The 257,854-nt window shown below is 62.4% G+C and overlaps 10 protein-coding genes and 1 non-coding gene across 37 annotated transcripts; 8 read left to right on the forward strand and 3 right to left on the reverse strand.

The window, feature by feature from the left end:
- Window positions 1-9,005: 9,005 nt before the first annotated feature.
- TLE5 (TLE family member 5, transcriptional modulator) lies at window positions 9,006-17,328 on the reverse strand. Its single transcript, XM_023646423.2, has 7 exons — window positions 17,078-17,328; window positions 15,877-15,974; window positions 13,544-13,607; window positions 12,316-12,360; window positions 11,524-11,586; window positions 10,181-10,255; window positions 9,006-10,066 (listed from the first exon to the last, which is right to left on the reverse strand). Exons 1-7 carry the CDS (start codon window positions 17,102-17,104, stop codon window positions 9,845-9,847), a joined length of 594 nt encoding a protein of 197 aa, XP_023502191.1. The 5' UTR covers window positions 17,105-17,328; the 3' UTR covers window positions 9,006-9,844.
- A 7,221-nt stretch (window positions 17,329-24,549) lies between these two features.
- On the reverse strand, window positions 24,550-24,656 carry LOC111774499 (U6 spliceosomal RNA). The gene has a single exon (XR_002809501.1). It is a non-coding gene; the product is annotated as a U6 spliceosomal RNA (small nuclear RNA).
- Window positions 24,657-39,585: 14,929 nt separating this feature from the next.
- On the forward strand, window positions 39,586-59,107 carry GNA11 (G protein subunit alpha 11). Its single transcript, XM_023646411.2, has 7 exons — window positions 39,586-39,774; window positions 49,578-49,762; window positions 51,810-51,964; window positions 52,476-52,604; window positions 55,123-55,252; window positions 55,329-55,482; window positions 56,834-59,107. Exons 1-7 carry the CDS (start codon window positions 39,639-39,641, stop codon window positions 57,022-57,024), a joined length of 1,080 nt encoding a protein of 359 aa, XP_023502179.1. The 5' UTR covers window positions 39,586-39,638; the 3' UTR covers window positions 57,025-59,107.
- Window positions 59,108-63,424: 4,317 nt separating this feature from the next.
- GNA15 (G protein subunit alpha 15) lies at window positions 63,425-82,865 on the forward strand. Its single transcript, XM_023646410.2, has 7 exons — window positions 63,425-65,499; window positions 72,077-72,261; window positions 75,598-75,752; window positions 76,329-76,457; window positions 80,133-80,262; window positions 81,409-81,562; window positions 81,910-82,865. The coding sequence occupies exons 1-7, from the start codon at window positions 65,355-65,357 to the stop codon at window positions 82,134-82,136; spliced, it is 1,125 nt and encodes a 374-aa protein (XP_023502178.1). The 5' UTR covers window positions 63,425-65,354; the 3' UTR covers window positions 82,137-82,865.
- A 6,331-nt stretch (window positions 82,866-89,196) lies between these two features.
- On the forward strand, window positions 89,197-93,672 carry S1PR4 (sphingosine-1-phosphate receptor 4). Its single transcript, XM_023646389.2, has one exon. It carries the CDS (start codon window positions 89,277-89,279, stop codon window positions 90,822-90,824), a length of 1,548 nt encoding a protein of 515 aa, XP_023502157.2. The 5' UTR covers window positions 89,197-89,276; the 3' UTR covers window positions 90,825-93,672.
- Window positions 93,673-95,900: 2,228 nt separating this feature from the next.
- On the forward strand, window positions 95,901-112,633 carry NCLN (nicalin). Of its 4 annotated transcripts, none has more exons than XM_023646388.2 (16): window positions 95,901-96,282; window positions 98,819-98,972; window positions 101,810-102,000; window positions 102,806-102,950; window positions 104,879-104,973; window positions 106,815-106,895; window positions 107,768-107,871; window positions 108,233-108,321; window positions 108,423-108,562; window positions 108,854-109,032; window positions 110,223-110,310; window positions 110,389-110,427; window positions 110,508-110,671; window positions 111,238-111,291; window positions 111,386-111,464; window positions 111,559-112,633. In XM_023646388.2, the coding sequence occupies exons 2-16, from the start codon at window positions 98,831-98,833 to the stop codon at window positions 111,616-111,618; spliced, it is 1,650 nt and encodes a 549-aa protein (XP_023502156.1). In that variant the 5' UTR covers window positions 95,901-96,282; window positions 98,819-98,830; the 3' UTR covers window positions 111,619-112,633. The 4 variants fall into 4 exon arrangements, with proteins under 4 accessions (XP_023502156.1, XP_023502154.1, XP_023502155.1 ...); XM_070272463.1 differs by having other exon boundaries at window positions 95,942-96,282; window positions 110,511-110,671; XM_023646386.2 differs by lacking the exon at window positions 98,819-98,972 and having other exon boundaries at window positions 95,914-96,282.
- An 8,111-nt stretch (window positions 112,634-120,744) lies between these two features.
- CELF5 (CUGBP Elav-like family member 5) lies at window positions 120,745-167,676 on the forward strand. 17 transcript variants are annotated; one of them, XR_011440355.1, is made up of 13 exons: window positions 120,745-121,109; window positions 139,062-139,144; window positions 150,723-150,774; window positions 151,942-152,070; window positions 153,556-153,635; window positions 156,189-156,335; window positions 157,128-157,269; window positions 157,353-157,499; window positions 158,918-158,980; window positions 159,677-159,760; window positions 162,348-162,450; window positions 164,448-164,611; window positions 165,796-167,676. XR_011440355.1 is itself a non-coding variant. In XM_023646400.2 (13 exons), the coding sequence occupies exons 1-12, from the start codon at window positions 120,851-120,853 to the stop codon at window positions 164,573-164,575; spliced, it is 1,458 nt and encodes a 485-aa protein (XP_023502168.1). In that variant the 5' UTR covers window positions 120,749-120,850; the 3' UTR covers window positions 164,576-164,611; window positions 165,796-167,676. The 17 variants fall into 17 exon arrangements, 12 of the variants coding, with proteins under 12 accessions (XP_023502168.1, XP_023502170.1, XP_023502169.1 ...); XM_023646400.2 differs by having other exon boundaries at window positions 120,749-121,109; window positions 162,307-162,450; XM_023646402.2 differs by having other exon boundaries at window positions 120,749-121,109; window positions 150,723-150,771; window positions 162,307-162,450; window positions 165,796-167,092.
- A 6,461-nt stretch (window positions 167,677-174,137) lies between these two features.
- On the forward strand, window positions 174,138-175,562 carry SMIM44 (small integral membrane protein 44). Its single transcript, XM_070272468.1, has 2 exons — window positions 174,138-174,342; window positions 174,535-175,562. Exons 1-2 carry the CDS (start codon window positions 174,141-174,143, stop codon window positions 174,762-174,764), a joined length of 432 nt encoding a protein of 143 aa, XP_070128569.1. The 5' UTR covers window positions 174,138-174,140; the 3' UTR covers window positions 174,765-175,562.
- A 229-nt stretch (window positions 175,563-175,791) lies between these two features.
- On the forward strand, window positions 175,792-179,255 carry SMIM24 (small integral membrane protein 24). The gene is made up of 4 exons (XM_023646424.2): window positions 175,792-176,361; window positions 176,692-176,797; window positions 177,113-177,178; window positions 178,698-179,255. Exons 1-4 carry the CDS (start codon window positions 176,286-176,288, stop codon window positions 178,819-178,821), a joined length of 372 nt encoding a protein of 123 aa, XP_023502192.1. The 5' UTR covers window positions 175,792-176,285; the 3' UTR covers window positions 178,822-179,255.
- A 1,178-nt stretch (window positions 179,256-180,433) lies between these two features.
- On the forward strand, window positions 180,434-183,366 carry LOC111774436 (small integral membrane protein 24-like). The gene is made up of 3 exons (XM_023646414.2): window positions 180,434-180,581; window positions 180,671-180,782; window positions 182,506-183,366. Exons 1-3 carry the CDS (start codon window positions 180,503-180,505, stop codon window positions 182,633-182,635), a joined length of 321 nt encoding a protein of 106 aa, XP_023502182.2. The 5' UTR covers window positions 180,434-180,502; the 3' UTR covers window positions 182,636-183,366.
- Window positions 183,367-188,918: 5,552 nt separating this feature from the next.
- Window positions 188,919-243,144, reverse strand: NFIC (nuclear factor I C). 8 transcript variants are annotated; one of them, XM_023646394.2, is made up of 11 exons: window positions 242,976-243,107; window positions 228,725-229,256; window positions 209,218-209,289; window positions 205,736-205,810; window positions 204,876-204,999; window positions 204,118-204,242; window positions 200,003-200,128; window positions 198,219-198,403; window positions 197,602-197,749; window positions 195,535-195,620; window positions 188,919-191,432 (listed from the first exon to the last, which is right to left on the reverse strand). In XM_023646394.2, exons 1-11 carry the CDS (start codon window positions 242,976-242,978, stop codon window positions 191,415-191,417), a joined length of 1,494 nt encoding a protein of 497 aa, XP_023502162.2. In that variant the 5' UTR covers window positions 242,979-243,107; the 3' UTR covers window positions 188,919-191,414. The 8 variants fall into 8 exon arrangements, with proteins under 8 accessions (XP_023502162.2, XP_023502159.2, XP_070128570.1 ...); XM_023646391.2 differs by lacking the exon at window positions 242,976-243,107 and adding an exon at window positions 237,087-237,261; XM_070272469.1 differs by lacking the exon at window positions 242,976-243,107 and adding an exon at window positions 230,460-231,232.
- Between the last annotated feature and the right edge of the window lie 14,710 nt (window positions 243,145-257,854).

Here is a 257,854-nt window from a genome sequence, read left to right on the forward strand (position 1 = left end):
GTCTCAGTTTCCCCATCTGCAAAATGCAGCCAGACGCTGCAAAATGGGGGAAGGGGCTCGGCTTCCAAGCTCTCCCCTCCCTCCGCACGGAAAGGCTCAGCCCCGGTGGTTGCTGGCTTTTTATGATGTGGATGTGGGTTGTTGTTGTTTTTTTTTTTTCCAAGGAAAAAGCCGAGAAGCAGCGCTGGGCCCCGGGACCGCTCAGACCACCTTAAATCAACCCCGCCGCCCCGGCTACTGTGGAAATTCCTTTCTCCGCGGTGATTGGCTGGGCGCGCCAGCCAATCCGCCCGCGGCGCTCCCACATGGGCCCGTGACGTCACAATGGGCGCTGGCCAATGGGGGCTCCGGGAGCCGGCAACCAATGGCTGGAGACCCTGGCATCGGCTGGGCCAATCGGAAGGCGGCATGGAGAGTGTAGCTCCCCCTCCCTAGGAGGGCTGAGACCCTCGTGGACGCGCGAGCCTGGCCGGGTGGGAGCGGGGATCGGCTCGAGTTTACCCCAAAACAGGGAGAAGCGAGCCACCCCTGAGCCTGGGGGGGAGGGAGGCCACCCCTTCAAAACAAGACCCCCTCGTCCAACATGCCACCTTGCAAAAGCTCAGGGCGTCTCGCCCTATTTCACAGATGGGTAAACTGAGGCACAGAACCGGTTAAGTCACGCTGGACGCCCCCCCCCCAACCCCATGGAGGAGCTGAGACTCTCCCCCGAGCCCAGAGGCTCCCAGCGAGGCTCAGTTTTTGTCCCCCAGATCAGATCGGGAAGGCATGGGCCTCTGTGTAACCGAAGGGAGAGAGAGGCTGCTCCCCGTGCCTCAGTTTCCCCGAGGGCGGACGGGAGAAGGGAAGGGAGCAGGGGTTCTGGGAAAAACTACGATCCCCAGAAACCCCCGCGCGGCGCCCGGCCGGGCTGTCAATCAAAGTAACGTGGGGCGCTGTCGGCCGCGCTCCCCCGCCCGCCTCTCCCCTGCCAGCTCCCGCTCCTCCCCGCCGGCTCCGGGCCCGGCGCGGTATAATTACAGCCCATTGATCCGCCCCGGGCCGGGAAAGCGGCTCCCTCGGGGAGGCCGAGCCTTTGGCTTCCGACACCGCCAACCTCTGCCTGCCGCCCCCCCAGCAGCGCGGCTGGGCCACCGGCCAGGCCCGTCCCCTCCCGCCTGCCAGGGCTCCGGGTGACCTCTGAGCCTCCGCTCCCCACCGCATGCAGTTGGCGGGGAGCTCCCCCCACACCCCGTAAAAATCACACACACATTTCCTCCCACCCGGGAACCTGGGGAGCCGCACCCCCACCCCCACGCCGTGTTCCAGCGCCCCCCACCTCCCCGCCTGACCTTGAGACTCTCTCTGGGCCTCAGTTTACAAACCTGGGGGGTGAGATGGTGGGACAAGACTGGTTCGTGAAACCGACGCTCTCTGCCGTCCGGCGTGGGCAGCCAGGGCCAGGCCACGCTGGGGACTCACGGAGGGGTTCCCCAGGTTGAGGCGATGAGGGGAGACCGAGCAGAAAACGCTCAGCCCCCCTGTGGTCAGGGCTGCGGTAGAAGAAGGGACCAGGGGTGTGGGTGGCCGCAGAACCAGGAGGGAGGTCCACGCTTGGGAAATTGGAAAGGCCTTCTGGATGGCAGGTGGGGGTGTTTAAGCTGGGGTTCTGCAGAATGCATAGGAGTTGCGCCCTTTGAGCAGTGCCTTTATGTTACCCTAACTCAAAGTGGAAGAGGAAAAATGGGGCAGCCATAAGCCCTCCCCTGGGATTGAAGACCCTTGAGCTCTGACCCCTCCTGGGTGGACCTCTGAACTTTCTCTGGTGGGAAATGGGAGGAGGTGGACACACCCACGGGTCCCTCTGCCTGCTTTCACACCGGTCTGTAAAGATGCAAAGACCCTGGCCAATGGGAGGTGGCGACCCAGCAGCCAGGCAGGGGCACTGGGGTGGCTGAGCGTTCAGAGCTCCGGCCTCTCCCTGGGCGAGAACCGGGCAGCTCTGGGGACAAGAGACAGGGAGTCCAGGCCGGCCTCGGCTGGGTAGACGAGGTTGATACTAGAATCTTCAAATAAGTTACAGCCTCTAAAGCACTTCATTCATACCAAGTGCTCAGGAAGGGGCAGCCATTTGGACTCCCACTATGCCCCCAAAGGGCCTTCTCTCCCACCCCGAGGTCACACCCCACGGCCGGGCTGTGCACTCGCTCTCCGATCCTCCCAACTCTTTGATCACCCATTAAAATGCGAATCAGAGCCCAGCCTTCCCTTTACGCAAGAACCTTCCATAGCTCCCCAGCACTCTCAGAATCTGACCCCCGTCCCCTCCCTCCTCCCTCTCTCCCCCTCCTCCCTCTGCTCCAGCCACACAGGCCTCCTGGCTGTTGCTCCACCACACCAGGCCCGGTCCTGCCCCAGGGCCTTTGCACGGGTTGTTTCCTTTACCTGGACCATGGTTGGCTCATCTCTGCCTTCCAGTCTTGGATCAAACATCCTCACAAGGAGGCCTGGCCCAGCCAGCCTGGCTAGAGCAGCTCCCTACCTCCCTAGCTGGTCAGCCTCTCTCATTTCATTTCCTCCAGAAGCCTCCTCACTCTCTGGACACTATTTATTTGCTTCTGTGTTTATGGTCTGCCCAACACAGTGCCGGCTCCACAGGCTGGGAGGATAGAGGGGCACACCTCGGGAGGGATGGAGCCCCGCCCAGGTCACCCAACAGGCAGGGCAGGGCCCCAGAGTCCCTGACAAGCTGCCCAGTGCTGACCAGCCTGCAGGGGTCGGCTGCAACCTGAGGTCAGAGCACCCCTGAGGCCTGGGTTCGAATCCCCCTTGGCCGCTGTGTCGCTGTGATTCTGTAAGGTGGGAGCAATAGGGTCAAACAGCTGAAGGGACGAACAGGCCTTCGCTATTATTATCGTGCGTGCGAGAGCGTGCAGGGCCCGCCGGGGACCACCCTGGGTTGGGGGGAGCAGGGCTGGAGCTGGCACCCAAAAGGCAGCCCCTGTTTTTGCCCCCCTGGGGTCTCCTGGTCATTGCACCCATCCTGGCCCAGGCCCATCCACCCTCCTGACACCCCCCTGGAGCCTGCCTCCCTCGGGGTTCCTCGCTGGACCCTGGTCTCCCCCGGCCCCCAGGAGGCCAGCACCCGATTCCGGAACAACGCTGTGGCCCGAGCCCCGTCCTTCTCTTCCAGCCTCTGCTTGGCTGAGGCCCGTTACCCTCGCTGGGCCCCGGTTTGCTCCTCTGGGAAAGGGGGCCAGCCCTGATCAGGGGACCTGTGCTGCTGGCGAGGTTGTGTTGAAGGCCCCCACGGCAGTCCTGCCTCTAGGCTCACGGTCCCCACTACCTGGAACAGCTTCCCTCCCCACAGCCGTCTTCCCCTGGCAGGCTCCTTCTGTCACCCGGGTTTCAGCTCCAATGTCACCTCCTCAGGGGGGCCTCTCCCATCTCCGGGCTTAAGCAGCCCCTTGTCATCCTGTCTCCTGCCCCTGCTCGAATTTTCCTCCTGGCACTATACTGTTCCCTGGAATTATCTCGTCTGCTGGCGTCTGTGTTGTCTGTCTCCCCCACGACCCCGCTGTCACGCTGTGGGCTCCCTGAGGCTCGAGAAGGGCTCTATCCTGGGTCCCTGGCACCCAGCAGGCACCTGATCAATTCCGGTTGGTCTAGCTTGGGGTGGGGGAGAAGGGAAGGCGGCCAGGCCCAGAGAGGCCTGGGGACCTGCCCAAGGTCACACAGCGCTGCGCACAGGGTGGGCGCTCTGCAGCTGCTGCTCAGGAGCCTCAGGGCCACCCCTCCCCGCGTTCCAGGCCGGGCCGGGCCAAGTGCCAGGTGGCCCGCCCCTCCTCCCCCGCCACCGCCGCCGCCGGGGCACCCAGCATCAAGCAGGCGGGCCGGCCCAGCGCGCTCCCCAGCAGGCCGGGGCAGGCCCAGCGGGGGCCGGGATCCGGGAGGCGGAGGGAGAGGGAGGGAGGGAGGGAGGGAGGGAGGAGGAGGAAGGGGGCGGAGGAGACAAAGCGGGAGGAGGCGGAGGGAGGGGGATGGGAGGAGGGTCAAGGGGGGGAGGGGCGGGCCTCCCGGCCTGGCAGGCGCCCAGCATCAGGGCCCGGGGCGCCTGGGGGGGGGGGGGGGAGGGGGGAGAGGTTTGTAGGGGGAGGGCGGGGCGCACGGGAAGAGGAGGAGGGAGAGAGGGAGGGAAGGGAGGGAACCTCGGAGGACCTTGAAGGGCAGAGGGAGAAACAGAGAGAGAGACGGGAGGCAGAGGGAGCGGGAGACGAGCCCTGGGGAACCCCCCCCCCCCCCCCCGAGGCAGCGGGGGTGGGGGGAGAGTCAGAGAAGGGCAGATCCCCCGGGAGGGACCCTCAGCGGGAGGCCTTAGCGTAGGGGCGGTGGGGCACAGGTTGGGGCTGCAGGCGGCTCCCCCCTGCGGTAACTAAGGTCGGACAACATGCCCTGCGCCCCGGCCTCCGTCTCCCCGCCAGCCTGGCCCCTCAGCGCCCCCAGAACCTCCTGGTCCTCGCGCATCTCGGGGCGCCCCTCCCCTGCTCAGACACCTCCCATGGCTCCCGGAGGCCCCCCAGCTCTCCCGCCTGGCAGGCAGGGGCCTGCGGGGGGCCGGCCCAGCCCCCCTCCTCCAGCTCATTTTTCCCCCTAAATCTTCACGGACCCCCTCCTATGTGCCAGGCACAGTTCAAGGCCCCGGGGATTTGGGAAGGACCCCAACAGACCAAGTCCCTCTTGTCACGGAGCTCACAGGAGGGGGGACAGAAGGAAACCAGGGAACGTTTGTTGACCCAAGTTGTGCGCGCCCGATAAAGCAAGCAGGAGCGAGGAGGCGGTGGTGGCTGTGGGGACAGCGTGTTCCAGGCAGAGGCCAAGGCCCCGAGGTGGGACAGTGCTCGGTGCTCGGTCACCCTCCAGCCTGGAGCAGAGGCCAAGAATGGCGAGGAGGAGGGCCACGCGGCTCGAGGAGCACCCCTGCCCCGCACCCCTCCTCAGCAGCCGCCTGCTGTATACCTGGCCCTGCCTGGCACCCCCACCTTTGAAGTCCTCCCCACTCCCGCAGCTCTGCCCGCCTGCACCGGGTCCAGAAGCTTCTCTTCCTCTTCAACAAAATGGCTAAGATCCTGGACCCCAGAGCTGGGCCCTGCCAGCGTCTGGACTCAGCTTCCCCGCTGTGTGCCCGTCGGGGAGGCACTTTTGAGTCTCGAGCCTCAGTTTCCTCGTCTGTAGAATGGTCCTTCTTCCACGGGCATTTTCCGGAATTAATGGAGACCCGCAGTAGAGGCGGGAGCCACAGCGGACGGTCAGCAAAGGGCAAATCCAGCAGCCGGGGCAGCAGACCCGGCCGCGGCCCTCCCTGCCTTGCTTGGTGACGGGGACAATTTCCTGCCCGTCCTTGGGCCTCAGTGCTCCTGTCTGCACGATGCGCAGAGAGCGAGATCCCTTCGGGGTCCCCCACTCCAGCGTCCCGGCAGCCAGGCCTCTTTCCTGTGTCCCCCAAGCCCACGTGGAGCGCAGACCCCCAGAGGACAGGGAAGGAGGGAGGTCACAGATGGACCTGGCCGGCCTGTGACTGTCTCACGTGTCACCTCCCAGTTTTGGCTCCTGGTTTTCTCCGGGGTCAGGGGTCCCGAAGTCCTCTCACCCCTGCTGAGCCCAGGAGGCCAAACCCCGGAGCAGCAGGGGGGCTGGGCGGGCCCTCAGTTCGCAGGGGTCCCCCGGGGTGTGGGAGGGGTGCGTGGGGACAGGGGCTGGTCAGTCTCACGACACTGGGGCTTGTGGGATTCTCCAACACTGGGTGGGGAAATGGAGGCACAGAGAGAGCCCCACGACAGATGGAATGTATACCCTTGAGGCATACAGACCCCCTGCCAGAAAGACCCTTAGAAAGGGGGAGGGGGCTGGGAGTGGGGAGGGATCTGAGAAGTGGGGGGGGGGGCGGCCTTCGAGAAGGGACTCCCGGGAGGGACAGGGTCTGAGAGGGGGCAGGGTAGTCAGAAGGGGGGGGTTCACCCCAGGCCCGCTGCTCCCCTCCCCTCAGAAGCTGGGAGCACCTCCCCCCCTCAGCCCCCTCCCCAGGTCCTCCACCCCTCCCCTCCCCGCCCCCTTCCTCTCATTCCTCCTTCCCTCCCCCTTCCCTCCTCCCCATCCCCCTGCATCCCCCTGCATCCCCCTGCATCCCCCTGCATCCCCCTTCTCTCCTCCCCCTCCTCCTTCCTTTCCCGAACCCCCTGCCCTCCCTTTTCTCCCTCCTCTCCCCCTCCCCTCCCGCCCTCCCTTCCTCCGCCTCATTAGGCGGCCGCGGCGCGGGCCCCATTAGCGGATCAATTAGCCGAGGTCGCCGGCGGCGGGTCGTTAAGCGCGGAGGCCGAGGCGGCGGGAGGCCCTCCGAACCCCACCCCCCCCACCCCCCCGCCTCCTGCCTCCTGGAGCCCCAACCCTCCTCTCAGGGGACCCAGCCCTGCAGGGGGGGACCAGGCCAGAGGGAGACCAGAGGTCACACACCTGCCCCTCTTCTTGGAGAAGAACCCCGGGTGGGGCTGCCGGCTTGGCCCCCCCCTCGGTGCCCTGCATGCATGCGCCCCAGCGTCAGTAATAATAATTACAGCATCAGCTGCCAGCCCGGGAGGCCTCGCTGGCCCGCAGTCGCTCCGGGGTCGAGCCCCGTGCAGACCAGGGCTGCCCGCAATAAATTTGCGGACAATTATCGAGTCGCTTCTATGTGCAAATTTCAAAAAAAAAAAAAAAAAAGGAACCGATCCTCCGTCCCGTCTCTGCCTCGTGTCTGTCACACGCCCCCGGCGACACACTGTATTTTCCTTATTTCTCTGTCTCCCCGACCCACGGCGGGGATATGTCTGTTCTGTCCTCGCTGTGGCCCCCGGGGCTCAGAGTGGAGTCTTGGAAAATGAGCGCACGCGTGTGCCGGGCTCTGCGTTCCCGGGGTTAAATAAGGCGATCTTGGTCACCAGCCTTGGTTCTGCGATCAGACCCATTTTCCAGGGAGGGAAGCCACTGACCCAGAGTGGGGAAGCCACTTGCCCAGATCACGCAGCTGGGGAGGAAGAACCAGAATTTAAACCCACCGCTGGGGACCCCATGCCCGGCACCATTATGTAACACATTAATAATATCCACTATGGGGGGAGGGGAGGAAGATGGAGGGGGGCGTGTGTCACAGAACCCTGCTTTGGGGGAGGGTCAGGGGAGGCCCTCGGAAAAGTGACTTCTGGGGAGTCTTGGGGGATTAGAACCCTGAGGAGGGGAGAAAAAAAAGTACACTGTTCCTGGCAAAGGGAACAGCCTGTGCAAAGTCCTCAAGGCAATAAACAGTAAAATGTTTCAACCTGGCTGCAGCCTCAGCCTGCTGAGTAGGAATGATTGGAGGGCTGGGTGGCAGGACTGGCCCAGCAGGGCCTCGTGGGCCTTGGTGAAGAATTTAGCATTTATTCTGAGGGCCACCGGGGCCAAAGATAATCGATTTTTTTTTTATCATTTTTAAAAATTGTGAAAAATAACGCACCGACAGAAGAGTGCACAGATGGTAAATGAACATTTCTATGGATTTTCACAAAATGAACACACTCCTGTGATCAGCCGGCAAGTTAAGAAAGGAAACAAGGCCAGCCACATCAGAAGTCCCTTTTGCCCCTCCCCCCTCCTAAGGGTAAACTGGTGGCATGGGACGCTGTCGGTCACTTGGCCTGTTTCGTTCTTCCAGTTTTGTTCTTCCAATTGCACAGTATTTACTCTTTTGTTCAGCGTTAGGCATGTGAGATGCCTGGTGTTGAATCCCGTTCTTTTTCACGGCTGCGTAGTATTCCACTACACAACTAGGTGGTGACTTCTCCTCCTGTAGCTGATGGACAGCTGGTGGTTTCCAGTTTGGGTCGATGATAACTCACTTCAGTGGCTCTGAACGCTGTGATTTACAGCTTCTGGGCCGACTCAAACAGCATTTCTGTTGGGGGATGGACGCAGGAGGGGGATTGCTGGGTGCCAAACAGCCTTCCGAATAAGATGGAACAATTTACACTCCCCAAGTGGCGGTGGCGTAGGTGACTTCGGGTTTTCAACACGAGGATGTGTGTTGAGCGGCGAGTGACCTCATCACACGGGCGTTTGGGGAGGTGCTTTGGCCGCAGTGGGGGAGGCATGGGAGCCAGTAGGCAGCTGGTGTGACCACTCCAGTCCCCGCTCTGCCTCCTCTTTCTCTCCTTGGGGACACGAGGAGTTTTCCCTGAGGTCGGCAGTCCTGCCATGGCCCCCTCTCTCCCTCCCTCCTTCCCTCTCTGTGCCTTTGCTCCAGTGGGAACCCACTGGACTAGGAGACAGGGCAGAACGTCTTGGACTTCAGTATCCCTCAGTGTCCCAGCTCCCAGCGGGGGGTTTATGTGCCAAGCGGCCCTGGGAAGGATCTTGCAAAGTCAGGATGGCTCCCCCCAGCCCAGCCCCACATCCTGGGTGGGCAGCCTGAGGTCCACTTGGCCCAAGTGCCGGATGCACCGGGGGAATGTGGCTCCCCTTGGGGTGGTCTAGCTTGGGTGCGGTGGTGATGCTGGGGGGCTTTCAAAAGGGTCCTTGGAGGGTCGAGATTCAGCTGGGGGTCTGCGTTCTCTCATCCAGGACAAGGGTCTGTGTGTGTGTGCCACGGGGCCGGGGGTGAGGATTCCAGTCTCCACATCTTCCCTTTCAAAGGGAAAAGAATATCACTGGGAGCTCTCTGGCTTGGGGCTCAGAACCCAGCTCTGCCACACACCATCAGTGACCCCTTAGCCTTTGCCCCTATGTCTAAATGGCTGGCGAGACCTCAAGCACCTAGGCCATGCTGTGTGACCTAGAGCCTCCCGCTGACCCTCTCTGGTCCGGAGATAGACTACGCATACACAAGGAATCACCTAGGCTCCTCTATATCCGGTCCTGTAACGGAGGAAAGGGGCTCAGACATGAAGGACGCCCCCTCCTCCCCCAGGGAAGGGCCCCCCCCCAGGGCAGCCGCAACACAGAGGCAGGAACACGGCAACCAACCTTCTCACATCTTTATTTGAAAGGCACAGCTAAGCCCACCCTCGAGACAGCATTTCACTTCTCTCCGCGGAGATCAAACGAGGAACACACAGAAGCCGGCAGTCTAAGAAACTATATACAGACACAGGTGTGGGTGTTGCTTTCTCTTTTTTTTTTTTTTTAAACATTTTTCTGTGTTGTTTTTTTTTGTTTGTTTGTTTTTAATATCCCCCTTCTTCAAAGACAAGCTAGTGTGCTGGGAAAAGAAAAAAAGGAAAAGAAAAACCAAGACAACTGGAGTACCCTCATCTTTATTGGGGACGGGCAGGAAGAGGACTGTGGGGCGCCCGCCCGCCCCACTCGGGCCCCTCTTCTGTGGGCGAGGGGACAGGCCCGGGGGGGCGTGTGCGGGGGGGGGCGGGGACGGGGACTCGGGGGGCCCGGGCGGGGAGGGGGCAGCTAGCATCGCTCGCATGCAGTGCCGGTGGGGGGGAGGCTGGGGGCGCCCCGAGGGCCCGGGCGGACTGTCAGGTGCACGTGTGCGCAACAGGGGGTGCGGGGGGTGGGGTTCTTGAGGTTTTGCTCCCTTCCGACCTGGCCTCCATCTGCACCTCGGCTCGCCTCGGCTCTCTCGCCTTCAGGTTGCAGGGGGAGAGGGGCGGGAGGAGGAGGAGGAGGGGTGTCCGGGGCAGGAGCCGAGCCAGGGGGCGCCCCGCGCAGGCTGGGGCTCCCAGAAACACCACCGGGCTAGCCGACCCCGGGCGATCCTGTGTCTGGCGCCGAGCCTTCCTCTCTCTCTCTCTCTCTCTGCCTGTCCTCCCCGCCCCCCCCCCCCCCCCCCCCCCCCCGCCGCCCGCTAATCCGACTTGTCGCCGTCGTCCTCCTGGTGGGTGTCCCCGTCGTGCCCGTTCTTGTCTTCCTTGGAGAGATGCGCCTGGGAGCCGAGCGCCGACAGCGACAGGAGGCCGGTGCCCGCGCTCACCGCCGGCAGCGAGGGCGGCTGCAGCCCCACGGGCAGCGGGGTCAGCGGCAGGGCCAAGGCCTGAAGCTGGGACAGCTGGTGGGCCTGGAGCTGCTGCTGCAGGGCGGAGGAGGGGGCGTTAGCCGGCAGGCGCCCCCCCCCCCCCCCCCTGCCACGAGCACGCCCGCCCGCCCTCCCTCCCTCCTGCCCGCAAGGCGACCCCAAACGCACTCGGATAATAGAGTTGAGCTCCGGCGCTGTGACCTGCTTGGCCCTCTCGATGGCTCCCAGGACCTGCTGCTGGTGCTGGAAGGAGGGTGGGGAGGAGAGAGGAGTCAGGTGATGCGCCCTCATCTCTGCCAGGGTTTGTGGCACCCACGCCCCTCCCCAGAAAGCCCCCTCTCTGCAGGGGATTCTTTGACCAAGCTTCAGTCTCTTCATTTGGAAAACAGAGGTGCCTACAAGACCCAGAGAGGCTGGTGGAAAAAGCCTTCGGGGGAGTCAGAGGTTAACCCCTGGGTGGTGACCTATCCGATGCCACATGCACAGAAATAAAAATGCAGTGCACAGCCCGGCCAACTGTACAGGGAAGTCCTGATCCTAGGAACTCAGAGACTGTGCTCTGAGATGTGCTAATCTAAGCTTCCCTACTTCTAGACCTGGGAAAGGCACAGCAAATTCTAGAGGGCTGGGGTATGAGCCCAGGTTCAGGGCATTCCCGCCGCTCCTCAGAGCCCTGCCTGAAAGTCTGTCTCTCCTGCCATCAGATGCTAGAATCTGCCAATCTCCTTTTTCGCCTTGGCTACCAGGAAGCCCCTGTCACGAAAGGAAAGCACCAATCTAGGTCTGCAGAGCCCCAAGTGCCCCCTTCTCTGGGGCTGTCCTGGTGTCCTTCTGGGACTGTCCCCAGGCATGCCTGTCACCTGAAGGACCCTGAGATATGAAAAAAGAAATCATGAATTATTGACGGTCAACCTGGCAGAGAGCCGGAGCTGGGCCCTACATGGCCTCGCGGGTGCTGGTGGTGGAGCCAGCCTCACACCAGGAGTCTGAGAACCCGAGAAAGCAGAAGAGTAAGGACTGGCTGCCCAGTTCCCCTGGGTGTGTGTGTGTGTGTGTGTGTGTGTGCGCGTGCGCGCGCCTGTGGCCGTGTGTGCCCGTGTCAGCGAACACCTTGTGCACCTGCATGTGTGTGCACCTCTGTGTGTCTGCCTGCCGTGTGCATCCGTATGTTGCATCTGTGTGGGTCTGTGTGCTGGGCGTCCTCCCCACAGCCTCCGTCCCCTTGTTCCCAGCCTGCAGCGGGAACATCCGCAGGGCCTAGCGGATGAAGCCCCGGAGGGTGAGAAATGAGGCAGGACGATTCTGGGCGGCCTTGACCGATCTGACATTTTACCCGAAATGACTCACCCGGCCTGGGAACTCCACAGCGGGGGAGGCCCCTCCCTCCCCGCCCTGCGCCCCTTGGGGTTTTCGGGCCTGGGAGGTCCAGAGAGGGCCGGTGTGTGCCCTGGGGCGCCCAGCACGCTGTAGCCCCAGGCGGCAGGGGCTTGTTCCCGGCCCGGAGCGCTCACCTCCTGGGACAGGTAGGGCAGCACCTGCGCGCAGATCCCATTCAGCCTCTTCACGATCTCAGCCTGGAACAGACAGCCGCCTCGGTCCGCAGGTGCCGCCGGCCCGGGCCCCGCCCACCAGACCCAGGGCCCGCCCACTAGACCCAGCCCCGCCCACCAGACCCGTGGCCCCGCCCACCAGACCCAGGGTCCGCCCACTACACCCGCGGCCCCGCCCACCGGGCCCAGGGGCCGCCCACTAGACCCAGCTCCGCCCACCAGACCCGTGGCCCCGCCCACCAGGCCCAGGGGCCGCCCCTTAGGCCTGGGCCCCCGCCCACTAGACCCAGCCCCGCCCACCAGGCCCGGGCCCCGCCCATATGGCCCAGGGCCCGCCCACGTGGCCCAGGTCCGCGCCTAACAGCGCAAGCGCAGGCCCACGCGGAGGCTGGCGGCCAGCGGACGATGACGCCGGCGCCGACTGGTAGTGGGCGCCCCGTGGGAGGGAGGGAGCGAGGGAGGGGGCGGTGGGGGCAGTCGGCATCCACATTCCGTGACGTCCCAGATACTGGCCTCATGGAGGCACCGACGGCAGAAGCCAGGGCGGAGGGCAATCCGGGGGTTGCAAGGCGTACCCACCCCGCACTGTCACCAAGGGGAGGCGACAGGGTTGGGGTGGCACGTCCCTGCCCCTCTCCTTGGAGGGGATCAACCTGTGACAGGATCCCAGGGCGGACCTGATGCTCAGCCGGGCCAGAGGGGGTGAGGGGACGGCGGAGGAGGGGGCGGCGGCCGTGGCGGAGGGGTCCGTACCTGCTTGTGCATCTCGATGTTCAAGCCGTAGGACATCTCGTAGTACTGCGTGGGGGGGACAGAGAGGGAGAAGTGGGGCGGGCGAAGACGGGGGCTCGAGAGACAAAGAGATGGGGGTGACAGGGAGAGACAGGAGAGGGAGGCAGAGAAGGGGAGAGACGGTGGGAGGGAGAGACGGAGCCAGGCAGGGGGAGGTAGGGAGGCTGGGAGGGGGGACACCCGCCCCTGGAGCGGGAGCGAGGCGGCCCAGGTGCCTGGCTGGGGGGCTGGGCCTCTGGCTTCTGGCGTAATTACCGAGTCCCCCCCTCCACCAACACACACACATTCCAGGCCTCCTAATCTCTTATCTTTATGTGTCTTGTCTGCGGGTGGCCCCAGACTCCAGGGAAGTTTGCCTTCCTGGGTATAAATAATCCAGGATACACAGAGCTTGCCGGATCTGGCTCCGAGGCCGGCAGCCCCCCTCCCCACGCCCCACATCTGACCCTGCCCCTCCCTTGCTGGAAACTGTCCCGTGGGAGGGGGGAGAACCAAGTTGGTTCCAGCCCCTTGCACGCTTGCTTTCCCCTTCTCTGCCGAGCAAGCTCCTACTCGTTCATCAAGACCCCAGCAGCAATACCCCACTCTCCACGCAGCCTTCCTCAGGCAGCGTGCCCCCCTTCTGGAGCCCCCAGTCCCGGGTCCCTTTTCTGCCCCAGCCCCATCCCTCCGGGCCGAGAGGGGCCATGTCTGGCTCTGCTCGGGGCTGGACCAAGGCAGGGGTTTGGGGGGCCAAAACGGCCACCTGGAGGGGATGCAACTGAGCAAGCGATTCCAGCAGGGTGCACGGGCGGGGGCTGAAATGTCAGGCCAAGGGGAGCCAATGTCACCCCCCAACACACTAACCCCCAAGGGCGTCCCCCTCCCAGGGCGGGCAGGGGAGGAGGGGGCGGGGAGGGGCCCACGTCAGTTCCTGGCCGCGGCTCCACAGCTGCGTCCGCGGCTGCCAAGGACGGCGGGGGGACCTGGCAGGCCCGGGCTGCAACCCGGTGGCTTGGCACCTCCGTCACCGCCTGGGCCGCCAGCCAGGCCAGCCGGGCGGACGCGGCCGAGCGCCAGGGGCCGCGGGATGGAGAGCAGCCGCGACGCCCTGCCCTTCCCTGGGGGGAGGCGGCCGCGGTGCCGGCGGGGAGGAGGGTCCGGGGTCCCCCACGCCCGCCCGCCCGGCTTACCATGACGCCCGGCTTACCATGACGTAATGACGCTGCATCTCCGACTTCTCGCTGGCCAGCTTGTCGCATTCGAGCTTCAGGCTGAAAGGGGGACAGGAGGGAGGGGCGGGTGCTGGGCTGGGGTTCCCCGCCCCCCAGGTGCTGGGGGGCCCCGACCTTCAAGGGGGACACACGTGCCCTCCTCTGTGAAGACGGGGCAGGGGGAACCTCGGTTCATTAGCTCTAAGATGGGGATTATGAAACCAGCCTCGCAGATCGGCGGTGGAGAATAATAATGAGAATAATAATAAAAAAATAACCAAAGTCAGAGCGATGGCCGGACTCTGGGTCAGACGGGGATTCAGAGAACCCTTGACCTATCCCGAACCCGAATGAAGTCAAAACTATTAGCGTCACTCTCATTTTACAGATGATGCAATGGATGCCCAGAGAGGTTGAGTAACTGGCTCAAGGTCACACAGCCAGGAAGCTGGCTTCAGAGGCCACACTCTCCACCAGTGGGGAAAACTCTCCAGCGAGGGAGGGACAGACAGACAGGGCAGAGGGGCCCAGAGGGCGGGGCTGGCTGTAGGGCCCTGGGATGGACTCACCAAGGAATCCCCAAGGGGCCACACCCCTCTGATTTCAAGAGGGGGTGAAAGTTCCAGTGCTGGGTAACACGATGGTGACCCGGCCTCTCTCAGGCTCCCCCAGTGAGGACGAGCTGCGGCATTTCTCTAAGCACCGCCCCCCCCAAAGGGAGCTGACAGCACAGCCACAAGGCAGCCCGGCCGGCTTCCAAGGTGTCCTGCTCCCTTGATGCTGTGTGACTGCAGGCAAACTCCTCTCCCTCTCTGGGCCTGGGTCTCCAGGCTGTTAAATACCAACTTCCCCAGGTGGGGTGGTGAGGAGGAAGCGGATTAAGACAAGTAGCGCTCTTAGAACAACGCCTGGCATACAGTAAGCACCAATAAATGCTTAGTGGTCTCATGGTCAGCCCAGGAGCCGAATGTGTCCCCCCAGGGGGTCCAGTTTGTTTTCTGATTTTCTTTAAAAATGTGCATTTGTTGACATCACTAAAAAACAGAAAATCAGGCCGTTTGATCCCCAACTCTGGATTTTTGGCCTTTTCTGAGGGCCCGGCAGAGCCGGCGGCGCCCCGACATGGCCGGACCCCTCCCTGTACGGAGGGAACCCCCGTCCAGGGCACCGAGACCCGCAAGCACAGAGAGGGCTCTGGCCTCCCCGAGGTCACACAGCACTGAGGCAGCGATGTGATGCTGAGTCTCTGGGGCTGGACCACCCGGGGCTCAGAGTGCGGTGGGCGAGGGCCGGGCTGGGAGGGGAGGACCCCCCAGGTCTCCCAAAGGCCAGGTCCACCAGGGCAACCCGAGACCCCTCCCTGTCACGGGACCAGAGCACATTCCCGGGGCCTGCCTTTCTACTGTGCGTGCCTCAGTCTCCCCGTCTTTAAAATGGGCACAACTACAGGACGGCACGAACGATCCCCCGAGAGGGTGTCTGTTCCCTACTTAGCACACGCGGAAGCTACGAGGCAGCCCCCAAACGCTGGATGTTCGTAAAAAAAAAATCACTCTTCTTTCTTTCTGGAGAAAACCCAGCATCCTTCAGTAACTCCTTCTGTGTGGGTAAACTGAGTCCAGAGAGGGTCCCCCAAACCCCCCTGGGATTCGTGGCCTCCTTTGGACCCCCTTCTGATTCCCAGGTAACCCCTCCCCCATTCTTCAACGCAGAGGAACTGCGTGCAAATCTCAGTTCTGCCACCTCCTTGCTGTGCATCCCCAGGAAATGCCTGACCTCTCTGGGCCGAAGCGTCTCAAGCGTAAGATGAAAGCAATACTACTTCCTTCCTCTTACAGGGGTCACACGCCAGCCCCTTAGAAAGACCAAAAGGTGACATTCTGGAGGGAGGATCACCTTCGAGAAGCTGCCGGCTGCCAGGGTGGCTGTCTCCAAAACCAGGCCGAAAGAGACAGCCCATCAGGCGGCACGATTTTTCCTTTTGGGGGTGGGCAGCCGGAGGGTGCAGCCCCCACTCCGGTTGTGGGCGGGTCGGTTATCCAGTGGGGACTGGGGTGGGACGCGGGCTCTGACGCCCTACAGCTGAGGCTTGGGGCAAATTATTTGACTTTCTGTGCCTCGATTTCCGCATCTGAGCAATGGGACTGCTCGAAAAAAGAAATGAGTTTAAAAACGGGCCCAGTGCTCAGGGTGGCACCTGCCAGGGGAGACCCTCTGGATCTGGATTTTTCCGGGTGTGTGCACACGGGGGGGGGGGGTGGCGCCCCGGCTCGGGGCTGTCCTGCTCCGGGGTCCCCCCCGCCCCCCGGGGCGCAGACAGACCCCTCACCTGTGGTACTGCGCCTGCAGGAGCTGGAACTCGTCCTTGATGCGGTCGCACGAGTCCGAGGTGGTGAATTTGAGTTGCTGGGGTAGGTGCGACGAGCCCTGCGGGAGGGGGCGGCGGGGTCAGGCCCAGGCGTGGAGGGGGGACCCCTCCCTCCCTCCGGGGCGGCCCCGAGGCCAGGCCGGCCCAGCTGCGCATCCCCCCCACCCCCGCGCCCCACTTCCCGGGCCCGTGTTTACAGCCCCCGGCGCGCCCCCGCCCTCGCTTCCTGCCCTCGCCTCTCCCGGGGGAAGCCAGGGGGTGGGCGCGCCCGGAGCTGCCGAGTCCCCGCCGCCCCCGGGCTGGGGGGGGGGCGCTGGGAGGCCCGCCCTGGGGTGGGAGGGGGGCATGGGGCGCCCTCTACCGCCCCTCCAAGCGCCGGGAGGGGGGCGCCCATCGAGCGCCCCCGCTGCCTCTGGGAGAGGGAGGGGGCGCAGGCGTCCTAGGGGGTCCCCGTCCCCAAGATGGGGGGAGCCAGGCCTCCCTGCCAAGTCCCGTTGGGGGAGGGGCCCCTCTCGGCGCCCAGAATCTCCCGGCGGGGGTCCCTCACCCCAGATTCCCAGCACCCTTCCTCCGGGCCGCGCTCTTTCGGGAGGGGTGCGCCTCGATAGGCCCCCACTCCCGGCGCCGAGAGCAGCCCCGCCGTTAGAGGTGCGCGGTGGGGCCCCGGGGCGCCCCAGGCCCGACACCAAGGCCGCCCAGGCCCTGCCTGGCTCGGTGGGGGGGCGCAGGGCCCAAGCGCCGGGGAGGGGGGGCGGCGCGGGGCCGGGAGCTGGAGGGGACACGGCCTGGGAGCTGGGATTGGGGGGGCTCGGCCCGGAAGCTGGGAGGGGGACCGGGAGCTACGTGGGGGGGGGGGAGCCCTGGGAGCTGGGGGGGTGAGTAGCGCTGGGCCTGGATCTGGAGGGGACCGGGCCCAGGAGTTGGGGGGAGGCGCCGAGTAGGGAGCTGGGGTAGGGGGGCGCAGGGACGGGACCTGGGGGGGAAACGGCCGAGCTGGGAGCTGGGGGTGCCGGGCGCGGACTTGGGGGCGCGCAGGGCCGGGACGTGGGGAGGGGTGCGGTGCCCGGATCTGGGGCGGGGGGGGGACGCCGGGCCTGGACCTGGAAGGGGGGTGCTGGGCCCCGATGGGGGGGGGGGCGCCGGGCCGGCGGGCCCCGCTTACCGAATGCCTGCTTTGTGGAAACATCATGTCAGTCGCGGCGGGGGGCGCGGGCTGCGCCCCGGCTGTGCGCCCCGGCTCGGGCGGCTCGGGGCGCCGGGCGGCCGCGCCTTTGTCCCGGCGCCGATCGGCAGCTCCCGGGGCCGCCGCCGCCGCCGCCTCCCGCGCCCGGCCTCGCCCGCTTCCTGCGCCCCCTCCCCGCGCGCCCGGCCCCGGCGCGCCCCGGGCCCCGCTTCCTGCGCGCCCGGCGCCCTCCCCGCCCTCCGCGCCTCCCCGCCCGCCGCCCGCGCGCCCGGCCGCCGCTCCTATTGTCTAATGGCGGCGACGCCGGCGGGGGCCGCGGCCTCGACTCCACCTGCTGCCGCCGCCGCCGCCGCCGCCGCCCGGGCCCCGTGCGCGCCGCCGAGGGGGGGGGCGCGCGCCCGGGGAGGCCCGCCGATCCCTCCCCGCCCGCCTCCCCCGGGCCGCCGGCGCGGTGACCTTGGGCCCGGCGCGCGCCCCCCTCCCCGCCCCCCACCCCGCGCCGCCGCCAGCCCCTCCCGGCCTCCCGGGCCTCGGTTTCCCCATCTGTCAAAGAAAGGGGCCCGGCCGCCCCCATCGCCACGGCTGGCTGTGTCATGGCGCGACCTGGACGCGTGCCAGGGACATGCTCTGTCACCTTGGCTCGCCGGCTGTGCTCTCCGAGGCTCGGTTTCCTCCTCGGAAGACAGGCGGGGGTTCCACCGCCGGCCTCCTGGGAGCCATGGCTTCCGCGCGCACATGGATGGAGCGCCTACTGTGTGCCAGGCCCTGCTCCAGGACGCGGGGGTCAGGGTGTGGGGGGGGGGGGCGCGTACAACGTGGGGAGACGAATACACCGGGCAGACCCCCTGCGGGTCAGATGGTGGTCGCAGGCGTGGAGAAAAGAAAGCAGAGAGGAGGCCCGGGCCAGTGCAGTTTTAGAGAGGGCACTGGAAGGGGCGAGAGGGAGCCAGCAGGGGCCTGCGCGGGTGCAGGCTTCCCCAAGGAGGCGAAACAGCAAGAGCAAAGGCCCTGAGGCAGCACGGTGCCTGGCACGGGGGCGCAGGGCGGGAAATGAGCGCAGGGAGGCAGGGCCGGTGGCCTGGGGCCTGCGCCCAGGTGCCCGGCTCCCAGAAGGGCCTGTGCGTGGGTTCAACCGTTGTGCTCTGGAAATCCCGAATAATTTTTGAAGGAGGAGCCTCGCAGTTTTGTTTTGCATGGCGCGCTGCAAATTCGGTAGCTGGTGGCCGTGAGCAGGGCAGATGGGGCCCGGCCTGGGGAGCCGCCCCGGTGTGTGTGTGGGGGCCACCCGGGCTTGTCCCCTGAGGGAAGGGGGGAGCCCTGGAGGGCTGTGGGGGGAGCCCTGGAGGGCTGTGGGTGGAGGAGGGCGGGTCTGACAATTTTGATGGGATCTCTCTGGCGGCCATGTGGGGAACAGACCTGGGAGAAGCTGTTGAAATAACGCACGTGAACCCCTGGCAAGTGCTAACTGCTGTCGCTTCCTTCTCGTCATGGTCGTTGTCGTAGTCAGCTCCGCAGCTGCCACCAGTCAATTAACTGCTCTGGGCCCTGGGTTCCCAAGTGTAAGATGGTTACGACCCCGGTCACCTTTCCCCGGCGGATGAGGGGCGGCGACTAGGATGAGAGAAATAAGCAACCTTGAAGGCTCTCTCTGCCCCTCCCAAAAAAAAGCCCCTCAAGATAAATAATACTTTAGGGCAGTATTTTAAAAAATAAAAATTAGGGGCCGGCCCCATGGCGCAGCGGTTAAGTTCACATGTTCCGCTTCAGTGGCCCGGGGTTCGCTGGTTCGGATCCCGGGTGTGGACATGGCACCACTTGGCAAGTCATGCTGTGGTAGGCATCCCACATATAAAATAGAGGAAGATGGGCACGGATGTGAGCTCAGGGCCAATCTTCCTCAGCAAAAAAAATAAATAAATAAAAAGGAGGATTGGCAGCAGATATTACCTCAGGGCTAATCTTCCTCAAAAAAAAAAAAAAGGTTAGGGTTTCAAGATGGTGACCATAAGGGCATGAAACAGAGCGTGGGGTCCTCGAGTGCAGGACCCTGTGAGATGTGGAACCAGCCCCACCCCAGTCCCCACCCACCCCCCAGACCATGGGGACAGACATCGTTTCTCTGGGGAGGCCCTCATCCAGGCAGGCACCTCCCGGTGTTGGCACTTGGGAACCAGTGCTCCCATCGCAGCAGACCACAGACTGGTTGGGGGGACAGAACTGGGCACAGACACCCCCCCAGCACTGTGGGGTCCGGGCTCACCTCTCAGCGCATAGAGAAACCTAGAATTATGGCCCAAACTGTGAGCACGAAGAAACGCACCCACCCAGATATATTTTTACTCCACGCCAGGCCCTGCCGTCCACATTTTAACTTAGGAACAGCCTTGATGGCCTTTTGGAAGATGGGGAAATTACGGCCCCGAGAGGTTACATGACTTGGCCGAAATCACACAGCCGGTAGGTGCGAGAGCCAGGATATAAAGCCAGATATTTGGGCCCTTGACCGCTGAGCAAGGCTGCCCCTCTCGGTGGGGCATGAAGGCAGGGCACTGGGGGCTTCTGGCTGGAGAGGGCCGGGAGCCAGGACGAGGCGGGGCCCTGCGTTCCGCACTGAGTTCGCATTTTACCTGCAGGGCACTAGGGAGCCATGGGAGGCGTTAGAGCAGGTTTTCAGTCTGCTCTGTGGGCATTCTGGCCTGGATTATTCTCTGTGGGGGCCATTCTGGGCACTGTGGGGTGTTGAGCAGCATCTCTGGCCCCCACCCATGGGATGCTCAGAAACACCCCCAGTCTTGACAGCCACAGGTGTCCCCAGACATGGCCCAGGGTCCCTGGGGGACAAAATCGCTTCCAGCTGAGAAGCCTTGGCTTAGAGCAGCAGACAGAGGCCTCTAGGGCCGGGTGGTGGAAGGTTCCTGCTGGCGAGGCAGGAGGCTGGCGGACCAGGGGAGAGACCCAAAGTGGGGCTCCGGGAGGGGCCGGCTGGGTGACAGGGGACCAGGTGACTTCACTGCTCTGCACCTCAGTCCCACGCCACCCGAAATGGAGCCGGTGTTCATTCACTCCCTGAGTGAATGTTTGTTTAACGCACCTACTGTGTGCCGAGCGTGGATCTCAGTGGAGGTTTACAGCAGTGACTAAGGAGGATGAAATTCCTTCCCCTCGAACACACCAGGCCCGGGCCTACCCCAGGGCCTTTGCAGGGGCTGCGCCCTCTGCCTGGAATGCTCATCCCCAAATCCCAACTTGGCTAAGGCCTTCATTTCCTTCTAGTCTTGACTTAAATGTCACCTTCTCCATGAGGCCTCACTGTGACTTCCCAGTTCGTTCTGGCAAGGCTGGGACTAGAGTGGGCGAGTGTACTTTCGAGTGACACACTTTCTTCAGACATAAAACTTAAGGGGACACCAAAAATCTCAGTCAACATCATAAACACTATTTTAATACAACTTTTTTTTTTTTTTGCTGAGGAAGATTAGCCCTGAGCTAACATTTGTGCCAGTCTGCCTCTATTTTGTATGTGGCACGCCACCACAGCATGGCTGAAGAGTGATAGGTCTGCGCCCAGCATCTGAACCCGCGAACCCAGGCCGCCAAAGCAGAGCATGGCCAGCTTAACCACTACACCACGCGGCTGGCCCCTATTTTTTTGTTTTCCTTTGTTTTGTTTTGTTTTGTTTTTTTTACAGATCGACACCTGAGTGAACATCTGTTGCCAATCTTCTTTTGTTTTTCTTCTTTTCCCCAGATCCCCCCAGTACATAGTTGTCTATTTTAGTTGTGGGTCCTTCTAGTTGTGGCATGTGGGACGCCGCCTCAGCATGGCCTGACTAGCAGTGCCATGTCCACGCCCAGGATCCCAACCGGCGAAACCCTGGGCCACCAAAGCAGAGTGCGTGAACTTAGCCACTCGGCCACGGGGCCAGCCCCTATTTTTTTTTTTATTGTATTAAAATATATGTAAAATTTCCCATTAGAGACACTCAGTGCATTCACAACGTTGTGCAATCATTACCTCTATTTTATTCCAGAACATTCCATCCCCCCAAAAAGAAACCCCATCCCCATCAGCATCACCCTCACCCCCCCAGCCCCTGGCCCCCATGAACCCGCTCTCTGTGGATCTGCCTGTTCTGGACATTTCACGTCCATGGGATCATACACTGTGTGTCCTTCTGTGTCTGCTGCTCCCCCTGAGCGTCGTGTGTTCAGGTCCGTCCATGTGCAGCCGTGTCAGGGCCTCGCTCCTCTTCACGGCTGCATAATATTCCACTGTGTGGACAGACACTTGTGTGTGTCCATCATCCGTCGATGGGCACTGGGGTGTGTCCCCCTTTTGACTATGGTGAATAAGCCGCCGTGAACATTCATAGATGCGTTTTCCTGTGGACGGACGTTTTCAGTGTTTTGTGCGGAGACCCAAGAGGGGGCCTGCGGGACCACGTGGCGATCCGTGTTTAATTTTCCGAGGACCCGCCCTCCCGTTTCCCGCGGCGGCTGCACCGTCTTATGTTCCCCCCAGCTGCGCACGGGGCCTCCAGTTTCTCCACGTCCCCGCCAACACTTGTTCTTGTGCATTTAAATAAAAAAAAATCACGACAGCCGTTCCAGCAGGTATGAAGTGGCGTCTCGCTGTGGTTTTGATCTGCACGAGGCAATATTTGAACCGATCACGATAAATCGAGAAGTTTCCATGATGAACAAAATTTGAAACTTTTAAATAAAAACAGGACCCAGTGCTTCAATTGCATGACCCATGTCCATATTATGGGCTCGATAGATGTTCTGACGGGTCACATGATTTTCCAAATTCATTGCATGAGGAAATCAGTGATTATTATATTATTTTTTCCTTCTCCTACCTTCCTTTCTTTAATAAATGCCTCTTCTTTACCAGGCCATTTGCTACGGAAAAACAGTGGAGAATAAACTGATGGACACTGACTGGACACATGTTAATGCCCAGGCTGGCCCCTAATTTTCATCCCCATCACTACAATGCAAGATACATGAACATGAAAAGTCAGTTACCCCAGGGCCTTTGCACATGCTGTTCCCTCTCTCTGGAACGCTTTTTCCTACATCTTCCCGTGGACTTAATCCTTCTTGTCTGCTTAAATGGCTGTTCCTCAGAGAAGCCTTCCGTGACCAGCCCAATGGACAAAAAAAATCATTCTTTACTATCTCATCCACTTTTATTCTTTAAAATAGCATTTGTCAGTCTGAGATGGTCATGTTTAATCTCGGTCTTCTTGGTTATCTGTCAGCCCGTCTGACTAAAAGATTCGTGACAGCCTGTCCTGTTTCCCTCTGTGTCCCAGCACACGGCTGCCGTCTGGCGAGGGACTGACAGTCGATACAGAAAGCAGGTATTTGTGAAACGACTGAATGAAGTAGGAGTTATGATCCCCATTTTCCAGATGAGGAAACTGAGGCTCAGAGAGGAGCGATGATGGATTCTGTGATTTGTGTATCTTTGGAATCCTTGTCTTCTTTTCCACCCACAGAGCTCAGTCTCTTGATTTATTAAGCACTGACTGTATGCCCGGCCCTAGTCTGGATGCTAAGGATGCAGGGACCCCCAGGGACCCTGACCTTACAGTCTCCCCGGGAAGCCGGCCAGTAACCAAGTAACTGTACAGACAGACATCCTGCTGTGGCCCGTCAGCAAGCCCATTGGTCCCAGCTTCACAAATAGACCCGGAACCCAAAGGTCCCCTAACGGGGCCCCTCTCGAGAGCCCCTCTGAGGCGGCCCCCGTGTCACGTGATGCGTCCCCACAGTCTCTGAACGCCTCCTTGCATTCCAGCCCCACGAGACGTTCCAGGCTCCTCCTGTCCTTTCCCTGCTCCGCTCCTGGCGTCAGACGTCTCTTGCGGGAGCCTGTTCCTGGAGATGGAGATGGTACTTAGACACCAAGGCCCGGGCGCTGGGGGCACGCGGCTGCGACGTCGCTGTTCCCCGGCCTCCAGGTGAGTGGAGTTGGGAGACACACGCACGTGCACACACACACACATTCACATATTTACACCTAAGTCTATCGTCTGTCATCTGTCTATCCATCCGTCTATCAGCTAGTGATCTATCTATTACCTATCACCTGTTTATCATCTGTCTCTATATTTATCATCTATTTATCTACCCTATCTATGCTCTATCTTTATCTATTGTCTATCATTTGTCTGTTTATCTATCATCTATATATCTATCATTTTATTTATCTTATCTATGATCTGTCTACATCCTCCAGCAATCTAATCTGTCTGTTATCTATGTATCTATCTAGTTATCATCTGCGTCTATCCATCTATCACATATCATCTATATCCATCTGTCTGTCTATCTATCTATCATCTATCATCTGTGTCTATCTATCTGTCCATCCACCTATCTATCGATCCACTTATCTATCTATCCATCTATCTATCTACCCACCCATCCATCTATCTATCTATCCATCCATCCATCTATCTATCATCTGTGTCCATCCATCCATCCATCCACCATCCATCCATCCATCCATCCATCTATCCATCTATCCATCTATCATGTGTCCATCTATCTATCTATCCATCTGTCTATCTATCCATCCATCCATCCATCTATCTATCATCTGTGTCCATCTATCTATCTATCCATCTATCTATCCATCCATCCATCCATCCATCTATCATCTGTGTCCATCTATCCATCTGTCTATCTATCCATCCATCCATCCATCCATCTATCATCTGTGTCCATCTATCCATCTGTCTATCTATCTATCCATCCATCCATCCATCCATCTATCATCTGTGTCCATCTATCCATCTGTCTATCTATCCATCCATCCATCCATCCATCTATCATCTGTGTCCATCTATCTATCTATCCATCTGTCTATCTATCTATCCATCAATCTGTCTATCCATCTATCTATCTATCGTCTGTCTGTCTAACTATCTATCTATCATCTGTGTCCATCTCTCTATTTATCCATCCATCCGTCTATCTATCTATCTATCCATCATCTCTGTCTGTCTATCTATCCATCCGTCTGTCTGTCTATCCATCTATCTATCCATCCGTGCATCCATCCACGTCTCTCTCTCTCTGTCTTAAGGGCTGAGTTCACACTGACCCCTCCGATTCCCTCCCACCCCCTGCATTCCCCCCCCTCTTTCCGCATTGACCCCCTTCTCCAGCGGGGCTCCCGGCTCCGAGGGGAAGTTTTGAAAACACAAATGAAGTTGTGTCCGTCCCTGTTCAGGACCTTCCCTGGGCTCCCTCGTGCATTTGGTTGTTATTATTATTAATTATTATTATTTTACAAAACAAGTTACGAGTTCATTGTGAAATTCTCCTAGCCGAAAAACCAAATTGAGTATTTATTCTGTCCATTTCATTGTACGTATTTCAATTGCCTGTTTAGTGAAAAATAAAGAAACCTATCATTTTTGGCTTAAATTTTTAAAAACATGGAACGCTTCCCGAATTGGCGTGTCATCTTTGCTCAGGGGCCCCACTAACCTTCTCTCTATCGTTCCAATTTTAGTATATGTGCTGCCGAAGCGGGCACCCTCACGCATTTTCAATGAGACCCACATCCTCCCTGCGGGCACAGGGTCCCCCTCCCTTGGGGAGAAGCTGAGTCCTCCCCAGGCCCCGCACGACCTGCCCCGTCCCCTCCCTGCCCTCCCTCCTCCCTCTCTCCCCCTCCTCCCTCTGCTCCAGCCACACGGCCGCCTCGCTGTTCCTTCCACACACCAGGCCGGGCCTGCCCCAGGGCCTTTGCATGGGCTGTGCCCTCTACTGGGAGGTTCTTCTCCTAGAGGTTGCCTGGTCTGCTCCTCACTTCCTTCGGGTCCCAGCCCGGATATCGTTTCCTCAACCTTGGACCTCCCTAAAATAGCCCCACACCCATTCGCTGGCCCTGCTCTATTTTTCTTTCTAGCAACATCTCTATCTCTGTACATTTGCATTCACATGCTCACTGTCCCCACTAGAACGTCAGCTCCAGGCAAAGCAGAATGCAGCTTGGTCCGGCCGGGCTGCCACAGGCTGGGCAGCTTATAAAGGAGGGACGATTATTTCCCATGGGTCTGGAGGCTGGAGGGTCCAAGGTCAAGGGCCGGCAGCTCGGGTTTCCGGCGAGGGCTCCCTCCTGGGCTCGCAGATGGCCGCCTTCTCACCGAGGCCTCCCGGCATCTCCCTCTCGTCCTCCTCTTATAAGGACACCGATCCCATCGGGTGAGGACTCCATCCTTGTGACCTCATCTCACCATCGTTCCCTCCTCAGGGCCCCATCTCCAAATACAGCCACCCTGGGGGTCCCACGCAGGACTTTGGGGGGACGCAACTCAGTCCGCAGCACAGCTCCGCTCCTGGGAAATGACTGACCCGCGCTGTCCCTTCCCACGTCCCGTGTGCCAAGCCCTGGAGCCCCAGGAAGGGCCGAGGAGGCCGGGCTCCGGGCTCTGCTTGGCGCGAGCGTAGCAGGGGAAGCTGACATTTACGCCATTTCTCTCTCACGCTGTGCTCCAAACCTGGGGCGGGCCTGCCCTGGGGACATTCGGCCACATCTGGGGACCTCTGTGGCTGTCACAGCTCCTGGCATCGAGTGGGTGGGGGCCAGGGATGCTGCTCAACCCCCCACAGTGCCCAGGATGGCCCCACAGAGAGTGACCAACCCCGTGTCCACAGTGCCGAGTGGGGGGTCCTCGCTGCTCTAATGAGAACCAAGTGGAAGGAAGCGTGTGGGGAGCTTGGTTCCAGGAAAGTTGGTAACAATGGGTCGGACCTTGGCTGGGGGCCGGGGGGCTGCTCAGGGAGGGCGCCCCCCAAATGACAGAAGTCGGGGTTACCTGGGTGACAAGTGACGGGCTGGGGAAGTTTACACCTGCAAAGGCCCGGAGGACGGAACAGAGCTGCCGAAATCGGGGAGCACAGAGGGGGCTGGAGGCGGGGTGGGTGAGGGGGAGAGAAGGGAGGAGACGGTGGGGGCGGACCACCCGGGGCCTCGGACTCTGCAATCATCATTCATTCAGGGGAGCTGGGGAGCCACAGAAGGGCTTGGAATATGGCGGGAGGGCAGCATGACCCCATTCAGCTTTCAAAACCTCCCTCTGGCTGTCGGTCACATATCCACAAGATACATAAAGTGCAGGATGCAGGGGTGCATTATGACTTTTGTGGGTCCCTCCCTGTAAGAAAAATATTAAAGATGATATTTTGCGACAGCGTGGGTACACAGACGGATGTAATCCGGGCTGGATGTCTGATGACATATTCATGATCATTCTATTCATTGTTTTTTTCTGATTTTAAAGGAAATTAAAACATTTTCTTTCTCTCTTTTTTTTTTTTTTTTTTTTTTTTGAGGAACATTAGCCCTGAGCTAACATCTGCTGCCAATCCTCCTCTTTTTGCTGAGGAAGCCTGGCCCTGAGCTCACATCCGTGCCCATCTTCCTCTATTTTCTATGTGGGATGCCTGCCACAGCATGGCTTGCCAAGTGGTGCCACGTCCGCACCCGGGATCCGAACCTACGAACCCGGGGCCGCCAAAGCAGAACGTGCGAACTTAACTGCTGCGCCACCAGCCTGGCCCCTAAACATTTTCATGGAAGCCTGCAAGTATCCTGGGTTCCGGGCACGGCCCAGGGGACACGTTGGCCCCGACAGGAAAAACATCCCGAGAGCAGAGAGGAGCTGGACCAGGGTGGGGGCCAGGCAGAGAAAGAAGCGGCCAGATGTGAACGGGGTTCAGCGGGTGGCGGTCAGGATGGACGGCAGGAGGGAGGGGTGACAAGGATGGACGGCAGAGCCATCGTGACAGTGAGCTGGGCTGTGAGAGGTGAGGGGGTGGCTTCCTGCCTCGGTTTGGACATGCTGAGCTTGAGAGCCCTGTGACTTGCCCACAGACATGCCAAGGAGGGGAAAATAGATACGCTGGACGTCGTCGAAATTAAGAACTTTCATGTGTCAAAGGGTGCCGTCAAGGGATTGAAGACAACTCACAGAATGGGAGAACAGAGTTCACATCCCGTGTCTGATGAGGGTCCATTCTCCAGCATATATAAAGAGCTCCTAGAATTCAACAACAAAGCAAAACAAACCACCGCATTCGAGAATGGGCAGAGGACCTGGACGGACTTTTCTCCAAGAAGATATCTGATGGTCAAGAAGCCCATGAAAAGATGCTCGACATCACTAATCATTAGGGAAACGCCAATCAAAACACAATGAGGTGCGTGCCTGGTGGCAGTGGTCAAGGTCACATGCTCCACTTCAGTGGCCCAGGGTACACCACTCATCAAGCCATGCCGAGGGGGCGTCCCACGTAGAACTAGAATGACCCACAACTAGGATATGCAACTATGCACTGGGGCTTTGGGGAGAAAAAAAAGAAGATTGGCAACAGATGCTAGCTCCACGGCCGACCCTCTGAGGACCCTCCAGCCTGTTTCCCACGGTGGCCGCCCCGCTCGCCTTCCCTCGCCGTCCAGCCCGCGTCCAGCCCTTCGAGCAGCCCCTTGTTCCCAGGCCTCGCGCGTTCTGTCTGCAACCGGGAAAGTCCGGGAGGATGAAGAAGCGAGGCCCCCTGTGCTGGGGCTGGTCCCACAGTGGACTCACATGTCGCCTATTCTGTGTGTGGGGACAAGGGAGGCTCAGGGAGGGTGTGGCCCGGCTGCAGGGCCCCCAGCCTCGTAGGGGCCGGAACCGACCCTGGCCGAGCTCGACAATGAATGCATTTTGTCTCTAAGCATCTCCTCGTCTCTGGAGCATCCGCCCGCGCCCTTGGGAGCCACTCTTGGGGTGTTTAAAGGTCTTCCCAGCATTTCCCTGGGGCTGTGCTGTAATTAGGCGCCGTGATTAGGGGGCCACCTCCAGTGGGTGTGTCTCTGGGGACATCCGGGGACCACGGGGAGCAGGGAGGTGTGGCTGCCCGCCTGGCCTGCCCTCCCGGAGACACCCAAGGGCCAAGTGCCAGCTGCGGCTCTGCGACTGGTGGGCTGTGTGACTCTGGACAAGCGTCTGGCCCTCTCTGGGCCTCTGCTTTCCCATCTGTCTAGTGGGTGAGGATACGGCGGGGCTCCTGCAGGACCCAGCGCCCCGGTCCTGGTGCCCAGAGGCCCCCAGCCTCTCCGCTAACAAATAAACACCCCATCATCGTAAGTGGCCCGGGTCCACCGATCTCCCTCACATCCCCAGTGCTGTTCCAGGCGCTTGAAGTGGACACAATGATCACTCCCATTTTCCAGCTGAGGCCCAGAGAAGTTGAGAAACGGACCCAGGGGCACACAGCGGACGAGTGGTAGGGCCAGGATTTGAACCTCAACCATCGTCCTAAAACCACCGGGAAATGTTTCCTGACGTCCTGCTGGGCGTGGGCTGAGCTCTCCTCGTTCCGCAGGAGTGCAGCGGGGCAATCGCGGCCCCCAAATTCTTAGGCTGAAGCTCCAACCCCCAGGGAATGGCATCCGGAGGGCGACTTTTGGGAGGGGGGAGAGGAGGTCATGGGGGCCCCACGGTGGGACTAGTGTCCTCGTAAGAAGAAGGGGCCAGAGCTCGCTCTCCACCGCGTGAGGACACAGCAGGAGGCGGCTGTCTGTCATCCAAGGAGAGAGACCTCACCAGATGCTGACCCCGTCGGCACCTTGGTCTTGGGCTCCCAGCCTCCAGGGTGGTAAGAAAATAAATTTCGGTCATTTAAGACACCCCATCTATGGTATTCTGTTATGGCAGCCCGAGCAGGCTAAGACAATGGGTTATGCACAAGGAGACCCAGAGGCTCAGAGAAGGCAAGACACCACCCTAAGGTCACACAGCCAGGAATGAACAGAGGTGAGATTCGAACTCCAGTCTGGCTGGTTCTCAGTTCCCTGTGGGTCCCCCCTCCGACCTTCACAGGCCCCCACAAACCGCTCCAGGGGGCAGTTTAACCTCATGGTGGGTTCCAAGCCTTGCTCTGGCATTCTGCTCACTGAGGGATGGGGCCCAAGCCACCAAGCTGCGTCCTCTCTCAGCCCCGGTTTCCTCATCCGCAAGACAGGAGTCCTAACAGTTCCAGAAAATTGTGAGGATGGGATGAAATCAGGCCTGAGGGGCCCTTCGCCGGGGATCAGCACAGAAGGAAGAGCGCCTGGCAGCTGTCTACTCTGACCCTCGGTTTCTTCTTCTATAAAACGGGCAGCATGTCAGTACCTACTTGAGTGGAGACTGGAGTTGAAGGAAATAAAGTGCTCAGAACAGAGGCTGGTGCCAGTGAATGATACACATATATTAATTTTTTAAAAAATGGTTATAAATACAAACAAGTCCGGACCCAGAGACACCACGCCCACGGACCCACACACACCGGGACCCCGGCTGCCCAAGGACAAGTGGCGGCTTTCTCTGCAAACCCGGCTGTGCACTCCGGACACCACGGGGCACACGTGGCTGTTGGCATTTAAATGCAAATAGCTCGAAAGAAAAGGAAATCAAAACTCCAGCTCCTCGCTTGCCAGGGCCACATCTTATCGCCATCGGGCAGCAAGCGCCCTGCGGGAACCCCGCCACCCCAAGGTCAGGGGAGCCGGCAGCGCGGGGCCGGGTGCGGTTCCACGACCGTCCACACGGGGGCAGCGCGTCCCCGGACCCGGCGGAGGCCAGCCCGGAGCCAGCATCCCTCTGCCGGCGCAGCCTCCGCGGGGACCGCCCTGGGCCTGGCTCCGTGCTGGGCACTGCGCACCGGACGGCCCAGTCCAGGCCACCCCCCCCCGGGCACCTGGACATGGGGGCCGGGTCATCTCTGGGGGGGGCCGCCCTGGGCGCTGTGGGGGCTGAGCAGCATCCCTGGCCCCACCCACTGGATGCCAGGAGCGCCCACAGTGTGACACCCGCAGATGTCCCCAACATCGCTGACTCTCTCTCGACAGGGCAAGATTACACGCAGCCGAGATGCGCCGCGTCGACGCATCGCCCAGGAAAGGATTTAAATCATGAAATAAGAAGCGGTTATATAGCGACGGGGGCCTTTGAACTTTTTTTGGCCCTGTCACCTCCACCCAGTACAAATAAAAGAAATAAACACAGAGAAATTAATTAAAAATATGAGGCTGGCCCCGTGGCCGAGTGGTTGAGTTCGCGCGCTCCGCTGCAGGCGGCCCAGTGTTTCGTGGGTTCGGATCCTGGGCGCGGACATGGCACTGCTCATCAAACCACGCCGAGGCAGCGTCCCACATGCCACAACTAGAAGGACCCACAACGAAGAATATACAACTATGTACCGGGGGGCTTTGGGGAGAAAAAGGAAAAAATAAAATCTTTAACAACAACAAAAAAAGAAATTAATTAGAAATATATCTATGTGCACACACTCAGGATGCACATTTAAACACGCACGTTGCCCCAGTAAGAGTCGCACGGGGTGACACGCGGCCTGCACAGCGTGACAAGTTGTGATGGGTCCTTTTCTACTTCATCTAAAATCAAGATGAGGCTCGTGACCCACTCTCTTGATTTCTTAACCCGCAGATTGACGAAAGCAATGATTCAGAATCCGGGCCGGGAAGGACCCCAAAGAGGACCCAAACCCTAAAGCCCGGCGGTTACCGAAGAGGTCGTCTGTGATAGGGTCGCGGCCTGGGAAGTGGCCAGAGGCTATGTCACAACATGGGTGTGTGTTGGACGCAGGATGTGGAGCAGAGGGGCCCAGACGTGGAGAGCCGGCAGCCCGGGCGCAGGGACAGGAGGTTCGCGAGCAGGCCGGTCTGACCCGCTTAAAACACGGCAGAAGGGGGCCGGCCCGGTGTGCACGTTCTGCTTCCCGGTGGCCCGGGATTCACAGGTTCGGATCCCGGGTGCGGACATGGAACCGCTTGGCAAGCCATGCTGTGGTAGGCGTCCCACATATAAAGTAGAGGAGGATGGGCACGGATGTTAGCTCAGGGCCAATCTTCCTCAGCAAAAAGAGGAGGACTGGCAGCAGTTAGCTCAGGGCCAATCTTCCTCAGCAAAAAGAGGAGGATTGGCAGCAGTTAGCTCAGGGCCAATCTTCCTCAGCAAAAAGAGGAGGATTGGCAGCATTTAGCGCAGGGCCAATCTTCCTCAAAAAAAAAAAAAAAAAAAAACACGGCAGAGGACTCCAGTGGACCTTCCTCCAGAGAGACGTGCAAATGGCCAAGAAGCACATGGAAAGCCGTTTAGCATCATCGGTGACCTGGGAAGAGCAAATCGGAGCTGCGACGGGATCCGCCTCACACCCGCTAGGACAGCTAGGAGAATAATTAGAGTAAAACCAGAAAGGGTGATGGGTTGGAGGATGTGGAGACATCAGAAGCCTCACGCATGGCTGGTGGGAGGTAAAATGGGGCAGCCGCTGTGGACGACGGTCTGGCCGGTCCTCGCAATGTGAGACGTAGTGTTTCCATCTGACCCAGCAATGCCATGCAGAGGTTTTTACCCAAAAGAAGTGAAAGCACGGCCTCAAATGGATATTTGCACACCCACGTTGACAGCAGCCAAAAGGTGCAAACACCCCGGGTGTCCATAGACGGGTGATGGATAAACACAGTGTGTCCATCCAGATGCTGGAATATTACGCAGCCGTGAAAAGGAAGGAGATCCTGACTCCTGCTCCCACGTGGAGGGACCTGGAGGACGTGACGCTCAGGGACGTGAGCCAGACACAGAGGGACACACACTGTGTGGACCACTCACAGGAGGTCCCCAGAGGAGCCACATCCACAGAGACAGAAAGTGGATGGGGGGCCAGGGGCTGGGGGAGGGGCGGGAGTCAGTGTTTCATGGGGACAGAGCTGCAGTTTGGGGAGATGGAAAGTTCTGGAGACGGATGGAGGGGATGGTTGCACAGCAACGTGAATGTGCTTCATGCCGCTGAGCTGGGCCCTGAAAATGGTGAAGCGGGTCAATTTACGTGAGGTGTATTTCACTACAAGTAAAAAAAAAAAAAATGAAATTGAAAAATGTAACGAAATACCCCCCCTTGCTCGGATCGGGGAACAGAGCTGGACATGCCGCCCCCTGAGGTCGGGGCTCGGTGGAGGGAGGGATGCGCTGGGGTGACCCGGGGGGTGGAGGGGGCTGGGGGAGGAGCGAGGACTCAACCGGGCTTGGAGCCCCCAGATCAACCCCGGAGGCCCCGGGAGATGCGCCCGCGACGCCCTGACCCTAAGGGCCCCCTCGGTGCTGCCCTGAGATCCCCGTCGACTGGGCCCCGGTGTTTTCATTCGTCAAGCCAGCTGTCCCCCCCGCTGCCTCGTGCCCTCCCCCCCGGGCACCCTTCCAGGCCTTTCTGGAAGAGGCAGGCCAGGCCCCCCAGCTGTTCCCCGCCCAGGACACGGGGCGCCACACGGAGCCCGCGTGGCCGCCGTCCCTGTGCCCGTCCGGGCGCCTCGATCGCTTTTACTGCCAGGGCCCAGATAAGGGAACCGACGTGGGACGAGTCACCAATAAGACTCAAAACCGAAACCCTTCTCGGCCACACCTCTCGTGCCCACGGGCTGACCGGGCAGGACTTGGGCCCGACCCAGCTCTGTCTGCCCCTCTGTGCCTCAATTTCCCTCTCTGAAGGAAGGGGCCGAGACGGAGGCATTCCACGTGGCATCAATTGCTCTGTGGTGAGCAGTGTTTATTCCAGAAGTGCGGTGTTGATGGCAACGTACATGGGGGGCGGGGGAAGCGTATGTGACAATGGTTTTGAGTCGTGACATAAGGTGAGGCAGGGCATGTGTACAGCCCGGTCTGTGGGGCACATGCTCCTTCCTTCCTTCATTCATTCATAGTTAGTAAACTCCTTGATGCCCCCTCTGTGGCCAGCCCTCTGCCGGGCAGACCCCGAGGGCCCAGTAAAGAGCCTTAGGCCTGGCCATTGAAACGTCCCCAACTTGGAGGACGCAGAGCTGGACACAGATACTCTTAGCCCCAAGGGGCAGACGAGGGGACCTGAGGTTGAGGAAACCCCAGGGAAGGAATCAAGTATTTGTCAGAGGGAGATTGGTAAAGACTGTGTGGAGGTGGGGGCATTAATGTTGGGGCTTTGAAGGATGAATAGAGGTTCACCACTTCTGGCCATTGGAAACCCCGCAGACTGGGATAGACAGGGTTGGGCACAGATGCTCCTAGCAGAAGGTGGGACCTGAGGCTGGGGGAGTTCAAGAGGGGGGAGTGGGGTTGTGTGTGTAGGGAGAGGGAGGAAAGGCTGCCTGGAGGAGGAGGCGTTGATCTATTGGAAACTGGCAGAGCAGAGAGAGTGAGAAGGGTGTTTGGACATTTGAGCTGAGGTTTTGAAGGATGAGTAGGAGTTCACTAGTCCTGGCCCTTTGCAGCCCCTAAACTCGGGAGGAAGGTTGTGTGGACCAAGCCAGGACAGAGAAATGGACACAGGGGTGGGGAGCCCAGGGTGGGGGGGCCTGGTGCTGCCTGGAAGAGTCATTCATTCCTTCACTGCCACCTGCCTGAGACCTGGCCCTTGGCTGGAAGCTGGGGACACGAGGATGACAACACTCCCGTCCTGGTTGTCCAGGAGTCCAGCTAGGGGTGGGCCTTGGACGTTCCCCAGGGAGCAAATTTCTGGAAGAGGGGTCGGTGGAAGCGGACCCTGGGCTGCCAGCTGCGCCCCGCCCCCCCCCCCCCCCCCCCGGAATAGGAACTAACGATAATTACGGTTATTGCAACAAAAATCACCACGGCCGGCTGGGCGGCTGCGGATGAGGCCGTGTCTCCAGCGCTTGGCGGGAGTTAAACCCTCGAGGTGCTGACCGTCGGCGCTCAGTTGTACAGAAAAGGGGACGGAGGGACCGAGTCCCCGCCTCAAGGTCGCGGAGCTGGGATTTGAACCTAGAGAAATCGTGGGCGCAGAGTCTGGGCCGTTACCGACCGCCTCACTTCCCCCCATCCCACAGCCTCCGCCTGGGCCCCGGCATCGCCTCCCGGACCAGCGCCGGCCCCTCCTCCTGGTCCCCGTCTGTCCTCTCCGCAGCCGCCACCAGAGGGCGCCCGGAGCCCCTGAGTCCGTCCCGTCGCCTCCGCCCGCAGCCCTCCAGGCTCCCCTCCCTGGGCGGGAAGCCAAGTCCTCCCCGCGGCCCCCCAGACCCCGCACGACCTGCCTCGTCCCCTCCCTGCCCTCCCTCCTCCCTCTGTCTCCCTCCTCCCTCTGCTCCAGCCACACGGCAGAAGGAACGGAGTCTCAGAGAGGGATAGCCACCTCCTGAAAGTCACACAGCCTGGCGGGGAGTGTATGGGAGAATGAGAACCAGAGAGTTCGACTCTTACCTCTCAGCTTAAAATGAGACAGTTGGGGGCCGCCCGGTGGCGCAGTGGTTAAGTTCACATGTTCCACTTCTCCGTGACCTGGGGTTTGCTGGTTCAGATCCTGGATGTAGACATGGAACCAACTGGCACGCCATGCTGTGGCAGGCCTCCCACATATAAAGTAGAGGAAGACGGGCACGGATGTGAGCTCAGGGCCAGTCTTCCTCAGCAAAAAGAGGAGGATTGGCAGCAGTTAGCTCAGGGCCAATCTTCCTCAGGAAAAAAAAATGAGACAGCTATGAACACCTGGGTGCCAATCTTTGCAGGGACGTATGTTCTCATTTCTTTTGGGTAAATGCCCAGGAGCGAAATGGCCAGATCCCATGGAGGGTGTATGTTTAACCTTCGAGAACCCAGTTCTGGCCGCCCCCTGTCCTCGCCAGCACTTAGTGTGGTCGGTCTTTCTCATCGCAGCCGTGCTGGGGGTGGCTCCTTGCTGTGGTTCCCACGGTCCTTTTCCTGACGTTCTTGCTGGCCACCCGTCTGCCTTTCTGGGTAAAGAACAAAGGCTCATATTTATGGAGCGTGCGGCAAACGTGAATTGAGGGGCTCCGTAGACCAGGCGGGGTGTCGACGCCCAGACCCCCACGTCTTCTGGGATCACACCATCTTAGAGAGATTAAAACAAGGGAACAAATGGAAACCGCCCATGATGGCAGGTTGGGAACACTGTGGGGGCACTGGGAGGAGCCGAGCCCCTCTCTGGTTCCTCCGAAGCTGGGTGTCCGGGGACGTCAGTGGTTTGCCTTTCAGGGGAGAACGGTGAGCGCCCCATTTTCAGAGGCCGGGGCGGGGCAGGGCCTGGAGAGCCGTGGACTCTGTGCCCTGGAGTCCAGGCTGCTGCCCCTCCAAGCCGCCCGCCCCCCCAGGCCCCGGGCCTCACTCACCTTTGCCCTCAGCTCCGTGCCAGCAGACGGCCTTGTCTCCCGACCCCTGGCCCCCCATAAAGTGGGGCTCCCTCCTCCAGGCCCGAGGCCACTTCCAAGGCTGCAGGAGGGGGGCCTGCGGGACCCGGGAGGGCGGGCTCCGGGCCATCAAGGTGTGGCACCGCGGACTTTGTGTCTCTGGGCCTCCAGGTGGGGAGGCCAAAGTCAGGGATCAGCAACCAGCCGGGCCCTGGGGCCTGTTCCCCATCTCTGCATGGGCCTCAGTTTCCCTTCTTACTCTCCGGGGGCCTTCCCGGCGTCCATCCAGCTCCAGGCACGTAGTAGGCACTTAGTGAACGGATGAGGATGATGACACCCCCGTTGATTCTGTTCCCTGCTGTTCCCCTTGCTTCCTGCTCCTGACGCCCAGGGTAGAGCTGTGGCCAGGAGGGGGTGTCTCGGGTGACATTTGATAAATACCTGGGGAACGCAGGAGCCCACTGACTCTCCCCCGGTCTTATTCATTGCCATGCCCTCAGCAGCAGTCCCCGCCTCACTGCCCCTGCCTCAGCATCCTTTGAAACGTTTAAGCATCTATGAAGCACCTACTGTGTACTTTATCAGTACCACCTCCTTGCACGCTTTTTTCCAGCTTTATCAATGCATAATTGACACGCAACGAACTACACAGATTTAAAAGGTACAATTCGATGAGTTTTCTCGCATGTCTGCTCCCGAGCAACCACTGGCACAATTGAAAGTTTCCTTGTTCCTCTCCCTGCCCCCACCCTCCATCCCTAGGTGACCAGCAAGCTAATTTCAGTCGCCATGGACTTATTTCCACAGGTGGCATTTTCTGGAATGTCATATAAATGGAATCACACAGGACGCCCTCCTCTCCGTCAGCATGAGGCATCTAAGGTTCGTGCATGCTGCCATGTGCTTTTCCTTTTTCATGGCTGAGTAATATTCCAACATGTGGCTGGATCATGGTTTGCTCTTCCGCTCGCCTGCTGCTGGACGTATGGGTTGTTTCCAGTTTGGGGCGTTACGAATAAAGCTGCCGTGCACAGCCCTAGGGTGACATTACTCCCACTTCCCTCGGGGCTTGTAGGTGTTGTCGATTTCTGCGTAGCAAGTCGCCCCCCAACTCGGTGCCTTGAAACGATCAACATTCGCGATCTCACAGCATTTCTGAGGCTCAGGGAGTTGGGGGTGACGTCGAGGAGTGGTTTTGGCTGGGGGTGGGGGGGTGTCTCTGAGGAGGTCACGCTCAAGCTGTCAGCCAGGGCTGCCTCATCTGAAGGCTGGACCGGGGCCTAGGAGCTGCTGCCAGGATGGCTCCCTTGTGTGGCTGGTGGCAGGAGGCCTCAGTTCTCCTCCACACGGCTCCTCCAGCGGGATAGTCTGGGCGTCTTTATGGAGCCACCGGGCTCTAAGAGCGAGCGAGGGGGAGCCCAAGGTGGGAGCCCCAGACGTCTTATAACCCTATCTCGGAAGCCACGTCTATCATTTTCTCCTTGTTAGAAACAGATCGAGAAATTCAACCCACATCTCAGGCAGGGGGCGAATTACACATGGCCACCAAGATCAGGAAGCGGGGCTCCCCAGCGGCTGTCCTCGAGGCCATCTACCACCATCCCCTCGTATTTAAATGTTTAAGCAAACATTAGGCTTCTATGGTATACTTCCCAAGAACCTTTTTCTTGGCGATTTACAACAGCTCTCGGATAAAAAACTAGCATATAAATCGTGCCCATTTTGCAGATGGGGATCAGGCCCGGGGAAGGGAAGTCACCCGCCTGCAGCCCACACCAGAGGAGGCAGCCGAAAAAAGATCATGTGCCGAGGGTCACGTCCTGCCTGAGGAGGAGGTGACGGCGTCGAGGGACAGGAGCAGAGAACGGAAGAAAGTACAAGGAGTCTTTTTTCTCCAGAGGAAGAGAAGAAGCACCTGGGAGAGCTGGGTTCCTTCATCGACTTGACAAACATTTATCAAGCGCCCATGGAATGCCAGGTTCTGTTTTAGGGCGTGGGGACTCCACAGAGAACGAGGTGGACAACATTTCCCACACGCGTGGAGCTCACACACGTGAATGATCTACTCCACGCCTCACTGTGCAGCGTGGCACTTGGCACACGGGAGGGAGTGTCACCAGAGGAGGGAAGAGGCCCGGGGCTCCACGCTGGACGTGGGGGACCCCGTGGTGACCGACACACGCACGGTCACTGCCCACAGTCTGGTGGTCGACAAGGACAGCAAACAACTCCAACAGAAAACAACTCATCCATCCTTTCCTTGAAACTTTATTGAGCACCGACTGTGTACCAGGCCCGGTTCTAGCTGCTGCAGTGATGGAGACAGACAAAGACACCTTGTATTCTGGGTAAATGAGTAAAGAGATAAAGAGGATGACTTCGGCCGTGAAAGGGGCTGTGGGGCAAATCCGGTGGGTGGTGACGGGGGTGGGGACGTTCAAGCCCGAGCCACAGTGGTTTTGTTCAGTTTCCCCGGTTGTGGGTTCGTTGCACAGTGGAGCGTCTGTCTGTCTGTGGGGGGCCCAGGAGCCTCGGCTGCGGGTCCCGCTGGGGCGGGAACAGAAACCCCGAAGGCGAGAGGTTCAAGGAGCGAATCTGCCTGCATTCCCCGTCGACTAATAAAGGCAGACTTTGACCCCCTCGTCCCTTATCTGGGGACACGGGACTGTGGCATGTCAAGGTGCAGGGATGGGACCTGGGTAGGGCCGGGTGGGGAGGGGAGTGGGGGTCCCGCTAGGTCGGGGCTGGCAGAGGTGCCAGGAGGGGAGAACAAGAAACGGTTTCCGGGTCCGTGAAACGGGTTTCCAGGACCAGGAACACTCCAGGCCCTTTCATTATTTTTCTATCATTTCCTACGCATTAGTTGAGCACCTCCTGTGTGTCTGGGACTCGTTCTAGGTCTTTCTGGAAGAGGCCAGAGAGTATCTGTTTCAGGGCTGTCTGCAATGACTCAGCTCGGGCCTCGCAGCGTGCAAGCGGCCGAGCTCCACAGCGAAATGGACGGGGATGGCCATGTTCTGATAAAACCCACCAGGCAGTAGGTTGGTTTAAAGGGCTCATGGCAATGCTTGGTATACAGTAGGCACTCCATAATGCTTGTGCCCTGTCTGATATATAGCAGGAATCACATTAATTCTTGGGCCATGCCCAGTATACAGCAGGCACTGTATTAATACTTTAGCCCTGTCTGGTATATAGCAGGCATTACATTAATGCTTGTTCTCTGCCTGGAATACAGCAGGTGCTACCTCATGCCTGGTGCATGCCCGGTTTACAGTAGGCATCCTACAAAGGTATATTTCCTGCCTGGTATACAGCAGGCAGTGCATCAAAGCGTGGTCCATGCCTACTATACAGCAGCAGACACTGCATTAATGCTTGGCCCATGCCTAGTAAACAGCAGGCAGTGCATCAATGCGTGGTCCATGCCTAGTATACAGCAGGCACTGCATTAGTGCTTTAGCCCTGTCTGGTACACAGCAGACGCTGCATGAATGCTTAGTCCCTGCCTGTTAGGTGGTAAGTACTGCATTAAAGGCTGGTGCATGCCTGGTATGCAGCAGGCACTGCATTAATCCTTGCTCCATACGTGGCCTAGAACAGGCGCTGCATCAGTCCTGGCCCCGGGCCTGGTATGCAGCAGGCCTTCCATTAATGCTCGTCCCAAGAATGGTAGAGCGGAAGGCTCATTTCCGGGCAGGCAGTGCCAGGACGGCCCGGGAGACCGCGAGGGCCGGTCCCCCCTGGGTCTCGCGCAGGGCGGGGGTCTCCCGGCCCCGCGACCGCCTCGGCCGGGCGCGCGCCTCCCGCTCCGGGGCCGAGCGGGGCCGAGCGCGGCCGAGCGGAGCCGAGCGCCTCCGAGCCGGCCGGCGGAGTCCGCCACATTCCCACAATCCCGGGCGGCCCCGCCCGGCTCCCGGCCGCGCGTCCCCCAGCCCACGTCGGCGCAACCTAACCCGCGGGCGCGCCCGGCTCGCCCCGCCCCGCCCCGCCCCGCCCGCCGCTAGTCCCGCCCCCGCGGCGGCGCGCGGGCCGCCGCCCCCTCCCATTGGCTGCGCCGCCCGCCCGTCGGCGCCGTCCGCGCGCGGGTTAGGTTGTGCGGCGCTGTCGCTCGGTCGGCGGCTGCGGTTGGCGGCGGCGGCGGCGGCGGCTGCGCGGGCGGAGGGCGGCCGGGCGAGAGAGCGCGGCCGAGGAGGACCGGCGCTCGCAGGCGGCCGAGCGGACCGGCCGGCCGGGGGCCGAGCGCCGAGGCCAGGCGGGCGCGGCCGGCGGCAGCGGGCAGGGCGGGCGGGGGGCGGCGGGGGCGGCGGGGGCGGCCGGGCGGCCGGGGCCGGGACGATGACTCTGGAGTCCATGATGGCGTGTTGCCTGAGCGACGAGGTGAAGGAGTCCAAGCGCATCAACGCCGAGATCGAGAAGCAGCTGCGGCGGGACAAGCGCGACGCCCGGCGCGAGCTCAAGCTGCTGCTGCTTGGTGAGTGGCCGGGCCTGCGGGCGCACCGGGGCCGATCCCCGCCCGGGCTGGACACGGGGGCCGATCCCCGCTCGGGCTGGACCACGATCCTCGCTCTAGCTGGACCCGGATCCCCACCCGTGCTGGACATGGGGACCGAGTCCTGCCCTGCTGGACCCCAACCCCCGCCTGTGCTGGACGTGGGGGCCGATCCTCGCTCTGGCTGGATCCCGATCCCCGCCCGGGCTGGACCCCAACCCCCGCCCGTGCTGGTCGTGGGGGCCGATCCTCGCTCTGGCTGGACCCCAGTCCCCGCCCTGGCTGGACACGGAGGCCGGTCCCCGCCCAGGCTGGACCCTGATCCCCCTCCTGGGCTGGACATGGGGGCTGATCTCTGGCTAGGCCGGACCCCGATCCCATGCCCATGCTGGACACTGATCCCTCCCCAGGCTGGACACCAGTCCCTGCCTGTGTTGGACACGGGGGCCCCGATTCCTGCCCATGTTGGACATGGGGGTCCGTCTCCACCCATGCTGGACAGACCTCTGCCCGTGCTGCCCCCACCCTGAGTCTGAATTGTCTACAGTGGGCCCTGGGGCCTCAGGTCAGCCCCTACATGTGCTGTCCATAGCAAGGCCTCAGTTTCTATGGGGTCAGCGCCCACCTGTGTTGTCCAGCTCGGGGCCACAGGGTCAGGTGCCTGTGCCAGCCAGGTGGGGCCTGACCCTGCCCATGCTCTCCACCTCCAGAGCCCTTCAGTCTCTGCAGGGTCAGCTCCTGAGTGTCCTGTCCACATCAGGTCCCAGGTTCCTTCAGGGTCAGTCCATGTCTTTGCTGTCCAGGTGGAGTCCTTGGACCCCTAGGGGCCATCCCTTGCCTTTGCTGTCCAGGTGCAGTCCCTGGATCCCTAGGGGCCATCCCTTGTCTCTGCTGTCCAGGTGGAGTCTCTGGACCCCTAGGGGTCAGCCCCTGCTTCTCCTGTCGAGGTCAGGTCCGCAGAAGCCTGGAGGCTCTGTCCTCCGCCCCTCCTCATGTGACGACCCCCTCCGCACACAGGGCTGGCCCCTGTCCCTACTCCACTGAGTGTCCCGCCTTGCTGCTCCCTGCAGCAGTTCAGGACCAGCCCTCTGGGCTGCCATCCACACGGCGCCCCTCACCTCCCAGCATCCCATCTCTCCTCCCACCAGGTGGAGCCCTGTGCCCTCCAGCCCCGCTCCCTGCCCCCGCTGCCCTCCCCAGTGGGGTCCACCCCTTGGGGGAGGATGGCCTTCCCTCTCATCTCAGGTTTCGGTTTTAGCCAGAGGCCTGGCCGGGCAGACCCTGCAGGGGCCTCGAGGGTGTTCTGAACATCCCCGTTCCCTCTCCTGCGTCCTCTCCTTCCTCTCCTGGAGAAGATGCCGTGGTCTCCGTTGCCCCAAGGCACACCTGTTGCAGGGAGCCCGGCGGCCCAGCCGTGGGCACAGTGTTGTCACCCCAAATAAGGGCTGTTGAAGGCCTTAGCTTTGCTGTCAAAGGCAGCAAGGTCGTTTACAGAACAGAAACCCAGCCTGCCCTTCCGCTGAGCTCTGCGGGGCCTGGGCTGCAGGGATGGGCAGGCCTGCTGGGGAAGGGCGGGATGCTCGCTCGCGCTCAGAGTAGCCTCGGTGGGCCCGGGGCCCCATGGGAAGGGCTGTCACGGAGGGGGTACCCGCAGAACAGGGGAGGGTTTAGAGGCACTGAGTTTGATGGATGAGCGGCGTTGGGGGCCCTTTGTGGGGTGGCAGGTCTTGGCAGGAACGCACTGCTTCTCCCTCCCACAGGGACCCACCGGGTACTCGCCTTGATGAAATATCTTCTCTGGGTTTTTGTACATATGTTCTGATTTACCTAAAAGCTATGCACTTGGCCGTCTTTCCCAGACAGACAGGCGGGGAGTAACCTCAGAGCCTGGAGGGAGCCGGCAGTGGGCTTCTCCGGGTGGCACTCTGGTGACAGTGTGGCGCTGGCCGGCCTTGGCTGCGCGCGTGGACTTTATGTTGGAGCGCACTTTGGACATGACTGGCATCTTCACAGTATCACCAGCCGGCCTTGCCCAGGGCTGCGTGAGCCTCCAGCCTCCCCGCTGCCTCCGGAGCGCCCCCAGGCTGTAGATGGTGGTGGGGTTCAAGGATGCAGGTCAGCAGCCCGAGCTCCTGCAGCCTCGGTCTCTGCTCTCCCTGGGCTGGCAGGCCTGGCCCACATCCCACGGCCAGTGACCTATGCCCCCCTAGAGTCGGCTGCTGGAGCACCTGTGTCTGTGTCCCCCTCCTCCCCGTGTGACCCCAGACGGCACCCAACCCTCCCCCGCTAGCCTGCTCAGGGATTCCTGCTCCTGTCTCAGGAGCTCACGGGTCCAAAGTGAAGGTTTATGACACTAGGAGGACAAGCTGTAAATGCCGGGCCGAGGTCCAGGGGCCGCCCTGGCGCTGCAGGGTGTGGAGCCGCATCCCCAGCCCCACCCACTCCATGCCAGGAGCACCCCCACTGTGACCACCACTGATGTCCCCATGTGTCACTCGTGTCCCCTGGGGGCGGGATCGCCCCTGTCTGAGGCCCCTGCCTCGTGGTAGCACAGCGCAGACGTGTGTGGCAGAGCTGGTATGTAATCAGCGTGGATAGTCATGTCAGACATTTGTGAATGCTCGAGAAGCAATGGCTTTGTCGGGCCGCATGTGTGCGTGTGTGTGCACACTCAGGGCGCAGTGTGTGCACGCGTGCATGTGGCACACGCACCTTTATGGGTTCTGTGGTCTGGGCTGCGGCCTCGTTAACGTGTCGTCTGGTGGGAAGTAGGAGGGGGCAGCCCTGTCCGCAGTGCACACGCTGCCGCCAGCCTGGGGCCCGTGGACCTGGGGACCAGTGTCGCTACCCGTTTTTTTTTTTTTTTAAGATTTTATTTTTCCTTTTTCTCCCCAAAGTCCCCCGGTACATAGTTGTATATCCTTCGTTGTGGGTCCTTCTAGTTGTGGCATGTGGGACGCTGCCTCAGCGTGGTCTGATGAGCAGTGCCATGTCCGCGCCCAGGATTCGAACCAACGAAACACTGGGCCGCCTGCAGCGCAGCGCGCGAACTTAACCACTCGGCCACGGGGTCGGCCCCTCGCTCCCCCGTTTTACTGAAGAGAACCTGGGGCCGGGGCTGCAGCCCGTGGGGAGCCACTGGGGCCAGGGCCCCGGCTGCCTTCTGCCTCCATCGTCTCCTTTGCCGTCAGGTTTCGGTTTCTTGGCAGGAACCACCGAGGAGGCGCTTGTCTGTCCCTCGGCAGGGAGAGTGACGCCTTCCATGGGAAGCGCGTTCCTGGAGGCCCGCGGCCTGGGGTTTCTAAATAAAGCAGGGCGGCCGGTTGTCCGGGCTTCCTATCCTGCTGCATGGCCCCGAGGGGCAGGGACACGGCCGGAACCCGAGTGGGGTGTGGCAGCCGGCGGGAAGGGCGAGCCTCCCGGCCACTGGGAGAGTGGGGAGTGCCCTTGGGTGGCCTCGTCCACCCTGATGACCCTGGGGCTGCCACAGTTCCGAGGCCCCCGGGACGTTTCTCCCGTGCGTTGCTTTCTTGCTCTGAGGGTCTGCTCCCTGGGGTGCTGTCCCTGGACGCATGAGGATCTGCCTTCCCTCGGGTCCCTGCCCCAACCGGGATCACCCTGTCCCCTTGCTGGGGCTGTAGGGCTGGGCCCCTGCAAGGACTCCTGGTGAGGGGCAGTTGGTGTGGCAGGGGCCTCGCGGGTGTCGCGGGCTCGGGCTGGCCCTACACTCGGGCCGCGACCACAGCGGTGGTGCACTCAGGCGGGCCGTCCCCGCGCGGTGCCGAGCTGTCCTGGCCGCTGCGGCCGGGCCGGAGGAAGTGCTTTACTCTGATTTCTAACCACAGAAGGTTTCACTTTCTGATTTTTGTGGCGCAGCCATCCCCGGGCAGCCCCGTGAGCATGTCTGTGGCCTCGCTGCTCCTGGCGGGGGCTGGCGCGGCGGGCGGGGTCCGGGATGGAGCACGGACAAGAGCGCGGGCAGGAGGGGTGCCAGCCACGGTCCCTGCTCCGTCCCAGGTGGCGCTGGGTGCAGAGTCGGAGCCGGGCGGGGCGGGTCTGGTCTGGGGCTCCAGCCGAGCGAGTGGGCAGAGTGGACCGCAGTCAGGAGGAGCCGGCCTGTCTTGGGTCCCCCGTGGGGCCCTCCTTTCCCGCTGGGAGCTGTGGCCATTCACAGAGGAGGGTCAGGCTTGGCGGCCTGCTCGCCTGGGGTCCCCGAGTGGCGACAGAGTGGGGCGTCTCCGCGGGCTGTGGGAGCGCCCATGTCTGTCCTGGAGGAGCGCGAGCTGCTCCCAGCACCGGCTCCCGGCTCGGGCTGGCCGGTGGGCACTCAGTGCAGCTGCTCACGGTGTTGCCAGCTCCTGGGGCAGGGCCTGTGGGCTCCCTGTGCCTCCCTGCCGGTCCCTCCACCGCCCCCCACCTTGGGGTCCTCGCACCCCACGGCCGGGGGCACAGCGCTGGGCAGGCCTCAGAGAGGTTTGCTGAGTGACTCTGATTTGCTTGCTGAATTTGCTTCCCCCGGGGAACGGGAGTGACTTGGTGTCCTCACAGTGCGCTTGGACGTGAGGCCCCCTGCTCAGGCGGGCCCCGTGCCCCTGGCCTGTGGCCTTCGGCTCCCATGTGTCTGCAGATGGGGGCTCCAGGGCACAGCTCCCAGCTGGGTCCCTCCTCAGGCCTCCTGTCGGGCTGGGATGGCCCCGGGTGGCCAGCGCAGTGGTGGGACCCTGGTGATCAGGCCATGTTTTCCAGCCTCGTCTTCCTCGTCTGTCTGGGGGGAACGATGCCCCTACCTATGGCTTTGTTGTAGGACTGAAGGTGAGGATGCCAGCCATGCACTAGGCACACAGTAGGCAGTCTTTGCACACAGTAGGCCCTCAGCAAGTAGGAGAAGCTGTTTTGTGTTTTGTGTTTTGTTCCTACTGGAAGCTTTGCGCATGTTCCTATTTAAAAGCTGTGGAACAGCCTTAGGAGGGAGCTAGCCAGGACGAGCTAGAAAGTGCCAGAAGGTGCTGGATTGGGGTTTCTGGCCCCACGTGACTCCCGAGCCTCTGTTTTCTCTTCTGTGAAATGGGAGACTCGTGCTGATTTTTTTAGGACTAGTCTGAGGGTTAACGAGGTGATGGTTGTGAAGCTGGGGAATGCCACCTCTCTTGTTCCTTTTATTCCAACACGCTGTCCACACGGGTCAGCGGGTCCCTCTGCCGCTGGGCGGGGTCTCCCTGCCCCACAGCAGGGTCTCCGAGCTTCAGCCGTCTCGTTGCCCGCTCTGACCCCCAGCACCTGGAGGGTGCTGTGCGTGGTGGGCGCACCTTGAGCACCGTCAGAGGAGCGGCCCCGGCTGGGCCTGGTGGACACTGCTGTGGCAACCGTCCTGTCGGTGTGCTCTGGGACCTCAGTCGGGGCGTAGAGCTGGAGGGGATGAGAGGTGACAGGTCAGACCCGCATGGAGGCCCGGGGGGCGGGAGTTTGGGAAGCAGGTCTGGGTTCTGAGGCCCCGTGGAGATGTCCGTGAGCTGGGCAGCGGGTGCGGTCTGTGCCCAGGCCCCAGGCCCCGGCCCTGCCAACGCACCTGCAGCTGAGCTGGACGGCGGGGTTGGGCAGGATGGGGGGCTCACACCAGGCCCCTGACCCTTGGGGGCGTCAGGAAGGGCTGCAGCACGGCCCAGTACATAGGGACACAGTGGGCTCAGAAGGCACGTGGTGGGTGAGGGACGCCCGCCAAAACCTCACAGTCGCAGCAGGCGTGGGGCCCGGCCGAGGGGCGGTGGGTGTCGGCACTGGGGGGCCCGGGCAGGGGACAGCAACCCTGTGCCGGCCCCAGCCCACTTTGGCCTGGAGTGGAGATAAGACGACGTGACGAGTCCAGAGGTCCATGCCATCACCGCCCGTGGCTTCCCGTCGCCTCGGGGCAGCAAGCTCTCACCTCCTTCCTGTGCTGTCGGCGCCCGCTGGTGCCTTTCTGTCGCTGGGCCCTCGGCTGGCTGAGGAGCACTTCCCCCAGGGCACCTGCCTTTTCTCACGGCCCTGAGTGATGGTCGTAGCAGAACAAGGAGAGACAGATGCCCTGGGGGCGGGGGGAGGGGTTGGGGGACCTGTGGTTGTGAGGCCAGGAGACCCGAGTCTGTTGAGATCCGACAGTTACCTGCTGTGTGACCTCAGTGAAGGAAGGAAGGAAGGAATGAATGAATGAGTGGGGCTGGAAGTTTGTCATCGTGGTTCTCGGCTGCACGCGGGTTTGGCATTTTTTCCATCACCTGCAAGAGGTCGGTGCCCTGTCTTTGATCTCAGGCCATTGACACAGCTCGAGGTCCGTCCTGGGTTCGGGCTGCATTGCCAGGACTCTAGGTCTGGGCAGGGCCGTCACCTGGGCCTCCCCGCCTTCTGGGGGTTCCCGTGGTTGTGGACAGCCAGGCGGCAGCCACGGGCCCCACTGTGGACTCCAACAGTCGCGTTCTCGTCGCCAGGTCGTGGCCAACTTCCTGCCCTGCCCTCCTCTCCCCGACACTGAGAGGGTGTCCGCAGACCCGCTCCCCCATCCCCCCTTCTGCTGGCCTGGGTCTTGGCTGGAGGGGGGCCGGTGCTGCCTCCTCCCCTGCATGCGCCTTCCCTCCGCGTGCCGCCTCTTCCCCAGGTCCTCACCGAGGTTGGACTGGGAGTGTGCCCAGAGGGTGTCCTGCAGGCTCCCAGGCCGGCCCTGTCCCCGCTGTCCCCGCCCCGTGCTGGAGTGCGACCTCCGACCCCTGGGCTGGACCCCAGGTGCTCCTGTTCCTGGAGAAATGACCAGTCAAGCCCGGCCCCAGCACGGGGGACGTGTGGGGGACGCGGACAGAGCCGGCTTGGTGGATGGGACTAAGTTCATTCTGAGAAAGCGTGCGCAGCGCCTTCTGGAGCTGGGCCTGGGCGGGGGCTGGGGCGCAGGCCGCAGGCAGAACCCCTCGAGAGGGGACAGGGGACCGCAGGCCTCACAACGGTGACTGGGCAGCGGCCTCTGGAGCAGAACCAGTGGGGCGCTGGGGGGGCTGTGACTGTGGTTTCCGCGGGGGGCCAGTCATATGGGGCCGATGGGGTGGCTCCTGTCCTCAGGGGCGTTTCTGGGAAGCGACGGTGGAGGGGGTCAGGGGCCTCGGACGTGGACTTGGGGTCCGCCTGCAGCGCGGAACTGGAGCCGCCCGGCTTCCTCATGGGGAGGTGTCTCGTGCGCTTGTCCCTCAGCGTCCCCACCTGTGTGGGCGCAGACCCACCGCCGCCCTCTGTGTGAATGTCGCCAGCACCTTGGGGACCCACGACCCACCAGCCCGCAGCAGCCCCTATGTCCTCTCACCCTGCAGCCTCGTCAGCTCAGAAACATTCCCTGAACGGAGCCTTGCGCTGTCCAAGCCCCGGGGCGGCTTTTTCCTCTCATTCCCGGAGGCCATCGGGCTGCTGTGTGTCCACATGCGGCAGCTTGTCATTGCTGAGTGGCGATTGTGGTACAGAAGGCACAGATGGCAGCCATCTGCCAGGGGAGGCCATTCGGGCTGATGCTACGGTCTGGCAGTTACATGTGAACCTGTCCCGGGTTGTGTGCAGGTGTCTCGTGTCGCGTTGCTTCGCTCAGGCCGGTGTTGGCGGAGCTCAGAGCCTAGGCGGCCGTGCCCTGTGCTCTGCGTGGTTGGGAGCGAGTGGGGTCTGCGTGGCCAGGGCGAGGCCTGACCAGGGGGCTCGAGCGCCCTTGCTGTTTGGGGCCTGTTTTTCTCCTGGCGGGCAGCTGGTGGAGCCTGTGAGACCACATCTGTTGGTGGTTCGTGCCAGGGCGGGCAGGATGCACTGGGGCCGCAACACTGGGGCTGGGTGAGCAGCCGGTTCCCGATGGGCCTCCAGCCCAGAGACCCCGCTGGGCAGGTGGACACTGTGGGGGCAGCTGAGTTGCACATGGCGGCAGGCCGTTTCACAGGTGGCTGTGTGAGGACAGCACCGAGGATGTGGGTGCAGCTCGGGCACATGCGTGGTGGGCAGAGGCTGGGCCGACTCAGGGTGGTGAGGATGGGCCTGAGCAGCGGGATGGGGCACATGTGGGGGTCCGGAGTCCCCAGAAGGGGCCACTGGGTTCAGTCTGTGAGCGAGTGGCCCCCGCGGGGGCATTGAGTGGGGGTCTCAGGCAGTGTGTTCTTAGAGTTCAGAAGTTGTCCCTTGCTGTGTGGTGAAGTCGCTCCAGAACTCGGTAGCTTGAAACCACACAATTATCTCTCAATTTCCGAGGGTGAGGAACCTGGGGGTCCCAGCTGGGGGTCTCTCGTGGGGTTGAGGTCAGGCTGTTGTCCAGGGCTGCCTCATCTGAAGGCTCGACTGGGGCTGGAGGAGCCACTTCGGAGCTGGTTCCCCTGTGTGGCTGTTGGTGGAGGCCTCGGGTCCTCGCTGCGTGGGCCTCCCCACAGCACAGCGCTGCCTCCCGTGGTCAGGGGTCCAGAGCGCCAGGAGGAAGCGCCTGCCATGTGTCACCTCGTCCCGGAAGTGATGCGTATCGTTCGCCATGTTCTGCTGGTTAGGACGGGTCCCCGGGGCAGGCGGGCTCGAGAGGAGTCGGGCTGTGCCTCTGGGACGAGGCAGGTGTGTGGACGTGTTGGAGACGGCTGTGGCTGCCGGCCCGTGCGCAGGGCGGATGGGGGTGGGAGACGGGTTTGCTGCTCATGGCGGGAGGCAGTGGTCCTTGACCGGGGGTGGCAGGGGGGAGGGTGGGCGGGGAGAGGCTGAACAGGAGGGGCCCCAGCAGCGTCGGTGCTGGTGCGGGATTGGGGTCCCCAGGACCCCGAGTCGCACGGGAGGCGTTGAGACTGCGGCTCATCGCGAGCTGGGATGAGGACACAGCCGGCCGTGTGGCCCCTTGTCTCACGGTTTCCAGCCCGACGCTCTGGGCCCCTCGATCCTGCGAGGCAGCCGACCACCATGCCCCCCTCAGGGTCAGCGTGCCCGCCTGGAAGGGCCTCGGGAGGTGGTGTCCCCTCACTCACGGAGGGAGAGCGGGGCCCAGCAGGGGTCAGTGATGTGATCGTGCCCACTGGGGCGGAGGGGAGAGAGTGGATGCGCGGGAGTGGCGAGCCGGGGGGCCTCTGGGGGGACCTGGGACGTGGGGCTCGGGGTCGTCCGGGTGCCGTGGTCACGCTGGGTGCAGCCGGGGGCTCAGCGGTGGGTGGCTGATGTGGGGCAGGGTTCCAGGTTCGGGGCTAACGAGGAAGGAGCCTTTGGGGATCGTGGGGTGACGATATGGTGCCCTGGGACTCGATCTGGCCCTCGAACCGCGTGGCCTTCGATGCGGCTGCCAAGCCCCTGCCCCGGAGGACAGTGCTCGGGCGGCTCTCGCGGTGGAGGAGCGGCCCGGGTCAGGGGAGAGGCGCTCAGGTCAGGCTCGCTTGTCCCGGGGGCGCGGGAAAGCATGGAGCGAAGGCCACAGAGAGGGACTGGAGGCGCGACTCTGAGGGTGGTGGCACTCCCACCTGGGGAGGGTCTCAGCCTTTCGGCCTCTGCGTCCTCCTCTGCAGCCCTGTCACCTCCAGACGTGGCAGCTCCAGTCGCTGTGACCGGCAGGCAGTGGGGGCGCAGACGCCGCGCTTCCTTTCTCTGGGCCTCAGTTTCCTCTCGTGCAGGACGCGGTGTGCTGGAGGAGGAGGAGGTTGAAGGCGGGGACACACTTTGCAGGGCGGCTGCCCGCTGGACGGGTGCGCCCCACGCCCCCTCCGAGGGCGGCTGAGCCAGGGGCGCGGAGGGCGGGTCCTGGCGCCGCGCTCACCTGCCCGCCCCGCGTGCGTCCGCAGGCACCGGCGAGAGCGGCAAGAGCACGTTCATCAAGCAGATGCGCATCATCCACGGGGCCGGCTACTCGGAGGAGGACAAGCGGGGCTTCACGAAGCTGGTGTACCAGAACATCTTCACCGCCATGCAGGCCATGATCCGCGCCATGGAGACGCTGAGGATCCTGTACAAGCACGAGCACAACAAGGTGAGGCGCGCGCGCGGCCCCGCCTCCGGCCCCGCCCCTGACGGCCTCCGGCCCGCCACGCACTGCCTCTGGAGGCCACTGGCCTCCGTGCCGGGCGTGTCCGCTTGACCCCAGACTCCCTGCCACGCAGCTGTCAGCAGCCCATGTGGCAGACGGGGGTGCCGGGCCCTGGTAGCCGCCCCCGGGCTGGGCAGTGCGAGCTCACCTACTGGTTTTGGCCCCCTCAGAGGGCCACACTATGTCTGATCCTCTGGGTGACCCCTCATGGCAGGGGGTACTTCTCTCCTGTGTTCTATAGTAACAGCTTTATTCAGATAAAATTCTCACATCATACAATTCGATTAGAGGGCCGAATTCCCTGGTTTTTAGTGCATTCACAGAGTCGACATTCCGTCACCCTAAGAGGAAGCCCCGTCCCCACCAGCAGTCACCCCCACCCCCTCCCCAGCCCCTGGCCCCCACGAGCCCGCTCTCTGTCTGTGGATCTGCCTGTTCTGGACGTTTCCCGTCCATGGGATCACACGCCGTGTGTCCTTCTGTGTCTGCTTCTCTCCTTGAGCGTTGTGTGTGCAGGTCTGTCCACGTGCAGCTGTGTCAGGGCCTCGCTCCTCTTCATGGCTGCGTAATATTCCAGTGTGTGGGTGGACATGCTGTGTCTGTTGACTGCCAGCAGACATCTGGTCGTGTCCACTTTTTGGCTCTTGTGAATCGTGCCTCAGTGACATTGGTGTGTGGGTGTTTGCACGCCTGTTCTCAGCTCCTGGGCGTGTATGGGGAGTGGAGCTGTGCCCCGTGGTGGCGGCAGTGCGCCCTCTGGGGGAGCCGCCCCCTGCTCGCCCAGCCAGCGCCCCTGGCCTCCCTGCTTTGCTCTTGTGGCTCTGTCCTCAGTGGCCCCTCACACACCAGACGTTGCGTCCGGCTGACATGTGGCGTGGAGTCCATTTTTGTTCAAATATGACTTACATGAGTCATTTGCTTTGAGGCTTAGGAAGGTCAATCTGCCAGGTTTCTGATGTGGCTCCGATTGGCGCCTTGCTTCCCTTTCCCCCACTTCACAGGGATCAGGGCACCCACAGGGCCAGGCACTGGGGGGGGGCCCCACTGGCCTGGCTGTGGGGCCCTGTGTGTGGGGCCCCTGGGGTCTGGTTGGTCCCATCTCTTCAGCCGAGGCCCCCCCAGAGGCTCACGGTGGGACACAGATCTCCATCAGCATCCAGAATGGGCGCACACCGCGGCCGCTTTCCTAACTCTGGCGTTAGTGATGCGCGGCTGCACCCTGCCATTTGCATATTGTCCTTGGTGGCTTTTGCTGCAGTGGCTGAGAGTGTGGCCTCTCTGGCCCTCCACAGAGCCAGGTCGCTCGTCCCCGATCTGCATGAAGCCGCGGTTAGTCAGCTTTCTGGGGCTGTCTGGCCCTCTGGGGCTGATTAAGCCGTGGGCCACTGGCCATTGAGTCCCGCTCCAGCCCCTCCCCGCCCATGGGTGGTCCCCTGGCCCCCAGCCCCCAGTCATCTCATTCCCACACAAATGACACTGTCACTTCAGAGATGACAAGGGTTCAAGGAGCTGTGTGCCAGGAAACGGGGGCAGAGACCAAAGGAGCAAGCCTCGTTTGTCACAGCAGCTCCCTGTGACTCGGTGTCCTCACTGTGACGGGAGCTGCCGGCGGTGCTGTCGGCTCCCTGTCCTGTTGGGAGGCTGGGATCTCCTCCCGGGGTCTTCGCCTGGTGGTTTTGTAGAGAGAGAGAGCTCACTCAGGTGTCTGTGTGCTCGTTCCCAGCCCCTGCCTGCTCCCACCTGCCAGAGCCGCCAGGGCAGCCCCCCACCCTGGGGACGCGGGGGCCGGGCGGGCCGCTCCCAGGAGCTGCCTGGCTCCTCCCCCTGAGGGACAGTGGCTGCTGGCGCCCTCGCTTCTTTCTGACACGTGTTCCCGGGAAGCTGGAGCCGATGGGCCCGACTCCGGCCGCCGGGGGCTGGGTGCGCGGCCGTGTCCCGGGGCCTCCGTGTGGCCAGGCCCCCGGTGAGCCTCTGCCCTCCCACCTCGCAGGCCAACGCGCTCCTGATCCGGGAAGTGGACGTGGAGAAGGTGACAACCTTCGAGCACCGGTACGTCAGCGCCATCAAGACGCTGTGGGCTGACCCCGGCATCCAGGAGTGCTACGACCGCAGGCGCGAGTACCAGCTCTCCGACTCCGCCAAGTAGTGAGTAGGGGCCCGGCGGGAGCGGGCGCGAGGGACATCCAGGGACCCGGGGTGGGGGACTGAGAGAGAACGTGGGCGCAGGCGTGGCACATGTGCTAGAGGAACGGAGACACCACGCTGGGGGCGCGGGCCATGTTCTGGAATCTTCTCTGGTGCCTGCGGCCTTTCTGTGAATCTGCAGCAGTTCCAGCCGAGGGGCCATCCCTGGAAGCCCCAGCCCTGGCCCTGGCCCCGCAGCGCCTGCTTGGGGTCCCTCAGACCGGCCTCTGACGGCCCAGCCTTCCCTGCTTGGCGTCCTTTGTGTCCCCAGAGACCCAGCCGCTGACCGGGTCCTTCCTCCCCGGTCGGGGGTGGGCAGGGCCCCACAGCGACCCCAGCGTCCTGTCTTGTCCGGGGGTGTTGGGCCGACTCAGACCCCGCCAGCGAGCACGGTGCTGTGCCCCTTGGACCGGCGGTGGCCGGGATGTGCCCGGGCAGCTGGCCTGAGCGCGCCCGTCCCACTGTGTTGCAGCTACCTGACGGACGTGGACCGCATCGCCACTCTGGGCTACCTGCCCACCCAGCAGGACGTGCTGCGGGTGCGCGTGCCAACCACGGGCATCATCGAGTACCCTTTCGATCTGGAGAACATCATCTTCAGGTATCTGCGCGTGGCTTCCTCGGGGGGCGGCTGGCGGCCTGGGGCTCTGCGAGCTGGCGAGGCCGTTGGTCCCCCAGACCCCGAGGCCCTGTCGTGGGGCAGCGGAAGGCTCCTTGGCCCCCGGGCTTTGCTGTCAGGGAGCTTCTGGTCCAGGAGGAGAGAAGACTTGTAAACAGTGACTGTCACTGAGTGTTAGCGGAAGCCCTGCCTGGGTGGCCGTGACCTCGAGGGGTCGGGGGCTGGCCGGAGGGGCCTGGAGGCTTGGGCGGGGCCTGTGCAATGGGGCCGCAGCAGGGAGGGTGCCGGTGCGTGTGCGGATGGGGGGTGGCCCAGAGTCCCGGCCAGAGCAGGGCGTGGCGGAGGGAACCTGAAGGCCCCCAGGGACCCATGCAGAGCCAGGTGACGGGGCTTCCGGGCCGCTGTGCCTCTCAACATGTTGTAAAAGGGACAAGCTCTCCCTCAGGGTCCAGTCCTGGCAGGTTGTGCGGCCGGAGTGGACTCGGTGCCGTCCCCGAGGACACGCACCCCGCCACTCAGCGAGGCCGCAGCTTGTCCAGAGCCGCTAGCGGCAAGGCCAAGTGTGGTCTCCTGGGGCGGCCACGACAGATGACCACAGACGGGCAGTTTCCACCCGCAGACATTTGTGCTCTCCCAGTCCTGGAGGCCGGAGTCTGAGATCGGGGGTCGCAGGGCTGGTCCTTCTAGACTGTGAGGGGGCGTCTGTCCCATGTCTCCCGGCTTCTGGGGTCCCTGGCAGTCCTTGTGTCCCTTGGCTTGTGGACGCGTCACCCCGATCTCTGCCTCCATCATCACATGGCCTCCCTGTGTGTCTGCGTCCACGTGTCCCTTATTCTCGTAAAGACCCCGGTCCTTGGACCAGGGCCCCCTCTCCAGCAGGGCTCATCCCAGCCAGTTACATCCGCCCTGCCCTGCTTCCATGTTGGCCGTTCCCTGTTCCGGGGGCACTGAATCTGGGGGACACCGTTCGGCCCCGTGCACTGAGGCGCAGGCTCTGGTGGGCCTGTCTCCCGGCCGTGACGCCTCCCTCGCTGCACTTGTCACGGGGCCTCCCCGGGCAGGGGCTCCTCCCACGGAGGCGGGCAGCTGTGCCGCTGGCCGCGGTCTCCTGCCCTGGAGCCTTGAAGCGCCCGCCCTGCCGGGGTCTGGGGAGTGTCTTGGGTTTGTTTCGAGGGTTTGTGTCCTCGCCCGAGACCTGCTGGGCCCCTGCTTCATGTGGGGGCTGCCTGTGCCCTTGTGTCCTGGTGTCCTGGGGTCCCTCACACGGTCTCGCCCTGCCTCTGCCCCAGTGCCCGTCCCTGCTCCCTCCTGGAGCTCAGGCAGTGGCGTCACCTCCTCCCGGAGGCCTTTCCCTATACCCCCGCAACCCCACTGAACGCGCCCACTGGGTGCCTGAGCCACACATGGCCTCCACTCCTCTGCCGGCATTGCCCCTCCTCCGGCCGCCCCTTCCTCCGGTCGTGTGTTCACAGAAGGCAGGCTGGGGGCGCCGGCACCGAGCTCGTGGCCCGGCCCCAGTGCGAGCCCGGCCGGCACTGACTGATGGCGTGGTCGCCCCGATGCGTGAGGACATGAGCCTGGTCCCAAACAGGACCTGGTGTGGAGACTGCCCCTGGGGCCTGCGTTCTGGCCCCGTCCTGGGGAGGCTCACGCTCCAGAGGCTGTGGCCTCCGACCTCACGGCCCCGCTGGGTTCCCCAGACTGGCTGCTGCTGCTGGCTGGGCCTGGCGTCCAAGCACGGGGCCCTCGGCTGGCCACCACCCTCCTGGGGCTTCACAGTCACCCTGGCACACCTGCCGTCCACCCGCTCCTCCTGGTCGCTCCCTGAGAGCCCTGCAGGGCGATGGGCCTCTGCCGGCGTGCAGGCCGCCTGTGCTCCCCTGGGCGCCCCCGCCATGTCTATCCGAGCCCAGCCTTCCACTCGAGCTGCGGACGGGTGGCCATGGGGACCTCACCTCCTCAGGCTGGTGTTCGGGCCTGACCTCTCCATCTCCATTTTCCTTTTAAAAATAGAGCATCTCCCCTCATTGTGGAAAACTTAGGAAATTCACAAGTAGAAAGAAGAGCCCCCATAGCTGCCCGTGACACTCAAGGCCCCCTTGTGTCTGTGCCTGTCGTCGGTATTCCGTACACGCAGCCCAAGAAGGGGACGAGCATTTGTGCCCCACAGCTGTCCCCTCGTGATGGCCGAGGCCCGTCCGTGGTGCCTGTCCCTCCGTTTGTCCAGCTGTTGCCATGGGGGAGCCCGAGACGGCTGTGGGGTCTCGGGTGCTGCCTGTTGCCCAGCGAGGGAGGGTGGGCCCTCTCAGGTCCCACTGGGGTCTGCGCTGCGCCCCCGGTGCTGTAGACGGGGCCCTTTCAGAGCAGTCGCGCCCCCAGGGGCGGCCCTGCACCCCTGCCGTTCCCGCCAGCGCTGGCCACTCCGGGGCCATGGCTCGTCGGGGGGAGGCCGTGTTGTGGGCAGCCCCAGCACTGATCCCCGGCGCTTCCGCCCCTGCAGGATGGTGGACGTGGGAGGACAGAGGTCCGAGCGGAGGAAGTGGATCCACTGCTTCGAGAACGTGACGTCCATCATGTTCCTCGTGGCACTCAGCGAGTACGACCAGGTCCTGGTGGAGTCGGACAACGAGGTGAGGGCCTGGGGCAGGGCGGCGTCCCCGCGGGGGCCCGGCGGAGGGGCCGTCACTCGCAGCCTTCCCTCCGCAGAACCGCATGGAGGAGAGCAAGGCGCTCTTCCGGACTATCATCACCTACCCCTGGTTCCAGAACTCGTCCGTCATCCTCTTCCTCAACAAGAAGGACCTGCTGGAGGATAAGATCCTCTACTCCCACCTCGTCGACTACTTCCCCGAGTTCGACGGTGAGCCCGGGGCGGGGGCCTGCGCGCGGCCGCGGCGTCCTCACCCCTCTGCCCCGTGCTCCCTGTGGGGCCCCCGCAGAACCAGGAGAAGGTTCTGGAGCCCCCACACCCTACCGGGCCTGTTGGGGAGGGCTGAGTGCTGGGTGTCTCCAGCGCATCCCTTGCCCTCTCTGGGCCTCAGCATCCTCATCTGCGAATCAGGGACGGCAGCAAGGAGGGTGTTTTTTGGGGTCCTCTGGAGGCCGGCAGCACCGTCAGTGCCCCAGGGAGCTCCCCGGGGCTCTGGGCCGCCTCTCGCCTCAGCTCGGTGCTGCTCCCGGGCCTCTGACGGGCAGAAAGGCCCGCCTGTCCCCAGGGGGTTCTGTCCTCGAGGGGGCTCTGGGCTCAGCACCACGCCGGGACACTCCCAGTCCCCACTCGGCAGCCTGTCCGCACGTGCCCATGGCCCGAGCCAGGAGTCCCCTTGGGCTCGGTGGCCCTGTGGGGAGGAGCGAGGCGCTGGAAACGAGGGCAGGGACAACACACCAGGACCGTGTCCTGACTGCTCCCTGGATGGCCCGCACTCCTCACGGGAGGCGAACAGCTCCCTGCAGACCCCCAGGCCCTTAGAGGAGCGGGGAGGAGGGATGGGGGTGGCAGGGCTGGGCCTGGGGACGGCTCCGGTGGGGTGCTCCTGTAGACCGGGGCCGGTGCTCTGAGGGGGCAGGGGGTCAGGAGTGTGGCTCTCGGCTCTCGCAGCCTCCTGGGTGGCGGGTGGCTTCCCCGTGGGGCTGAGCCGTAGGGAGTGGCAGGGGGTGATGCGCTGAGACCCCAGGGCGAGTGGGCTGGGCGGGAGGGAGGGTGGTGCGGCCATGCACGTGTGCACGTGTCTGCAGGTGTGCATGGCGGTGTGTGTGCACAGGGGTGTGTATGTGTGCAGATGCGTGGGCGGGGGTACCCGAGCGCATGGGTGCGGCGCCGGCCCTGTTTGGTTGTGGGTGTGTTTGGGGTGCGGCGTGAGCGCGGTCGGGGGAAGCGAGGCCGAGGAGGAGGGTCCGCTCCAGTGTGGAGGAGGTGGGAGCGTCCACGTGGGCAGCAGCAGCGGCCCAGGGGGCCGGGGCTGGGGGCCGAGGGCCGGGTGGGTGGGGATGGGCCGATGCCCTGAGTGGACCCCGGGGCGGACCCCCCACGCATGCGCACGTGCGGGAAGCTGCACCCAGCGGGGCCCCGGCTCAGACCCCGAAGCACGTGGCATAAACCGCGGGCAGCCGGCCCCGGAGCCGGGTGGGAAGCTGTCCCCGCGGGGCCGGGGGCCGGGGCCCGGATCCGGGTCCCCAGGCAGGGAGCTGTGCTCACCGCCCCGCCCCCCCAGGGCCGCAGCGGGACGCGCAGGCCGCGCGCGAGTTCATCCTGAAGATGTTCGTGGACCTGAACCCCGACAGCGACAAGATCATCTACTCGCACTTCACGTGCGCCACCGACACGGAGAACATCCGCTTCGTCTTCGCCGCCGTCAAGGACACCATCCTGCAGCTGAACCTGAAGGAGTACAACCTGGTGTGACCCCGGCGGCCGCGGAGGGAGACCGAGGGCCGGCGACAGGCCCCCCTCCGGCCGCGCGCCGGGCCGCCCGCCGCCCCGGCTCTGCCCACGGAGGAGACGGGTTTTTTTTCATATTTCTAACAAATGGTTTTTATTTCACAGTTATCAGGGGATGTACATCTTTGTTTCTACACGATTCGTGCAGCTTCTCACCTTTTGTCAGCCGCAAAGGCAGCCTTTTTCTGGCCTTGACTTGTGGCTCGCTTTTTTCTAAAAAAAAAAGAAAAAAAAAGGAAAAAGAATCAAAAAAGGAAAACGGAGACAAGTGGAGATGAGACCCGCGAGCGCCGAGCCCCGGCGACCCCAGGCCTGGCGCGGCCGCAGCCCCGGCGCCGGACTCCTGCCCCCTCCACCGCGGAGGGGCGCGCACGGACTCCGACTTCCCCCCCTTTTTTTTAAGTTATTGGCATCCTCGTGACGGACGCTGTGTTTTGCCCACCGGACTCCAAGAAGTGGGGGGGGTGGGTGGCTGGCGCCCCCCGCTGCCCACCCTGGGAAGTGCCTGACCATTATTTTTCTTTTCTTTTTTTTTTTTTTGCGGAAAAAAATGATGAGTACGCCCTGCGTACGCTCCACCGTGGAGGAGACGCCCCGGGCCCTGTCGCACCCCGTGCGGCCGCCCCATCCCCACCCCACTGCCGGGGCCCCGACCCCGGGGAGCCGCGGGGAGGCCCCTCGCTTGGAAGCGGCTTCCGTCGTGTTCCGTTTTGCAGCCCATTTGGGAAGAGCGATCGCGGGGCGGGGACGGTGTCGGGATATTCTCAGGTCTGTCCCTTAGAGGCGGGGCCGTGGCCTCCATCGCCCGGCCGTCGGGGGCGCCTCGGCCCGGGGGGTCTCCAGGCCTGGCCCCCCGCCCCGGCCACGCACTGAGCCAGAGCCGCGGGGCCGCTTCCTGGGGGCGCGGGGTGGCTCTTCACCTGGTGGAGACCGAGCACTACAGTGTTTTTGTTTTGTATGTGTGGGTTTTGTTTTTTTGCACAAACGGACCGGGAGGGGAACTGCCGGCGATGCCTTGGGCCCCGCGGCGCCGGGAGTGGCCGTGCGCGCCGCCGGTGCTGCGCCCGAGCAGGAAGGGGGCTCGTGGCCCTGGGGGCAGGCGGCGGGCAGGAGTTGCGGGCTGCGGCGTTCCTGGGGGTCAGACCGGGCCGGGGGCCCCCAGCCTCTCAGCCCGTTTCCCTTTGGCATCTCTGCCAAAAGGGTCCTTCTCGTGCCATTCTGTGCCGCCCCCCCAGGTGCGCCCGCAGTGGGGGGCAGATGGTGCTGCTGGCGGGGCCCCTCCGGTCCTCACGGGCCGGCCTCTCCGCGTCCTCGCGCCTCTCCAGGGCCCCGATCACAAGAAGGGACCAGGATGGGCTCTCCGGGGGGTGGCGTGGATGGGGAGGGGCCCCCAAGTATTAACTCTTCCCCGAGGTAGGCAGCGTGCCAAGCATCGCAGGGCCAACGCCGGGCGGACAGCAGGGCCCCCCACGCCCGGGCGCCGAGGCCGGTTCCGTGCCAACGCCAGCCGGGCCGGGGTCTCGGCCCCTCCCTCGCCCGGGGGGTGAGGCGGGTGGGTTTCTCGTTCTCCACCCTGTGAACTTCACCTCCATCGAGATTTCTCCGAGCGGCGACCTCCCTCCGGTCCTGTCTCCCCGCAGAAGGAAAGCCGCCGCCCGGGCGCCCTGGTCCCCGCCGGGGAGACATCCCAGTGCCAACGCCCCCGCCGCGCGGACGTGCTCCAGTCGGCCTTGTATATTACACAGTCCTGATTTCAGACGATTTAAACCCTTAACCTATTTAAAAAAAGAATATTATATAAAAATGCTGTTTTTAAACCTTTTGTCATTTGAAATGCATGTACTGTGCGTGCTGGGGGCGGGGCGCCATCCGCTCCATGCCAGCTTCCTGGGCCGGGGCCGCCCGCGACCAGGCCGGGGGGACTGCGGGCGCAGCGCAGCGTGTGGGGCCCTGACCCCTTAATCCAGGGACACCCGATGGAAATCGACTTTTCATATCTTTCTCCTGAAATGAATTGTTTTAAATTGGAATAAATTTTGTTCCTAAACGCTGCGGCCCCTTCTGGCGTATTTCCTTGTTGCTGGTGACAGGGGTGGGTGGGGGGCAGCGGAGGGGCCCTGAAGGTCCCCGGATGTCCCCTGGTCTCCCTGCGGTTGGCTGGGAACCCGCACCTTCAGGCTGCGATCAGCTCACGGGAGCCACGGCCACGCCTGCCCAGGGTGCGCCCCCCGCCCTGAGGGGCCCGTGCCTGCAGCATCCCCTCTCTGAGCTCCTCCTGGCCCCTGACTTCAGGTCCGTCTGTGTGTGCTGCGGGGCTGGAGCGCCCTGCGAGAGGCACCTCTGTGTTACGGGGCAGGGGCCTGAGATGAGGGACATGCTCCCTGTCGCCGATACCCTGGGAGACACACCCTCCCCCGCCTTCATGGCTAGAAACTGAAGAGGGTGAGCCAGGGGGTCTCTGCCGTCTTCCTTCAGTCGTGTGTTCCTTAAACAACTTTTTTCTAATTGTGGTAAAATAGACATAAAGTTTACCATCTTCGCCATTTTTCAGCGCACAGCTCAGCGGCATGAAACACATTCACACGGTTGTGCCACCATCCCCTCCATCCGTCTCCAGAACTTTCCATCTCCCCAAACGGAAGCTCTGTCCCCACGAAACGCTGACTCCCCACCCCTCCCCCAGCCCCTGGCCCCCCATCCACTTTCCGTCTCTGTGGCTGTGGCTCCTCTGCGGACCTCCTGTGAGTGGACCACACAGTGTGACCCTCTGTGTCTGGCTCACGTCACTGAGCATCACGTCCTCCAGGTCCCTCCACGCGGGAGCAGGTGTCAGGATCTCCTTCCTTTTCATGGCTGCGTAATATTCCAGGGTGTGGAGGGACCACACTGTGAGTGTTCATCACCCGTCCAGGGATACTCGGGTGCTTCCAGCTTTTGGCGGCTGTGAATCCAGCTGCTCTGCGCGTGGCTGGGCGAATAGCCCTTTGAGCCCCTGCCTTCGATTTCTTGGGGCAGACACACCTAGCAGTGGGATTGCGGGCTCACACGGGGATTTGATGTTTAATTTGTTTTGAGGAACCATCATCCTGTTTTCCGCCGCGGCTGCCCCACTGCACGTTCCCACCAGCCGTGCGCAAGGTCCCAACTTCTCCACATCCGCCTCCTGTTTGATGTACTCGTCGGTCAGCTGATAGGCCTTGAAGGCCCCCTGTGTGCCAGGCACTCTCCTAGCTGCTGCGGACACAGCCGCGGAGATAGCACTTAGCATCACGACTTAATCTATGAAGAGAAACAGCAGGGAAGGGCGACGGCGAGCAGTAGAGGCCACTTGAGACGGGCTGTTCAGGAAGGGCTTTTCTGAGGAGGTGGCATGTGAGTAGGAAGACTGGAAGAGAAGGGGCCGTGCTGTTACCTCAGGGAACAGCTTTCCAGGGAGAGGGCACAGCCAGTGCAAAGGCCCTGGGGCAGGCCCAGGCCTGGAGTGTGGGAGGAACAGCGAGGAGACCCGTGTGGCTGGAGCAGACGGAGGAGGGGGACAGAGGGAGGAGGGAGGAGGGAGGGCAGGGAGGGGACCGGGCAGGTCGTGCGGGGGGCCTGAGGGGTCGCGGGGAGGACTTGGCTTCTCCCGGAGGGAGGGGGAGCCTGGAGGGCTGCGGGCGGAGGAGGCGGGCCCGACTCAGGGGCTCCGGGCGCCCTCTGGTGGCGGCCGCGGGGAGGACAGGCTGGGGGTGAGGGCGGGAGCCGGGGACCAGGGAGGAGGGCCCGGCGCTGGTCCGGAGGCGATGCTGGGGGCCCAGGCGGAGGCGGAGGAGGGCGGTGGGTGGGAGGGAGCCGCCGCCACCGCAGCCGGCGCACCTGGACGTCGTGCCCCCCGCGTCCGGCAGGTGTCGCCTGCCCCCCACCCGCCGCAGGTCCGCTCATCATCGGGTGTCCCCGTCGCTCCTGTGGCTCCTCCGCGGTGCGGCCTGTCCGAGCGCCTACTGTCCTTTCTCTCGGACGCACACCCAGAAGGGCAGTGGCTCGATGGAGAATTTTTTGTCTGATCCAAATCAGTGATTCCTCAGTCAGTAAAAGGGAGGGGGGTGGACCTTTGTGTCCCAGTCTTCCCCCACCCTGGGGGGGGGGGGGCGTGACCTTGGGTGTGGCCAAGGGCAGCGTCCAGGGAGGGACAGGCTGTCCACTCAGCGGCCAACACTCCCAGCCACTGAGGAGCGGGAAATACTTTGAAACTGTGTGAACACCCTATTCCTCCTTAGACGGAAAGGCCGTTTTTAATACCAAAGAGGCAGCGAGGGGGGTGTGGATTCTGAATAAAGGAGGCTGTTTGGGGTGGAAGAAACTGAGCCCCATCAAAACCCACCCGGGCTCGTGGGGGGGTCGGTTGGTGGGTGCCCTTTGGCAAAAGATCATTGATATCTGGGAAGTGGCTGATAACCCAGCAGTTCCGCAGCTGGGTGTTTATCCTCAGAAAGTCGTACCTCGAGTCACCAAAGGGGACGCGCCAAGTGGCCGGAGCCGCCCTGTTCATGGTGGCCCCGAACTGAAATTGAACCAAATGCCGGTGACGGGAGGAGCGAGGGACAGCACAGCACGGTGCCTGCGGTTGACAATACTTAACAAGGCCGTGTCGTCCACTTGAAAGTTGCCAAGAGAGCTGATCTTAAAAGTTCTCATCACAAGAAAAAAAAGAAATTGTAACTATATGTGGTGATGGATGCTGACTAGACACTTATGGTGCTGAGCGTTTCGCAATATAGACAAATATCGAATCGTTACGCTGTACACCTGAAGCTAGAAGGATGTTACAAGTCCGTTGTATCTCAAGTAAAACAAATAAACAGAAAATACTGATAAGAAAGAAACAAGAATGGACGAATAGATGGTGGGATGTTCGCCCGGGGGAATCGTCTTCGGCAAGGAGAATTGATAAACAGCGACCACGTGTGCCAATACGATTTATCACACAAACGTATTGTTGAGTGGCAGATAGAAACCAGATTCCCGTCGGGCAATTCCATTTCCATAAAGTTCAAAAAGGGCAAAAATTAAACACGATTTTTAGGGATGCTAATGCTGTTGTAAATTTATAAAGAAAAAACATCAAAAGTTTCCTTTTGTGTAAAAATGGAGGAAATTTCATAAGAGAATCAATTCACCGAGAGGACCCAGAAATCTGAAATATGCACGAAATAGATGGAGCAAAATGTGACAGAACCCAGAGAAAGGGACAATTCCACAATTACGCTTCAAAACGTCCACACTCCTCTCTCAGCAACCGATAGAGTAAGAGACAGAATATTAGCAAGAACATAGGGGATCGAAGAGACATCGTCACCCGAATAGACTCGCACAAATACGGTGAAATGACTTTTGGCCAACGTAGAAAGGCAATTCGACGCGGAAGGACCATCTTTTCAACAAATGGCGCTGGGACAAAAGGATATCCATATGCAAAAAAATAATTTTAAAAAAAGGAACCTCAATCTAGACAAAATGAACTCAGAATGGATCACAGATCTAAACGTCAAATGTAAATCACTATAACTCCTCGAAGAAAACATGAGAGAACATCTTTGTGGCTTCAGGTTTGGCAAATCGTTCTTAGCTACGACACCAAAAAGCACCATCCATATAGGAAAAAAATGGATAAATTGAACCTCACCCAAATTACAAGCTTTTGCTCCACAAAGGACACAGGGAAGAGGGTGGCATGCCAAACCACAGACTGGGGGGAAATGTTTGCAAATCAACTCCCCAAGAAAGGACTCGTGTCCAGAATATATAAACAATTCTCAAGACGCAATAACAAGAAAACAATCTAGTAAAGGAAACATCTGAACAGGCGTCTCGTCAAGGTAGATACACGGGTGACACGTGAGAAGATACTCAACGTCGTCACTGATCACGGAGATGCAGGTGAAATTCCCAGTGAGACACCACCGCGTGTATCTGAAAATGGCTAAAGCGAAAAATACGGACAATACCAAGTGCCGGCGAGGATGCAGGGCGACTGGAACTCTCATACGTTGCTGGCGGGGATGCGAAATGGTACGGCCGCCTCGGGGACCAGAGAAAGCAAATACAACGCCCTGTGAATTTTAAGAATGAAGAACGAAATAAATCTTGGTACTGAAGAGTTCTTCCCAAACAGAGACACACGGTGCACGGCAGAGCGATGCAGACCACGGTGACCGGGGGGAAGGAGGAGGTCCCCATCGCACAGAACTCCTGGGGGCCCCTGGGGGGTCGGCCTGATGGGCCTCACAGGGGTGTTGGCCTCACAGGAGCCGATCAGGTTGTATATTCACATTTTACGCGTTTCCTGTATGTGTGTGTGTTTTCAAAGACGCACGCTGGCTTGCCCGACTTCCCGAATGGACTAGAACGTGACAAATGTCCCGAACGGCACCGGCATGTGGAAAGGAAGCAGCTGGCCCGTTTGGGGAACTGAAAACGGACGTTTGTTTTGAAGCTGGAGGAATTCGCAGGGGCCGGGCCCCCGGAGGAGGGGGATCGAGAAGCGGGCTGGTTACTCTGAGGTCAGTGGGAGCCATGGAGGGAGTCAGACCAGGCCTGACACCGGTCCTGTTGTGACATGCCAAGGGCCTGGGGTCCCCCACCCGGAGACGGACAGCAGGGAGATGCCCGGGGTGGGGACGGCCCTCGTGTTCCCGGCACGCCGGGCTGTGACTCAGCCGGCCACCCCAGCTGTTCCTTTCTGCAGCCCAGCAGCCCTCCCAGCTCTGCCAGGCCAGACGCATTTCTGCTTTTCTTCACCTGCCCGGAGTGGGAAGTCGCCCGGGGCCCCCGGCTCGGGAGCGCCCCTCCTCTCGGCTGCTCATCCGGTTGAGGGCGGGAGGCTGGCTGGGCGGGGCAGCGCCCACCAGTGACCCAACGGTGGTGGGGGGCAGGGCCCGGGGTGGGGGCCCTATCGAACTTCCCATCTGCCATTCGTTGTGAATTAACGGCAAAGAAAACCGCACGCTGCAACCCGCCGGGGGCGTGGGGGAGGGGTGACGGTGGCTGCTGTGTGACCCCAGGCGTGTCACTCCACCTCTCTGAGCCTCGCTGGGACCATCTGGGAGGGATCCAGAGGCTCTCCGAATCGTGTGTATCTGCACAGGGGGTTTGATCCGGAACTTTCTAGAGCATTCTAGAACCTCTCAGATGGGGTTCTGCACCCAAACACGGCAAAGAGCTGCTGGGTTGGAGACAGTCTGTGACCTCCCCTTTGACTGTGAGTGTCTAGGAGGCAGCCATATGTGCACCCCACGGTCCTCGTCCTACTTCTAGGGTCCTGAGGACAACGGGGGTCCAGGCAGGGGGCCTGGCGGCCTCGTTGGGAAGGTCCTGGGCCAGGCTGCTGTCTGACTCCTCCCCCTGGGCCCAAATGTCATCTTGTCAGCATGACCTCCGTGACCCATTTATAGCCCCAACCCCAGCCCCCCCACATGCCCGGCCCCCTTCTCTGCTTTAGTTTTTGCTTAGACTGAACCGCCATCCAACAGGCTCAAATATTTTTAAAAATGTCCAGAATGCCTGGTACACAGTAGGCGCTCAATAATTGCGCAAAGAATGCACAGCCCCTCCCCACAGCTGCCTGGTCAGCGTTTAGACCCTGGGCCCCCACGGGGGAGAGATGACTCCCTGCCCCGTCTCCTCCCAATCCTGCGGCCCCCGGCAAATGTCTTCATGGCTGTGTGCCTCATTTTCCCTGTCTGCACATCAGGATGATAACATTAACTCGGGGCGATGTGCGCAGGAAATGAATCCATACAAGAGCACGGCACGCAGCAGGTGCCCCCTGGATTCGGCTGTTTTTTGAGAAAGGATCATGGTTGGTATTGGGAGGACAGCTCCTCATTGGCTCAGAGGAGGGGGTGGGCCTGGGCACAGCAGGGGGCGGCGTCAGAGGCCCTTCACCAGAATGAGGAAGGAGGGCCCAGCAGGTTGCTGCCGGTGCCCCGACTGCGTGCTGGCAGGCAGGCGTTCCTTGGGGCCGCCCCGCCCTCCCTGGGTGCCCACCTCATCTCGTGCCACCCACAGCCTGTCTGGCCAGGCCCGGGCAGGTCTGAGGATGGGTGGGGAGCCCTGAGCCTCACCCCCTCTCTCCGCCGCCGCCTCCGCCCGCCCCGCCCTGGGCCCGGCACTCAGGCCTCGCTGAGCTGGGCCCTCCTGGTGCCTGAGGCTGAGAAATCGGGGGTCCCTGAGGGGGTCCCCGGAACCGGCCGGGTGGGGGTGCCCTCCCCAGGGGGGCCGGGGCCATGCCCCCTGGCGCCCTCTGAGCCCCGACCATGGCCCGCTCGCTGACCTGGCGCTGCTGCCCCTGGTGCCTGACGGAGGAGGAGAAGACGGCGGCCCGGATCGACCAGGAGATCAACCGGATCCTCTTGGAACAGAAGAAGCGGGACCGCGGGGAGCTGAAGCTGCTGCTGCTGGGTGAGCCCAGGGCCCGGCGGGGGCGGGCAAGGGGGGTGACACGAAGACAAGGACTCGGAGGAGGGCCCGAGGAGGGGACCCTCAAATCCCTCGGGGGCCGGGAGAGCCTGGAAATCCATTTTCCAGATGAGGAGACTGAGGGCCAGAGTGGCCCAGTTGCTCGTCCAAAGGTGTGGGCGCTGGGCCCGTCCACAAGAACGGAGGTGGCTCGGCCGGGCGGCCCGACAGGGACCCGCTCCTGCCCAGCAGGCCCAGCCCGCCCTACCGGCTGCTGCGTCACGGGAAGGGAGCGAGGACGCGGGGCCGCGAGCCCGGCTTTCCCTCCCTACGCGGCCGGCCCGGGAAGGCGGAGGGCCCCCCCGGGTGGCTCTGGAGGTCGCTTAGCCCAGGTCCTCGGGGTAGACCGTGGGTTCGTTCATTCATTCCCGCCGCGTCAGGGAACTCGTGGGGACATCGTCTTCCGGGCCGGGGACAGGCGTGAAGCCTGTCAACTAACAAGTGGAGTGACTTCCGGCAGCGAGAGTCGCCCCGGGCGAGGGAGCCGGAGGGACTCGGGGGTGGGGGGGGGGAGGTGGCCATTGTAAGGTTCCGAGATGTGACCTCAGAACCTCGAATCTTGTCGCCCGCGGGGGTCCGCTTCCCCAACCTCCTGGCTGTGCGTGTGGCTCCGCCCGCCAGCCTAATCCTGGGGACTGCGGCCCCGAAGGGACCCCCCTGAGCCCTGGGAGGGGGGCTGGGGAAGGGCCCGGGTGTCCCCAAGTGACCTCTGCCTGCCCGGGGCAAATAGGCTGGTCATTAGCTCGGTCGCCCTCTCTGTTCCCTTGCCCGGTGGGCCAGGCAGCCCCATGGAGTGGAGAGAGAGCAGAGAGGGAACTCTGGGACCCCCGGGAGCGGCACCTCCACAGGGCCCCTCTGATTCGGGTCTGGAATCAGGCAGAGGAATTTCCTCCCCATCCTCGGAGGAGAGCCTGGGCGGCATGAAATTCAGACTCTCGGGCCCCAGCTCACCGCCCCGCCATAGTCCTTCAGCTGCAGCCCCCCGGCCCCTCCACCCACCGCATGGGTCTTGTTTCCCTTAAATGTTTGGGAAAATCATCAATGAAGCCATCTGAGCCCGGAAGTTTTAATTAAGAACTTAATTTCTTTAATAGCCGGGCTATTATTATATTAATAATATATGTGGTCTCTGATATTTATTAATTTTTAATAAATAGGGCGATTGAGGCTACCTATTTCTTCTTGAGCGAGCTTCGGCTATTGGGGTCTTTTAAAGAATTTGTCAGTTTCTTCAAAGTCGAGCGGACGAGTGTGAAGTTGCTTATGACGTTCCCTCGTCTGTAGGACCCGTAGTGATGGCCCCTTTCTCATGCTGTGTCTCGAGCTCTCTGATCCATCAGGCCAGGGGTTTATCCACGTTAGGGATCTCTCCGCGCACATCTCGGGTTCACTTGTCTGTGCCTCGGGGCCTTTGCACTTGCCATTCTCCCCGTTAAGAACGTGGCGGGCGCTCCCACTCAAGGCAGGTGGCAGCTCAAGTGTCCCCTCCTCCGAGAAGCTTTCCCTGATTTCCCCCAGCTACAAAGGCAGCCCCATGCTTCTCCTTCCTTTGTGACTTTCCGTCCTGTTTTGGGGCCACTTTCCCCAGAGCTGTGCCGCATCTTCCCGGAGCTGGGACGGTCCCTTGCCCAGCTCCACTCTGACCACCGCACAGCCAGCCCCAAATCAGGAAGCCCCTTCTGCTGGTGCGGGGGTAGGGGGACAAAGACGGGAGGGGGGCTGCTCATGTCCCCCAGCGCCCACGGTGGCACTTGGACAGCCCTGGCGACTGTGGTTTGCACCACCCCCACCCCAGCCCCACGGCCGCCTCTGCACCCCGCTCCCTTCTTGAAAACAGGAATTGAATCCAAAAGTTATTTTTTTCCTGGAGGCGACTCATCTGTTTGAGGAAGCGGCCGAGGGTCGGGGGTCTGTCCGTGACAGACAGTGCTGACCCCCTCGGGGAGGGGGGGAGTCAGAAGGAGGCAATGAATGGGGCCGACTCTGTCCATGGCGCTGGAGGCAAGTACTTCTCGCATCCCCGGATGGAGAAACTGAGGCCCAGAGAGGTGAAGCGACTTGCCCGAGGCGGCACAGCCAGGATCTGAACCTAGGATTCCGGTTCCAAAGCCTGTGCGTTCACCTGACCGCCTTGAGAATGTGCGGCGGGAGAGAAGAGCCACAGAACCCCCATGACAGATGGGGAAACTGAGGCCCAGGGAGGTGGCAGGAGTGGTCTGAGGCCCAGTGGGATGTGGAAACTGAGCCGCCTGCCCCCCGGCTGCCCAGGCCTGGCTCCCCGTGGCCCTAGCACCTTGTTTCTGGGGCGGGCAGGGTGGGTGGGGGTGCCGGCCCCCGGGGAGGGGGCCTCTCGGGATGCCCGGGGCTGGGCCCGCTGCTCCCCATGTCTGCCGGCTCCCACTTCCTCCTCCCGCCCCCGGAGGAAGCCGCCACTTCCCGTCGGGGCTGCGCGGCGGTGGCAGCCAGGTGGACACGGCCACCCCGCAGCCCCCCGCCCGCCCCTCGCGGACCGGGAGCGGGTGCTGGACGGGCTCCCGAGTCCCCGGGGCCCGAGGACAGGCGCGGGCCGCAGACGGGGCCCCGCCCGGCCTGGGTCTCCAGACTTCAGGCTCTGACCCGTCCGTGAGTCACGACGTCCGCGGTGCGGGCGGCGGCCAGGAATTTTTTTTCTTTAATGAAACCGAAGAGAAGAGAAAAAAAATCAGTGCGTGTCCACGCGGGGACCTGGTCCTTCCGGGGACCTCTGTTCTCTACCTTTTTGGGGAGACCCAGGGCCGTCACCCACAGCCCCCGAGCCTCCTGGCGGCCACGTGTCCGGAGAAACCGCGAGTGGCTCAGATTGAGAGGATGCCCGGGCCAGTCGACGGGCCGCGTCCCGTTTTGTGGCAGGACCCGTAAGGGCTCGAGTTGGCGCCTCTGATTCCCCGCTGGCTGTGTGACCCTGGGAAAGTCACATCACCTCTCTGAGCCCCCCGCACGGATGGGAAAACAGTGGGAATCTTCGTGAGGATTGAGCCAGGACACGCACAGCGGACCGTGGCCCCAGGCCTGGCAGGTGCCGAGAGTCCATCATGCTCGCCGGGATGGTGATGATGACGGTTACTATTATGGGTGGTTGTTATTGTTGAGGCAGCGCCCGGGGAACTTCCTGGGATGATAATTATAAAGCCCATGAGCTCTGGACTCAGCCAGGATTGGGGTGGAGTCCCCGCTCGGCCACTCACCAGCTCCACGACCCTAGGAATCAGTCCCCTTAGCCGATCTGGGACTCAGTTTCCCCACATGAAAAGGGGGGCTTAGAGTCGTCCCTCTCTCACCGCGACCCTGGGCAAACTGGTCCCGTGCAGCACCCAGGGCCTTGGGAGCGCGCAGTCAAGGGCCCCGGGGCTCGCAGCTGCCTCTGCCGGCCCCAAATGGCCGAGGCTCCGAAGACCGGCCAGTCCACCGGCTTCGTCCGTGGGCAGGAGGGCTGCCGGCTCGTCTCGCTGACCGTGTCGTTCAGATGCTCCCCTGCGGGAACAGTTAGTGCGCTTGACGTGTCCCTGTCTAACATCCCAGAGATTCCAGAATCTGCGACACATACAGCCCCACGCTGGCGAGCTTCACATGGCGGACCTGGGGCGTGGGGTTTTTTTTTCTTTTTTTTTTGAGGAAGATTAGCCCTGAGCTAACTGCTGCCAATCCTCCTCTTTTTTTTTTTTGCTGAGGAAGACTGGCCCTGAGCGCACATCTGTGCCCATCTTCCTCTACTTTCTATGTGGGACGCCTACCACAGCATGGCGTGCCAAGCGGTGCCATGTCCACACCCAGGATCCGAACTGGCGAACCCCGGGCCGCCAAAGCGGAACGTGCACACTTAACCGCTGTACCGCTGGGCCAGCCCCGGGTTGTTTTTTTCAAGGAAACTTTTTATTTTGGAGTAATTTTAGACGCACAGAAAAGTGGCAAAGCTGCTGAGACTCCCTGGGTCCTGTGACCAGCTTCCGCTCAAGGGCACGTCCGATGTCACCCCTGGGCATAGGTCACAGCCCAGAAATTAACCCGGAACCCGGGACCTGACAGTGACGAAACTCCAGACTGTGGATTTTACGGGTGTTTCCCCCGAGGCCCCTTTTTCCGTTTCACTTTCCAATCAGGCATCTCACTCGGCATGTCAGGCTTTTTCTTTCTGTTTCTTAACTTTTTATTTTGAAAGACTCCCAGACTCAGAGAAACGTTGCCCCCAGATTCTGCAGATGTTCACATTTTATGGTTTTTTTTTTTTGAGGAAGACTGGCCCTGAGCTAACTGCTGCCAATCCTCCTCTTTTTTTGCTGAGGAAGACTGGCCCTGAGCTCACATCGGTGCCCATCTTCCTCTACTTTCTGTGTGGGACGCCTACCACAGCATGGCGTGCCAAGCGGTGTCACGTCCGCACCCGGGATCCAAACCGGCGAACCCCGGGGCTGCTGAGAAGCGGAACGTGCGCACTTAACCGCTGCCCCACTGGGCCGGCCCCCATTTTACGTTTTTTTTATCGTCTCTGTCCTCTCTCTCTCTCTGAACACGTAACACACAATTTATAAGTGGACGTGCATCTACTTAGACTTTATATAATGCACAATTATATCGAAAATTTATTTACCGTACATTTCTATATTTCATACATACCTATTCATTCTTTTTTTCTGAACCGTTTGCAAGGAAGTTACAGACCTGACAGCTTTTTACCCCAAAATGCCTCATCAGTGGGTTTGAGTTCCACAAAAAAGCCAAACCCGTCGTCCTCCCGCGAGCCTGACTGCCATCCCGCCACTTTGTCCCACTTTCCCAGCTCATGTCCTGGAGGGCAGAGAAAGTGACCCTTCTTCTCGGCCCTTGAGTCCAGCCGCTTCATTAACACCTGGTGTCACCCCAGACCTGCCCTTGCTGTCCTCCGATGGACCGGAGGCGGGTTGGGGACAGGGCCCCCCGCACGTGGGGACGGGGGGACAAATGCCACATCCTAGCTCGCCTTCCCTCCGCCTCCAGCTCCCTCTCGCCTCCCCGCTCCTCGCCCTCTGCTCCCATTTCCTCTTTCTGGGCTCCAGCCGGGCCACCCCTTCCCTTTTTGCTGCTCAGTCCAGTTCCTCCTGCCCCGAGCCCCTCCCGCCCCGGGAAGGACCCCATGCCCGTGTCCCCAGGAGCCGCAGAGGGGACAGTTTACAGATGAGAAAACAGAGGCCCAGAGAGAGCCAGATCTCGGGGCTCAGACAGCGGGAGGCTGAGCCTCCGTCTTCCAGCTTCTGGCCCCCGGCTCTGGAAGATTCCAGTGTCACGATCACAAACCGGGGGCCCGAGTCGCGGGTGTGCGGCCTGCGCTGGGAAGGGCCCTGTGGTCTCGTCTTGACCTCGGCCCTGTGGATTGTGCAGACGCCCTGCAAGGACCCTCTCCCCACTGTGGTCCATCGGCAAGGCCATGTCGATCTGCCTCCCAAATATCTCTGGAATGTACCCCCTTCTCTCCAGCTCCACCGTGGCCACCTGGTCACCCAGCATTGCCCCCTGGACCTGCCCCGTCCCCTCCCTGCCCTCCCTCCTCCTTTTCTCCCTCTCTCCCCCTCCTCCCTCTGCTCCAGCCACACAGGCTCCTCGCTGTTCCTCCCACACGCCAGGCCTGGGCCTGCCCCAGGGCCTTTGCACAGGCTGTGCCCGCTGCCTGGAATGCTCTTCCCGGAGAACTTGGCATGAGAGCAACCTTCCCAGCCTTCAGATCTCAGCCCCACAAGCCACCCCCACCGAGAGGCCTTCCTGGACCCTCAGCTCTGGTGGTCACCTGTTCATTCCTTCCCCTGTTCATCCTGTTTTATTGCCTTCATACAAGTTTCTCTATCTGAAATTATCATAGCAAGTAATAAGGGGAATTATTACCATGCTAAACATACTTCGGTCACTCTTACTATGTCTAGTCTCCTATAAACCGGGATCCACAAATTTTCTCCGTAAAAGGCCAGATAGTAAATATTTCCAGCTTTGTGAGCCCGACGGTCTCTCTCTGACGGCTCAACTCTGCTGTTGCAGCCAGAAAGCAAAATAGGCAACTCGTAAAGGAATGGGTGTGGCCGTGTGCCAATAAAACTTTATTTGCGAATGCCGCAACCTGAATTTCATATAATTTTCACGTCACCCAATAGTCTTCTTTGGATTCCTTTCAACTATTTAAAAAATGTCAAAGCCGTAACCGTGAAAACCGGGAGAAACATAAAAACGGTGCAAATGGTAAAAACTCGGGTGCCGCGCGAAAACGGATTGGGGGCGGCATTCGGCCCGCGGGCCTCAGTTTTGGAGCCCTCCCGGGGCAGCTGACAATGAACTCCATCAGCCCCGCACATCCACGAGCAGGCAGGGCCTCCTGCGATCCGCCTTTTCCAGATGGGGAAACTGAGGCACAGAGCGGTTTCAGCCCTGGCTGAGCGGGGATTTGAACCCCGGGGGTTGGGGAGCGGGGAGTGTCCGGGGTTCGGAGCCCGCGGAGGGCTGAGCCGATCGCGCGTCTCCGCAGGCCCCGGGGAGAGCGGGAAGAGCACGTTCATCAAGCAGATGCGTATCATCCACGGGGCCGGCTACTCGGAGGAGGACCGCAAGGGCTTCCGGCCCCTCGTCTACCAGAACATCTTCGTCTCCGTGCGCAACATGCTCGAGGCCATGGAGCGGCTGCAGATCCCCTTCAGCCGGCCCGAGAGTAAGGTGAGCGGCCGGGGCCCCTAGGACTTGGGGGGGGGGGGGGGGCGGCCTGTCCTAATGGACCCCCAAGGCGGAGCTGTGTCCCCTCGGACCCACCCCCCGGGATCCTCCCCTCCATTCCAGGCGGCTGGGCCCCCGCAGGGTCCCCCCACCTCGTGTCGCCTCCAGCGGAATCCTGTCCCCTTGTCTGTATCCCTCCGTCCATCTCTGGACATCAGGTGACCGCCCCTGCTCAGCTATTGTGAACAGCGCTGCAGCCAACGCGGGCCTGCTGCTCTCTTTTCCAGATCCCGATTTCAATTCCTTTGGCTAACCCCCGAGAAGGGGCCTTGCTGGATCCCATGGTAGCCCTAGGGTTCGTTTCTGGGGGACCCTGCTTGCTGTTTTCCACATTGACACATTTCCACATTGACATCCCCCCTCCTCAGGGCACAGGGTGGAGGGGAGCGCAGTTTCTCCACATCTCCCCCCCCCCCCAACGCTTGTGTGTGTGTTTTTTAATTATTATTATTTTTTTACTTTTTTTATTTTTGAGGAAGATTGGCCCTGAGCTAACATCTGCTGCCAATCCTCCTCTTTTTGCTGAGGAAGACTGGCCCTGAGCTCACATCCGTGCCCATCTTCCTCTACTTTATACGTGGGACGCCTACCACAGCATGGCTCAATGAGCAGTGCCATGTCCGCACACGGGATCCAAACTGACGAACCCCGGGCTGCTGAAGTGGAACGTGCGCACTTAACCACTGTGCCAGCCAGCCGGCCCCTAGAAGTTCTTAATTTTAATGAAGTCTAACGTATCAATCTTTTCTGATTAATGTGTTTATTTTTTTTGCGGCCAGTTTAAGAAATATTTTTGTACCCCAAGGTCCTGGTGAAATTTTCTATTGCTATCTTTTAGGAGCTTTATCGTTTCACATTTAAATTCACATTCCACCTAGAATTGATTTTTTTCGTGTAGGGTGCGAGGCAGGGATCAAATTTCTTTGCTTTTTTTTTTTTTTCTATGTGGATATTCGATTGTTCCAGCATCATCTATTGAAAAGACCATCCTTTGCTCCCCGTACTACAATCTCACTGTTGTCATAAGTCATGTGTCCTAATGTGTCTGGATCTGTCAGTGCTCACTGTTCTCTTCCATGGTCTGTTTATCTCTGAACGAATATCGTTTCAAGTTATGACTGTAGCTCCCTAGTGTAATCTTGACATCCACTAGTGTAAATGCTTCCACTTGTGTCTTCTCCCGAATTGCAGTGGCTACTCCAGGCCCCTTGCATTTCTATATAAGTTTAGAATTATCAATTTTTGCACACACACACACACACACACACACCCCTTTCTGGAGTTTTGGTTAGGATTGCATTGAATCCATAGATCAATTTGGGGAGAATCAGCAACTTAAAAACACTGCTTCTTCCAATCCATGAACATAGTATATCCCTCCAGTTATTTTCCTCTTTCAAATGTTTTCTTAGCGATGTTTTGTCCATTTCAGTGTGGAGAGTTTTCACGTCTATCGACAGATTTATTCCTAGGTGTTTGATCCCTTCTGGTGCTGCTATAAATGAGATTTAAGGTTTTTAAAATTTCCGCTAGCTGGTGCTTAGCGTATAGACACACATTGGATTTTTGCTTATTGATCTTGCATTCGGGGCCTTGGTTAAATTCACTTGCTTATTCGAATAGCTTATCTCTAGACTATTCTGGATTCTCTGCATACGGTCATCTCATCCGTGAACAACCACCGTGTAATTTATTCGCTTCCAAACCTGGTGCCTTAGATTCCTTTTTCCTGTGTGGTTGCACTGGCCAGGACCTCAGCTTGGTGTTCGTTAGCAGCAGGAACGGACATCCTTGTCTCATTCCCAGGCCCAGAGCACAGTCCCCTACCTTTTAAAATCTTCAAGGACCCTCATTTGCTTCAATCAAAGCACATTACGATCTACTGAGGGCCTTCCTTGAATATAATTTTTACTGTGAATTTTTTTTTTTTTGAGGAAGATTAGCACTGAGCTGACATCTGCTGCCAGTCCTTCTCTTTTTGCTGAGGAAGACTGGCCCTGAGCTAACATCCGTGCCCATCTTCCTCTACTTTATGTGTGGGACACCTGCCACAGCATGGCTTGCCAATGTCCACACCCAGGATCTGAACCGGCGAACCCCGGGCTGCCAGAGCAGAACGTGCGCACTTAACCACTGTGCCACCGGGCCGGCCCCTACTGTCACTTTTTCAAAGGATGTTTCCTTAAATTTCTGCTTTTAAAATTATTGCCCATTTTGATTGTCCATGTTTTTCAAAACTTCGGAGCCAATATATTTTCAGGCTGTGTATTTTTCTGCTCGGGCCGCCATAACAAAGTGCCACAGCCAGCGCAGCTTAAACAACAGAAATTTACTTGCTCATAATTCTAGACTTAGAAGTCCGAGATCCAGGTGTCGCCGGGGCTGGTTCCTCTGTGGCCTCTCTCCTCGGCCTGCAGATGGCCATCGTCTCCGTGTATCCTCACATGGCCATCCCTCGGTGCCTGTCCGTGTCCTCATCTTCTCTTCTTATGAGGATACTGGTCCTATTGGGTCAGGGCCCAACTTAGTGATCTCATTCTAACTTTACCTCTGTAGAGACCCAGCTCCAGATAAGGTCACCTTCTGGGGTCCTGGGGGTTACGGCTCCGATGTGTGAATTTGCAGAGGGCAGGGGGAGTTGAGGACACAGTTCAGCCCATAACAGGCTGCAGGCTTTTTCATTGATCCTACACAGGTCACATGCCTGCATATACACACTCAGATGCACACACACGTGCAAATGCCCACAAATGCACACACAGGCGCATGTGCCCACACAAACACAAATCCACATGCACGCGCAAGGACACACCCAAGTGCGCGCACAGACACCAGTGCACCTGCAGGAGCACAAGTCACATGTGTGCACGTACAAATACACACATGATGCACGCACACACACAAGTGCATACGTGTGTGCTCACACAAATACACGTGCACGCGCACACTCAGGCCATCACAGAGGTCTCAGCGACACTGGTGCTTGATCCCGGTGGAAGGAAAGGAGGACAGAGGAGCACAGGTTGCTGTGGGGACGGAGGGGGAACTCTTTCCCTCGGCGCCCCCCACCACCCCGTGGATAAATGCATGAAGGGAGGAGGGAGCAAATCGGAGGGGCCGATGGAGCGGGCAGAGCACAGGCCACGGTGCATGTGGAGGCAAGTGGCTCCGGGATGGGAAGGAGAGGCAGTGGGGGCAGGAGGGCAGGGGGCTCCTGGAGACGTGTGGAGGGCAGCCCCGCCCCACAGCAGCCCTGACCCGCTCCGTCCGTCCCCCCAGCACCACGCCAGCCTGGTCATGAGCCAGGACCCCTACAAGGTGACCACCTTCGAGAAGCACTACGCCGTGGCCATCCAGTGGCTGTGGAGGGACGCGGGGGTCCGGGCCTGCTACGAGCGTCGGCGCGAGTTCCACCTGCTCGACTCCGCCGTGTAGTGAGTCTGCGGTCCCCGGGCGAGGGGCGGGGGTGGGGCTGAGGGCCAGGCGGGCACTGGGCACAGCGGCAGCCGAGACGCAGCCAGCGGAGACCCGGTCCCGGGGGGCGGGATCCCGACAGAGGGTCCCCAGGCTGCTGGCGGCTCCCCCCGCGCGGACATGGTGTGCGGCGCAGGCTGGCCGTGGGGATGGTCTTGCTGCAGGGTGACTCTATCCCGGGGTGACACAGCTCCTGGGGTGACGCTGCTCATCATCACGCAGCAACATGTGCTGGGCGTCTAGAGAGATCTGGCACCTGCGAGCCTGCTCTCGGGCCATCAGTGTGCTTGGGACAGTGCCACTCCAGGGGGTGACAGCTCCCCCAAGGTGACACCCCTCCCTAGTGACCGACACTCCCACGGCTTCAGGCTGCTGCTCCTGAGCCACCTGCAGACCCCAGGGGTCCCGGCCCCTCCCCAGGGGTTTCCCGCCCTCCCCAAGCAGGGTCCTCCCACTGGGCCCTGCCTGGGTGGGGTGGGGGGTCTGAGAAGCTAAGGGGGCTGCCAAGCCGGGCATCAGGGCTCCTCACTCCACAGCTACCTGTCCCACCTGGAGCGGATCACAGAGCCTGACTACATCCCCACGGCACAGGACGTGCTCCGCAGCCGCATGCCCACCACTGGCATCAACGAGTACTGCTTCTCTGTGCAGAAAACCAACCTGCGGTGAGCGCACGGCCTGGCGGGTGGGCAGGCTTCCTGCCGGAAGGGCGAAGGAGCTGAGGCCCTGAGGGATGAGTAGGAGTTTGCTCCTCCCAGCCCTCACAGGGCTTCCAGGCTGAAGGAGGCAAAGCTGGACACACACACCTCCAGCGCCCCCCTGCAGTCACGACTGGGACCTGGAAGAGCCCAGAGTGAGGCACTAGAGCTCCAGGAGGGGAGGTCTTCCTGGAGGAGGGGACATTGGTATTGGGGCATTGAAGGATGAGTAGGAGTTCACTAGTGCCCACCTTTGAGGGGCTGCTGGGCAGAACCAGACAGAGACTATGTGGTCCGGGCTATGCCAGAGGGAATGGTTCAGGGCAGGAAAGCTCAGAGGGTGAGCCCTCTAGTGGCCAATGAGGAGGTGAGGCTGGAGGTCAGAAGACTCAGAAGGAGGCAGGAACCACAGTCCAGGCAGGAAGGGTGGGTAAGGGCCAGGGCAGTGGCCGTGGGGATGGAAATGAGGGGATGGTGCAAAAATTGTTTCTGATGTAGAATGGGCAGCGGGGTGGGGAGGCTCAGATACGATGGTGAAGTCATTGGGGCAGGTTGAGTCTGAGGGGTCTGGAGCATCTGGGAACTGGCTGGATGCACAAAGCCTGAGCTGGAGGACAGAGGTGTGAGCGGCCAGAGCAGCAAGGGGTCGTCCAGGGAGAGTGACGGCCAGTGTCAAAGGCCAAGGAGAGGTCAGGAAGAATATAGGACAGTGAGAGGGACATCAATGACCTTAGCAAGCTCGGCATCTGTGGGCTGATGGCGGGAGCTGTGGAAGGTGCGGGGTGATGCCTGGAGACACATGTTCTACCCACCCATGTTGAGTCTGTCCCAAGAGAGCCTGGACCGCCCCCCAAACGTGCTGTTCTGGCCTCGGCAATGGTCTTTACCAGGAAACTTCCTAATTTGTCTGTTTGCCATGGGTCTCCTCCACCAGACGGAGAGCCCCACAAGGTCAGGGGACGAGTCTGATTCTCCTGCTTCGCCGGTGATCAGGTCAAGGTCAGAGTGGACATTGGTCAACGTGGGAGGATGGGTAAAAGGATGGAAGGATAGATGGGTGGGTGGATGGGTGGGTAGGTGTGTAGATGAGTGAATGGATGGATGGATTGGTGGGTGGGTGTATGGATGGATGGATGGATGGATAGATTTGTAGATGGATGGATGGATGGATAGATGTATGTATGGATGGATGGAGGGAGGGATGGATGGATGGACAGATGGATAGATGGGTGGATGGATGGGTGGGTGGGTGGATGGGTGGACGGATGGATGGACAGATGGGTGCATGAGTGGATGGGTGGATGAGTGGGTGGGTGGATGGATGGAGGGAGGATGGATGGGTGGATGGATGGATGTATGGATGGAGGATGGATGGATGGATGGATGGATGGATGGACGGTGGATGGATGGACGGTGGATGGATGGATGGATGGAGGATGGATGGATGGTGGATGGATGGATGGATGGAGGATGGATGGATGGATGGTGGATGGATGGATGGATGGATGGTGGATGGATGGATGGGTGGGTGGATGGGTGGGTGGATGGATGGATGGATGGTGGATGGATGGATGGTGGATGGATGGATGGGTGGGTGGATGGGTGGGTGGATGGATGGATGGATGGTGGATGGATGGGTGGATGGATGGATGTATGGATGGAGGATGGATGGATGGATGGATGGATGGATGGACGGTGGATGGATGGACGGTGGATGGATGGATGGATGGAGGATGGATGGATGGTGGATGGATGGATGGATGGAGGATGGATGGATGGATGGTGGATGGATGGATGGATGGATGGTGGATGGATGGATGGTGGATGGATGGATGGGTGGGTGGATGGGTGGGTGGATGGATGGATGGATGGTGGATGGATGGTGGATGGATGGATGGTGGATGGATGGATGGATGGTGGATGGATGGTGGATGGATGGAGGATGGATGGATGGTGGATGGATGGATGGATGGTGGATGGATGGATGGATGGTGGATGGATGGGTGGATGGGTGGATGGATGGTGGATGGATGGATGGATGGATGGAGGATGGATGGATGGTGGATGCATGGATGGTGGATGCATGGATGGTGGATGGATGGATGGTGGATGGATGGATGGGTGGATGGATGGATGGATGGGTGGATGGATGGATGGATGGGTGGATGGATGGATGGATGGGTGGTGGATGGATGGATGGTGGATGGATGGGTGGATGGACGGTGGATGGATGGACGGTGGATGGATGGATGGATGGATGGATGGTGGATGCATGGATGGTGGATGCATGGATGGTGGATGGATGGATGGGTGGATGGATGGATGGATGGGTGGATGGATGGATGGATGGGTGGATGGTGGATGGATGGTGGATGGATGGATGGATGGGTGGTGGATGGATGGATGGATGGATGGTGGATGGATGGATGGTGGATGGATGGATGGTGGATGGATGGATGGGTGGATGGATGGATGGATGGGTGGATGGATGGATGGATGGGTGGATGGATGGATGGATGGGTGGTGGATGGATGGATGGATGGTGGATGGATGGATGGATGGATGGATGGGTGGATGGGTGGATGGATGGATGGATGGGTGGATGGATGGATGGATGGGTAGATGGGTACAGGTGTATGGATGGGTGGATGGTGGGTAAAATTTTGGGAGCCCAGGTGGAGTTGGGGAAGTTCACAGGGAAGGCTGGGCTGATGAGGGGATTTGTAGGTGGAGAGACTTGAGTACGTGCTTAGGCTGAAGAGAGAGACTCACCAGTGGAGTGAGGGCTCAGAGGCAACTGAGACTCTGAGACGTGAGCCTGACGAGCAGCGTCCCCCATCCGTCTCGGTCTCCAGACCCCCACTCTCAACTACTGAACCCCCCCCCGCCAGCTCTGGACGTGGGGGTTGAGGGAGTCTGAAGGCACGTGAGAGGGTTTGGTCTCGGGGATCAGGAGCCACAGGCACCAGCCTCGGTTTCCCCTTCTGCACATAGGGCAAGTCGCTTCTTGCTGTGTGAGGCTCTGGCATTTCCTGTCGGCAGCCCAGTACCGGGCGCATCCCCCGGGAAGTGACACAGGCCTTGCGATCAGTGACCCGCCTTTCCTAGAAGGCGGAACAGGAAGGCCAGGGGGCTCAGCCTTTTGTTGCGGTGTGTAGGGTGCAGCTGGGCCCTCGCCCTGGGCCACACACACAGGATGGCGTTTGCCCAGCTCTGTTCCCCCCAGACACTCTGGTGGCCAGCCAGAACACAGCACCCCATTCTGCTGATGGGGAAACTGAGTTCTGGAGACGTCGCACAATTTCCCCCGGGCCACCCAGCCAGAACCAGACTCCGGATGTGTCCTCCACCACAGGGGTGGAAGTCAGGCAGCCCAGCACAGTAGAAGCTCGGGACAGTCCCCTCGCGTCCCTGTGCCTCAGTTTCTGCCCCCCCCCCCCCGTAAAACGGGCACAATAGCGATTCCTGCCCCACGGGGGTGAAATGCAAGAATGCACAAGAGGCGTTGGCCAGGCAGCTGGCACCTCTTCGTGCTGCTATTAGTACTGATCCCGGCATGCCCCAGAAGTGACCGGGGTCTGGGGTGCCACGTCGCGGGGTCCCGACTGGGCCTGAGCTCTGAAAGGGGGCGGTTCCCTGTAGGATCGTGGACGTCGGGGGCCAGAGGTCAGAACGTAAGAAGTGGATCCACTGCTTCGAGAACGTGATCGCGCTCATCTACCTGGCCTCGCTGAGCGAATACGACCAGTGTCTGGAGGAAAACAACCAAGAGGTGAGGGGCCTCCCCCCTCGATGGCCCAGGGACCCGCCGCGGAGCAGGGGACCCCACATCGCTCTCGAGCGGGCCTGTGTGTGTCCGGCGTGGCTTTGAGCTTCACCCTCTACTCTCGCGCGGTCAGCCCACTGTGCCCCAAGACAGATGCACAAGGACTTGTGTAGCCAGGACCCTGGACACGCGCGTGTGCATGTGTGCGCACACACACACACACTGAGGGATGCTCAAGCCCAGGACATGGCCCCCCCAGAGGCACAACACAAGCTGTCCCGGGTAACAGGTCCCACTGCGGGGTCCCGCCCTGCTTTCATTCAGAAAGTCCGGGGATCGCTTGTGTTCTATGAATGTGAATTCTTCTCCTGATTAACACCTGGGCACGGAGGTCGGGCACCACGTCATCTCTGAAGTGGGCCCCTCCAAGGGTCGCAGTTTCACAGCAACAGTTTGGGGATCCGAGCGTCCGATGATCTAATTCTGACTTTCAGACTGAATCACACAGGATGAGTCTGAGGTTATTCCGACACAGCCCTTGCTCGAATCCAGCCACACGAGACGTCCCAGTTTGCTAGGGCTGCCGCGGCAAAGGAGCACCAGGCGGGAGGCTGAAACAACAGAAACTTATCCTCTCACGCTTCTGGAGGCCGGAGGCCAGAGGTCGAGGTCCAGCCTCCGGGGCTCCTGGCATCCTCCGTGGTCGTTGCCTTGTAGATGCCTCCCCTCCTCTCTGCCTCCATCTTCACGTGGCGTCCTTGCTGCGTGCCTTCTGTGTCCTCCTTTCCTCTTTCCAAAAGGACACCAGTCCTTGGACTTAGGGCCACCCTACTCCAGTATGACCTCTTAAATAATGACATCTTCCGAGACCCTATTCCCAAGTAAGGCCACATTCTGAAGTTCCAGGTGGATGTGAATTTCTGGGTGGGGGACGCCAGTCACACCAGTTCAGGCACAAAACCACATCGGGCACACACGGGCAGCTGGCCACACGAAAGTATGGGCACCCCCCTCTGACCCAGCCCACCAGGAACTGGGGAGCCCAAGCCCCTGGACTGTGGGCCGACAGCCCCATGTCCACGTGGAGGGAGGGCTCCTGTTCGGCCCAGGTGTCCGGCTGGAGCAATGACCTGCCTGTGTCCCCCGACCTAGAACCGGATGAAGGAGAGCCTGGCCCTGTTTGGCACCATCCTGGAACTTCCCTGGTTCAAAAGCACCTCCGTCATCCTCTTCCTCAACAAAACCGACATCCTGGAGGAGAAGATCCCCACCTCCCACCTGGCTACCTACTTCCCCAGTTTCCAGGGTGAGTGCTTCTAGAACTTTCTCTACCCTCCTACTTTCTAGGGCCTCCCAAAAGCAGTGTGTCTCTCTCTTTAACCCAGTTCTGCCCAAAGTCCCAGAGCCGAGTCTCATTGATCCATTCCAGGTCATGTGACTCAGCCAGGCCTGCTCCTATTGGCTGAGCCTGGGTCATGTGACATGCTGGAAAGCCCAAACATGGCGACCCCCTGCAGGAAACCGTGGTGCCTGGTCCCTGGCGCTCCTGGTTCCCTGCTGTTGCCCGTCTCGGGAAGAGGGTCTCCAGGGCGCCCCTTGGTCCCAGGAGGGAGGGTCTCCCGGGTGCCCTGACCGCCCACTGCCGCCCCGCAGGCCCCAAGCAGGACGCGGAGGCGGCCAAGAGCTTCATCCTGAACATGTACGTCAGCATGTACGCCAGCTGCGTGGACGGCGCCGACGCCGACCGGAAGGGCCCGCGTTCCCGGCGCCTCTTCAGCCACTACACGTGCGCCACGGACACGCAGAACATCCGCAAGGTCTTCAAGGACGTGCGGGACTCGGTCCTGGCCCGCTACCTGGACGAGATCAACCTGCTGTGACCCAGGCCCCACTGCCCCCGGGCTCGGACCCCCGCGCAGCAGGCGACACCTGCGGGCAAGCGGGCAGGAGGCGCGCCCGGATGACCCTGGTGGCTCCAGGCTCAGGGGGCGGAAGGGCCGCCAGGGAGTCGGAGATGGAAGGCTGGTCGCCGCCCCGACCCTTCTCTGCCCGTCGCCAGGACAGATCCCGGGGTCTCCCTCCCTTGACTCAGTTTAACCCCTTGGGGAGGGAGCATTTGGGATGGCAGGGTGGAGGAAGAGGTGAAGAGAGCGGGGGACCGAGAACTTGGTGGGTGGAGGACAGAGCCCCACAGCCAGGTATGTCCCCTCCTGGGCGGGGGTATGTCCCCTCCTTGGGACCCGCCTGGGGGTGACGCAAGCTCTCTGGAATGGGGAAAGTGGTCCTTCAGGGGGAGGGATGCGGACTCTTGCGCCCCCTGGCGGACAGGAGGCGACATCTCCCAGCCTGAGATCTGGGTATGGCCCGCACTTCCCTTTTCTTGGTGGGGGGAGAGACACCCCCGGAAGACGCTGGCCCTTTCAGAGCCTCGTGGCTCAAAGTGTGTCCTGACCCGGTTTGCAGAAGAGGGACACCGAGGCCCACAGGCCTCCCCGCTCCTTCCCTGGCTGGGATGCAGGCACGCTGCGTCTTACATCCTTCTCTATTTATTCTCTCACCTTCTGCGGGCCCCTTGCCCGGTGGACATTAAAGGAATGACATTCTGGAGACCTATGATTTCTTAGGGGCGTCCTGTTGATTCCCCCCCGTGGTCCCATCTCAGGTCGCCCGTCCTGGGCAGGGTATCAACATGGCGAAGGAAGCAAAAAAGTTCTACTTGTTGTCCACCCGCCTGTGCTGGATTGTGCGCACTTTGAGCCAGGAGGTGGAGTCCGGTGACTCTCCCTGGCCCGGTGGGGGGCGTTTGAGCCCACTCACCCCAAATTCCGGCAGCAGCCCTCACTCATCGCTGATGAAACTGAAGAAGATTCCAGGTTGTGGTCTCGCGCCATCCTCAGGGCACCGCATGTGACACAAGCCGCATCACCCCCATTTTACAGATGAGGAAACTGAGGCACGGAGGAACGGAATAATTTGACTAAGGCTACACGCCTGGGAGCTGGCGGAGCCAAGATCCTATGATTCGTTCAGGACCTTTTTTTTACTTTAAAAAAAATAAACTTTATGTTTTAGAATAGCCCTAGATTTACAGAAAACCTGTGAAGATAGTACAGAGAGTGGCGTTATAAAGCCACACCCAATTCCGCCATTCTTAACATCTTATTTTATATGGTACATTTGTTTACCATTAATGAACCAATATTGACACATTTTTAAGTGAAGTCCATACTCTATCCAGACAGCCTTAGTTTTCCCCGATGTCCTTCTGTCCCAGAACCCCACGTGACACTGAGTCGACACGTCTCTTTGGGCTCCCCTGGGCTGTGATGGTTTCTCTGACTTTCTGTGTTTTTTGACGACTTCACAGGCCTGACGGGTGCTGGTAGGTATCACGTTAGTTTCCTGTGGCCTCTGTAACAAAGTGCCACAGTCCAGGGGCGGGGGCTCCCCGGGAGGGTCCTTCCTGCCTCTTCCAGCTTCTGGGGGCCCCAGGCGTCCCTCGGCTTCTGGCTGCTCCGATCTCTGCCTCTGTCTCTGTGTCTCTGTCTCTCTCTTTCCGGGAAGCACGTAACAACATAACATCTGGTTGGTTCTCTCTCTCTCTCATGTAAAAATTGCTCCGTGGGTTTCTGGCGCATCAGTCCGATCCATCCGTCATGGATTTCCCCATGAACCTCTCTCCTAATGGTCTGAGCAGCCATTGATCATCATTGCTGAGATATGTCATTAGGGGTTGCAAGAATGGTGACTTCTGCTTTTATTTCTTCTGGAATTATTCTATGAAAAAAAATGCTCACCCAAAAGAATTGGAAGCAGGATCTTAAGAGATATTTGTACACGCATGTTCTCAGCAGTAGGATTCACAGTAGCCAAGAAGTGGAAGCAGCTCAAGTGTCCGTGGATGGATGATGGATCCACACAGTGTGGTCCATCCAGATGCTGGAATATTACGCAGCCGTGAAAAGGAAGGAGATCCTGACACCTGCTCCAACATGGACGGACCTGGAGGACGTGATGCTCAGTGACATGAGCCAGACACAGAGGGACACACACTGTGTGGTCCACTCACAGGAGGTCCCCAGAGGAGCCACATCCACAGAGACAGAAAGTGGATGGGGGGCCAGGGGCTGGGGGAGGGGTGGGAGTCAGTGTTTCATGGGGACAGAGCTTCAGTTTGGGGAGATGGAAAGTTCTGGAGACGGATGGAGGGGATGGTGGCACAACCGTGTGAATGTGCTTCATGCCACTGAGCTGCTCACTTAAAAATGATTAAGACGGTCAATCTTATATTATGTGCATTTTACCACAATTAAAAACAATTTTTAAAATGTAGTATGATAAAAAAAAAAAAAAAACCTCTCCTTAAATAATTGGTCAACAGAAATAAAGGCCACGCAGGACAGACAGGATAAATGCCTGATTCTGGCCTTTTATTTAGCAGTTTTCAGAAGGATGAGTTGGTTCCCCAGTATCCATGAAAGAGAACCAAAGAGAGTTTCCCTTTCAGGTCACTGAGCTCATGGGTGTGAAGGTTTGACGTTTATCCATACACAGCGGGTCGTTTCCGTTCTTTATGCCCACGCTGTTCCGTCTTTGGCCAGTGGAAACCTCTCTGGGTTGGCTCCTTAGTCCCTTTGATGTGACCCCAGTGACCTTAAGAGCTCAGAGTTCCGCACAGCGAGATGCTTCCAGTTAGGAAATCCTGATTTTCTTCACTCATCTTTTTATTTTGAAAAGATTTCAAACCTCCAGAAGTTGCAAAGCCATGACAATGATGCCCCCTATACCCTTCACTGAGGTCAGAGGTCAGTGCATTTCCTGCTCAGAGCCTGTTTTGTTAATAAAGTTTTATTGGCACACGGCCCCGCCCACTATTTACACATCGTCCTGGCAGCAGAGTTGAGGAGATGCAACAGAGACTGTCCGGCCCTCAAAGCCGAAAATATTGACCCTTTGGCCCTTTGCAAAAAAAAATTCCCCACCCGTGAGATGGATCCACCTGTGATTAACCTTTTGCTTTATATTTCTCAATAAACGTAATCTAAAAGTATACAATATTTTCTATAGAGAATATATGCGTTCTTATTCTTTTTAACTTTTCTAAATAATTTGAGAGTAAGTTGGAGACCTCATGCACCTTTGCTCCAGACCAGAGGGCGTCGATACAATAATATTATCTAATACACAGTCCGTGTGAAATTGTCACCGGTGGTCCCAATATCGTCTTTTACTCCAACTTTCCTCTGTTTCTGGAGTCCAGTTGGGACCACTCATTGCATTTCGTGTCATGCATCTTGGGTCTCCTTCCATCCGAGACAGTCTTGGGCTTTCTCCATCTGTCATGACCTTTCATGACCTTGACCCTTTCGAAGGGTACAGGCCAGTTATTCTGTGGGATGTCCCCCAGTGTGGGTTTGTCGGTGGTTCCCACGATCAGGTGCAGGTTATACACTGTGGGCGGGAATATTTTGGAAGCGGTGTGTCCTTCTCGGGGCGCCATGTCAGGAGGCCCAGGGTGCCTGTTTAGCGCATTGATGGGGATGTTTAATTGGATGGCTCGGTTACAGTGACATTCACGAGCTTTCTCGAGTCACTCGTTTTTCTCTTTGTGACGGACGAGTAACCTGCAGGAGGATACTTTGAGATTATGTAAATATCCTGCTCCCCAGCGAACTCAATAATTTTAGCATCCGTTGTTGATTCCTGCCTGGATTCGTGAATGCCGCGATGGTTACAAAATGTCGGGGTTTCTAGCTCTGTTGTTGAGGAGATGCTGGGTCACGTGGAAAGATCATTCTTTTTTTTTTTTTTTCCAAATTTTTTTATTGTGGTAAAATACGCGTAACGTAAACTTTATCATCTTAACTATTTTAAGCGTATGGCTCAGTGGAGTTAAATATACTCATAATGTTGTGCAGTCGTCACCGCCATCCATCTCCAGAACTCTTTTCATCTTGTAAAATTGAAACTGGCCCCTGTTCAATGCTAACTCCCCTCCCCCAGCACCCCCGCCACCGTCTACTTTCTGTCTCTATGATTTTCAGATTATTCATTGTTGTTTTTTTCTTTTTGCTGAGGAAGATTAGCCCTGAGCTAACATTTGCTGCCAGTCCTTTTCTTTTTGCTGAGGAAGACTGGCCCTGAGCTCACATCCGTGCCCATCTTCCTCTACTTTATACGTGGGATGCCTACCACAGCATGGCTTGACAAGCGGTGCCATGTTCGCACCCGGGATCCGAACCAGGGAACCCCAGGCCGCCGAAGCGGAACGTGCGCACTTAACTGCTGCACCACCAGGCTGGCCCCTAGATTTTTGTTTGAGTCCCGAGTCCACGCGGATACTTTCCATCCTGTTCCATCGCCACGGTTCTTTCCTGCATTCTCCCATTGCATGTTTGCATCTTCTTTCTCCCCCAGTGAGGACTTGGTTCCTGACAATATTGATACACTTGGTACTTTGCTCAAGTCCCAGAACACACACGATAGTTTCAGAATTGCTACACTCATACCACTCCCGAAAACAGATCTACCACCAGAATTCAAATTGTTTTGCAGCTCTTTTTGTCTTTTTGTCTTTTTGAGCGAGTCCTGTGTCCCAAAGTGGCATAAACTAATTCTTTTCTATTTCGGTGTGGTTATATTTTTCATTGGAAATACAGTTCAGTTTGTCTGTTTTCTATGTTCCATCTTAAAGCTTTTTTCCTCCATCCTTGATTTAATTTTATTGTTGAATATAGGAAGCATTAACAGAGCTTGAAAACTATACTGAGAGGAATATAGAGGGTGTCATCCTCTCCTCTTTTCAATTTCAATCCCACCCACCCCTCGTGGGAAACCTATTTCATTGGTTCCTGGTTTATCTCTCCTGTGTTTCATTTCCGAAACCAAGAAGATATGTGTATATTTTATTCTCCTTTCTTACACAAAAGGTAGCACATTACATAGACTCTTTTGTACTTTTCCCCTCACTTACCAGTGTGTCCTGGAAATCACTCCATTCCATTCACAGGAGTCATCTCCATTCTTTTTCCTGGCTGCATAGTACTCCGCTCTGGGAGACAGCAGAATTCATCAGCCTCTCTCCTGTGTGTAGGCATTTGGGTTGCTTCTAATATTTGCATTTTCAAATAACAATGAATAACCCTCATGCACTCTTGGGTATGGGTAGAGCTGTGTCTTCAGGGCAGATTTCGGGGGGGGTTGCTCTTCTGTAGCATGTGGATAAATGAGATTAAATAAGGCAGAATGCACAAGTGGCCGTACGCCTAGGTGGCAAGTAACTCAAGGCCAAGGTCATTGTCAGACAGCTTGGCTTTGGTAGTCAAACTCTATGTTCTCAAAGCATTTTACTTTAGTCCTGAATTTGCTCTCGGAGCCCAGGGTCAGGGGCTCAGCCAGGTCAGGGGTCAGAGTTGGGGTCAGCCTATGGTCATAGATTCAACCAAGGTCAGGGTTCAGTCTGGGATCAGGGCTCAGTCCAGGATCAGGACTCAGTCTAGGATCAGGGCTCAGTCCAAGATCAGGGCTCAGCCTGGGATCAGAGCTCAGTCCAGGATCAGGGATCAGTCCAGCATCACAGCTCAGCCTGGCCTCAGGACTCAGGCCAGCATCAGGGCTCAGCCTGAGATCAGGGCTCAGTCCAGGATCAGGGCTCAGCCTGGGATTAGGGCTCAGTCCAGGATCAGGCTCAACCTGAGATCAGGGCTCTGTCTAGAGTCCAGACTCAGCCTGGGATCAGGGTTCAGTCCAGGATCAGGGCTCAGCCTTGGATTAGGGTTCAGTCCAGAAACAGGGCTCAGCTTTAGATCAGGGCTCAGTCTAGGATCAGAGCTCAGTCCAGGATCAGGACTCAGCCTGGGATCAGGGCTCAGTCCAGTATTGGAGCTCAGCCTGGCATCAGGATTCAGTCCAGAGTCCAGGCTCAGTCCAGTCTCAGGGCTCAGTCCAGGATCAGAGCTCAGCCTGGGATCAGGGCTCAGTCTGTGATCGGAGCTCAGCTTGGGATCAGGGCTCAGCCTGGGGTCAGGGCTCAGTCTGGGGTCCGGGCTCAGCCTCAGAACACACAATGTGTCTCTCCGTGACTGTGCCGGTCGGGTGGTGCCTTGTGAGGTGGAGACTGAGGCTGGGTTGTCCTGCTGTGCGGGGTGGCACCTGGCTGAGGCTTGGCTGCTTGTCCCCCACCAGCAGCCTCACACCCCAGCTGCCCTCACAGCTGCCTCACAGCCCCTCCTCCCACAGCCTCACCCCTCAGATCCGTTTCTGCTCGGTCACCTCCAGTGACAAGAAGCTGCCACCTCCCCAGCAGCACTTGCTCTGAGCGTCCCTGCCACTGTCCCGTGCCTGCAGCTGGACAGTGACGAAGGGAGGGTGCTGGTCAGAGCCACTGCCCCCTGCTGCCCTCAACTCCCATCTCCTGCCCACCCCCACCTCCATGGAGAGACCGGAGCCCCTGGGGGGACCCCAGTGCCCATTATGGGATGTCTGCCCCTCCCGCCCCAGACCTCAGGGCAGCTCCAGTCCACGCACCCCCACCACTTCCTCTCCCCCACCTGGTGCCCAGACCTCGGTCCTCAACCGTCTCAGCTTGAGGCAGCCTGAGCCCAGGGAGGACGGACATGGGATGGGGGCGTGGGCTTCCCCTTTTCCTGGGAGCCCCATCCCCTCCTGATGTTAGAGGCTGCCTGGGTCGGGGTCCCCAGCTCTGCTCCTTGCAGGGCCAGCCCCAGGGGCCGGAGAGGCGACTGAAGGCCCTGGTGAGGACGGTCCTGGCTGAGACCCGGACGTGTGCTGTCCACTTCCCGCCATGGGTTCTCTGGGGGGACCCGGAGCAGCTGGTGCCACCCGCTCCAGGCCTCAGTTTCTCCCTCTATGGACAGGTATACTGCAGGTCAGTCCTGGCCCTGTCTTCCATACCACCGATGAGGTAGCCATCGGTGCTCATGTGTGTGCAGTCACGCAACAAGCATTTATTAAGCACCTACTGTGTACCAGGCAGGCTCGGAGCAGTTGGGGAGACGGTGATGGAACAGCGGGGTGCTGGAGGGGGTGGCTCCAGCTGGGGAAGGGGGAGTCGCCCAGCCTGGAAGGAGAGGCAGGTGCCGTGGGGGGTCCATCTCCCCTCCCCTCTGGGGCCCCCACCCCGCTGTCAGCTTTCGAGGACCGGAAGGGGGCAGAGACGGGGTCTCGAAGCCGAGCGTGCGTGCTTGCGTGCGGCGCCCTCCGGCAGCTGGGGTGGGAGCCGGCCGACCGTTGGCTGCTCCGCCCCTGCCTGGCCGCACCCCCACCCTGGGGGTACCTTGAGCATAACAGGAAATTTCAAACAACAGGAAACCAAGAGAGGGCAAGGCAGCGGCTCCACCCTGCCCGGGGGCCAGCCACCCCGGGGCCTCAGTCTGCCCCGGGGGACCGCCATGAATGCCACGGGGTCCCTGGCCGAGGCCCCCGAGTCCTGCCAGCAGCTGGCGGCCAGCGGGCACAGCCGACTCATCCTCCTGCACTACAATCACTCGGGCCGGCTGGCGGGGCGGCCGGGGCCCGAGGACGGGGGCCTGGGGGTCCTTCGCGGGCTCTTCGTGGCCATGAGCTGCCTGGTGGTGCTGGAGAACCTGCTGGTGCTGGTGGCCATCGTGACCCACATGCGGTCCCGCCGCTGGGTTTACTACTGCCTGGTCAACATCACGCTGAGTGACCTGCTCACCGGCGTGGCCTACCTGGCCAACGTCCTGTTCTCGGGGGCGCACACCTTCCGCCTGGCGCCCGCCCACTGGTTCCTGCGGGAGGGCGTGCTGTTCATGGCGCTGGCCGCCTCCACCTTCAGCCTGCTCTTCACCGCCGGCGAACGCTTCGCCACCATGGTGCGCCCGGTGGCGGAGAGTGGGGCCACCAAGAAGGGCCGTGTCTGCGGCTTCATCGGGCTGTGCTGGCTGCTGGCGGGGCTGCTGGGGCTGCTGCCCCTGCTCGGCTGGAACTGCGTGTGCGCCTTCCAGCGCTGCTCCAGCCTCCTCCCGCTCTACTCCAAGGCCTACATCCTCTTCTGCGTGGTCATCTTTGCCTTCATCCTGGCCACCATCACGCTGCTTTACGGGGCGATCTTCCGGCTCGTGAGGGCCAACGGGCAGAAGGCCGCGCGCGCCCCGGCCCGCCGCAAGGCCCACCGGCTGCTCAAGACGGTGCTCATGATCCTGGTGGCCTTCGTGGTGTGCTGGGGCCCCCTCTTCGGCCTGCTGCTGGCCGACATCTTCGGCTCCAACGTCTGGGCGCAGGAGTACCTGCGGGGCATGGATTGGATCCTGGCGCTCGCCGTGCTCAACTCGGCCGTCAACCCGCTCATCTACTCCTTCCGCAGCCGCGAGGTGTGCCGGGCCGTGGTGGCCTTCCTGTGCTGCGGCTGCCTCCGGCTGGGCCTGCGGGGGCCCGGCGACTGCCTGGCCCAGGCGGCCGAGGCGCACTCCGGGGCCTCCACCACCGACAGCTCGCTGAGGCCCAGAGACAGCTTTCGGGGTTCCCGGTCGCACAGCTTTCGGATGCGCGAGCCCCTGTCCAGCGTCTCCAGCGTGCGGAGCGGCTGAGCCACAGCGGTGGGGGGGGGGCCCACGGTCCGGCCGCCGGGGCGTGCCCGGGGCTCAGCTGCAGAGAGGGTGGCCCAGGACGGGTGAGCCGCGGGCCTGAGGGGCGCGCAGGGGTGCAGCAGGCGGGCCCGGATGGAGAGGAGGGGACAGAGCCGTCAGACAAGGCCCTGCGGACGCCACGGAAAGTCCTAGGAACTGGAGGTGACTCTTCAGTGGGACAGAGGGCGCCCCGGAGTGGGGGTGCGTGAGTTCCTGTACGTGCCTGGCTCCTGTGTGATTCTAAGGCAGCCCCAGCCCCTCTCTGGGCCTCAGTGGGGCTCTCAGCCTGCAAGGGGCTGGCTGTGGGGTCGACGCCCTGGGAACATGGAAGTTCCGTGACGGTCCGTGATGTCACAGCCTCCCTCTTGTTCTCGCGTGCGCCCGGGCGTGACGGCACGGGGCTGTGGGTCTGCCGGCCGCATGCACGGAGGTGTGCCCGTGCCCAGGGAGGGGCCAGGGCTCTGTGTGCTATGGGGGCTGTGGTCGTGAGGGCGAGTGTGTGTGCGTGAGAGAGTGAGGCGGCGAGCAGGACGGGTCGTGCTCGGGAGCGTGTGCTGGCGTGTCCACGCGTGCACAGCATCTCCCATCTGAGGGCGCGTGTCACCCGACCGCTCTGCTGAAAAGAGTGTGTGTGAGTTTCGAGACCGCCGGGCGGGGGCCCCTGGTGACAGTTGACACCAGCCCCATCCCGCTCACTTCCCCTTTCCCTGCCCTCGCTGTCACCTCTGGCCCCGAGGCCTCCTTCCCCCTGGGCTCTGGCCTCTGCGTCTTTTGGGGGGCCCCGTCGGGGGGGCCAGCAGAGGGATGGCCGCCTGGCTCTCCTGGCCTCGGGGAGCCCCGCCTGTTCCTCTGGAAGGCCCTTGAGCACGCTGCCTCACTGTCCCCATCTGCAAAAGGGGCTGAGGTCAGAGGGCACCCACGGCAGGAGGTCGCGGGCCACGCTCAGCGCTGCTGGTGATGGACACGTCCTGCATCGTCGCCGTCCGCTACAGGAGCCCACGTGGCCACGGAGCGCTTGCTGAGCGGCCCGTGAGCGACCGAAGAACTGAACTTTGAATGGTATTTAATTTGAATTCGTTGGCATTTAAATAGCCCCCGGGGACTATGGGACAGCGCGGGTGGACCCTCGACACGCGGCCACCTTCTGCTGGTTGAACGTCCTCTCGCCGTCCTCCGAGGGCCACGCCAGTGCTCGCGGCTTTTCGGCTCCGTCTGGCCGAGCTCCCTGGAGCGCCCTGCCTGATGGCGCGGGACGGCCCTGCTCTGTGCCTCTGTTTCCCTCCGCACCACGGGGGACGCGGTGACGGACATTGCGGCAGCCACGAGCCACGTGTGGCTACTGAAAATGAATTAAAATGAAATGAAATGTCAAAATGCGGCTTCTCGGGGTCTCCATTGGCTGGAGCTGCCGGGTCCCGGGCAGCAGGCTGGGCGGCTTGAGCGACAGAAATGGGTCGTCTCGCGGTCTGGAGGCTGGGGGTCCCGGATCCAGGGGTCGGCGGGGCTGGGTCCTGCGGAGGCCAGGGGTCGGGAGGAGTCTGTCCCCTGCGCTCGGAGATTCTGGGGGTCCTGGCCATCCCTGGCGGTCCTTGGCTGTGGATGCATCGCCCCATCTTATCTCCACCTTCACGGTGGCTTCTCCCTGTGCGCACGTCTGTGTCCAAATGTCCCCTTTTGATAAGGACGCCGTATTCCAGTGTGACAACTGATGACATCTGTAACCAGCCTGTTTCCTAATAAGGTCCCCGTCTGAGGTCCTGGGACTTAGGGCTTCAACATATAAATTTGAGAGAGAGCACAGTTCAGCCCGTGACAGTCACACTCGCCACAGGTCAAGCGCTCAGGAGTGACACGTGGCTCGAGGCTACTGTTTTGGGCCGTGTCGATGCGGGACATTGCCATTAGCACGTATCCGGTTGCCCCACTGCTCATATTTTCCTGACTCCCATTCCCCGTGTGTTTATCTGGGATGGTGACAGGAGGGGGGTGGGGGAGGTCTTGGTGGAATTAGGGGTGCGTGGAGCCTGGGCCACCCCAAAGCTCTAGCCTGCCTTCTGGGCCTGTGTGAGCTGCCCTGGTCGGTCCCTGCGCCCCGCGGAGCATCATATGCTTTGTTTTGACTGAGTGGAACGCATTTACTTCTCCCTCCTACCACAGGGCCTTTGCACCAGCCTTTTTGTCCCCACCAAGGCCGCCTGCCTGGCACATGCCTACCCTCATTCTTTACTTGCCTACTGCCTGTCCATCCTGTTGGTCTCAGCTTGAGCATTGCCTCCTCCAGGAAGTCCCCTCTGATTTCGCCTCCTCCTGAGGCCTCCTCCGGGCTCCCATGGCTGCCTGTGTGTCCCCATCACAGCTCCGATCACCCCTGGTCATGAGCCCAGCTCCTCCTCTGGACTGTGAGCTCCAGTGGTGGCGACTGTGGCCATGTCCGGGTCACCGCTGTGTCCCCAGCACCCAGCACACAGCAGGTGCTCAGTGACCTGGGGCTCTGGGAGAATTGGAGCCAGCAGCCTGCCTTCCGCGGAGCCCTGAAACCTCCTCCTCTCCTTCTTCCCCAGCCCAGCCCTCCTCCCTGACTGGACGACCCCAAGAATCCCGACTTCTGCTCATCAGGTGGCCCGGGGGTCTGTCACCTGTTATGGTTCCCCAGCTCTGCACACGCCAGGGCCTCAGCCTGCTCACCTGTCACACGAGGCTACTGACAGCCCCGTCTTCCTGGGATGTCGATAAGGAGAGGCCTATAAAGGGCCGCAAACTATTGCGGGTTTGTTTTAAAATGAATAATAATAACAAGACTTATATATCACTCGGTGCCTGGTGTTGTTCTAATCGCCTTTGTATTAACTCCTTTAATTGCCACAGTACCTCCAGGAGGCAGATACCACCATCAACTCTATTTAACAGATGCAGAAATGGAGGCCCAGAGAGGTTAGGAGACTTACCCAAGGTCACACAGCCGGGAAACGGCAGGGCTGGGATTCAAACCTGGGGTTCTTGATCCCTGCCTGTTACTGCCTCTCTGAGGAATGAACAAACAAGCAGAGGACTAAGCGAATGAATGAATGAATAAATGAATAAAAGAATACTAGTTCCTTCCCTCGTTGGAAAACTCAGAACGAGCGTTCCAGTTCATTCTTTGGGCCACCTGCGGTTTCACTTCCGCGAAGCAGATCAGTTAAATCTCCCCATTTTGCAGAAGGGAAAACCAGCGCTCAGGCGAGGACGCGACGGGGGCAGATCCAGGGTCGAGGCCTCGCCATCTGGGCCCAGGTGAGGCCCGGCTGCTGGCCGGCCTCCGGGCGAGCGTGTGTGTACCCGGAGCCCGGCCCGGGGAGGGGCAGATGGAAGAAGCCGGGAAGGCCCGTTTGCTGACCGAGCACACGTGGGCCCAAACGAGTTCTCGTCCCTTTTCCCGCCCTGCCAGGCCACTCCTGACTCCTCGGCCCTCCTAGGACCCCCTGGAGGGGCCTGGGGGTGGCCGGAAGCAGGGGACTCAGCTGGGATGGGTGGGCTGGTCTGTTGGGGCTTTCATGACTCATTCATTCACTCAAGCACCACGTGCCGGGCTCTGTTCTGGGCACACACACAACCCGGGGTGCCTGCTGTCATTAAGGTCCCCCTCTGCTGGGGTGACAGACACCTCCCTGAGGAATGTCCAGCATCATTTCAGTAAGGAGTTCGCGGTGCAGAAAGGTGTGGGGACAGCATTCGCGGGAACAGCCGAGGCGACAGCCCTGAGGCTGCACGAGCTGGGTGCATTCTCGTAACACCCACACTTATAGAGTGCTTACTGTATGCCTTCCTCTTTGCAAGCAAGTTTATGTAGATTATCTTCTTGAATTCCTACACACCCCCGGGAGGAGGGGGAGAGCATTTAATTATTTATCATCATATTTGGCGGCTGAGGAAACCGAGGCTCAGAGAGGGGAAGCGACTTGCCCGAGGTCACACAGCTGGGAAGGGGAGGAGCCGGGATTTGAACCCATTGCTGTCGCCACCTGTCACTCGGGACGGAAGCGAGGCCCCAAGTCCTCAGGCAACCGTGTTGAAGCCTGGGATGTCAACTCGCTGGGGGCCAGGGCTGCAGTGCTCTGCACCCTGTGGCCTCAGTCTCCCCATCTGTACGCAGGGATGTGAGTTACTGATGCTCCTCAGGACTCCTGGCCCTGAGACAGTAGGCTCTTAGGATTGCCAGGTTAGAAAATACAAATTTGGGACACCTAGTAGAATCTGAATTTCTGGTGGATAGCGAATAATGTTTTACTATGAATATGCCCCAAATATGAATAAGCACGAGTGTAAGTATTTTTTACTGTGTCCCAAATATGAATAAGCATAAGTATAAATAGTTTTTTACCACGAGGATACTCTAAATATGAATAAGCATGAGTGTAAATAGTTATATGCCAACCCCTGTGGGAAAACCAGGGTCCAGACTACAAATCCCATAATCCATTGCGTCATCCCTTTAGGAAGCTTCTATCGTGATTTTTTTACTCTCATTCATTCATCCAAAAATTATATGGACCACCCACGGTATGTCAGGTCGTGTGTTAGGTTCTGGGGATACATTAATGCACAAAGCCGACAAAAGCCTTTGCCCTCATGGACTTTAACATCTCCGTTCCTTCGGAGTTTTAAACGATTTTTCTCAGACTTCACCCAGGAAGACTACAGCTCCCATGACCCCTTATGCTTGCTCAAAAGGACTACAATTCCCAGGAGACCTAGCGCACCAAGGCCAGCCCCTCTCTTCCTTCATTTCCAACTTCCTTCCGGGTCGCAAGGTCACCCACATCTCGCCTCCCCCCTCGCCTCACAACAAAGACAGAGTTTAAGTAAATTCCACTGCAAATAGTTTCTTTTAAGTCCAGGTATTTTCTGATTTTGAGTTTATGTGAAACTTTAGCAGATTTAGCTAAACAGCCCACCACAGCTTCCTGCATCGGGGAGTAAACGAATAGGCCTACAACTCCCAGGTGTCTCCACGCTCGCCTGGGGACTACAATTTCCAGCAGGTCGCGCGGCGGGCGGGGCGGTCCGCGGCCGTGCCCGCAGGACCCCGGAGCGAGCGCGGGCTGCCCGGCGCGGCGCCCGCAGGACCCCGGCGGCTACCCATGCCGAGGTGAGTCCGCGGGAGCCGCCGCCGCCGCCGCCGCAGCCGCCGTTGCCGCCGTCGCCGCCGTCGTCCCGTCCCCGCCGCCGCCTCGCGCGGCCCCGTCGCCGGCCAGGATGCTGGAGGAAGCGGGCGAGGTGCTGGAGAACATGCTGAAGGCGTCGTGCCTGCCGCTCGGCTTCATCGTCTTCCTGCCCGCCGTGCTGCTGCTCGTGGCGCCGCCGCTGCCCGCCGCCGACGCGGCGCACGAGTTCACCGTCTACCGCATGCAGCAGTACGACCTGCAGGGCCAGCCCTACGGTGCGTGGACGCCTCCCCGCCGGCCCCGCGCCCGGGCCCGGCCTCGCCCGCGCGGCCTCCCTCTTCCCGGCCTCCCTCCTGGGCCCGGCCTCCCCCGTCCCGGCCTCCCTCCTGGGCCCGGCCTCACCCGTCCCGGTCTCCCCCGTCCCGGCCTCCCTCCTGGGCCCGGCCTCCCCTGTCCCGGCCTCCCTCCTGGGCCCGGCCTCCCTCATCTCGATCTCCCTCCTCCCGGCCTCCCCCCAAATCCCAGCCTCCCCCAAGCTTGGTCTCTCCCCTCCCAGCCTCCCCCGTCCCAGCCTCCCTCCTGGATCCGGCCTCCCTCCTCCGTCTGGCTTCCCCCTTCCTGCTCTCCCCGCTCTCCGCTCTCCCTCCCCCGGGCTTCGGTCCCCCCTGGCCAGGCAGCCCCCCTTCTGTCAACCTGGTCTCTGCTCCCCGGGCCCCAGGACCTGCCACTCCTGCCTGTCCAGCAGGCGTCCCGCCCACGGGCCTCATTTGGGCGGCCAGACCCTTAACCCAGGCCCCAGGCAAGTGACAGCCTGAGTGCCTGGACCCCTGCTCCGCCCCAGGAACCCACCCGGCTGGCTCCCACAGCCCCCCGCCCTAACGAGGGCTCCTTGCCCGGGACCCAGAGCTCCTGCCTCAGCCCACGCTCCCCCCGCCTTGGAGCCTGGCTCCCCTTTTTCTCCATTCCCAGCTGGCCCAGAGTCTCTCTGCCCCGCGCCCTCCCCTGGACACCCCCTGGGTGGGCTGTCCCACGAGTCAAGCCTGTGCACCCGAGCTGCCACCTTTGGCCTGCTGGCCGTGGACACCCTGCTCGGCCTCTGCCAGGCGGAGCTGCCCCGCCCTACATGGCCCTGGCACCGGGTGCTCTTTGTCCGCCGGCCGTATTCTGCCCCCATCAGGGCTCGAGGGCCCCCCGTCGCTAACACCGTCCTGGCCCCCAGTCCAGGCCCGTCTCCCCAGGCTCCCGGCTCTGCCCGGTCCCAGCTTGTGTGCTGGTTCCTCAGAATTGTCCGCTGAGCCCCCATCCCCCTTCTCAGGCTCCTCGCCTTTGGGCTCCTGGGGTCTTTTGGCCCCCCCGTCTCGTTCCCACTTTGGTGCATGTCTACTCCCTCAGCTCGCCGTCCTCACCCCAGCTCCCCAAACTCCGCCGGCTCCCCTCCCAGGATTTCTCGGTTGTCTGGCCCGGCTCAGGTCCCTTCCCCAGACGCCAGCCCAGATCCTGCTCAGCTGCCTGCTCCCCACCCCTGTCCCCTCGCCTGTCGCCTGTTGAGGTTTTCGTCCCAGTGCCCATGTCATTCTGAATTCCCTTGTTTTCTCCGGAGTGTAGCCATCTCTGGTGTTCCAGAAACTTCTGGCCTCTGGTTTTTGTTCCAGCCTGGTGCCTTAAGTCCTTGCAGGTCAAGGCCTGACCCCCCCTTGAAGGAGCCCCCCTCCCGAGTTCTGGTCCCCCGCATCTCAGAGCCCCGGTTCCCCTGCATTGGCCCCTGTTTTTGGAACTTCCCAGGCCCCGCGGGAGCCCCAGGCTCTGGAGAGGGGTCCGGAGTTCCCTCAGATCCCTCCTCGCCCCAGCGCTACATCGTTTCTGTTTAGGGCAGTCGTTCTCAACCCAGGGGTCCCTGGGTGATGACTCTGTGGCTGTCACACTGGGGGAGCTCCTGGTATCGAGTGGTGGGTGCTCAGCCCCCACAGCACCCGGGACGGCCCCCGGGGAGGGACCCGGCTGATGTCTGCAGTGCCGGGGGCAGAGAGCCGGGGGTACGGTGGTGGCCTAGACCGGAGACCCCCCGGCCGCAGACGGTGGGAGGGAAGGCCGGGAGCCGCTGGCGCTGCGGGCGCGTTTCCAGGCGTCATCGGGCGTCCTCCTGAGCGGAGGGTCTACGCCAGCGCTGCCCGCTGGGACTTTTTGCGACAACGGACGGGTTCTGTGTGTTCACTGTCCCATACGGGAGCCACCGGCCGTAGGTGGCCATGGACACTTGAGACGTGTCCCGTGCAACGGAGGAAGGGGACTTTTTGCACTGTTTCATTGTAGTAAATCCAAACAGCCACGGGGGACTGGCGGGCGCCGTCCCGGGCAGCCCCGCTCTGGAGCCTCCGTTGGTTTCCCTGAGGAACCCATTGTCCGGGGGGCCCAGACCCTAGAGCTCGACGTGACCCGGTTCTTTCTGCTCAGCCGGCCCGGCTTGCCCGACTCACACTCGGGGCCATGCTCGGAGCCTCCTGTCCCTCGGGCGGCTGTCCTTGGTGGCCTGGACACCCCGTCTCTCCGGGCGGCTCCACGGTGTCCCATGTGCAGCCGACGGGCCCCCTCTCCCTGCACCTGCCCAGGCGCCAGGCTGCGGGCTCCCCATCTCCTTGGGGCAGATCCGGGGAACCCTCTCTCCTCCCCGGCCTCCCTCCTTGCGCTCAGCCGTGCTCCCCTCCCGTCTCCACGTCCTCTGCCCTGACTCTGGGATTCCTCCCCGTTCTTTTTCCTGACGTGTCGCCTCCCCCCTACGTCCTCCTTCCCCATCCCCGTCTTTGTCGCCCCCAGTGAGAAGCCCGGATGCCACCTGCCCTGCGAGGGGGGTCCTGGCCGGTCTGTGACCGCGGGCTCGGGGCGCGCACAGGGCCTGGCGGGACGCCCCGTCTTAGCAGAGGGCAGCTCGCCTGCAGCGTGGGGAGCAGAGGCCCGGCCCAGAGCTCGGGTGAGACCCCTCAGGGAGAAGCTGGCGGGATCACCGGGGCTGGGGGGGCGGCCCCTTGGGGTCCGAGGCCGCGTTGTTTGTTCTGGGGCAGCGGGAGGGCCTGGGGGCCACAGGGAGCCCCGATCTCGCGCTCCTGGCGGCCGGGCCCCCGAGGGCTGGCGACATGCTCCCCTGCGTCGGCACCGCCCTCTGCCCACCCGCTCCCCGCCCAGGCCGCCGGCTCTGGGGCTGCTTTCCCAACTTCCTGTGGCTCCTGTTGAGAAACTCTGGGCAGCCGGGCTGTTGGGAAGGAAAGGGGTGTGCCTGCTGCGGGGCCAGCCGGCCAGGGCGTGACCGCGCCCCTGCATGGGACTCTGGCCCCCGGGGTGACGTGCTGGTCACGGCAGTGGCTCTGTGCCCGCTCACGCCCCCCTCACTTGATGCCACGGCTGAGACAGGCCCCGGGAGGTGGGGCCGCAGCACCGAGCACCCAGCACGCACGGGGCCCCCAGGGCTCCTCCACCGGCCCGGCCCTCCGCCCCCTGTTGTCAGTAAAGCTTTATTGGTGTGGCCATGTGCACCGGTTTCCCAAGCGAAGGCGGAGCGGGTGGTTATGTAGACGGGGGCCGCAGGTGAGAGAGAGGGGCCACTCTCTGGCCCCCAGGAGAGAAGCGTTTGACCCCCGTCCGGGTCTGGTCCTGTTGTGGGAATGGGCAGCTTCCGTCCAGGTGTCCTGTGCCCCTCTTTGCGACTCTGCCTGTCCCAACGTGGGGTGAGGGAGGCTGGGCCAGCTTGGACCCGGAGTTGGCAGAGTGGGGCTGCGCCCTGGGGGTCCTTGGAGTCCGGGGGACCCTGGGGGCTGGTGTCCACCTGGCTCCTCGCTCGGCCCTCCTCCTGGAAGGCGGAGTGCTGGTTCCTGCCCTGTGCACAGTGGGCTTCACAGGTGGCTTCCAAGTCCCCAGCCCCTGGGAGGCAGAGGGCCCCTGGGAGCCAAGGGGGGGGGCGGGGGGGGTGCGGGGCCAGGGCCTCCCCACATTTTCGGCATTTCAAGGGCATCCTGAAGGTCTTTGCTGCCCTCCCAGGGCCCCACCGGCTCCGAAGCAGAGAGGAGGCTGGGTGTGTGGGGCGCAGGCAGGGAGGCGCCCGGCCCACCTGCACTCCCTGGTCCCAGGCCCCAACTCCTGGGACGGCCCTCCGCATTCCCGCCTGGGACACTGGCCCTTCTGTGTTCCTCTGGCCCCTCTCTGTGACCATCCCCCAGGACCCCGCACTTCTCTGCATCACTATTTTGAGCATTCACTACGGGGGTCTCAAACTGGAGGCCCTAGGACCACATCTGGCCCCCAGGCGCGTTAGGGTTGCTTTGCTCGTTTCGTGCCTCTCGGGTCAGCCTGAGGCGTCTGAAACGTTTTGGACTCTGGCAGCTTCGCAGCTGGGTGCAGGTGGTCCTGGTGCTTGGGGGCTGCGTGCGCCCCCTTTCCCACTGTCCACGGGGGCCAGTGTGCCTGTGGGCAGCCACGGAGAAGTCAGTGCCCCTCCGCGGTGCTGCATGGACCATCACCGTGGCCTCTCCCGGCCACCCCTGCCCAGCAGAACCCACGTGGGCGGCAGTGCCTGGGTGCCATGTCCCAGGGGAACCGCTGGCTGCAGGAAAGCTCGCTGTCTGGGCGGGGAAACAGCCTCTCGCCCCCTCCTGGTTCACTGGATCTTTCTGGGCCTCTCAGAAGAGGTGGGAGATGGCGCTTGGTTATAGAGCAGACGTTCCCACCCCAGGTGACTGTCCCCCAGGGGACACAGGGCGACGTCTGGGGACGTCTGTGGGTGTCACACTGGGGGAACTCCTGGCATCAAGTGGGTGAGGCCAAGGATGCTGCTCAAACCCCCCAGTGTCTAGGACGGCCCCCAGAGAGTGAGGGCCTGGGTGTGGAAGGACGTGGAGAGGGCCCACGGGTCTGGGCTCTGGGGGCGTTGGGGAGACGGGGTCCTTCACTGGTCTCCCAGCTGCTGTCCATCGGGAGCCTGGGCCCGGGGTTGCCGTCGGCGCCGGGTTTCTCCTGCTCTGAGCGAGGTGCTGTCCCCGGAGCCCTGGAGCAGGCAGGGAAGCCGATGGCGGGTCCAGGTTCTGGAGGCTGCTGGTCCCCCAGGGAAACGCCCGCTTGGCGGGGAGCCCGGAGGGGAGGAGGGCTGGAGGGCGGGACCTGGACCCGGGAGGGCAGGCTTGTCGCCTGGGGCTCCCCCTGCTTGGTGACGGGCGGGGTGGGTGCTGGGCGCCCAGCAGCAGGGCGGGCGGGTCGGATGCGGTCAGCCGGCGCCCGGGGAGCCGCGGGGAGTCCCGTGGAGGGCGCGCATGGGAGCCGGCGGTGGGCTTCTAGTCCGGGGTCCCCCGGGCATGTGTGCGACATGGGGGGCTGAGTGGGCCCCGGGCCGCTGTCGGGGGGCTGACGGCTCCGCCCGCTGGGCGACGCGGGAGGAGCTCGTCACGGCGCCCCGTCCCTCGTGGGGGGAGTCGTGCACGTGGGCACATGGGCACGGTCCCCGCGGGTGGCCGCTGAACGGGGACAGCGTCACTTCTGAGGGCTGCCGCCTGGGGTGCAGGGGGGCGGGGCGGGGTGCCCGTGGCCAGGGCCCAGAGCAGGGACAGCCGAGCTGCCTCCCGCCGGGTGGGCGCTGGTGGGGCCCGATTTTCCTGGAGGAGGGTCTTTGCGTCCCCCGGTTCTCAGAAGGCCGGAGACTCCTGGGGTTCGGGGGGCCCTGGGGGACGTGGCCCAGCCTGGGCAGAGGATCCCGAGGCGGTGGTCCCCGGGCGAGGGCCCCGGTGCAGTAGAGCGAGCCCCTGCCCCTCTCTCCCTACCCCGCAGGCACGCGGAACGCAGTGCTCAACACGGAGGCGCGCACCATGGACGCGGACGTGCTGAGCCGCCGCTGCGTGCTCGTGCGCCTGCTGGACTTCTCCTACGAGCGGTACCAGAGGGCCCTGCGCCAGTCGGCCGGCGCCGTGGTCATCATCCTGCCGCGGGCCATGGCCGCCGTGCCCCAGGACGTCATCCGGGTGAGCACCCCCTCGTCCCCCCCCCCCACTGCCGTGGCAGGGAGCTGGCTGTGTGACTGGGGCATGTTGGTTCACCTCTCTGAGCCCTCTCCCGTGGGGACGTGGGAAGGCACCTGTTCCCCTTCCTCAGCGGTCCTTCCGGAGCTGTTCTGCCCCCAGGGGACACTGGGCCATGTCTGGGGACATCTGTGGTTGTCACAGCTCCTGGTATCGAGTGAGCGGGGTCGGGGATGCTGCTCCCCGCACCATACTGCCCAGGACGGCCCCCAGGGAGTGACCCGGCCCCATGTCAGCTGTGCCCGGGGAGGGAGCTGCGTTGCTCCCGAGTCTGATGGGGCCCCTTAGACACGTGGGCGGAGGGTGCTCTTGCCTGGGAGGAGGGTGTGTGTGGGGCGACTCACACCCGCTGTCCTTGCTGGCCTCTGCCGTCAGCCTGGGAAGCCAACAGCCGTCACCCACTAACAGCTGAGGACGTGGTGGCCGGGGGGGCGGGACCGGCCCACAGTGACCCTGGACCTGACCCCAGACCCGGCTGGCTCCAGTGCCCATCCTCTGCCCAGCCTGCTTCCTCCCTGATGGGTCCTGTCCAGGGGGCCCCGTGAGCATCGCCACTCCCCGCCCGTCCCTCTGTCCTGGTCCCCTCCCTGTCCCCCTTCCGCCCCGTCCTCCTCTCCAGCGTGACCCCGGCCTCGTTAACCGGCCTCAGAGCAGGCGTGGTGCCAGGCCCCGGCCTGCCTGCCCACAGGGGACAGCCGGTGGGCTCTGCCCAGGCCAGGAGCCGCCTAACTGTGTGTCTCCCCCGCAGCAATTCATGGAGATCGAGCCCGAGATGCTCGCCATGGAGACCATCGTCCCTGTGTACTTTGCCGTGGAGGATGAGGCCCTGCTCTCCATCTACGAGCAGACGCAGGCCGCCTCCGCCTCCCAGGGCTCAGCCTCGGCCGCCGAAGGTGCGCTCGGGCGGGGTCAGGGTTGCGCCGTGCCACCTCGGGGGTGCTGTCTCAGAGCGAGCATGTGGCGTCCGTCCTCGTCCTTAGCGCTGTGGGTCACAGTCTTGCCCCAGATCTGCAGTGTCGGGCTCGGGCTGGGGGCCGGGACTCTGCATTCGCAGCTGCCACCGCCCGTCCCCTCGCAAACAGAAGCTCGAGCCCCCCGGATTCGAGAGGGGGCCTCGCACCTGCAGCCTCTGAGTGGTTGACGGGAAACGCGGGCGTCTGTCGGATTTTCTCTGTCCGTTGTGCCTGCCGAGTGGGTTCCGGGTGTCACTGTCTTGCCCGAGTCCATCCGAGCGGGTCAGCAGTGTCCTGGGGACAGGAGACCCCGGGTCCTCGCACCCCTGGACAGGGGAGGCTGCAGGGCGCCGGAGTGGGCCACTGTTGGGAGTGAGACGGCGGAAGTGGTGGAGGAAATGCAGCGGGAGGGACCGCCAGCTCCGTCCTCACCCGTGGGGGGCTGCTACGGGAGAGGAGGGAGCACTCAGGGCTGAGGAGAGGACGAGGCGACAGGTTCGCTGACACGGGGACACCCGGCCCAGCTCCTCAGGGACTCGGTTTGGTGAACCGCGGAAGCTGTAAAAAAAAAACAAAAAAAAGGCTCATCCCCCCCAGCCAAGTTGTCAGCTGCGTGGGGCTCTAGCTTGGGGGTTGGCAAACTGCCACCCGTGGGCCACGTGTTCGTGTAAATAAAGCTTCATCGGCACACAGGCAGCGTTCACGTGGGCTTTGGGGCAGCTCTCAGGCTGCACCGGCAGAGGCCAGGGGCTGCAGGAGAGCCGAAAACCCGGACTCTGGCCCTTGACTGGAGGAGGTTGCTGTCCCTGGGCCACATTAAAGTCTTGACAGTGGCCGTCTGTGTGTGGCAGCAGGAGAGTGAATTTAGGGAAGCCCTGCACGTCCAGTTAGAGCGGAAGGGAAGGGATCTTCTACTTGGTGGAATATTATGCAGTCGTTAAAAACGTTTTGGGGGTAGAATTTTTTTTTTATTTTCTTTGTCCTTCCCAAAGCTCCTGTACGTGGTTGTATATTCCAGTGGTGGGTCCTTGTTCTTCTCTGTGGGCCGCCCCCACAGCACAGCTGTTGGCAGACGGGTCGTTTGGTTCCCCACCTGAGAACCAAATCTGGGCGGCCGCAGCGGAGGGCGCCTTAAACGGCTGGGTCCCCAGGGCTGGCTCTGGGGCAGGCTTTTTGGTAGCATGGGAAAGTGCTTATCTTGCATTGGTTAGTGGGGAGAACGGATGTAAAACCAGAAATATTAACCACAACTGTCTTTGTTAGAAGAGCTTATTTTAGAGTATGTGAAAGTTCAGGAGAAGTTGTGGAAACACTGCAGGGCCCCCGCGGGGCGCCCCCAGCCTGTTCCCCTGCTGATGGCGTCTCCATGCCCATCACGACCGCATCTTGAAACGCGTCCACGACAGATGCGCACTCGCGCTGGGGAGAACTCACGGCGTCATAGGGCAGCCCCTGGCCCCACCTGAAAACGTATCGTTCTCCGTGGACGATGTACTCACACCGAGTTGGGGTCACTGGGGGGCGCGCCTGCTCGCCAGCAGACGGGTCACAAAGCTGCGGGTGCTCACGCCATTCGGGCTTTCGGGGCTGGGCTGCAGGCTCGTGGGCCGTCAGGGGGAGACTCCCGTTTCTGGGTCACCGCCAGGGTGACCGCCTTGTCGTCCCTGTGCTGGATGGGTCCTTGGGCGCTGGCCTGAGGGCGCCCCCCCAAGTCCACTCATGGCATTATGTTCCAGTCCGTGTGGTCAGCTGTGCACACGACCCTGCTTACGCGGAAGCCCTGGGTTCTGGGGTGTCGGGGTGACCAGGGCGCCGGCTCGGATGCGGGACCCCTGGACTCAGGCTGACCCTCCCCCTCCCGCCCCCAGTGCTGCTCCACACGGCCACCGCCAACGGCTTCCAGATGGTCACCAGCGGGGTCCAGAGCAAGGCCGTGAGCGACTGGCTCATCACCAGTGTGGAGGTGAGTGCCGGGCCCTGCCCGCCGCGCCCAGACTCCGCGAGCTCGCCTCTCTGGCCGGTCCCCACTGCAGGGGGCCTCAGATAGGGAAGCTGGGCCATGTTGAGGGGAGAGGTGGGACACCCCCCGGCCCCCTGCCTGCCTCCCGAGTGCCATCGCGAGCCCCCACTGTGCCGCCACCTCAGGGCCTTTGCACGGGCCATCCCTGCTGCCCAGCTCTCCCTGCAGGCCCAGGGTGGCCAGCCCCATCTCGGCACGGCACACCCCCTCCAGCCCTGCGTCCTCAGAACTCTCTGGGGCCGCTCTCCCCCCTGTACGGAGCTGAGCTGAGCTGAGCTGGGAGAGCTGAGCTCTCGGTCTCCAGGTAGCTGATTAAAGCAACACCCCAGACACAGAGGAGTCTGGCCCTTACTCCGCCCCGCGCTGGTGTGAGCGAGCGTCTGGGCCAGACGCCGGCTCCCCGGTCCGGTCTCCTCTCCTCAAGGGTCCTCCATGGGGTTGTCTGCTGTGCGGGGTGCCCGGACCAAAGGCTGCAGAGCGGGGGTGTTCAGGGTCCCCTCTTGCCTCAGGAGGCCACAGAGAAGGGACCAGGGATGAGGAACGCAGATACAGTAAGAGTGTGGCAGCCAGGGCGGGTCCTTGACGGTGGCTCCCCCAGAGCCTGCATGTCCCAGGTCGGGAGTGGCGGTGGCTCCCCGTGAGGCCCCAGGCGAGGCCTTGTCACTGTCCGCGGTCGTTAGTCTGGCCCGGACTCGTCAGCCGGCGCCCCGGCCCCTCCCGGCTTCACTCTCCCGAGCGGTCGTCACCTTGTGGCACATTTGGGACCCGCGTGTTGCTTCCCCGTCGGCCTGAGCACCATGTGCGCTGAGCATGTTCATCTTGGCCCCTCTTGCGTCCTTGGAGCCCAGCCCGGTGCCCGGCACACAGCAGGCCCTCGGTGAGCGCTTGTGGCCGAGATGCCAGTCCCCCAGCCAGCCCCCTGCTTGGGCCAGGCAGCACCTTCAGCATTCACTGGCACCTGTGGGCCCTGGTCCCCGGGGCTTAGAGCAGATGGGGCGGGGATGCCCCACCGCCCCCGGTGTCCGGGTGTGGCTCGGGTGGAAGGCGGAGGCGCCACACTCAGAGCCCCTCACCTCCAGGGGTGAGGGGGTACTCTCTGGGCCGTGCCTACCCTTGAGCGCCGTTCGAGCCCCGCCGCCCCTCCCTCGCCGAGCTTGTCCCCGTGGAGAGGTCTGGGGGCGACAGGCGGGCACTCAGAGCAAACAGCCAGGGAGTACTCTGCCGGGGCGGTGGGCGCCATCCCCACGGCACCCCTCCCAGGTTTGTGGGGCCTCGGGTGCGTCCTGGCTGGGTGCAGGGGTTGGGGGAGCAGGGTTCTGGGGGGTGGACAGGCCACCTCGGTGCGGGGGCTGCAGCAGCGTCCAGCGGCGGGGCGACAATAGGGCGAACTCGGTTTTACCGTCACGGTTGCCTGGGCAGAGGAAGCGCGCTGGCCACGTCTTGGCTGTCAGGCTCCGGGGGCTCAGGCAGGGCTGCAGGGGGTCCACTTTGCCAGCAGACGGAGCCCCCGAGGGTCTGGAGGGCCCTTCTGGCCATTTGGGGTCTGTTCCCACCTGCCGGCCCAGCTGCCCCGGCCTTTCGTTCTGGAAACATCTGTGCGGCCGTGAGCTGGGCACCATCCCTGTCACTCCCGTGGGAGGCGGGATGGGGAGGAGGCAGGGGCTGGGCTTCCCCTGCTCCCCGAGCCCCAGACTTGTCCTGAGTTGTTGTGACGAGGACCGCGTGGCCCAGAGCCAGAACGCTGCCCCTGCGGGTGGGGTGGCGCTCACAGCGTGTCTCTGCAGGGCCGGCTCACCGGGCTCGGCGGAGAGGAGCTCCCCACCATCGTCCTCGTGGCCCACTACGACGCCTTCGGAGTGGCCCCCGTACGTATGTGTCCCCAGAGGGGTGCCCATGGGCTGGGTGTCCTCGGGCAGATGACACGGAGGGTGAGTGGGGCAGGGCGCGTGGTCGGGCCAGGATTCAAGCTCAGGGGGCTGTGTTGGGTTCCCCGGACCACCCCCGGGAGTGGGGACCCCAGGACTCAGCCATGGTCGTCCGCACGGCCATGGTTTATGCAGAGAAAGGACATGAGTCAAAATGAGCAGAGGGAAGGGCATGTGGGACGGGGGCGAGAGACCAGGCAGAAGCTTCAAGAGTCCTCTCCCAGGGGAGTCCCACAGGATGTGCCTCATGCCCCCAAACCAGACATGACAGTGCGTGTGAGGGGCCGTCCCCAGGGCTTGGAGACCAGGACGGGGTTCTCGGGGGGCGGGTGCAGGGCGTCTGCCCGGCATGGACGGGGTTCTGGGCGCGGGAGGAGAGCAGAGCTCGGCCAACCCCGTGTCTCACAGACAGCTGAGGGCTGGGAGCCTGGGCAGCGCGGGCGGCTGGCCCTGAGTCTAGGTCCAGGGCCACCGGCGGCCAGCCTGGCGAGCCTGCCTCTCTGAGGACGTGGCCTCAGGCCCACTCAGCTGCCCCCAGGCTGCACTCTCGGAGCCCACAGCGAGGTCCGGCTCCTGCAGAGGGTCCGTGAGCCGACGCCCGGCTCCCTCCGCAAGAGTCCTGCTCTCAGCGACAAACCAGCGGGACCGAGCAGGCTGCCGCCATTGGGGCGCTGTCAGGCTGGGGCCCGAGCAGAGGAGCCACCCCAGCTGCGCGCTGCACACGTAGGCTGGGCCACGATGGGCGACTGTCCAGAGCGGGCGGTGCTGTGGCACGGACGCGGGTGACCGCCGGCCTCTCTCCCGCCCCGCAGTGGCTGTCACACGGCGCGGATTCCAACGGGAGCGGCATCTCCGTGCTGCTGGAGCTCGCCCGCCTCTTTTCCCGCCTCTACACGTACAAGCGCACCCACGCTGCGTATGTGCCGCCCAGGCCTCGCCCGGCTCGGGCACAGTCACGCGCGGTCCCCGAGTCTGACCCGGGAAGGACACTGTGCATTGAGGGGTCAGGGGGCCAGGCCTGGAGCTGAGCCCCTCCCAGATCCCGCCCCAAGGGGACACCAGACCACGTGTGGGGACATCAGTGGTTGTCACGCTGGGTGTGTCCTGGCGCTGAGTGGGTGGGGCCAGGGTGCTGTTTCATCTCCCACAGGGAGGGGCCCACCAGATGTCCACGTTGGGGCTGGGGGTGCCCTGCGCTCAGGGCTGGTCAGGATTTTGTCCCTGGGGGGGATGCCCCTCCTTGTGGGGACGAGCTGATGCCCCCGCCCCGCCCCCAGGTACAACCTGCTTTTCTTCGCTTCCGGAGGGGGCAAGTTTAACTACCAGGGCACCAAGCGCTGGCTGGAAGACAACCTGGACCACACAGGTGAGGCGGGCGGCCCTGCCGGCCGGGCGTGGGGGGTCAGGGCCCCGGGGCGGGGGCCCGATCCTCGTCCCCCGACCTCCCCAGCTCTCGCTGCCCCGCAGATTCCAGCCTGCTGCAGGACAACGTGGCCTTCGTCCTCTGCCTGGACACCGTGGGCCGAGGGGACAGCCTGCACCTGCACGTGTCCAAGCCGCCCCGGGAGGGGACGCTGCAGCACGCCTTCCTGCGGGAGCTCGAGACGGTGGGGCCTGAGGGCGGCCCGGCACAGGCGGCGGGCTTGGGGGTTACAGGTCACCAGGGGGGCCGGGCCCCCGCCTCCCTTTAGTGGGGGTTCACGTCCACCAGGCAGCAGACCAGGCCCTTTGCGGACCCTGGGGCCCTGCGGCGGCCTCTCCCCCTTTTCTAGACCCAGGAAGTCGGGGGAGGGACCTGGGACCCTCCTGGCACCCAAGGCCCCATGAGCACTGGCCAAGTGGCGGGGCCGGGACCCGGGTGCAGGCCGCCAGCTGATGCACCGCCCCGCCCCACGCAGGTGGCGGCCCACCAGTTCCCCGAGGTGCGCTTCTCCATGGTGCACAAGAAGATCAACCTGGCGGAGGACATGCTGGCCTGGGAGCACGAGCGCTTCGCCATCCGCCGGCTGCCCGCCTTCACCCTGTCCCACCTGGAGAGCCACCGCGGCGGCCAGCGCAGCAGCATCATGGACGTGCGGTGAGCGCCGCCCGGCTGCCCCAGGCCCTGCGAACCCGCCACATTCTAGAATGTTCTTTGCAGAGTAGATGCAGGCACCTGGAGGGAAGGAACCTGCCTTGGGGAGGAGGGGAAAGGGCCCGTGCCAGCCTGGCAGCACGAGGAACAGAAAGGAGGGCAGCTCGCCTGAGCCAGGGGAGGGGGGGCTGGGTCAGGTTATGACCTCCCTGTTACGGGGACAAAGAGGACAGAGTGACCCTCCACATGACTCCCGGGCCCTGGACACCTCAGTCCACTCTGCTGTTCGGACATCGTGGCTCCTGCCCCTGGACCTTTGCACAGCCGCCATGTCTCCCTGGTCCCTCACACCCCCTCAGGGAGCCCTGCTCCCTGCCCTTTTCCGCTTGCTCTCTGTGACCCTGGGCACCTCTGGCTTCTGCCATTTCATGAGCTGACGTCTCATCTGTCTGCTCGGCTGCCACATCAGCCCTCAGCTGGGCGGGGTTTTGTGGCGGGACTGGCTGCCATGTCTGGGCTGGCTCACTCACTGGCCAGCCTTGGGCAGCGCCCAGCTCCTGGACACGTGTCTGCGTGGGGCTGAGAAGGTGGTCCTGGAGGGGCCTGGCCTGGAGACGGGCGAGGCCCAGAGAGAGAGCAGGCCCGGCCAGTCCTGGGGCCTCGGGGAGCTTCCTGGGGGCTTCGTGGAGGAGGCGGTGCTGGCACCAAGGGGGTGAGCCGGGAGGAGGCGTTCCAGGGCTGAGGGCACCAGAGCAAAGCAGAGTTGGCAGGAAGGAGGCACGGGGCCTGGAGGGCGAGCTGGGCCCCCCTCTACCCTCCGTGCCCCCTCGGGAGCCCCTGTCCCCCACGCCTGCTGGCATCAGAGACGTTTGGTTCCCAAAGTTCCTCTTTATGGGTGTGTGTGTGGCCGGCAATCCTGGTGTCCCTTGGCTCGTGGCCACGTCACCCCCACCTGTGCCTGTCGTCACAGGGCCGTCTCCCTGCGTGCGTCCGTGTCAGCTGTCCCTCTTAGAAGGAAGCGGCCACTGGACTGGGGCCCCCGCTCCAGTGTGGCCTCGTCTCCACCGGTCACGGCCGCAGAGGCCCCACTTCCACATGAGCTCGCAGTCCTGGGTCCTGGGGGGCGTCAAAGTGGGGGGTATGTGTATGCGTATATGTATATACGGGTTTTTTCCCCAATTCTGCCCTCGCAGGTCCCGGGTCGACTCTAAAACCCTGACGCGCAACACGAGGCTCATCGCCGAGGCCCTGACGCGGGTCATCTACAACCTGACGGAGAAGGTGAGCCCCCGCGTCCCCCGTGAGTGACCCCTGCCCCCCCTGCGGCCCACACTCAGGCCGTCCCCTCGCTCTCCGCAGGGCACGCCCCCCGACATGCCGGTCTTCACGGAGCAGATGGTAACGGCGGGCCGGGCGGGCGGCGGCGGGCGGGGGCCGGGGCGGCGGGCGGGCCGGTGACGGCTGCCGCGTCCCCGCAGCAGATCCAGCAGGAGCAGCTGGACTCGGTGATGGACTGGCTCACCGAGCAGCCGCGGGCCGCGCAGCTGGTGGACAAGGACGGCCCGTTCCTCAGCACGCTGGAGCATTACCTGAGCCGCTACCTGAAGGAGGTGAAGCCGCACCACGTCAGGGCCGACAAGCGGTGAGCCCGGGGGCGGCTTCCGGGGTCTCCCCGGCGCCAGAGCCAGCGCGCGGAAGTCCTGGACGGAAGTAGAAAGTCCGGGCGCCGGTTACACTCGAGTCCCAGACGAACAGCAGACCGTTTCTTAGCATAAGTCTATCCCTCAGGGCACCCGAGGCCCCGCGTGTCTCCCTCCTGACTCTTGATCCTCTCGGGAGACTGAGCACTCGGGCAGAAGAAGAAACCGAGGCTCAGAGTGGACCCCCAGGCGTGGGGCTGGGCTCTCTGACTCCCGGGCCGTGGTTGCCCTCCCTCTATAGAAGTCCTTCCCCTAACAGTAGAATTTCCGCAGTCAGCGTGTTTCACGTTTACAGAGTACGTTCTGAGCCCCCCAAAAAGTAATAGGAAAGATGTTGCTTCCCAGTGAAGGACGGCTCTTCCCCCGGAGGGACAGCCTCCCGCGGACACACACGGGCGCTCCCTCCCGGGTCCCCGGGCGGGCAGAACCTGCGGGTGGCCGGTGTCTGGGGGCCCCGGGCCATGTGCGGCCGTCGGGTGAGCCCCCTGAGAGAGCGCTCTCCCCCCAGGGACCCTGAGTTCGTCTTCTACGACCAGCTGAAGCAGGTCATGAACGCCTACAGGTGAGCCGCCCGGGGCCAGGAGCCCACGGCGCCCCGTGACCACCCGGGGGGCTGCGGCCGTGCCCCCCTCACCCCGCCGGCCCCCTCTCCCCAGGGTCAAGCCGGCCATCTTTGACCTCCTCCTGGCCGTGTGCATCGGCGCCTACCTCGGCATGGCCTACACGGCGGTCCAGGTGAGCAGGCGGGGGCCGGGCCCGGGGCCCTGGGGTCCTGGGGTCCTGCTCACGGGGCGGCCCGGCCTCACTCGCGCCCTCCCGCCGCCCCCAGCACTTCGACCTGCTGTACAGAACGGTGCAGAGGCTGCTGCTGAAGGCCAAGACGCAGTGACCTGCCACCCGCGCCCCTGCCCCGTGGCCGCCCCGCGCTGGCCGTGTGCTCGAGGACCCGGGCTCCTTCCTCTTGGTGTCTCTCGGACTCATTCGGAGCAGCTTTGGCCGCATCCCGGGGTCAGGCCTCGGACTCGGGGACACGCCTGGAGCCGGCCACGACCCTCAGGGCCACCAAGCCCGCCACGACAGGACATGCGCCCCGGCAGCCTCGGTGGCACTCCGCCCGCGGTGCTGAGCGGGGACTGCGGGCCCCGGGCTCGGGCCACCCTGCGCGCTGCTCCGCGTCCCGCCAGCAGTTCAGATGCTCGCCTCCCTCGTGTGTGAAGCCGCCGCCGCGCCAGCCATGGGGGCTCCGGTCCCCACCCCTCGCTCGGAGGCCCGCTCCGGGCGGCCCGGGGACGCGGCTCCCTGCTCCCCGGCCGTCTTCCCTCCTCTGACCCCCGACCCGGTCCTCCGGGCTGTCCCCGCGCTCGGCCTGGGCCCTGGGGCCGGAGGGGCCCCTCCCTGGCCGCTGCTCTCCCGGCTGCCGGGCCTGGTTCCTCATCTGGGAGCGGGGGCTGCGTCCCGGGAGCCGTCCGGGCTGGGGGTCGAGCGAGAGTGTCTGCCGGAGGGTCGCGCCCGTGGGCCATGGGGAGGTCTGGGCCCGACCCCTCACCCAGGCGCCTGGTGGGCGTGGGGGAGGGAGCGGGGCCTCCAGGGCCGCCGACCTCAGGGAGCCGGGGAACCGGATCGCTAGCAATATGAGCCGCGCAGGGTGAGGGCTGGGGGTCTCGGCGTCGCTGACCCCCAGGGGCCCAGCCCTCCGCCTCCCCCTCGCCCCCCGTCCTGCGGCCTCCCAGGCCAGGGGCTTCCCTCGTCCTTGGCCCCCTCCTCCGCCCTGCTGTGTGCCCGTCCCCCCAGCACCGGTGACCCAGAGGGGCCGGCGGTGAGCGTCCCCCCCGGCGGTCGGCAGGCCCCTGGCCGCCCCGAGCTCAGGCTGCAGTGGGACGATCAGAAATAAAGCCATATCGAAAGATCGGCCTGGCGTGTCCTGTGCGGGCTCCTGGGGCTCGGTCCCCACGTTGGCGGTGGCCTGGGGGCCTCGGGAAGAATGGGGTCCCTTGTGCCCGGTGCCCGACACCCGGGCCCTGCGTGGTCCCCCCAGTTCTCTCAGTCATTCGACAAACACTCTGAGCATGCGTGTGTCGGGCTCTGAGACGCTGGGGTCCGGCCGGGGACAGTACCTGCCCTCGGGAGCTTGTGCTCTGGGGGCGGGGCGGACAGACAGACTGCAGGCTTAGCGGTCTGCGCTTCGGGCGGGAAGGAAGCGTCGAGGGAGGTCGGAGCGCTGGGGCTGCGGCTCAGGGGCATCGGGAGCGGGGCGAGAGACTGTGGGGTCTCCCCCAGAATGGAGGGGAGCCCGGGGGCTGCGGGCGGAGGCGGCGGCCCTGACTCGGGGCTCCGGGCGCCCTCTGGCGGCGGCCGCGGGGAGGGCGGACGGGGCCGGGAGGAGGGGCCGGCGCTGGTCCCGGGGCGATGGGGACCAGGCGGAGGCCGGGGAGGGAGGAGCGCGCGGGTCCCCGAGGGCAGGGCCTGGGCTCCGGGCCGGGCAGGCGCCTCTGAGCCCCGCGCGGGGGCTGCACCCGAGGGCGCGCTGCTGGGGGTCCCCCGAGCGAGGCCACGTGCCAGGGCGCCGGCGCCGCCTCCGCTCCCCGACTCGGGCGGCACCCCGCATGTCGAGGGACGTGCCCGAATGTTCCCTCTTGACGCAAAAAGGTCTATCCGCCGAGACCCCTCTGCAGGATGGCGCGTCGCGGGCGGTGTCGCATCCCACGTGTCCGGCGTGGGGGGCGAGGACACCCGTGCCCGCCGTGGCGCCTGCAAAATAGGATTCGCGTGTAAATCTTACTATTTCTCTTTCTGAGCATCCCTCTGCAGGCAGGACGGGCGTGAAGTGCGCGGTGTCACGTGCGCGCCCGCGAGGCCATCACCGTGCGAGGTGGTGCGCGTGCGCGTCGCTCTCGGTCCTCTCCTCGCTCCCCTTTGCCCCCCTCCCTGTGCCTTCCTTGTCCCCAGGCGACCGCTGGTCACGTCACGACAGATTAGTCTCATTCGACGGAGCCCACCAATATTTGCCCCCCTGCCCTGTGCCGGGGGCCGTGCTGGGCTCGGGGAGCCACTGCCAACCGGACACCCTGTTGCGGCCCCCCTGGGGCTCACAGTCCACAGGGCAAGACGGGTCACAGGCAAAAATAACCCAGGTGGACAGTGAGGGCTCCCCGAGGAGAGGGCTTTGAGTGGAATGGGGATGACAAGGAGGATCAAGCCATGTGGAAATCCGAGATAGTGGTCCAGGCAGAAGGCACAGCCTGTGCAAAGGCCCTGGGGCAGGCCGGGCCTGGCGTGTTGGAGGAGCAGTGAGGAGGCCGGAGAGGCTGGAGCAGAGGGAGGGCCCTGGGGAGGCGTTTCATTTTGCTCTCAGTGCCATGGGGAACTGTGGGGAGGGGGCGGGCAGGGAGAAGAGGGTCGTGACCTGACCTGCATTTGGAAAGGTCACCGGGTCCCGGAGGACGGTTATGAAGATGAAAGAAGAGAAGGCCGCCCGGGCCAGCCGCACGAGGCTCATTCCGTGGGCTCCCTGGGTGCCCGAGAGCCTCACCTCAGGTCCCTGTCAACCCTGGGTGGCGGCAAACGATTTGGGCAAAGGCAGCCTCCACCGAGGGCAGTACGTCCTCCGTGGGGACCCCAGACGGGTTGCGTCCAGTGTCTTTGATCTCTTCCTGGGGTTCTTTGTCTTCAGACCATAAGTCACAGCGAACGTCCCTAGGAAGCACCCCAGTGTCTCCCCCGTCTGCACAGAGCCACTCTCTGCTGCGTCCCTTTTTCTCTTTAAAATTGTTGCCGTGCCCGGTTAGGAGCACGGACGGTGTCCAGCGCTGTTTTGTGGACGCACGTACATGGCGCCTGCTGTCCTCTTGCACTGACCCTTGTGTATTTCTCACACACGCACACACACTCCTGTTCACTGCTGCGTAGTATTCCGTCCTCAGAAGGTACTCGACTTACTGTCCCAGTACCCTGCTGGCGGACACACAGCTTGTGGCCGGCTTCCTGCCATCACACACCTTCGAGGAGCACCCGGAAGGAGCGTGTTTACTGAATGCTCTCCGGCAGACAGAGGCCAGGGTGACCGGCCCGCTGCTTGGCTTTATAAATAAAGTTTTATTGACACGTGGCCCCGCCCACTGGCTTCCCTCCCGCCCGGGCGCCCCCGGGAGGAATGTGCAGCCCCGTCTACACTCTGGTTTTAATCAGCCTTTTGACCCACGGAAGGTCCAGAGAGAAGCGACCAGGGGACGCTCGCCGAGTGATGCTTAGAGGAGATGTGGCCCCGAGGGGCTGTGGGGGTTCCTCCACCAGCGGCCCAGGACGTCTGCACGGGGCGCCTTTCATCCACGCCGGGCGCCTGCCGGGGACCAGAGACCCCAGGGCCGAGGGCCGAGAGAGCCGTGCTCGCAGCCGGAATCTAAGACAGATGCCAGCAGCGTCCTTCACAGTCCAGAACATTCTGGATCATGCACTGCATTCTGGGTCCCATCTCTGGCCTCGTGCGCCCTGGAGTGGCTCCGCGTCTGCGTCTCACGACCCGTTGGCCAGTTTGTTAGGGGTCCTGGCTCCATCGCTCCTCAAACGCCGCCCTCCCCTTGTAACAAACACTGGTGACCCCTGCCTCAACCTGGTTCCAGAACATTCCATCACCCCAGAAAGAAACCCTGCCCCATCAGCAGTTACTCCCCACACCCTCCCCAGCCCCTGACACCCTGAACCCGCTCTCTGTCTGTGGGTTTGCCTGTCCGGGACATGTCACCTAAACGGAATCCTACAACACAGAAACGGATGCAGCTCTGACTGCAGATGACAGTGAGGGGTTGGCCCCACGAGGACTCATTTTCCATCCCTGAAGCCACATGGCGGGACCTGGACCTGGGACATCGCCAGGGTCCCTGTGAGAGGGCGCATGGGCAGCTCCTTCCCGGCGGTGGAGCTGGGGGCGTTGAGAACCGGATATCTGTCTGCTTTGTGCTCATGGATGTGTGCGGGCGGGAGGCATCTGGGCTGGCTGGGGACTGCGGGGTAGTGTTCCCGGGGGACCATCCCCGGCTTCTAGGCCCTCACAGGGTGGGGGTGCTTCAGCCTCCTGGAATGTGCTAGAAGAGCTGCAGGCAGCCTGGGCAATGAGGAGCTTGGGGACACAGTGGGATCAGGGCCCAAGGGCATCAGGGTCGGAGGGGACAGAGTGAGGCTGACCATCACCCAGGAAGACACTCGGGAGGGCTGCCCCCTGCCCACAGGGCAGCTCCGGGCCGGGCCACCCCCACCCGCCACCCGCCTCCACCCGCGAGCAGAGACCCGGGATGTCACAGAGATGGGGCGAGGCAGGGACGGACAGGAAGACAAGCCGTTTCTCCTTCCTCCTCGGGCTCAGCCCTGTCCACCCCCTCGGCCTGCGACATGAGTCTCGCCGTGGGCGCCCAGACGGGGCAGGGCAGATGGCTCTGGACCCTCGCTGCCTCGCCCCGAGGCGGTGAGAGACGTCGAGTCCAGGGCCCCAGACCTGCCGCATCAGGACCCGCGTCTGCAGCAGGCCACCCGGGGGACACATGCACCTGCGCAATACCGGCGACGCTTGCTCAGAGTCACCCCCACCCCCGACCCCCACTCTCTGTGGGGGTGAGCATCTCCCTGTCCACATCAGCCCTCTCCCCCGGGGACACTGGCCACGTCTGGGGATGCCTGTGGCTGTCACACTGGGGGAGCTCCTGGCATCAAGTGGGTGGGGGCCAGGGATGCTGCTCAACCCCCCACAGTGCCCAGGACGGCCCCCCACAGAGAGGCATGCGACCTCCCATGTCCACAGTTTTCCTTTCAGATAAATTTACTGAAGTGCATGTCGTTATTTGGAGAAACTCTCCTCGGGGAGATCAACACCAAGCAAGTGCAAAGGCCCTGGGGCAGGTTTATGAAGCAATAGAGGTCCGGAGAGCCTGGTGACCTTCCAGAAGCTTGCTGCTTCCGGCTCCCCTGGGCTCTGCTCCCACCTCCTGCTTCTCCAGTGACAACCAGATGGTGGGCCTCCTGCGAGGGTGCCCGCGTGACCAGGGCTCCTCTGGCTAAGACGCCGCGGAGCATCGGCCCTGGGGCCCCACGTGCCTCCAGGTGCGCAACCTCAGTTTCCTCGACCCCGACCCCTTCCCGAGACGGCCGAGGGGTGTCAGCGGGTTGGGGAACAAGCTCGGGGAATGGGGAACGTCCAGGAGGCGAAATGCCAAGTTCAAGCTCCGGGACGGAGGTCGGGCTTGAGCTGGCCTGGACCCCACCCCCCCCCGCCCCTTGACCCGAGTCCATTTTGGGTGGAAAAAGGGGCCGAGAAAAACTCACCTCCGCTCACCAGCCGGCCAGGACCTTTTATTTTTCTTCTTTGAACGGCCTCCCGCTGTCAGAGCCCGAAGGCCACGAGCATCCTGCTCGAGTATCCATGGAGACGGGCCTGCCTCGGGCTCCACCCGCCCGCCCGGCCCTCCTCCGGGCTCTGCTCCCTGCCCGGCCCCGATGCCCCTCCGGGCTGCCAGGAACAGTCACCATAATAGCCGATTGCTGAGCGCTCAGCATGTCCCGGGCGCTAACCCTCACGAATTGGCTCACAGAGTCCACACCGGGGGCTTCATCCTGTTCGCCCTCCTTCCTCGCACTTGGCAAATAAGGAAATTGAGGCTTAGCTGCCTAGAGCGCGGGGAAGGCGGTGTGGGATCGTGGGAAGTGTGTGGGCTCCGGAGTCAGGCCAGCTGGGATGAAGTCCCAGCCCTCATGCTGTGTGACCTTGCACAAGTGACTTGACCTCTCTGAGCCTCAGTTTGTCCCTCCGCAAAGCAGGGATAGGAATAGGACTTACCGCTTATGGTTGCTGCAAGAATCGGGCAGGGCCCAGGGTCAGCTCACCTGCGGAGCAAACTTTAAGGGGGTGCCGGAAAACTCGGTTGTCAAGATAAAGAATATTTTAACATAGTTCTTAAAAAATCAAAATTAATGTCCCCCAAACCCATAATGAACAAAACGTCACCATTTTAAATAGTATCAGTGTTACTGCATTTTCATTTGGGCTCAGCAAGGCCTTCTTACTGATCCCATCTTTGTTTGAAACTAAAAATTAACTTTAATTTAAAAAGAAATAAAACAAATAAGTTAAAAAGTGCAATAAAATCAGGATGGGGAACAGGGCCACGCGGCGCCAATGGGGAAACTCAGTAAGACTGATCCTGTCTGTCTTTAAAATTTCGATATTTTGTCCTATTGTAACTTTTTGTGCATTAATTTTGATTTTTAAAAATATTGCATTAAATGCTTTTTGCTAAATGTTTTCTCAATTCAGTGACTTTTAGTATACTCGCAAAATTGTGCAACCATCATGTCTATCTAGTTCCAGAACATTCCATCAGCTCTGTCCCTATCAGTGGTCACCCCCACCCCCTCCCCAGCCCCTGGCCCCCAGGAGCCCGCTCTCTGTCTGTGGATCGGCCTGTTCTGGACGTTTCCTGTCAATGGGGTCACACGCCGTGTGTCCTTCTGTGTCTGCTTCTCTCCCTGAGCGTCGTGTGTGCAGGTCCGTCCACGTGCGGCTGTGTCAGGGCCTCGCTTGTCTTCATGGCCGCGTAATATTCCAGCGTGTGGCAATGCCAGAAACAAAATGTGGTATGTCCATACAATGGAATATCATGCATCTTGACTGAGTTTTTTGATCCCTTCCCTTGGGTTTTATGCACGAGGTGAGTGCCTCACCCTAGTTCCCACCCTGAGGGTTAAATTAATATTTCGTGTAAGTTACTTAGCTCCGTGCCGGTGGTGGAGGTCCTGAGACCGTCCCCTCCAGCGCGACACAGACTCCTGCCCCCCAGTCCCTCAGTGCGGTGGTCCCCTGGCTACAGTCACTGACCTCCTCACTGTTCCTCCAGCTGTCAGGCAGTTTCCTGCCTCAGGGCCTTTGCACAGGCTGCTCCACTCACATCTTAGCTCAAGGGTCGTCCCCTCTGAGCAGCCTTCTCTGAATTTGCCTCCTAAAGCCGCCCTTCCACTCCCCTAGCTGTTTCCTTCTTCGCATTTATCATGGTCTAAAAGAATCTGTTTATTTGTGCCCATCGCAAAGGTTGGTTGTGTGTATTGAATGAGCTCACACGCGTCACGCTGTTAGCACAGAACCTGGTCTCGGGGAAGAGCCGTGTGGTTTATCAATAGACCAGTAAGTACGTAGCATATTAGAATCAAATTAAATTAAAATCGGTATAAATGCTCTGGAAATAAAAGGAAGCTTGAGAAGGGAGGTTTTGGTGTCTGAATGATTTTAGATGAATCAGACAGAGAAAGTGATGGGGCATTGAAGGACTGAGCCAGGCACCACTTGGGTGAAGGGCATTCCAGATAGAGGGCACAGCCTGTGCAAAGGCCCTGGGGCAGGCCCGGGCCTGGCGTGTGGGAGGAACAGCAAGGAAGCCCGTGTGGCTGGAGCAAAGGGAGGAGGGGGAGAGAGGGAGGAGGGAGGGCAGGGAGGGGACGGGGCAGGTCGTGCGGGGCCTGGGGGGCCACAGGGAGGACCCGGGCTTTAATTTGGGGACATCTTTGGAAGATTCTAGGCGGGGGTGTCATGACACCCACAGAACACGTGGCCTGAACGCGTCGATATCCTTTGAAACCTTTTGAACAGGGCACGCGCATACCAGTGATCAGAAGGGTTACTCCTGGTTGCTGTGCATGTAAACACAACTTTCCCTATTTCTGTTCCATAAATAATCAAAGCGCTGAGCACAGCGCCTGGCACATGGCATTATCAGTGTTCCTTTTTGTTGCTATTATTATTGTTAGTTATTATTATTATTAATTATTATTAATGAGTTATAAACTTAAAAGTGCTCGGAACAGCCAGATCGACGCCACGTGAGCGACCCATAGAACTGTAGCTACTCTTCGCGTTTTCCTGTTATCGGTGGGAGGAGCCGGTGCCACCTGGAAGCCGGGTCTGTCCTGCCCGAAGCTTCCTGGTCACCCACCCAGAAGCGGGGCCTGTGGGCCCGCTGGCCTCAGTTTTCCTGCTGGGACTGGGCACGGGGATGCGGGACGCGGGATGCGCATGGAGGCGGATGCGGGATGCGCGCGAGAGGCTGGATGCGGGATGAGCGCGGGAGGCGGATGATGGATGAGCGCGGGAGGCGGATGCGGGATGAGCACGGGAGGTGGATGAGGGATGAGCGCGGGAGGCGGGATGCGGGATGAGCGCGGGAGGCGGATGCGAGATGCGCGCGAGAGGCGGATGAGGGATGAGCGCGGGAGGCGGGAGGCGGGAGGCGCGTGGGAGGCGGGAGGCGGGATGAGCGCGGGAGGCGCATGAGGGATGAGCGCGGGAGGCGGATGCGGGATGAGCGCGGGAGGCGCATGAGGGATGAGCGCGGGAGGCGGATGCGGGATGAGCGCGGGAGGCGGGATGTGGGATGAGCGCGGGAGGCGGGATGTGGGATGAGCGCGGGAGGCGGGAGGCGCGTGGGAGGCGGATGCGGGATGAGCGCGGGAGGCGGATGCGGGATGAGCGCGGCAGGCGGATGCGAGATGCGCGCGAGAGGCGGGATGCGGGATGAGCGCGGCAGGCGGATGCGGGATGAGCGCGGGAGGTGGATGAGGGATGAGCGCGGGAGGCAGGATGCGGGATGAGCGCGGCAGGCGGATGCGGGATGAGCGCGGGAGGCCGGAGGCGGCATGAGCGCGGGAGGCGGATGCGGGATGAGCGCGGGAGGCGGATGAGGGATGAGCGCGGGAGGCCGGAGGCGCGTGGGAGGCGGGATGCGGGATGAGCGCGGGAGGCGGATGCGGGATGAGCGCGGGAGGCGGGATGTGGGATGAGCGCTGGAGGCGGGAGGCGCGTGGGAGGCGGGAGGCGGGATGAGCGCGGGAGGCGGGAGGCGGGACGCGCGCGGGAGGCGGATGCGGGCTGTGCGATGCGCGCTCCGGCCGCCAGGGGCCGCTGCGGAGCCGCCCTTTTGTGGTCCTGATGCTGGAGCGAGCGGGCGCGCGGAGGAGGGAGGAGGGCGCGGGGACGGGGCGGGAGGGAGGCGGGAGGCGGCGTCCGTCGCTCCAGCTGCGAGTCCGCCCGCCGCCCGCCGCCGCCGCCGCCGCCGGCTCGGTCCCGCGCCCGCCGCCCGCCTTCGCCCGCCATGGCCCGCCTGACGGAGAGCGAGGCGCGCCGGCAGCAGCAGCAGCTCCTACAGCCGCGGCCCTCGCCCGTGGGCAGCAGCGGGCCCGAGCCCCCCGGGGGGCAGCCCGACGGCATGAAGGACCTGGACGCCATCAAGCTGTTCGTGGGCCAGATCCCGCGCAACCTGGACGAGAAGGACCTCAAGCCGCTCTTCGAGCAGTTCGGCCGCATCTACGAGCTCACGGTGCTCAAGGACCCCTACACCGGCATGCACAAAGGTGGGCCCCCTCCCCTGCGCTCTCCTCCCTCGGCCTCCCCACCCCACCTTCCGGCACCTTCTCTCCCCAGCCCTCCTCTCCTCACCTCCTCCCTCCGCTTCCCTCTGCCACAGCATCATTTCTTCCCCCCCTGTTCCACCCACCCCCTCCTCCCCGCTCTGGGGGTGCAGCTGACAGATCCGAGCTGGCCCCCTCCCCTCCTCCGCCCCCTCTCCCTCCCTCCCCACCTTCCGGCATCCTCTCTCTCTCTCTCTTTCCTTTTCTCTCCTCTCCCATCTCCCTCTACCTCCCATCCTCTCCCCCCCCAGCATCCATCTCTCTCTCTCCCTCTCCCTCCCATTCCCTCTAGACCCCCACCCCTTCCTCCCTCCCTCACCCACTCTTTCCTGCCCCTTTGCTGGGGGAGCTGTCTGAACAGCTGCCACCCCTCCCTGTCGCCCCCCCCCCCCATTCATTCGGCCTCCCCAGGCCCCGTCGGGGAACTTTGCACCTCTGCACTCCATTGCTTTGGGCATTTTCACAAAGCCAGGCCGGCGGCGGGGCAGGTCCGGCCAGCCGGCGGGGGGACACGGATGCCCAGGACCCCCGGCTAACCGGTAACTACAAAGAAAGCGGAGGTGGGGGGCGCGGGGAGCTGAGCCAGGCTGGGGGTGGGGGAGCGCCGGCCGCGGGTGGATCAAATGCTACCGCTTGCCCTCCCCCCCCTGCCCACCCTCTCTGTTCCCAGCAGCATCCCCCTCCCTCCCTCGGCCCTCCCCCCCACCCTTGCTGCCTCCACCTTTGGCTCAAGTTAAAACTGGCCGAGCCTGGGAGCAGTGTGTTGAGGTCTGAGGCCAAAGACGATGAGCCTGGCCGGTCCATCTGGCAGAGCCCGGATCCCTGGCGGACAGGGAGGCGTGGGCGACCTGCGAGCCCAGCGGGGGAGGCCGGTGGGGTGGGGAGGCCTGCCCGCCGCCCTCCCCCGACTCCCTCTCTGATGGCATGCCAGGAGGGGGTGCCCAGGGACGGTGACCCCAGCCCTGGGTCCCATCACGGGCCCGGTGTCTGAATTGGAGCGGCTTGGACAGCATCCTGTCGGGTGTTGGGGACTAGGGGGTGGCGGGGGCGAAGGCTTTGTTTTGGACACCCCTGGTAAGACCCTGGAGGAACCTCGGGGGCGGACCAGGGCCCATGACCTATTTCAGACCCCATTTGTCCCCATCCTTCCTCCGTGTTGCAGGCACAGGAAGCATGACTTACATGTTTGTTGAATGAATGAATGAATGAATGAATGGATGGATGGATGGATGGATGGTGGGTTGGGACAGGCCACAGGGAGAGTGTGGCGGGATGGAGCCCAGGCCTGTCACTTCGGCTCGACCCCCCCAGCTGGTACCCTGGGGGTGGAAAGGAACCCCTCCCCTCCCCCACCTCTTTTCAAATCCAACAATCACCAAAAAAAAAAAAATTGAGCCTGGAATATGTCGCTCCTCCATGTGGCCTGGGAGGGCAGTGGGCTCACACCCACCCGGGAGTCAAGCTCAGGGGTCCACGGCTTCATGGAGGGCTCTTTGCACACGCCCCCACCCCCTCGTGTGTCTGAAGGGCCATTTCTAGAAGGAATCTGATGGGAGTGGGGGTGGTGTCCACGTGGCCCCCCAAATGTTGAATGGAAAGGCTGTCGGTGAGCTCTGGGTCAGGAAGAGAGATGGGGTGCAGGGGACGGAGACGCGGGGGGCTCCTTCTGCCCTTCCCCAGTTTTAAGTGTCCCCCAGAAATCCCCCCGCCCCCCAGCGAGGAGAGGTGGGGGCCCTGTGGCTGAGTTTTCAGCTGGCCCGGAGCCTCAGTTTCCCCACTGTCACCAGAGCAGGGCCCGATGAAGGTGGGGTATTTTTTTCCGGCTGGAGGATGCCAGGATTGGGGGTGCTTCAGGGTCTTTCCCGTTTCCGAGCTTTCCTTGGTGGGTGGAAATTGGGAAGCGGGGTGTCCGTGACACCCAGCCCTCACCCTCCGCTTCAGAGGGGCCCTGGAAGCTGGACCTGGGGGTGACAACTGGTGGGCTTCCCCTCGTGTCAGCCCACCAGTACCCTTGGGTCAAGAATGGATCCCCGCCTTGATGCCACCTGTCTGGGTGTGGCGGGACCTCACCTGTGGGAGGGAGCTGGGGGGCAAGCTGGAGCGGGGGGCGTCTTGAGGGCCAGTGGCTGGGAGGCAGGCCTGGGTTTGGGGCACAGCTGTGTGACCTCTGGCCAGTGGCTGCCCCTCTCTGGGACTCAGCCGAAGGGAAGTGGAATGACGGATGGGAGCCGGGGGAGAGGGCAGGTCCAGGCACCTCCCGCCAACACGTCTCTGGTTTGGTTTCTGGGGAGTCAACAGGGTCCAGGATGCGCTGTTGGTGCCGGCTCAGAGTGGCAGGGGTGGGGGGTGTGGACCCCGGGGGTGGAGGGAAATTCCCCCAGGGCCTTCTCGGCCCCCGATGCTGGGGGATCCCGCGAGGCTGGGCATCGGGGCAGCTGAAAGGGCTGGAGCGGGCCGAGATGCTAAAGTCCATCTGGGGTCCTGTGACCCCGGCACCCAGCGCGGGAAGGGCCCCCTGGCATCGTCTTTATCCTCGTGACCACCCCATGCTTCGTTCTCATATCCAGGGGCCCGTCTGTGATCCCTCACCCCAGGGACCACCACTGAGGCGGGCTTGCGGGTGTCAGCGCATCTTGTAGAGAAGGGAAACTGAGGCCCAGAGGGGCAAATACTGATCCCAAGATGACCAGAGCTGGGCCCCCGTCAGCCCCCGGCCTCCCTCCCAGGCCCAGGGAAGCGGGAGTGAATGTGTGTGACGGAGGGGCGACGGGCTCCCCCCAGCTGAGGCTGAGGCCCCCAAAGATGATGTTGGGGGGGAAGGGGGCTCTGATGGCCACGGCCAAGGGTTGGGCAGAGGCACCCCGATTCCCAAGGGCCTGTGCCAGGCGGGAGCGCCGTGGGACCAAGAGAAAGGCAGGGGGTCCAGCTGGGCCCTGAGGATGGGGCGGCGGGGATGGGGGGAGACGGAGGGAAGTGAGGGTTCCTCAGAGAGAGGGCAGGCCCGTGGGCGCTGGCTTTTTTTGTTTTTAGGAGAGAAAGATGGAGACAGAGAGAGACACAGAGACGAGAGAGACAGAGAGAGGGAGAGACGGAGGGAGGAGAGACACAGGGAGCACCCCCCACAGGGAGCGAGATGGAGAAAGGGGAGCAGCTAGGCCACAAGACCGCTGCCCCCCCCAGATCTGCGCCTCATCCCGAGAAACGGGGTCTCCCCGGGGGCCCCAGCCCAGGCTGGGGGCTCAGGCCAGGAGCTGGGGGGCTGAGATGTGGCTCCCACTGGCCGGGGCCGGTCACCGCCCCTCCCGTCTCCTGCTGGGGGACACGCATCCCTGGCCGGGGTGGGGGGGGGGGTGTTGGGAGCACGTGGGGTCCCCGAGGCGCCCAGAGAGCTGTCCTCCTGCCACCGGCCCCATCCATGGCGGTCGCATGTGCATTTGCATGTTAATGACAATATTTGTCTTAAAGCGGAGGTTGCAGGGGGGCGGCGGCGGGGCCGGCGGGGGCCTGCGGTTTCCATGGGAGCGCCAGCTGCTCGGCTCCGCGCAGGGGAGGCTCTGAGGCGTGAGATTCCAGTGTGACGTGCCAGCCCCAGGGGGACGCGCCGCCTGGCAAGGGGTGCTGGGGGGGGACCGAGGGAGGAGCGGCTCTCCCCGCGGCGGGGGGCACAGGGACCGCGTGGGGGGCTGGGGGTGAGCCACCAGGACTGGCTGCATGGCTTCCAGTCGGGCGCGTCCCTCTCGGTGCCTCAGTTCCCCCAGCCGCCCATTCTTCATTGATGTAACAGGCTGTTGTGACGCCCCCTGGGGCCTGACAGGTGACCGTGACATCGTTTCTGCCTTCCTTCAGGCAGAGGACAGTGATTAAGCGCCTACTGTGTGCCAGCATCTGTTCACACGGAATCCCTCTGGGGTTCACGATGGCGTGAACAAGACATGAATCCATCGACCACAGAACCGACATTTATTGAGCACTTGCTGTGTACCAGGTCTCCTCCCAGACCCAGGATACCATGTTGGGCAAAACAGATAAAATTCCCCCCCCCCCCGGGACCCCTCCTACTGCCAGATCTGAGTCTGGTGGGGGGACCCGGGGAGGAACCAGGCGGTTTCGAGGTGTCGCTCTCAGGGCTGCGATGGCGGAAACACAGCGGCGGGGATGACCCAGAGGGGGCCCCTGCCCCTGTGGGCGTGGAGACCAGGAGGGCTTACTGGAGGAGGCGGTCAGGGTGGGAGAGCAGCTCGGAGCTGGGTGTTGAGACAGACGAGTCTGGTTTCTCTGTGTCTTACCGGCTGCGTGGACTTCGGCTGCATCCTCGTCTCTCTGAGCCTCGGTGTTGCCGTCTGTGGAAGGGGGAGGCCGATGGGCTCCCGACACAGAGCGGGCTGGGGGAGGTGAGGACGGGAGCGGCAGTGAATCTTGTGGCACAGGGCCAGGCGCGGAGTCCGTGCTTGCGCAGTGGGAGCTGGGCCGATTCTGTGACTACGCCGAGACCCGCAGGGGACAGGGGTCTGCGGATGGGAAAGGCGTTCCTGGCAGACAGCACGTGCAAAGGCCCAGAGGCACGCTCAGTCTGGAAGCTTCAGTGTTTGGCCTGGTGAGAAAGGCACAAAGGGCCTTGGGAGCCCCGGGGTCCCCTTCTGACCTGGGGCTCATGGGGCAGGACTTTTCTGAGAAGTTCTGGAATTGGGGGTGGACCCAGGAGCAATCTCGGAAGTAGGCTCGTGTCTCTCTCTTTCACCCCGATATTGGCTGATGGGAACCTGGCCACTGGGAACACTCAGTAGGACCACACCCATTCATTCATTCATTCAGCCAACATTTCCTGAAAGCCTTTCGGGGCCTTACCTTGTACTGAGCAAGAGAAGTCTGAGGGCCCCTGATGGAAGGACGGCTAGTCCTTGGCCCCTCCAGACACGGTGGTCAGTTCTGGGTCAGAGGGCGGGATGCAGGGTTGAGGGAACTGGATGGGGAATCGGGGGCTTTGCTGGGAAATCTGGCTGCATGGAGGAGGGGCATTAGAAGTGGGGCTTTGAAGGATGAATAGTAGCTTGCCAGGTGGAGAAAGCATTTCGTTTGTTTATTCAAAGAAACGCTTACTACTTGCCAGGCGCCGTGATGGGTGTTAAGTGTCTCTGTCCTCATGGATATGGGCAGAGAGAACTGGGCTTTCCAAGGCCTGGGGGTGTGCAGGGGCAGCGCTGGAGTGGAGGAGAAATTAGGTGAGGTGTGGGAGATGAGGCCAGAGAGTCAGCATGGGATGGTCCCCGAGGAGACTCAGATGCTGGACTGAGTTTGAACTCTTTCCTGAGGGCCCTAGGGAGCCATGGGAGGTTTTGGAGCAGGAGAGGATCTCAGTTAGAACTGAACAGAAAGGGAGCTTTGTGTCCTAAATGCCACCACAGCCTCGTCCCAGCCTCCCTGCCTTCTTCAGGATGCTCCCTTCCTGTGCGCCTGGATGGAGATAACGGAAGCCCCTTGGAACGGGGCCCACGGTGTGGGAAGAGAGGGAAGCGAAGCAGCGACGTGTCCAGATGGCCGTGGTTCTTAGAGCATCAGCTTCCCCTCCCCCACATGGGTCAGATGAGGAATTGGGGCCCAGAGAGGGGCAGCACCCAGCTCCAGGTCACACAGCAATATAGCTAGGCATCCCACCCCCGAGCCTGAGCCCTGACCCACTTTGGAAGAGGATTAGAGGAAGCAGAGAAAGAGATTGGTTGTGGAGACGTAGACTCACAATCCAGGGAGGCTGGCTGTCCTTGGACTGAAGGTGACCCCGGCCAGAAGTAGGGGCCGCTAGGATTGGAAGACGCTGACCTAGCAAAGTCCTGTTGGTCTGGGGTCATGGTGACCACCATTGACATGTAAGCTCTGTGAGGACAGGGACTGCGTCTGGCTCGTCATTTTGAGTGAAGCATGTGGATGAAGGAAGGCATGAGAGGGTGGGGGATGGGGGGTGGGGGAGAGGTGGGATGTGGGAGGGCAGGTTGGCCGAGAGGGACAGATGGATGGGTAAGTGAGTAGATGGTTGTAGGCATGAAGGGACAGACGGATGACAATGGCTCAGTGGATGTCTGAGTGGACAGATGGATGAAAGAGTGGGGAGGTGGATGGAAGGCTGAATGGGTGGATGGATGGGTGGGTGAATGGATGGTGGATGGATGGCGGATGGATGGATGGATGGTGGATGGATGGATGGGTGGATGGATGGATGGATGGATGGTGGATGGATGGATGGATGGTGGATGGATGGATGGATGGATGGATGGATGGATGGTGGATGGATGGATGGATGGTGGATGGATGGTGGATGGATGGATGGATGGATGGATGGATGGTGGATGGATGGATGGATGGATGGGTGGATGGATGGATGGATGGGTGGATGGATGGATGGGTGGGTGGATGGGTGGATGGTGGATGGATGGATGGATGGATGGGTGGATGGATGGATGGATGGGTGGATGGATGGTGGATGGTGGATGGATGGATGGATGGTGGATGGATGGTGGATGGTGGATGGATGGATGGATGGTGGATGGATGGTGGATGGTGGATGGATGGGTGGATGGGTGGATGGATGGTGGATGGATGGATGGATGGATGGTGGATGGGTGGATGGAAGACGGACACCGTCCTACATTTACCACCTTCCTCCTTGCCTGGTGACTGGGAAGGGCTGTCAGTCAGACTGACTCAGTTTCCATTCCTGGCCCTGCTTGTGCTGCCTGATCGTGGCCAAGCCTCCTTACCTGCGGGGGCTCAGCTTCCTCATCTGTAGAAGGGCAGGGACACTGGTGGCTGTCTTCAGAGTGGCTGTAACGCCGGGATGAATTGATATGATGTGGTTAATGTCATTACTCAGTGATGGCTTGCATACTGTTGGTGTCAATAAGTGGTCGGGCGGTCAGAGAGTCAACAACTATTTTTTAAGTCTCAGTGATGTGCCAGGCACCAAGCTAGGCTCTGGGGACACAAAGCAATCCAGGTAGGAGGAGGGGCTGGTGATAAACTAACAAGCAAATAGATAAGATTTAGATGCTATGAAGGAAATACAATGGGATGTGCGTTGGGGGTGACTTCTCATCTTGGGTGGCCAAAGATGGCCTCTCTGAGGAGGTGACATCTGGGATGAGACCTAAATGACAGATGAGAAAGCTATTGTTCTAAAGCCAAGGGAAAGGTGTTCCAGGAGTGGAGACAGCGTGTGCAAAGGCCCTGGGGCAGGCATATGGGAGGAACAGCGAGGTGGCCTGTGTGGCTGGAGCAGAGGGAAAAAGGAGGAGAGAGGGAGGAGACAGGGCAGGTCGTGTGGGGCCACAGGGGCCACGGGGAGGACTCGGGCTTCTACCCTGGGGAGCTGAGAATCTGGAGAAGGTGGACTCTGGGTCCTCCATTCCCTTGATGGGGAAACTGAGGCACAGAGAGTCCTAGAACGTGGCTGGAGCTTTCCACCACCACAGCTGAAGCAGCTCCTCTGAGGGGCTCCAGAGAGACGATGGATTGCCGGGAGGCGCCGCAGTGGGTGGCTGCGTCGGGGCTGGAATCGAGAGGGAAGCTCCTCCAGCAGCTTCTCCCAGCAGCCTTTGAGGGTGGCTGAGAGATGACCAGGGGGCCCTCATTTACATCCTTGTCCCTGAACCTCTGCTAGGGGGAGGGGCCAACCGAGGCATCCCCGCCCCAGCTGGGGCTCCCCACTGTGTGGAAAGGGAGGCCCAGAGCGGGGAGGGCAACTCCCCAAGGACACACAGCAAGTTCATTGTAGCAACATCAGCACCTGAACGGGTTTGGGATTCAGGCCTCAGGGTCATGTCTTCACCCATCCACTGCCTCTCTCAAGCACCTTTTGAGTCCCTACTATGTGTCACTTGTGGGCAAGTCAGACCTACTGCGTGCTTGCAAAGAGCACACTGTGCTGTGAGAGGTGGACAGACGGCGAGCTGGTCCTGAGGCTGTGACGTGTGGTGAGGGTGGGATGGACAGGGGCGCCAGCCCTGGGTTGGGAGTTCAGCAAAACCACATAGAGGAAGGTACCTGGCCACCCCCCAGGAGGGCTGTGACCCCACCGAACAGAGGCCAGCATGGGGCGGCCAGGCTGCGGAGAGACGGGCACCTTGTGCGCGGCTGGCGGGAGTGGAAAATGGAGCGGAAACAGGTGGCGGCCCCTCACAACAGTCAAACCTGGAATGACCATGTGATCCCACAGTCCCGCTCCCGGCTCTGTCCCGAGAAGAACTGAAAGTGGGGTCTCGAAGAGACGTCTGCACAGCCACCTTCATTGTGGCGTTGTCCACGACAGCCAAGAGGGGGACACAGCCCACGAGTCCATGGACGGATGATTGACACACACACTGTGGTTCATCCACACCCTGGAATATTACGCAGCCATGAAAAGGAAGGAGATCCTGACGCCTGCTCCAACGTGGACGGACCTGGAGGACGTGATGCTCAGGGACGTGAGCCAGACACAGAGGGACACACACTGTGTGGTCCACTCACAGGAGGTCCCTAGAGGAGCCACATCCACAGAGACAGAAAGCGGACGGGGGGCCAGGGGCTGGGGGAGGGGTGGGAGTCAGTGTTTGATGGGGACAGAGCTGCAGTTTGGGGAGATGGAAAGTTCTGGAGACGGATGGAGAGGATGGTGGCACAACCGTGTGAATGTGCTTCACGCCGCTGAGCTGGGCCCTGAAAATGGTTAAGATGGGGACCAGCCCAGTGGCACAGTGGTTAAGTTTCCGTGCTCCACTTTGGTGGCCCGGGGTTCACAGGTTCAGGTCCCAGGTGTGGACCTACACACCGCTCGTCACCATGCTGTGGCAGCGTCCCACATACAAAATAGAGGAAGATGAGCACAGACGTTAGCTCAGGGCCAATCTTCCTCACAAAAAAAAAAAAAATTATGAAGATAAATTTCATGTTATATGGATTTTGAAATACACAATTTTTTTAAAAAGCTGCCTGGAGGAGAGATGGGGACACTGGGGAGGGAGACGGGCAGAGCCGAGCCGAGTGGGGGGCGTTCCTGCGGGGACCTGTGTGGAGCAGTGATGGCCGCGGGCCGGAGGGGAGGGGTGGCCGGGGACACGTTTCAGAGGTCGCGTCATTAATTCTTGGCCCGGGTGCGTGAAGAAGAGGAAGGGAGCTAGTGAGACGGACCTCAGCCGGGGGACGCTGGGTGACATCCGGGGACATCTGTGGGTGTCACAGTGGGGGTCTCCTGGCATCGAGTGGGTGGGGCCAGGGATGCTGCTCAGCCCCCCACAACGCCCAGGACGGCCCTCCAGAGGATAACCGGCCCCTATGTCAGCAGCGCCGAGGGGACCATCCCTGGCATGGGTGACACCAAGGTTCTGGCTTGAGCAGGCGGTGGTCAGTGTGGCGTCGTGGAGACGAGACCTCCAGGGGCTCAGGGCAGAATCTGGAGTCACCCCCGACTCGGCCCTCTCATCACCCCCCCACCGTGTCCCTCCGTCAGCAAGTCCTGATGGCGCCGCCTTCCGCGCTTCCTTAGACCCACCCATTTGTCCCCACTCCTGTGTCTCGCCAGCCCCTCCTCGCTGGCCCGGACCAGCGCTGTCATCTCCGTCCTCGTCCCCAGTCTGTCCTCCCCGCAGCCGCCACCAGAGGGCGCCCGGGAGCCCCTGAGTCAGTCCCGCCTCCTCCGCCCGCAGCCCTCCAGGCTCCCCTCCCTCGGGGGAGAAGCCGAGTCCTCCTCGCGGCCCCGCACGATCTGCCCCGTCCCCTCCCCGCCCTCCCTCCTCCCTCTCTCCCCCTCCTCCCTCTGCTCCAGCCACATGGCCTCCTCCTGCTCCTCCCACACGCCAGGGCTGGTTCTGCCCCAGGGCCTTTGCACATGCTGTGCCCTCTGCCAGGAATGTGCTTCCCGGAGATCTCTGCACGGTTCACTCTCTCACTTCCTTCAGGTCTTGGCTCAAATGTCACCTCCTTAGTGAAGCGTCCTCTTCCCCAGATACTCACACGCCTCCTCGCTCAGGCCCTTCAAACTTCCCCTTCTCGGTGAAGCCATCCTTGCAGACAGGATTTATAATTACAGCCACTCTCAGCACTCCAAATCCCTCTGCCCTGCTCTCCCTTCTTTTTGTTTTTCTGTGAAAATGAAAACTTCTGACATACCATAGATCATAGATTTTGCTTTTTCTTTGCTTGTTTTTCTTTCCTCCACAATAGGATGGAAGCCCCGTTAAGATGGAGATTTTTGCCTTTTGTGTTCACTGCTGTGTCTCCAGTGCCTAGAACAGGGCCTGGAACACAGCAAGTGGATGGATGGATGATGGATGGAGGGATGGGTGGTGGATGGATGATAGATGGAGGTATGGTGGATGGACAGGTGGGTGGACGGATGGATGGATGGATGATGGATGGGTGGATGGATGGTGGGTGGATGGGTGGACGGTGGATGGATGGACGGTGGATGGATGGATGGATGGATGGAGGATGGATGGATGGTGGATGGATGGATGGATGGAGGATGGATGGATGGATGGTGGATGGATGGATGGTGGATGGATGGACGGTGGATGGATGGATGGTGGATGGATGGGTGGATGGGTGGATGGATGGATGGATGGATGGATGGTGGATGGATGGTGGATGGATGGGTGGGTGGATGGATGGATGGATGGATGGTGGATGGATGGATGGTGGATGGGTGGATGGATGGATGGATGGTGGACGGATGGTGGACGGATGGATGGATGGGTGGATGGATGGATGGATGGTGGATGGATGGTGGATGGATGGGTGGGTGGATGGATGGATGGATGGATGGATGGTGGATGGATGGATGGATGGTGGATGGATGGATGGATGGATGGTGGATGGTGGATGGATGGTGGATGGATGGTGGATGGATGGTGGATGGATGGTGGATGGATGGATGGGTGGATGGATGGATGGATGGTGGATGGATGGATGGATGGATGGTGGATGGTGGATGGATGGTGGATGGATGGATGGATGGTAGATGGATGGATGGATGGATGGTGGATGGATGGTGGATGGTGGATGGATGGTGGATGGATGGTGGATGGATGGTGGATGGATGGTGGGTGGATGGATGGATGGATGGTGGATGGATGGATGGATGGTGGATGGATGGTGGATGGATGGATGGATGGATGGTGGATGGATGGATGGATGGTGGATGGATGGATGGATGGATGGATGGTGGATGGATGGATGGATGGTGGATGGATGGTGGGTGGATGGATGATGGATGGGTGGATGGATGGTGGATGGATGGTGGATGGATGGATGGATGGTGGATGGATGGTGGATGGATGGATGGATGGATGGTGGATGGATGGATGGTGGATGGATGGATGGTGGATGGATGGTGGATGGATGGATGGATGGTGGATGGATGGTGGATGGATGGTGGATGGATGGTGGATGGATGGGTGGGTGGATAGATGGGTGAGTGGGTGGATGGGTGGGCGCATGGAGGGCAGTCTCTGGTGCAGCGATGGTGTCTACATCCGTGGGAGGAGTCAAGAGGGCTGTGGGCAGGAGGTTGGGGAATCCTGAAGAGCCCTGAGGGGCCCCACATGTGAGGCGAGGGCGGGGTCTGGGGCAGCAGTGGACGCTGAGCAGCCGCAGGCGGGGAGGTGGGAGGTCAGCCCGGAGGCGGCGCCCCTGGTGCCGGGGTCCAGGTGAGCCCTGGCCCGGGCCGGGAATGGGTGAGTTTCTGAGTGCGGGGAGGGGCCGTGGATAGGGGAGAGGACCTGTCAGCCCCACTGTCCTCAGCCGACTGGGGCACAGCCTCGGGCTGAGAGGATGGCGGAGGAGGGGGAGAGGGTGACCCCACAGCAGAAGGGAGAGTCTCCTCGAGTCCTTAGTGGGCGGTACTGCGATTCCCATTTGACGGATCAGAAAGTGGAGGCTCAGAGAGGTTGAGTGGCTGGCCCGAGATCACACAGCAGAAGGGCTTGGGCAGGCTGAGGGCCCGTCTTTAGCGCTAGATGACAGAGCTGAGACTAAAGACCAAGCATGTGGGATGCCCCGCATGCAGGGGGTTGGGATCAAAGGGTTTTGAGACGGGGCTTCGCATGATTGGTCGTGGTTGGGGTGCTGGCTGCGGAGGGGGGTGCAGGAGACGTTGGTGATCAGGGAGGCGATGAACAAGGGTGTTTCCCCAGCACAGCTGGTGCGTAATAATTGCTCAGGAAACATTGACCGTGTGTGAAGCATGGTGGGGAAGGCGGGGGATAAAAATGAATCAAATATGGTCGCTGCCCCCAGGAGGGAGTCTTGATACTAGCAGGTCAGCTTGGAAACAAAATCATGCATTCAGTCAACGAGTATTTATTGAGCCCCTCTTGTGTACCTGGCACTATTTAGATCCTGGGGACCCAGCACTGAACAGAACACATGAAAAATCCTGTCCTCATGGAAATGACATTTCCGTGGGGAGACAGAAATAAACAAATAAAATATATGGCGTGTGAGATGGTGCTGAGGGCGCTGGAAAAAAATAGAACAAGGTGTGTGAGGGGGGGTGAGGGCTGTCATTTGAGACAGGAAACTTCACTAAGGAGGTGACATTGGAGCCAAGAAAGTGAGAGAGTGAACCGTGTAGAGATCTCGGGGAAGCATGTTCCAGAACAGCCTGTGCAAAGGCCCTGGGGCAGGCATGTGGGAGGAACAGCGAGGAGGCCCGTGTGGCTGGAGCTGAGGGAGGAGGGGGGGAGAGAGGGAGGAGGGAGAGCGGGGAGGGGACGGGCACGTCGTGCGGGGCCTGGGGGGCCGCGGGGAGGATATGGGCTTCTCCCCGGAGGGAGGGGAGCCTGGAGGGCTGCGGACGGAGGAGGCGGGACGGACTCAGGGGCTCCAGACGCCCTCTGGTGGCGGCTGCGGGGAGGACAGACGGGGACCAGGAGGAGGGGCCGGCGCTGGTCCGGGAGGTGATGCCGGGGCCCAGGATGGAGGCCGTGATCAGTGGCCACGTTCTTGCTGAGCAAACACCGTGTGGACGCTGGGGCCACGTCGGTGACAGGGACACCCCGGTCCCCACCCTCAGGGGCTCCCAGTCCCGTGGTCAGAATAACGGTGACTAGGCAGTTCCGGCCGAGTGAGCAGGGCTGAGATGGGGGCGCGGGGACCCCCGTGGGCGCCGGACCCACATGGGCCAGGCGGGGGGCTCCCCGGAGGCGGCCACAGCTCGGCTGGCTGAGGAGGAAGGAGCCGGGCCAGGATGCGCGAGTGTGGACGGCGGAAACGGCGAGCTCAAGGGCGGTCAGTGAGAGGCCGGGTGTGGGGTGTGGCCGGGGTCAGGCTGCAGCCAGGGACATGGCCAGCGTCCTTCGGGGTCAGTCCCCAGACCTCCAAAGCTCCACAGGAAGTGACAAAACCCCAGCCCCGCGTCCCTCCATCTGTCTCCGGCTGACCACGCAAGGGCATCTGTCTCGGCCTCTCCCAGCCTGTGAGGATTGGCGGCACCCATAGGTCAAGGTGGGGTCCCCGGAGCCCAGGCTGAGCTGGGACCTGTAGCCACGGCCGCCACTGTCCCCTCCTCAGGGAGCATCCGGGGCTGCAGGGAGAAGGGCCGTGTGCAAGGAGTCCCGCGGACACAGGCTCCCGTTCCAGCTCCGTCACTGCTGTGGGTGACCTGGGCCACTGCGAACCTCGGTCTCCTCATCTGTAAGCTGGGCACTGCTCTCCCCACCACGGGGGCTCTGCGGGGTCACCCCGGAGCCCCGTGTTTGCGAGGGCCAGGTCGCTAAGTAGTTCCCTAAGGAGTCAACTTACCTGCTGTGCAGCCTTAGGCAAGTCACTTTGCCTCTCTGAGTCTCGCTTCCCGCATACTCTGCCTAATGCGCCCTCAAAGGATTCCTGCGGGGAGCCAAGTACCGAGGACGGTGACCGCCCTGTCGACGTGCTCGGTGAATCGGCTGTTACTCCTGCTGCTATTGTCTTATAAGGGGGAGGATATTGCGGTGGAGAAGGGCATCGAGTGGACTTAGTCCCCCAGGGTCCAAATCCTGCCCCCGTCTCTGTGTGACCTCGGGCAGATGGCCTAATGGCCAGTGCCTCAGTTTCCCCATCTGCAAAGTGGCGAAAATAATAGATACAGTGGTGCCGTCCTTTTGAAATAGTCTGAGGATGCAAGGGGTTGACGTGGGTGACACGTCCCCGTAAGGGGCCTGGAGAGGGTAGGACGCCCTCTCTTCCTGCCCCAGCCCTGCAGACCCCCGGGGCTCGGCCAGCGTGGGAAGGGCCACTGGACACCAGCCCCGACCCCTCGTCGTTGCTGATGTGTGTGTGGGCGGGTGGCCGGGGCTGGAATCGGGGCGGGAGGCTCGCTCAGCGTGGGCGCTGGACGGGCTGAGTTTCCCCCCAAAGGGTCCCTGTGGGACGAGGGCGCAGCAAACCAGATCCCGCACAATCGAGAGGGGGTCCCCGGCCTCTTTGTTCGACCCTGCCCCACACTTCTCAGAAAGGTGGGCTATTTTAAGGGTCCTTTCAGGGAGGGGTAAGGCAGATATGTGACTGTGGAGACACAGGGAAAATTTTAGAAAAGATGCAAGCTCCAGGCAGTGTATCCCAGTGGTCAGCGCACGGTCCGTGGAGCCTGTCTAAACCCTGGATGTTCCACTTACCAGCTGTGTGACCTCGGGCAAGTCACTTTGCCTCTCTGTGCCTCACCGCGTCCTCTGTGACATGAGGGCAATGCCAACAGCTCCTTTGTGGCTTGTCGATACATCACCCAGATTTCTGCCTTTGTGTTCACTTGGCGTCTTCCTTGTGTGCCTCTCTGTGCCCCAATTTCCCCCTTTTATAAGGACCCCAGTCCTGTTGGCCTTAGGACCCACCCTAGTCCAGGATCGACTCGCCTTAACTATTTACATCCGCAATGACCCTATTTCCAGACAGGGTCCTGTTCTGAGGTCCTGGGGGTTAGAACAGCAACGTATGCGTTTGGGGGAGGGAGGAAAACGAGTCAACCGTCACAGGGACCGGAAGTCAAGGCTCTGTTTGTCCAGAAATGGGTAAATATCATGCATTTTCATCAACTCAAAAACAGAAACTCAGAAGAGATCGGGCCGAGCGCACAGGACAGGATTTCAGCACCACGGACAGCGGCTCGCAATTCGATTTTCCTTCCAGACCCGGAGGCCGCGCGGGGTCCCACCCACCCCTCCCGGGACCTGCAGACGGGGGGTCCACAGGCAAGAGGTGACCCAAGGCCGAGGGGGTTTTGCCCCTATTTTACATCTGCCTGCAGCCCAAGTTTCTGCCGGCCACGCCTAATTTCCCTCAGGCCTTGGGGCTGGCTGTCTTGGCACCTCTTCTCGCCCTGAAGACCTTGTGGGGCTAATTCAGAAAATAGAAACACACACACACACACACACACACACACACACACACACACACGCACACAGAGGGAAAGACAAGTCACGGGCTGAGAAAAGGTGTTGGTGTTGCATGTAACCCCGAACGGATAAGCACGTACAATATATAAAGAGCGGCGACAAAGCAACAAGGTGCCCCGCTCCGTTCACGACTATAGGAATGTGCGTTAAAATGTCGATGAAACGCAATGACACACCCACCCCGTGACGGACATTTCAAAGGCTGGCAGAACCAAGAGGCGTGAAGTGGATTCCCAGACCCCACTGGTGGGAGGATACGTTGGCTCAACTCTCTTTGGGAAACTGTTGGAAAGAATCGATTAAAATCAACATACGCCTCCCTTATAACTAGCAGTTCCATTCCTGGGTGTGGCCTTGTGCCTCCAAACACATATGCCAGAATGTTCCATAGCAGCTTTATTTATGATGGCCCCAAACAGCAGACAACCCAAATGCCATCCACAGGAGAATGGATAACCAATTTGTAGGATCTTTGTAGGATAAAATATTACACAGAAACGAAAAGGAATTAACACCTGATGCGTACGACCCCCTGTTGTTGGGTGAAGGAGCCAGACACCAGCGTGCACGGATGCTGTCATCTGTTTACACAAGTTCAAAAGCAGGAAGCGCTAACTGGATTAGTTAGTGGTGCACGCGGGGTGGGAGACCATAACCAAAAGCAACGCCGCGGTCATCCCAGGAGCTGGGGCAGCGTTACCTCGGGGACCGAGGGGCTTGTGATGGCGCAGGAGGAACTCTGGGGCTCCTGGGGCTGCCGTGCTCTATTTTGGGACCTGTGAAATGGTTATGTGACTTGATAATTATTTGTTACCTTTTACACTTACATGTTCTGCACTTTTTCTGGACGGAGTGTGTTTGTCATATAGCCCAATTACAATTTTTTATTGTGGTAAAATATACATAACATAAAATTTACTATCTTAGCCATTTTTAATTGCACAGCTCAGCGGCATGCAGCACATTCACACGGTTGTGCCACCATCCCCACCATCCGTCTCCAGAACTTTCCATCTCCCCAAACTGAAGCTTGGTCCCCATGAAACGCTGACTCCCCACCCCTCCCCCAGCCCCTGGCCCCCCATCCACTGGGGAGGGAGCTGGGGTGGGGGACACAGGGTCTGACAGCATTACAGCAGCCAACGGTGGTCTCATTTCACAGGCGGTGAAACTGAGGCCCACAGAGGGCAGAGAGGCAAAGCCCAGCGCTGGGGCCCAGACCCCCGTGTCCATCCCAGGGGACCTGACACCTGCCTGCATCCCCACCCCGCCCGGGGCAAAGGCCTTTCCAAATACCTTTGACCTCCTTGGTCCCTCTCTGAGGGCTTCTCTCTCTCCCCGTCTCTCAATGTCTCTTGTGTCCGCGGTTCTCACGCCTCGCAAGCCCCGCCCCCGCCCCGGGACGTCGTCCAATCACAGCCTCACTCTGGACCACTTCGGGGGCCGGCCCCGCCCCTCGCCTCTCCTGATTGGCCCCGCCCTTTGCCGCCGCGCCACGCCCCCTCTAGCTCCGTCCCCGCCCCCTGATTGGTCCATCCAGTTGGCACTCTCGGACCATCCTCTCTGATGGGGGAAATTGAGGCCCAGACAGGGGCAGCGCCAGATCCTAGGCCACAAAGCAGGTCAGTGGCAGAGCCCACTGCTCCTCATCCCAGTGTGGCGGCCTCTTCTGGCTCCTGGAGGCTGCTGGTGGCCTCCCCACCCTGCTCCCCGGGGCCAGCAGCTCTGCCCGCTGCCCCCACCCGCCTCGCCAGCTCTTCATCTAGCGTCAGCCGCAGATTTAATTAACAGCTGTGTCTCCTCTCTCCTCCTCCCTGTCTCACCCTTTGGGGGGTATGGCGTGGGAGGGAGCACTGAGCTCTGCTACTGGCCCCCCCCCCCAAAGGTGGCTCCAGCGTCCTCTTCTCTTTTTATTTTTTTAATTGTCGTAAAATACACATAACGTAAAATTTACCATCTTAACCATTTTTTTCCAGTTTTTTTTTTATTGTGGTAAAATACGTATAACATTAAATTCACCATCTTAATCATTTTAAGTGCACAATTCAGTAGCATTAAGCGCATTCACACGGTTGTGCCACCATCCCCTCCATGCGTCTCCAGAACCTTCCATCTCCCCAAACTGCAGCTGTGTCCCCATGAAACGCTGACTCCCCACCCCTCCCCCAGCCCCTGGCCCCCCATCCACTTTCTGTCTCTGTGGATGTGGCTCCTCTGGGGACCTCCTGTGAGTGGACCACACAGTGTGTGTCCCTCTGTGTCTGGCTCACGTCACTGAGCATCACGTCCTCCAGGTCCGTCCACGTGGGAGCAGCTGTCAGGATCTCCTTCCTTTTTAAGGCTGAGTAATGTTCCGGTGTCTGGATGGACACATTGTGTTTACCACCATCCGTCCAAGGACACTTGGGTTTCTTCCACTTCTTGGCTACTGTGACTCACGCTGCTGTGGACGTGGGTGTGCACCATCCTTTTCTCTGAACGCCCCCGTTTCTCTCCCCTCCAGGTTGTGCCTTTCTCACCTACTGTGCCAGGGACTCCGCCATCAAAGCTCAGACCGCCCTGCACGAACAGAAGACCTTGCCCGGGGTGAGTTCTGGGTCCTGTCTGGGGAGGGGGCATGGCGGGGTGTTGCTCTCAGTCTGGGGAAGGCCGGGGCCCTTCCTGGGATCAGCTGTGAAGCCCACGTGCCTCTGGACTCAGAAGGAGGTATAAGGAGCAGAGGGACAGAAATGATCACCAGAGTGAGCATTTATTGAGTGCCAGCTACATGTCGTGCCCTCTACTTCCCACCAGTGTGGTCGCATGTGGTTGTACAGGTTGTATACTGCACAAGGGCACTTGGCCCAGCGTGCAAGTGTCATTGGGCTGAGACCTGAAGGATAAGGAAGAATTAGCAGGTGGAGGGAACAGCACATGCAAAGGCCCTGGGGCAGGCCCGGGCCTGGTGTGTTGGAGGAAAAGCGAGGAGGCCGGTGTGGCTGGAGCAGAGGGAGCGAAGGGGACAGAGGGAGGACAGAGGGCAGGGAGGGGACGGGGCAGGTTGGGCAGGGCCCATGGGCCTCAGGGAGGAGGCTAGACGGTGCCTGCTTCTCACCACAAAAAGAAAAGGGATTTTCTTTGTCCTAATGGGGCAAATGGAGCTACGGACCCTCGATGCAGGGGCTGCTTGGGCAGTATTTCATCCCCAGGGGAGGCTGGCTCAGGCTCTGCCGCTGCTGGGTCTCCCTTGTCGGCTGTGTCCTCTTTGGGTGGGCGGGAAGTCCCTGCCCCCAGTGAAGGATGGCTGGTCCCCCTGAGACGGCAGAGATGGGCCTCCAGGTGGTGCCTCTTGATGGAAATGGAAGGAACCACAGCGAGACCCGGGGCACCCCAGCCCATGAGCTCTGGGCGGGGGGGCTCGCCCTTCCTTCTGGAATGCTCGGGGACTCTCAGCATCAAGGGCGTTCCGGGACTGCTTGGGTGGGATCTGTAGCCGTCAACGCTGGGAACACGGACACAGGACGGCTGACAGTGGGAAATCTGGGGTGCGCCTGCCAGGGACGTGACAGCGTGGCATGAGTTGACTCGACTTTGAACAAGCATCAAAAGCTTCCGGGGGTGGCCTCAACCTCATAGTGAAGCATAAAGAGCCCCTCTTTGGCGGCCACATCAGCGAGCTCCTTACTCAGCTCCAGCCTGTCCTTGCTGTGTGACGGTGAGCCACTGACTTAACCTCTCTGATTGTCAGCACTGGAAGAGTATAACAGGGTGGGGTGAGGGAAGGAAAACTGTAGAGCAGGTGGTCATGGAGAGCTTCACCGAGGAGGTGACATTGGAGAAGTGACTTAAAAGACGGGAAGGAAGGGCATGCCAAGAGAGGGAACAGTCTATGCAAAGGTGACTCAGAACCTGTGGAATAAACACCACCCAGAATTCACTCTTTTCCCTCCTCCGACCTTGGGTCAATACCGGAAACAGGGGAGCAGGTCCCCCCATCCAAGTCAGCGCCCGGGGCACGGTGGAGTTCTGCATGCTATATTAGTCATCCTCTGCTGCGTAACAAATGACCCCACAACTTAGTGGCTTCCCACCGTCAGCACCCGTCCTCTCACGGTTGCTGGGGGCGGAAATTTCCAGAGAAATCCGTACCCACGTGGAGATGTGCCAGAATTTCTGGCAGTCCCCCAGCTAAATGCCTCACCCCGGTCCCCTGATGGGATCACGAGACCCAAAGCCAGCCCCCCTTTCCACTGCCTGAGGCCTCGGAGGCCTGGGAACCAGTTGCGTCTCTGTTGGGGGCTGATGCTGGGCTCTGGGCTCCATCAGCAGCTGAGAGGGAAGATGGAAGAACGTGGAAGAACTGAGAGCTCTTCTTGCCAGGCTGGGCTCCTGGGGCTGAGGCCACCTTGAGAGGAAAAGATGCCACACTTGCCAGGGTTTCTTCTCTGTGTCCGGCTCAGGGGTCCTTCGTCCCTCTCTCTCTGTTCACTCTCCCCAGCCAGCCCATGGATCCAATGCTGTCATCCATCCATCCATCCATCCATCCATCCACCCATCTATCCACCCAGCCCTCCACTCACCCACCTATCCATCCACCCACTCATCCATCCATCCACCTACGCATCCATCCATGCATCTGTCCATCCACCAATCCATCCATCCACCATCCACCCATCCGTCCATCCATCCGTCCATCCACCCATCTATCCACCATCCCTCCATCCACTCATGCATCCATCCATCCATCTATCCATCCACCATCCATCTTTCCATCCATTCCTCCATCCATCTATCCATCCACCCATCCATTCCTCCATCCGTTCCTCCATCCATCCACCCATCCACCCATCCATCCATCCACCCATCCATCCATCCATCCCTCCATCCACACACTCATCCACCCATCCATCAATCCCTCCATCCATCCACCATCCATCCATCATCTACTGTCTACCCATCCATCCACCCATCCATCCACTCATCCATCCATCCATCTATCCATCCACCCATCCATCTTTCCATCCATTCCTCCATCCATCCATCCATCCACCCATCCACCCATCTATCCACCATCCCTCCATCCACTCATCCATCCATCCATCCCTCCATCCACACACCCAACCACCCATCCATCAATCCCTCCATCCATCCACCATCCATCCATCCACCCACCCATCTGTCCAACAAATCTTTATTAATCCCCTACCATTTTCCAGGCATATGCTACACTTATATCACCAGCTCTGTGACCAGCAGCCCCCTGGGAACTCCCCCAGACCCAGCAGACCCAAACTGGCCATAGCATCCCCTTTGAACGGGGTTCCCCTCCTTGACTTGTGGGCATCAGCCACCTCCTGCCCCCCCCCCCACCCCCATCGCCCACAGCCCCACATCCTGCTCTCCAGAGCCTCTCCCCCATGTGTCGCCCCTTCCTCTGCTTCTGTGATCCCGTGGGTTCAAACCCCGACTCCACCGCTCTGAGGCTGTGTGACCTTGGGCAGAGTCTTTCCTTGGAGGCTCGGTCACTCTTATCTCCACGATGTGCGTCTCCGTCTGCATTGGACAAGGCTGGAGACAGGTTGTGAGAAGGGTGGGTGCAAAGCAGACACTATTGTGGGAGACATTCAGCCCTCATATTTCAGTCCCCGGGAGCCCCCCGTTCCTAGAGCTGCCTCACTCCTCAGGCTCTGAGGACCCCGAAAGAACACCAACCCCGCGCTCGTGCCCAAGGACTCACAGGGACTGGCCTTCCTACCCGGAGAACCGCTCCCCTGCCTTCAAGGCGCGTCCAGTGGTCTGCTCCCTCTGCTCGTGCCTGAGCCCTCTGGGCTGGGGGCGTCTGCGTCCGGCCAGGTCTCCCCCTAGATTGGGGGGGGGTCCCTCTGGGGCGGCCCCTGTGCTGAGTCCTCAGCACCCAGTGCTTCATTCAACAAAAGTTTACGAGCCCGTGCTGTACGGCAGGGACAGGGGTGCAGGACAGACAGAGAATGAACCAGCAAACAACGAGATGGACTCCGAGGGCGGGAAGAACATGAGGATGAGAAGCGGGTGACGTTCCGAGTGGTGACTTGGGATGGGGCTCTGGTCGGAGGAGGCTTCTCCGGGGAGGCTGTTGGGGGCCAGAGCGACAGCAGGGGGTCCAGGGAGCTGTGGTTGTTCGGGTGACTTCATGGAGGGCAATCAGGGCGGCTTCTTGGAGAAGGGGGCATTTGAGCAGAGGATTGTGGCAGATGGAGACGGATATGGGGGTGGTGTGGGGACAGAAGGCACCAAGACTCGGAGGCAGGAATGTGCCAGGCGTTGAGTGCAGGAACACACGAGAACCCTGTGTCTCCCAGAAGAGTTCGTGATAGGTTAGGAGGGGTTCCCAACTCAGGCCCCATTCTGCCCCCAGGGGACACTGGGCGACGTCTGGAGACCCTTATGATTGACATGCCTGGGGGCTGCTCCTGGCATCGAGTGGGTGGGGCCAGGGATGCTGCCCCGCCCCCCACAGCGCCCAGGACGGCCCCACAGGGAGTGACCCAGCCGCCGCCAATAGCGCCCGGGCAGAGAAACCCTGGTTATGGGAATAAGGAGCTGGTGAATGTTCGAGAGCAGTGCTGACTCAGAGAAATAAAATGCAAACCACATACAGCATTTAAATTTTTCTAGGAGCAACATTTAAAAAGGAAACAGAAACAGGTGAAATGAATTTAAGCACCGTATTTCATTTTAACCCAATATCTCCAAAATCTGATCATTTCAACAGGCAGTCAATAGAGTCAAAATCAGAATGATTAATGAGGTGGTTCGCGTTGCTTTTCTTCATCCCGAGTGTTCCAGAATCCCGTGTGTGGGGTGCACGCTCCCGGTGCATCTCGGCTGGGACACTCAGTTATTATCAGAAACGCTCCATCTGTATTTGCATGTTTTATAAAATCGACAGTCGAAAAAGCAGATCCACACGCCCATGTGGTTCTAAACATCCTTAAAGGTTTGCCAAGAATGGAGTCAGGTGTCAGTTTTTAGGTTTAGATTTCTATTCATCGTCATTTTAAAAAATTTAAAATTTTCCTCCTCGGTCGCACAAACCACGTTTCAAGTGCTCAAGAGCCGTACGTGGCTGGCGGCTACTGGACTGGGCAGCGTGGTTCTACACTGTTCTAGGCTGTGGGTCAGCAAACTTTTTCTGTGAAGCACCAGAGAGTCAATCTTTTTGGCTTTGCCAGCCGTACAGCTTCTGTGGCCACCGCAGACAGCGCGTAAATGAGTGGCGGGCCGGCGTACCAATAAAACTTTATTTACAAAAACAGACAGGGGGCCAGAATAGGGCCGTGATTTGCCAGTCCCCATTCTAGATCATCGCTGTGCAATAGAACTTTCTGAGATGACACAAATGTTCTGTCTGTGCTGTCACGGTGGCCGCTAGCTCCCGGTGGCTACAGGGTCTTCGAAATGTGCCAGGTATGAGTTAGGAACTGAATTTTTAATGTGATTTGATTTTAGTATATTTAAGTTTAAACTTAAACTGCTACTAGTGGCTACTGTATTGGACAGTGAAAATCTAGAATGTTCTAGACTGGGGGACAGCTACTGTATTGGACAGCACAGATCTGGAATGTTCTAGACCAGGAGTCAGCTACCATATTGAACCATGCAGACCTAGAATGTTCCAGACCAGGAGTCAGCTACCATATTGAACCATGCAGACCTGGAATGTTCCAGACCAGGAGTCAGCTACCATATTGAACCATGCAGACCTGGAATGTTCTAGACCAGGAGTCAGCTACCATATTGAACCATGCAGACCTAGAATGTTCCAGACTAGGAGTCAGCTTCTGTTTTGGACAGCACAGACCTAGAATGTTCTAGATCAGCTATCATATTGGACAGCACGGATCCAGAATGTTCTAGACCCAGGAACATGAAGCATTGTCGTTACACATCTAGATTTTGGGGTTCGAGGTCTCTGACGAGGCTCAGAGGGTGGGGAGAGGTGAGGAGTCTCGAGCAATGAAAAGTATCACACACTTAGAGAGACGGGCATAGGACACAATTATAGAGCAAGTACCCCGTTACCACTGCGCAGTTGGCGTGCCCGTGTTCCCAGGGCCGAGCCCCCTAGTGTCCTGTTGGAGCAGCTCTCCTGACTTTTACGATAACCGGCCCCTGCTTTTCTTCACTATCTTAGCCTGAAATATTAGATGGCTCTTTCTGGTTTCCTTCTAATGTAATATGCACAGAATTGTATTATATGTAGTCTTTCCCGCCTGCAGTTTTTTCACTTCTCTGATGCTGATAACGTTCAGCATCAGGCGTCGGTGGCTGGCCCTTTTTCATGGCCGTGTAGTATTCCACGGGGTGACCACACACTTTATTCATGCATCCTCCTGCCGGTGGACATTCGCATTGTTTCTCGTTTTTGCTGTTAGGCGTAGAGATCCTTGTCCGCATTTCATTGTTGGTGGACGCGTGCCGCATTTCCGTCGGGCATGTGCTCAGGATTCTGATCCCTGAGTGTGTGGACCAGCGAAGGGGCTGACTTTGGGGGTGAGCTGCCCTCCCCTGGGGACCCCACCGTCACAGCAGGGACTGGAGGCTCGTGGGCAGGTGGCATGAGGAGCAGACGGGGGCGCAGGGGCGGATGGTCCCCTTCCCCTGTCAGAGCATCTGAGCGCAGCCGGCTGAGCCCCCTCCCCAGGCGTCTTGGGATGACAGGGCAGCCACTCAAGGTTCGCCCCGAGATGGAGCAGCCCCGAGCCGGCTCCCGGGCCGCACGGTGACACAGCCAGGCAGTTGGGGGGCAGAGCCGGGTCTCGCCAGAGACCATGACGGCCACCGTCTCTCCTGTCCCCGCTCCCCCCCCAGAAAACCCCCGTGTGTGTGTGGGGGGGAGACAGGATGGAGTGGACACTGTGCCTTCTTCTCTCTCTAAAAACCAGGAGGGGTGACCCCCACCACTTGCTGGCTCTGTGCTTCTCCCCGGACTACGGCACAGCCAAGCCCCCTCCCATAATGCTGCTTTCTGATGCGAGTGACACCCCCCCCTTTCCAGTCCCCTCTTTGAGTGTGACAGCGGCATCCGTGGGGGACGCAGTTTAAACACATCTCAGCCTTCTGGAATAGGATCCTACATTGAATAACAGAATCCCAGAATAGAGCCGGGGATGGACGGCGGGAGCCTGGGCCCATGCTGGGCGGCGCCTCCCATTCCAGCCGAGGCTCCTCGCGGGGCTGCCGACCCCCAGACGGGGCTCCTGGCGATGGACCGGGTCCCCCGGGGGCGGTGGTCCAGCTCCCGGCTCCTGGATGGCCGCTGGAGGCAACGCTGAGTCTTTCTTCGGGAAGATCTGGGGGTGAGGGACGCCCCACATCTGGCGCATCTGGAAGGGATAGGCTGCTCTGCCCAGCTGTGAGTCTCCCTTGAGCCCCTCCTGAAAGCCCCTTCTGTGCACACGGGGGTCCCTGAGGTGGCCCCCTCTGCAGGAGCTGCCCCCACATCCGGCTCAGCGTCAATTGGACCTGGGAGTGCGCGAGGGGCCCTCAGGTCCCAACGTCTAATGGTTTGACTCCCCGGGCCTCAGTTTCCTCATCTGTAAGATGGGATCGAGGGAGCGTTAAGGAGTCTGTGAGGTGACACCCGCCAGGCGTGGAGCCCAGAACCAGAGCTCAGCAAATCTGCACACCGTGAAGGAATGAATGAGTGAATGAATGAATGTTTGAATGAATGATTGAACGAATGAATGATTGAACGAACGCTTGAATGAACGAAAGGTTGAATGAATGAAGGAAAGGTTGAATGAATGAATGATTGAACGAATGGTTGAATGATTGATTGAATGAATGGATGAATGAACAAACGAATGAATGAATGGATGGATGGATGGCTGAATGAATGAATGGATGAAGGGTCTTGGGCGTGAGGCCGGGACTCCGGGCCGGTGGTCTTTCCCAGCCTGCTGTGGCCGTGAGCTGGGGGTGGCGTGGCCGCGGGGCGCTGGGCCAGCACGAGGCAGCTCTTGGCCCCGGGACAGGGCTGGCCCCGCTCTCCGAGGAGCCCGGCATCCACAGCGGCTTCGTCTGGGGTGTCCTTTGCCGACCTTGTGCTGGGCCTTCGGGGGACGCCGAGCCCCTCAGCCCCAGCCCCCAGGAGGTCGCCCCAAAGAAGGGCGGCGTGTGTGACGGGGACGCACCCTCATCGAGGCTGGGCTGCAGCAAAGCAAGTGGAGGGGATGGAGGGCCTGGAAGGTGCCTTTGAGGGGGCCTTGTGGGGTGAGCATGGGGAGCCGAGGGGCGCCTTCCAGCCGGACCGTTTCGACAGCAGCATCCTGGGGGCCTGGGAGGAGGAGCGGGGAGGAGCTGGGCTGAGCAGCGCGGGAGCCTCGAACGCCGGGACGAGGAGCTGGCACGTTCCTCCCAGGGCAATAGGGAGCCACAGCAGCGTGCAGAGCAGGAGAGGGGCTTGGTCGGCGTGTTTCACACAGGCTGCGCTGGGCCCCGGTGGGAGGGGAGGAGGCTGGGATGGTGACCTGGGCAGCCCAGAGGGGGTCCCATCTGCTGCCTTCCCCTCCACGCCCCCCGGAAACAACCCAATCAAAGCCTCCCCTGGGCTCCTGCACCTTCCAAAGGCACAACCTTGCAAATCCAGGAGCATCTCTGGGGCCCCGGCCTGGCCTCGGGGGGCTCCTCCTACAGTCCCTCCCCAGCAGCCTCAGTTTCCCCATCTGTAATACACACAGTCAGACACAAGGAAGCCTGTTTTGCCAGTGGTGTATGGCTTGGTTGAGGTCACCCAGCAAAAGCTGGGGGGCAGAGCAAGGACCGGACCTCAGTGACTTACTGCATGCCCACTCCAAAGACACAGACACTCCCAGAGCCCCAGCCCCCAGGACCCTGGGCTTGAGGAGTGGCTGGGTCTGCAGAGGACCCTGAGGAAACCCACAGGAGGTCAGGCCTCTGCTTCTGGCTTTCTCCTCTCCCTTTCTGGTTTGCCCATCCGTAAAATGGGCATGTCTCCATCTCATAAAGTTGTTTGGAGATTAAATGAATCCGTGGATGTAGGTATTGCTCCAGCACGAGAAAGTGTCTCCCGCCCACAAACTCCTACTCATACTTCAAAACCCACTGCAGATTTTCCATCTCCAGTGCAGCCCTAAGATAGCCTTTGGCTCTTCACTGTTCTCTGCTCTATGCTCTCCCAGCTGTTGATCCCTCCTTCCGCCTCAACCCTGACCCCATGGGAACGGGAGTGTCTGTCTGCCTCTGTCCCCCCCCCCCCCCAGCCACCAGACTAGAGGGATCTTCCCCAGGGTTGCAAAATTACTCAGCATGGGGCACACCCAGAATGTCGTAGAATAAATGAGAAGAGGAAGGGAGGGGGCAGGGAAGGGTTGCAGCGATGGGGAGCCAGAGAAGGTGGAGGAGGAAGGGGGGCACTCTGCAGAGACCTCGGTGGGACAGATGGAGAGAGGGAGCCGGAAGGAGGTGGGCAGAGCCAGATGGGCGGGCAGGGGCGACAGGAGGGGTGGGGTGCGGGGAGACCCAGCTCCCCCGGGCGCGCCTCCTCGGGGCCGGCGGGCAGTGCGGGAGGCCCGGCCTCCGGCGGGCGGATCGCCGGGGCGCGGGGCGCGGGCGCGGGGTGCGGCGTGTGCGCGCCTGTGCGCCCAGGGCCGGCCGGGCGGCGGCGGCACGTGGAGGCCAGCCTGGCGCGCGTCTCCAGGCCGGTGGGTAAGGCGGGCCGCGGGGCCGCGGGGTGCGGGAGGCCGGGCCTCGGAGCCTGGCTTTCGAGGGGGGCGCTGGAGAGGAGGGGGCTGCCCACCTGGCATCTCGGGGGCCCGACCGGGACCCCCTCCGCGCGCCGAGCCGACCCAGGAGGGGAAGGGGCCTCCCAGCGGGAGGCGGAAGGTCCCGGGCTCCGCCGGGGGGCGGGGGAGATGCGGAGCCGGTACCCGGGGCCCGGAGGATGGGGTGGGGGCGGAGGGCGCGGTGATGGGGGCAGGTTCCCTCCCCGCGGCCCCCCCTCCCTCGCTCCCTCCCTCGGCTCATCCATCTCGAGATTATATTTAAATATCTCTTTTGTGCGAGGCAGGAGCTGGGCTCGCCCCTAAGAGGCAGTTTCCATGGCAACAACAATTGCCAGCTTCCGTGTGGTGAATCAGCGTTGCCATGGCAACCCCATCCTCATCTGCCCAAGGTGCTGGGGAGTCCGGGGTGGGGGGGGGGGGGAGGCGGGGAGGAGGTGAGGGCCAGCGGAGGCGGCGTGGGAGGGGTGAGGGGAGCAGGAGGCTGGAGCGCAGGTGCCCCCTCCCCCCCACCGCCCTTCGCCACCTCAGTCTGCCCCCAGCCCAGCGAGTGGTTGACATAATCTCCCGTCCTGTCTCCAGCTAGCGAGGTGTGGTACCCAGGTGGAGCGGGCCCGGGACGTGTGTGTGGGGGGGGGGGGGAGGGAGATGGGGGTCGGCCTTTCCCGGGTGGTCTGGGGCCCTCTGAGGATGCGGCTGGATGGCGGGAAGGTTGGGCTGGGAGGACTGGGGACCCCTGGGTGGGGGAGACAGAGGCCTCTCCGGTTCCGGGGCTCCCAAGTCTCAGTTCACATCGAGGCGGCCCATGTGTGCCCGGGACACACACTCAGAGAGGGGGACCGAATCAGAAAGGGGAGGGGGATGGGACACAGGGAGAGGACTCAGAAAGCGGAAGCTAGAGGGAGGAGGGGGATCTTCCTGGGGAGGGAGCCCAGGGGAAGGGGGTGCCGAGCCGGGACAGGCTCTGAGAGATGGGGAAGGAGATTTGGGGGGGGTCGAAAGTTGGGGAGGGGTCTCTACTCACAGGAGCGGGTGGAAAGATCCCTAAATCTGAAGTCCAGGAAGACTTCGAGCCTCGATTCACCCACCAAGACCTTGGTGGATATAATGAGTAACTGATTTTGACGTCTGTGAAACAGAGGCAGAACCAGGCCTTCCTTCTGGGCAGTTGGGTCCAGCAAGCTCCTCTGATCCTTTCACGTACTCTGCCTCCGTGGCGTGATGCTGCGGTCCCCAGTCTGGAGGGAGACAGAGCAAGACAGAGACACTTCCTGCCCTGAGGCAGAGGGAGGAAGGAAGCCAGAGGGGTGGAAGGCTTGCCTGCGTGGGGTCTTTTGAGCTGGGTTTTGAAGGATGAGTAGGAGTTCGCCAGAGACACCACGTTGGGAGGATGATTCTCCTAGGAGGGGTGGAGAAGCAAATGCCGGCCCCATCGCCCATGGCTCAAGTCTGTTCTCAAATATGCACATTAGCTCATAGTCACAATGGGGTAAGTTTGGGGGTGGCGTTTAGGGGAGCATTTCCTCTATTGAACGTCATTTTCAGTGCCAGCCAGAGGGGACGGAAGTGTCCAGAACAGTGAGTCCAGACGGCAGGCTTGTCCACTGGGGTGTGACAGTCGTCCCACCAAGGCTCAGGGAGCTGACTAAGGTGGCTGCCTCCCTGTATCAGTCAGCTACTGCTGAGTAACAGACCCCAGGCCATTTGATCTGCCCATGATTCTGTGGCTTGGTGAGCCCAGGCTGGGCGCAGCTGGCCGGTCCTTCGGCTGGTCTCCCCCGGGTCCTCACACAGCCACAGTCAGCTAGGGCTTGACCAGGGCCGGCAGGGATGGGCCGGCCTCACTCCCATGTCCTGCCTGTCCGCGGGGCCTCTCTGGGCACAAGGTCTCCCGTCCCCCAGCAGCTCGCCTGGGCTTGTCCCCCTGGCCGCATCACGGGTCCTCGGTCGAACCTGCGAATTCTCTTGAGGCCGAGTCTCGGAGCCCCCACGACTTCACTTCCACCACTTTCTATTGGTCAGAGGGAGTCACGCGTCCAAGTCCAGGGGCAAAAGGGGAAACAACCCCCAGTTCTTGATGAGACGACTGCCAAGTGGCATCACGGACAGGGACCCGAGGAGTTGAGCCATCTTCACAAACCCTCTATGACCCTCGGGGAGGCAAGGAGGCTTCCTGGAGGAAGGGATATTGTCATGGGGTTTTGAAGGCAGAGTAAGAGTTTTCCAGACAGCACGAGCGAAGCCCTGTAGATGGGACCACGTGTCGTTTGGTTTGACTGGGGCGTAGCTGCTGCCAGTGGTGGGAGGGATGCTGAGGCTGGGAAGGTGGGTGCAGAGCTCGGGGGGAGCCCCCACCCACGCTACCTCCACCGCCGACCTTGACCTCCCCCCTCTCTCCACAGATGGCGCGGCCGATCCAGGTGAAGCCTGCGGACAGCGAAAGCCGCGGAGGTAGTTGTCATCTCTCCGTGGCCACTGGCCCGAAGGATGGGGTCCGGGAAGGGCCGGGGATGGCTTTCTGGGCTGTGTGTGTGTTTGCACGTCTGGGCAAGTGCGTGCGTGTGCACATGAGCATGCGTACCCGGGCACGCCCGTGTGCAGATGCATGCGAGTATGCAGGCCTGGGCGTGCATGTGTCTGCGCTGCTGCGGGGGGGGGGGGGGGTGCCTGCCCGCCCGTGTGCACGTCTCAGAGCCCGGCGTGGGCGTGTATGTTCGAGCGTGTGTGCTTGGCTGTTCCAGGCTGGGTGTGTGGGCATGCAGGCTGGGGGTCTGGTGTTTGCATGGCGCGGGACTGCACGGCGGGGGTGCACCCATGGGGCGATGCTCGGCTGTCCGGGGGGGATCCAAGGCTGAGCATCCTTGGAGATTTTCCTTCCACCTCCCCATCTCAGGTGGACTCGGGGCTGAGGGAGAGCGGCCAGCCTTGGGGGCGGTATCTGGGCCAGGGTGTTAGGACCCCTGTGTATGTGTAGGAGCCTGGTAAGGCCCTTCTGGGCTGGGAGCCTTTTTCATTCTCTCCCACCAGGCTGCCAGTGTGGGTCAGGGATTAGAGGGGTGGGGCCTGCCTGTCTCCCTCTCTTTCTCTCCCCTCTCTCTCTTTCCCCCTCTCCCTCCAGATCTCTGGTTCTCTCTCCTTATCTTTTTCTCTCCTTCTGTCTCTCTGGTGCTCTCTCTGCTCCTCTCTGTGTGACTCTCTCTGACTATCTCAGTCTCTCCCTGTCTCTCACCCATCTCTCTCTCCCTGACTCTCCGCTTCCCTCCCACCCCCCATGAGTGACAGCTGCCAGAGAACGGGTTTCCATAGCAACCCAGCTCTCCATCCCTGAGAGACGCTGCCACGGTCCTGATTACAGGGGAGCAGCACAGTAACCCGAGGGGGCGGGGCTCCAGTGTCCCCCACGGGAGAGACGGGCGCAGACTAGCCCCCAGCCTCGGACCTGGGCAGGGCCCAGCGGGGCCTCCAGCCGGGCGCCACCCAACCCCACCAGATGGGGTCCTGTGCACACACACGCCCCGACTCGTCCGGCAGACGGTGACTGCCTGGCCCCTGTGCGCCCTGCTGCCTCCGCTCTGGGTTGGAGGGACCCAGGACTCGGCTGAGGGGTGTCTCCGCCCACAGGGGACCGGAAGCTGTTTGTGGGGATGCTGAACAAGCAGCAGTCGGAGGAGGACGTGCTGCGGCTGTTCCAGCCCTTTGGGGTCATCGACGAGTGCACCGTGCTCCGGGGCCCTGACGGCAGCAGCAAAGGTGATAGCTCGGGGGCGGGGCTTGGTCCCGAGGGGCGGAGCTGGCCCCAGGGGCGGGGCCTGGCACACAGTGGGCGGGCTGGGTAATGAGGGGGTGGGGCTAGCTCCTGGGGGCGGGGCTTGCTGGGGCAGGGAGAGGCACGTGGGAGGGCGGGATGGGCAGTGTGGGTGGGGTTTGGTCCTGGGGGCGTGGCCTGGCAGGCAGGGATAGGCATTCGGGAGGGTGGAGCCGGCAGGGCGAGGCTGCCCCTGGGGGCGGGGCCTGGAACATGAGAGCATGTGATTGGCTCCTAGGGCCGGGCCCAGGCCCACGAGGGGGGTGGGGCTGGATCTGGGGGCGTGGCCAGGCACGTGGGGTGGGACCGGCAGGATGGGCGTGGCTTGGTCATGTGGGCATGGCCTGGCCTGCCGGAGCAGGCATTGGGGAGGGCGGAGCTGGCATGGGGCTGGCTCCTGGGGGCGGAGCCTGGAGTATGAGAGGGTGGGATTGGTTCCTAAGGGCGGGGTCAGGCCCACGAGGGGTGGGGCTGGATCTGGAGGCCGGGTCAGGCACGTGGGAGGGCAGGACGGGCTGGGAGGTGCAGGGGAGGGGTGGAGATGGTCGGGTCCCACCTGGTCCTTCCTGTGTGCCCCTGTCCGTGTGGGGCTGCCTGCGTCCACCTGCTGGCCTCTGGATTTGCCCGTGACCTGTGGCCTGTCTTTCCGCCTCACCCTCCCTAGTCCACCATTCCCGTATGGCTGTACTTTCTCGGAATGACGCTTTAATGCTCTCCAATGGCTTGTTTTCCTGTCTGCCCACTGATGTGCGTGACTAGGGTTGAGTGTCACCTTGACTGTGTCTCTTAGTCCCTGACTCCTTCTGCCTGAGTGTCCAAATGGCTATTTCTGTCTGGGTCTGCACGTGCCTGGTGGTCTCTGGCTGTCTGTCCAGCCAATTCTGCCTGTGTGACCGGCCGGCTGGATCTGCCCTGCCTGGGCTCTCCCCGTCTCTCCGGTTCTGGTCACGCATCTGTCTGGGTCTGCGTGTTACTCTGCCCGCATGAGCCCACAGCACTGTATCTCTCCGTGTCTGTGTTTGATGGTTTGCCACCTTAATTCTGCAGATCTGATTACAACCCTGGGTCTCCTGGTGTTGGCGGCTGTTCTGGAAACCTGTCCCCTTCACTTGGTCTAACCTGCCTCCCCCGTTGTGCACTGCCTCCCACTGTCCATCAGATTGTTGTCTGACAAACAGCTGGCTGGCTGGCTGGCCGGCTTTCCGACTGACTGGCTGACTGTCCAGCTCTATGGCCGACTGACTGTGTGCTTGTCCTGCTGTCTGATCCTTTACTGTCCAGCTGTCTGTCTGTACAAATGACTGGCTGCCTCTGTGTCCGACTGTCTGATTTCTGGCTGCCCGTCCAGGGCTCCCAGCCCCCCTCCTGTGGCCCCTGACCGCCGGGAAAGACCCGGTTGCCCCTCACCCGTTCTCCTTCTCTCGGAGCAGGCTGTGCCTTCGTGAAGTTCTCCTCGCACACGGAGGCTCAGGCGGCCATCCACGCGCTGCACGGCAGCCAGACCATGCCGGTGAGTAGGAGCCGCGCTGCCCACGATGGCCAGGCCCGTCCCTGCGCCCAGGCACCTGGTAGAGAGGACACAGGTGGAGAAAGGGGGCAGTCCCTGACAGGGGTGTGAGTGGGTGTACACACGTGTGTGATCGTGCACGTGTGTATGTGTGCTTGCAAGTAAGTGTGGGGTGTGCATGGATGTATCGCGAGTGTGTGGCTGCATGTGTGTGTTTCTGTGCACATGTGTGGGTGTGTCTAGGGGTGTGGGTGTGCATGCATGCCTGTGTGTGTGAGTGCATTGTGTGCCTGTGTGATTGTTAGTAGGTGAGCTTAGTGCACACACGAGGTGTGTGTGTAAATGTGTGTGGATAAATGTGCACGTGTGTACTAGTGCGTATGCATTTGTATATTGTGAGTGCCTTGTGGGAGTGCATGTGGGCAAGTGTGTATGTAGGCAACTGCATGGGTGTGTTTATACATGGGTGTGCGTGTGTGTGAGTGCACGTGGGTGAATGTGATTGTTAGTAGGTGAGCGTTGGTGTGCACATGAGGTGTGTGTAAATATGAATGGATGTGTTCATGCATGAGCTAGTGTGTGAGTGCTTGTGCAACTATATATGTAGGTGAGGGCACCTGTGTGCTGATGCATGTGAGTGTTCATGAGTGCATGTGTGTGAGTGTGAGCATGCCTGGGTGATGTGGGGGGAACAAGTGCACGTATGTGCATCTATAGGTGTGTGTGAGAGCAAGTGTGTGTGTGTGATGTGGACAAGTGAGCACGTGTGTGAATATGACTGAATGCGATTATGTGTATACATGTGCGATTGTGCACATGTGAGTGTGTATGCGTGTGAATGCGTGTATGCACTGCTGTGTGTATGTGTGGTGAGTGTGGATGTGTGCACGTCTTTGGGAGTGTATGAATGTATGTGAGTATAGAGGGTGAGTGTGTGGGTGGTATGCCTGTGTATGTGTGCGCAAATGTCTGTGAGCATGCATGGTGAATATGCATGTGTATGTGAGCATGAACATGCATGGTGCATGTAGCTATGTGTGTACGTGTGTGACTGTGTGTGTATGTGAGTGCTCATGGTGAGCATATATGTGTGTATGTGAGCATGCACGGTGAGCACACATATGTGTGTGAGTGTGCGCGTATGTGAGCACGCACAGCAAGTGTGTGTACATGTGTGTGAGCGTGCACATATGTGAGCACACATGGCGAGCATGCGTATATGTGTGTGTATGTGAGCATGCATGATGAACGTGTGTATATGTGTGTGTATGTTAGCATGCATGATGAGCGTGCACGTATGTGTGTGAGTGTGTGTGAGCATGCACAGCGAGCACGCATACATGTGTGTGAGCGTGCACATATGTGAGCACGCATGGCGAGTGTGCATATATGTGTGTGAGCATATGCAGAGCGTGAGCATGAATAGTGAGGGTGCGCACGTGTGTGAGTGCACAAGAGGGTGTCCCAGTGGGGAGACCTGAGGGTGGGTTGGGTGGCCAGGCCAGCAGAGGGACATGAGACTGAGGGGGGACAGGCAGCCCCAGGGGAGCAGGCAGAGGAGGGCTGGGGGCATGCGGCCACCGAGGACCCGGGCTTGCTCCTGTGGCAGTGGGGAGCCACCGAGGGTTTCAGCGGGGGGGGGGGGGAGGGGCCAGCTCGGTTGGAAATGTCCCCTCGGGGCCAGAGGAGGGCATGTGCAGGGGGCAAGACTAGAACCTGGAGCCTGCGGTCTGCAGCGGTTCAAGGCTGGGGTGGACCACCCACGTGTGGATGTGGCCCTGTCCCCCAGCAGGAGGCCCAGGGGCCACCATCACTGTACATAAATATCCAAAGCTGCCCCGGGGGAGCCTTGGAGACCCGACTCTCCTCTCCTGGTCGTTCTCGAGAACTGGTGTGAAGGGCAGGCCGTCCCAGAGCCGCCCCTCCCTCGCCCTCTGCGTGCTCGCCCGTGAGCTTTAGGCCCTTCAGGGGCAGGATTCAGCCCAGCACAGGTTGGTCCTCCTCCTGCTCGGCGCTGTCCAGTGATGGGACTGGCGGGCATAGTAGGGAGTGAGCTCTCCGTCAAAGGGGGCATGTCAACCTCTGTGATGCCGGAGTCTCCCCCGTTCTCAGGGGCAAGGTGTCAGTTACGGGGTCTTCCACCTGCGCCCCATTATTCCCCTTTGGCATCTGGATTCTCACCTCTTCTCAGGTGGGGGTGACAGTTATCGGGTCGCCCTTCCGGGTCCCCGTTGTTCCTCTCCAGCGGTTGGATTCTCCACCTGTTTCTGAGAGTGTGGATGAGAGACAGGGTTTCCCACTGCGCCCTCCAAGCCCCCTGGGCCTGGACACCCCGCCTGTGCACACAGGGGGCTGCACAGTCAGGCGCGAGGCCCGGAATGCTCATCTCCAGGCCGTCCTCGATGCGGCGCCTGCTGCTGGGGGCTCGCGGGCAGGGCTGCCAGCTGCTGCCATCCACGCCCCTCACCCCTCACCCCTACACCCCTCACCCAAGGGGCCCGAGGGTCCTGGCCACCTCCTTCCTTCTTCCCCTCGCTGCCTGTGCCGCCCCTGCAGGGCGCCTCCTCCAGCCTGGTGGTCAAGTTTGCCGACACGGACAAGGAGCGGACGCTGCGGCGCATGCAGCAGATGGTGGGCCAGCTGGGCATCCTGACGCCATCCCTCACACTGCCCCTCAGCCCGTACAGCGCCTACGCCCAGGCTGTGAGTGAGCCCAGCGGGCGCGCTTCTGTCTCCGGCCAGGCTCCTGGGCCACGCTGGGGGTCCGGCTCCGGCTCCCTCTCTCTCCATCCGTTCTTCTGCCTCATCTCCCATCTTTCCGTCTCTTGGCCAGTCTCTGACTCGGGGTCCTATCCTGGCTGTAGCTGAGCCCCAATCCCAGCTGAGCCCTCAACCGTGAACCGAGTCCCGAGCCCAAGCTGAACCCCAACTCTGGACTGACATGACCCCAGGCTCAGGCTCTAAACCCAGCCTGAGCCCCTAAATCCAGCCTGAGCCCCATCCCTGGGCTGAGCCTCAGTCTCAAATGAAGACCCAACCTTGGCTGAGCCCCAGATCCTGGGTGTGCCCCAAATCTGGATTAGCCCCACCTCTGGCTAAACCTCCAATTCCAGGCTGACTCCAAACTGAGACTGAACCCTGGCTAAGTTCAATGTTGGCTGATCCCTGATCCCAGACTGAGCCCAAATTCTTGACTGAGCCCTAATCCCAGACTGAGCCCTGATCCCAGACTGAGTCCAAATTCCTGACTGAGCCTTGATCCCAGACTGAGCCCAAGTTCCTGACTGAGCCCGAATCCCAGACTGAGCCCTGATCCCAGACTGAGTCCAAATTCCTGACTGAGCCCTGATCCCAGGCTGAGCCCCAAGTCTCAAGTGAGCCATGACCCCAGCCTGACTCCCCCTAGTTACTAGAGGACCCGGCCTCCTCACTGAGCCATGATCTCGGGGCAGGCGTCACCCTGACTGTGCACGCTGACTCCCTCTCCACCCCCAGCTCATGCAGCAGCAGACGACAGTCCTGTCCACCTCGGGCAGCTACCTGAGCCCTGGCGTGGCCTTCTCACCCTGCCACATCCAGCAGATCGGTGCCGTCAGCCTCAACGGGCTGCCTGCCACACCCATCGCCCCTGCCTCCGGTGAGAGTCCACCAGGGTCACGAGGACGGGCGGGTAGGGCCAGGCCAGGACCGGGCGCCCCATGACCCTCTTCCGCTCTGCAGGATTACACTCACCTCCGCTGCTCAGCACGGCCGCCGTGCCCGGCCTCGTGGCTCCCATCACCAACGGCTTCGCGGGGGTTGTGCCCTTTCCTGGCGGGCACCCGGCCCTGGAAACCGTATATGCCAATGGCCTTGTGCCCTACCCAGGTAACTCAGGTGGCAGGGAGGGTGCATGAGTCCCCATGCCTTGGTGCCCAGGGAACAGAGGGGCAGGACAGAGGAATCGCAGCGGAACAGACACAGCTGTGGGCACAGAGAAAGAGGTTAAACAGAGGAACTGGGCATCCAGACATTTCTGGGTTCAAATTCCGGTTCGGTGGCCCTGGGTGGTTTCTTTAAGTCTCTGAGCCTCAGTTTGCTCCTCTGGGAAATGGGGCGAATAACAGTGGTCATCTCGTGAGGTTGCACTGACAATGCAACCAGCATATAAAATGCTTAATGCATCACCTGGTAGCAAGACCAGCACCATCGGTCTTAATTATTAATTGTTACCATTTGGGAAGATAGCAGCACTCGCATTCATTCATTCATTCATTCAGTGTTGACCACATGCTGATTTGCACCGGGCCCTGCCCTCAGGAAGCAGAGGTCTCCCCTTTCTCTGCTCTCTACCACCATTTCGAGGCAAACATCTTCCAGCGCCTCGCTCAGGGGAAGTCAATCTGTGTCTCCACCAGCGAGGAGAATCTGTTTCTATTTTTATTTTCAAATGACTGGACGCTCCCAAGGAGTTGCAAAAATAGCACAGAGGGGTCGTGGTACCCCTCGCCCAGCTCCCTCTGATGGTAACATCTTGCATCGCCAGAGCACATTGTCAAGACCGGGACACTGCGATTGGTACAGGGCGATGCACTCAGCTGGGGCTGGAGGCCTTATTCGGGTTGCCTGCACTCGTGTGTGTGTGTGTGTGTGTATGTGGTTCTATGCCATCTTATCACAGGATCGATTCATGTACGCACCACCACCGTCAAGATACAGAATCCATCCATCTCTACAAAGTAATTCATTCCTGCGACCCCCTTAGAGTCACACTCCCCCCACCATCTTCTAGCAACCTCTCTCTACTCCAGCAGAATATTCTGGCTGAATTTTCCCCAGACTCACCGTCTCCGGTGACCTGGACAACCTCTCTCCTCCCCTGCCTCCTCCCCTAGAGGCAGTGGGAGGGTCACAGCCACACGGGGGATCCATAGGGGGTGTGATGAAGTGTGGGAGGGAGAGAGGGGAAGGGATGAGGGTGGGTGGCGAGCTGGAGCACAGGCCTGGAGTCCTGGAGAATCCAGAGATAGAGGAGGAGGAGGGGGTCAGGGTGGGCAGAGAGATGGGAGTGATCTGGATTCCAGGTCAGCTTCTGCCATTTCCTGAGTGGCCCTGTGCCCGTCTGCTTCACCTCTCTGAGCCTCAGTCGCCTCGCCTGTAAAATGGGCTCATGCTTGTAAAAGGTTTACACAGAGGTGAAGCGGGGGCGGATGTTTTTTGCTCTCCTTTCGGCTGTAAAGGATCGGGGTGGATGGGGAAGACTTCTGCTGCCCCCGCCCCACTCAGCCCCTCGGTCTACCCCGCAGCTCAGAGCCCCACCGTGGCCGAGACCCTCCATCCCGCATTCTCCGGAGTCCAGCAGTACACAGGTAGGGAGGCAGCTTGGCCCCACCCCGCCCACCAGGCCCCGCCCCCAGGGAGGCTCCACCCCCAGGGAGGCCACGCCCCAGGGAGGCCACGCCCATTGTCCCCGCTTCCCGCATTGTCCAGCCACGCCCCTAACCACGCCCAGATCTGGCCCCGCCCCTCAGAGACTGCCCTCTCATTCGGCCTTCCCTCTTGTTCCTAGCCACGCCCCCTACTTCTGGCCCTCGCCCAATCCCAGCTATCGGCCCCGCCCCTGCCCCGCCCTCCTTCAGCATCTGGTCCTGCCCCGCCTCTGCCAAGGCCACGCCCCCATCTCTGGCTCTTCTTCCTAAGGCCTGCCTTGGCCCCGCCCTCAGCCATGGCTCTGCCCCTCAACTCATGACCCCGCCCCTCAAGTCCTGGCCCCGCCCCACTCTGCCCAGTTGCCTTGGCCCCGCCCTCAGCCATGGCCACGCCCCTCCAGCCCCACCGTTGGTCCTGCCCAAGCCCTGACCCCGCCCCTTTCCGTGGTTCTGTTACCTCGGCCCCGCCCCAGCCCGACCGTCAGCTGTGGCCACGCCCGTCCCCCCAGACCCGGTCCTGGCCCCGCCCCCAGTCGTGGCCCCGCCCCTCGCGTCCTGGCTCCGCCCCCTGTGCCTCGCCGGGGCGGCCCGCGGGTCTCACGGTGGCCTCGGCCGTGTGTCCCCCCGTCTCCGCAGCCATGTACCCCGCCGCGGCCATCACGCCCATCGCGCACAGCGTCCCCCAGCCGCCGCCCCTCCTGCAGCAGCAGCAGCGAGAAGGTGAGGGGGCCGCGACCTCCCCTGGGCGCCCGCCCCGCCCTCTGACCGCCCCCTCCACCTGCAGGACGCCCCCCCCCGCCCCGGCCTGAATCCCCCTCTCTGAGCCTCAGTTTCCCCTCCGGAAAGTGGAACGCCAGTGACCCCGCCACCACCAGCAGCCCTCTCCCGAGCTGCATTTTTGGAGGAGACGAAACTCATTTTGAGGTTGGGGAGGGTGGGGTGATGAGATATCTCGGGTAAACTGAGGCCTCTACGGTAAAGTCGAGGGAGGGAGGAGGTAGATTCTGGAGTCGGACAGCCAGGATTCAAATCCACCCAGTTCTGACTCGTGACGTCACAAGGAAGGCACTTCCGTGCCTCAGTTTCCCCATCTGCCACACCGGCGACCATCTGTGCCAAGACACGTTACTGGGGGGTAAGCAGCGGCCACTGCGGGCCCTCAGCACCTGGGAGTCCCTGCCTCTCCCTAATCCATCTAGTGGGGTGGGGACGGGGCTGGAAGACACACCCCAGGTCACCCCATGGTGAGGGAAGCTGGGCGGAGGGCCTGGCCCGCAGACTGAGTTCTGTGAGGCTCTGCCCAGGGTCTCCCTTGCCCTCAGCCTTAGAAGGAGGGACCCTGCCAGCGCACAGGAGCTGAGCTTTGGAGGGGAGCCCTGGGCCGAGGGGTTCCTGGCTCTTCCAACCAGCCGCTACCCCATCCTCGTGGATATTGTGTCTCCAGGGGGCTCCGTGGTTAGAGTCAGAGACGGCAGCAACATGAGGATTTGGCAGCTCCAGAATTCCCCAATGGGCCCGGGCCTTTCACATGCCCCCCCCCACACCGTCCTCCCCCACAGGAGCCTCCCCCCCCCCCCCCACCAAAAGGACAGAGCCAGTGGGAGCTTCAGACAGGGCTCGGCTGCCTCCGGCCACTGTTTCCTGGGTGGCTCGGACCTGAGTGTCTCCCTTCCGGGGCCTGGGCGGAGCGGGTGAAAGCTGGTTCAAACGCAGCCAGTGCTGCTAGAACACGAGATGGGCGTTCTGGAAAATCCCCAGAGTTTGCAAAACCCCACAGTACAGACGACAGGGCTTGGGTGGGGGGGGAAATAGGGTCAGGGGGTACACCATTCAAAAACTTTGCGACACGTCAAGAAAAGAGAAAGAGAGAGAGACGCCTGATAGAAATGGTGGCACAGTGTCGGATGGTGAACTCCCAGAGTCCTCCAGGGACCCTGGCCCTTTATCCTGGAAAAGACCTGAAATCGACACTCGCAAGTGGCCTTGGAAGGGGTCCGGCCTGCAAGTCGCTGTGAAGTGGCGGAAGGAGGGCCTTCTGGAATCGGAGGGAGTTAAGCCCATATGGGGACGGGGTAGCTCGTAACACACTTGGGGAACTGGGACTGCCGGCGGGCGTCCGAGCTGTGCGTGCACGCGTGTGTGCTTTTGGTTTTCCCAGAAGATCCATTTCGGCTGGGCACGGGTTTCCGCATTCACCAGTTTTCTTGGAGATGAGGTAGCCAGAAGCGATCACGAAACCGTGTTGTGCTCAGAATTATTCCGTGTTGGGACACGGTTGCGTTTTTTAAAGCAAGCGTTAAGGCAGAGGCCTGGTCCTCCTCACGAGGGTGAGGGGTGAGCGCGCACGTATCATCTTGGATTTTGTATTTTGGGGCGTTGGGGGCTTATTCATCTTGGGGGGGTCGGGATTCTCCATGGTTTGGGCATTTCTACCCCTGTTTTGGGGGACGTGGGAGAAAATCATCTATAAGTGTGGGACAAGCAGCTGGTTTGGGGACGTCATGACTTTGCATAATCAAGGTTTTTAAATGCTACTGTTATTTATACGTTTCATAGGCAGACATGCGTTGGGGGTTATTCGGGGAAGGGACGATTTTGAGGGCCAGCGGTGCCTTTAAAACGTGTTTCATAGCCTAGCTTTTCATCCATGGCTTCAGGCGGCCTGGGGTCTGGCACTGGCGCATCATCTTTTGGTTTCACTGGATTTTCTTCTCGCGTCGTCTGAGTTTTGAAAATCCTCCAAGGTTTGGAGGCTTAGCCGAGGTTTTGAAAACTATCCGGCTTTTTGCGACTGGGGGGCCCGGGAACGACCTGCCTTATTTTATTCCGAAATCGTTGGGCTTTCTCAAAACGTCCCTTTTATTTTAGAACCAGTGTTAGAGAAACAGCACAAAGATATGCAGGGTTTCTGGCCACCCAACGCCCAGTTCGTCTGACGTTTGCAAATGACCCGGGGAGCTTTCAGGATCTGCCGGGGGCCGTCTGGGATTTTTCGGATTGCCCGGGGCCTGAGGTGGAGGGACTGAGCTCAGTTTTTTTTTTTTTGGGGGGGGGAATCCTCTGAATTCCGTAAATGATCTGGAGCCCTAAGATCAGCCGAGGTTCGCAAGTGGCGGAGCGCGGGATCGTCCAGGCAAGGGACCGGCGCCCCCGCCTCCCCCTCCTCCGCCCCCGGCCCGCCCTCCTCCCCCGCCGGCTGGGGACCGCGCCCCCCGGGGCCGCCTCCTCTCCTTGGGGCCTTTATGTCTCTCTCTCCCCACCTGCAGGTCCCGAGGGCTGTAACCTGTTTATCTACCACCTCCCCCAGGAGTTTGGCGACACGGAGCTGACACAGATGTTCCTGCCCTTCGGCAACATCATCTCGTCCAAGGTGTTTATGGATCGGGCCACCAACCAGAGCAAGTGTTTTGGTGAGTAACCGTCGCGGGCGCCCCTTGCCTCCCGCCTGCCGCCCGGCCGGCAACACCACCCCCACCCCCCGCCCCGCCCTGGGAAGCGGTGATCGGCCATGAGATGGGTCTCACACTCATTCATTTATTCACCCACCCATTCGTTCATTCATTCACCAAATAGATATCCGGGGCCCCTGCCATGTGCCACGCCCCGTGCTGGGCACAGAAGTCCCTGTCCTCGCAAAGCTCGGGCACCCCCCCCCCCGCTGGCCCCTAGAATTTTCTCTGACGCCGGCCGTGCTCTCCATCCTCTCTGGCCCAGCCGTCAGCCCCGCGTGGCTCCCGAGCCCTTGAAATGTGGCCGGGGCCACCCGAGAACTGAATTTCTGATTTGATTTGATTTGAATGAATTTAAGTAACCCCGCGTGGCCACTGGCTACGGAATCCGGAAGACACAGGGCGAGGGGAGGAGACGGAAGTAAATGAATGTAGGATCCAGGCCAGGGAGTCTGACAGGGCACGGAGAAAAATAAAACTGGGAAAGGAGAAGACTCTAAGGAAGAGGCGATGTTTCGATGGAGGCCTGAATGCTGAGGAGCCAGCCATGGGGGAATCTGGGGGGAGAGTGGTCTAGGTGGAGGGAACAGCCTGTGCAAAGGCCCTGGGGCAGGACCGGGCATGTTGGAGGAACAGCGAGGAGGCCCGTGTGGCTGGATCAGAAGGAGTGAGGGGGAGAGAGGGAGAAGGGAGGGGAGGGAGGGGATGGGGCAGGTCCTTGTGGACCTCGGGAGGACTTCCGTGTCCCCAGAAACAGGAAATGAAAGCTCAGAGAGGTATGGCAACTTGTCTAAAGTCACACAGCAGCAAAGAGACAGAACCCAGATTAGAAGGTCTCTGTAACTCCAAGATTTGGATTCTAAACCTCACCCCATCCTATTCAAGAGCCCAACTCTTGACTGTTTACTAAGTGCCTCTGTATACACTCTAGAGCCAAGCTTAAAAGGGAAGAATTGCCCCGGTTTACTGAGGGAAGAAAGAGAGGCCCAGAATGGTCAAGTGACACACTTGAGGTCACACAGCAAGGAAGGGATCCCCGCCAGCACCCAGGCCCCTCCTCTGTATCCTGCTTCCTGGGGGATGTGGGACGTTTTGGGAGGAAAACCTACTCAACCACTTTCAAGAGTCAGGGAGTCATAGGTCTTCTCTGAGCCTCAGTTTCTTCATCTGCCTAATGGAGGGCGGGTTAGAGGTGATAACAGATATGAAGACATGGACCCCCAGCTCCAGATTCCCTCACGGCTCCCCGCGGGCCCCACCCCTCAACTCTGAGCCCACCGTCTCCCTGCCCGACCTCCCGCCTGGCCTCCCACACACAGCCCTGGTGTCCCTGCCCCCCTGGAGGGCCCTCCCGCCGCTGTGGGCTCCACGTGCCCCCCGGGGAGCCTGTGAGGCCAAGAGGCGAGGACCAGGCGGCCCCGAGGCGGCAGGCGGAGGGAGCTTGGGGCAGTGGAAGCTTAGGGACGGGGAGCTGGAGGGTTCCTGATGGCGCTGGGGGGTGGGGCGGGGAGACTGGGGGTAGAAAGACTGACAGAGACAGAGACAGAGAGACAGAAAGAGAGCAGAGACGACAAGACAGACGAAGATAGAGAGAGAGTCTGATGGCCAGACAAGACCCCAGGAGGATGGAGGTCGCAGAGCAGGGAGAAGATTGGCAGCCAGGCCTGGAGGGAGGCATCGGGGGGGGGGGGGGAGGGGGGGAGAACGCGGCCCTCCCGGGACCCCCAGAGGCCCCACCTGTCCCTCGCGCCAGACAGGAAGTCTCAGCAGAACAGACCCAGGTAAGGAGTGAGCACCCCGTCCCCAGAGGCATGCAAGTCCAGGGGCCGTCAGAAGCGGGCCAGGGCTGCTGTGTGGCCTCTGACGAGCCCTCCCGCCCCCCGCCCCGGCCCCCCGCGAGCCCCGAGCCGGCGGGAGACGCCCGCGATGCCCACCATGGCGGGTCCCCGTCTCCACAGGCTTCGTGAGCTTTGACAACCCGGCCAGCGCGCAGACCGCCATCCAGGCCATGAACGGCTTCCAGGTCGGCATGAAGAGGCTCAAGGTGCAGCTGAAGCGACCCAAAGACCCGGGACACCCCTACTGACCGCCCCGCCGCCCCGAGGCTGCGGGCTTGGCCCAGGTGAGCTGGCCCCACCCGTCTGGTCCGCACCCCCTCCTCAGTTTCAAACCTTTCCCAGGTAGGGGGACGCTGCCGGAGGCTACAAGGGGCCCCCAGGTTGGGTTGGCGGGGACAGAGCTGGACGAAGACACCCCCAGTGCCTCCCGTGGATGCGAGAGTGGGATTGCGGTGGGGAGCGGGGGAAACCAGTGATCCCTTAGGGCAATTAGGGAATCCTTCCTGCAAAAGGTTTTGAAGCATGAATAGGAGTTCGCCGGAAAGGCCAGGATCGGTCTGGGGTGGGGCGTGCTGTGGTGAGGGGCCTCTGTCCTGTGAATCTCCCAGCTGGGCTCATCACTGGGTGTCATTCACACCCAGTGGGTCGATGGGAAAGTGGAATGCTTGCCCCGCCCACCGGTGTGCCAAAAACAACCCAAAAAACCCCCCAAACAAACAAATCTCTAAGTGTATTTTGCCGTCAGAGCGAACAACCATCATCAAATCACCTTCCTCGGGGGAACGGATAGTGAGCCTGAGGGCCTAGGGGGGAACATAACGACCTCAAACCTTGACGAGCCTCGTCTGTGACACGGGCTCCTGAAGGTCGCCCCCCAGGGGCCTCGGGGAGGATGCGTGGGGCCCCGGCCCTCCAGCTGGGGAGCTCTCGATAATCATTTTCAGTTTTTCCCTTTTGATCGCTCTCGCTGCCATCACCAAAAGGGCCCAAGTATGTGCTCAGCGAGGGGCTGGGCGTCCTGCCCCCCAACCCTGCCGGGTCAGCACCGGCTGATTCGAGGGTGTCCGGTCACGGGGTCGTGCATTTCGGGACCCCCACCAACCGGAAGCCAGCCAGCTGGCGATCCGTGCGTTTCGACGCCTTTATGGAGCATCTGCTGTTTGCAGCGCTCGGAGACACAGTTTCAATGAACCGACCCGGTGGGGCCGGTGGGGGTGGAGAAGCTGCCCCTTGAGTTTTTTGGGGGGACGAGGCAGAGAGACACAAATAAGCAGAAAGATATGCTCCAGCTGCCAGGCGAGGACACGGCCTCCGACACCCCAAGTCCGTGCCAAGGCCCGGGTGTCACCCCCGAACCCCGAAATGGACTCCTTCTGAGAAGATGGGGGACCCTGAGGGGGGAGCGGGGGCGGCCGGGTCTGCCCGGCGCCCCCATCGCAGCGCCCTAATGCCCCTCCTTCTCCCCCAGGTGAGGGGCCGTCCCACCCCCGAGGCTTCTGCTTCCAACCGATCCAGGACTTTCCCTCCATCCCATCCTCCGGGTGTGGACACCAGCCTCCCATCCCCTCCCTGCCCCCTGCTCCTATAAATGTGACCCACTCCCGGACTGGCCCCTCGGAGCGGGGAGGGCTTCGCGGCCGCCCCAGGCGGGCGGGGAGGGGGGTGGTGGTGGTGACACTCCTGAGTTGGGGGGGCTGAGGATCCACCGCCCCCTTCCTGAGAGATGTCCTCGCTCCCACCCCACACGCAGGACCTTGGTGGCTTTCCCCCCCTGACGAAATGGCAACTTTTCCTATATATATATATGCATATATATATAGAGCTAGAGACAGTATATATTTTTTGAGTATAGATCATGGGACCAAACTTTTCCGACTTCCTTCCGTCCAAGAGAGGGTGGCCCCGGGCCGGTCACTCGGCAGGGACATAAGAAGGGCTGAGGCGGGCTGGGCAGCCCGGTGTCCCCCCCACCCCAACTCCCACTGCCGTGTCAGACCAGGGGCCGGAGAAGCAGCCGCCGCCATATACCTCCAAGGCCTCCTGGCCCCCCACAGTGTCCCTGGTCCTCGCTGCAGCTTCTGGAGCCCCCCCGTGCCCGCCTTGTCGCAGGGCCCTGCCTTCCCCGGATGTAGGCACAAAGGAGACCCCTGTGTCCCCCAGCCATGCCCCCAGTCATAGCCTTACTCATGTGACCAATAGCCCTTAGCTTGGGGGGCAGATGGGGTCCGGGGGAGCCACCCCCGGCGCCCCCTCCCAAGGGCAGGCGGCCGCCCTCCTGCCTTCGGATCACCAGCCTGGAACCTCCACGTCGCCAAGCTCGCCACGCGGCTGGACCAGCCCGGCCCGCACCGGCCCAGCGTCCCTCCAGCGGACATACCTCTGTCAAAGATTTCTTTTTTTTTTTTTTTTATTATTATTATTATTTTGGTCTTTCTGAGCAGGTACAAAGAAGGGAAGAGCAGAACTAACAAACACAAACTCAGACAGCACTGGATTTTGATTTCCTAGCCGGGGCAGGGAGGGGGACCTTGTGGGGTGCCTCTGTACGGCCACCGACCGCGACACCCACCTTGAAGCACACAGAACCGGGCTCGTCCGACCGGCCGGCGGGGCCTCTCGCCGGACAGGCACCAGAGACCTTCAAAAGCTCAAGAAAACAAAACAAAACAAAACAAAAAAATGAAAAAGAAAAAAAAAAACAGCTTTCCCTTTTGTTTCTACCAAAACGTGTGGACCGACCCAGAAAAAAAAAAAAAAAAAAGAAACCTAGCAAAAAAAAAAAACAAAAAACAAAAAAACGAAGAAAAGGAAAAAAAAAAATCTTCTGAGCGACTTGTTTCCGTATCCGGGAGTTTGATAATTGTTCCGAGACTCTAGCGTGCCTGTGTCCCGTGCGTCTGCGTGTGCAAGCGTGTGCTCCGGGGCCGTGAGGGGACCCGGCCCGTGTCCCCGCGCCCGCCAGGCCCGCCTGCCAGTGCGTGGTGGCAGCGTGCGGTGGCCCGTGTCCTTCTGGTCCATGTTTACTGGCTGTAAATATCATTTTTATACTCCACACCGAAGATCGACGTGATTTGTACGATGTACTTTATTTCTGCTACGGGCAATTTCATCGTTTCAACCTGCAAACTGACTTTTGGAGACAAACCGCCACACACACACACACACACACACACACACGGAGAGGACCTCGAGGGCGTTTCGGGTTGACTTATTCGAAGCTCGTGGCTGGAGAGGTCGCAGGCCCCCGGGGGGGGCGACGGGCCGGGTGAGAAACCGCCCTGGTGGCCGGAACGCCTCTCTGTGGGCTGGAGAAGCTGAAAATTTATTTAATAAAAGTTTTACTTGCTAACGGACTAGTCCTGCCTCATTGCACCTCCCTCGCGATTCAGACCGAGAGCATCAGGCCCCCCCGGGGGGTGTAGGCCGGACAGGACTCCGGGTCAGAGTTCAGGGATGCGGGAGGTGACAGGCCGGGAAGGGAGGGTGCGTTCGCCCCAAGGTGAAGGAGCCAAGTGTTTGGTCTCGAGAGGAGCCGAGGCCGGTGTTTGTGGATCAGGTGTTCATACATTCACTCAACAAACACTGATTGAATGTCAACTGTGGGGAATGCCTCCGGCCTCTGCCCTCAGGGATGCAGCCAGGGTGGGGGCGGGGGAGACACTGTACTATGCACATTTTAAAAGATTGGGCTAAAATACACATAACATCAAATTCACCATTTTAAGGTGTACAATTCGGTGGCGTTGAGTACATTCACAAGGTTGTGCGACCATCACCAGTAATTCCAGAACGTTCCATCACCCCAAAATGAACCCCGTCCCCATCAGCATCACCCTCACCCCCTCCCCAGCCCCTGGCCACCACGAGCCCGCTCTCTGCCTGTGGATCTGCCTGTTCTGGATGTTTCCCGTCCATGGGGTCACACGCCGTGTGTCCTTCTGTGTCTGCGTCTCTCCCTGAGCGTCGTGTGTGCAGGTTCGTCCACGTGCGGCTGTGTCAGGGCCTCGCTCCTCTTCACGGCTGCGTCATATTCCAGCGTGTGGGGGGACACATTGTGTGGATCTGTTAATGGACATTTGGGCTGTTGCCACTTTGGGGCCACTGTGACAGTGCCACTAAATCTTCCCGTACGAGTTGTCATTTGGACGCCTGCGTCTACCTCGGGTGGACCCCTAGGAGCTGAGCTGCGGGTCATGTGACAGTTCCGTTTAGCGCTCTGAGAACCACAAACCCTCCTCCATGGCGGCCGGCCCGTCTTACTTTCCCGCCAGCCACGCACGGGGGTTCCCGCTCCTCCGCGTCCCGGTCATCGGTCCTGACGTGGCAGGTTCAGGGAGACATTCCCCAGGTGGGCCTGCCGCCGTCAAGGACCCAGAAGTGTCCCGAGGAGGTGAGACCCGAGAGATGATGGTGCGGCTTTGGCTGAAAAGACGTAAATAAAACCACACACGGCCCCCCGCCCCACTCCACTGGGGGCCTCGAAATTCCTCCAAAAAAGAAAAAAACCCTGGAAGGGTTTTCCAGGTGGAAGGAACAGCCTGGGCAAAGGCTCAGAGGCTTGAGATGCTGTGATGGTTGCACGCGTGGCTGAGAGCACAGCACCCGGCAAAGAGATGGGTGCAGAGATGCGAGGGGCTGCGTGACAGAGGCCCTTGCATGACAAAGCACCTACTGTGTGCCAGACCCTGTCCCCACCCTCCCCAGGCTGCAGGTGAGGGCAAAGGTGGACACGAACCACAAACACCCCACCCCCACTGGAAAAAGGGAGTCCCGAGCGGGCTACATTTGTAACCGCCGCGAGATTTGCAAACCCAGCACGCTGTCTGGATGTCACTGGGGAGCCAAGGAAGGGCTTGGAGCAGGGGAATGACACGATCGGATCGGGGTGTTAGGAGGACACGGGGGTGACGTCTGTGCTGCTGCTGGGGCATAAGTCAGCACGCTGGAGGACGATTCAGCAGGATCATGTTCCCGCCAAGCGTTTATTAAGTACTTACTGTTTGCCAAGTGTTGTTTCAAGCCTGTGTCCTCCGACACAGTAGCCACATGTGGCTATTTGAATTCAAGTCAATTTATCAAATTGCAAATTCACTTCCTCACTCACGCCAAGCCCCATTTCCAGGGCTCAGCGGCCACACGTCCATCTATGCACAGAGTTCTATCGGACGGCACTGGTCTAAGCGTTTTATAGGACTTAACTCACTTACCTGCCCCCACCCCGTGAGGTGTGTCCCGTTAAGAGCCCCACTTTGTGAGTTAGGAAGCTGAGGCTCAGAGAGGTCAAGCAGCCTGCCTGAGGCTGCACAGCAGGAGCGGAACCCAGGCTCTTCTCTTAAATGGTCCGCTATCCCGCTTCCCTGTGCTGGGTAGGGGCTGAAGTCAAAATGTGTAAGACCATAATTCAAGTTGTTATTTGCAGTAGCCCAATTTAAGCTTTCAAATTTAGCTCAGAGTTGTTTAAACGTTTAGAACGCGCATCCTTATGATACCGCAGTTCTGCCTCCGGGCGTCTCCGAGGAGGGACCACCGATTTGCCGGGACGGCGGAGCCCTGGCTGCGACGAGGCCGTTCGTGCAGGCAGAACGGGCGAGGGACGCCAAGGATGTACCAGCAGCTACGGCTGCGTCACAAATCCCCCCCGAATTTAGCAGCTTAAAGCACCACACGTTTGTCGTCTCCCACCGTTCCTGCGGGTCGGGAATCCAGGAGAGACGGGGCTGGGTGGTTCTGGTTTGGGGTCTCTCACGAGGTCACGGTCAGGCTGTCGGCCGGGGCTGCCTCATCCGAGGGCTCGACCCGGGCTGGAGGAGCCACTCGCCGCCAGGATGGCTCCCTCGTGTGGCTGTTGGCTGGACGCCTCAGTTCCTCGCCACGAGGACCCGTCTGCAGCGCTGCTCCGGACCCGGGGGCTGGCGTCCCCCAGAACGAGTGTGATTCAAAGGGGGGGGGAGAGAGAGGACACCGCCTTTGCTGACCTGTCCCCGGGTCACACACCATCACCTCTGCCTTGTTCTGTTTGTTGGAGTCGAGTCACTAAGTCCAGCCCACCGTCACAGCGGATCCGACGAAGGCACGGACCCCGGGGGCCACCTTGGAGGGTGGCCGCCACCGAGAGGCATTCCCGCCACAGAAGATCCCGCGGCCGTGAGAGAAGAGAATCGTCTCTGGGTCACATGGTTCGATGAAGGCGAGAGCGGCAGAAAAATGCACACGGCGGGAAATGATCCAGTGTGTGTGTGCGTGAGTGTGTGGCTTTTAAAAATATATATTCTAGGGGCCAGCCTGGTGGCACAGGGGTTAAGTGCGCACCTTCCGCTTTGGCGGCCCGGGGTTCGCTGGTTTGGATCCTGGGTGCGGACATGGCACCACTTGGCACTCCATGCTGTGGTAGGCATCCCACGTATAAAGTAGAGGAAGATGGGCACAGACGTGAGCTCAGGGCCAGTCTTCCTCAGCAAAAAGAGGAGGATTGGCAGCAGATGTTAGCTCAGGGCTAATCTTCCTCAAAAACAAAAAATATATATATATATATTCTACTTTCTCTCTGGGGATGTGTATGTGACCATAAGAATGAGAAGAAGGGACCAGAAGTATATCCACCAAGATGATGAAGGCGTGGCTTTGAGGACGTGAAGAATTGGGGGCCAAGACGAAGCCGACCTGAGCTCAGCTACAAGCTGTACAAGGTGAATATACTCAGGTAGATTAAGAATTCATTTTAAATACATTTTTTTAAGATGAAAGGAGGGCAAAGGCGGGTATGGGAGTTATTTGGGGAAAAGAGCCCACATTGAACACAACTGCTCCGCTGCCCTATGGAGAGGCCCGCAGGGCAGGGACCGACAGCCAGTGAGGAGCTGAGTTCTGCCAACAGCCCCTCGAGCTTGGAAGTGGATCCTTTCCCCTGGGCGAGACTTTGGGTGAGACCCCCCCCCCCGCCGCCTGTGAGAGACCCCAGCTGAGCTCCCCCAGACTTCCCACCCACAGGAACTGGGAGATCATAAATGTTTTCAGCCACTAAGTTTTTTTGGTTTTTTTTCCTTGAGGAAGATTGGCCCTGAGCTAATATCTGCTGCCAATCCTCCTCTACTTTATATGTGGGATGCCTCCCACAGCATGGCTTGCCAAGCGGTGCCATGTCCGCACCCGGGATCCGAACCGGCGAACCCTGGGCTGCCAAAGCAGAATGTGCGAACTTAACCACTGTGCCACTGGGCCGGCCCCTCAGCCACTAAGTTTTAAGGTGACTCACGAAGCAGCGATGCTGACTAACCCCTCAGCAAAACTTCATCCGCTACAATGACAACAACCACAAGGTACCTGGAACAGACCTGGGAAAATGGCAATATTGTTTGGAGACACAGAAAGGAAAAGCCAGGCAAGCGGTAGGTTGGCTGATGGTGGGACCCAGGGCACCCGGCGACGTTAAGGGGCCCGTCCTCCCCCAGAGGAGCCTGGAACTTCGCTCAGTTCACATCCCCACGCGGACAATCGTATCGTGAGCAAAACAAGCCTGGAATGTCCCCAAATGAATGGCTGTTTATTGACCGCATACGACGCCCCGGCCTGGTTCCCGGGACCTTATTAAGTATTAACTCGCTTAATCGTCATGGCAACACGATGAGGTCGGATCTGGCCCACCGACGGGGAAACAGAGACGCCAGGGGTGGCCAGGCTGCGGGTCCTGCCCACGGAACTTCTGCCACGCGACCCCGTACGACGCAAACAGCTTTCTACGGTTTGTCGCGGGAATGAACGAGCTAATATTTAAACCCCGGAGTCAGCACTACAGAATTGTCAAAGTCCGTCAATCCTGCTGAAAAGTCACTTTCCGGACGCTGTGTCCCGGGCCACCAGCAGGGGACAGCAGAGCCCCATGCCTTAGTTCAGTATTGACGCCTTCATTTGAAATGCGGGCAAGCATTTATTACGCACCGGGTGTGTACGTCGCGCTGCGCTGGGGGCCGGGGCAGGTGGTGAGGGGGCTGTCTCCTGGGACACAGACACCACCCTGTCCAACTTTCTTAGCCCCTCCCTTAAAGCGTGTAGGGTCAGCCCACCTCCCCTCTCTTCCTTCCTCTCTCGGGTCACAGGGCCTTTGCACGTGCGGTGCCCCCTCCGCCTCGGCCGGGAACGCTCTCTTTCCCATCCTGGAGCTCTGGGATGCTGGCTCGGGATGGAGGCACGTGTAATAGCAGTATTTGCTGAGCAGCTAAAGGTTTGCAGGTCCTTGAGCAGCCTCGTTCTCGCTCCAAGCCTCAGTTTCCTCATCTGTAAGGTGGGGCTCAAGAGAGCATGCACCGTCCAGGATAGTTGAGACGGTCAGGGAGATTAATGCATGCACGCGAATAACAGCCAGTGTCATTATAATATAATATTATGAAAAGGCAAAACAGGACCTCCTCCTAATTCAGAGAAGTGGGCGTCATTCCTACTGGATTCCAGCGGCAACAAGCATTTATTGGGCGCCTGCTGTGTGCCACGCGGGAACAAACCCCACAAAATCCCCGGCCCCGCCCCTCGCCCCGCCCCTAGAGCCTCGCCCCGCCCACTCTCTTTCTCGAGCCTACCAGAGCGAGGTAGAGGCGGGGTGATCTGCATATTCATGAGACCACCAGCCAATCCACAGCCTGAATCGGACCTGTCTGTAGAGCCCGGCCGATTGTGACGTCAGGAGTGACGTAGTCACTTAATCCTTGATCCTTAAAGGCGCAGTCACCTCCTATAGAGAAGGGGGTTCGGAACCGAGTCGGAGAGACACGTAACTCGGGGTTCCGTCCAGCGCCGGTCGGGGCGTGCGAGGCGGAGAAACCAGCTCGGGCCGGCGGCGCCCGAACAGCGGTGCCATCCTGGGCGAAGGCGGGGACCCCCTGCCAGCTGGGGCTTCAGCACCGGGGGTCGCGGACAGCTCCAGCGCCCCCGTGCAGGGAGGTTCCGCGGACTCGGTCCAACGAGACCCCCAGCCCTCGGCCCGCGCACGTGACAAAGGCCTCCTCTGGCGCCCTGGACCAGCGCTGTCCCCTCCCTCCTGGCCCCCGGGCTCCCGCGCCCCCCACAGTCTGTCCTCCCCGCAGCCCCCACCAGAGGGCGCCTGGGAGCCCCTGAGTCGGTCTGGCCCTCCTCCATCCGCAGCCCTCCACGCTCCCCCCTCCCTCGGGGAGATGCCCGAGTCCTCCCCATGGCCACCAGCCCCTGCCCTCCCTCCTCCCTCTCTCCCCCTCGCTCCCCCTGCACCAGCCACACAGGCCTTCCCACTCTTCCCCCAACACACCAGGCCCGGGCCTGCCCCAGGGCCTTTGCACCGGCTGTGCCCTTGGCCTGGAATGCCCTTCCCGCTGGTACCCCCATGGCTGGTTCCCTTTCTCCTCTGGGTCTCTGCTCAATGTCATCTCAATATGGACTTGGCTCCCACATTTTAGACTTTAACTCCCCTCCTAGTGGTCCCGACCCCTTAGCCCACAGCCTCGCCACATCCCTCAATATCAATACCACTCTTGGATTTCTAACCCAAGACATCATTTACTCTAAGGTTGTATTTTCCTCAGAATCTGTCTTCCCGCCTTGAATGTCAGCTCCATCAGGGCAGGGATTTCCCCAGGAGAGGGAACAGCCCATGCAAAGGCCCTGCGGTGGGTGGGGATGGGCACACAGGATGGAGCTGAGCGAGGGAGGGGTGGCGGGCGGAAGCGATTTGCGCCGTGACTCATCCGGGCAGATGGTGGCCCCGGGGGAGCCCCGATCCTCTTACCTAAAGCCCCTTAATACTTCCGCCGCGTGGGTCACCTCCGGGCTGCTCCTGCTCGAGTGGCCACCATGCCGGGGCTGGCGGGCCCGGGGGGGATGGAGGGCTGGAGCCCCACGCCGCCGCTCTACGAGGAGTACCGGCCACCGCAGCTGGACGCCATCCGCCTGCCGCGGTACGTGCTGTACCTGCTGCTGGCCGCGCTCCTCGTGCTGGCCGTGGCCTACGCCATTGTCGGCCACCTCATCAAGGACCTGGCCCACGACCTGGCTGGTGAGCCGCCGCCCCACACGGGCCTGGCTGGGGCTGTGCTGGGCCGCTCGGGGGTCCCAGGGCTTCTGCTAGCCGGGGAGGGGGCGCGGGTGGCCAGGGGACACTGGGGAGGCTCAGGGCCTCGATGGGGCAGCGCAAGCGGTGGGGGTGGCCAGGGGACACTGGGGTGGTCCTCACAAGCCCCTTGTGCAGACTGGGCCTTCGGCCCGAAGCCGGACCAGGAGGACGGCCCCCGGGAGCTGCGCCCGAGCCCGGAGGGCGAGGACCTGGAGCAGCTGGACCTGCAGCTGGCCCTGGCCTGGCGCGGCGACGAGGACGGCGGCGAGGCGGCCCCCGCAGAAGCCCCCGCCAGGGCCCCCCGCCGACCCTCCATCGCCTTCAAGGACCCCGGGGGCCGCAGCTCCTTCTGGAGGCTGAACTGAGGCGGTGCCGCCTACACCCGGCCAGGCCCTCCCTCCGGGCGCCTGGGCCCCTCCCCGCCGTCTGGGCCGAGGACCCTCGCTCGTCCTGGGCTGGCCGTCGGGGGGTCAGCCCCGGGCTGTTCCCACGCTCCTGCTGCCCCCAAACCTGGAGCCGACCCTGCCTGGCCTCCACCAAGCCCCGGGAGTCTGCAAAGCAAGAACGCTCGGACGTAAAGACATAGTCCCAAGAGCAGCGGGCCCCCCTTCAGCACTCAGTATGCGCCTGCTGTTGCGCTGAGTCAGCCCGTTGCATGTATTATCTCATTTAATCCGCCGAGGGAGGACGGATCGCCCATTTAACAGAGGGGAAACGGAGGCACGCGGCCCAGAAATGACTGGGTCGGAGCAGAGATGGCTTTTTCTAGAAAGAGGCCAGGCCGGTGACCTGCCTTGGAAAGCAGATGCTCCCAGAGGGGGGTTCTGCCCCTAGCTGCTCCGCTGGGCGCCGCGACCTCCGAATGGCCCCCACCCCGCTCCTCCCGCCTGGGTCACGGCTCCCCAGCTCGATCTGTCTCTGGGGATCCTGACTTACCAACGAGGCCCAGAGCTCCCAGGGGAGACAGCCCGAGGCTTCCCTCCCTTCTGAGCTTTCTTGCACAGGACAGGGCACACAGTAGGAGCTTTCTACGTGCCAGTCCCGCTGGTTGAAGCAGGCCGGCCTGGGGCCTGGGCACCTGAGCTCCGTCACTCTCTACTGAGTGGCTCGTCTGCACAATGCTTATAGTCAGACCTGGAAGAGAGGTGGCTCCAGGTATACAGTAGGCGCTCCATAAATGCATGTGCAATGATGCTAGCATCCTCCCAGCCCCCAAGGGCCCTGCGTGGCGGGGGGGGGGGGGGGGGACTGTCTCATAGGCCTGGAGAAGGGCCAGCCCCCACCCTGCCTTCCTGCCACGTGCTGGAGGCATGGCTGTCTCGCCCTGGGGTGGCAGCTGGGGTGGGGTCCCCCTTGGCCGGGGGGCAGGGTCCACGCTCTAATCACCGCGGGATCAAGGTTGACAGGCAGGGGAGCCTGGAGCCTGAGTCATCTGCGCGGGGGTGCCCCGGTCTCCGGCTGGGGTTGAAGGTGGACGCGGACCAGGGGTCCCTTCCCTTCTTGGCCCCGCGCCCACCTCACGCTGGCTGTGGGTTCCCAGGGGTCGGGGAGCTGACCCGGGGTGACAGATGCTGCTGGCCGCGAGGGTTCAGACTCCAGCTGCCGGCTGTTTCTGCACCACTTTGTGCCCAGGCCTCTCCGCCAGGCGCGGCGCGCGCTCCCGGGGGCGCTCAGAGCAGGTGACCGTGCGCACACAGCGCCGGGCGGCCACGGAGGGCGCTGGGGGACCCCGAGGCTGGGGCAGGGGCGGGCCTCCGGGTTAATTGTTACCCCGGGTCCAGAGTCTGCCCCCCGGGGGCCAGGGCCGCCCCGCCCCGGACCCGCCTGCGCCTTATCACCGCCTGCGCTCGCACCGCGCCGCGCTCCCTGCCGGCTCCTCCGCGGCCATGGGGACCCTGGGGACCCTGCGGACCCTGCTCGCTCTCGGCGCTCTGCTCCTGGCGCCCGCCGAGGCCCAGCAGGGTAGGGCTCCGGCCCCGGGCGGGCGGTGGGGGGTCGTGGGGGGTCCCCGGGATGGGCTGCGCCTGGCTTCGCCTCCTCTCCCCCACCCCCCCGTTTTCCAAGAGGAGAAACTGAGGCCTCTGATGAGGACGAGGCCGGCAGAAGATGGGGGTCAGCCCCTTTGGGAGGCCTGGCCTCCCCCACAATCCCCTGGGGCTTGGCCCCCCCATCCCGGGGGTCCCCGCTCCTCTTCTCTGAAACCCAGCCCCTTCCGTGCAAGCATCGCCCGCACCCTTCTCGTCTCCCCTCCCCGTCTCTGAGGCCCCCTCCCGCACCTCCCGACCCCCGCAGGGCGCCAGCTGAAGCCCTGGCTGGTGGGCCTGGCTGCCGTCGTGGGGTTCCTGTTCATCGTCTTCGTCCTCATGCTGGCCAACCGCGTCTGGTGCTCCAAAGTGAGGTGGGAGCCTGTGCGCCGCCCCCCCCCCGCAGCCGCCTGTCCCCCTTCTGCTCCCCAAAGAGCTAGGCACCCCTGTCCCACTTCCTAACCCTCTCTGGTCCCTCCCCCCTGTTGCCCGGCTGATGCCCAATGTCTGGAGGCCTCCCCATCACCCTGCTCCTCCTCGGCCCCCGTCCCGTAGCCCAGGACAGCCATGCGGCCTACCCTCCTGCTTCCTGGAGGTCCTAAGTCCTATAGAGGGGACACTGAGCCGAGGCTATCCCCGCCTCCCGCCCTTCACTCCTCCTCACCCCTCTGTCTCCATCTCCCATGCAGAGCTGAGGACCAGGAGGAGTCCGCTATCAGGCTGGAGCCCAACGTGTACCAGGAAATAGATCCGAGGTACCGCCTGTGTTTGAGGGTGGGGGTCAGGGGGTCTGTGTGAGCCCCTTCCTGGGGGCGGGAGGGATGGGTGCACACAGATGACCTCTTTCTGTCCTGAACACCTCAAGCACGTTCCTGCCCCAGGGCCTTTGCACTCACTCTTCACTCTGGTTGGAAGACCTTTCCCCTGGGTGTGCACGTTCCTGCCCCAGGGCCTTTACACTTACTGTTTGCTCTGATTGGAACACCCTTCCTCGTATCTTCTGGCTGGCTCCTTCTCCTCCTCCAGTCCCTGTTCCATGTGTCCTCCTCACAGAGGCTCCACCCTGATCGCCGGCCTCCCTGACACTCTCTGTCCCACAGCCCTGCTTGCTTTCTTTGTGGTCCCCACTAGCTGAAACGCTCTCAGTCATTTACTGGTTTCTCACCGTGAGACGGTGGCTTCCAACAGGTGACTAGAACTTAGCTTTGATCCTGGCTGTGTCCCCACTGCCCAGCACAGGGCCTGGCACACATTAGGCGTTTAATAAATACCTGTTGAGCAAGACTGCAGAGTGGGGTTATGTGACCACAAGCGTGTGACTGGGTGTGGGGGGCCCTCCCGGACTCAGGTCTCCTGTGGTCCCGACCGCGTCCAGATGTGATTTTGATGGAGGGCTCAAGGTGTGCTCGTGGCTGGGGCACTTCTGGACCAAGATCCCAGCTGAGCAAAGGCTTGGGGGCAGGACTAGGGGTGCACGAGCCAGGACGAGACCAGCCTGGCTGGAAGGTTCTGGGCTGAGCCCAGGAAGTGCCTGAGGGAGTGTGACCCTGACTGTGCCCTAAGACCCAGCTCAGCCCCAGTAAAGCGTGCGTCCCGCTCCCAGGCTGTGCGGAGGCTCCAGACCGTGCCGGGGCGCCTCGTTCATCCCTCCCTCCCTCCCTCCATCCACCCATCCACCATCCATCCATCCACCACCCATCCATCCACCATCCACCATCCACCCATCCATCCATCCACCACCCATCCATCCACCATCCACCCATCCATCCATCCATCCATCCTTCCATCCTTCCCTCCCTCCCTCCCTCCATCCATCCTTCCATCCTTCCCTCCCTCCATCCATCCATCCACCACCCATCCATCCACCATCCACCCATCCATCCATCCACCCCTCCATCCATCCACCATCCACCATCCATCCATCCATCCACCATCCATCCATCCCTCCCTCCCTCCATCCATCCATCCACCATCCATCCATCCATCCATCCTTCCATCCTTCCCTCCCTCCATCCATCCATCCCTCCCTCCCTCCCTCCCTCCCACCTTCCATCCATCTATCCATCCTCTCATCTGCCCATCCATGGGGCAGTTGAGTCTCTGTCTCTGTCTTGGTGAAATGGAAATAACAAGGCTGCCTCATCAGGGCTGTCCTGAGGCTTCAACAAAGATGCTTTTTGTCGAACACTCGTCACAAGACCTGGCACAGGTAGGTGTCCATTAAATGGGAGCGACTCTGTCTCATTGTGGCCTGGGGCCTTTGTGTCCCTGCAGTAAAGAAGGCAAGAAGGGCAAGAAACAGAAGGAGAAAAAGGCCAAGAAGACAGGAGAAACCAACTTGGGGCTGGAGGAAGAGGGGCCCAGAGACCACGAGAAAAACAAGAACACGGCCATGTGAAGACTCCCCACTCGCCTCCTCCAGGCAGCCCTCCAGACATGCCCCTCCCCACCCTAAAGGAATGACCTGGACCTGAAGCCACCGAAATGACTCCATCTGGGGTTGAGAACACAGCGCCCCGAATGAAGAGGCTTGGGACTCACCCCGCCCCTCAAGGAGAGCTCTCTGCGCCTTACACGGTCCTTATGCACCCTCCTTCTAATTCGTCCTGCCTGGTGATTCTTCCCGCACTTGGAGCGTGTTCCTCATTACAGAGAAACCCCCCAAACCCCCCAATCTGATGGCTCCACCTTCTTCTCCCCACTGCCTGATTTCTTTTCCCTCCGCCTGATATCTATTGGTCACAATCTCCTCCCTCCCATGAAACCTCAGGACCAAGACCGGCCAGGGGCTGCCTCTTGGGGGCCTGCATTAAAGAATTGATAAGAGCCCTCCGGAAGGGCTCCTGTCGTCTTTCGGGACTCAGTTTCCCCCTGGGGGAGGCAGCTTTTGGGGTTGGGGGCAACGCCGGGGCAGGGGTGGGAGACCCGGCCGCACGAGTGCCCGATGCCCCAGGCAGATTGAAAGCTGCCCCGGCCATCTCGCCTTTGCGGCCCTGATTACTGGACTTTGAGCCCCGAGGGCCGTCTCCCGGGAAATCCCTGCCTCCCTCACCCCCGTGTTTTAGGTCGCGTGACTCGGTTTCTGGGAGCTGGGTCCCAGAGGGTGGGGTTGGGCCCTGCCCTGTCCTGGGGGTGGGGGGTGGGACAGCACTTTCCCCTCCGTTTCCAGCCTCCCCCACTCTCCTCACTTTCTCCGGGGCCCTGGACCTTGCCCTGGACGGTAACTCTCTCTTCACGAGGACTTTGATAAAGGCTGGCGTTTGGGGCTCCGCTCTGGGGTCCAGAGCTGGGCTTGGGGTCCAGCCCAGATGCCGGGGAGCCAACCCTTCCAGGATCGCCCACCAGGGGGCGGCAGAACCATAAATAAACGAAACGTAGGAATCGCCCTAATCCATGTCCCCACGGAGCGCCTGGCATCTTTATCCGCCCTCGGTCTCTGTCCGTACCCAATTCGTCCCATAAAAGCTGAAAACACTGAGGCTTAGAAAAAGGGGAGCCACTGGCCAGGTCTCCCCGGCTGTTGTTGGCCGAGCTGGCACGGAAGCCCTGGCTGCCCAAAGGATTGGGGTGTTGGCAGGCTCTGGCAAAGGTGCATTTGGAGACTCACGTCCTAAGGATGGTGGGAGATGGTTGGGGTGGGGCTGGGGGGGGGGGGCGGTCCTTCCTGTCCGTGGTTCCTAGCTGGGAGAACTGTGTTCCTCTGCAATGCTGTGCAGCCCCGGGAGGTGGCCTGACCTCTCTGAGCCTCCAGTTGGCTCCTCTTCTGCAACGTGAGGACCAGAGTTTGAGGCTTGAAGGAGGCACGCGGGCTTAAGGGCCACTGCAAGGCCTGGCACAGAGTTGGCGCTCAGGACATGAGTCCCCACCTTCCCCGAGCCTCCCCGAGCGAGGGGTCAGGGTGGACCTCAGGGAGACAGGCTGCTGGGACGCTGGGGAACCCAGGGAGGGGGGCGGCCCCACGCCCACTTCCTGCGGCACCGGCCACACCCCGCCCTGGGGTGCCCGGGGCAGGCCACTTCCTCCTCCGCAGGGGCTGCGCCCCAGAACCTGCTGGACGGGGGCGAGGACGGACGGACCAGATGGGCAGATCCTGGGCGACCCCCGGCCGACTCTGCCTCCTGGCAGCTCTGGGCCCGCGGCCTGGCCAGGCGCAGCCCTGTAAGGCCTCGGGGTGGGGGGCGCAAGGGGGGCGGGAAGCGGCCCCCCAGCGCCGGGCCGCTGACGCCCCCGCCCCCCCTCCCCCGCAGTGGCCCAGAGGAAGCCGTGGCTGGTGGGGCTGGGGTCCGCGCTGGCCTTCCTCTTCCTCCTCTTCGTCCTCGCCCTGGGCCACGCCATCTGCTGCAGCGGGTCCAGCGACAGGTGGGCCCCCGCCCTGTCTGAGCCCCTCGTCCAACCAGCCACCGCCCCCCTCGGGGCCCCTCCCCCATCCTCTCCCCTGGAGCCCCGCCCCCTCCCCTCCCCTCGGAGCCCCTCCCCCATCCTCTCCCCTGGAGCCCCGCCCCTCCCCTCCCCTCGGAGCCCCGCCCCTCCCCCTCCCCTCAGAGCCCCGCCCCCTCCCCCCTCGGAGCCCCGCCCCATCCCCCTCCCCTCGGAGCCCCGCCCCTCCCCCCTCGGAGCCCCGCCCCATCCCCCCTCCCCTCGGAGCCCCGCCCCCATCCCCTCCCCTCGGAGCCCCGCCCCCTCCCCCCCTCGGAGCCCCTCCCCCATCCTCTCCACTGGAGCCCCTCCCCCATCTTCTCACCTCAGAGCCCCGCCCCCATCCTCTCCCCTCCTCTATCCTCTCCCCTTGGGGCTCCGCCCCATCCCCTCCCCTCAGGGCCCCGCCCCCATCCCCTCCCCTCGGAGCCGCGCCCCATCCTCTCCCCTCGGAGCCCCGCCCCCATCCCCTCCCCTCGGAGCCCCGCCCCATCCCCTCCCCTCGGAGCCCCGCCCCCATCCCCTCCCCTCGGAGCCCCGCCCCCTCCCCTCCCCTCGGAGCCCCGCCCCCATCCCCTCCCCTCGGAGCCCTGCCCCATCCCCTCCCCTCGGAGCCCCGCCCCCATCCCCTCCCCTCGGAGCCCCGCCCCCTCCCCTCCCCTAGGGGCCCCGCCCCCATCCCCTCCCCTAGGGGCCCCGCCCCCTCCCCTCCCCTCGGGGCCCCGCCCCATCCCCTCCCCTCGGAGCCCCGCCCCCTCCCCTCCCCTCAGGGCCCCGCCCCTCTGGGCTCCAGGGAGCACCTCTCCCTTCATCAGCATGCTGGGGTCTCCCATCCTCGCTGGCTTCCCTCCTGACGACTCATCTGCAAAACGAGGGCGGCTTCCTCGCAGAGACCCCCGTCCTGAGACGTGTCTCCCACGGGAGCTGTGGAGTCTGTCCCCCCCCCCAATTAACCCTCCAGCTAATCCCGTCCACTGGGCCCTCCATCCATTTACCCATCCGCTCGTCTGCCCCTCCCTCCCCCCAGCCGTCCGCCATCCCTGCCTCTGTGTCCCTCCTTCCCTCCCTCCCTCCATCGTCCATCCCTCTGTCCACCCTGTGTCCATCCTTCTGTCTGTCCATCATCCATCCCTCTGTCCATCCATAGTCCATCCCTCTGTCTGTCCATCATCCATCCCTCTGTCTGTCCATCATCCATCCCTCTGTCCATCCATAGTCCATCCCTCTGTCTGTCCATCATCCATCCCTCTGTCTGTCCATCCCTCTCTCTCTTCACCCACCCATCATCCATCCACCCACCTTCCCACCGTTCATCCACACGTCCATCTGTCCATCCGTCCACCCATCCACTCCTTAACCCGCCCACCCCCCATCACCCACCCCCCGTCTGTGGCCGCCCGATCACCCACAGTTTTGCGACCCAGGGAGCCAGCGAGGCCAGACACTGAGAGCGCGGTTCTGGCTGATGCGGCTGCAGCGTGGGCGCCGGCCCCGCTGCCTGTTCACACTGGGCGAGCGCCCTCGGCTGTCTGGGCCTCGGCGTTCCCGTCTACACAGTGGGAGCAGCGGCGGGCAGGACTCAGAGGCCCTGGGAGAACGGTGGGCGGCCTGGGGCCCCGGGAGGCCTCCCTGAGCTGGCGTCTCTGGGCCCTGCCTGTCTCCACAGCGACAGAGAGAAAGAAGAGGAGACTGTGAGAAAGAAGGAGGAGGAGGAGGGAGAGGACGCCTGGGGGCTGGAGCTGGAGGAGCTGGAGGAGCCTGGGAGCCAGGAGAGGGCGGCGAGCTCCTCCACCTGAAGGCTTCCCACCCGCCTCCTCCAGGCAGCCCCCCAGGGATGCCGCAGTGTCTCCTCCGCACCCTGGTCCTGGGGCCGGGAGAATGACTCCATCTGGGGTTCGGGGTAAAGTGTCCCTGGATGAAGGCGGCTCAGGACCTGGCCCCCCCCCGCCCCCCCGCAGTCCCTCCTGGAAGTCTCTTTGCGGGTTACCTGGCTGTTACACCCTCCTTGGGCCTCCACCTGGTCTTTCTTCTCGAGCCCGGACAAGGAGCTCCCCACAGCCCGCGGCCCCCAGGGTCTCATCTCTGTCCCCCCTCTGCATCGCAGACATCTTTCTTTACCCGCTGCCTGATTTCTTCTCCCACCCTGAACGTGAACGTGGAGCTGGCTGCCTGGGCGAGGAGGGCCCCTCCCACCATGCGCTGAGTTTCAGGGGACCGTCCTGGAAGCTGCGAGTCCCAGGGGCTGGGCTGTGGGTGCACAGCCTTGTCACCCCCTCTTCCAGTCCTGCACTCCCGGTGGGCGCTCCACGGTAAAGGAATTGGAGTCCCAGCTTCCTTGCTGTGTGACCCCTGGCAAGTAACTTAACCTCTCTGTGCCTGTGTCCTGTCCTGTAAAAGGGGAGGATGATAACTAGGTCTTGCATAAATTGTCACGAGGATTAAACGGAATAATGTCTAGAAAACTCCTGAGGGCAGAACCCAGAACTCAAAAGGTATCAAATAAATGTCAGCTTTGGGGGTGCTGAAATGGTGGCAATGGGGGGAAGAGCGAATGAGGCTCCCCCCTCAGACTTGGGGGGTCCCGAGGGTCAGAGGGTGGGTTTCCAGACCGCGGCTCCGGGAGCCTGGAAGTCTTCTGCCCCCGGGCTCCTCCGTGCCAGGTCTGGGGGTGCCGGGTGGGGGGCGGTGCTGAGGGGGGAGGGAGGCAGGGGGAGGGGAGGTCTGGTTTGGACCCCTCCGTTTCAGCAGGGGCGGGATTTCCCCGCCAGGGGGAGGCTGCAGAGATGAGGGGGGCGTTTTGGGGTTGTCACAAGCCTGTCCCCCCTTATTTGGCACTCGGATGGCAGACAGCCTGCCGCGCTGGGACAGGCCCCCACTGCTTCCCCGGGGCCAGAGGCTGGGAAACGCTGAGGCTTTCGGGAGATCAAAGGCCACGTGGACCCCCCAGCCCACCTGAGCCCCCCACCCCCAGATGACCACCCTCCGGACAGAGCCCCCCACCCCATCGGAGCCTCCCACCCTCAGATGACACCCCCCCATACGGAGCCCCCCACCCCGTCAAAGAAGTTCCTGCCAGTGCCCGCCTCTCCCGCTGCGGGGGGCTGGACCGCGGGGATGGGGGCGCAGGCGCGTGGGGGCCGCCCGCTGTCCCCTCCGCCGGGGACCTGGTTTCTGGGGTCAGGTCCTCAGTCCGCCCACAAGGGGGCGGCAGAACCTCGCTGCTGAGAGCAGAGGCCACACACCACCCCCCCACCCCCCACCCCACGTTGGGGGCGGGGCGGGGAAGGGAAGCCGTGGATGGGGGGCCTCGGACCCCCGCCCCCGCCCCCACGAGTGGGGCTTCCATGCCCGTCACGTGTCAGCGTGGGCGCACGGCGCCTGGCTCCTCCGTGGGTCTTGGTTTGTCTCTTTGTGCCTCAGTTTCCCCATCAGTCAAAAGGGACGTCATAGTCCCTGCCGGGGGGCGGGGGGCCTGCTGGGGGATGGAAGGGGCCTGGGCAGCGAAGAGAGCTTTGCTTCCCCATCTCAGGGTGTCCCGGGGGTCTCTTGGAGTGGGGGGGCAAGGATTCAGATACTAAACCCCCAAGAAAGGGAAGGAACTGCCCCTCACACCCTCGGGGGGGGGAAAGCCAATGTCCTCCCCGCAGCCCCCCAGGCCCTGCACGACCTGCCCCGTCCCCTCCCTGCTCTCCCTCCTCACTCCCTCTGCTCCAGCCACAGGGGCCTCCCCGCTGCTCCTCCAACAGGCCAGGCCCAGCCCTGCCCCAGGGCCTTTGTATGGGCTGTGCCCTCGGCCTGGAATGCTCTCTGCCCAGATCTTCAGGTGGCTGTCTCCCTCCCTCTGTTTAAACGTTACCCCCTCGACTGAGGCCCGGACTTTGCTTTCCTCGTCTCTCTGGCACTTACTTCCTCTGACACAAACTTGACTTGTTTTTATTGTTTCCGTCTGTCCTCCCAACTCGGCACTGTCCGTGCCAGGAAGGCAGGCCGCTGTGGGGGACACGCATCCTGCTGTGTCGCCAGTACTCAGCACCCAGCAGATGCTCAGGAAACCTTTGCCGAGTGGATGGGAGTTTGCCAGGTGGAAAAAGACCGGGAAGGCACGTCGTGTGCATTTACGGAGCACCGACCGTGTGCCAGGCTCCATCCTTGGAGCCGGGGAGGAGGCAGAATCTGCTGTGTCTGGCACAGAGCGGGCGCTCCCTAGATGCCCGTGGAATTTGTGGATCGAAGACCCCGGGGGGGTTCGGAGACCGGTCAGGAAGGTGGGGGGGCTTCCTGGAGGAAGAGAATGCCGCTGTGGGACCTCAAGTGTCCGCACAGATGCGGGACATGGCGATGAGCAGAGGCAACAGCAGGAGCAAAGGCTCGGGGGTGCACAGCGGCCCATCCTGGGGGGGCCAGGAGCCACCAAGGGCACTGCCACCTGAGGGGACCCCAAACCAGGCCCCGGCTGTTTGTCCACCTGCCCGTTCAGCCTACTCCCCGCGTCCCTTTGGCCGGGACACAGAACAGCCCAGCTGAGCACAGAAAGGACCACCCGAGACAGCCAGAAAGAGTCGAAGCATAGCTTGTTTAATTTTTATACATTTTTTCTTTTTTTTTTTGCCTTTTATTGAATCTTTTATGAACCCCCCCTTTTTTTTTCCATTTTCTTTTTCTTTTTTTTTTTTTTTGCATAGGGAAACAAACAAAACAAAATAATAACAGCCAGAGTCACCTTCTGTAAATGGTACTGGGGAGGCGCGTCCGCGAGAACCGAAATGACTGCGTAGGCTACAAGGTTACGATTGATCGGAGTAGATGCGCGGGGCCGGGCGGGGCGGGCGGGGGAGAGGCCGGCCCGGGTCTGCCCAGGGGTCCCCGTCGTCCCCCATCCGGTCCCCAGGTCATCGGGGAGGCGGGGGAGGGGGAGGGCAGAGCCCCAGGCCACACCTTCTCCTGACGGGTTCATGAGCGCGTGTGCGCATGTGTGTGTGTGTGTGTGTCTGTGTGTGTGTGTGTGTGTGCGTGTGTGTGTGTGTGTGTGTGTGTGTGTGAGATCCGGTGTGTGTGCTGCAAGCGGAAAGCGAGAAACGGTAAACTATCCTGGTAATATCAGTAAAATACAAAATGGGGGGGGGACCTCAAAAAATATCTCGGAGGGAAAAGAAAATGAACGGCAACACCGCCAAAAAACAAGAAAGAAAGAAAAAAAAGAAAAGAAAAGAAAAGAAAAAAAAGAAAAAAGAAAGAAAGACTGAATTCAGAGGGTGGGTCTCTCTGCCTCTCCCCGGGGCCCCCAGGCTGGGCGTTCTGTCCCTCGGATGCTCTGTTCGTCCGTCCCCCACGTGGGGTCCTGGGGGTAGGAAGGAAGGAGGCTGGGGGCAGGGCCAGGACCCCCAGACTTGAAGGGGCTTTGGTTTCGGGGGGCCTGGCTGGGACCCAAGAAGGGAAGATGGGGTGTTGGTGCATTTTGAGAGTGGGCTTTGGGGGTCCCCAAGTGGAGGGGGCCGGGCAGCTCCCGACCCCTGTCCGGTGGGTCCCCTCCTAGCCCGGAGGTGTGGACGGGGGGCCGTGGGGAGGGTGGCAGCTCGGGGGGGGGGCCCTTCCTTCCTCTCCCGGAGCCCACTCCTGCTGGATCCCGTCTGGTCTTTCCTGAGGCTGGGGTCCCGGGGGGCAGGGAGGGGGACCCCAAAGCGACGCCAGCAGACGTGTGAGGCACTGCTCGGGAAGTCTGTTTTGGTATCTCTGGCAACAAGTCCTGCTGGGGTGGCTTTGGGTCTGTCTCCCCGCCTCGCCCGGGGAGGGGGCCAGCTCGGACCCCGCACCTCTGAGATGCCTCGGGCCGGCTTGGGGGGGGAGGCTGCGGCCGTCCAGGGGGCAGAAACGGGGAAGGAAGGGAGGATGGGAGGATGGGAGGATGGCTTCTCTCTCGACACCCTCCAAAGAGAAGAGTCAAAATCAGTCTGAAAGAGAATCCAGACCCAAAGAAAAAGTAGCCACGGGATCACCTATATCACAAGAAATAATTCCAAAATTATATATATATCTGTATAGTATAGCCCTACACTGCAGGTCCAAGTACCGTCGGAGAAGCCGGGGGGCGGGCAGGAGGGTGGGGGGGTCCTGGGTGCTGTCTCTTCTGGAAGGCCTGGACCGCGGCTGCCTCTGGGGACAGAGAGAAGGTTCTGGAGCAGGGAGAGGATGCTGACGCTGCAGCTGTCCGCCGCCTGGGGAGCCGTGCCAGCCCCCCGAGTCTCCCTTGGGGTTCCTTTCGGGTCTGATTGTCTAGCTCGGGGCTGGGCCAGGGGGCCCCCGGCCGTCAGATGGGGCCGGGCCACCTTGCCCTCCACACTCCCTGTCCGCCCTGGTCCCGGGCGCTCATCCGAGAGGGCCAGGGGCTACCTGCATATACGTGGGGGCCTCTCTGTTATTCCCCAGCGTGGGCTGGGGTCAGGCTGGGGGGCTTGGCGAGGGTGGGGACGGACGATGGGCGGGTGGGTGACGCCAGCTTGGCAGGGGATGGGGTTGGAGGAGATGTCAGTTTCATACACGTGCAACGAACAAGCCAACCAGCCAACGCCGTGTCCCCCAGCCCCACTCTGGGTCCCCAGCCCAAACTGCGGAGCTGGGTCGGGGTTATGGGGTCTCCGCCTTATTTTGCCTGCTGCGAGGGGCCTGGGAATTCCGCCCTGCGGGGGACCCTGGGAAAAAACAACCAACCCCACAAGAACACACTTCCTGGGAAGGACCTGCGATGGGGGGCGGGCCGTGACGGACAAGATGGTCCCCGCAGAGCCCTCGGGGAGGGGGCCCTGGAGGAACCCCTCTGCCACCGGCTGCTCCCCACTTCCCGGGGGCGGGACGGGGAGAAAAACCAGCAATCGGCCACTTGGAAACTGACCCGCGTGGCCCTAGGCCGTGAGGCCGAGGTCTGCGCTGTTCCTCGGTCCCCTGGGGCTCCCTGATGAATCTTTTTGGAAGAAAACATTGGATAACACGTGATGGCGGGTGAAAGCGGGGGCCTGTGTGCAAGGCCCCACCTGCTCTGGGGACGGTTCTCAACTCTGACTTCGGGGGCGAATGAACGGGGACCGGCTGCCTGGTGCGTCCCCCACGGGAGATGCTCGAGGGGCCCAGGTGGGGGCCGGAAGTGGCCAGGGGGGGCGGCCTGAGGTTGGGGAACCCAGCCCTTTGGTCCTCCCCGCCGGACACCCCGCTAACCGTCCGCCACTGTCTCAGCTTTGGTCGAGTCTTAAAGGCAAAGAAAATGAGAATGAAAGAAAAAAAAAAGAAACAAAGATAAAGATAGGAGAGCCCGAAAAAAGAAAATCGAGGAGAAGACAACAGCACGGGCCAGCCACGCGGACCCAGGCCTGTGATGCGGTGTCCCCCGGCCGGCCCCATCCCCGGGGCCCCCCAACGGCTGACCTAGACGTACAGGGACAGACAGACAAATATTGCATATATATATCGGGTTTGGTTTTTGTTTTTCTGTTTCAGACCAGAGACCCTCCATAGTCACAGCTGGAAGACGCAGAACCGGGTGGTGGGGGCAAAGAGGGGGCGGGAAGAAGGGACCAGCCACCCATGGCCGGTCTCCGGGGAGGACGGGGGACCAGTGGGTGCTTTGGCAAGAAGGGGGGGAGAGAGGGGACGTCTTTGGGGGTGGGACAGCAATTTGACCCTGAGCCAGGGGGACGCCAGCCTGCATGAGAGGTGGGATGGGGGTCTGGCTGTGGGCAGGGCGGCCACCCCACAGTGGGAGGACCGCCTGGGGTCATGCGTGCATGCGTGGCGTCTGGGGGGCTGGCCGGTGGCCCGGGGCCAGGGCACACCCCTGAGGTCTGTCCGCTGCTGTGGGCAGGGCATTCAGAAATGACCCCTCGGGAGCCCGGGGGTGGCAGAGCACCAGGGAGCACCCCCAATGCAGCGGGAGCCGGAGCTGGGGGGGCGGGTGGGGGCGGGGTGGACCACGGGCGATTGTTGTTGTGGTTCGCTTTTGTAGCGTGAGATTTTTTTTTTTAAATCCTTTTTTTTCTTTTTTTACAAATAGAAATACATCCCTCTTCCATTTTTACTTTTTATTTCATGTCATTGTTTTGTCTTTTTTTTTTTTTTTTTTGACTACACGAGCAGGGCATGCAGCTACCTGTGTGCGCTGATATTGTTTCAAGGTAATAATACTTATTTTTCGGAAGGCAAGGCACATTATGTGGTAGAAATTTTCGTGCAAATTAGGAAACACGGAATTTTTTTAAGGTTTTTTTTTTTTGTATCTTTTTTTTTTTTTAAAGAGGATGGGGGAGTGGTGGAGGGCTAGGGGGGCAGGGCGAGGAGGGGACGGGAGCCAGGGGTCATTTGCCATGCAGGGTCAGCCGCGCGGGCTGACGTCAGGAGCCAGGCACGAGTCCTCACTAAGCACCATGCACCGAGGGAGGGGGGCTGCCGGGCGCCCCCTGTCCTCCCCAGCCGACCCGCACCCTAGGGTTCCCGGCCTGCCCTCCCGGAGAGCGGCCCATGCTTTGGTCCCCAGCGGCCCCCCCAGTGGAGGGGCCGCTGGAGACAGACAGACGGACGGACCTGAGGTCCCGGAAGCCCTCGGGGAGGGCGGGGGGGGGGCGTGGGGGGGGAGAGGGTCTTGGGTCTTTCTCTTTAAGATCGAGTGGGGTCGTCCAGCCCCTCTGGCTGGTCTGGGAGAAAGTCCGGTTTCTGGGGAGGTGAGAGGAGGCTGGCCAGGCCCCGTCCCGGGGGACCAGAGAGGGAGAGGAGGGCCAGGCCGGGGGCAGATGAGGAGGGGCCCTGCCCAGGGCAATGGCTTTGGCCCAGGCCCGGGGGTGGGGGTCGTGGAGGGGGGAACGTGTTCCCCAGCGCCAGGCGTGGAGGAGGCCAGGTGGGGCTCAGACGGATGGGCCGGGAGGGGTGACCCTAGAACACCGGACACCCCCTCCCAGACCCCCCCAGGGGTGGAAGTGCGGATGGGGCTGGGGAACCGGGGTGGGGGCCCCCGGTGTCCCCGGCTTAGTGTTTTTTGGAGCGGCTCAACGGAAAATGCTTAGCAGATAGCAGGTCCCCTACACGGCCACAGGGGGCCCCCCCGAGGCGCCGATGACCCCCCCCCCAGCCAGGACCCCACCCCGTCCGGGCTCGTGTGGCCGCCCCCGGCTGTCTTCTCTCCTTTGCCCCATTTCTCGGGGGGAAGGGGGACGAAAGTGCAAACCGTGGTCCCCCTTTGGGCTGGGACGCACCAGGGAGGGTGTGGCTCCAGGATGTAAGGCACTGGCAGGGGAGGCGCGGGGTGCACGCCGGCTCCCGCACACCCCACCCCGCACCCCCGCAGGCAGGACGCTGGGGGGGCGCCCGGCTCTGCCCCTTGGGCCCACAGGGCGGGGGTCCCATCTCTCTAGCTCTGAGGGGGGAGTAGCAATGAGGGATCAGCGACTGGAGGTGGCCGGGCTGCGGGGGAGGGGAGGGTGGCAGATGCCCGCGGCCACTCGCATCCCGGCTGGACCAAGGGGGGGGCGGGTGGTGGGAATCAGGCACTTAAACCACTCGCTCTCACCTCCCACCTGCAGGAACCTAAGTGGGGGGTCCTCCCTCCCAGGGCGCGGCGCATGGAGACCCCAGACGGCGCCCCCTCTCCACGCAGCCCCCCAGCCCCTTCCTCGGAAAGTGCATTTCTTACAGTGTGTGCAACGTGGGTCCCTCCCCTGGGGGTGCGGGCCGGCGGGGGCGGGGTGGGGGGGTGGCCTCCTCTGCCGCGGGGGGCTGGGGGTCAATTGCATAGACTTCTCCTCCCAAACAGGGCAGGCCCGGGGCCCGAACCCCAAGTCCCCAGGCGACCCCCGCGAGCGCGCGCTCCGGGGCGGACGGAGGTCCGAGACCACGGACACTCCTAAGAAGGTACCTGCCACGCGTCCTCGGCCCGTGGCGACACCCGGGGTCTCCCCACAACCCTCTTCTGCTCTTGTGGCTTCCCTGCCCGCCCCGGCCTCCAGGGCGGCCTCTGCTGCCCGCTGCTGGGGTCCTCGCCGTCCCCCGGCGCCCGCCTCCCCGCTTGGCAAACCCCATCGCGGGGGGCCCGGTGACGTCCCGGCGGTGGCGGTGGTGGCGCGGGGACAGGTGGCCTCGCTGGGTGTCCTGCCCTGTTGGGCCTGGCCCGGGCACCAGGCTGCGCTCACCTGGTCCGGGGCGGAGACGGGAGCGGGCGCCCGTGTCCGGAGCAGCAGCAGCGGTGGTGGCGGCGAGAGGAGATGAATAACTTAGGGAGGCGCCCCTGGTCCTCGGAGGGGTGGCCGTGGCGTCCCGAGAGTCTGCAGCGTTGCCGTCTTCACCTCTTGTCTTCTTGGTTGGGTGGGTTTATTTTTATGAGTTTTCTTTTTTCCCCCCGTTGGTCTTTTTTTTTTTTTTCCGCCTTTTTTTCTCTTTTTCCCTCCTGTGTATAAGTGTCTGTGTGTTTTGTCTTTTCGGCTGGGCTGGGAGTCGGGGTCTGTTCTTGCTCACTCTAACTTTCCACCAAAAACGTGGCCCGGGGGCCAGCTGGGCGGCCCCCCGGGATTCCCGGGACCAAGGAGCAGGGCGCGCGAAGAATTCCTATCCCAGATACCAGGACTGGGCGGCCGATGAGGACACGCAGGGAGAGAAAGGGAGAGAGAAAGAGATGGGTCAGGCCCGGCCACTGACCTTGCGCCCACTGCCCAGGACCCCCCACCTCCCTGTGACCTGTGACCCGTCTCCCCTACCCCAGACCTGTCATCCCCTGCTGTGTGTCCCCTGGCAAGTGACATTGCCCCCAGCAGGCTGCTAGATAAAACGCGGGATGCCCAGTGGAATCTGAATCCTGATAAACCTTCTAGTCTAAGTATATCCCCTGAAACTTGTGGGATATACTTATACTCTTTTTAAAAAATTCAAAATTCTTTGTTTATCTGGAATTCACATCTAGCTGAGAGTCCTATAGTTTTGTTTGCTGGATCTGGCAGCCCGACCTCTGAGCCTCGCTGTCCCCAGTGTGCATGGGGAAGGGGACGGGGCCCCTGGCTGCCCCCAGCGCTCAGAGGGAAACGAGTGCATCATTACGGAGCACCACCACATCCAGGCGCTGTGACCAGAGTGGTTTCCTTTTCTTGTTTAAAAAAAATATTTTCCCACGTAATGATCCCCTGAGAAGCCCCATGGAGGAGGGACTATGCGCCCCCCCATTTCACAGTGAAGAAAACCAGGGCTCAGAGAAGTCAAGTCACTTGCCCAAGTCCACCAGCGTGGGAGGGGCAGTGTCCAAAGTGGAACTCAGGCTGGTGTGGCTCCAGGCCTCGCCTTTTCCCTGCCCAGGCCTGAACCCTTGGCCCCGAGGAGCCCATGACTCCCACTTCACAGAAGGGGCACCTAGACTCTGGTGGGAGGCCAGGCCTGCCTGGGACAGCTCCAGCCTTGGTCCCCAGAGGGAAGCCACTGTACAGACCCCTCCCCTGGAAACGCATCCAGTTGCCCGCCTGCCTTGGGCCTGGGGACCCCGCCCCACAGAGGTCGGCGGAGCACGGACCCCCACCCCTACTGAACATCGATCACGCCCCCTCCCGCCACGCTGCCCCGCAGCCAGCCGCTGGGCCATCCCATCGACCTGGCACTGTGCTCCCAGCCCCCCACCTCCAGCCAAGTTCAAGTTCATCTTGGCCATTACCTCATGTCTGGTTTCCGTTGGCAACCAGACAGACTCTGGGCGTGACCCTCCCCGCGGTGGCCGGCCACCCCTCAGCCCTTCCTCCCTTCCTCCTCCCCAGCTCCAGCCCCAGGAACCGGGGGGCACCCTCAGCTCCACACACCCCCCTTGGCTGAGGGGGAGACCAAGGCAGCGCGGTGCCGGGGGTGGGGTCCGGGCTCTGGTAGCTCCTGGCCTGGCTGGAGCCCAGGGCGGCTCTGGGCATGTGGCTTAACCCCTCTGGCCCCCGTTTACTCATCTGCTGAAAGTGTGGGTGCAAGATACTCAGCCGGGGTGGGGGGGACAGGGACACACGACACCCCACCACATGGGGGAGGACGAGGGCGTCAGAGCCCAGCAGCCTCACTCGGGGTCGGGGGGCCAGTGACAGTCGGCTCAGGACTGAGGGGCGGGGATGGAGACGGTAGGTAACCCACCAGGGGGAGACCAACCGCCATTGATCAGGGGAGGGGACACTGATCAGGGGAGGGGATACTGATGGGGAGGGGATATTGATCGGGGATATTGATCAGGGGAGGGGATACTGATGGGGAGGGGATATTGATGGGGGCTATTGATCAGGGGAGGGGATTGATCAAGGGATATTGATCAGGGGAGGGGATATTGACTGGGGAGGGGCACTGACGGGGGAGGCAGGAGATGGAAGGGCCCGTGGGGAGGGAGAGAAGCGGCTGCAGCTGGAGGAGGGGCGGAGGAAGGCAAACCACCAGGAATAAAGGAGGCGGAGGCAGAAGTGCTGACTGGCCAGAAGCAGAGGCCTCCTAGCGAGCGAGTGAGCGAGAGCGAGCTGAGCCCTTTGCGCAGGGGCTCTGGGAGGGGGCAGGGGCTCCGGGCTTCCTCCTCCCCGCTTCCCTCCGTTCAGGGTCTGCGGGTCTTGGGGTGCCTGACCCCACCCGAGGACTGGGACGCCCTCAGTCCGAGACCCATGGTCGGGCCTGTGCAGGGCCAGCGGCGTCCTCCCCCAGAACCGCCCTCCCCGTTCACCCAGATTGGGAGCCTCGCCTCCCCGCAGCCGGGCTCCCTTGGGAGCCTCTTGCCAATCTGCCACCTCCCTTCCCTGCCCCCCAACACCAGCCCCAGAGAATTCTTTGCACTTCCCAGACCAGGCTGTGCCCCCCCCACCCTAAACCCTTCCGTGGCTCCCCGTGGCCCCACAGTTGAGGCCTTCCCCGTTCCAGCTGTTTCTCCACCACTCCCAGCCTTGGTCGGTGCCGAGCCCCCTGCGTGGACACTCTCACGCTTCTCTGCCCGGCCAGCCTACGCCAGGGGGCTCCATGCCCCGCCCCCTCCTCGCCCAGGCAGAGCCCCGGATGCCCCCTCCCCCAGTTCCTCCACTGCCAGCCCTGTCCCACCCTCCCTGGGTCCCTGGCCGGCTGCTGGTGGAGAGGGATGATGAGAAACATAGAGAACCAAAGGTGCTGCCCGTGCCTGCCTCGGTTTTCCTCCCCTTCCAGGAGGTCGGCTCGGGGTCGCCGCCCCCCCCCACCCCGCCTCGCCCCAGGCTGATAATGAAGGAGACGGATGTGGGGGAGGGGAGAGGCCTGGTCCCCTGAGTACTGCTGGGCAGGGGCATCCACGCCAGGATTTAGAGAGGGGGGCCGTGGGAGACCCAAAACCCAAAGCGGGGAGTCCTGGGGCTGCCCCAGCTCGCTGGGTGACCCTGGCAAAATGACCCCCCTCCCCCCATCTGGATCTCGGCCGGAGCTCTGAAAGGCAGAATGCTTAATATTTGGGGCATGAGAGGGGGTGTGGGGCGACCTTGGCCCTTTGGTGCCCTTTCCGGATAAAACTGGTCCCCTAAGCTTCAGGCCCTTCACAGACTCCCTGGGAAGCACCCAAGGCTAGAAGAAGAGACCAAAGTTCAGAGTGGTTTAAAGCAGGACCTGGTCTCTTGACCCCAGCGCCCCCTGCTGAGGCCTGGGCAGGGAGGGAGGGGACGGCCGGGTCCTCCCCACACACTTTGGCCCCCTTGAGCCACCAGCAGCCACCCGGCCAGCATCGGAGGGTCCCCAGGGAGCCAGGCTGCGGCAGGAGGTTCCTTGGGCCTGGTCCGCTTGGCTGATTCTGGGCTCAGCTGAGAACAGGGGACTTCCTCCCTGAACCCACCCGGGACTCTGCTGTAGGGGACCCTCCACGGGGGCGGGAGACTCAGAACGTAGCCCCAAGGGACCCCATAAATGCCCGTGCTCTGAGGTTCCGGTGATTGGGAGAAGCTGGGGAGCCCCCAGCTGGCTTCCCTGCACATCTGGACCTTGGAAGGCACTGCCCTCGCCAGTGAGGGGGCTTGGGGGTCCAGCCATCACCCGCGGGCACTGTCTGCCAATCCAGATGTGGACCTTGACCCAAGGGCCGGTGCTGGGGACACATGGGCAGAGAGGGTGAGGCCACTGAGAGCCACCGAGGCTCTGCCTGCCACTGCTGTGCAGATTCAGGCAACTCGCTCCTCCTCTCTGAGCCTCCTTGTCTGGTCCTAGGCTGCCTCGCTCCCCCACCCTGGCGCCCACTCAGCAGTAGTAACGCCAACTCCGCCTCTGCCAGCCCTTCCCCACCTGGCAGGCTGGAGCCTGGGGGGGGAGGGTGGGAGCCCACACGTTCGCCTAGGCTGCCTCAGTTTCCCCACCTGTCCTAGCATCCCAGAATCCTCTGCCACTCCCTGCCCTCCTCCCTTGTGCTCCCTCTGGCCGGCGGCACGGAAGGGACAAAGGCTGGGGGGCTGGAAGCTGGGGCTGCCTCGCTGGGTGATCCTGGGGAAATCCCCTCGCCTCCTCGGGCCTCAGTGGTCCCGTCTGCACAATGGGCCCGGGCTGGTGACAACCCCGGCCCCACGCAGCTCTGCCGCATCCCCAGGCGTGGGCTCGAGGCCCTGGGAGGGGACGGGAGGCTGGCCTCCTGCCACGCTCAGTGGCCGCCGTGCTGGGGGCGCGGCTGCGGGGTGGCCTCTCCCTGCGCGCCCTCCCGCCGCCCCCCCCCGCCAGCCGGCCTCACGGCCCCTACCTGTGCCTGATACATGCCCGCTGGATCCCTTGGTCCTAATCCCACAAAGGAACGGTTTGCAGGGGACGTGCCGGGCGTAGAGTAGGCTGCGAGGAGGAGAGAGACCGAGAGCCCATTAGCGGAGAGGGCCGCGCGCGGGGGCGCCCAGAGAGGGCGGCCGCTGCCCAGGGTCACACAGCCGGGCCTCCGTGCCCAGCGCCCGGCGCCTCCGAGCTGGCTGCCCTCCCCCGGCCAGTCTCGGCACTCGGGGAGCCCACGGGCGCGGGCCAGGGGTCCCGCCGAGAGATGCAGGATGCAGAAGCCACGTGAATTATTCAGGGCGCTCCCGCCCGGTCCACCGCGCCCAGCCGCGTCCCGGCCCATGAATTATGGAGGCGCTTTACTTATTCATTGCCCTCCCGGAGGGAGCGGAGGGCCGGTTCGGTGATGCGATATTTATAGCGACGTTTACTTATTTATGTCCAAAGCCCGGCGATTACGCTTTGTCCGTGAGTGAATAATTCACGACTGGGGCCGCCGGGGGGCCGGGCCTGGGACAGGCTGGGGGTCCTCGGGAGGGTCCCCGAGGGTTCTCGGCCGGCCGGGCGGGGGTGACGGGGGCGGCTGCGGGGGAAGCAGGCAGGAGCGGCAGCCACGAGCCCGGTGCAGGAGGAGAAGAAGAAATCCGCGTTGAGGCCGCATCTATTAAGCGCCTCCTGTACACCGGGCACCAGGCGTGAGCCCACTGAACCCTCCGTGGCCTCAACGCAGCCCGACACGCTTATGTCCTATTTCACAGATAAGAAAGTAGGGAGGCACGTGACAGTCGGCACCACATCCTGACTCCACTGTGCGCCCAATGTCACGCTCCACATTCCCCCCACTCCGCATCGAGTTCCCCGACTTGCTCCCTGCTGCCCGCGAGTTGGGTGCCATGACGGTCCCATTTTGCGGCTGAGAGTTCTGAGGCTCAGAGAGGGAAGGACATCTGCCTGAGGTCACACAGGATTTCAGCCCAGCGCCCGGCACTGTGTCTGGCGTTCAGATAGCGGGAAGCTGCCCCTGGGCTTGGCAGGCAGTGGACGCCGGGGGAGAAGGGCGGCGGGGGGGTGGGGGGGGTCAGGGGGATGCACATGGGGAGGGGTGATGGGGCCCAAATGGAGCAGCTGGGGGGAGTCTCACTGGGGGGCGAGGGGCAGACTGAGATGGCGAGAGGTCGCGGGCTCTGAGACCCTCTGCCAGGACCCCGCCCCGGCAGCTCGGCCTTCGAGGCAGCGGACACCCTGGGTGCTGGGCACCGGAAGGACGGGGGGCTCGGTGGCCCAGCAGAGTGTGGACGGCTCCCCCAAGCCTGCTCATGGGTCCAGGGAGAGGCTGGGGGCACAGCCCCCGCCGACGGGGTGGACCCCAGGATGGGGAGCCGAGAGCTGCTTCCCAGCTGACTGGGGTGCACGAGGGGCCAGCGAGTGTAACCCGGAGCTACATCAAAACGGTGGAAAGTTCTAGAAGGTGAGGATACCAAGCCAGGGCCTTCCACCAAGCTACCACCTGGACCACATCCAGAGGGTGGAAAGTTCTAGAAGGCCAAGTGGCCTCCTGGGGTCGGGGAGCAGACAGGGACCGTCCCGTCTACAGGCGCGGCCCAGCCCGGGTCACTGGCAGGAACCAGGCCTGTAGAGGCCATTTCTTTCCCAGAATCCAGAACTCTGGAACTTTTATGAGAAATGTTCCGATTTTAAAACAATGACAGATTCTCGTTTTCCATGAACAAAAGGCACCCGGGGTCTGGGGCTGGCCCTCGGGCTACCAGTTTGAGATCTCCAACTCCCGCCAGCGGCTGGGGTGAGGGGAGGGCTCTGAGGCCCAGGGTGGGCACGGGGGCGCCAGGCCCCTTGGCGAGCAGGGAGCAGACCCCAGACTCGTCCTGCCGCCCCCCGAGGCTGCCTTGGCCCCGCAGGGACCTGACCACGCGGCCCTGGGCCTCTCTGTGGGGACCCACCGAACTCGCCCGGGCGCACGGCCGGCTGGGAGGGGAGGGGCCCTCGGGGACGCCCGCCCGGCCGCGGGCACCGCTTCCCGAGTGCTTACAGGGCGAGGTCGGCGATGCGCATCCTCCCTCGGAGGTGGGTTTGGCGGCGGGGGGGAGCGCCAGCCGCGGCAGCCCGGGGGGCGGGGGGGCCAGCATCTGGGCGGGAAGGCAGTGACTGGACAGTTTGAGCTGACCACTTCCATTTAACTGGGGGGAACAGAGAGACAGGCGGTTAAGGTGGCCGGGGGGCCTGGGGGCCGTGGCCAGGCTGGGGCCACCAGGACAAGGGTGGCGGGGATGGCGGCTGCCCGTGGGCCTCCAGCATCCTGGGCCCACACCGCCTTCCTCTCCGTCTTGAGCCACCATGTACCCCGTCTCCCTCCTTGCACGCGATGCCAACGCCCCTCGACCTCACGGGGCCCGTCCACGCGCCTCGGGCACCACTGGGACATCCTCATCAACCACCTGCTGGCGGTTCCAGAACCCCGACGGCTCTGAGCACTGAGGGAGTGTGGCAAAAGCCGCCCGAGCCGCAGCCCTAGCTCTAACATCCGGAAACTTCCGACGAGGCACCGGGACCCTCGTCATCCACGAAAACACCACCGTTTGAGGCAAAGGCTGCCCGTTTCGGGGGGTGGGGGGGCCACCTGCGACGCGCCGGGGCCCCCAGACTCACCGGTCCAGGCTGCTGGCTGGCCGGGTCGCAGGCCAGCGAGACGAGATCTTTGAGCGGGTCCTGGGGGTTGAGGTGCGGCGGGTAGCGGATGGCCGTGTGCGGGAAGTAGCTGGAGGCCGTCTGGGGCAGAATGGAGGTCGTGGGGAAGTGCAGGGCCGAGGTCGGGTGCGGGCTCCGGGCGATCCCTGCGGGGGCGGGAAGCCGGTCACCGGGGCGGTCGCGCTGGCCGCTCGGCTCCGCGTCACAGGGTTTGGGGGCGCGTCCCACAAACGCCAGCAGGCCCAGCAGCCCGCACGGGCCAGGCCCTGGGGTCACCACATGCCCGCACACGGGACCTCCAGCGCAGCCCCACGGGCCCGGGGCCCCTGCCTGGTTGTTTCCTTGTCTATTTGAACAGAGCATAACACGATGGCTGCCCGAGGTTCACACCCCAGTCCCAGGCCACACAGCAAGCAGGCGGCTGGCCCAGGGTTCGAGTCTAGACCTCACTTGGGCCTCAGCTAGCTTTTTGCGTAAAGCGCCGGGTGGTCGCTATTTTTTATAAATTAAGATCTAATTTGCATCCTACAAAATTCGTCTTTTGACGGTGTACGAGTCACTGGTTTTTGGTGCGTTCACAGAGCTGTGCAACCATCACTATGAGCTCTCAAAGAACGTTCTCATCATCCTGGGGAGAAACGGTGTCCCCATCAGCATCACCCCCGCCCCCTGCCCAGCCCCTGGCCCCCACGAGCCGGCTCTCTGTGGATCTGCCTGTTCTGGACGTTTCAGGTCCATCCATCTGCGGCCATGTCAGGGCCTTGCTCCTTTTCACAGCTGCGTAATACTCCAGTGTGCTGTTTGCTTTTTTATTTTTCTAAACAACTCAGTGACTGAATACACTCGCTCTGTAATTCTAGAACATTCTCCCCTGCCCCCTCCCCACCAAAAGAAGCCCTATGTCCATTTCTGGTCACTCTCTCTCGTTCTCTCTCTTCCACCCCTGACAAGATGGTAAATATTTGGGGCTGTGGGGGCCACGGGGTCTCTGCTGCAGCCACTCACTCCGCCTCGTGGCCTGAGAGCTGCCACAGGCGACATGTCAACGATTGGCATGGGCCGTGTGCCAATAAAACTTTATTGACAAGCACAGGTACCAGGGGCCTGGTTCGCTGGCTCCTGGTCTGACTGGCTGCACTGTCTGGATTTCCGCCTGGTCCCCGTGCGCGTATCTGCCCTTGTGAGGAACTGAGTTGGGACCATCCTCACAATGGTACCAGGCGGTGGTCCAGCTCTCACCGCGATTTCACTCACTCAGTCCCAAGGATGGCCCCGGGAGGGGACACTTACGAGCCCGACTGACAGCCGAGCCAACAGCGGGCCAGGTGCCCTCTGACCAGCTCGGCTCACACCCTGCGGTGGCTGGAGTCTATCTGTCTGCTGGGAATGTGTCTACATGTCCAGGAGCGTCCCCATACCATGTGTGGCCCATGTGTGTCCTCGTGTGTGTCCAGCCACATGTCAGGGGTGTCTACCTCCTTCTGTGACCCCGAGGTCTGTCTGTGGGTCTCTTTAGTGTGACAAAAGGGGAGGAGACTGAGGGACAAGCCCCGGGCTGCCCCTCCTCTTTGTGTAGAAGGGGAAACTGAGGCCCAAAGAGACTGGCCAGGCCCGGGTACTCTGCACCGAGGCACCTCCAGGCTTTCTCGCCCGGCTGTCGCAATAGGACTTGTGGTCACACAGCCAGTGGGACTTCCCTGGCCATAGGGGCCACGCCGCCCCCCGCCCGGGCCCGTGGGGCTCACCGCTGTGCACGGCGATGACGGGCCGGTGGTGCTGGGTGAAGCTGGAGAGGCGAGGCGAGTCCTGGGGAGACGGGCTGTTGAAAGGCGACTTGTCCATCTCTGTCTTCTTCACCGGGGATGAGATGCCTGTAGTGGGGGGAACCGGAGGGTCACGGGCTCCACTCCCAGGACCCCTGGCCCTGCCTCTCCCTCCCCCAGCAGCCCGCGGTGGGGGACCGGGAGCCACTGCACAGAGGGACACACAGACAGCCACTCGGGCTGCCATCGGCTTCTGCTGTTACAAACCTCTGCCCTCGACAGCTCTGAGCATGCGTGATGCTGCGTGTGAGTGCCTGTCGCTGGGATGGGGCAGGTAGTCCCCCAGGGACTGGCACCCGGGACAGCCCCACGCTAGGTGGGAAGGGTGACCTGGAACTCACACTGTCCCCGGCCCGTCGGGAGGAGGGGAATGCTGCCTGGGCCTCTGCCAGCTGGGCCTGGAAGCTGGGCCACCCTGAGACACCCTGCTGGCCGCCTGGATGTCCCAGACCTGGTGGCCAAACTGGGCCTCGGGAGCTGAGACAGGCGGGAGGCTGGGAGAGAACCACCCCTGGGGCCCGGGCGGGCGGGAGGCCCCGAGCACACAGCCCGCCTCCGAGCATCCTCTGCGTGTTAGCCAACGTGCCCAGGATCCCCCTTGGTGCTGTGACATTGGGGCCGGGTCACTCCCTGGGGGGCTGTTCTGGGTGCTATGGGGGTCGAGCAGCATCCCTGGCCCCACCCACTGGATGCCAGGAGCTGTGACAACCACAGACATCCCCAGACATGGCCCGGTGTCCCCTGGGGGCAGAACAGACCTGAGTGAGGACCCTCTGTGAGTGGGAGTCTGCTCTCACGTCACCCCCACGACGTCCCACTCAGCAGTTACAGGGGTCCCCTCACTTCACAGACGTGGAGACTGAGCCCTGATGGGGGAAGTCACTTGCCCCAGGCCACAGGACTAAGATGTGGGGCAGCCTGGACTCAATCCCCCTCACCCCCCGCCGGCCCCTGAGTCCAGGAAGAGACGGGGGAAGACCCCCGGGTGACAGAGGAGCAAGATGGGAGCTGCCAGCTTCACCCCGTATTATAATTCCCTTGGGGGGGCTGTGTCCCCTGCGAGAGGGCCACAGAGGCAGCGAGAGCAAAGCACTCTGGGACCTGAGCAGAAGGTGCCTTTTCCTGCCCCACGGGGCGGGGGCAGGGGGGATGTAGTCAGGGAAGGCCTCCGGAGGAGGTGGCAGGGGAGAAAGGGCGCTTCTGGCCAGGAACAGGACAGGCAGAGACCTGGAGGCTGGTGTGTGGGGCCGAGAGGTGCAGCTGGGGGAGCTCTTGCCTGGGTGGGGCTGCCGTGGACCCCACCCCAGGCCTCTGCCCCTCCCAGACACACAGTCCACTGAGTGCTTCCCGTGGCGGCCACCGCAGAGGAACAGGGGGAGGGGCGTAATCAGCTTAAGCCTCTTAATGAGCAACTAATTGGTAGCTGTCTAGACAGGAAGCTGGAGGAAGCCAGGAGCAGGAGGAGGAGGGGGAGGGAGAGGAGGGGGAGGAGGAGGGGATGAGGGAGGAGGGGGAGGAGGAAGGGAGAGGGGGAGGTAGAGGAGGGGGAGGAGGAGGAGGAGGAGGCAGGAGGCAGGGGGAGGAGGGGGAGTAGAGTGGGGAGGAGGGGGAGAAGCATGGAGAAGAGGAGATCCAAGTCCATCTCCCCCACTAGGCTGTGAGCCCTGGAAGGCAGGGACAGGCACACAGTATGGGCTCACCCTGAGGATGAAACCCATAGGAGGGAGTGAGTTTGCCGTCACCTGAGGTAACCAAGTGCAAGCTGGAGGGGGACAGACCCCCTCTGACACTCCCTTCCAGCTCTGTGACTCCCCACCTCACACTGGGGCCCGGGAGGGCTTCCTCCTTGTCCTCCCTGGTTGCAGCCGCTTCATTCTCAGGGCAGGAAGGTCAGACCCAGCCCTGGGGCCTCTCACATTTCCTTCCTGTATAAATCAGTTTTCCCTTCTTGAACCTCTTGAACTGGAAGCTGGGTTCGCTACTCCTGGCCTTTCCTTCTTTCTAATCCAAGGCTTAAGGCTATCATTTTTCCTCTGGGACTGCAGTGGCCCCACACGGGGCACCTTCCACTCTCAACAGGACACACTTTGGGGGCACATGGGCCCTTCAGCTGCAGCGTTCCCGACAGCTGCTTTCTGTCCCCCATCCATAAATGACCAGGCAAACGTGAACCATCCCCCAAGTTCTGCTGGACAAGTTCTGGAGACAAATCCGACAAAGAACCACAGAGACACTTTGACCAATAAATCAGAGCCTAACAAACAGAGACGGTGCCTGCTCTGGGAGACCACACCTGGGACCTCAAGTGTCACAATCAGATGTGTTACAGACCGACTCAAAGAGATGAGAGTTTTATAAAGACACGACCAACAACAAACTCTCTTTGGGGCCAGCCCGGTGGCACAGCGGTTAAGTGCACACATTCTGCTTCTCAGCGGCCCGGGGTTCCCTGGTTTGGATCCCGGGTGTGGACATGGCACCGCTTGGCAAGCCATGCTGTGGGAGGCGTCCCGCATATAAAGTAGAGGAAGATGGACACGGATGTGAGCTCAGGGCCAGTCTTCCTGAGCAAAAAAGAGGAGGATTGGCGGCAGATGTCAGCTCAGGGCTAATCTTCCTCAAAAAAAACCAAAAGCAAACTTTCTCTTCCTTCCTGGGCACACATGTGCCATTCCGTCACTCTGTGCTCATTCTGTCATTTCCTCCTTCTACTACCCCGAAAGAAGAGTGACTTATCACTCCCATTTTGGAGACAAGGGAACCGAGGCTCAGAGAAGTCGAGTCACCCACCCTAGGTTACATAGCCCACCCAGTGAGTCAACGGCAGAGCTGGGATTCGAACCCAGGTCTCTCCCGGGCCTGACGCTGCCCTCTTGATTGTAACATTATACTGCTTTTCAAGAATCCTGTGGGTGGGGCACACTGTATAGACAGATCTTTATAAGGAAGGAGACCCTGTGGTAACAGCGATGAGGAGGGAAGAAAAAACAAACCCTAAGGTTTATGGGGTGCTTAGTATGTGCCAGGCCTGCTTTAGGGACATCGAATGTACTAACTCACTTAGTCCCTGTGACAACCCTACGAGGTGGGTGCTGCAGGTACCAATGTCTCCATCCTACAGATAGGGAAACTGAGGCCCCGAGGGGCGGCGTCCCCGGAAGCCATAAGGGCTGGTGGACCTCACATCCCACGTGAGGCCCTAGGGCGAACCCTCAAAAAGGGAGACGGGACGGACAGATGCTCCTAAACTGTGGGGCACAGACCCCACCAAGAATCCGAGGGACGCGGGGCACCCTTCCGGGGTCACACGGTTCCCCAAAGTCACGGGCACCGGCCCGCTGGGGGGCAGGACCGCGGTGGAGACGGGGATCCGGGGAAGGGACATCTTGGAGAAGGCCCTTGGGGGGCGGTAAGTGGACAAAGGATGCTGATGAGCTGGGTATGGGACGGCCGACCCTACAGAATGGGAACCCCAGAAGACGCCCTGGAGGGGACCCTGTAAGAGCAGCAGGACAAAGTGTCCCCGGCAGAGGCCACTGTGATGGGACATCTGGAATCCCACAGAGGAAGGTCCCATGGGGACGAGATGCTCGCAAAAAGGAAACTCCCTCAGGGAGGACCCCAGTGAAAAGGGACCCTACATCCCGGGACCCTCTGGCGGGGACCCTATAGAGGACAGTCTACGTCGGACCCCAGGAAGAAGCCCCCTGTCGATCAGAATCGCTACTGAGTCAGGAACCCCACAGAGATGACGCCCTAAAAGGAAGAGGGCAGGAAAGCCGGCCGACAGGTAGTCTCCGCCCTCCCCCGCCCGAGCGGAACCCAAGAGCTCCGGGATCGCGAATCCGGACTTGCCTCTCAGGCGCGCGCAGCCCTCACTACTACAATTCCCAGGAGGCCCCGCGGCTCCGGGCCTGCTTCCCGCTCCCCGGCGCCCGCGCGGTGCCTGCCGGGATACGTAGTCCCCGCCGCGGTTTCCCCCACCCCCACCCCCCGAACGACCGGAAGGCCGGCTCCGCCCCCGCCGCCAGCCCTACCTCCTTCCATATCCTCTGTCCAGTTGCGGCTGCTACTCGTGGGAGAGCTGGGCGAGGTGTAGTAATCGCCGCCGGGGCTCGTGTCCACGTCTTCCTCCATCGAGCCCGATTTGTGCCGCTTGCTCCTAAGGCGCGAGGGAGGAAGAACGCACGCCGGTTACCACGGAGACGCGGAGGGGGGCGGGCGGGCGGGGGCGGGGCGGGCTTTGGGACTTCCGGTCCCGAGGGGGCGGGGCGAGGCGGGTGCTATCGCGAGAGACGTTGTGGGAGAGCCGGTTCTCAGTTAACACCTGTGCCATCCTGCCAGTTGCCTGGATGGGACACGTGGGGCCAGAGGCAGGGAGGGAGCCGGCCGAGGTCACAGGGCAAACTAGCAGGGTGGACACCCGAGCCCCAAAGGCCTGGCTGACCACTGTAATCCTGAGAACAACCCGGTGGGATTCTGATCCCATTTTACAGATGAGGAAACTGAGGCCAACGCAGGGTGATCAGGTCACAGCACACGGCCTGTCTCAGCAAGAACCGGGTGTCTGCATCCTCGTGCAGTCTCAAGGGCTGGGCCCGTGGACACCAGGCAGTGGGAACCCTGAGTGGGTGTCAGGGCACTCAGGGCTGGGTTTTGAAGGATGAGTAGGAGTTGCCCAAGTGGACCGTGAAAAAAGGCATTCCAGAGAAAGGAATGAACCAAGTGGGGCCAGATGGAGGTGGGCGAGGGGTCGTGAAATGCCCCAGATGGAGATGTGGACCGGGGCACGTACCCACTGGAGGAAGTGCTGGGTAGCGTTCTTCTCATGCCGGTGCTGGCTGGATTCAGGTCGTAGGCCAGGTGCCCCTGCAGCTCCCCCAGGGAGAAGTTGGGTCCTGTTCCAGTCACCACGGGTGCTGCAGGGGGCGACAGAGAGAATGAGGGAGGGAGCAATTTACCCTGGAGGGGTGGGGAGAGCCATCTGGGGGCCATTTGTCCAAAGGGGAACCCCTTTTGCAAACCCGGGCTGGTTCCTAATTTGGCCAAAAGTGGGCTTATTCTACGGATCAGAAGCCCGAGACCGTCCAGAGAGGCCAAGGTCACCCTGTGAGGCAGAGGCGTAGCCAGAACCGGAGCCCAGCTCTTCCCGGCTCCCCCAGAAGCCAGGCTCTGCTGATCTGCACAGAGAGGGTGGTGCTCAGGGATAAGGCGGGACAGCGCCCAGAGCTCCCTGGGGTGGGGTTCAAACGGGGGTGTCAGGGGGAGGGCAGAGGGTCCCCAGCAGATCCATAGGGAAGGGAAGGGGACAGGAAGCATGGTGGGTGCGGGGTGGGGCCCTCTGGGGGGGCGGGGGGAGGCCCCAGGAAGGAGGGATGCTGGCGGAAGGTTCTCCAAATCCTCCACTTAGCCTTTGGAGTCTGTTTCCTGGGGAGGAACTTGTCACCCTGACCTTGGGCTCTGGGAGGGGCCTGGAGGCCGCCCTTCCTAGGAAGCCTGGCTCTGTGACAGAGGGTGGCTGCAGGGGACAAGGGGGAGTGTTGGGGGGGGCGGCTACTTCCTCTTCCCCAAGCCCCTCCCCTCCCCCTGGGACCCTTTCCCTCCCGAAGCCCCTCCCGCCTCCGGTCCCAGCGCAGGGTGGGCGGGGACACTCACTCCGGGACACTTGGATGAGCTCGGTGACACTGAACACGCCGGAGGTGACGAAGCTTTCCTGGAAGTCAGTCGTGTCTGGAACAGGGAGAAAGCGGGGGTCAGCGGGCGGCTGCGGAGCCGGGTCCGTTTCCCTCCTCGTCCCCCCACCACCGGGGCCGCCCAGGCTCCCCGGCAGGTCCCCTCCTCCGTCCCCACGGCAGCAGCACGGCCAGCTGAGCCCCTCCAGCCCGCTGGGGGTGTCCCTCCGCTCCCCCCCAACCCCGCCAGAGCCGACCTTCCTGAGCCCCTCCCCCGTCGTCCTCGCTGCAGCCCCAGCCAGTGTCCCCTCCCCCGGGGAGGCCTCTTATCCAGCCTCGCCTTCATCCGGGGCACGCCAGTGGAGGCTGGACCCGGGTTCAAAGCCCGGCTCGGGCGCCCACTCGGCCTGGCATCTTGGGCAAGCCGCTTCCCCTCCCCGAGCCTCGACGCTCTGTAATCTAGAAGGTGGGGACCGTGTCCCCATCGTGTGGGTGGTTGTGACATGCGAAGCTGGATTCCTAGGCGGCCGCTTGCCCCCCTTGCATCATTTATCGCCCCTGCGACGCGACGGTTCCACATCCTTCTCCCTCCAGGCTGGGAGCTCCGGGCCACCGGCAGGGGTGTCTCTGCCCAGCGCCTGGCGGACAGCGGGGGCTCAGAACCACCGGCCGCCTGGAGGGTCCACGGGCCGCAGTCAAAACCCCCAGGTCCCCAGAGCCCCTCCTGCCTAACGTCAAAGGAAGAGGGACCCTCCTCTGCCCACTGGGGTGGTTTGAACCCATTTCACGGATTTGGAAACTGAGGTTGGCTCCAGCAGGGTGGGAGCCCAGGCCAACCTCGGACAGCTCGGAGCAGGCCTGTCCCGGCCGTGGCGCCCTCACAGGCAGGACCCATGTCGTCAAGAAGCTCGCCGGGAACGAGAACCACGGGAGTGGCTGCCCTCCTGGGCCCCGGTGCAGCCTGGGCGGAGGGCACGGAGCTCAGTAAGTGAAAAGCCTGTGCTCCCACATTCATGGCAGCACATTCACCACAGCCCAGGCTGGACCCACCCACTGGCCACTGGTGGACGATGGACACACAAAATGTGGTCCAGCCACACGCTGGAATATTACGCAGCCGTGAAGACGAGCGAGGCCCTGACACAGCCGCATGTGGACGGACCTGCACACACGACGCTCAGGGAGAGAAGCAGACACAGAAGGACACACGGCGTGTGACCCCATGGACGGGAAACGTCCAGAACAGGCCGATCCACAGACAGGGAGTGGGCTTGTAGGGGCCAGGGGCTGGGGAGGGGGTGGGGGTGATGCCAATGGGGACGGGGTTTCTTTTTGGGATGATGGAATGTTCTGGAACTAGACACAGGTGACAGTGCACAACACTGAATTGTACATTTTAATATGGGTAAAAGGATGCATCTTCTATCTTGTACGTTTTACCACAATAAAAAACGTGGGAAAGGATTATAAAGTCAAACAGAGGTCGGGCAGGTGGGGTGGGGGAGCTGCGGGGGCGGGGAGGAGGGACCCATTTCACACAAAGGGCTCCCAGAGGGCCTCGCCGAGAGGGTGACATTTCCCCACCACCTCACGGTCGGGCCGAGCGAGGCGCACACGCGGTGCCACGCGGGAAGCACCGGGAACCGAGCCTGCGCGGAGGCTGCGGTCAGCAGGATGCTGCTCAGCGCGGGGTTTCACCCCCTCCCCGAGGGCCACGATGTTCCCGGCGGCGAGAACGGCCCGTGCAAAGTCCCCGGGGCTGGAAGGCACCCGGCGCGCTGGAGGCCAACAGGGCGGGAGCACAGGAGCCGGCGACGGGGCACAGAGGAGGCGGGACCGGGGTCGTGGTGGAGGCGGGGGTGGGGGCGGGGAGCAGTTCTCCTTTGGGCCCCCAGGGGGCAGCAGGGACCGCGGGGACCGGCTCCCAGGCCACTGTCCCAGACCCAAGCCACGGCTGGCCGGTCTGGGAACCCCGGCCACCCCGGCCTCCCGGGCGACAAGCTGTGCGCGCCCCGTTTATTGAGCACTTACTGTCCGCCCTGGGGCCACGCTGGGAGGCTGGCGCCCGGACATCCCTGCGGACAGGGCGGTGGCCCCTGGTGTCCAGGGGAAGTGGCCGTGGCCGTTTCCTGCCGCCCCAGCTGGCCAGCTGGTGTCAGCAGCCCCACACCCTCCCTCCGGGGCTTCCTGTTGTGCGGAGCGCGCACTCCAGACCCGGGGACTCCCTGGCGGGTGGACGGCCGGAGGAAGTGACCCCTGCAGTGGCCCGAGCTCCCCCGGGAGCAGGCCAGCCCACCCCCCCCGACCCTGAACATCTGGCCGGGAGGGAGGCGCCTGGGGACAGCGGGAGGCCAGGGAGGCCTCGGGGTCACACAGGGCCAGTGAGAAGCGGCCCGCCCTGTGAACCTTCTGGAACCATCCGGCCACCCCGAGCCGGCCCTCCCCACCCACTGTTCCTTCCATCTCTTCTTTCCTTCCTGGTCCCTGAAATACCCTCCCTGGAGTTTCTCTCCTCCCCTCTGCTTCATCTGTCCCTCTCTCCTTTCTTTCGTGCTGCGAATACTTATTGAGCGCCTCCTGTGTACCAGGTCCTGTTCCAGGCACCAAGGGCACAGGGGTGAGCAAGACGGATGAAAACGTCGGCCCTCGAGGAGGTGACGTTCCATTAGGAGAGAGAAGCAAACGCGGACAGAATCGCTAAGCAACGGGGCGAACACATATGCCATCACCAACTTCCTCCGGGGGAAATAAAACAGAGGGCGCCCATCAATAGCAGCTGAGGCTGCTTGAGCTGGGGGAGCTCGGGGAAGATGGCTCTGAGAGGGGGGACCGTGAGCTGAGACCTGGGTCATCTGGAGAGGGAGGGCAGTTAGCTGTCCAGGCAGAGGGCACAGCCCGTGCAAAGGTCCTGGGGCAGGACTGGGCCTGGCGTGTTGGAGGAACAGCGAGGAGGCCTGTGCGGCTGGAGCAGAGGGAGCGAGGGGGAGAGAGAACTCGGGCTTCTCCCCAGGGGGAGGGGAGCCTGGAGGGCTGTGAGTGGAGGAGGGCAGGCCCGACTCAGGGGCTCCCGGGTGCCGTCTGACCACTTTGGGGAGGACAGACAGGGGGCGAGGACGGGTCTTCAGGCTCCGCTCCCAGTTCCCCCACTGTCCCCCCAGAACCTGCCCGTCCTCCTCTGTCCCTCATCCAGGAACCGCGGGCCGTCTGGGGCCTCCCCGTAGGGTGAGCCCCCCGGAGCCCAGACGCGGGCAGCTCAGGCCCGTGGGCTCCACGCCCAGCTCCCCGGGCGCCCCCGAACCTCTCTGAACCTCAGTTTCCCCTTCTGCACAATGGAACCACAGCGGCGCCCGCCCCCCAGCATGGCTGCGAGGGACGAATCCATTACACTCGCGAGGGTCCCGCTCCCACGGGGTGGGGGGATCGGACAACGGTCCCCAAATCGAGGGGCCGGGGCCCCACACTCACCCAGCGTGATGGGCTTGCTGTCCTCCTGGTCGGAGCCCATGCCCGCCCGGGGGCTGCCGCTCTGCTCCGCGTCTGCAAAGAGAGGGAGGACCACATGGTGACACTGCAGGGACCGCCCCCCCCCCAGGAGGCTGGGCTGGTGCCGTGGAGCGGGGGTCCCCGAACCCGCAGGCCCCGGGGGTCGGCCGGGCCCCCTCCCTCGGTTGCTGCCCCAGGGCGTCTGGACATTCAACCCGGCACCTGCAGGCGCCAGCGAGGGTCCCCGGGGTGCCCGTACTCCTACGTGCTGGCATGCGGCGAGAACTCAGCCTCAGTTTCCCCGCCCGTGCAGTGAGGGTAACACTGAATCCTGCTTAACCCCTTGAGGTAGGAGCTGTCGCTATGCCCGCTTTACAGATGGGGAAACTGAGGCCCAGAGAGACGAGTCCTTGAGCCCTCGGCCTCTGCCCTCCAAGGCCTGGGGGCCCAGAGAGGGGGCTGAGGGGGATCCCTCGACCGTGGCAGCACCCCCGCCCACCCGCCTCGCTTGGGGGCTCCCTTCCCCGCAGCGCCTCCCCTCCCCCCACTTATCTAAAAATAACCCGGCTCCTTGGCAGACAGCGGCGCTTGGCCGTGTTGGCGCCAGCTCCTTCTGCGGCCCCCGCGCCCCCCACCGGCTGCAACCCCGGTACCCCGCACCCCCGCTGCCCCCTCAGGTCAGAAGCGGCCCGAATCCCCATCAGAGAAACCCTCCCTCCTGCCACACCCCAAAGCCAGGAAGTCCATGCTGTGCGACCTCAGGCAAGTCGCTCAACTGTTCTGAGCCTCCGTTTTCTCCTCTTTCAAGCGGGCGTGAGCATCGCCCAGGCCTGACCAGGTGGCCAGGAGGTGGCGGGAGACAACAGAGGGGCCGTGCTCCGGGCGGGAGGAGGCCTCCAGACCCGCCAAGGTGATGTCCGTCACGTCGCTATTATTACTGTTATTTGAAACCCCTACGACGGCCGCACACGCGGCGCTCTGTGGGTCCCAGCGGACACGACATCGGTGACAGGGCAGGAGCCACAGGGCTGGGACGGTGACGTACCCATTTCACAGACGAGGAAAACCGAGTGGGGGGGGCGGCGAAAGTCCGGGGGTTATTTTATTCAGGGTCACGGGGTCGGGTGTGCGGGAGTCACTGGCCTCTGGGGTCCGACGCCCGAGTCCCCATCCCAGCCCTGCAGCCTCCGAGGTCACGTCCCCTCTGGAGCGTCAGTGCCGTCGGGGTTGTTGTGGGAATAGTCACTGAGGCTGCCGTAGTGGCACGGGAGCGGGCCCGTGCCTCAGTTTCCCCACCCACGACAGCACGGATGCGGGCAGCCCTCGCTGGCCGGGCCAGGCGGGGCCAGGCGGTGGCTGAGGGGACCGTGCCTGGCTGGGCCCCGCGCCCTGCGGCCACCCCGGGCTGGGCAGCCGGCGGCCCCTTGGAGGCGGCCAGTCCTGCTTGGCCGGCCCCGCCGTTGGGAAGGGCCCAGCCCGGGCAGCCGGCCGCGCGGGCTCCAGGCCGTGGGCACAGGACCCTCTGGGGCCGGGCGCCCACACTCGTGCCGCCCGCCTGGCACTCGGCGCCTCCCTGGGGGGGGGGGGGGGGCGGTGCGTCTTGAGCCCGGCCCGCGGCTCCTGCTTGGGGACCGGGCAGCCGGGCTGTGCGCCTCAGGCCCGTTGCCTGACCTCTCTGTGCCTCTTTGCACGTCTGCGAAATGGGCACAACCACAGCACGTCCCCTGACGCCCTCTGTGCAGGGCAAGGTGGTCCCAATGCCGTGAGGCGCTCCAAACCGCGGCTGGCACGTGGTCCGCACGTCAGCCATCAGAGGGGGCTTTGTTACTATTATTAACGTCATCATTGTTGTTTCCGGGCTGGGTGCTGGTACTGGGCACCACGAAAAGCAACGGGCGGGCTCCAGCGTGGAGCCTTTATCTCGTTGATATTCGCTGTGTGACCTCTGGCCAGCCACACGACCTCTCTGAGCCTCAGTTTCCCGGTCTGTAAAATGGGAAGAGAAGCAAGCCGCTCACCGGGGATGCTCGGTCGCTGAGCCAGCTGACAACCCGGGTCGGAGGGCGGGCGCCAAACCGGCGGGCACACAGGGCAGGGTGGGGACACCGGCGGGGCTGCGCTCTTCATGTCGGCTCCTGGGTCTCCTGTCCCAGCCTTGAGTGTCAACCTTGTCTTGAGGTCCAAGGGTTTTTTTTTCCTTGGGTTTTCTACGCCGACCGTCATGTCATTGCCAGTGGGGACGGTTCCGTTTCCCGCTTCCCGATCCACAGCCCTCGGCTCCGTTTCTTCCAGAACAATCCTGAGCCCACGCGGCAGAGGGGCCTCGGCGTTGCGCCCGACGTGAGGCCAGGCCGGGGTCCCCGGGGGCGTGCAGACACTCTCTTCCTTCTCCAGCCCCGGGAGGGCGGGGGGGAGGGGGGCGTGTTTGAACTTAAACCAGCGTGTTCTCGATTCTAAGTAACAGGAACAGAGTGAAAATACGGGAAACAAGAGAACGGAGGAAATTCTATCCGAGGACGCGGGAGTCTGCGCCGTCGCCGATTCTTCTCAATTTCATTTTCAGATTGTGGTTAAACAGACAGAACATCACATTGACCATTTTAGCCATTTTTCTGTGCCCAGCTCAGCGGCAGGAAGCACATTCACACGGTTGTGCCACCGTCCCCTCCATCCGTCTCCAGAACCTTCCATCTCCCCAAACTGAAGCTCTGTCCCCATGAAACACTGACTCCCACCCCTCCCCCAGCCCCTGGCCCCCCATCCGCTTTCTGTCTCTGTGGCTGTGGCTCCTCTGGGGACCTCCTGTGAGTGGACCACACAGTGTGTGTCCCTCTGCGTCTGGCTCACGTCCCTGAGCATCACGTCCTCCAGGTCCGTCCACGCGGGAGCAGGTGTCAGGACCTCCTTCCTCTGTCCTTTGCTGTCTTCCTTTCTCGTCTGTGACACCGTGAACTGTTTCCCATCCCCCCTGGTGACCACCTGCCCGTCCATCACTGGCTCCTGGAAACGCCCACCCCCACCCCGGGGCCGTCGGGAGCCACCAGCCACACGTGACTTGACATTTAAATCAGCTGCCCTTGGGGCCGGCCCGGTGGCGCAGTGGTTAAGTGCACACTTTCCGCTTTGGTGGCCCGGGGTTCCCAGTTCGGATCCTGGGTGCAGACACGGCACCGCTTGTCAAGCCATGCTGTGGTAGGCGTCCCAAATATAAAGTAGAGGAAGATGGGCACGATGTTAGCTCAGGGCCAGTCTTCCTCAGCACAAAAAAAAAAAAGAAAAGAAAAAAAAGAAGAGGATTGGCAGCAGTTAGCTCAGGGCTGATCTTCCTCAAAAAAAAAAAAAAAAAAAAATCAGCTGCCCTGAACTTAAATTTCCAAGACTTCCGACGCACCGGTCACCTGTCAATACTCCGTGCCCCACGTGGCTGGTGGCGACCACATCAGACGGCGCCGAATGTGCCCCCATCACGGAGAGGTCAATTGGGCTGAGCTGCTCTGGATGTTTCCGTGAGAAATCAGGAAAAACCCAGCACCGACCACTCCCCCTCTCTCCGTCTCCTCAGACCCCCGGCTGCACAGACGGACCCCAGGCCGAGTTCCCGCCACGGTCAGAGCCCCCTGGCACCGTCGGACGAGGCTGGGAAACTGAGGCCCGGCTCAGAGAGCCCGTTTCAGATCCGTCCATTGTCAGTGATTCTAGGGGGTGAGGGGGCTCCAGAATTTTGCTGGTTTTGTATAAACCATAGACACATAAAGTAGCTGTGACAGGAAAGCTCCAGGGGGCGGAGTGACTAGGAAAAAAAAATCGAAAAAGGCTCCTTAGCAGAAGCAATAAGGAAAAGAAAGGGTCTTGTCTATTTTTAAAGGATCCTCAAAGGAGAAAGAACATGTGACAGAAACCATAAGTGACCTCCAGCTCTAAAGTGTCTCCTATCTGGCCCTTTACTCAAAGTCGGCCGACTTCCAGCTGTGTGTCCTTGGGCAAGTTCCTCGATGTCTCTGAGCCTCCGTTTCTTCATCCATCTTCTTTCTTTTGACCACGCAGCAGGTTGACAGCTGAGCGCCTCCTGGGTGTCAGATGCCCCGGGGGACACAGCAGTGGCCAACAGGGACAAAAATCCCCACCGTCGTGGCCCTGACGTCCTGCGGGAGCGTGGGGCACGGCCGGGTACACAGCAGGCGCTCGATACATGAGTTGCATGAAGGACTTACAGTTTCCCCTTGGGGTTGCGTGGACCCTGGGAGGGGGTGGACGTCCTCGGGGTCCGCTGCCAGCACACTTCTCGGGAGGGGGCTAGGGATGTGAATCTTTGAACCTCTGCAACGTCAAGCCCAGGTTCTGTGCCGGGGGCTGTGGACACACTAAGCGCTTTGGAGCAGAGACCTGAATAAAGCGAGGGGGCGGGCCCGGCACCAGCTGGGGAACAGAGCTCCAGGCGGAGGGCACAGCCTGTGCAAAGGTCCTGGGGCAGGCACGTGGGAGGAGCAGCGAGGAGGCCGTGTAGCTGGAGCAGAGGGAGGAGGGAGGGCAGGGAGGGGACGGGGCAGGTTGGGCAGGGCCTGGGGGGCCGCGGAGAGGACGCGGCTTCCATATATTTAGGGACCCAGACGGAGCCCAGTGTGCGAAATGGCATATTCCAATAATTAACACTTAGTGAGTCATTCCTTTGACTACGTTGGGCTGCCAGTTTCACCTCCGGACTCATTTAATCTCCAAAACTCCTCCACGAGGCACACGTGATTATCGTCCCTGTTTTTCAGATGGGGAAACTGAGGCACAAAGACAGGCAACGGCATATTCAAACTCACAAAGCACCAGCACACGGCAAGAGGCCTGGAATCAACACCCAGACACCCGGAGGCCTCACATCCGGGTCCCGTGTCTTTGGCAAAGGGAGGCCCCGGCGCCCTTGCAGTCAGTAGTTTGGGGTGATCCCCGTGTTGGGACCAGGAGGACAGAGCCCCCAGCTAGGGTTCCCCCTCCTCCACCCGCAGCCCTCCAGGCTCCCCTCCCTGGGGGAGAAGCCGAGTCCTCCCCGTGGCCCCCCAGGCCCCGCACGACCTGCCCCGTCCCCTCCCTGCCCTCCCTCCTCCCTCTGTCCTCCTCCTCCCTCTGCTCCAGCCACAGAGGCCTCCTTGCTGCTCTTCCCACACGCCTGCCCCAGGGCCTTTGCACGGGCTGTGCCCTCTGCCTGGAGCTCTGTTCCCTCAGCATCCGGAAGGCTCACGCCCTTCCCTCATTCTGGGACGTTCCTCAAAGCCCTGGGTCCCCGAGAGACACCGGAGGCCCTCAGCAGCACCCACGAAGCACAGCCAACCACACTCATGCTAGTCTAAGCGAGACTCTGGCCCTCCCCCGCAGCTGTGACACCCCGGCCTGGCCGGGGACCAGTTCTTTCGGCTTCCCGGGGCCCCGAGAGTCACGTGCAGCCGGAATGTCACCACCCCCCGGAGCTTTCCGCTCAAACAAACACGTGAGCTCGGCGACAATCGAAAGGTAAACTGGATCCGCTGACAGTGGGGACGGACTGTTCCTTCTCGCTGTGGCCACGAGCCCAAGGGGCCTGTCCCCGCGCACGACAAAGGCGCCGCCGCGGCCTCCAACCCGCCCTGCCCTCCCCCCCGGGCAACCCCTCCATCCTGCCACCGGGGGACGGAGGTGCCACCCGGCCTGCGTCCCACAGATGCTCAGGGACGACCTACTAAGCGCCGGGCAGTGGGCAGGACCAGAGACAGACGGCGACGAGGGGTGGCATCACTTCACGTCCTTCTCAGTCCCGAGGGACCGAGGGCGGCTCTCGGCAGAGAAGTCAGGGAGGACCCCTTGGAGGAGGTCACGTCAGCGCTGGGGACGGAGGAACGGGGCGCTGGAACCCGTGGGGCCGCGGGGGACCCTGGGGTCACTCTTGAGCCCGGGGAAGGGCTGTGACTCGAACGGAGTTTTATTCTAGAACCTGTCTGGCTTCGGGGACATTGTGGGGTGAGGGGAGACGGGAGCCCTCGGGTGACGTCGGGGGCACGTGAGACGGGGAGGCCAGGCAGAGACAGCCCAAGGGTCAGAAGCAGGGGTCAGGGTGACTCACGACCACAGTCACAAGAGGTGGAGGCAACCGGGGTGGCCGTGGATGGGGGACGGACGCACACAGTGTGTCCATCACAGCCTGGAATATTACGCAGCCGTGAAAAGGAAGGAGGTCCTGACTCCTGCTCCCACGTGGACGGACCTGGAGGACGTGACGCTCAGTGACATGAGCCAGACACAGAGGGACACACACCGTGTGGTCCACTCACAGGAGGTCCCCAGAGGAGCCACATCCACAGAGACAGAAAGTGGATGGGGGGCCAGGGGCTGGGGGAGGGGTGGGAGTCAGTGTTTCCTGGGGACAGAGCTGCAGTTTGGGGAGATGGAAAGTTCTGGAGACGGATGGAGGGGATGGTGGCACAACCATGTGAATGTGCTTCATGCCACTGAGCTGGACACTTAAAATGATTAAAATGGTGACTTTGATGTGACGAGAGTTTTGTCACCACAACACACACAGCAAAGTCTCTGGTCTCTCGGGGCTGGGGGCCCAGCGAGGCAGTGGCCACACGGGCACCAGAGGGGGATGGGCTGGGGGTCACATGATCGTCGCCTCGGGATGAGGACAGGCCCGGCCAGCCGAGCCCCCAGCGTCACTGGCTCCCGCCCGGGCGCGTGTCCGCCGCGGCTCCGGGGTTTCCTCTCGGGCCCGGTGGCTTCCAAGTGTCGCTGGCTCGGCCGCTGCCACGTCCGCCTCCCGCCGGCGGCCAGAGAGAGAAGCAAAGCCAGGCCCTGGAATCCCGGCTCCGCGCACGCGACCCTGGCCCTCGGCCCCGCGCACACCCTCCCTGGTCCCCCGGCCAAACCTCGGTCCTGGCTGCCATCACACTGGGCTCTGTCTGGGTCCCTAAATATATGGAAGCCGCGTCCTCTCCGCGGCCCCCCAGGCCCTGCCCGACCTGCCCCGTCCCCTCCCTGCCCTCCCTCCTCCCTCTGCTCCAGCCACACGGCCTCCCCGCTGCTCCTCCCACGCGCCTGCCCCAGGACCTTTGCACAGGCTGTGCCCTCCGCCTGGAGCTCTGTTCCCCAGCTGGTGCCGGGCCCGCCCCCTCGCTTTATTCGGGTCTCTGCTCCAAAGCGCTTAGTGTGTCCACAGCCCCCGGCACAGAACCTGGACTTGACGTTCCAGAGGTTCAAAGATTCACGTCCCTAGCCCCGTCCCGAGAAGTGTGCCGGCAGCGGACCCCGAGGACGTCCACTTATGTCACCACCCGCTGTGTCACCTGCGCCCCCACCCCCTCCCAGAGTCCACGCAAACCCAAGGGGAAACTGTAAGTCCTTCATGCAACTCATGTATCGAGCGCCTGCTGTGTACCCGGCCGTGCCCCACACTCTAGGGACACAGTAACGACCGAGGCGGACACCACGTGCTGCCCCGTGAGGTCACCGCCGTGGGAGGACTCAGGCCAACTGAATGTGCCCCGGGCTTCCAGGAATCCGGGTACCGACCCTGCCTCCCCCGACGTCCTTCTCCTGCCCCCCCGAGGCCGGCCCTCGGTGTGGCCCACGCTGTGTGACCCCAGCCACAGCCCTTTCCCTCTCTGAGCCCCGCATCCTCGCCTGGAACATCCGAGCCTCCGCCCGGCTGTGCCCGGGCCCGTCAAGGAAACGGGCAGAGCTGGCGGGCAGGGCGCTCCCCGGCCTCTGGGGACCGGCCCGGGGACGCCGGGCAGCGCGCGGTGACCTCCCGGCCGCCGTCCCCCCTCCCGCGGCCGCGGCCCGAGTCTGGCCCGCACTTTCCCTCTCCCTCTGCCGCCTGGGCCCGAGCCAAGCTGCCGGAGTCACTTTCAAAGAACTTTCTCTCCCCTTCCACCGCCCCCGCGCCCCGCGGCCTGGCGGCCGGCCCTCCGACGCTCGGGGACACCTCGGGCCGGGGGTGGCGGCGCTGGCCGTCCCCTGTCCCCGTCGTCCCCGTCGTCCAGCCCGGCCTCGGCCTCGGGGCCCCACGGGGTGGAGGGTCCGGCCGTCACCCCTGGAGGCCCCCAACCCCGGGGACCCGGCCCAGCCGGGGCGGCCACGCCACCTTGTGACATCACCACCGGGCGGCCATCTTCTCAACTCTCCCTCCCCCGGCTTCCAGATGCTTCTCTGGCCGGGCGGCCATTTTGTGCGCGCGGGAGGACGGGCTAGCACGGGTCCCCTCCCGGGTGGGGCGCACACGGGGGACCCCGGCCGTGTCCCCTCCCCTCCCCGGGGTGGGGGGGGGGTCCGAGCAGGGTGGCGGCCGTGCCAGGCGGCCCGGGTCCCTCTGGGCGCTCGGCCGCCCGGGGATGCGAGCGCCGGGGTTAAAAATACCGCGTGCCCCTCCTGGTCCCTCCAATGTCACACGTGTCAGCGCCACCGGGCCCGACCCAAAATAACCCGCTGTTTACACCGGAGGGAATTCTTGGCTCTCGGGCAGCCAGCCGAGGCCTCCGCCTCCCTGGCAGGCCCGGGCGGCGGGCGGGGTGGGGGGGGACCTCCGCGAGCCACATGTGCCCACGGGCCGGACGCACACGTGTGGCCGCAGGAGGGGACGGGCAGGCCCCGGAAGCCATGGTGGCCGCAGTGCGGACCAGAGAGCGGCGGCTGCCAGGGAGGGGGCTCCAGAGCAGGGCCGGGTCCTGCCCGTGCTGTGTGGCCTCAGGCCAGCCCTGCCCCTCTCTGGGCCTGGGCCCACGGTGGTGACGTGGGTTGGAAAGGAGAGAGCGGGAGCCCGAGGGGCTGGGCGGTGAGAGACTTTTCTCCTCCCCTTGCCTTCCCGGGGGGGCCTGTCTTCCTGGAGCCTGGCACACAGTTGGTGCTCAATGAGTGCTTGCACACAGCGGGCACTCAATAGATGCTTTCAGACAAGGGGGTCTGCTTACTCCAGCAGAGCCTGATACACAGCAGGCACCTAATACATGCTCATTGCTGGAATAAGCAGGATTATCCTGACAGGGGCTGACATACAGCAGGTGCAAAATAAATGCTGGTCGGACAAAGGAATCTGAGGAAATTTGGGAAAATCAGGGAGATTCAGAGGGAAAGACCAGGGTTAGGGGGATGGGACCCTGACCAATGGTGACGTAAGAGACGTCTGACCACAGGCCCGGGGCGGAGTGTGGAATGTCACCCAGGGGTGGCCCATCTTGGTCCCCATGGGCCTTTGAGAATCAGCAGAAATCGTCTTTGGAGAAACTCCCCCAACTGCTCCCGCATATCGGAGGGAGGGCCCTGGAGCAGGAAGAGTCCAAGGAAGGGACAGAAACCTGGCCTGGGGGTCCAGGAGGGGCTTCCTGGAGGAGGGGACACGGGAGCCGGGGCTTTGATGTATGACTAGGAGTCTGCCAAGCACAGAGGTCCCAGGGAGGTTGGGCAACTGGACCGAGCACACAGCCAGGACTCGAGCCCCTGCGGAGACTCAGCAGCCCGGGTGACCATTCTGGGCCTGGCAGAGGCGGGGGGGGGGGGGTGGGGGCGCAATGGGGGTGCAGCCCCCCGGGGGTGGTGGCCGGTCCAGCCCCCACCCCAGGAGGGCGGCTTCCAGGTGGGACCCCAGGTGGCCGCGGAAACCCTCGCAGCCTCTCCCCGTGTCCAGTCCTTCCCCCTGGCCCCGTTTCACAGATTGGGAAACTGAGGCCCAGTGAGAGGCTGGGAGCCTGGCCACCCGTTCCAGGGGCGCCGCCTTGGTCCTGGGGCGTCAGAGCCACGCAGCGAGCCGCTCACGGCCTCCCCTTGCCCCTAACCGGCCACGTGACTCCAGGCCACCCCAAGTTCTCTCTGAGCCTCAGTTTCCCCAGCTGTCCCATGGGGCAGGGACAGCGTCACGCCCGGGTGGGAACAGAGCAGGCAGAGGCCCTGTGGCCGGGGTCCCGGGTCACAGGAACGAGGAAGGGTCGCTCACCTGCCCCCGAGGGGCCATCCCCAGCCTCCCGCCTCACTGTGGCCGTCACGGCCCGGGTGCCCGCTGCGCAGGGGCCGCTCAGCAGGCGCGGGTGACCACGGCCCTGGCACAGATGGGGAAACTGAGGCACGGGGCCGAGACGGGCCCTGAGGAGCGGGAATGGGACCCAAGTGTGGGGCCCCTCAGCTCGTCCACTGAGCTCCCGGCCCCCGGGCCCGCCTCTGCCTGGCCGCCCGTCACCCCCCACCCGACCCCGTGCTCCACCCTCGTCCCCACGGCGCTTGTTCCCCAAAGTGGCCAGAGGGCGCCCGGAGCCCCCGAGTCCGACCCGCCACCTCTGCCCGCAGCCCTCCAGGCTCCCCTCCCTGGACTGGAAGCTGAGTCCTCCCCGCGGCCCCCCAGACCCCGCACGACCTGCCCCGTCCCTTCCCCGCCCTCCCTCCTCCCTCTGTCCCCCTCCTCCCTCTGCTCCAGCCACACGGCCTCCTCCTCGCTGTTCCTCCAGACACCAGGCCCATCCTGCCCCAGGGCCTTTGCACACGCTGTGCCTCTGCCTGGAGCACCTTCCCCAGATCTGCGCACGCTGGTTCCTTCCCCCCAGGCCTCCCGGACGAACCCGTCCCTCGGCTCCCATCTCGGTTCCCGATGGCCCTTATCACGAGGCGACACTGACTGCATGTTCCCCGTGTGTCCCCGCCACCCCCGGGCTGTGCACCCTACGAGGCCCGGGCTTTTGCCCGTCTTGCTCACGGTGACGTCCTCAGGACCCAGAACCGCGCCTGGCACACAGCAAGGGCTCAATCAGTGTTCCCCGCGTGCTCCCAGCCCCCGCTGCGTCTCCACTCGCTTCTCCCTCAGCAGCCCCAGGACGCAGGCGCATTGTACTGGGGGGGAAACTGAGGCCAGAGAGAGAAGGGACCAGCCGGCGGCGGCGGTGGGAAGCAGAGCGCACGGCCACGGGGAAGATCAGAGGGCCGGCAAACAACATCGACGGCAATAACAATAACGGGGATGAAGGGGCGCGGAACGGGGGTCGGGGTGTGCGAGGCTCCCTCCGCGGGGGCGTGGCCCGAGGGGACACCGGCCCCGGGCCCCTTTAAGAGCCTGGCGCCGCCGGGCCCGCCCCTCCTTATGTAAGCGCCCTTGCGTAACCGCTTACATAAGGCCTGTCGGCCCGGCAGCAACCTGTCCCGGCTGTCGGCTGCCCGGGCGGGAGGGCCAGGCCACCCCGGAGTCCCCTCCTCAGGGGGGTGACGTGGACGGCTTCCCGTCTGCAGGTGGACAGGGGGCCGCTCCCATGGCCCTGAAGGCGAAACTGAGGCCCAGAGAGGGCGAGCGAGCAGCCTGAAGCTGCACAGCCTCCAGCGGAGGGGAGGGCGGAGGCGCAGAGCAGGCTGGGCGGCCTCCCTCTTCGCTCCTCCCTCTGGCAAACGGGGCTACAATCGGGGACCTCGCTCCGCGGGTCCTGGTATGCAGCTGGCGCTCAATAAATGCAGCCGTAAACGCCACCCGGGGCCCTGCTCCCCAACACTTTTAATTCTCTTCCCGGGCTTAATGCCTGCCAGCAGGCGCTGCTGTTGCCTCGTGCTCCGTGAAGGGAAACTGAGGCAGAGAAGGGTGACAAACGGCCCGTCCGCACAGCCAGGGAACGCCCAGGCCGCAGGGGCTGCGTGACCGCACCACGGGCACAGCAAGAGCGCCGACTGTGTACCAAACCCTGGCCCAGAGACTATTCCACCTGCCCCACGGCTCCTGGGGGTGGGCACAAGGAGCCCCAGATGCAGATGGGGAAACCGAGGCACACAGAGGAGAAGGTTACGTCCAGGCTTAAAGCCGGGTCCTACTGTGCCCGCACAGTCTCCTCCCCCAGGCGGGCCTCCCAGCCCCGGGGGCCACCCGGCCCACGACGTGGGGGTCGGGGGTGGGAGGGGTGGGGGGGGGTCTGCATATGGCACCTCCCCCCCACTTCCGGGAGGGCTGGGGCTTGGGAGGGGGCGGCCCCTCACCTCCCTTCTCCCTGGGCGCTGGCCCTTTAAGGCAGCTTGCAGCCAGGGCTTGTCCCCGGGTGACCCCAAGGCCGGGCGTGGCGGGGAACAAGGGGCCCATTCAGCTGCCGCTGCCGCCTCCGGGCAGCCCCCGGGGGCCTGGGGGTGGGGAGGAGCCGGCCCAGGCGGGAGGGGGGGACCAGGAGAGACACAGAGACAGACACAGAGACAGAGACAGACAGGAAGGGACACCCTCGGCCGCCCCTCCCCCGCCCCGGGCTCCCCCAGGTCAAAGGTTACAGGCTGATTCACCCCCACTCAGGCTGCAGCCCCCAACAGTGCTCCTTGATCCAGCTGAACCTGGTGCCCGCTCTCCAGCACCAAAGTCCTCTAGGCCCCAAGAGGGGGACCTGGGACATCTAGGGAGGTCGCTGACACCCCCCAAACAGCCCCTTCTCCGGGAACCCCTGTGGGGCCTCGCATCTCCCAGAGCCGGGTTCGAATCCTGCCCCTGCCCCTTAGCTGTGTGACCTTGGGCCAGCGGCTTTACGTCTCTGGGCCTCAATTTCCCCACCTGTTAAATGCAGTTGGTGATCACGGCGACCTCGGTGGGATGGAGGCGGAAGGCAACGGGCGCCCATCGCCCCTGGTTTTGACCAAGCGTTTGACACCCCCCCTCCCATAAACGCCCCCGAGAGCCAGAACACACCGGACAGCCCGTCTCCTGCCAGGTGGCACTGTCGCCGGTTACGACCACCACCTTCGCCAGAGGACCTACTAAGCGCGCTCGGCGTAGGGCTGGGCGCGCCGGGAGACACAGTGGGGGCCACGTCCCCCCAGATGCAGACATCCCGCTACTTCCCCCCAGGGCCGCCACCAGCCTGGGGGAGCCCAAGAAACTTGAACCCGCACGCAGGCCTCTCTTCCAGAATCTTCTGCCCCGTCCCCTGGCGTCTGAGGACAGGCTCACTCGACTGGACCCTGAACTTCCGGGGAGTTCTAGAACCTGCCCCCAGAATGTTCTAGAACCCACCTCGCGGGATTCTGGAGCTTGTCTTTCAAGAAGTGAAACCCGCGTGTAGACGACTCAGGATGCTCGGAAACCCCGGGACCTGCCGCTCCGGGGCCATTGAGACGCGCTGGGGGGGCTTCTAAAGCGGGGGGGCCCATGTGGGGGTCCCCGACCCACCTCCTGGGCGGCTGTCACCCCGCTTCAGAGAGTCCCAAGGCTTCCCTGAGCCCAGCGGCTCTCGACCAGCCCTGCTCCCAGGGGACGCTGGGTGACGTCTGGGGTGTCACACTGGGGGGGCTCCTGGCATTGAGTGGGTGCCGCTCAGCCCCCCACAGCACCCGGGATGGCCCCCCAGAGGTGACCCGGCCCTGATGTCACATTGCGGGGGGGGGGGGGACGCCGTCTTTCTATCTTCAAAGGCCCCAAGGTGACTCCTGCCTCAGAATCTTCTAGAACTCAGGGGCCCTGGAGCCGGGTGGTGCCGAGCACATGGCCACTGGGAATGGACACGCGAGCGCGAAGCTCACGCCAGATTTCAAAGACTTTGGACCCAAGAAGAAAAATGAAAACGTCTCAGTGACTTTTCCACGTGGATTTCAGGCCAAAAGGACCACCTTTCGGACGTCCAGGTGGAACACGGTCAGCTGTGAAAATTCACGCCCCTGCTGTGGCCCCTTTGAGTGTCGATACCAGAAAAGTGCTCAATGATCCTGCGGCTACTGGACCGGGCTGCCAGGAGAATTCTAGAACCTTCCGGACAGTCAAGAAACAGAACCGGCCAGAGGAAGGGCCCTCACTGGGCAGCCCCAGCCAATGCCCCGCGCCTCTCTGGGCCTCAGTTTCCCCATCTGGACAAGACATCCGGCGACCCCTCCCTGGGCGCTCGGCAGCCCTGACCATCTGTGACTCCCGCCCACACGCGGCCGGAGGGACGGGGCCGGCCTAGCAGCTGGCGGCCGGCGTTGGGGGGGGCCGGAGGTGTCCTGAGCTGCCCTCGGCCTCCCCTCGGTGCCCCGGGCGCGGGGCCAGGGCGGCAACTGCAGCCCCACCGCGCCGGGGTGGCCGCCACAGGTGCAAGGCCGCGCACCCGCCTCCGCGGGCTCCTGGGGGGCGGCCCTCCCTCGCCAGCCGCCCCGGGACCCTCCGCGCCCCTGCACCCCGCCACGCGCTCCGAGGTCCCCTTCTCGTGGACACGATGTCAGGCCCACTCCGCGCACGCCCCCTGCCCCCTCTGCGCTGGAGAAACGGGAGCACAGAGACGGCGTGAACCTGCCCAAGGGCGCCCAGAGGGCCAGAGGGCAGAGCTGGGACCAGAACGACGGCAAGGATGAGGAGACGGCCGCGATAGTAACACCTGTCCTTACGCCACCGTCACTGGGGTTATTTCCATGAGTTACTTACTTGTCATTTCGTTACACGCATAGGACACGTCACTATTTATTATTATTAACAACGACGACTTATTGTGGGAAAATATATGTAACATAACATTGACCATTTTAACCATTTTTAAGTGCCCCTTTCTGGGGCAAGAAGCCGCCTTGCAGCGCTCCCGCCGTGCCAGGCCCTCCTTGACGGGGAGGGAAACTGAGGCCCCGCCGACTTCACCTGCCGAAGGCCACATGGAGCTGCAGCCTGCGCCCCGACCTCCGTCCGGCCCTGCTCCACGCGGCTCCCCTCGTGGGCTCGCCCACCTGTCAGTCCCTCGGGGCCACTGACCACGAGCCCAGAGTCCTCGGCTGTCGCTATAAATACCCCGGCCGCTGGCGTCGGGCCCTCGGGCCACAGCCACCTTCCCCGCCATGATGGACAGCTGTCCACCTGGCCGCCGGGACACCTGGAGCGGGGCGGCGGGGGGGTGTCCCGCGGTCACCGGCCTGCGTCACGGGGGCCCCTGCGCATTTGCTGGGGGCACAGAGCAGCACCGAGGTCTCCCCGTTGCCTCCTGGGTCTGGGGGCCAGGAAGGGCCTGAGCATTAATTGAGCGCCTCCTGTATGCTCTCAGGGGATCACCGACTCCCATCCTCAATGAGGTGGACACGGCTCTGAGTCTCGCCATGTACAGATGGGGAAACTGAGGCTCAGAGAGAGGGGCGCACCTCACACGGGCCAGGAGCGAGCACAGACGCACAGGGTGTCCGTTAGGCAGATAAACACACGCCCTCCCCCCTGTGCCGCCTGCCTTAGTCTCCCTGGCTGGGAGGAAGATGAAGGTGGCGGAGGCGGTGGCTCGGGGTCCAGCGTGCCCCTCTCTGTGGCCCGCAAGGCCCTCCCTTGCCACCCTCGGCTCCTCACAGTCCCAGACCAGAGAGGGCGGCGCTCTGCCCTACGTCACACAGCAAGTGAGGGACAGCACAGCGGCTGACACGGGTCCCCTCACTCCAGCCTCAGGCCCCTCCTCCCACCACCTGAGCTCAGGGTCCACTTTACGGGGACCCCGGGCCCCAGGCTCGGCCCAGCCGGCCCTTCACCACGGTTCACGGCTCTCCATTCACCTGTTCCCTCTGCCTTCAGGGCCTATGCGTCTGCCATCGGCACAACCAGGAGGGTGGGCTCCGTTCCACCATCTTAAAACCGATTCTTAGTTATTTTTCCTTCGGGGTCTCAGGAACTCAAGATCCCTGGGTTCGAATTCCGCTCTGTCTCCTGGGAGCTGTGTGACCTCAGGCAAGTGGCTGACCCTCTCTGGGCCTCTGTTAGCTCATCGGAAACAGGAGAAGGTGGCAGGCCCTCCCTCCCCGGGGATGCGGACGTGGTTGGGCCCCACCCGTGTCCTCCGTTTCCAGGGTCTCTGTCCTGATTCCCGCTCCTCGTTCCTACGGGGGCACCGGGGACCCCCGTCTCTCCCGCCCCGCCCCGGGCCCCCGGCCGCCTCTGCAGCAGCTGCCGCTCCCAGGCCGGGCCTGCCCGCAGCGCCACCCGGGCGGTTGGCACGGCCCCGGGCGGGAGCGGGAGGCCGGCCCCCCGCGTCAGCAGATGGGCACCATCTGGGCCGGCGGCGCGGGCGGCGGGCGGGCTGGCAGCTGCCGGAGCGGGCGCGGACCTGGCACCCCTCCCCCGCCCTGGCACGGCGCCCGCCCGCGCCTCCGGTTTCTCAGGCCCCGGAGGGGGCGGGGAGGCCTGGCTGGGCCGGCGGCTTCCCTCTCCGGCCCGGTTCCTGCAGGCTCCTTCCAGAAGGCCCAGCCGGCCCTCGCCCCGGAGCCACGTGCCCCCTGCTCCCCAGGCTCCCGGCGTTCTGGCCCCAGGGCCTTTGCATGGGCGGTGCCCCCTGCCCCCGAGGGCTCTCACTCCAGTCCTCGGGGCTCCCTCGCCTCCTCCAGGCCTCACCTCCAAAGCCACCTCCTCAGGGAGTCCCTCCCCGTCTGGAGCGCCCGCCCCCCCCAGGCCCCTCCACGCCCCTTCCATGTTCTGTCCTCCTGTCGCTACATCCTTAGTAATTTAACCGTGAACCGTCGGCTTCCCTGTCCCCACTCAGTTGCACACAGCCCCTCCCCACGTGCACGCACTTAGCAGGCAGCCCTGAACGGCCCGAGGTGAGACTCATGTCACCCCTTCACCCCCTCGGCCGCCCCCGGGGCACACACTGAGTCCGGCCCCGAGCATGTGCTCTGTGGCCACAGTGGCACCAGATGGGCCCCCGGGGAGCCAACTGCAGCCTCAGGAGGTGCCCTGGGCTCTGAGTGGGCTGGCAGCCCCAGGGCTGAAGGGGACCGTCCCCCGAAATAACCCCGAGGGAGGAGGCCTGGAATTCCCCTGCGGGGCGCAGCCTCGGGGTCCCCCTGACGCCCCCGGAGAGACGGGGACGCCGGCCTCGGCCGAGGACAGGGAAAGACCCCCGTGTGTCCAGGTCCCACTGTCTCTCCCCGGCTCTGTCTGTGTCTCTGTGTCTCTCGCCGTCTTCCTGTCACCCCCTCCAGCCCAGGGACCCCAAGGCGGGAGGAGGGAGTGGACGGACGCCTGCCTGGCCGGGAACAGACCAAACTTCGGGCCTGGGACACGGGGCGGGGGGTTGGGGGGGTGTCAGTGACGGAAGCTGCCGACGCTCTGTCCCACCTCTGCCCTCTCTGGGCTGTGCGACCTCGGGGCGGGGGCAGGCCCTCTCTCTAGGCCTCTGTTTCCTCATCTGTGAAATGGGGACCACAATGATTCCCGCTGTGACAATGGAAAAGAGTCGCTTGGCCCTCAGGAAAAAATGCCCAGCAGAGACGCAGTGCAGCTAGGAGTTGGGGTTTTGCAGCCTAAGTAGGAGTTTTCCATGTGGGAAAGCATTCCAGACAGGGGGAACAGCATGGGCAAAGGCCTAGAGGAGGAAACGGTAACCACCACGAGGAAGAAAACGGTGCCTTCACGACCCCAGAGGGCTGTTTGTTGAGCGCATACCGTGAGCACCCAACATCCCCACGAGGCGGCTCTTTTGGAGCCTCCCATTTTACAGACAAGGAAGCGAGGCACAGAGAGGTTCAGCAACTCGCCCGGATTCCCCAGCAGCAGGCGGCTCTGCGCCCGACCCTCACTCACAGCCAGCAGAGGCAGCGTCAGCCGGGCCAGTCTAAGCAGGGCTTCCCCTGGGGACACGGAGCCGGCTGCGAGTGGAGCCGGAGGGCGCAGCCCTGACCTTCCCCGGCCCCGGGTGGGGGGGGGGGGGGGAGGGGGCTGCCCAGACCCGCCGGCAGAGGCGCGGCAGCCGGACGTGGAGGTGACTGGGGAGGCGGCCACGGGGGAGGGGAGCCCGGAGGTGGCGCTGACGCCGCAGAAAAGCGCGGCGCAATGTTAGCAGCAGCCGAGGGGGCTGGAGGGGGACGTGGCAGCGAGGGGACCTGACTCGCATCCTAATGAGCTGGAGCCGCAGCCCCGCCCCCGCCCCCAGGGGGGTTTGCTGGTAACTGGGGGCGGTGGGGGAGGGGCCGGCAGATGGGGTCAAGGTCAAGGACTCAAGGTCAAGATGGGGACACTCTGCCAGATGTCCCTCCCACACCCCAGGAGCCCCCGACCTCATCTAATCCCCATGCCATTGCTGGGAGACGGCCTGCCTGTTACCCCCTTAGACAGAAAAGGAAACTGAGGCACAGAACAGCGATGTGTCGGGTTCACAGGTCCCGCAAAGGGCGGCCAACCCCTGGTGTCCCCCGTGGTCTCCCACTGGGGGCACCCCCCTCCCCCAGCCCTCCTCCCTCCGTCTCTGGTCATGCGACCACGCGCGTTCACGTGGGGTCTAGCCGGCTGGGTCTGTGACCTGTGGGCGCCCACGTGACCCACCGAGGCAGCCCCGGGGGTGGCATGTGCCCTCTTCTGTGCCCGGCTCCACCTGGGGGGCTCATGGGGTGTGGGGTGTGTCCTCATTAGGGTCCACATCTGCTTGGGTCCCCACGAAGACAGTCACCGCCGACACCTGCCACGTGGCCGGTTGGCGATCAGCACACCCCACACGTGAGCCTGGCCAATCCTGGCGGCGCAACCGAGCCGGGGACTCTGGCGGCCTCCACGTGACAGAGGGGGCAACTGAGGCCCGAGTCAGACACAGCCAGGAAGCAGCGGGCGACAGAGCCCTCTGTCCTGCCAGCCAGGCCCTGCCCTCAGCCACCAGCCCGCTGAGCTGGAGGCTGGACCCCACGTCGAGCCTCCACGCTTTCTGCCCGGCCAGCCGCTGAGCGCCTGGAGGCCCCTCATGGCCGCCTCCTCCTCCAGGAAGCTGCCACGATTTCCCCACCCTCACAAACCCCACCAGGCTCGACCCTGGGCATCGAGCCCGCAGCCAGCAAACACCCAGCTGGAAGGGCCCGAGCGAGCAGGGGTGGCTGAGGACCAGAGAGAGCGGTGACCCAGCCAAAGGCACACAGCACCCCAGCTTCCCACCCACGGCACAAGTGTGTGACCCGTCCGCTTCTGCTGGAGGTCTGAGAGTCAATCGACAGTGTCCCAGAGCGACCCCAGCACTCTCCCGGCTTTCCCCGAGCGCTAAGATGGCCCCTCTCCCGTCGCTCTCTCTCCTGCGCCCCGTTCCCGACAAGGCCGTATCCCACCCTTCAGACCTTCTGGGACACGGTCTCATCTCCTGAGACCTCAAGGGCCTGCCACCCACGTCAGACATCAAGACCAGGGCCTGCCTCTACCTTCAGACCCTCAGGATGCACATGCCTCCCCCGTCAGACTCTCCTTGAACCATCTCTCTTTCCCTCCGACCTTCACATCGCAGGCGCCCACCCCCCGCGACTCCAGTGCGGCCCAATTCCTCCCTGGGACCTTCCCACCGTATCTGGCGATCCCCTTACCCAACGGGGCGGCCACCCCCCTCAGACCTCTCACGGCCCTGCCTCCCCACTCTGACCTCTCACGGCCCTGCCTCCCCCTCTGACCTCTCACGGCCCTGCCTCCCCCTCTGATCTCTCATGGCCCTGTCTCCACCGCCCCCCCCCCACCTCTCACGGCCCTGCCTCCCCCTGTGACCTCTCGCGGCCCTGCCTCCCCCTGTGACCTCTCACAGCCCTGCCTCCCCACTCTGACCTCTCACGGCCCTGCCTCCCCCGTCGGCCTCGCACGCCCGCTCACCTCGCTCGCGCACGAAGTAGGCCAGGTAGAGGTCGAGCTCCTTGACGGCCACGCCGATGTGGTGCGGCTGCACGCAGAGCACCGGGTGGCCGCACTGCGCCGCCTTCACCAGGCGCTCGCCGTCGGTGCTCTCGAGCGGGATGCCCTTGAAGAGGATGACCATGACCAGGTCCAGGCGCCACACCTTGTCGGCCTGGCGCAGGCAGTCGATGCGACGCATCTTGCCCTTCTGGTCGGGGTTGGAGAGCACGCAGCCCGGGGCCTTCTTGCCCGTGATGGCCAGCACGAAGTCCTCGCGGAACTCGGGCCGGATGTCCTTGCGCAGCTTGGCCAGCAGCCGCGACGCCCACTTCTGCTTGACCTCGGCCTTCTCGCCCAGCAGCTCGTCCTTCACCGCGCGCTCCTCGTCCTTCGACATGCGCTTCTCGTGCTTCTTGAAGTACTTGCGCTTCCGCGCCTGCAGGTTGAACCAGGTGTAGGCAAAGGCGCGCACGTGAGGCAGCAGCGCCTCGATGAACGGGTGGAACTCATCCTGCGGGCGGGAGGGCGGAGGTCAGGGGGCGCGGGGACCCCCCAGGCACACCCCCCAAGCGGGGAGGCCCAGGGGCCGCCGCCCTCCCCGGGAAAATGGAAGGCACCCGGCAGAAGCACACGGGGGGGACAGGCTGGATCGCGCTGCCCAGATGGGGAAACTGAGTCCCGGACTGTGTGGGAGGGGCAGGCCAAGGCGCGCGTTCAGGGAGCACCGTCCTGGAGCCTCGAGCAAGCTGAGGACCCACTGCACAGACGGGGATCACGGAAGCCGGGCTGCACGGAGCCACCGTCCGCGAGAACTGGCGTCCGGAAACCCCAGTTGACCAGCACGCTCGAGACGCCCAGCCGGAATGTTCTAGTCTCTGCCGCCACAAGCCGGCTCTGCCCCGGGGCGCAAACCTCGCCATCCGTGAGATGCCGAGGACGGTCACCGCGCGCGCCAATAAAACTTTATTCACAAACTCGGACGCGGGCACTGGCCCCCCGGGCCGTGGTTTGCGACCCCTAGACGAGAGGTTGGGCTCCAAGGTCTAGAGCAGACCAAGTACACAGCAGGTGCCCAATGATGGCAGGAGACATTGTGCTCCGAGAGTGGCACTTGGGGCCCGGCTCTGGGACCCACCATCGGCAGAGGAAACTGAGGCTGGACGGGGGCCGGAGCCTGTCCAGCCCGCCCCGTCCCCCCAGACCCGCTCCACATGCGGAAAAACCGAGACCTGGTGGGGCCCTGAGGCCTGGCCAGTGCTGTGACGCCAACACCCCAGCCCTCTGCCTCACTGGTGTCACTGGGCGGCCCTGACACCCTTTCCCAGATGGGGAAACTGAGGCCCCAGAGGTGCCCCAGTCCCGAGGGGCAGAGCCGGGGCTGGGACCCACAGGCATGTGCCGTGAAAACAGTCGCAGCCCCGGCCATGCCTCGTCCCCTCCGACGGGCGTGCAAAAGCTGTCCCCTTCTCCCCACTTGTCAGCAAGGGAAACTGAGGCAGCAGAAGCTCAGGGACCTGGGGTCTCAGCCTCACGGGCAAGAAGTCCCAGGAGGAAGGACCACCGAGAGGAAAAGCCCTGGGTCTCTGAACCGGGTGGGGACAGCTCTTCCTGGCACGTGAACCCCGCAACGCGCCCAGCTCTCACAAGGCTGCCCTGGGCTCGTTTTACGATTCCTGACATCGGGGTTGTTGCGACGATTACTTCGTTCGCTTACCGTCTTCCGGGGGGGCAGGCAGTACCCCAGGTTCTGCTACTCTTTGCATGATGGGGAAACTGAGGCTTACGGAGGGGCGGGGACCTGGCCCAGGTCCTGCGGGGTCTCAGGGGGCCCGGGTGAGGCTCAGCCCCCAGCACCCCAGCCCGCCACGGCCATCGGGCCCTTTTCTCTCCTGGGAGGGACCCCGCGGCTTGGGGCTGTCGGCTCTTTCTAGATGGAGGTGGCCGGGCCGGTCCCCCCTGCGGGCCCGGGGTGCCTCCCTGCTCTGTGCCCCGGCTCCCTGGGCCACCTCTGGCCTTGGGGTGCACGGGGAGCAGAGGGACGACCCCGGACTTCACCCACGACCGAGCCTTGGAAAACAGCCTCCTGCCCCGGCCGGGCTGGGGGCACGAGCTCGGCTGGTGCCAGCCCTGCTCCCCACGCCAGTGTCCCCCGAAGCGTGAGTCACCGGAACAGCTGGACCTCAGGCCCTTTTCCACTGAGGCCGAGGGACAATGGAGGCGGCCACCCCAGGCCCCAGTCCCGGGCCCCCTCGGATGTGCCTTTCCCACGTCTGAGCCTCAGAGACGGGCAGCGACTGGCCCAGGGTCGCACAGCCGGGCAGCAGAGCCCAGGGCCAGGCCATGTGGCTGGAGGAGCCGGGGGGGACGGAATCGATGGAGACACAGGTCGCTGCCCCCTGCTCCCCGGGGGGACGCCACGGTGGCAGGAGGCCAGAGCAACGGTGTTGACGTTGGGCCGTGGCTGCCACCCAAGGTCTGGCACTCACTGGGGCCGTGATGAGGGGCAGCTGGGGTGTGAGCCAGGGGGCGGGCCTTCCCAGAGTCCTCTCCGGGACCCCTCCCCTCGGGGAGCCCCCACCCCCGCTCTGGGAAGAGGTGCCCGGGAGGCGGGCAGGGGCGGGAGCCCACGTCACCAGTGACCCCAGCTGGTGCCAAAGGAAGGAGGACAAACAGTCTGCAACTGGGTCAGGGACCTGTTGCCCCATCCTCCTCGTCCTCCCCTTCAGGTCAGCCCAGGTGACAGGCAGGCCTGTCACTCTTTGTCCCATGGGACCTGCGACAACCAAGGTGCCCTCCTCCCCCATGGCTGACCAGGAGAAAGGAGCCGGCAAAGGCCAGGCAGATGCTGAGAATCCTCTCGAACTCCTACACATCCCTCAAAGCCCCATCTCCAGTGCTCCTTCCTTCGGGCAGCCTTTCCTGCTCTGCTCAGGGTTCCCGCAGCCCTGGCCTGGGCCACACAAGGTGGGGGGGGTGTCTCTGAGGCCAGCTCTGTCACTCCCCGTCCCCAATCCCAAGCCAGGGCCATGACACATGCTGCCAGGCAGATCCTGCGGGTAAGACCAGGTGACAGTGGCCTCCGTTTTCTCCTTCTGTACGACCCAGGAACCAATCACTGCTCCTCTCTGGGCCTCAGTTTCTCATTCTGTACAGCCCGAGGGGGTGGGGAGGGCTTGTCTGTTGCCCTGGCAACCAGAGAGGCAAGGTCAAGGGAGGGGGAACAAGGCCAGGCCTTTCCCGGAAACCCCGGTTTCCCAGGAACTCGGCCCACTGCAACTCTCAGGCCACAGAGGGCAGCCTTAGCTGGGAGGTAAAGCCTGAGGCCCACGCCCCTGCTGGGCCCCCTGCAGTGGACAACTGTGTCCCTCTCTGGGCCTCCCCGAGGCCCCCCACCCTGACAGTTCAGGACAGGAAACACCAAACCGGACGCTTTCCAGAAAGGGTCCTCTGTCCTTCCTTCAGTCAATGATTCCACACACATTACTGAGAATCTATCTTAACCACTTCCTAAGTGCTTGTCCCGAACTCCTACGCATCCTTCAAAGCCCCGGTTCCAATGTCCTTTCCTCCAGATTAAGGGACTCGCCCACAGTCACATGGCTGCCAGAAGGCAGAGCTCATATTCGAACCCAGGACCATCCAGCACCGAGGCCCCTAACCTAGGGGAACTCCCACCCCCAAGCTCAGAGCGCCAGAATTTACGAATGGCTCCTACCTAACCCTTCAAAGGAGAGAGTCATTCAGTCGTTCAGCAAACATCTACTGAGCGCCTACTGTGTGCTAGCCCCAAGCAAGGTGCTGGGGGCCCTCCCCCGGATCCTGCTCTGGAGGAGGGATGGATGTTAAATGAGCCAACAAATATGCAATAAAACGTCAGGTCAAACAAAGTGCTCCAGGGAATTTAAAGGCGTCTGAGGGGGGGCTGTCTACAGCTGGGGGTGATCAGGAAGGGTCTTCTGTAGGGGAGGGAGGACACTTGCACAAAGTCCTGAAAGATGGCAGTTCAGGGCTGGAACTTTCCAGGTGGCGAAAACAGCAAGTGCAAAGGCCCTGGGGCAGGACTGGATGTTGTAGGAGGAACAGTGAGGAGGCCCTTGAGGCTGCAGCAGAGGGATTGAGGGGGAGAGGGGGAGGAGGGAGGGCAGGTCGGGGTCGAGGCAGGTCGTGCGGGGCCTTGTAGGCTGCAGGGAGGAATCTGGGTAAACAGAGTCCAAAGAGAGGGAACTCCTCGAGTCTGCACCCTGGACCCCCTCTGTGGCTGGATGTCCCCGGGGCTGATGGCGGCCGAGGCAGAGGGCCTGGGTGTGGAGAGAGACGGGCAGCGCGGCCGGGCCTCTCACAGGCCGAGCATTGGCTGAGCTGTAGACTCCACAAAATGGGAACCAATGTCGCACCCACTGTCTGGAGGGAGAAACTGAGGCCCAGAGTCGTGCAGCCGAGCTGGGCCCTGTGACCGCGGCCTCCTGCCTCCTCGGTCCCCTCGCCGGGCCCCCTGCACCCTCACACTCTCTCCGGAGCCCCCCGCTCAGTCCCGGGCCACCTGCCACCCCCTCCTCAGCTCGGGGGCTTGTCATAGCCGAAGCCGCAGCCAGGAGCAACGGCCGACAGCAAGACCCTTGGGGGTCAGGGCGCCAGCTTTTGTGGGGTCACCACTGTCCCCGTCACCTGGGTGAGGGCCTGGCTTATGCAAACAGCAAACAGTGACAGGACGGAGGGAGGGCCAGTTGAAAGACGCCTGTGGATGTTTCACCCAATTATTAGTTTAGCAACAACCATAACAGCAGCTGCACTTATTTGGCACCTACTGTATACCAGGCCCCGTGCTCGGGGGGGGGGGGGGGGGGGGGGGGGCGGGGCGAAGCGTCCCAGGAAGGCGCCGGTACGTTCCCCACTTTACGCTGGGAAAGACTGAGGCTCCGAGAGACTCCGGTCCCTTCTCTCGGCTGCCAGAACCAACCCTCCCCTCCTTCCTGCAGCCGCCATTTATGAGCGCCTACTGTGCGCCAGGCCCCCCCCCCGCCCCCCCCCCGCCTCCCTGACTCCTCGGGCAGCGCGAGGAGCCCAGGGTTCCCAGGATCTGCCTCGGTGGGGTCCCCAGCAGGGCGCAGCTGAGGCGGCGGGCCTGTGTCAGCAGAGAGAGACGGAGGGAGAGAGAGAGAGAGGGAGGGAGAGAACGCTGACTCGGCCAGAATCCCAGCTCCGTCGTGATTTACAAGGCGCCGGCCCTGGCGCTGGGGCACCTCCACCGCAGAGAAGGGAGGGGCAGAGACACAGAGACATACAGACAGAGACACAGAGACAGAGACACACAGCGAGGCTGTGCCTTTTACAGGAGGGACTCCGAGCCCAGGAGGCCACAGGCGGCGGGGGGCACACGGGGAGCACCCACCTGCCCAGGCCAGGCCAAACAGCCAGGGGAAAGTGGCCCCACACCCAGGCCCGCTCGCCATGCTGTGCCGCCCTGGGCAGGCCCTGGCCCTCTCTGGTCTCGGCCTCTCCTCTTCCAGCTCTGAGGTGCTGGGGGACCCCCGACCCCGACAGAGCCCCACACCCCAGGCCGAGACCTCGCCACCTTCTGCTGCCCCCTCGCCTGGCCCCATCGGAGGCGCGGAGTGAGGCCAGGGCCCTCTCCCAGCCTCGGTCCCCCTTCCCCCCAGGAGAAAGGGCGGTAAGGAGTGGCGGCCTGGAGAGAGACGAGGGAAGGAATGAAGGAAGAATGAATGAAGGAGGGAGGCGCCCTGGGCCAGGCCCAGCCTGCGGGCCCGGGGAATCCTGGGCGCCCGGGCCAAGAGGGATTTGGCCCCAAACCCGGAATAAGTAACGTGGCGGCGGCGGGCGGGAGCCGGGAGGGAGGGCGGCCAGGGCGGGCGGGCGGGAGGAGGCGGCCTTCCCGCCGGCAGGATTTATGGAAGTAACGGCTGCTCCACACAGTTCCTCTTAAGAGTAAGAGTGAAAAGAGCTTGAGTCACCAGCGACCCAGGGACCGGGCTCCCAGCATCCTCCAGGGCGGCCGCCACCCCCCTCGGTGGGCAGGGCCGGGGGGCACGGGGCGGGCTGGCACCGAGCGAGCCGTCCCCTCCCCCTCTGGCTGGCTCGGAGAAGGATCCGGGTCGGATCAGCTAAAAGGGAGCTATTTTAGGATGGGTCCAGGTTGTAGGATTGGTGGGGCAAAGGGGGGAGACGGAGGCCCAGAGACCCGGGAGGGACCCGGGAGGGGGAAGGAGAGAGACACGGCGACAGAGAGATGGAGAGAGACGGCCACAGAGACAGAGAGACAGGCAGAAGGGGAGAAGACAGCCAGACAGAAATGGGGTGGGGCCCTGATGAGGGACACTGAGCCAGACAGCCAGGAGTGGGGGTCCTGCCCCGTCCCCCAGGGGGACACCAGACCCATAAGGAGCTGCAGGTCACACTGAGGCTGCGGGCAGCCCGAGAGGAGGTCCCCTCCCCGTTGGGGGGGCCCATGGGAGAGTAAGCACAGGAGGGGTGAACCCTGGCCTGGAGCCTCGGGGTCCCTCGCTGGCCCCCATCTCCCTGTCTCTTGCAACCTCCTAGTTGGGATGGTTCGGTTCCGCCGAGGGCCGCCCTGGGGGACCCGGCTCTGCTGGGGGACGCCAGGCTCTGGTTCTCCCTGCCACCCGCTCTGGGCACCGGGACGGAGGCCTGCGGCCCGAGGAGTCCTGCCGGGGAATTCCAGGGCGCGGTGACAAAAGGCGGCCTTCCAGCCCCGCGCCTGGAATAGCCGCCCTGGGCTCCCCCCCGCGTGCCCGGAGCGCGGGAAGGGCACGGGGGGCGGGGGCACCCCCAGCCCCGAGACCGCCAGGCCCAAGGTCACCTGAAAAGCCCGGGCAGAGGGCTGCCTGTGCTGGGGAGCTCCGGGCAGCCCGGGGGGCAGAGGTGGGCCGGCAGAAGGACTGCTGGGGGGGACCCCCAAAGTCGCTCCGAAGGGGCCGCGTTGGGCTGGAGGGAGGCACGGACTTGTCCAAGGTCACCCAGGGGATCATGGGTAGGACAAGCCGAGACCCCCTGAGCACCAGCCGCGCTGGGAGCCAGGAACTCCCGAGCGGCGGCCGGAGGGGGCCAGGGAGCAAGGTCCCACCGCGAATGACGGGGTCCGCAGATTGTGAATGGGGGGGATCCCCGGTAGACAGCGGTGGTCCCTGCGGCCCAAGCTGGGCCCCCACGTGCTCCCCATACGGTGCTCCTCAGGACGCCAGGCGCCCACCGCCCACATGCGCTGCCTTTTGCAGTCTGGAGGCCACTCCGCGCCTCTCTCCAGAGGCTGCCTTAGCCCCATGTCACCTCCGGGGAAACTGAGGCTGGAGCCTCATTGACCTAAAGACACACAGCAGGGCAGGGGGTGAAGGGCGGAGCTGGAAAGTAGAACCGGCAGACCTGGGGAGGGGGGGCGCCTGGCGGGAGCTGGGGGAGGGCCGGGGTCCCCGGGAGGGTGCGCCCTGGGGCAGTGGCGGCCGCCCCTCCCCGCACAGCCCCTGGGCCTTGCACAAGGGAGCCCGGGAGCGCGGCCAGGGGTGAGAGGCGGCGGGAGGGGGCAGGGGCAGGTGCCGGGCTGGCGAGGGCGCCGCAGCGCCGCAGTGCCCGCAGACCCCGGAGCGCCCGCCTCCCTCCGGCTCCTCCGGCGGCTCCAGGGCCCCCGAATCGATGCGGCGGAAAGATCGGGCCGGGCGGGGGGCCGCGGGGGGTGGGGGGGCGGGAGACCGAGCGGGACGGCCGGGCCCCCCCTCCCCCCACGGCGGGCGCCTCCAACTTCGCGCGCCCCCTCCCCCTCCACGCACACGTGGGCCAATCGTGGGGGGAAAGGCGGCCCCGGATGGGGCGGCGGGGCACCCCCTTGGGGGAGGGGGGGCTCCAGGAACGCATCCGAGGCGTCCTCACCTCCAGAGGGTCGCGGGGCCCAGGATCCCCTCCTCGATTGCTCTGGGACGCAGGCGCGCTCCAAACGGGGGGCTCGCGCGGAGCCCTGCCTCGGGGGCGCCCCCAGCCCTTCCCGGGTGGGGTGTGGGAGCGCGTCCTGCGTGGGGAGAGGGCGAGCCTGCCCACCTCCCGCTCACCCCCCAGCCCCTATGTCCGGGAGAGGGGAAGGGCCTGGGGGCGGGAATCCCGGGCGAGAGGGTCCAGAGCGGTGGGGAGGGGGGTCCCGGGCCAGCCCAGCCCAGCCCCCCGCGCGCCCTGGCCGGGGTGGCAGGGGCATCCTGGCGGGCCGGGGCGGCGGGAGGGACGCGCGCCTTTTCCGTCCCGCCTCCCCGGGGCTGCCCGACTCCGGGGCCGGGCTGCGGGGGGCGCGGGCCCGGGGCGCGGGGGGCGCGGGCGGGGGGCGTACCTGGGTCAGGCAGAGCGGGGACGAATACATCCCGGGCGGGCGCGGCGGGAGGCGCAGGGCCGGCCGGAGCGGGCGCGCTGAACTTACTGAGTCATTTTTCCAAACCCCCCCCCCCCCCCCGCGGCCGCGGCCGGCGCGCTCCTCGCCGCCTCCTCCCTCGGTCTCCCTCCTCCCTCCTCCCTCCCTCCCTCCCTCCCTCCCTCCCTCCGTCTCTCTCTCTCTCTCTCTCTCTCTCTTCCTTTCCCGTCCCCCCCCCCTCCTCCTCCGTCTCTGTCTCTCGCCGCGTCTCTGTCTCTCCTCCTCCTGGCCGCCTCCCTCCCCCCCCCCAGTGGCTCTCCCCTCCCACTTCTCAACATCCAACTTTCAAAGAAACGAGGGAAAAAAGAGCGCGAGCCGGGAAGGAAAGCCGCTTCTTCCCCCGCCCACCCCCCCCCCCCAACGATCATGAACCCCCATCACTGGGGATCACGGATCTCCAGGCGCCAGGGTCCCCACTGGGGACCCCCCCAGGGGCGCGCTCGCCCCACCCGCAGCGGGTCCCCCAGGCCCGCCCGGGGTCAGCGCGGAGGGCTAGGGGGTGGGTGGCTGCTGGACATTTGGGGGCCCCCCCGGAGGTGGATTTTTAAGACCCTCCTCCCTCCCACCACCGGCCCTGAGCTGGCGGGGAAGTTGGAGATTCGGGCCAAGTTGGGGGGGGAATGAAGAAGTGACGTGTGCAGAGGCCGGAGAGAGCGTGTCTTTCCCCTTAAAGATGTACGACCCCAGGTGCCCCGCAGGAGAGGGGTCCCACGGCACCCCCGCCCCCTGCTCCCCCGAACAAGGACTGCAGTTCCCGGCTCAGAGGGGCTTGGCCTCCACCGCCCCTCCTTGGCCAGAAGGGCCCCAGCCACCCCGGGAGCCCCCAGGAGTCTGCTCTCTCCTCTGCCAGCACCAAAGTGGACCTGGGGGGCCGCTCTGGCCTCCCCCATATATGGCCCCAGCACCCCAGGAGGGGGACAATCGAGGGGGAACTCAGGCTGCCCAGATAAACCCGTGCAGCCCCTTCCGGGGTGTCTCGTAAACCCCACTGACCCCATCGGTGTGTCCATTTCACAGATTTGGAAACTGAGGCACCGTGAGTGGCTTGGAGCCCGGCCACCTGGCCCCACGGCCCACATTCCTAAAGGTCCCTTATTCACTCTCTAGAATGGCTAGGCACAGACCTGCCCTCCCCGCCCCCGTCGGCCCCAAGGGCGCCAGATGACCGTGACCTCAGCTCGCCCCCGGCTCCCTCCCCGATCCTCCCAGCAGCTCTCACTCCCACCTCCCAGGCTGCGGCGACGTGGCCCGTCGTCTCTGGGCCTCCCTCTGCGTCCTCCCCGTACAGTGGGCTAACAGCGCCCGCCCCGTGGGGCTGGTCGGCAACCCCGATGACAAGGACACTGAGCAGAGCCTTGACCTCCTGTCCGGGGAGCACAGAGACATTCTTAGAAAGCTGGCCATTTTGCCTCGTCTTTCGGAGCATCGTGAGGCCAAAGGATACCCTCTCGCCACCTTGGGGCCGCTGCCCCATGTCCAGGGGCACCGGAAGATGCCACCTAGTCCCCCGTGTTACAGGGGAGGAAACTGAGGCTCAGAGGCCGGGAAGCCACTCACCAGGGTCCCCGGGCTGACCTGGCAGGGAGCAGCTTTTCCCTGGGCCTGCCGGCTCCCCACCACGCGGGTAGCGCTTACTCAAACATCGTGAGCGGACAGCGACCGGGGGCACGGGACAGCAGGGGACGCACAGGAACCCAAATGCCAACATCCAGCCACTGAAAGCCAGGATTTATTATTCAAAAATGCCATGCCGCATAGGGGGCAGACTCCCAAACTCACAGACATTAAAATTAAAATGGACTTCAGCGCGTTCCCCCCGGACTGCCCCCCACCCCCGGCCCAGCCCGCCTGCGACCATCACAGGGCAGGTTAGGGTCCTCACGAAGGTGAGGTTTGGCGAGCGCAGACTGCCCCTCTCGGGACCTCAGTTTCCCCATCTGTAAAATGGCCACAGGAGGCTGCGCCTCGGAGATCGGGGAGATGAGGGTGCCCGCGGTTACGTGTGTGCAGACCGTGTTAACATATCAGTGGTGGCGGCTGCTAGAACCTTCTGCCGGTTCACAACCGGTAAGGAACTGTTATCTATATATTCCAGTTCGAGCAGGAGGGGCCCCTGCGGTGCACAGAGTAGGTCCACAGCTGGCCAGCGGGTTGCAGCCTGGGTCCCCTCCAGTTAGCAGCTCAGCCTCCCTGTGCCTCAGTTTACCCGTCTGCGAAATGAGGCCATGATGGTTCCTCCCCCGTGAGTGGCTGTGGGCAAACCAGCCAATGCCCGGGGAGGCCAGGGCAGCGCCCTGCGCCTAGCGGTTTCCTCCTCAAGCACCTGGGGGGTTTGGACCTGCGTGTTGAAGGACCCAGAAGAGCGGCACACGATTTAGCTCCTGGCTCCGGAGCACCATTCGGCTCATTGGATAAAAAATAAAAATGCACTCTCCCCACAACTCACTCCGATTTCTCTGTAAGTGTCCCCGATACAGATGCACCCTGTCATACTAACGCCAACCACTTGGAGCCGGCCCCCGTGTCTACACTGCAGGGCCAGTTCAGCAACACAGATGCGGGTGCCAGCTGGAATATTACACAGCCCGGAAAAAGCACAGGGGGCCCCGCTGCAGATGTCTCCACGAGACACGCGAGCTGCAGGCCAGGGTCTCTCTCCCTCCCACGCCATGCCAGGAGCAGCCTCGAGTTGTGACAACCGCAAATGTCCCCAGACATCATCCAGTGTCCCCGGGGGCAGACCCACCCTCAGCGACCCAGGAACTAAATTCAAGGTCTCATTTGGGATTTTTTTTTTTAAAGAATAGACATGGTGCTTTATGAGAAGGTGTGTCTGTTCCACGTGCAGTTGCTGAGGCAAAGCTGGATGCAAACAGTGGGGTCCCCCCAGGTGGGCATGAGAAGAAGGCTCAATTTTTACTCTGGACATTTTTTCCTCCTCTTTAGGTGCTTATGAAAGGCTTGTGTAAGTAAAAAGTAAATTTTTCAAAAGTGAGTGGAATTCACACAGCAGCTCAGTCACGGATGGTAGGAGCCCGCGTGGTGACTCCACAGCTGCCACACCCTGAGGACAGAGGACACAGCCAGGGCCAGGTCTGCGAGTGCACGGCGTGACAGTGCCACCCTGCTCCGCCTGGCGCGCGGTCCTGTGTGTCCCCATTTTACAGAAGAGAAACTGAGGTTCTGAAGGGGATGTCAAGGTCCTTGGTCTTGAGAAGGAGAGGTGGCATGTGACACTGGTGCTGGCAGAGACACACACACACAACACACCCCACAGACACACTGTCACACACAGAGACCCCACCTGACACACGCGCACACACACTCATGCAGACGGACACAGAGACACGCAGACCCACACAAGTGCACACACAACCCAAACGCAACACACGGACACTCGTCCACGATCACACACTCACACCCAAATGCAACGACACACACAGGCACACACACGCACAGTAACATGTGACACACCACATCCCTGCTCCTCCCCCATGGCCGTCCCCGCCAGCTCCCCCCACAGCTGGGGTCTCTGCTATCCCGGCCCTGCAGGGACACAGAGGTGGCGGAGAGCGAGGGGGCTGTCCCCTCCCCATCCCACAAATGCAGGTGTCCCTCTGTGAGTGTGTCTGTGTATCTGTGCCTGCGTGGGGTTGTGTGTGCATGGAGTTACGTACATTTGTGTGCAGTGAGGGTATGTCACGGGGGTGTGCTTGTGAATTTGTGCACACAGTGCATCCCACCGTGCGCCAGGCGACAAGTGGGATGGTAGAATAGAGGGGAGCGCTGTGTAGGGCAGGCCAGGTGTCCGACCTCAGGGATGGAGGGGCCTGGGCGGGTCCAGCGCAGTGACTCTGAGGGCTGTGTGCGCGTCTCACCGTGTGGATGTGGGTCCCCTTTCCTCCTCTTCACAAACAGCCCCCCCCAAAATGGGACACAGGTTTCAAGCAAAAAGCAGAAACTCGGGCCTGGTCTTGGGGCTTTGAAATTCAGAAAATTATGCAAAGGCCCTGGGGCGGGGGTCGTGCCCAGGACGGGCGCACACAGCACTGCGCGCCCACCCCATCTGGCCGCGCTCGGAGGCAGGACTTGGGGGCGGCTCCCAGCAAAGAGGGCGAGGGGGTCCCCTGGGCCACCCCCCTGGGCCCGACCTAGCTCCCGCGCTTCTCTAACTGCCCATCCCTCGGGACCTCCTCTGCGGCGGAGTGGGGGGACCCCCCGCCGCCCCGCCTCCCTCCGGGGCAGGTCCCCGCGCACGCGCAGCCCCTGGCGGGAGACGTCGCCGCCACCGAGCGATCGCGTCCCGGCGCCACCTCGCGCCCGAACCTCAAGCCGGGACCACCTGGGGCCCGCGGATGGGGGACTCCGAGGCAGCGGAAAGTGGAGGGGACGGGGCGGGGGTGCGACGAGGAGAGAGAGTTTTGGCAAGGTCGAGGAAGCACCAGACGTCCCCCCCCACCCCAGCGGCCCCGATTACAGGAAAAAAGGAATGGGGGGGGTGCGCGAGAGGGGAGAGGGTGTAGACCCATCCCCAGGAATAGTCACTCAGCGCCAGTCACAGCGACACCCAACTGTCCCCAGGGACGCAGCCACAGGGCACAGTTCCCCGCTCACCGGCAACCCCCTAACCGCCACACACTCACACAGGGACACCCCATGGTCACCCAGGGACATCGCGGCCCCTTGGGGGATGCACGACCCAGCCACACAGCTTCACAACACCGCCCCACGGGGACACATGGCACAGTCGCCCAGTTACCCAAAGACACACACGCACACGCTGTCCCACAGCCGCACAATGCTCTGACCCACACGCAACACAACACACACAGCCACGTGGATGCGCAGACACACACACACACATAAAGCAGAGGACGCGCGACGCCTCGGGACCCCCGGACCCCCGGCCGGGGACGGGACCCCCGGGCACAGAGACGCGCGAATGCACCCCCGGATTCTCCCGCTGACCCGTTTGGGGAGCACGGGAGCCCCCAAACGCAGCCCTCCAGCGCGGACGCCACCGCCGCCCGCGCACCGGACACGGAACCCTCAAGTGCAGCCACGGACGCTCGGGGCCTGGGCGCGCCCTGGGGACACCCTCGGGGGGCAGGGTCCCCGTGCGCCGCGGCGGGGTCGGGGTCGGCCCGGGGGGCGGGGCGACGGCAGCCAGGGGGCTGCCCCTGCGCGGCGCCGAGCGCGGCCGCCCGCCGGCTCCAAGTTCAAGGCGCCCGGCGGGGCCGCTGCGCGCTCTCCGCCCCTCTCCGCAGCGGCCATTTTCCGCTAGCTGGCGCGCCGCGCTCGCCCGGCCCGGGGACCCCGCGAGCCCGCCGCGCCCCCGCCCCGCACGGCCCGCCGCGCCCCCGCCCCGGCCCCGGCGCCCCCGCGGCCCGCGCGCTCGGGGGTCGTGCGCCCCGGGCCGCGCCCTCCCGCCTCCGGGCCCGGCCAGGGAGGGGGCGGGGGCCCGGCCTCGGGTGGGGGGACCCTCTCCCGGGAGCCCCGCCCTCCCCGCCAACTCCGCGGCGCCCGCGAGGGGCCCCCCACTCGGGGTCCCCCGCCGCGCCCCGCGCGCCAGCTCCGCCCCCAGCCGCGGAGGGGGGAGGATCGGCGGGCGGGGGTCCCGCGGCGGCGGCGGCGGCGGCGGCGGCGGCAGCGGCAGCGGGCAGGCGGGCGGGCGGTGGGGTCCCCGCCTCGGGCCCCTCCCTCGGACGGCCCCCGCCCCCTGCCCCCCCAGACCGTGCAACTTTCGCCCGGAGCCCACGCACCACCCCAAAAACTCCCCGGGCGAAAACGAAAGTGGGGGCGGCGACGTACCATGGCGCTGCTGCGAGGAGGCGAGGCCGGCGCCGGAGCGAGCGCGCTCGGTCCCCGGCGAGGGGGGGCCGGAGGCGGCGGGAGGAGGCGGCGAGGGAGGGCGCGCGGGGGAGGGAGCGAGCGCGCGAGGGAGGGGGCGCGCCGCGCCCGCCCCCCCGGCCCGCAGGACCCTCCCCTCGGCCCGCCTCCCCCCGGGCCCGCGCGCCGCCCGCGCCTCAGGCCGCTCCGCGCCCCGGCCCGCGCTGCGGCGGCTCCGGCAGCGGCTCCATCCCCGGCCCGGCCCGCGCGAGGGGAGGCCGGGCGGGTGGCGGTGGCGGCGGCGGGTCGCGGGGCCCGGGGCGGGCTGGCTGCGGAGGGAGCGGATCCACCTTCGCCGCGGCGCGCGCGCGCTCACACACACACACACACACACTCACACACACACACGCGCGCGCAGACGGCTCGGGGACACTCGCCCGGGGCCTCCTCGACTCCGGCACGGACACGCCACGCACCCCGCCGCGCGCGGACCCACCCCGGCGGCGCCTGCAGCGTGTCACCGACACACGCGGCCTGCGGGTGGCAGCCACACACGCGGGGACCCACGCTCGCAGCCGCTGGGGGAGTCTCGGACACACACCTCCTGCAGGATGCCACAAACACACACTCACACTCGCGGCCTGCGGGTGTCACCCAGACAGACACACACGGGCACCCACATGCTCGCAGCCTGCGGGGTGTCACCCAGACACCCACGGCCTGCGCGCTGTCACATACACAGACTCGCAGCCTGCGGGGTGTCACCCAGGCGCTCAGACAGACTGCCAATCGTAGACACACACTCCAGCCCTGGGACGGAGCCACACCCCGCGACCCCCAGGACCCCTCCCCCAGGCCGTCGCGCCAGCCCCTCTGGCCCGTGAATGCAGGTGTCCCGGATACACACGGTCACAGACACGCGCAGTGGGGACACGGGACGGATGGGGACACACACAGAGACTCGGACACCGAGGGCGACAGACCTGGGGGGCAGGGGTCCCCCGGGGGTCCCGCAGGGGCTCCAGGCGGGGCGGGGGCGGGGAGCGCGCGGGCGGCTCCGTGGGTGGGGGGATGGACGGCGAGGCCTCCGCAGCGGGGGAGGAGCGGGCCGAGGGGGGTCAGCGCCCCCGCCCCCGGCGCGCGGGCCACTGCGGGCTGGGACGCTGTGCCGCAGCGCCCCCCCCACCCCGCGCTCTCCCGCAGTCCCCCCTCCGCCCGCAGCCGCAGAGCAGGCACCGCCCCCTTCCCCCCGCCTGGGCCCTGCGTCTGGCGCAGCGGGGACGAGGGGAGGGGGGCTGCCCGGACCTGGGGTGGGGAGGAGATCCTGTGATCCGCCTCGTGTCTGAGTTTCCCCCGCCCCGCGACCCCAGTTCCCCACACTGGGGCTCCGGGAATTCAGCGACCCTTTGGGGACAGCGGTTCCCCGCTCCTCCAGGCAGGACGCCAGGGTTTAGGGTGGGAGCAGGCCCCGCGCCAGGAGGAGAATCAGGCCCTGGCCGGCCCTTCTGCAGCCACGGCTGACTCCGGGGGCTTCTGGAAGTTGCTTGTGTGTTTTTGGGTGCCATGCCGGGCCCTGGGGGGCTGGGAGGTCTGAAGCAAATGGGGGCGACCCCAGCCTTGCCTTGAATTGGAGTCCCTAAGTATGGGCTCCCCGTAGGCCTTATCTCAGCTGTCCCCAGAGCATCAGCCCGGGACGCTGAGGGTTTCTCCGTTCATCGGCACATTCCTCTCCCCACTTTGCAGAACAGAAAAGCGAGGCCCAGAGAGGGGGAATCATCTTCCCGGGGCCGACCAGCATGTCAGCAGCGCAAAGGCTTTGATCCTAACGCCTTCTCCAGGGTGCTCTGCTGGGCTGGGGGAAGGTTCTGGAGGCGGCCCGGCTCACACCCCTGAAGCCAAAGGCGACAGAGGGGGTCTGCAGCCCCGGCCCCGGGGAGGCAAGGGTTACAGGATAGAGACCCCGTCTCTCTCAGCTCGTCTATAATCTGCCCGTTAATTCCCAGCTTGACTCCTCTGCCCCTCCCGCCTGGGGAATTAGCTATGTGGGAGGAGGGGAGGGGAGGGATGGGTTGATGGAGCCGGGCAGGGATTGGGGTCCAGAGCTGAGTAAGGGGGGGCACGCAAGGAGCCCCCCACCCATCATTTTCCCCAGCAGGCCTGTGGGCACATAGCACTTCACACGAGCCCATTCAGCCATCCCTCACAGCTGCCCTAGGAGGCGTGCGCTGTTGCCTCCATCTGCATCTCATGGATGAGGAAACTGAGGCTCAGAGAGGTTTAGACACCTGCCAAAGGTCACCCAGCTCACAGGCAATGATGGTTCGGAGGACGCCTTTCTGACAATGAATCTCTAAATTTTGGTTTCTTTTGTGATCTGGACAGGCTGACAGGGTTCCAGATCCTCAAGACGTGGTTCCTTTCTGCTCAAACGTTCTTCCTTCCATCTCTCTCCTTCCTCTCCCATAAGCAGCCAGAAGAAACCGGGCGACACCTTTGACGCTCGACTGGAAATTCCCCTTCGCTAAGCATCCAGCTGCATCACCAACAAGTTCTGCTTTCCGTGGAACCAGGGGACGCAACTCAGCTAAGCTGCTGCCCCTCTCTGCCAGGAATCCCCTTCGCTCCAGATGTCTTGGCCTACAGCTCTTCCACTCTAGAACGTTCCAAAGAGACAGAGGAATTCGCAAACGTGTAAAAAAGATGCGGCCTTGCAGAGACCAAAGAAAGGTGAACCCCGGCAAGAACGTGCCATGCTCTCGCACGCTTCAAAGTGGGTTGAGATTTTTAAATTGATAAAACCCAGTGCTGGTGAGGATGTGGTGAAACGGGCATTTTCATAAACAGCCTGGAGGCGAAGATGGTAAGAATTGGGAAAACAATTCGGCCTGCACGGCGAGGCCCGAGACAAGTTCAGACGGTAGGGTCCAACTTCCGGGAGTCTGTCCCGAACGTGGGAAAAGGTATGTATGCCCCTCGATAAGATCGTTGCCGTACACTTGTGAAAATGGCTACAAATTGGTGTTTCTCAACTTTTTTTTCATGATTGCCCCTTCAGCTGTTTTTAGACATTTTTCTCGGAATCAGCCCTCGTGAAATTTTAACACCCAGATACACTGCCTATGGGTTTGTGTATTGTATGCATGTCTGTGCTTTGTACATTGAGAGAGTGAAATTTTTTTTCATGCCCTAAGAACCAATTTGGGCCCCTGTTGAGAACGCGTGCTGTAAATAACGGCCAGCCTTCCGGTGGCATGTGATAGGGTCCTTTAAAAATAGCGAGGTTCCAATAAGAAAAAGACAACTACGCAAAAGAAACGTGTGCAAAAAGCATGAACAGGCGCAGTGTGAATGATGAAACGTGGGGGGCCAAGAAGTGCATGAAAAGATGTCCACCCCTTTTAGGGATCAAGGAAATGCATGACAAGGCCACCACGAGACCCCTCTATCATTGCCCCAAAGTTAAAATATCCAGCAATACCCGGGGAGGCTGTGCGTACACTGAGCTCTTCCACACGGCAAAAGCTTTGGAAAGCGGGCTGACATTCCTCACAACACTGAACACTCATGTGCCACATAATATAGCCTTTCCTCTCCCAGGTGTCTATTCACAAGAAACCCTGGCTTACAGCCCCGGGAAACGTGCCCCAAAATGTTCATCCCTGCACCGTGAAGAAGGCGAAACGCCAGAAATGATCCAAATGCCCATCGCTGAGAGAATGGAGAAATGCATTGTGGGAAATTCACCCGGAGGCATATTACTCAGCAGCCACAGCCGTGTTCTCAGCCGCAGGCAGACGGTATGGATGGACTCAGCAATGTGACAGTGACACGCCCAAGAAGCTCCCACGTATTACACACAGCATGACACCCTCTTTCTGAATGGACAGTCACTAAAAGGAAACAACATTTTGGGGGAAATACCTATTTGAGATACAATTATTTTCAAGCGAGGAAAGGACACATTCCAGATTCCAGAATATGACTAACTTTGGGGCAGGGAGGCGCTCCGAGAGCAGGGGGCAGGACCCGCGTTTTGGGGTGTGGGTTGTTGCGAAAGGTCTGTTTATCCTGGTGCTGCCGAGTGGGTGGCTGTTTGCTCTATTCGCGAACTTTTAAAGTTACGACTAAAGGGAACAATGGTGAGAATCAATCATGAGTCAGATTGGGATTAAACTCATTGCAGCATCTGAAGTCCCAGTAAGCAGCTAAATCACTAAAAATACGAATTTGCCAGAAGGAGACCGTCAGCTCCACGTTGGGGGCCGGGGGGAGTCTGTCTGTTTTGTTCACGGCTGTGTCTCTGGCCCTGAGGACCTCGCCGGGTACGTAGTAGGTCTTCAATGCATATTTGTTGACTGAATGAAAGTTTCGGAAGGACTAAAGGCCTTGTAAATCTCATTTTTAAAAAGAAATCATGTATATATATGTGTGTATGTGTATATATATGTGTAAATATGTATTATACATATTATATATGCATATATAAGATGTATTACATATAAATATATATGTATTCAATATGCAGTATGCATTATATAATATACATTTATATATTGTATAATATATGCAGATATTAAATAGGCATATTAAATATGCAAACATGCATATCAGATATGTGAATGTGTGTACAGAATATGCAAATGTACATGGCAGACTTGTGAATATGCATGTATATGCAAATATGCGTGTTACATATGCAAATATGTGTATCGGACATGTGGACGTGCATGGTGAATATGTAAATATGCGTGTTAAATATGTAAATACACATGTTTAACAGAGTCATGCACACGCACACCCAGCAGGGCCCTTCAGCCACAGCGCTGACGGGAATTAATCCCCAAGATGCTTTGTATGGAGGGAAAGTTTTTAAAAAAGGAAACAAATCGCTGAACGATAACGACGCACCTCCAACCCTTACGTAGAGCCGCGTAAGCAAAGTCGCGCAGTATCACAGCCGCAGGTGTGCACACCTGTGAGGTAGGAGCGTGTTTAAGCCCGTTCTGCAGATGTGGGAACTGAGGCCGGAGCCGTACATGCCAATGACCTGCGGTTACTTCCCTGCGGCACAGAAGCGTCACAGACTGTCAGCAAAGGAGCGGGTGTGGCTGCCTGTCAATCGCAGTCTGTTGCATCTGGCTTCCTTGACCCACTTATTTCGAGGTTCATCCCCTTGTCCTGGGTACTGAGAATTCCCGCCTTTTTATTGCCAGCTAATATTCCACTGTCTGGATGTGTGAGCACCCGTGTGTGCATCCCTTGCTGTGGACATCCGAGTTGCTGCCCGTTCTGGACCGTCACAGAGAGAGCAGCTAGGAGCCCCCCCCACACAAGCCCTCGGGTGACCATCTGCATCTGGCCCTGTGGGATAAAGGTCTGGGAGCAGACTGCATCGGATGCCCAGCGCATTTGCGTGCAAGCCTTTGCACGGCCTGCTTCCTAGGCTTCCATTTCTTTTGCGTCAAGACCCAAGGGCGCAGGCTGGGTCCCACTGCGGTAGGTGTGCGTTGAACTTCTTAAGAACCCGCCAAACCGTTTTCCAAAGTGGTTGCACCATTTGCCACACCCACCCGGAGAGATGGAGTTCCAGCTGCGCCCCCTGCGCTGGCCGAGCCCGGTGACGGATGGGGAGCGTGCCAACCAGATGGCAGCGGGGGTGAGTCCTGACGAAGATTAAATAAGTTATTTGCAACCTGCCCGGAACAGGATGCAGCGCACGCAAAGGATGGAGGCGAGTCTGCTACGTAAAACAGACCCGGCTCGAGACGCCAGGCTGTTCACGGCCCTCCCTTAGCCACTGGGAACAACCTGCGTGTCCAGCCAAGGGGGATCACGCAAGAGATGTCCCGGGATGGCAGAGCAAGGCGGGCTTCCCGAAATCGTCAGTGGGGCGGGAGAAATGCTGGCGATGCAACGTTTACAGGGGAACAATAGCATGTGACTCGTGTAGGAACCACACATTTATTAACAACACCAAGCACACCTGGAGAATTTTGTACACAGTGCTGCCCAGGGTCACCCAGGGGTTGCCAGCTTTTTCTGCAAAGAGCCAGAGAATAAGATTTTCAGCGTGGCGGGCCAGGCGGTCTCTCTCGCCTCCTCAGCCCTACCCTTGTAGCTCGAGCCACCAGGGATGAGAAATCAATAAATGGGCGTGGCCGTGTGCCGATAAAACTTTATTTACAAACACAAAATGCGGATTTCACATAATTTCCGGATGTCACAAAATATTTTTCTTTTGATTGCTCCCAAGCAGTTAGAAACGTACAAACAATTCTTCGTTCTCAGGCTGAACAGAAAGATGGGGCCCCTGGGTCATAGTCTGCTGATCCCCATGTTAAGTCATTGCCACAGATCCACGTGGACGGCACTGACATCATTCGCATGGTCCAGACAAGGAAGCTAAGGCACAGAGAGGTTGAGAGAGTGGCCCGAGGTCACACAGCCAGAACTCAGGAAGCTTAGGATTTGAAGGTGGCAGCCTGGCTCACAGGCCCCTCTCCCTACCCCAGGAGGGTCCTACTTTCTGGCTCTTGGCTGTGAAAAAGGGCAGGAAAGGAAAAAAGCATGGCAAGGAAGGAACAGACCAGGAGGAAGGAGGTGGCAATTGCCAATTTTTTTTTTTGCGATTTTTTTTTTCCTTTTCCATATTTCTGCAGGAGATGTTATTATAATCAGGGGCAGGGGGCCGGACTTCCCAGCAGAAGCCCCTGTCCCCACAGTGGGTGGGACAGTCTTCAGATGTTCTCTCGAAGCCTCTGGAGCCCCGGGAGGTTAGCAGCAGCCAGCTCATTATGCCCATTTGATAGGTGAGGAAATTGAGGCCTGGGTGGCCCCACGGCCCTAATAACAGCTTCCACTGTGTGGGCGGCCTCTCCAGCCATTATCCCATTTGATGCACAAGCTGCCCTCCAGGCAGGACCTGGTTTGATGGAAGAGACATCCACTCAGGCCCAGAGAAGGAAACAACCTGCCCGGGGTCACACAGCTGGTGCCAGCAGGCCTGCTGGGGTCATGGCCTCCCAGGGTGGGCTCCAGGACCAGGCAGAAGTTCCCTGAGCACTGAGGGAGCCGACGACCAGCTTAGATGGGTGGGCCTGGCTGTCATGGCTTGCTGCCTGCAGCTCTAGATAACTAACCTTTAAATGAGATTATTATTATTATTTTTTTTTTTTTGGTGAGGAAGATTGGCCCTCAGCTAACATCTGTGCCCATCTTCCTCTACTTTGTATGTGGGATGCCGCCACAGCATGGTGTGTAGGTCCACACCCGGATGCGAACCCACAAACTTAACCACTACGCACCACCAGGCCGACCCCAACGCAATCTTTTTAAGAATCAAAAGGAATGCCGACGATCCACAAGGCACAAAATACCACGTTTAAATAAAGACAGGATGGGGACGACTGATTTTTTTTTTTTCAGCCTCGGCCCTGTCGGTCCAGGGGATGGAAGACCAGATCCGAGGTGACCTGGGTGGGATACAGGGATGGACGGGAAGAGCATGCCTGGCAGAGGGAACAGCCCAAGCAAAGGTGTAGAGGCCGCGAAGCCTGGGAGGCACTGGTGGGCGGGGGGCTGCAACAGCCAGGGGGCCTTGAAGGCCGTGCCCGCTGTGCCTGGAGGAGGCCGCCCCCTTGTAGCTGCCCTTCCCGCCCCCCCAGCCCCGCTGCTGCTGGGCCGCGCGGCCGGGAGCGTGATTTTGAGGGTGAGCCCGGCTGGGCCTGGCGCGGGGCCCTTCTTCCTGCCAGCAGCTCGCTCCTCCTTTTGATTCTGTTGGAAAAAAAACAAAACATCCCCCCCCCCACCCCCGCGCGGGAGGAATTTGACATGGCAGCGGGCCCGGCCCTCGGCCCTCCCCCGCGCCCGCCTCTGCCAAGCGCTACGTGGCCAAACCAGGGGACCCTTCGAGAAGGGCGCGCCCCGCCCCGGGCACGCAGGCCTGGGGGGAGCGCCCTGCCTCGGTTTCCCCTCTGGGAGGCCAGCAGGGCTGCTCCGGGCGCCCCGGGCCCCCTTCAGGGCTCAGCTCGCACCCCCACCGCCACCCCCACCCCCACCCCCACCCCCTTGGCCCGGGACCATCTGTTCATTGAAAACCTCCGCGCTGGGGTTTCGTTGGCAAAGGGACTCCGGAGCGAAGGGGCGGGGACCCAGCGCCCGGGATGGAGGCGGGGACTCTGGTCAGGGCCGAGGCATCCCCGATGGTCCCCGCCGGGCCTCCGGGCTGGGGGGGGGGGGTCACGGCCCCTTCACACACACACACCCGCATAGACACGGCTCCTCGGTCCCCTGGGAAACGGGCTGGCCCTTCCGACGCTGGCCGGGCCCCAGACCCCGCGCGCCGCCTCCACCACCCGCCCGTCAGTCAAAAAGCAGTTCCTGGGGACATGGAAGTGGCCGGCAGCGTGACCAGGGGACCGGAGGCTGCCCTCCTGCCAGCACATGGTGGGGGGGCCCTGTCCAGACTCTCGAGTCTCTGGGGGGCCCCTGGCTGCACGCGCCCCCCCTCCCTCTCTGGGCCCAGTGAACCCCTGGGGCTCCCCCAGGGCTGGGAGAGGACACAGGAAGGGGGACAGAGACCGAGCTGGGACACTGAGGGGGTGACTATAAAAGCTGATCATAGCCCTGTGTCCGAATCCGCCGTCCACACTGACGAGCACGCGCTGGGCGCCCCGTGCGGTTCTGGGCCCTGAGGTCGCAGCGGGGAAGAAACGAGTCAAAACTCCCGCCCTCGTGGAGCTGTCGGTCCATGGAGGGGGGACGGCCGGCCGGCGAGCAAGATGCAGAAGTCGAGTGGACAGTGTGCGGGGTGGCGATGAGCGCTATGGAGAAAGAAGAAAGCGAGGGAGAGAGGGGGCGGGGAAGCGGGGGTTGGGCTGGGGGTGCCCTTCGAGGAGCTGAGACCAGAAGGAGGTGAAGGAGGAGCCACGTGCGTGTCTGGGGGGAGAGTGTGCCAGACGGCACAGCGGGTGCAAAGGCCCTGGGGCAGGCCCGGGCCTGGCGTGTTGGAGGAGCAGTAAGGAGGCCGTGTGGCTGGAGCAGAGGGAGGAGGGGGAGAGAGGGAGGAGGGAGGGCAGGGAGGGGACGGGGCAGATCGTGCGGGGCCGCGAGGAGGACTCGGCTTCTCCCCCGAGGGAGGGGAGCCTGGAGGGCTGTGGGCGGAGGAGGCGGGACCAACTCAGGGCTCCCGGGCGCCCTCTGGTGGGGGCTACGGGGAGGACAGACGGGGGACCCGGATGGAGGGGGCTAGGGTGGAGGACCACAGGGAACGGACTGGATGCAGGCTGTGTACCTACTATGCACCAGGCACCTCGCTGAAACCGCCTTTACTATCACAGCCACTCCCCAGATGGGGGTTACCATGCCCCCATTTCACGGATGAGGAGAGACGGCCCAGAGAGGGAAAGGATCTTGTCCCCAATCCCACAGTCTTTATGTGGCACTGTCTAAAGCCCTCCACGGCTCCCTATTGCCCTCAGGAGGACAAAGTCCTCCCCGCAGCCCCCAAGGCCCTGCACGACCTCTCCTCGTGCCCTCCCTGCCTTCCTCTCCTCCTTCCAGCCACACGGGCCTCCTCGCTGTTCCTCGCACGCACCAGGCCAGGGGCTGCCCCAGGGCCTTTGCACGGGCTGTGCCCGCTGCCCGGAATGCCCTCCTTCAACGGGCCTTTTCCTCTCTATCTGCCTTGCTCATCTTCGCATCCTCGGGAAACGTTTGATGAACGACTGCCTGAAATGTGAGCATCATTCTGGGCCTGATAAGGCGGTGCCAGCCGAGGGGCGCGGGGCTCCCTCGGACCCACCCTGGCGCCCCTATATTAGGAAGCGCCGGGAGGGGGACGTCCGAAAGGGACCAAGAGGGCGGGGCTCGGGGGAGCTAAGGGACCGCCCCCAGCCCTTCCATTGGGCCAATGGGCTCCGCTTGGGGGTGTGGCCTGGCTCGCTGGGGCATCCTCATTGGCCAGGGCGTACCCAGCCGGCTCCTGATTGGCGGGGCTGCAGGGCGCGTCGCTAAGCGGGCCGTGCCACTCTGGTGCCCCGCCCGGGCTGCGACGCCCGCCGGTGTCCGCGCCTCCCTCCCCGGCGGGGCCCGCGGGGCCGGGGCGGTGGCACTGCCCGGGCACGCACGCCGCCGTGCCGCCCTCCGATGTTGCAACCCCGGCCTGCCCTGGGCTCCGCCCCCTGCCGCTTCCTGGAACCCGGCCTGGCCGCGCGGGTGTGGACCGCTCGCCCCTCCCTGCGGCGGGGTCGGCTACCCCCGAGGCGCTGGGGGCTCGGAGCCTCCGTGCCTCCTCCGCTAAAGGGCATCTTTGAGGTCGCGGGGCTACTGACACCACAGAGCAGGGGTCTCAAGGGGCCGCTCGGCACCCCGGGGGACGTCTGGGGACATGTGTGGTTGTCACACTGGGGGAGCTCCAGGCATCGAGGGGGTGGGGCCAGGGATGCTGCTCAGCCCCGCACAGCGCCCATGACGGCCCTCCAGATGTCCACACAGCCGAGGAGGAGAAACTGCACGTGTAGCCGTTTGGAAACTGAGAACACAGCGCACAGGAAAGGAGTTGCCTGATTATTATTATTCACTCAACAAGCATTTATTGACCTGCCACCATGGGCCAGGCCCTTATAGGGCAGGCTTCATTTATCCCTGGGGACAGCTTCAGGAGGTGGGGACGATGACAGCCTGGCAGGTTTACAGGGCACCTACTATGTGTGGGCACAGCCCATGCCTCCTCCGTGTGCGCGGCCCCCTCATGACCGCCTGGCGCGGCCGCCTCTCCTCACTCATGTCACAAATGCACAGACGGAGGCCCCTGCCCGGTGCCCGATGTCCCCGCCTCCCCAGGCTGCCCTGGGCAGGACAAGGGCACACAGTAGGCACTCCTGCAGCCCAGCCCCGAGTCGCTTGCCTGGGACCGAGAACCACCTGCTCCCCCACCCAGGGGCCCGGCCCGGTGCCCACAGCCAGTGTCTGTCCTCGTTAGTCCCCCTAGGCTCCGGCTGTTGTTAAAGGCACCGGGGGGGGGCACCCAGTCCCACACGCAGAGACTGCCGCCCCTGTTTCTGCCAAGTTGGGCGCCCCAACCCTCCTGGAAGGGGGGAGGCACTCCTGTCCACACGCTCAAGGTGTGGCTCACGACGTCTCGTCCCCGCGGGCCTGCAAACAGCTGGGAGGGGAGCAAAGCAGCCGGAGAGCCTGCAGCTAGACCCCGGGAGCACTTCCCGGGCTGGGAGGCCCGTGGAGCACGAAATTCACCCAATTTCCCCCGCTCTGGACTCACTTCACGCCCTTGGAAGAGAAGTAGAGCCAAGAGCGGGCGAGCGATGACCCTTCGGAAGGACATCAGGAGACGCGGCCACTCGCCGTGGGCAGCGGGACTGACTCCCGGCCGGCCGGGGAGTGGAGCCCCCGAGTTCTTGGATGTTCTCCGGATGCCTGGAGTCAGGCCGAGCCGGGCTGGAATCTGGGTTTGCTGCTTGCTGGCCCTGCGACTGGGGGCCGAGGCCCGGAGGTGGCACGGAGCGAGGCACGTTCGGGGACAACAAGGTCATGGAGCGTGGCAGCCGGAGGGACGGGGGAGGCCTCCGCCCTGCCTGGCGGTGGGCCCGGCCCGCCCGGAGCTGCCCGCACACGCCCAGCCTCCGGAGTCCCGCTCATGTCTCCCTGGCATCTCTCCCTTCAGACGGGGAAACTGAGGCCTGAGGGCACCAGCATCGCGCACGGTGGGAGCTGCTGGAAGTCATGGGATGTGGGAACACTGCCTCCGTGTCCCCCTTCCCTGCCCAGCTTGGTCACTCCCCAGGCTGAGCATCTCCCACTGTCCGGCAGGAACTCAGACAAGCTGCTCTGGCCAACTCTCTTGGCCTCAGTTTCCCCATCTGTCCAATGGGGGAACCCACCAACGTGCCGGCAGGGGGCGCCATAGGGAAGAGAAGATGGATTCCGTGCAGTAACGGGGGTGAGGGCGGCCTCGTGGTTTCCAGCCCCACAGAGCCCACCAGGCCTCCTTCCCTGAGCCCCAGGCCCCCGGGGCCTTCAGTGGTTCGAACCCCAGCTCTGCCACTCACAGACCATGCGGCCTTGAGGAGCGGCATCCGGGCTCCGTGCCTCAGTTTCCCCATTTGTCAAATGGGCACAGGCATACGAGGATCGTGCTGTCAGTATTTACCGGCTGCCCTGGTGGCTGGAGGGGCGCCCCGGGGACCCCCCTCACGTCCCCACGTCCCCTCCCACATCAGGGCTGGGGTCTCCTCTTTGTGCCAGGAGGGCAGCCCCGGCCCCAGCAACTGACAGCTGGGGGACGGCGACTGCTTCTCTCGATCTGAAAAAGGGGCTTTTTTGGCCTTTGGCCTTTGGCCTTTGCCCTCTGACCTCCAGAGGCGAGCAGGAGGCAGCTGGCAAGCGATGTCCCCAGCCAAGGGCAGAAGGGCCTCGTCTAGGTGCTTCTCCGGGCCGGGTGGGGGCAGGGAGCGGGCGCTGGCACCCAAGCCGGGTCGCCAACGGCAGGAAGTCGGTTACAGAGGGCGCGAGTCGTTGGCACGGCGATTTCCGGCTGTGCTGCCGGGTTGTGCAAAGGGGCAGAGCGGGAGGCGGGCACCTGCCATCGCTGCCACCCCGGCCCAGCCGGCTGAGGAGGGAAGTGGGGCTCAGAGCAGGACGGCCACTGGCTTGAGGTGACCCAGCAGGGCCTGCACGGGGCCCAGTGGGACCGGACGGCTCACCCCATCTCCGTGTCCCCAGCCTCCCCTCCCCCTGGAGCCCTGGGGGCGGAGTGGGGGGCCGCTGACCAGGTCTCTCACCGCCAGCCCTGCCCCTGACGCGCCATGAAGCCCAGCCTCAGTTTACCCATCTGTGCAGTGGGCCCGGTTCGCTCGTTTACCTATGTTGGGTTTGAACTCTCTTTGATTTAACAGACACACATGTCCACACCCGCGAGCGCCCATTCTCACGCTTCCTACGAATGAGTTGAACCCTCTCAGGGACCCCAGAGGAGGCGCGGGCCCCGTTCAGATCCCCCCTTTGCAGAGAGGGAAACTGAGGCACAGAGCGGCCAAGCGCTGGGATGGCCCAGCTGGGAAAGGAGGAGCTGGCACTTGATCCCTCCTCCCGGGGGGCTGCCCTGAGGATCCACGAGGGTGAGATGCGTGGGGGCCTCCCCACCTCACGGATGGAAACGCCAGGGCCTGGGGAGGGCCGCCAGGTCAGGGGGTCCCAGGGCCGGCCCAGGTGCCCTGGGAAGGGGGGGCATCAACACGTCTCCAGGTTCATCGTGACAGTGCCGGGCTCCTTGCGTGGGCTCCCCAGCAACCTGAAGAGGGGACCACGGGACCCTATTTTCCAGAGGAGGAAGCTGAGGTGCAGAGCGGAGCGGTGACAGCCCCGGGGTCAGAGGTGGACGGGCACAGGGGCGGGGGGAGCTGCAGACCCCCTTCTGGAAGAGGCCTGGCCGGCGCCCCAGCCCAGCCCATTAGCAGGGCCACCCCAGAGTGACAGACGGAGAGGCCCAGCGGAATTAAACAGAGCAGCGGGCGGGTCCCATCGTCACCAGGACAAGGTGTCCCGGTTCCCTGGGCAGCCCGGGGGTGGAGGGCGGGCACCCTGCTCCCGCTCTGCTCTCTCCCCCAACCCCGGCCACCTCCCTGCTGAGGCCCAGCTGTGCTGGACCCCTGCTCGAGGGAGCCCAGGATGGAGGGAGCCGCGGGGCGGGTGCCAGCTCTGCCTGGGGACCCGGTGGGGGGCGGGCAGGGGGTACAGGAAGCGTGCCACCTGGCAGCTCCGCTCCGGGGCCCCACTTGCACATCCGGCTTGCGACCTTGGCTGCACCCGAGACCTCACTTTCTCTTCTGGGAAATGGGCGCCCGGGGTTCTGCGGTCTGGAGTGTGGTACACAGTCGGTGCTAAGTAGTTGCACGCCCCGGAAGGCGTCAGAAGCTGGAGTGCGGGCTCTGCGCGCCGTGAATGGCGCGTCGACAGCGGCCGTCGCCACGGTCATAAAATCTGATGCTCGTTCCGTTTTCTGCACGGGGGTCAGTGTCCCTCGACACCACATGTGGGTTTGGTCACTGGACCCCGGGACGCCGGCTCCACCAGGACAAGTATCTTTGTCTGACCCGCTGCCGGCCGGGTCCCCAGCGTCGAGAACAGGCCCTGGCCCTCAGAGGCGCCCGGCACGCGGTCTGGGAAGGGCGGCCGACGGGCTCGCGTTTGAGGCTCGAAAACCCAGGAAGGGGGAGGGTGTCATCGCTCCCGTTTTCCAGAGGAGGAAACTGAGGCTCGGAAAGCGGGGTCACCTTCTCAAGGTCACCCTGCAGAAGTGGGACAGAGCGGAGATTGGAACCCGGGACCCTTTGATGTCCAGGCTCCCGGCTGAGCTGCTGACCTGGAGCCGCGTGGGGGATGCCAAGCGCTCGGGGGACAAGGACCCTCCAGCTGGTGCCACATCGGTGGCCATGGCCCCCTCGCCTCCAGCAGCCAGTGGGGCCCGAGCCTGCCCCCTGCCCCCGAGGATGCTCCCGGCCGCTCAGCTCCCGGAACCGGAGAAAGGTCCCCACCATGGGCAACGGAGCTGGACTGGCCGAGGAGACAGCAGTGACCCCCCCCCACCGACCCCCAGCCCTGGGCCTGGCTGCCCCTTCTGAGTGTCCGATGTCCCCAGAGACTAGGAGGGGCAGGTGAGGCTCCCTGACCCCACATGCACCCCGGACTGGCCCACAGGTGGCCCCTGTGTGGTCCACACTGTGACCCACTCCTTCCGGCTCGGCCACCTGTCCCCAGCCTTCAGAACCCACCCACCGATGGTAACCGGGTCCACGAGGTGGCTTCTCCTGGGGACCCCCATCCTGTGACAGGGACAGAACAGGGAG

The sequence above is a fragment of the Equus caballus genome, chromosome 7 (genome assembly GCF_041296265.1).
Source record: "Equus caballus isolate H_3958 breed thoroughbred chromosome 7, TB-T2T, whole genome shotgun sequence".
In the NCBI taxonomy this organism is placed as follows: domain Eukaryota; kingdom Metazoa; phylum Chordata; class Mammalia; order Perissodactyla; family Equidae; genus Equus; species Equus caballus.

Excerpts from the sequence above, each read along its gene's own strand:
- S1PR4 (XM_023646389.2), top strand. The coding sequence starts at position 89,277 with ATGGAACAGCGGGGTGCTGGAGGGGGTGGCTCCAGCTGGGGAAGGGGG.
- SMIM44 (XM_070272468.1), top strand. The coding sequence starts at position 174,141 with ATGCCGGGGCTGGCGGGCCCGGGGGGGATGGAGGGCTGGAGCCCCACG. Across the intron at positions 174,343-174,534 it reads CCTGGCCCACGACCTGGCTG|ACTGGGCCTTCGGCCCGAAG; the intron begins GTGAGCCGCCGC and ends CCCCTTGTGCAG.
- TLE5 (XM_023646423.2), bottom strand. The coding sequence starts at position 17,104 with ATGATGTTTCCACAAAGCAGGCATTCG. Across the intron at positions 13,608-15,876 it reads CTGCAGGCGCAGTACCACAG|CCTGAAGCTCGAATGCGACA; the intron begins GTGAGGGGTCTG and ends TCCCCCTTTCAG. Across the intron at positions 11,587-12,315 it reads ACATCGAGATGCACAAGCAG|GCTGAGATCGTGAAGAGGCT; the intron begins GTACGGACCCCT and ends TGTCTGTTCCAG.
- CELF5 (XM_023646400.2), top strand. The coding sequence starts at position 120,851 with ATGGCCCGCCTGACGGAGAGCGAGGCGCGCCGGCAGCAGCAGCAGCTC. Across the intron at positions 139,145-150,722 it reads AACAGAAGACCTTGCCCGGG|ATGGCGCGGCCGATCCAGGT; the intron begins GTGAGTTCTGGG and ends CTCTCTCCACAG. Across the intron at positions 153,636-156,188 it reads ACGGCAGCCAGACCATGCCG|GGCGCCTCCTCCAGCCTGGT; the intron begins GTGAGTAGGAGC and ends CCGCCCCTGCAG.
- SMIM24 (XM_023646424.2), top strand. The coding sequence starts at position 176,286 with ATGGGGACCCTGGGGACCCTGCGGACCCTGCTCGCTCTCGGCGCTCTG. Across the intron at positions 176,362-176,691 it reads GCCCGCCGAGGCCCAGCAGG|GGCGCCAGCTGAAGCCCTGG; the intron begins GTAGGGCTCCGG and ends CGACCCCCGCAG. Across the intron at positions 176,798-177,112 it reads GTCTGGTGCTCCAAAGTGAG|AGCTGAGGACCAGGAGGAGT; the intron begins GTGGGAGCCTGT and ends TCTCCCATGCAG.
- GNA15 (XM_023646410.2), top strand. The coding sequence starts at position 65,355 with ATGGCCCGCTCGCTGACCTGGCGCTGCTGCCCCTGGTGCCTGACGGAG. Across the intron at positions 65,500-72,076 it reads GCTGAAGCTGCTGCTGCTGG|GCCCCGGGGAGAGCGGGAAG; the intron begins GTGAGCCCAGGG and ends GCGTCTCCGCAG. Across the intron at positions 72,262-75,597 it reads TCAGCCGGCCCGAGAGTAAG|CACCACGCCAGCCTGGTCAT; the intron begins GTGAGCGGCCGG and ends CCGTCCCCCCAG.
- LOC111774436 (XM_023646414.2), top strand. The coding sequence starts at position 180,503 with ATGGGCAGATCCTGGGCGACCCCCGGCCGACTCTGCCTCCTGGCAGCT. Across the intron at positions 180,582-180,670 it reads GCCTGGCCAGGCGCAGCCCT|TGGCCCAGAGGAAGCCGTGG; the intron begins GTAAGGCCTCGG and ends CCTCCCCCGCAG. Across the intron at positions 180,783-182,505 it reads TGCAGCGGGTCCAGCGACAG|CGACAGAGAGAAAGAAGAGG; the intron begins GTGGGCCCCCGC and ends CTGTCTCCACAG.
- NFIC (XM_023646391.2), bottom strand. The coding sequence starts at position 237,116 with ATGTATTCGTCCCCGCTCTGCCTGACCCAG. Across the intron at positions 209,290-228,724 it reads CTACTTCGTGCGCGAGCGAG|ACGCGGAGCAGAGCGGCAGC; the intron begins GTGAGCGGGCGT and ends CTCTCTTTGCAG. Across the intron at positions 198,404-200,002 it reads CGTCATCGCCGTGCACAGCG|GGATCGCCCGGAGCCCGCAC; the intron begins GTGAGCCCCACG and ends CCGCCCCCGCAG.
- NCLN (XM_023646386.2), top strand. The coding sequence starts at position 96,099 with ATGCTGGAGGAAGCGGGCGAGGTGCTGGAGAACATGCTGAAGGCGTCG. Across the intron at positions 102,951-104,878 it reads CTCAGCCTCGGCCGCCGAAG|TGCTGCTCCACACGGCCACC; the intron begins GTGCGCTCGGGC and ends TCCCGCCCCCAG. Across the intron at positions 110,672-111,237 it reads CACGTCAGGGCCGACAAGCG|GGACCCTGAGTTCGTCTTCT; the intron begins GTGAGCCCGGGG and ends CTCTCCCCCCAG.
- GNA11 (XM_023646411.2), top strand. The coding sequence starts at position 39,639 with ATGACTCTGGAGTCCATGATGGCGTGTTGCCTGAGCGACGAGGTGAAG. Across the intron at positions 51,965-52,475 it reads CTCTCCGACTCCGCCAAGTA|CTACCTGACGGACGTGGACC; the intron begins GTGAGTAGGGGC and ends ACTGTGTTGCAG. Across the intron at positions 55,253-55,328 it reads TGGTGGAGTCGGACAACGAG|AACCGCATGGAGGAGAGCAA; the intron begins GTGAGGGCCTGG and ends TTCCCTCCGCAG.